The 288,358-nt window shown below is 38.8% G+C and overlaps 9 protein-coding genes across 16 annotated transcripts in view; 4 read left to right on the top strand and 5 right to left on the bottom strand.

The window, feature by feature from the left end:
* The window catches only part of btbd11a (BTB (POZ) domain containing 11a), a 214,246-nt gene extending 197,741 nt beyond the window's left edge, over positions 1-16,505 (top strand). For both annotated transcript variants that reach the window (XM_053650321.1, XM_053650320.1), the window contains 9 exons: positions 3,332-3,467; positions 5,760-5,986; positions 6,215-6,393; positions 11,582-11,687; positions 13,849-13,951; positions 14,038-14,119; positions 14,211-14,279; positions 14,699-14,812; positions 15,593-16,505. In XM_053650321.1, coding sequence (XP_053506296.1) covers positions 3,332-3,467; positions 5,760-5,986; positions 6,215-6,393; positions 11,582-11,687; positions 13,849-13,951; positions 14,038-14,119; positions 14,211-14,279; positions 14,699-14,812; positions 15,593-15,814 — 1,238 coding nt within the window. In that variant the 3' untranslated portion in view covers positions 15,815-16,505. The remainder of the gene's footprint in view (positions 1-3,331; positions 3,468-5,759; positions 5,987-6,214; positions 6,394-11,581; positions 11,688-13,848; positions 13,952-14,037; positions 14,120-14,210; positions 14,280-14,698; positions 14,813-15,592) is intronic.
* A 13,064-nt stretch (positions 16,506-29,569) lies between these two features.
* braf (B-Raf proto-oncogene, serine/threonine kinase) lies at positions 29,570-51,108 on the bottom strand. The gene is made up of 19 exons (XM_053650214.1): positions 49,883-51,108; positions 46,623-46,724; positions 46,050-46,313; positions 44,498-44,601; positions 44,136-44,238; positions 42,086-42,234; positions 41,806-41,925; positions 41,554-41,713; positions 41,413-41,452; positions 39,887-40,023; positions 39,543-39,660; positions 38,007-38,091; positions 36,686-36,862; positions 36,518-36,564; positions 35,386-35,504; positions 34,661-34,792; positions 34,393-34,527; positions 32,330-32,483; positions 29,570-32,201 (listed from the first exon to the last, which is right to left on the bottom strand). Exons 1-19 carry the CDS (start codon positions 50,060-50,062, stop codon positions 32,179-32,181), a joined length of 2,349 nt encoding a protein of 782 aa, XP_053506189.1. The 5' UTR covers positions 50,063-51,108; the 3' UTR covers positions 29,570-32,178.
* Positions 51,109-54,771: 3,663 nt separating this feature from the next.
* mrps33 (mitochondrial ribosomal protein S33) lies at positions 54,772-58,374 on the bottom strand. The gene is made up of 3 exons (XM_053650215.1): positions 57,761-58,374; positions 55,185-55,405; positions 54,772-55,096 (listed from the first exon to the last, which is right to left on the bottom strand). The coding sequence occupies exons 2-3, from the start codon at positions 55,397-55,399 to the stop codon at positions 54,991-54,993; spliced, it is 321 nt and encodes a 106-aa protein (XP_053506190.1). The 5' UTR covers positions 55,400-55,405; positions 57,761-58,374; the 3' UTR covers positions 54,772-54,990.
* Positions 58,375-66,021: 7,647 nt separating this feature from the next.
* Positions 66,022-184,201, top strand: tmem178bb (transmembrane protein 178Bb). Of its 2 annotated transcripts, XM_053649997.1 has the most exons (5): positions 66,022-66,114; positions 66,678-67,330; positions 126,638-126,751; positions 176,203-176,340; positions 180,258-184,201. In XM_053649997.1, the coding sequence occupies exons 2-5, from the start codon at positions 66,949-66,951 to the stop codon at positions 180,506-180,508; spliced, it is 885 nt and encodes a 294-aa protein (XP_053505972.1). In that variant the 5' UTR covers positions 66,022-66,114; positions 66,678-66,948; the 3' UTR covers positions 180,509-184,201. The 2 variants fall into 2 exon arrangements, with proteins under 2 accessions (XP_053505972.1, XP_053505973.1); XM_053649998.1 differs by lacking the exon at positions 66,022-66,114 and having other exon boundaries at positions 66,674-67,330.
* Positions 184,202-199,844: 15,643 nt separating this feature from the next.
* cnot4b (CCR4-NOT transcription complex, subunit 4b) lies at positions 199,845-232,884 on the bottom strand. Of its 3 annotated transcripts, none has more exons than XM_053650229.1 (13): positions 232,661-232,884; positions 219,127-219,363; positions 218,159-218,356; positions 214,430-214,516; positions 214,122-214,223; positions 213,899-214,024; positions 213,696-213,820; positions 213,259-213,462; positions 212,036-212,090; positions 211,584-211,845; positions 209,919-210,458; positions 204,111-204,341; positions 199,845-201,894 (listed from the first exon to the last, which is right to left on the bottom strand). In XM_053650229.1, exons 2-13 carry the CDS (start codon positions 219,298-219,300, stop codon positions 201,578-201,580), a joined length of 2,421 nt encoding a protein of 806 aa, XP_053506204.1. In that variant the 5' UTR covers positions 219,301-219,363; positions 232,661-232,884; the 3' UTR covers positions 199,845-201,577. The 3 variants fall into 3 exon arrangements, with proteins under 3 accessions (XP_053506204.1, XP_053506202.1, XP_053506203.1); XM_053650227.1 differs by lacking the exon at positions 232,661-232,884 and adding an exon at positions 224,160-226,066; XM_053650228.1 differs by lacking the exon at positions 232,661-232,884 and adding an exon at positions 220,762-221,260.
* A 2,241-nt stretch (positions 232,885-235,125) lies between these two features.
* LOC128623343 (toll-like receptor 1) lies at positions 235,126-249,140 on the bottom strand. 2 transcript variants are annotated; one of them, XM_053650343.1, is made up of 3 exons: positions 248,612-249,140; positions 240,829-241,015; positions 235,126-239,503 (listed from the first exon to the last, which is right to left on the bottom strand). In XM_053650343.1, exon 3 carries the CDS (start codon positions 239,500-239,502, stop codon positions 237,037-237,039), a length of 2,466 nt encoding a protein of 821 aa, XP_053506318.1. In that variant the 5' UTR covers position 239,503; positions 240,829-241,015; positions 248,612-249,140; the 3' UTR covers positions 235,126-237,036. The 2 variants fall into 2 exon arrangements, with proteins under 2 accessions (XP_053506318.1, XP_053506319.1); XM_053650344.1 differs by lacking the exon at positions 248,612-249,140 and having other exon boundaries at positions 240,829-241,276.
* mkrn1 (makorin, ring finger protein, 1) lies at positions 247,656-264,237 on the top strand. Of its 3 annotated transcripts, none has more exons than XM_053650346.1 (8): positions 247,656-247,849; positions 250,420-250,548; positions 258,297-258,514; positions 260,542-260,795; positions 261,552-261,766; positions 261,879-261,989; positions 262,113-262,269; positions 263,053-263,340. In XM_053650346.1, exons 1-8 carry the CDS (start codon positions 247,767-247,769, stop codon positions 263,119-263,121), a joined length of 1,236 nt encoding a protein of 411 aa, XP_053506321.1. In that variant the 5' UTR covers positions 247,656-247,766; the 3' UTR covers positions 263,122-263,340. The 3 variants fall into 3 exon arrangements, with proteins under 3 accessions (XP_053506321.1, XP_053506320.1, XP_053506322.1); XM_053650345.1 differs by lacking the exon at positions 263,053-263,340 and adding an exon at positions 263,349-264,237 and having other exon boundaries at positions 247,659-247,849; XM_053650347.1 differs by lacking the exons at positions 247,656-247,849; positions 250,420-250,548; positions 263,053-263,340 and adding exons at positions 253,049-254,039; positions 263,349-264,237.
* A 572-nt stretch (positions 264,238-264,809) lies between these two features.
* tmem121b (transmembrane protein 121B) lies at positions 264,810-267,555 on the top strand. The gene has a single exon (XM_053650348.1). The coding sequence runs from the start codon at positions 266,005-266,007 to the stop codon at positions 267,196-267,198; it is 1,194 nt and encodes a 397-aa protein (XP_053506323.1). The 5' UTR covers positions 264,810-266,004; the 3' UTR covers positions 267,199-267,555.
* Positions 267,556-273,184: 5,629 nt separating this feature from the next.
* il17ra1a (interleukin 17 receptor A1a) lies at positions 273,185-279,992 on the bottom strand. Its single transcript, XM_053650703.1, has 11 exons — positions 279,055-279,992; positions 278,541-278,562; positions 278,128-278,274; positions 277,191-277,315; positions 276,970-277,096; positions 276,347-276,394; positions 276,045-276,193; positions 275,783-275,857; positions 275,554-275,620; positions 275,328-275,450; positions 273,185-275,157 (listed from the first exon to the last, which is right to left on the bottom strand). The coding sequence occupies exons 1-11, from the start codon at positions 279,154-279,156 to the stop codon at positions 273,716-273,718; spliced, it is 2,427 nt and encodes an 808-aa protein (XP_053506678.1). The 5' UTR covers positions 279,157-279,992; the 3' UTR covers positions 273,185-273,715.
* Between the last annotated feature and the right edge of the window lie 8,366 nt (positions 279,993-288,358).

Raw genomic sequence — 288,358 nt, 5'->3', positions numbered from 1 at the left:
TGGATTGGGCCTCCCTTTGCTCTGAAAACAGCCTCAATTCTTCATGGCATGGATTCCACAAGATGTTGGAAACATTCCTTTGAGATTCTGGTCCATGTTGACATGATAGCGTCACACAATTCCTACAGATTTTTCAGGCACTTGCATGCTATAAATCTCCCGTTCTACTACATCCCAAAGGTGTTTTGTTGGATTCAGATCCGGTGACACTGAAGGCCACTGAATGTCATGTTCATGAAACCAGTTTGAGACAACTTTTGCTTTGTGACACGGTGCATTATCATGCTGGAACTAGCCGTTAAAAGATGGTAAGTGGCCATGAAGGGATGCACATGGTCAGCAACAATACTCAAATAGGCTGTGGCATTCAAGCGATGATGGATTGGTATTAACAGGATCAAAGTGTGCCAATTCCTCACACCATTACAACACCTCCAACAGTCTGGACTGCTGACACAATGCAGGTTGGTTCCATGGATTCATGCTGTTGGTGCCAAATTGTGACCTACCATCTGTGTACGTCAGCAGAAATCGAGATTCATCAGACCAGGCTACATTTTTTCAGTCTTTAACTGTCGGTTTTGGTGAGCCTGTGCCCACTGTAGCCTCAGCTTTCTGTTCTTGGCTGACAGAAGTGGAACCTAACATGGTCTTCTGCTGTTGTTGTCCATCTGCCATCAATGTTTACCATGAACATTCTGAGATGCTTTTCTGCTCACCACAGTTGTACAGAGTGGTTATCTGAGTAACTGTAGCCTTTCTGTCAGCTCTAACCAGTCTGACCATTACCTACTGCCACTCAATTGGCTGATTAGATAATTGCATGAATGAGTAGGTGTACAGGTGTTCCTAATAAAGTGCTTGTTGAGTGTATATATGTAGAACATCCACTGCTGTCAGAGCTGCTGTTATAGAAAAGAGAGACCACACAGCGATCACTGCCTAATGAGCACTTCTCTCTCTCTCTCTCTCTCTCTCTCTCTCTCTCTCTCTCTCTCTCTCTCGCTCTCCTATTTAAGATGATCTTAACATTAGGATGCTTTAGGGAAACTGGATCCATATTAGTTGTACTTATTTCACAGCTAAATCTACACAACTCATCTTTCAGAGGAAAACTCATTACTTTTAATGCGTCCAATGTAGATGCAGCACATTTTCATGTTACTCATTATTCTCATTTAATTGGCTTGATTTTTGTTCAGGTGTAGTTACCTGAAAATGCTTCGGGGCAAAAGAACAGCTTTTACCTCAAAGGTAATTCATCAAACACAGTCAGGCAGATTATAAATAACTCGTTTCCAGTGTAATCATTTAGCAGTGTCTTCCAATCTTGGTCCTCAAATAACCCTTTTCTGCATAGAGTAGATTCCATACTCTAACACGCAGTCAACACACTGGCTCATTAACAAGCACTTTGTAAATGGCTGTGTTGAATCAGGAAGGTTTTCTTTGTAGCATTACTGCAGGGTGATTGTGAAGCACAGGTGTAACCCATTTTATGTTAATTTGTTAATTAGAACGTGAGTTTAATCAGTTGTGTTGACAGCAGGGAAAATACTATGGGGGAATAATTTCAGCATGAAACATATGTTGTAAGTTTTAAACAACCCTGATTTATTTCAATGGAATTGTTAACATGTACAGTTGCATTCAAAATTATTGAACCCCCAATGAAAATCAGGTTTATTGTCAAAATGTACAGACTTTCAGCTATTTGCAATGAACAAATCAAACAAAAGCAATTGAAATAGTTCAACACAACAAATGCTTCAAGTCATTTCCCCAAATTCAACTGAAAATGCAACTTATTATGATTTCTCCAGTCTCAAAATTATTCAAGTCCCTGAATAGAATCCCTCACAACAGCACAAATATGCATAACAGGTGTTGTCTCAAGCACACCTGATGCAACTAATCAAGGGCTTCATTAGTTGCACCAGGTGTGCTTGAGCTGGAACACATGAAATACCTGTACTGGCTAGGGGCAGAAAAAGGAAGCTATCAATGGCTGTAAGCAGATTTCTGAGAAGGCAGGTTGTGAAAAATCCTCGAGTGACTGCTAGACCTGCAGCAAGACTTGGTGGCAACAGGCACTGAGGTTTCAGTGAGCACAGTAAGGCGTGTACTAAACGCAGAAGGTTTCCATGCCAGAACTCCAAGATGTACACCACTACTGACCCAAAAGCACAAGATAATTCAAAATCATATAAATCTTCCACAGAAGTTTTGGGATTCTGTTCTGTGGAGCGATGAAACAAAACTGGAACTTTTCGGCACGATGGATCTCAAGGAAGAAGAATGAAGAATGAACACTCTGTCCACAGTCAAGCATGGGGATGGATTGGTGATGCTCTGGGGCTGCTTTGCATCCTCTGTCACTGGAAACCTGCAGCGTGTGGAAGGCAAAATGGATTCATTGAAGGATCAGGAAATCCTAGGAGAAAACGTCATGTCTTTGAGGAAGCTGAAGCTTGGGCGTCATTGAACCTTCCAACAGGACAATGATCCCAAGCATACCTCAAATTCCACCAAGGCTTGGTTGCAGAAGTCCTGGAAGATTCTACAAGTTACCTGACTTGAACCCCATAGATAATCTCTGGTGGGATTTGAAGAAGGCGGTTGCAGCACACAAACCCAAGAATATTACTGAACTGGAGGCCATTGCTCATGAGGAATGGGATAAGATTCCTCAGGAACGCTGCCAGAAGCTATGCATCTCAATTGCAGCAGGTCATAACAGCAAAAGGGTGTGCTACTAAGTACTAAAGATGCTTGCCATGAAGGGGTTGAATAATTTTGAGACTGGAGAAGTCATTATAAGTTGCATTTTCAGTTGAATTTGGGGAAACCACAAGCATTCATTGTGTTGAACTATGTCAATTGATTTTGTATGATTTGTTCATCAACAGCTGAAAGTCTGTACATTTTGACAGTAAACCTGATTTGTAGTTGTGGTTGAATAATTTTGATTGCAACTGTATGTGTTTAATAGTAGAGTTGTAATAAAAAAAGATTTAAATGTTATTCATATGCCACTTTTTAAAATAGACATTATCACAAAGTAGATTTCCAGAAATCTAGATTTTGAAAAGATGACGTCAGGAAGAAATCCATGAGAGGAACCAGACACAAAATGGAAACTTCTTCTGGGTGACAGTGGGATTTTAAATCATTACAAATCATGGGATTATAAGTGATTATTCTTCTACAGTTGTATACTATCAAGACAAACAATACTGAGTGTGTTGGAAGGATGTTCGGCATGAGTAATAATTTTGTAGATGGAATAGTTGAATAAAATGTATGTACTTCTTCATTGCAATGTTTTTAGGCAATTTTGAGTTGGTCAGTCTACTTTTGGAGAGGGGAGCAGACCCCTTAATTGGAACCACATATCGCAATGGCATTACTTCGGCTCCTTTAGGGGATATGAACTCGTACAGCCTCGCTGCATCACATGGGCACAGGTAAGACACACATACACAACACATGTGTATTCCACCACTGCAACATAATGAATTAGGGGTGTATACTCAATGCCAATATATGTATCTATATTTATTTAGTGCTCAAAATATTTGGAATTGGGGCTGAAATGGAATGCCACATGCCATTCATTGCATCTGTATTTCCTAAGTGCTCAAAACAATCATATCCATTTTCGTATTCGGATTTAAACCAGAGTGATCTATACCAGACGGTGTTTTTGTGTGTGTGTGTGTGTGTGTGTGTGTGTGTGTGTGTGTGTGAGAGCCCTACCACTATGCCCTGGAAACACTGGAACACACTGAAAAGAAGTAATTCATTCACATTTTCTAACAACAAAAAGCAATTTGCAGAGCACAACCTTTTCAACTCAGTTAACTATGTATTGTACCACTATTTAACACCATTGTCTTTCCCAAATAAGGGAACTGTTCAGATTTACTTCAGTTTGGGGGTTTGTCCAAAGATCAGAAAAGTTCTCTGGACTTGCTGTCAAAATCCTGAACGAAGCTGGGACGCAGTGCTGCCGCGAGTCAAAATAGAGTCCTTTAATTATCATTTCATTAGAATACTCATATGATTTTGCAGGGAGATTTTCTTTTTAAAACAATGGAGAATGTTCATTTAAGAACAGCACAAAACACACACAATGAGCAAAGGTTAATGTTTTTGAATGCAATGAATGCTTGTGCAGCCCTGACATTTTTTCTCCCATTGGGTCTGTGCCATGTTAAATTGACCCAGGACATAACTGGGAGTTTAAAACACCACAAACATGAAAATATTACATCATTCCAGTGTATATATGGTCTCTAACTCTACACATAGCATCAATCATGTTCTTTTTGTAAAACATAAGTGCAACAAGATTTTCAGAAGACAAAATAACAATATACACAGATCATCCTGTTCAAAAGTTTACACCCCCCTGGCTCTTAATGTATCGTGTTACCTTCTTGAGCATCAGTGAATGTTCGCACATTTTGAAATAGTTGTGTACGAGTCCCTCAGTCGTCCTCAGTGTGAAAAGATAGATCTCAATATCATATAGTCGCTGTTGGAAAGGGGTGAAATATGCAAAAGATGCAAGAAAAATAAAGAATGTGCAGGACCTGGAAGATTTTCCTGAAGAACAGTGGGCTGTTTAACTGCTCTGGACAAACAAGGGACTCATGAACAACTATCACAAAACAAAAAAACAGTCATGGATCATCCAGGTAACGAATCAAGGGTATGTAAACTTTTGAACGGGGTCGTTTTGATAAATTCAGCTATTATCTTGACTTGTGGACTATATGTAAACATCTGTTATGTGAAATAGCTTATTCAGGACAGTACTAAATAAAAACACACATGGGATTTTTATGATCCCTCTTATTTTGTTAAAAGTATTAAGATTTTGCAGATTCTACTAGGGGTATATAAACTTTTGGGAACAACTGTATTAAAACAGCTGTTTGTTTTTTTTTCTACCAGAACTGGGTAAAATACATCTCCAGAAACATCGTTCCCAATGCGTAGGAACTGTAAAGTGCATGAATGTGGACACCCACTCTTTCACTCGCACCCAGGCTCAGCACTGCATAATGAAGGCTTATTGAAATTCACCGTAACAATTCTAACCGAGAATCAAATGCATTAGACGTCCGGCTTTTTCATTGCAATCTTAAGGCAATCAGTCAGACCTATTTGGATTGGAACTTTATTACAGCCTGAGCCAAGCTTAAGAAACCTGCTTCAAGCCCCTGAGACATTGGAGACAACGAGACTTATGTTGATTTGTTGCTTTGCGTGAATTGAACCAGGCATTTTCAGAGACAGAGTGTACATTTACTGAGTTATAATCATGCCCCAGAGCAGACGGCGGTAAAATGTGCAAAAGATTATTTTTGTTTCTTGATAAATGAGTCATAAATATTAATGGGCTCGACATCTTTTGAAAATGCACATTCTATTTTACAGTTTTAAACTCCCAGCTCATCTTTCTATTGGTAAGAACACTGTGTCAGCCCTGTGTTCATCATTTCGAGCTGGATGGCTAAGCGAAACGAGTGGGGATATGAAATATTATGAATGTGTACATGTAATGGTGCATTACTGTCACAGCACTCGCATTAACCAAATGTTCTTAGAAGTTAATGTTAGTACATTAATAATTTCCCCTATCGCAGTAATTGCATTTTGGCATAATGTGGCTTTCATTACTGTACATTTACTCCTGTATGAGTGATTAGGAGTATCAGAAGAGGCTAAGAAAGTATGTGTTTGTGCAGGAACGTTTTCCGGAAGCTTCTGTCCCAGTCGGAGAAGGACAAAGGAGACATGATGTCTCTAGAGGAGATCCTGGCTGAGGGCTCGGAGGCTGGCGGGGAGAAACGAACAAGCCACTCGGAGGGCACCCTGCGCACAGGCAAGGCGAAACTGAGGGCCCTCCGAGAGGCCATGTACCACAGCGCCGAACACGGCCATGTGGACATTACCATAGACATCCGCAGCTTGGGTTAGTAACCACACTGCACGACTGCCATCACATCTGCAGCCTGTTAGTTCTCATTTATTTTGGGTACTGCATGCCTCCACTGCCTCATTTCCCACCAAAGACAGTCACTGCATGGGTTAGTACTGATTTAGTACAGTAGTAGGCAGAGATAAATAACAAGGGGTGGCACTGATTTCTGAGCTGCATAGATGCCATGGAGTAACAGATGAGTGTTGGTCGTGTGTGTAGGTGTACCGTGGACTCTGCACACATGGCTGGAGTCTCTGAAGACATGCTTTCTGCAGCAGCGACGGCCGCTGATCCAGGGCTTGCTTAAAGACTTTAGCTGCATCCAGGAGGACGAGTACACTGAAGAACTCATCACACATGGCCTACCGCTTATGTTCCAGATCCTCCGGGCCAGCAAGGTTCACACTTACTCCTCTGAGTACATCATTTCGCATGAAATATTTCACTGAATGCCAATGCAGCATGTGCATGGATGTGCAGTGAATTATTCATTATTCATTTTAAGAACGCTCACAATGAGACAGTTGAGACAACAGCTTAAGTTAAAAAAAATATGTTATTAGCTACTCAGGGAAAGTAATACATATTTGTGACCAGAGTTGGGTATAACGCGTTACTGTTTTCAAATGATAATTCGATAAATTTTCTGATAACACAGTAATGTAACGCATTACATTTTAAATTTATATAATTTGATTACACTTACTGAGGTCAATAAAATTACGTTACTAGCATTACAAATATATTGTTAAGAAAATAATATAAAGTAAAATGCATTTGTAAAATAAATCATGTTTTGCGTGGCTGCCAAGGGTATAACCTGGCCTGGGCATTGAGGGCGGTAGCCGCAAAGATTTTTTCTTTAGCTCAGAATAAATATCCACTTGGAACTGTTTGACTCTACGTAACGGAACGTCAATAAAAGAAGACGGTGGTGTTGTAATTTTATATCTTCAGTGAACAGAGACCGATAATACAGCGTTTACAGGAAAATACGTGTAAACACTCGTGTCTTATCGGTTGACAGCTCTCAATTCTTTCTTTCTTTATTTTTTAAACCAGTAAAAAGGTTGAAACTGAAACAGTAACATCCTCTGATGCTGAGCAGGAAAACAAGGCGTGTAAATGTCTATATGAGTTCCAGTTTACATGAACATGATATGAGCAGAGCATAAAGAAAGATAATGTACTCTGCATGGACTGTAGCAGCTAAACCCATACACTGATAGCTTAGTTGTGTCTCCCCTTGGCTAGCAACATCAAACTAGACTAGTTACAAAGTTTTACATTTTATCTGCAAGTTTTGTGATAAATCCAACTTTTTTGTAGTGTATTTTTGTAGGTTTGATTGTAGATTTTGAAATTAACGTGAAAGTAAAGTAATTAGTAATCTGATTACTTTTTACATGCAGTAATCAGTAATGTAATCTAATTGTAATTTTAAAGTAGTAATTAGTAATCTGTAGTAGATTACTTTTTTAGAGCAACTTCTGGGTGAAAACACAAGGCCTCAGCTCATTTTTCTGAGGAGCCAATTCACATTATTGTAATGACCTGTAGGTGGTTTCCACCTCTGAGCAACAGAAACACAGCAGATGAGTACATTTGTATGATTCAAGCGTGCAAAGGCAGTTAAAACAACTAATCGCTTTAGCCTCCTCAGAAAGCCTTTTCCTGAACAAGAATGTCAACAAAGTCATTACAAGGAACATTTTTGTCTGTGTCAGCCAAGGCATGTGTGTGCAATGTGTATATAATGGATTTTGCAATTGAATGGAGTCCAATGGGAGTAGTGGTGGTTGGGGCATTTTTAAAAAAAAATTATTTTAATTACTTTTAACAAATTATTTAAGCAATTGACAAACTATATGAAGTGACTAGAAATCACTGAATAAATATTTAGAACTGCTCAAATGTGAAATAAGGTGAACTTCTCCTTTAAGTAGAGTTCTTAGGGCATTAGTTTTTCAAAAGCCCTGCCTTTAAGCACAAAAAATTGGCAGGCAGTCTGATATAGCAGAAATACATAAGGAATTTTTGAGTGAAATACGTATATACTATCTGTCTGGGACGGTCAGGAATGGGGATTCTGCAGCAGTGGATGCTAGTACACATTTATTAGTGAACCATGCAAACAAACATCAAAAACACTGAAAACAAGGATCAAAAACCTGAACTAGAGACACAGGGCAAAACATACAGACTATGATAGACACTAAGGTACACACAGCAGCACATGAACACAAAAACAATAAAAGCTTGACAGCCATACTCTGCAACACAGGGACTTATATAATGGTGCTGTTCGGGGTGAGACACAGGTGCGAGTGATTGAGAACATGACGTGTTGGGGCTGATGGGAAATGTAGTTCAGTGCCCTTTGGGTCGAACCATGACACAATCACTTGCAATATGGAATAGTATAAAGGCAAGAGACAATGTTAAAAATATTGAAACAGTTTGGGGTTTTTTTTTGCTAACAATTTTTTACTGACAGTCAATTTTTATTAAAAACCATGTCTTTGATATAGAACTATCAAGAGCTTTAGGTGCATGTATGAAAGAATGTGTGCGTGTTCATGAGACTCATCTGCCATTTACTTTTCATTTATTTTCAAGTAAATCCTATAAAATGCATTTACCATAAGGAAAGATATCAGGATCAACTTGTAAATACAACAGAATAATATTCCCCCCAAAAATTTGTGGAGCTTTATAATTGATTGCCAACTGTCCCATTCACTAACATGGGAATGGGAAAGGTTGAGATAGGCACTGAATAATAACCAAACATATTGGAAATATATTTAGGTTTATATTCATGAATAGTCGTAACCATGATAATTGCATTTGTTTGCCATTTATGCTAATTTGTCTCAGTTTAGGAATCTGGAATCCACCCACAGTAACTGGTTGCCAGATTTAAAAATAGCACTTTGATGACACAGTAGCGTACAGCAGATTCTAATAATAATTAAGGAAACGGGCTAGATGAAATAAAGCTAGCATTTTCTGCACAATATAGTCTCACCACTGTGATTTCTATTAAGCACATAGTATTTGTATGCTCACTCTTACTGTTTTGTTTGCTTAGGTTTTTTTTTGTTGTTGTTTTTGCTTTTTCTCCTCACATTGTCTGTTAAAGGTAAGAAAAACACAATGGCTGCTGGTGGGAGTTGCGGCATAAGTGTGGATGATCCATGCAGTTATTTATTTCACAGTGTCACATTTTTATATGTAATATTCTTCTTAAATGGCTATCCATCCTTTGCTCCAGAAGATCAATTTCAGGGTGAAACTCAGACACCAGCACTGAAATTAACACTGCTTTTTGCCAGAGTCGATATTGTGCAGGAAAAAAAACATTTGTTAAATTCAGAATTTTGAACAACAATGACTGACGTCTGTTTTTAGCCCATTCTTCATCACTCACGTGTCAAGTCCATTCAGTGGTTCAACATGCACAAATATAGTGTTAATATCGCACAATATGTCAGAATTACTGTAATTATGTCCTTTCAGCTTGCATTCACACTTTTGTTGAAATCATAATTACAAGTTGGGAACATGGACTATTACGCAAGCTCCCACGTGAAACTGTGAAGTCACGTTACAAACAAACATGAAAAAAAAAATCGGCTTCCACAGTTAAAGCAGGCAGGAGTATAATGAGAGGATATAACTCTATTAGTCTATGTATCAAAAGTCAACTACTGTTTTCTAGTAGTGACCACGTAGCAAGGGTGGAAAAAGTATTGAGAAATTATACCGTAGTGACAGAATACAGTAGATAATGTGTCAAAATTTTACTTAGTTAAAATAGAAGACCAGTTATGTCATTTGGCAAACACCCTTATCCAGAGCCACTTTCAATCTCAATCTCAGTAATTTCACTGGTCATGTGCATGGTTTATGCTGTGTAGTTTGCTGATAAATTAATGAGAAGTAAAATATCCTAAAAATAACCAATATCCATTCATTAGCTAGAATTTGCCTAGCTCAATCATGTTAGCTACCAGGAGCGTTAGCTTGACTGTTAATCATCCAGGGCTGAGCCCAGATTTCCATCAGAAAATGTTTAAAAATGGTAAATTCTCCAGCTCAGTGTTATTAGCTCAGCTAGTAGCCTAAAGTTTTGTTTTATGCAAGCTGTGGTAACTTAACTGTCAATGGATGACATGATCAGACAAAAAGATGGATTTACCATAAAACTTGCCTCAGGTGTTATACACGTTAGCAGGACTAACAGACTGATAAAATCTAAAACTTTTTGGTTATCTAACACGAGACTAGGCTAGTTTGGTGTTTCTAGCCAAGGGGAGGCACAACTAAGCTATCATTGTATGGGTTTAGCTGCTACAGTGCCATGCAAAATACGTTATCTGTCCTTATGCTCTGCTCATATCATGTTCACATAAGTTAGATCTCATGTAGACATTTACACACCTTGTTGTTGATGTTATTGTCAACCCCTTTACTGGAAATATCCATTTTTCCCCTCACAATTACTGACTGTGTGAGTTAGCATTTGGCAAAATTGAGACCTGTCAACCATGTATTTTCCTATAATCGTAATTTTTTTCTGATGTTCTGTTACATAGTGACAAACCGCTCCAAGTGGAGAATTATTCGGGGCTAAAGAAAAAAAACTTTGGGGCTACAGCCCAAATGCCCAGGCCAGGTTACATCCCTGTTATCTACTGGAGTTAGTGCTAGTCAAACTTGGCATTAGCAAAGATATCTGGCTATCTGTGTTAAATATAACCAGTTAACATTAGGAAAAATTACCTCAGCATGCTTTTTTTTTTAATTAGTTGGAGTCCATGCCTTCCATATTCAAATGCAGACAGATACATATAGTGCTAAATATAATGTGTCGAATGAGGTCACTGCAGATGACAAATTGGCATGATTTTTAATAGCTTTTTTTTCTATACTCAATGAACTTGAATGGATACTTAATTCAGCACATTCATTTGCAATTAATGCAGTTAAGCATATAATTATAATATCTATTAGTATAAGTATTGGATTTCAGTAGCACACAGGTAAAGTATAAATACCACAGAATAATATACTACTATTAAGGATGCAAGTGATATACTTCAATATTCTGTCTGAAAGAAGTTAAGGTTTTGTGTGCGTTTCTATAGAAACGACTCCTTTCTGTATCTGAGTGGAATCTCCAAGGCATTATCTTGTAATTTCCATAAATCTGACATGACCAGCATAAATGAACTGCAACTCCTCATATTGGCATTTTACTCATTTAGCTGATGCTTTATCCATCGTGACTTACAATTTTAGACAGGATACAACTAAGCAGTTGAGGGACTGCTCAAGAGCCCAAAGGTGGCAGTTTAGCAATCCTGGAATTTGATCTTGTGTAGGATTTGATCACCTTACATCAGTAGCCCAAATTCTTAATCACCCAGCCTCCACTGCCACTCACAACATGCATTGAATTGACTGCTGAATGTAGCCTAATATATTTTAAGTCTCTTGAAAGTATCTGTCAGTTTATTTGTAGGGGCTTGTAAATGTTTGATATTGTACCTTTTTGGTGACTGTCCCTGTAATATACAGAACGAAGTCATCAGCCAGCAGCTAGCTGTAATCTTCACCCAATGCTATGGACCATTTCCAATTCCCAAACTGACAGAGATCAAAAAGAAACAAACCTCACGACTGGGTAAGTAACGCACTGTTGACCTACTTAAAAACTCACTCGAATGTATTCTTGCTCCATCTGCCTTCAGTTGCAGTTACAAAATCTGCCTGTGCTTTCCATAAAGTTGTGGGTTTCACCTAGAAGCAGGTGTCAGTGTTTTTGTTTTATTGAATAGTGATCGTGAAAGCTCCAGAATTATTGGGACCATGGTAAAAATTTTCATAAAAATATTACAAAAATGATGTAAGTCGTGGTTCCCCAGCACTGCTTACATACGTGTCATGTGATTTGTTCCATGTTCAACATGTGCTCCTTTTACATTTTTCTGTATGTCTTTGTTTTGGTTTTGGTTTTGTTCCTGTCTCCACCCTCATCATGTCATCGGTCTGTTATTCCTTGTATCTTTTATGTATCACGTATCATGCGTTTCTGCACCTTATGTTCCCATATTTTCTTTTGATTTTGAACCCTGGGGGTTAATTGACTTGCATTTTTGGATTTGCCCTAATGAATGATATTATGCTGAATATCTGCACTTGCATTTTCCCCACCACTTCCACATCTTACAGAAAATGTCTTTGTTGTTAATTAGGCCAATCTCACATTGAAAATATGAGTGTATTGAAGTAAATGTTTCATAAGAAAGTAAAAAATATTTTAACAGCATCCCATTGCACAATTCTTGCCACCACTGCATGCGTTTAGTTCTTTGTTCGAAATGAGTCTGTGATGCCATTTATCCTAATTAGGTTCCCAGTGCCTTTGGAGAAAAAACAGCCCCACAAAACGGCAGGCGGGGATTAGGTTCTTTTTTTTGTATAACCATCCTCTTTTTACATCAAACCTTGAGTGTTGTTGCCAAAAAAAACTCTATTTTTGTCACATCTGAACATAAAACCCAGTTCCCGTAGCATCTCGCAAACTCCATGTGTTTAGGTTGGGAAAAGAACAGGCCTTTTGTTGTGGCATGCCTTCCAAGCAGTGTGTTGGCATGGAGGTGGCATCTAATTGTAGATTTGGTGACCCAAAGAAAGCACCAGAAATCTCCAGCTGTGATCCTTGGAGAAATTGTTGCCTCTCTTAACATTCTCCTTACTGAATTGGGGCAAAATACACTTGTGTCCTCTTCCAGGTAGATATTTTACACCTCTGGTTGTTTTAAACTTCTTAATTATTGCCCTAACAGTGGGGATTTTGGCATTTTCAGGAATGTACCTATTTTATAATAGCCATTGCCTGATTTATGAAGGTCACCACACTTTTGTCTCATTTCATTTCTTTGTTCTGTAATCTACCCCATGTTGATGAATGATTAAGGGAATTTGGCCTCTGTGTCTGTGGCTTATTGATTAGCACATTTGCCTCACACCTCTGGGGTTGGGGGTTTGAATCCTTCCTCTGCCCTGTTTGCGTGGAGTTTGCATGTTCTCCCCATACTTTGGAGGATTCCTCTGGGTACAACGGTTTCCTCTCCAAAGACCAAGGCATGCATTGTAGGCTGACTGCCATTTACAAATTGTCTGTAGTATGTGAATGTGTGTGCATTTGTGCCCAGAAATGGGTTTGCACCTCGTCCAGGGTGTCCCCCGCCTCGTTCCCCTGAGTTCCCTGGGATAGGCTCCAGGCTTCCGGTGACCCTGTTTAGGATAAGCGTTATGGAAAATGAATGAATGGTGGGATGGATGGGATGTGTAACGTAATTTTTTATACCCCAGTGAAACAGGAAGTGGATGAGTGCTTAATAGTTCCTAAACACTTAGATGAACCTTTAAAAAAAAAGGATCGTGCTTCAGTTAGATTATATTCATGAGGATTTCTAGGGTTCCTATATTTGTGACTCATGGTGTTTTTTTCTTAAAAATACATGCTTTTTGATAAGGTTTGATAAGCCATGCACGTTTTCTTGGTGCACAGAAATGGAGAATGTTGTAAAACAGTAGTTTTATCATCAGAAAGTGAGGGGGAGGAATCCTAAGGTGAACTGAAATAATTTTTTCAGAACGGAGGAACACTACTGCCATCTACGCAGCACATAAGGGATTACAAGATATGGGTATTGCCAATAGTCCTTGTTTGTTAACACCTACAATGTAACACTCCGTAATGGTCTTGATGTTCACTGAACCTGAAAAATTCCTTTGTTTAAATGAATTTAAACCTCATATCCACGGTTCTTCCTCAGATCCACACTTCCTGAATAACAAAGAGATGTCAGATGTGACATTCCTGGTGGAGGGAAAACCATTTTATGCCCACAAGGTTCTGCTCTTCACAGCATCAGCGAGGTAAGTGACTGAATAAAACTGTAGAGAATGCAACAATAAAGCTTGTTTTCATGTAAACCGCTGCTCCTGCTTTTTCCACCGTTTAGGTTTAAGTCTCTGCTCTCCAATCGACCCGCTGCAGAGAACACATGCATTGAAATCAGTCACGTCAAGTACAACATTTTTCAGGTCGGAATGCTTTTACGCTCGCATGCAGTAAAACGTTGGACTGTAGATTGCCCTGGCGTATCATGTGCACTAAATGTTCTGTGTGTTGCAGTTGGTGATGCAGTATCTGTACTGCGGTGGCACTGAGTCACTGCACATCAGAAACACTGAAGTCATGGAGGTATTATTAAAGCGTTCCTCTCTTTATCACTTTACATATTATTCATCTCCTCATCCATCCTCTGCCTCTCATATGTCCCCTTTATTCAATAGATCTTATAGTGTGTGCCATAAGAGGGGATAGCTCTCAAGCTATGATTTCCAGCTAATGCTAGCCAAGCCACTGAATCATCTTTGTTTATCATCAGGATGATTCATTTTTAGGCATCCTGAAAGTATAACTATAACCATAACAGAGGGCAAAATGTACTTTACCTAATTGTCTCCATCAGTCAGATTCAGCGCACGTTTCAGAGCCATTGCTGTAATTGTTCCCTCACTGTTAAATCTACAAACCTCCATATTAATCAGTTTTATTGTCCATGGCTTTACATGAGCCTATATCCTGGTCATTAAGTCTTCTCTCTGTCTCTTTTGCAGCTCCTGTCTGCAGCCAAGTTCTTCCAGCTTGAGGCCCTCCAGCGACACTGTGAGATCATCTGCTCCAAGAACATCACCATAGAAACCTGTGTGGACATTTACAAACATGCAAAGGTGAGAATGCATATTTCAGAATCTTTTGATCGCTGGAGCAAAAATGTCAAACACAGAGCCCAAACCCATCATGAGATGTTTCTTGTGTGACACCTTGGTAACGAAAAGCCTTTTTATAGACCATCAATTTACTAACTCAACTGATATTAATTAGCACAGATAGGGGGTATAATTACTTATGAATTTCAGCTGGTTCTTTGCCTTACCTTGCCTTGGAGAACTGCTTTTTCTTAGCGTGTTCAATACTTTTTTCCAGTGTCATTCCACTTTATTACACATACCTTTATTTATGGACTTTAATGTTGTGAATTCTTTATATTTCTGGATTTCTTGAGTCCAGTCCATGCCAGCTCGAGTACACACTGTCAAAGCAAAAGTGGGGACGTACAAAATACTAAGGATTTCTGAAATTCATGTACAATAAATATTTCTAAGATTCTACTTTTTGCTCAAGTTGTTGCTGATATCATTTGTGATGAAAACATTTATGTTGAATTGAAAAAGAATGCCAAAGTGAAGCATTTTCACTAGTGCTCTCCAGACTTTTGGACCCCACTGTATCTCAACCACAAGTGAAGTTCTTGCATTTTAAAGTCTTGTTACTGAAAAAGGTAAACATTTGTATTTAAAGGCTTTTGACAGCTGGTATCTGATTACACACTAACTTGATTAGCTAGCAAGGTTTTAGACATCTTTTCATACTTGTCAATAAATTATTTTTTAGAACTATGAACACTTCAGTGAATGCAGTAACTGTTCTCATGTAAAATGTGTTCTCAGTTCCTGGGAGCCACAGAGCTGTCAACCTTCATCGAAGGCTACTTTCTGAAGAACATGGTGCTCCTGATTGAGCTGGAGAACTTTAAGCAGCTCCTGTACGAGGTACCTGCTGAGAGCCCCGGCCCAGGCCCTTCCTACGATGTGCTCAATGATGTGGAACAAACCCTGGCCACTCGCATCCACTCCATTCATCTCTCCTCTTCCAAGGGCTCTGTTGTTTGATTCCTGTTGCGTCTGATGCAGTGCAAGATTTCACCCATTTTGGCCTGCTGTGCGACTTTGGATTCATTGCAGCCTCCTTTTGGTGTCTTTGGCTGATTTCTAGGATGAATGTTTGTGAGCTTATGACATCCACTGATCTGTACCAAGAGGTTGCAGGTCTGTTTTTTTTTAAACTTCAGAGGCGAATGTGCCATTTCACAGGATACATTACGTGTCATGCAAACACTTAACCAGCATTCTGACATGTAATCGCTGGGCAAAAACAGACATTTTACTACTAAAGATGTCATCTTCATTCTGCTTAAGCTCCTGTGGACACCATGAATTGGGGTTTAGTCACTGCATTTCCATCACATTATCTTTCCCTCACCACTTGTCCAGCAACAGATATGGAAAATATTAAGTAAAGTTTTTCCTTTCACCAGTCACATTCAAGATAAAGAACACGTCAATCAAAAATGCTCTAATTACAGACTCATGAGTGAAAACATTGAACCAATCTGCTATATCTAATTAGAGTACACCTTTGATATCAATGTGCCATTCTCAAATGATATAGAAGCTATTTATTTATGCTATGACTTTTCTTTGAGTTTACATTATTTGTAGCAGTAAATAAGGATTAGTATGGAACAGTGGATTAGTCTACAAATTAGTTTGCAAACAGCGTAAAAGTGTGTGTGTGTGTGTGTGTGTGTGTGTGTGTGTGGGTCGGGGGGGGGGGGGGGGGGGGTCATACGACAGAATTTTTGTACAGCAAGATTTTTTATTCAGCATCTGATCTTAATTAACGATAGACATGGTCTGTAGTTAGGAAGCAGTCTGTCTTACTGCCCTTGCTAATTGTGCTCTCCTAGGTAACACATCATCCTCGCTGTAGGAAGTCCTGTGCTCCGTGTCCTAGTTCCTTTCTGCCCAGTTTTAATGACCTATGAAACCACCACTGTGCTTAGTACACTGAAAACTGAGCAGCTCATCCTTGCCTTGAGGTTGTGTAAAATGAATATTCTATTTCAATAAACTGCATGGGCCATTTGCAGCCTTTACATTTTGTAATAAAAAAAGAAACCAATAAGGGAATAAAAACAATGCTATTGAACTCCATCAGTATGTCGTTAAAGGACGACTTTTCTTAAATTCCAAACTGTGGACGCAAAGTGTGTGGGACTCACTACTGTGCAAGAGACGACCGTTTCATGGACTGCGAATCGAAAACCATGTACAGGAAGATGCCAACACACTGGTCAGTACCACTAAGACTCTATGAAGTGTACATACTGCGAATCCACGTCTGCAACTCTGCTTTGGTTATATGTGATGCCAAGCTCAAGTGTTGCTGTTTTAATTGTGCAATTCTGTCATTGCAATTCTGTCAAAATGCATGTCTTGTGTTTTTGTTAGGTTTTTTTTTTTCTTCCCATTTTGTTTTATTTTTGTGTGTCCTTCGGTGTCAGTGTTAAACTGTCCTAGGACTGTAATACCAGCATGTATGTGTGTGCGTGTGTGCGTGTGCGTGTGTGAATGTGTGTTTCCACATACTGAAACCCAAAGTAATTAATGTATAGGAAAAATAATACGGCACTTCATCCAAAGAACATCTGAAGTTACTGGCATCAGAAGAAATCCAAGACGATGGTCTGTTTGTCCATTTTAATCTTTGTTATAATTTGCACCCGTAATGGCAACCCAGTAATCCCAGTATATCATGTATTTTATACACGGAGCACATAAAATATAGAGCGTTGGTATGCAACTTTTAAGAAAAGTAAATGGAGAGACATTTAATGATGGATTGAATGTTCTGTAATTAGCATTTTATGTATCAGGAGCTGTACATGACAAACTAGAATGTTTCATTGGATGAGAAGGTTGGTTAATCTTCCTGTTTCCAATGTGTAATAAGAGATTTAAGAGCGTTAAGAGTTTATTCATATGTAGCTAACAAAGGGATGATATCGTGATGCAAATAATTATAAACTGTGAAGATTATTTTATTTGAAATCATAGTAGCTTTATTTTCTTACAATATATGTCATATTGTTACACTCCTTTCAGCTGTTTTGTTGTAGCTAAGACAATCGTTTATATTTCTTTCCTCTCCAACATCCTCAATTTTCAGTTAAATGTTGTGTTTTTCTCATGTATGTGTGCCAGAATGTATTGCAACAGGTTCAACAAAAGCAAACCCATGGACATGCAGTGAATTACAAAGGGAGTTGAGTTCAAGGAGTCTATGTTTTTACTTTTTATATCTCTTGATGGCTTTTCGTTCGTTGCTCCTGCTAGAACTGAAGTTGTGAAAGCAATATCGCACATATAATCAACTCTTAAGAAAGGTATGATCTTTGTCATCATTGCATATGATGGACACTGGGAACGGTTGTCTTTCTAGGTCTTTATTAATTAGTGGAATAGTCTTGTAGTTCAGTGCTACACTTATCACTGAGGACCAGTCAAAACTAGAGGCCATTGTGGTTGTTAGTGGATTTTAAAACAAACTTCTTCAGACAAAATAACAACTTGCTCATTGTGTCTTGGCTTTGACTTTTATCTGCTTTGGCTGCTAATAAGACATGCTTACAGACAGCGCGGCTCTGCGCCGTGGTTTTCTTTGGTGTCTCTATTACACAAAACTTGCATGCTTTAACTGAATCTGAATCCGAGCGACTTAGTTTGCTATCCTTATTTCACTTGATTGCAAAATTGTACATTGTACAAAGGATACGTATATAGAAATATATCTATTAAACTTAGTGTAAATATAAGGGATGTGGTTGACTATCATTGGAAAAAAAGAATGTCACTTCTGCTACAGTGCAATTGTTCAATGACATGCGTTTGTGTACAGCCAATAAAATGATCATAATTTAACCATTCTCTACACTGTCAAGATTCTTTTAGCTGAAATAGAAAATCCCAAGGGCAGATAACCCAACATGATGGACTTTGTATTGTGGTTAATCTCTTTATTCACCAATTGTAAGCCTCTAAGTCTAAAGCAGTACCATAACAAACCAGTCCTGGGCACGTCTTAAAAACTGATTAGTATTTAAAAGACCAGTTCCATTTAGTTCAGTAGACAACAAATCCAACTACCCTCCTTCAAATATCACTATTTAACTGTAGAAAACATAGCTTACTGTACATTTATCCTACTGTATGGGTGCCCATGTATTTGTCATTAGAGGTTCCAATGATTAGTATTAGGGTACATATTGACCATATAGTAGGCTACTAGAGGAGCACCCTCTTCATAAAATGAAGACAATAACTGCCTCAACAATCAATGTCACCATTATACATTGGCAGGGCCATCTACTAATACCTGGCACAGGTTCACAGTAGCCTAACTTGACCCATAACCACTACACTGGTAAAGAGAAACTGAAAAATAAATCAACTTTAAACTCAATCTTGTCAGTTGTATAAAAAGAAAAAAAAAGTACCAAGGCTTGTCTCAAAACTGTCAAAAGCTTTTTTGAAAAGATTTTCTAGGAGCTCAAATTGCCACAATCCCCAGTCTGAAATCACTTCCACTCCCACTTCCACCATCTCTGCCAACGAATCACTCCAGCTCACTGGCTTTCTGATACTAATTCTTCCTTTCTAAGTGTTCTGTCACATCTGTTTATGATTTTGAATCTAATGCCTGGTGTTTTTGAGTTTGGCCTTCACTGTGTTTTGGTCTGTTTGCATTGTGTCATTTTTCTTAACAATCCTCAGAGTTATTTAAATTCACCATAGTAGCTCAAGGAAGATTGATTGCTCAACAACAATGGGTCTCTATACTTGGAGCTGCAGAAAAGAACCAGACACATCAGATCTTACCTCTTTAGCCCCCACAGTCATAGGACTCACATGGTAACTTTCCCGGTGGATGTGGATCCAATGTCTTTCAAGAGTCTAAATCTTCTGTAATCTCACCATTCCCCCTTTCACTAGCCCTCCCTGATAAATACGACAGTGATCTAGCCTAATGTCTTGCAACCCCCTAGCACAGATTCTTCCCAGATTGCTTTTGTAATTCTCCTTTTATCTATAAATGCATTTGAGTGGACTAATACAGTTGGATTAGAGTGATTAGGTGACAAAATATTTGACCTTTTGTTCCACTCTGTTTTTGATCACCACCATGAAGGGAGAACCTTTGGTGAACTATTACTTTCAATTTCAAGGCTCATGTCCAGCAGCTGAATATGATCTCGAATTTCATACCCTGGCTCAAATAGTGGATGGAATGAGACTTCCCTTTTAGTAGTTTATAGGAACAGACTTTTTGCAGCTCTAATAACCAGATTAGCTTGCTGTGATGATTTGAATAACTTACTGATCTTTCCATTCATCTCTACAACCTTCTTCTGGAACAATGCTGGAGAATCAGTTTGCACCGCTCAGCATCTTTGGAGGAGCCAACACTCATCTATTGATCATCTACATTGATTACCACATCATGGAACTGGAGATCACCATCACATGAGTATCTCCTACACTACAGATTCAAGATCTTGATGCAAGGTCTTAAGGACCTTGTACCATCACACATACTACCCTAGAACTGCGTCTCTAGCTCAAGTAGCTCTAGCTCTAGCTCTAGTTCTGGTATCTGCAGTATCAAGATCTGTTGTTCAGTAAGAATAAATTTCCCAACTTCCATTATTGTTCCTATAATTGTGCCCTTGAGCTAGGAGAGGGCTCCATACCCCTTAGAGCTAGGCCTTAACCCCTGCTATGTTTTATTGAACATAAAGCCATGTAAAATTAAATCACCAAACAACTAGATTAGACCTTCCCAGTCTTCCACAGCAACCAGTGTTTGTAGAGAAGAAGGAAGTGGGGTTGTGTCCATGTATGAAATATTACAGTAAGTTATCCTTGTCTTTCCTCCACATTTTCCCAGTTTCTCCCATCTCCCAAAAACAGGCCAGTAGGTGGACTAACTAAGAAAATTGCTTGCAAGTGTGAATGAATATTAATTCTAGCGTTTACAAATACTTAGTAATACCATATGGCCTGGACAATGCCCTATTTGTACTGTATTTCAGTCTTTCATTAATGACATTTCCTATATTGATGATATTTTGATTTATTCCTTATTCTCAGTCATCAATCATGTTTGATCGATACTCAATAGAATCTCTGATAACAATCTATTTGTAAAAGCTGAAAAGTGTGAATTTCCCAAAAAAAGAGCATATTTTTCGTATGTTGTAAGTTTAGTGTGGGGGGGGGGGGGGTCACCAAGAATAATAAAGTTCAAGCTGTAGAGAATTGCCCAACCTTAGTATTAAGGATCTTCAGTGCTTTCTTAACATAATAACATGTTCATGTCTATTCTAGTTGTTATTGCTGTGCTTTTGCTCCCTCTATATATTGACAGCATTCATCTATCTCTGTGAGCCAATTGCATTTATGGTGAATTTATAAAATATTAAATAATAAGAAGAGTATCTACTGTATTCAGAAGCATTTGCCTTGTTTAAATGGCTGAGTTAGCATTTATTCCATTGCCTTCACAACTTTGAAAAAACAGCATGCATGCACACACAAAATGAATACCATTACCATTCTGTCACATGCTTGTAAATGTCTAAAGAAGTGGTGAAATCTGGAGTCCAACATCATGTGAACATTGAAGAAAACAGACTTCTGGACTGTGGAATGACTGCAGTAAAGCTGAAAATAATGACTGCAGCAGGAACAATTAGGTTACTTCAAGGCCAGACACAAATTCTCTGAGAAGCATACCAAGGCCATGAAACTGCTTTGGGGTTATTTTTTATTTATTTATTTATTTTGTGCCTTTTCACACAGTTACACAATGGCACAAAATAAGAGACAGCACTGGATTATATTCAAGAACCAAAAAATTGCAAAGTGAAATACTGTACTGATTTAAGAATTTCTGAGAAGTCAACTACTGTATGATTTAACACTTGCAAGTCTTTTTATAACCTACAACAGCGGTTCTCAAAGTGGGGTCCAGGGACCAGCAGGGGTCCAAAGGCTTGCAATGGAAATATTATAATTCAAAGCTCAAAACATGTAGACATAAAAATGATGCTAACTTGGACCTAATGTGTTATGTCAGTAGAAAGTTCAAGAATAAAATGAATAATAGCCAATATAATATTGTACACATTTAATAATGAGCCTAATATTTGAATAATTGGATTATGTTCATAAAATAAATCTGTACTGAGGGGATCCATGAAATGTATTTTATAGTTAAAGGAATTACTGGCTCCAGAGTGTTCACAACTCATAATGAAATGTCTAGAATTAGTGAAGCTGTGATAACTAGTAAAACATTTTCAAGATCAGACATTTTGGTCATTTTTTAATGACAGCAGTTTATTCTAGAGGGTTCAGTAATTTTGCTCGCTAAAGAAACCGAAAAGAGACCATTACAAATGACCAATCACTGCTAATTATAAGGAACAGTTTCAAACCAAACTCTCCAATGACATTTAAAGAAGTAATGCTGTGAACCTGTTTCAATATAGTGACTATACTTTATCCTGTGTAGTTATTTTTAAAGTTATTCTCAGAACAGAAAATACTGGTTACATTAGGTGACTGGTCCATTTCAGATTTAAGAATATATGTGTTAATAACTAAAACTCCTATTTGCAAAGAATTACAACATTCAAAATTCTACAGCTTGTGGCCATTTAAGTGTAAAAAAAAAGCTATCAGACTATCTGTGCGTCGTCGGTGGAGCATCCGAGGCTAAGATTAAATACTAGACATTTCAAAATGACCCGAATGACTAAAAAGCTTGATAGTGAGATTTTGAAATGTAGCTTGGGTGTAACAGTTACCCCACTGAGGTGCATATTTCAGGACGCTTTTTAGTACACTATAAAAAGGGTAAATATCTGAGTGAGTTATTCATGGTTGAGAGGTTCCTTCGCTCCACAAAACTCGGCATGCAATAGACACTGTCTCCGGAGCTGGCATTGGATGGCGGGTGGCAATACATGGTCCAGAGTCCAGGGGTGAACCGGTGCAGGAGGACATCTGCCAGCCTGAGCCGCAGGTTACAGCTGGAGCATACGATGTGATTGGGGCAACATGACTGCATGGGAAGCTGTTTGTGTAGGTGGAAAGGCCTAAGACGGATGGAGGAAGTGTCAGACTGGGTCAGAGCATGTTGTATCAAAGGTCTGGGACTTCTAAGGCGGTCTAAGGTCCTTGTCAGCTCCAGCTGAGCCCATCGGACTCTAGCCAACTTTCTCTGCTGCTGCAAGCCAAGAATCCGCAGCCTCCGGTGCAACTGAACAGTCTCATGTCTTAGAGCGTTGGCCACCCACAGTTCTGTGGTGCAGAGAAAATCAAGTTTACTATGCTGATTAAGGCAAACTGGCAGAACACTAACCTAATTTATTGTACACGCTTAGAGAAAAGGTTCAATCGAAAACTAAGATGTTTTTCAGTTTCTCCATTGGGGGTTTCTTTTTCAGTAGGACCGCTTAAGGAAATGAAAAACGCTTATCTATTCAAAGAACTCTAATGGAATCCTTTTTCTAAGTGTATATAAGAAGGAATGAATTTTTTTGTTGGTAATACTTTCTTAAAAATGGCTCCTCCAATGTTCTTTGTTTTTCCTAGAGTTTCTACTGGGAACCATATCTTCTCTGTTAAATTTCTCTCTCATATGGTTTTTCATAGAAACTTTAACAGTAACCTCTAAGGACAAGGCAAAAAAGGTTGGGGTTTTTTTGGTTTGTTTGTTGTTGTTTTTTTTTTAAACAAAGAGTGTCCACTTTTAATAATAAAAGTAGCAGAAAAGTTTACATTATGTAAACAGTTAAGGTATGTAGTGACACTTCATTTTATTGTGAGACCAACAAAATGGCTCTTTGAGGAACCAGAAAATGGTGTTCTATGACATTACTGTAAAAAGTCTTTATTTTTTAAAAGTGTACATTGTACTTCTCATTGCTGTCTTTAGTGTTAGTGCTAAATTATTTTCTCTTGGCAGTTACCGATGCACAGAAAAACTACCACTACTGATTTGAAACAGCTTTCCAAATGAACAATTAAAAACTCATAATATTTTATGGCTAAGACAAATCTGTGCCATGAATCAGTTTTAAAGTCTGCACTGTAAAAGTACCTTTTTCATTATGTCTCCTGTTCCCTGTAGCCAGAACTGTAAAGCCAGACATGCTTGGTATAGATGATCCACGATAAATGTCTGCAAAAATCAAGCTTGTTTTTAATCTAAAAGATCTAAATACTAATGTAAATGCAATTAGCAACCAATATTAGTGTTATTTCACTTGCAAAAAAACACTAAGAAGCATCATGAAATAGCAGCCATGTATATGGGTCAATTCAGTTATTGTATTTTAAGCAGGCTCCAAAAAATATGCGACATTTAGCAAAATGACATTTGGCAACAATTGTTTTAATGTACTGTAAGGCTTCAATTATTACTGATTGAGTACTTTTCCATGTTGAACAAATGTTAACTTAAAAAAATTCAGTAAATGCTGTTTATGACTTACCTTAAAAAAAATAAATAAATAAAAATCCTATAATGCCATATATCAGCTACTTAAAAATATAATATTCCATGCCAGGAGTCTTGTTTTGTATTCACAAAGTTGCAGTTTTTGTCCTGTGGAGACTGAGCACTTTTACTTCTTTACTTCACAAAAGAACGCTGAGGTTTCATGAGTTCACAGGAGTGGGAGTCACCACCGCACCATGAATCTCTACTGGACTATAAACCGTAACCTCTGACAACCGTTGACCAGAGGAAAAGATGTGGATGTGAAATACACAATTGCACTTGACCTATAAAAAAAAAAGGTGGGGGAGAGAGAAAGAGAGAGAGAGAGAGAGAGAGAGAGAGAGAGAGAGAGAGCGAGAAAGAGGAAAATCATTTAATTTTTTGATTCTGCTAATAATAACCAGCTAAAGAAAGTAGAAATAATTAGATAATAATAAATTTTATATAATAATAATAATAATAATAATAATAATGTATTATTATTAGCAACAACTATAATAATAATAATACATTATTATTATTATTATTATTGTTAAAACAATAATGGTAAATGGTCTGCATTTATATAGTGCTTTTATCCAAAGCGCTTTACACTGTGTCTCGTTCACCCATTCACACACACTCACACACCAATGTTAGCAGAGCTGCCATGCAAGGTGCTAACTTGGCATTGGGAGCAACTTGGGGTTCAGTGTCTTGCCCAAGGACACTTCGGCACGTGGAGTCATGTGGGCTGGGAATCGAACCACCAACCCTACGATTAGTGGACAACCCGCTCTACCACCTGAATCACAGCCAGTAGTAGTAGTAGAAATAGTAGAAGAGAAAATATAAATAAGCTTTCTCTCTGAGAGCTTCTCATGAACTTTCTCTTCCTTGCTACTTGGTCAACATCTGAATACACTCTTTGGAAAAAGATTCCACCTAGCGCTCTTAAGGGTTCTTCAGTTTATAGCTTCTTGAATCCTACAAAAGAAGGTTTCCCTTTAAGAAAAGTTTGAAGTACAGGCCCTTTGGAAAGCTAGAATCAAAGAACCTATGGATGATCCATGTTTCTAAGAGTGTACTTTGGAGAAAGGCCCAACCGAATGAACCCTTTCTTGCAGTACACTAGTGTTAAATTTTGTTGGCAGAATGAAAATCGACTTATTTTCAATCAGTATAAACAATTGAATTATTTTATTGCCACAATTCGGATATAAGATTAGTCAGGACACTGTTGGGTTTCTGTGTGTAGAGTATCCTAACTCTGTGTTTAAGCTGCTATTGAGCAGGGTGATGGGGAAAAAAGGAGGGATGAGAGCCCCCTGCTGGGCAAACAATTCACACCTCTCCACAATAACGCTGGTACAGACATAAAACAGACAGCACAACTAAAACTTTTGTTATAGTAAAACACAGTACACAGTTGCCACAATAAAAGTATAAATATTAAAACTAGTAGGTTAATTTTAGTAGGGGCAGTGGTGGCTCAGTGGTTAAAGGCTCTGGGTTACTGATCAGAAGGTCAGGAGTTTAAGCCCCAGCACTGCCAAGCTACCACTATTGCGCCCTTGGCCAAGGCCCTTAACCTTCAATTCCTCAGTTGTATAAATGAGATAAATGTAAGTCGCTCTGGATAAGGGTGTCTGACAAGTGCCATAAATGTAAATATAATGTAGGTTAGAAAAAAAAAAAAAAGAAATTCTTGTGGAAAATTGCAAATTCTTAAAGCCCTGAGTTCCTACTTTCATATGAGCCATTAACCACTACTGTGGAGTGTGCCCCCAAAACAGGTGGGAATTCCATTTTTTTGGCCAGGGTAAAAAATTAATGTTAAGGGCAGTGAACATCATACTTCCAGATTGCAGCTGTGTGGAATAACATTGTATTAGAAAAAGAACATGATGTGTTGTGCCCTCTGACACAGGAATAAGTGGCAGTTATAAGATACAGTGTAAGTAAGAATAGTGTCTAGTGTTCCCCAACCAGGAAAACAGTATGGTCCAGAATTGATTTTGAGCCTCTCGTGCACCACAATTCCTGTACTGGTGCCTGTACTGGTGTCCTGTACTGGTACCTGTGTCTCACAGTGTCTGACCGTGTCGCCAGATTCATTTTGAGGTTTTGGTGCTTTTGGAGTCAAGCACTGCCAATAACACCGGATTGTTCCAAGGAAAAACTTTCCTTTATTTATCTTAACTGTGAGCATGAACACAAATCAGTGCTCATGTAACTGCAACAGAGATTTTTTTTTAATCATTATTATTTTTACCAGCTCTGCAGCAAAACACAATCCAAAACAATGAACTTTGCTTCTCCACTGTTTCTCTTACCTTACATTTATTCATTTAGCAGACGCTTTTATCCAAAGTGACTTACAAATGAGAAAATACAAGCAAAGCGATATATCAAGCAGAGAACAATACAAGTAGTGCTACCATACAAGATCCATTAATTGAGTTCCAGAAGAAGCAAAGTGCGCAGAGTAGAGGTGTAAGTGCCAGAGTAATTTTTTTTTCTTTTTTTTTTTTAATGGGTTGGTTAGGTGTTCACGGAATAGGTGGGCCTTTAGTTGTTTTTTGAAGATGGTGAAAGATTCTGCGGTCCGGATTGAGGTTGGAAGTTATAATGATAATATGAGTCTATATTGGTCACATATACAGTAGAGCACAGTGAAATTCTTTTCTTTGCATACCCCAGCCTGTCAGGAAGCCGGGGTCAGAGCGCAGGGTCAGCCATGATACAGTGCCCCTGGAGCAGAGAGGATTAAGGGCCTTGCTCAAGGGCCCAACAGTGGCAGCGTGGCAGTGCTGTGGCTTGAACCCCCGACCTTCCAAACATTAACCGCAAAGCCACCACTGCCCCACTGAAGTTCATTCCATCACTGAAGAACAGTTAGTTTGAATGTTCTTGAAAGGGACCTTGAGTCACGCTGAGTAGGTACTACTAAGCGTCGGTCGTTGATTGATCACAGATTGCGTGAGGGAACGTAAGCCTTCAGGAGAGAGTTGAGGTAGGAGGGTGCTGTTCCAGACAAGGTCTTGTAGGTGAGCATCAAGGCCTTGAATTTGATGCAGGCAGCTACAGGAACCCAGTGGAGGGAGATGAAGAGGGGTGTGACATGGGTTCTCTTGGTCTGCTTGAAGATGAGGAGCGCTGCTGCATTCTGAATCATTTGAAGGGGCTTGATGGAGCTGGCTGGGAGGCCCGAGAGTAGTGAGTTGCAGTAATCCAGTTTTGAGATAACAAGAGTCTGGACTAGTAGCTGTGTAGCCTGTTCGGTGAGGTAGGGTCTGATTTTCTTGATGATATTTTATCTTATATAGTGTTCTAAATAAACTCATCAATCTCAACCCAGGACTGCAAAGCCCTGCAGAGAATGGTGTGCTTAGCTGAGCGCATCTCCGGGCCTGCTCTCCCTGCTCTGCAAGACATCTATACCAGGCCATGCAGTACAAGAGATGCTAAAATCATCAAGGACTAAACCCACCATGGTAGCTGTCTGTTCAGCCTGCTGCAATCAAGCAAGAGCTTCCGTTGTCTGATGGCTAAAACTGAGAGGCTCAGGAGGACCTTCTTCCCTCAGGCCATCAGACTCCATAACACAGGTATGTCCACCATTCAGATCCCTTAGGACTCCTTAAAGACTGTCCAGTCACTCTGCACTACATTGACACTCTGCACGCTGCACTTTGCACATTGTATTTTTACAACATGTAACATACTGCATATTGCACATCCCCTTTTTCCCCTCCACATTCCTGTACATATATTTCTTACTTCTTATTCGTTTCTGATTTTTTTCATTTACTATTTAAATGCACAGTCTAAAGAAGAGTAGGCCAGGTTTTCAATTCACTGCAGGTTATATACTACATAAAATTGTATATGTGACAAAAATCTTGCCTCGTGAATCTTCTGGAAAATCCCACAGACACCCCCATTCTCACAGGCTCTGGAACGTTCTCAGTTCAACCGGTTGTATGAACAGAACCACAAACTAGCTTTATATTCTAGAAAATGCTTGAATATGTAGTGATTAATAGTGATTAATACCACAACTTCAGTCTTTATAAAAGTTAAAGCCAAACTTTCCAGTTTGCCAGGGTTGCTTTTTGGACCTGCACTCAAAGAACAGCGCAGGTTTCAGAAATGACAAACCAGCACAGTTGAATAGACTGACTAGGTGGCACCCTCTAAAAGCCACGACCTGGATTATCAGCTCTGCACCTTTTAGAAGAACATTCAGAGGGTTCTGGGTCATCAGCCTGCATCTACAGTAAATCCCAAATACCACAAAAAGAAACATCATCTCAGAACAATCTTTAGCTCACTGGAGACAGAAGGCTTTTCTCACAATGGTGTCTCATCCGAGAGAGACTCAGCACAGACACCTCTGTCACTTTGTGCCACAGCAAGTGTGTGTTGCCCCAGTGCAAGATCAGAACACACCAGTTGGAACTGAAAGTGGTCTTCTATCTGGCACTCAAGTCCCTCTTACTTGTTCTGTGACACCACGAAATGCTGGTCTGTTCGGACAGCGTCGTGACAGGCAGACTCTCGGGTAACACAAGGCTGGATGTCCCCCCACCACCTTGCACGAAAGCTCTACAATGACTGCACAATGGTGCAGAAGACCTTGGATAAACCCAGAAGTGGTGTCCCAAATCTGGGAAAAGTTTGGCAAGGCACATGTGTACCACAAATGGACCACTATGTGACGGTTTTCATCCCCAAGACCTGAACGCCTGGCCCCTACCATTACATAACACTGTACAAGGAATGTCTAATCCTCATGGCTCCAAGAAGTCTACAATGCATTTTTCTCAAGGCTCTTGCAGATGACATTGCTCCTCCAAATAGCATGTGTGTGGCGGAATCTCCAAACACCTTCCCAGTCAGTCCTCAAGTGCAATTCCTCATGACTTCTCCCTGCCCTGTTGATTAGGAATTGAAAAGTAATTATCATCTTAAACAATTTTTATTATTATTTCTATAAAAACAAACCTTTTTTTCAGTAATAAGTAATAAGTTCAGTAATAATTATATCAATGTAAGAAATTCATATTAATAAGGGTGACGTGGCTGGTCTTCATTCAAATTTCAGTATATTGGTAAATTAGCTCATTCTGTTTGGTGGAAACTTTATGTACATTTACTACTCTGCAATTTTCACCACCTGCATAATTAAAAAAAAAAAAAAAAAAAAAAAAAAAAAAGTGATCTACTGGAGAAAAATAAACCAAATCCCAGGTTTTCATGCACTTCTTTAATATATCGGTTTTTCATATTCACAACAAATACATTAAGCTCTTTCTCCTTTTATATTATACAGTCTTAAATATTTTTACACAGATGTTTTTTTTTTTCAGAATTTCATCTATCAAAATCTCTTCTCTTAACCTTTATTTCTTCATTGGAAACACTGTATAACTCGTTTCATTGTTTGTTTTAACTCCATGCCTCCTAGCAAACAGACAGTATTTTCTTTGTACAGCTATTTACAAGTGAAGTCTCCCAAAAGCGTCTAGGATGGTTCTCGTTTGAATTCATTTATACTAGGGCTTTAAGGTGCAGGCAAGGCAAAAGGAACAAAAGGAGATACGAGGGAGTCGAACTAAGAAACGAAGCAGGATGTAGAAGGAGGGTGTTAGAAGGAAATGAGTCTTAGCAGGTCCTAAACAGGAAGAAAAAAAAAAGATCCCCAAGTGTGCCACAATCAGAGCGACAGAAAAACCTGTTTAGTAGCATTCTCATATAAAATAAGGAACTCTTGAAAATAAATACAGCGCTCTTAAAATCTTGCCATTTTGTGTATGCCGACTAAAATGAGGATTGACATAGTCCATGGCATGTGAGCAAGAATGAGTCCATTTAAACATCTCAAAATGTATCAGGGCACCAAGCAGGTCATATTCAACAGAATCTGAACATCCTTGTGGATGCTTTATGCTTAATGACTTTCACAATAAAAAAAATAAACACAAAAGAAAAAAAAAATAAACAATCCTTCAAAATAGAAATAGACCATTAGGTACAAGTCCTTATATGTAATTCCTGTGTAACAGAGTGCAAGAATCAGGGTAACTGTAGCCTTCAATCAACCTGCGTGAGGATCAGTGAGTGGATCTGTAGCTTGAAGTGAGACACTGAGAAATGTGTAGTCTCACGAAACACAAGGGCAGAGAAGATCTACACCGTCCATTCGGTCTTGTATCAGAAATAGCCAACCAAACGCTTTCATCACCGTCACAAATGATGTTATTTAGCTTTATACTCTTGGCCATATCTCATAATATGTAGCTGTTGTGATTGAGACTTTTTTTTAGTCATGCTTTAAACGCTCTGACAAAATGTTCTGTCCATAGAAAGGCAAATTGCTTGTTTGCATCAATCTGCTTTAAAAAAGTGCAAAGGACACACAGCTTATCATCCATTTACGCAGTCACAGAAAACAAACACTTAAAAATAACCCTCTCCGAGAGGTGGAGAGAGGAAAAAAAAACAAAAAAACAAAAAAAACAACAAACACAAACACACACACAATAAAATTAAAACTACATAAATAAATCTACTTTTTGCAGGCCTGCCTGTCCATGGAAACAAAATGAAATGACATAAAAATAAACGTTTTAATAACAAACATTCTGGAATGAAGGAGTCTCAAACTTCAAACGTTTAGGCTCCAAGGATGGCCCGCCTCCATCGAAGTCTGAAGTCAAAAAGCCGGGAAGAAAAGATGAAGCGTAAATTTTGCTTGGGGATGTCTGCGAGTGCAACATTTTCACACGGCCACCTCACAGTGAGGGTAGCAGCAGCAAAGAACATACGCTTCGGACACGACACAAAAGATCTACAGTGTGCAACTAAACATGCTGATGCTGAATCAGCAACTGCTATCCATAAACTGATCCGAGATCAACAGTCTTTTTCATACACATCCCTTAATTCACCAAAAAGTGAAGCAGCTCGTTTACTTAATGAACATGGGACACCTGAAGGTTTGGTAAAACCTGCAACACGATGCTCCAGGGTCCATTGCTGTGTGACACTGAGACAGAGTTCCTTTCATTTAGCTCACACAAACCATGTATGAAGAGCTGGGGGGAAAAACATTATAAAGAAAAGAAAACCGGTTCCAGCTGAGAATAAACCTGTTGCTTCTCACATTAACCTTGTCCTATTAAATATAATGTTTGCTTGGGCAATATTGGATAACTCTGAAAAAAGTCACAAGTGTTGTCAGTCCTTTTGATAAATTAACGGGAAGGAATGTACTGGATGTCCCTAAACTAAAATGACATTCAAGTCGTCTGGCTTCGACCTGGACCTTTCGTCATACCACCCAACGAGCAACAAGCAGGGTGGGGCTGGGCGCTCTCTAAAACAGGATCACACCACTGGTCAAAGTGTGGCGCTAATTTCTTGGTCCTGCGCTCTGATTGGTCAGCGCTAACTTGTAACAATGTTAGGAGAGGAGGGAATGTCATTAAGGTCCTTCCTCTCGTGGCAAGTCTTTCATTTCCTTCATTCGTCCTCTTCTTTCGTCCAGTGGCCATCCTCATGTTTCCGCAAATCAGTGTTGTTTGTATTTTACGCACTTTTCCTGGTTTTGGGATGTCGTGATTTTTGTTTTTTTATTCAGCCGTAATGCCCAGCTGAGAAATCAAAAACCTTTTAATTAATTTTTTTTAAAAATAGTGATTCCGTCAATTCCATTGCTTTTAGGGTAAAGAGGAAGAAAAACAGCACATTCTTTGAAACTAGGCGTGTTTTTTTTTTCGGTTTTAAGGATGAACCCACTGTAGGAACACAAGACATCTGAAAAAGTGACCAGGGATGAGCGTTTGAGTCGGCAGCACTACTTAAAAGCTGAAAACTCCCCTAAAAGAAGAAAAGGAAAAAAAGCTCAGTATTTAGAAGAAACAAAATGATAAATGTTAAGATATTACTGAACAAATAGTACAGGTGTGTGTGTGTGTGTGTGTGTGTGTGTGTGTGTGTGTGTTTACCGTAGCCTCCAGCCTGAATAGGTGTTTTTGGCGAGGCGCAGGCGTATAGACTGAAGTCTTCTGTCTGGAAGCCAGCACGGTTGAGGGATGGTTCTGAGGCGCTGCGGTGGATTTTGGGTAGTGAGCGTGCCAACAGCTCAATAGAGGCTAGGATCTGGGACAAAATAAGATGGGGAAAAAATCATTATAATATATCTATTGTCCTCTTCCACAGTACGCTTTAGAGGTCGACTGATAGTTATCATATCGGGCAAAATCCACCAAGTCGGGCGGATCAATCAATCAATAGTTTTTCAAAATTGATTCTGAATGAAAACATAGCACTCAAAGAAAAGTACTGCTGAACTTTATAACAAAAATAAGCAGTACTGACTGCACCATGGACGTAGCGCTTGCTATACAAGGCCCTAATCGACACTTTCTGCCAAATCGGCTTTGAGAATTCAACAGCGCTATATTGTACGTCCATGTAGCTCATTCAAGTCATTCAAGGCCTAGATTCAGTAAAATAACACAAATCTATTATACACTTTAAAGTGCACATTAAATTTTTAAAAATCTCATTTTTAAATGGTAAAGTAACTTCTCTTGGATGGAAGATATTAGTTAGATATAATAATTTTGTCTATGTAAAACAAGACATTTTCATGTGCTTCAGTAACAAACTGATTTGTTGAGCATTACATAGTAATGTCACTAAATAGGTTCCATGGCTTTGGACCAAACAGAAACTTTCATCCGCACACCCTGTACTAGCTCGCTAGCTTAGCTAAAATCTTGGGTTGTTTCTCAATTGTAAGAACACAAAGAACAAACATGCGTTCTCGTGAAGACCGGTCTTGCCAGACTACCTTGAAAGAACGAAGTCAGAAGGACAGGAGCGCATCAACGCGAGAATTTTAATGGGCTGTGAGCTTCCTGTTGTGCAACGGACCTTCCCAGCACATTTCTAGTAGTGGGATAGGGTCCTCATCTCTTCAGTGCTCCCTAAGTAATATGTTTCAGCAGTTTAATAGATTTACTGTTAGCGGGCTGATTAAACAAAAGTTAATTAAGCATGTTTTCATGTCACAAGCTCACAACTTCTGTTTGCAACTACAACTATCCGTTATTTTGCTTTGCCAAATGACTTGTGGGACTTGAAGTGGGTTGGGTGTGCTCAGGTCTGCGTCCGTTGCGTCCTCGAGATCAAGAACACGTACGGGTAATTTCATGTGTCCCTGTATTTGAGTATTGGAATTGAACTTTGGTGGTGGATGATGTAGAACAAGCTCACAAGGACGCAAGATGGAATATTGAGAAATGGCCTTGACGTTATGGTTTATACGGCTAGGTATGTCTACTGCTACAAAAGTGAAATTGGTTAGCAAAGGCAAACTGTGACTTGGATACTGAAATCCCACTCGTGTCTACGCCTGTGACAATTATGAGTTTGTTTAGTACAACTGTCTAGCTGACTGGGTAATGTTCGTGACATTAGGCCATTTGGGATGGCAGGAGGACACAGGAGTATTTTTAAATCAATGTATAATCATAGAATCTGATTTTTGATAAGTGAAAAGGTGAATAGATGTTCAAATGCCATCTAGTAATTTACTGGACAATAATAAAAAATTAACAATAATATATTCACCACAGATTATTTTAATGGGTTAACATTAATCGTTTGGGAATTTTTAGGTACTTTAAACAGGTGAGAGCTTTGTGCATTAAATAGATGGGCAGAACATGGAAAAGCAATGTTTTGACAATGTAAAAGTGGTGGAGTGAGCTGGTGCACTCTCCTGCCATCTTGTGGTAGTCACTGAAATTGCAGTTAATAAACTGGTGTCATGAGCTCAGTGTCATTCACTCCAATTTATCTTATTCATCTAACAACAGACTGGATTGTTAACTCAAGTCTTGGTTCACAGGAACAGGAGCCGAGGAAAAATAAACCTGTGCAGTGCTGGGGTTGTCCTGAGCTAGCACTGACAAAGAGCCTGAACACAAGCTCTTTCACAGTCTCATCAAATTTGATAAACACAAATAAGAAAACTCGCTGCAAAGCTCTGCAAGGTTACCTGAGGGAACAGAGGCCGTTCCTCTCTTTTCTTCTTCAAGCAGTCAGCCATGAGTCTCTTCATAGCTTTGGGGCAGTTGCTGCGCACTTTGCTCAGGTCAGGGGAGAGGTAACCTCGGCCCACCATGAAGATGATCTACAGCAGGAGAAACAAATTAAAAAGTAGCACTCAGCAGTGGCTTCAGGTGTACATACTAGATGTGTAGTGCCCACTGCACATGCTGGTGCAACAAAGGAAACAAAGCTAGTTTTGTTGTCGACTCACTTACCTGGTCTCTGTTGTTGATGTTGGAGTAAGGCAACGCCCCAGACATGAGCTCGTACAGGACGATACCGAAAGCGTAGACATCTGACTGGAAGCTGTACGGGTTCTTATCCTGCAGTCGGATCACCTCAGGAGCCTGACATGGAATAACTTCATCAGTACACCCGCTACAACATTCTATGCTTCTTTATGCCTAGCTAAAGCACTAGGGGTGGGGAGGAAAAAAATAAAAAATAAAAAATAAATAAAAAAAATTCACCAATTCAAAATAAGACTCAATATTAACAATATACACACAGATTCAAAATGGTGTGCATCCCAAAAAAGTTGCGAGTAAACCATGACCAAATCACTGAACTTCTTTTTATTGCCAGTATTCCATCATTTATAAATGTCATTATATTCATTCCTGTCAGCCAGTAAAAGGTGTAGCCCCTGTGCCCGTCCTTCTCAATAAAGGAGGTGTGGCACCCAAGCCCCTTCTCAATAAAGGAGGCGTGGCACCCGAGCCCCTTCTCAATAAAGGAGGCGTGGCACCCGAGCCGGTCCTTCTTAATAAAAGAGGCGTGGCACCCGAGCCCGTCCTTCTTAATAAAAGAGGCGTGGCACCCGAGCCCGTCCTTCTTAAAAAAAAAAAAAGGAGGGATGGCATTCGAACCGGTCATTCTTAATAAAGGAGGTGTGGCATCTGAGCTTGTCAGTAAAGAAGAAAAAAAAATAATCACACACCATCCACAGGATTGAACCTGACAGCTGCTCAAACTGGTGTGATCCACTCCAGCGTGACTTCACTGTAGCCAGACCGAAATCACCAATCTTAACCGTCAGATCCTCATGCAAGAAGATATCTGTTAAGACGCAAAGTTAAGGTTTAACTTCATAGATTCCAAAACACAGATGTTTTTACCCGTTTCCTCCTGATCATTCAAATAATTATGACAATAGCTGCGTTTACATGGACAACAATAATCCACTCTTAATCCGATTAAGACCATACTCTAATTAAGAAACTAGCATGTAAACAGCAATTTTTTACTTCCCTTAATCTAATTAAGGTCATAATCGAAGTAAGCAATAATCTAATTAAGACAGGTGGAGTACTCCTGTTTTAGTCGCATTATGGACATGTAGTAGTGACATGTAAACACCTTAATCACATTATGAACGTCGTGTTGGAGTTTTCACCGCATTTTGCGACAGGACACGATCACACACGACAGTTTTACGGCGAACAAGAGAGTTCGGCTGTGTCCCAAATTGCATACTTTCCTACTATAGGCCTGTAGTGGAGAAAAATACATGTATCTCGGCTACTATATAGACGGTAACTACGCGATTTGGGACACACCCACCGCTTCAAGCAGTTGTCTATTAGCACGTATAGCATGACAAATAATTAACTGCACTTAAAGCGTTCGTAAAAAAAAATAAATAAAAACACCCAAAACTGTATACGGTACCATAACGAAGACGAACTGTATGTTGATACGAGAAATTCTGGAGGGACGTCGGATGGCGTGGCGGGGTGACGTAACGACGCGGGCTGTTAATCTAATCGTGTTCTAAAACATGTAAAACGGGAACATGACAGGAGTATTCTAAAAGTGACTCATGTAAACACCTTAATCACAATATTATCTTACTCAGATTAAGGTCAATAATTAGATTACTGCTGTCCATGTAAACGTAGTCAATGTTTTATGCTATAACAGTTGTTCCCTGACCAACTTCTTTTTTTTTCTTGTCACCATTATATTGTACATTATAGAAAATGTAATCAACATGTTCTGACCAATCAGAATCAAAATGTCAACAGTGCTGTGGTATAGGAAGTTTCAGGCCTGCTGTCCAGAAAGGATACTGTTGCTCTTCAGGTCTCTGTGAATGATGGACTTGGCATGTAGATAGCTGGGGGGAAAAAACAAAATTAGAATTGTAACTGTACAAAATTCACTAATATTATAAGTTATCTGTAATCGATCCCACTATACATTAACATTTAGCAAGTCAGCCCGTTTCAACAACTCACTCCATGCCCTGGGCCGTCTGGCGGGCGATGTCGATTAGTTTGATCATCTCAAACTTGGTCTCGATAATGTGCAAGTGGTGGTAGAGGCTTGAGCCTTCACACCACTGTGTCACGATGGCCAGCTGTGGCTTGGTGGTGTAACCCATGAAGAGCAGGATATTGACATGCCGAGTTTTCCTGAAAGCAAAATGGACAGATACAAAGATGTATGGTGAAGCATGGTGAGACAACCACAGTACAAAATACTGCTGTGTCTTTTAAAAGATTTTTTACAGATGCATGTATGTAACGGTGTCACTGATACATCAGGGTCATTGATGCTTGCTGACACGTTCGTATTTATGCTTAAAAAAATAATAATAAATGTGAATTTTGTAGAATGAAGTCTCTGCAGATTGCATTAATGTTATTTGTAGTGGCAAATGTCTTAACAGAGTGTGTAAACATAATGTCTTTACTTAACTATTTGCTTCCAGTAATTATATAATATATTATTTTAAATAAAATATATTAACATCAACACTCACAAGTGCATCTCAGTCAGTATAACTGCCCTGCCGTTACCCTTAAAAACGTATTCATCCATTAAAAAATGTTTTTAAAGGATTTTTACGGGTGAATGTCAAGTGCAAAATTCTATATCACGTTATCTTTCAATGCACAAAAAAAAAAACCCTCTCAAATATTCCTGTTTCTTGATTAAGCAAGTTTGCGGTGCAGATATCTATGAATCACTGAGGTTTTCTGTGCTTAGTCAGCATTTCTGATGAAAAAGTAGAGATGGTGGTACTGATGGGGGGGAAAGGACTGCAGTCAGTATTAGGTTTTAGCATAAGCTTATAATATTCTCCCACACACCCTATTTGATCCATTCCTCTGCCCTTTAAACAATATATTAAAATGGCATTATTGAATATATCTTCCAACATCAAATAATTTGCACATGGAACCTGAACATGTGGTTTATAAGACAGCCAGTGAAATAAGTATTACAAGTCATTTCTGAGATACTGAAACAGCCTTGAAACAGTGACACCATAACAACCCTAAGCCACAGTATATTAATCATTCAAACAGAAAAGAGAATATCTATGTGATTTCCTTACTGCTGTGATAATACACTAAGGACAGCAGAGACTCAGAGGTTAAGCTCCATAACTAGTTATTGGAAGATGTCTGGACTGCCAGAGAGTCACTGTTGGATCCGTGAGCAAGACCCACAACCCTCACCTGCTCTGCTGGGTGCATGAATTGTATCTTGGAAGAAAAAGTGTTATGAAAATCAATCACTAATTTGGCATGAGAACACAACAGGTCTTACCTGAGGACGCCTACTTCATTTTTAAAGGCCTGTAGTTGTTGAGGAGTGGGAGCAGTGACATTTAACATCTTGACTGCCACGTCACCTGTGGGCAAAAAAATAAATAAATATTTGAACAGCAAAATTATGGAAGTACATCCAAGCTACATTTGAATCCACGTGAACAGTGCAGACAAGCTTCAGAGGAAATTGTCTAGTTAATGTGGAAAGGGTGATACTGGTCACATTCATTCACACTTAGTCAATTTAGCTTAGTCTATCCATCTACTAACTCGTTTTTGGGAGTCGGACATGAGGGAACATCCGAGACTCCACACAGACAGTAACCCGACCTGACAATTGAACCGGGGACCCTGAAGCTGTGAGGTGGGAATGCTACCTACCCCACTGTACTATCACTTCCCTCATCACGTACAGCGCTGTGAAAAAGTATTTCTCAGTATCCTGTATCCAGTAATCAGTATCCTGATTTCTTGTGTTTTTTTGTACATCTAATAATAAATAGTTTAGATCTTCAAACGAAATACAACACAAAACAAAGCCAACCTGAAAACACACAATACAGTTTTTATTTATTTTATTTTTTAATTGACGCCAACTAAAGTTATCAGACACCGATCACCAGTGTGAAAAACTAATTGCCCCTTAAATTTAAAATCTGTTTGTACCACCTTCAGCAGCAACAACTGCAATCAAATGCTTCCGATAACTGGAGATCAGTTTTTCACAGCACTGTGGTAGAATTTTGGCCCACTCTTCTTTGCAGAATTGCAAAGATACTGGGTATAAAGATTGGATATAAAAAGATGCTCTTTTTATACCCAATCATGTTACTGACCTGTTACTTAAACTCCAGCTGTTTCTTTTTAGTACCACTTACTTTTCCAGCCTTTTGTTGCCCGGTCTTTTGAAACATGTTATGGCCATCAAATTAAAAATGACCCCCCGCCCCTTAAAATGGTACATTTCCACAGTTTAAACATTTGATATGTTTTCTATGTTCTATTGTGAATAACATGTGTTTAGGAGATTTGCAAATCACTGCATTCTGTTTTTATTTACATTTTACACAGCGTCCCAACTTTTTTGAAATTGGGGTTCTACCTTCTTCCTAATCATTTCTGGAATTTCTCTTATCTTTGACATAATGTGTTTTAACCAACTTCTCTGTGTTGAATAAGTTCTACTTAAGTGTTGATTTGATTGAACAGGTCTGGTTGTGTCTAGTTCAGCTGAACCCCATTATGAATGCAGTTTCATAGATTTTAGTCACTACATTTGAAAATATATTTTCACACAGGTGCAGTTTGTACTGGATAACTTTTCTGCTTCAATAAATAACACCATTTAAAAACTGTATTTTGTGTTTACTCAGATTGTCTTTATTTTATCTTAGATTTTGTTTTAATTTCTGAAAAAAATTAGTACGAGATACACACAAAAACAGAAGAAATCAGCAGGGGGCAAATACTTTTCAACAGTACTGTATTTGTTTGTGCAAATTTAGCTCAAATGTAGAAGTTTTTGAACACATACCATGCCACTTTCCCTTGTAGACAGTTCCAAAAGAGCCAGAACCTATCCGCTGGCCCAGAGTGATCTGACCTTCTGGAATCTCCCAGTCATCACTGGAGTCCCGTCGGCCCAATGTTTTCTACCACACAGAACCACAATACAAGAAATTAATTATAAAATACAGTTTAAAGAATGGTATTAAAATGTTTACTGCGCAGATATATTGTTTCAACAACTCCACTTTATGCGTAAAAGTTGTGTTTGAGCTAAAAACATTAGGGATCAACTCTATACTCCATATAATCAGCCAAGATCAAACTGATCCCGGTTTAGGTGGATGTATGATCACAGCGGCGTCTCCTCACCATTTTATTGCGGTCCTCAGACGAGGACGACGACTTGCGCTCCCGCTGTTGGCACGGTGACTTCTGTGGCACCTTAACGTTGGTCAGGGAACCAGGTAGGGAGGCGGGGGGCGTGGCCGAGAGTCCAGTGGTAGGGCCTGAAATGTGGTTATGTTAATGAGAAACAACAAAAAGTGAGAGGAAACCTGAGAGAGGATGGGGCAAGAGAGTAGCTACTATCCTATTCAGTAAACCTATTAAAAACCAGTTTACATAGAAACAATATGCTCCACAGCCAATCCATGTTCAACACTAGTCATTATGGTAGAACTGATGTCTGTCTAGGCTTAGAGGTATTATCCACAATAGACTGGTGTGGCTTTCATTCTAGCCAACTAGGAGCTACATCTGATCACATCTGATTAGGTGTGTCTAACTTGGTTCGGTTCGGATCCGCAACAAAGCATTTGTGCTGAGACCACCTCGTTCATTTTGAAAAATGAACTCTTGAGCGGTTCGCTCGTGGTGAGAACGCAATAAGACCCAACAGACCAATGAACCAACCTGTACAGCAATGCAGAATTGGTTTGCTAATGTCTTGCAACATTAATCACAGTTTAACTTGGACAAACACGAGGTAAAATGCATCAGTGAAATTTGGTCTGATGAACATATTTCTGAACAACTTTCAAAAACGCATAAAAACCCCAATGTTTACAAAGTGTTCAGAAAGTGTCCCAATGAGATGGGCTTTAATCGTTCTGTGGAACATATATAAATTAGATCAATTCTAATAACTACAGCTAAAAAGAAAGCCACAACAAGCTCGCGGAGCTGACGTCTATCCATCTGGATGGATGACCGATATGGGCGGAACCCTGGAACATAAACATGCGCACTCTGACCAATGAGAGGACAGTTTCCTCACATGTGACTAGCATAAACACATTTTGGTATTCTTTGAAATGTTGCCTTGTGAAAGCGAACCGAGCCAAGGAGAAAATGCAACATTGTAACAATTTAAGTCCCTGTTTTGGAACAAAGCATAGATCTGAAAACGCACCAAAACCCTTAGCCAAACCACCCTTTGAGAATAAAGTTAATAATCCCAGTTTAGACCTTGACTTCTTCTTTCAGAACTGTAGGATGTACTTTCCCATGAGTGGTAAATACTCCAATACCTCCAACATATACAGCAAGGCCTTGCTGCTTTAAAAAAAAAGAAAAGAAAAAAAAATCCATACAATTTGAATGGAACTACTGTATAAAAGGGGAAGAAGGGTCTGTGTTGAGACTCTCCTCAAGCAGTAGGCTGCATGGGGACGATACACACACAGGATCACTCGCCTCATACCCCAGATATTATGCTCTAACTAACAAAATACACCATGCTATGTTCATCCTGTGTTCTTAGTTGAACTATCTGAAGCAAATGGAGCAGAGATGGAACGAAGATGCAAGATGAGTTAAAACTGTTCAGTGTGTATGTGGGTGTGTGGATGTGTGTGTGTGTGTGTGTGTGTGTGTGGGTGTTGTGAAACTCATACCTCCATCAGACCTCTGTAAACCTTGATCACGAATCAAGTCCTAAAACAGGAAATGAAAATGAATATATCAGACTCATTAAATCACAAGTGTGAAAAATCCCCCCCCAAAAACTACAACAAAACACGAATGAATTTACTGACATCAATGTTGACTGGCTCGATTGTGTTGATATGGACGTTGGGGGCTGAGGAAGAGCGGTCTCTCTGGCCGAACTGATTACGGTGGTCTTCCTCCCCTGGCCGGAAACTTTGCGGGATGGGGATGGATTTGGACGGGGACACGGTCGGATGGCACAGCGACCTGGAGGAAACAGACATGATGTGTGTGATAACTGATCACGTAATGATGATAGAGGATTCTTGTCTCACCTCATGTAAAATGACTGGTCTTACCCTGTGGAGTCAGACGGTGGGATAGATGGACACACCTCTGACACAGGGGTGGTGCCCTCTGACGACACTTCCTCCTGGGTGATTGGGTGATGCACCAGAAATTTGGACGTCAATAATAAACTAGTGGGAGAGGGAACAAAACATGTCGTATAAACACTGCATCAACTCTAAACTCAGTACAGTAAGTTCCTGTCCAATAGTCCCTTTTGGAACTTTATCATCAGCCTGCACCGAGAGACGGACAAGCTTCAGTCCCAGTACGTTTCCCATGAGCACTCACTCCAGTTGGTCATAGTTGACGCACATGAGCGGCACCTCAGTGCTGCAGCGCTGGTGGAATTTGTAGCCACACGTCTGACAGCGGAAGCCCTGGAAAAGCAGCTTCCGGCAGAAATCACAGAAGGCCAACGTGAAGAAGGTCTTCCTCACCTACCAACAGTAGCAAAATGGTTAGGGTCCAGGGATGCAATCATTTAAAATACAAACAAACAAACAAACAAATAAATGAATAAATAAATAACACTCTTAAAGTAGAAGAAACTTGATGTGTTAATTCCATAACCACTCATTTTTGTCCAGGAGTAAACAAAAAGCATTTTAATGCTATAAACATCTTCTAAACCTAGGACCATGAGTCACCTCACCTGCTAGGAGAAACCACACTAACCAAGCACAAATGAAGCTTTAGAAACCGCTCTGCTACATCTGTCTTAGGAAACGAGCAGTTGTGCAGCAGATAAAGCAGGAACGATTAAAAGCATGTGTGTGTTGTGGGACATGCCTTCTCCAGATTGCACAAAATTACACAATTCATTTGGTTTCCTTTAGATGTTTGCCAACTTTATAAATTCATCCAAAATTTGTAGAAGACCAGTTACATAAAAATTCATTGCTTACAAAAGGTCCATATAAGCAAATAATATGGCTGAATGGAAGAAAATGTACCTTTCAATGCTGAACCATTAATGCCTAGGTTTTGGCTATGAATATGACATTACGTGAAGTGGTTATGTTTTGTTTTGCTGTGACGCTCCATGTTAGCACTTTTGACCAATGCCATGGAATTTTAACATTTGAGACATGTTCCTCCCTGCTTCAAGTTCTAATCGTAAAACATACTTCCTTCTCTATTCATCTTTAAGCATTCACAGTTTTCATCGTCACCTGTTTCGGAACAAAACCATACCGTCAGTTTACGTAATCAAAATGAGAAATCTATATCAGTCTCTGTAAAATTTTCCCTTTCTGACAATGTTTCTAGCCCTGTAGCTAATCTCTGGTCCGATGAGCCGCCTTCAGCTAAATAATTTGCATAAATGCGTCTGTTTGGAAAACCACAACAGAGGATCTGCGACACAAGCAGCGGTGGATCGTGTTTAGAAAACTAGAGTTGCTGAACTGTTGCTATGGGGTTTTTTTTAGTTTTTTTTCTTCATACGTTCATTTGCAGTGGTTTAGTCCACCGAAATACTTTGCTAGGTCTGTTTAAAAATACATCCACAGTTAAATGGAAATTAAACGAAATGCATCCTCAAACTAATTTACAAAGTTTCACACATGTATGAGGCTGTATACAGTATATTGTATATTTGGCAAGCATGCACAATATATTTAGATTTTTAAAAAATATTTTAAAGAAGAAAAGATATACATCCCAAGAAAATATATACATTCCAATGCTGCACAATTAAACAGATTTTCACCAGGATCAGATTTTTTTTTTTAATAATTAAACTAAAATAAATAAAATTAAATAATCACCTGTAATATTGGTGATCTTTGCAAACAAACAAACAAACAAACAAAAAAAATTTTGTTCACTGGGTAAAATCATATGTTTGTTTTAAGGTGGATTAAGTTACAGCTTTCCTGTTATGGAGCTTGGTTATCTGACCAGTCACAGCCCTCACAATCCGATTCACAATAGATTCGGTTACAGACCAAATAAGCCAGACTTATCACAACCAGGATTCCCACAAAGTGGTAACATTCATGCATTTATATACTGAGCCAAATATCAGTAACCTATAGCGTTTAAAACATTATATTCAACTGCTGTAACCAACAGGCCAGGTGTTTTAAAATATCTGCAAAAGGCTATGTGAAGGGGTTTATATTGTGTAAGTAAGTATTACTTCATGTCACAAAACACAAACACTGCCGTTGTCATGGTGAGCTGACCCATAGTTTATTAAGAAATACCGCTATACTAAATAAATAATACAAAAAAAATAGAAAAACAAATTGAATGATTCTCATTTTGCTCTCTATTACTGTGTAAATGTTGTAATTACTTCAATACAATATTGGAACAGTTTCATGATACTCACAAAATTATGGGTTGTCAGGGGAACGTTCTCCAAAACCTCAACGTGAAGCTCCTCCCCAGTTAACCAAGAAATGTCTGTATCCCAGCCAATGGGTTTCTTCTCTCTGATGAGAACAAAGAAAGGTTATGGGGAACTCCTTGTCACATTGGCAGGAGTGGTGAATATGAGTCATTTGCAAACCTTTTAAATACCATGTTAAATATTAGCACCCCACCCCTGATAACTCTGCGTGTAATGTCAAGTCAAACCACATTGGCAAGTTTGACAAAGTTGATAACTTGGGTCTGTACATTATACACATTCAGTCGGTATGTAATGTTTTTGCTGGTATGCGTTATGGACTAGCATTTTACGCTTTTTACCCATCCTGAATCCTGTAGACAGCACAGCATTCTGGGATCAGACCCCGCATCATCAGAGCCTTCTTTAATGAGTCCCTTACGGTCATCCCACAACGTGCTGGAACCTAAAGACACATGAGAATTCACAAGATCAGGAATTTTCTCAAATCCTTTTTAAGTCTCGGTTTCTCTGCTGTAACCCAAAAGAGTCACGCTGAGAAGCTCCTCCGAATAAAAGAGGTCACCTACATTTGCTCACAGACTGTGGACTCACACCGCTCTACAATCTGGTGGAAGAAAATTCATCCACAAAGCTCCTATTCCATGATTCTCGTTTCATGGGGCAGACAAATTATTATTGGCAGGTTTATTAATTTACCTTATAAAAACGTTCAAACCATCAACCAGATCACACCTCTGAAAATGTGTGTGGTGCCGCAGGTGGTGGGAGACAGAAGCATGAGCTATAGTTACAGCATCAATGTGTGTGCAATGTATTACGTTTAAACATGCATACTAAATGAAAACTTGTCAATAGGCAGGATATCATTTTCCAAATCTGGTTACTGAACCTAATTGTTTGCTGGGAAACTAAAAATAAAAACTAACAGCCGAAAAATCATGAAATCTGCTTGTCCCAGTTGCCCAGGCTATTGATTTGTCCACCTCATTACATCCCAAACTTCAGTTACTGCTCTGACATGAGCATAATACATGTTAGCAAATGCCCCCCCCCCCATTTTCTCACCAATTTAGTCTAGTCATTTCCCACCCACTAACTAACTCTGCCCTCACACACAACAACTATCAAGAGTGCGCATGCTGGACTATGAGGACTGTGCTATCTACCCTGTTCTGGATGTACGAGCTCACAGATGCCAAGGATGAGCGAGAGTATGGTTATGGCATTGTCGGCATTTGAACCCGCAACCCCCTTCTGATAGGGTTAGAGGTTGACTGATAGAGGATTTTACCAATATCGATAACTAAATTGGGCAGGATCTGCCGATAACCGATTAATCAGATAAGAGTTTTTAAAACTGATAGTGAATGAAAACATAACATTCAAAGTAAAAATATGGCTGAACTTTATTACAAAAATAAACAGTACTGACTATACCACGAACATGTACTGTACTTTTTTTTTAATGAAATATTAGCACTGTTAATAAATATTTATTTTATATATTTATTCAGATGTTTTTTTAAAGGGGAGACCAGGGGACTAAAATGGCATTAGTTAAATTTTTAGTTAATATTAAAGTAAATAAAAGACAAACTAAACTATAAACTGAATATCCAAACTAAACCAATGAATAATAATTTAAAAAACCAAAAAAAAAAAACAACACTTCAATTAACACAACAAAATTTGTCACAGATAGTTTTTATTTTGCCTCTAGAGGCCACTCTCGTACTGTATAATGATAGCGGACCCTTCTCATCCGCTCCTTTAATGGCCGCAACCAGGATCGGCCTCAAGATGGAAGGGTGAACACTTTTTCTGCCCCGCCCATAGAGAAATTTGTAATGACAGTTAGTAGAACCAATAACTGAGCAGCTATAAACTCACCACTGTCCTCTGTTTATTGGGCAGAAAGACTCTGACGATGGGTTTCTGGGGTGAACGTGGGTTAGCACGGGTGGCGTCAGTTGGGGTCTGCAACACTGCCAAGGTGTTGGGATTTGCAGTGGCGCTCTGGCTCGCCCCCAACCTGAACTCCAGCGGTGCTCGAGTAGGGGAGGAGCAGAATTCTGTTCCATTCCCAATGGCCTCCAGCAGCTGCTGCTCCCTCTGCTGTAAAGCGTCGAGTTTACTGGTATACTCTTCATAAGCCTGGGAGAAAGAAGGAACACATCAGCACCTTGAATTCCCACTGGTTAAAGAGCACAAAATGCATCATGTTTCAGAATGAGTTACATAGAAATATATGATGCTGTTCCTCATTTAAAAAAAAAAAAAAATTAAGCTTAAAATTCTAAAAGATGTGCTGAATGTACAGCTATCTACTGTATGTTGATAGATTTTAAAGTACACAAGGTCTAACACCACAAATTGGTCCACTGGCAGTAATGAGTATCTCTAAGCCTTCCGTGCTATAACAAACTCTCTCTCAACACATTTTTTCATATCTGGTCTACTCACCTCCAGGTATATGGATGGAGGGTTGTGTTCACCACCAAACTTGTCCAGAAGTGCCTCTATGTGCTCTTGAGTCAGCTTAATCATCTGTTTGATATTCCATAACTGCAAGAATGAGAAACTAAGTTTTTAAGGGCTCGACGTATTGTGCTTTCTTTGTGTAAAGTCTTCCAAACTACAATCCACATGCTTCATCGGGGTGTAAACTGGCCCTGCACAGAGGAAACATGGCCCTGGCGATTAGCTCAATGCTGCAAGAACTTCCAGAATCCTCAGCCAAGTGGGAGCTGAGCTCTGAAACTTGGAATCTAACAAGACAGCAGCAGTTTTGCAGTGTAGACAGTGCAGTCAAAGGGAGAAGTTCAGGGACTACTCGAGATCACAAGAGACAGCTGGTATACTCTAACTGAACTGTTCCTATTAAACAATCATATATACTGTTTTTTGATCATGATTTAATAGAAAACACTTCAGCTTTGATGTTAAATACAATGCAATAACCTAATGTAACTGATAAAACAACTACATTATGAATATAAAAACAGTTTGGTACGACTACAAGGGTACCGAGTCTAGAGAACAAAAACTGGGGCAAAAAAGCCAACTTCTTATAATACAATAGTGAGTTTTAATATTCTGATTTAATAATTGAATTAATAATCTTTACCAGCACTAAATATTGCTTTAATACAATTGTGCATTCATGACATTCACACCCACTAAATGGATCTTTGCATTCTGAAGCAACAATCAAAGGACAAAATTTTTTAGCCACAAGTAAAAGCCAAATATCAGCTCAGAGAAAGCACTCTTAAAACATGACAGTGCTTCACAAGTCAAACAATTGAGCAAAGGTTGTGCCTAATGAACCAGCCTGTCTAAAGACTGGAAGCTAGACTCGGCCTAGATTTGTTTATTGAACAAGCAATATTTTTGATTAAAAGCCAGTTTCATCTCACATTCTAATCGTTCTTCTGTTTAAGTCAGTCCTTGATCACAATCTGTCTAGATGAACTGGCTTGGTCAAATCACGAACATAAAAAGCTGTCCTGGTTCTTCCAAGGGAATCGGAAACCTGCCTGTAATGCCCAACTTCATTTACATTGCATTCTATGACAATAAAAATAAGTTTTTCTTTTGACAGCAGGCCACACAAGCTGAGCAGCAAGAGCAATATTGCGAAAGCAGTTGTGACCAAATCCACTTGCAATATTTGCAAACACATGAGAAAGGCCCAGCATCAAGCAAAACCCAGGCAAGCTGAAGCCTAAAAAGTACGCACCAAAAGTGCAGACTAAATTAAGTCCTGGTGTACTTCCATAAGCACTTAATTAGATTATCAGGTCTATTTTGTGACAAGACAGTATGTGACAGGAGAGATCTCACAAACACATCCACAAAAAAAGAAATCCCTTCCTTTCAAACAGATGCTAAAATATTGCTGCAACTCAAGTAACGCATCATTGAGAAATGCAATATTGCACATAGTCCTTGTTTTAGCAAATCAGCCTGAGGCATGAGCTGTCCTAACCGAAAAATCCAAACTGAATCACTGGGAAAATTAATCTTTATATTTAACATTATCATCAGTGTAGTGGCATCCATGTTGTTGTTTTTTTGTAATGACACTTCTGAGATCACTTTTTTACTATTCCAACATTACCAACAATGATGTCTGACTACCTGCTGATAGTGGTGCTGTAGGATTTAGCCATTGATCCATCACAATAAAGACAGTGATGCAGCAGTGCTTTAGTCCTTCCGTCTCTCTCACCTCATCATATGTACATTCTGTTCAAATATATGAGGTTCCAAACTTTCAACTTTCATCCTAATACTAACCATTTGTCAACGTCACTGTCAGCATTTCGTCGATCACTAACTAACCGAGGTAGGTCTCAGTGCGACTGCATCACACAGCTGCTTTGAATTCTGGATCATAGTCCAACGTTCATGATCTCCACTACCTCTACAGTGCATTTCTCATTAATAAGACTTTGAAAGCCAGCAGAAAATGACGAGTCAAAAAAGAAGCTCTTGCGGCGCTGTTTTTAGGGGCTAAAACCGAAACCTGACAGTTATCGCTCATGCTGAATTTGTTTTTCCTATTAAACACCAATGTAACTGCACTAGCAGTGTCCCCCTGTGACATCAACACAACACAATGTCACTAGCTTCTCACAAGAATAACAAAAATTACAGCAGCAACCAATAAATTAACACCTGAACTGCTAAACACCACCAACATTCCAGTATAAACATATTTAATGTTTCAGAGGAGACATTTCCTTTGATGATGCTAATAATAACACTGTACTAGTAGCATGGTGTTGTACCAGCAGATACATGGCAAAACTGATACACAGGCACCTGTAATGATGTGTGTGTTCGCTACATCACACACACACACACACGTCATGGCAAATGAAGGCCAGCACGGGCTACAAATGATTATATAGCCTGCAAACAGCACTAGCTCAATAATGAGGGTCTGTAATAAATATGCTTAAAACAGTCCCTGAAACAGAAGGAACACTTTATGGAGGGTTTATGAAGCTACACAAATCATGAATTGAGAACTTGGCCCAAAAATATAGAGTACATGTTCAGGACAGGCTGCAGTTTTGAACAATACACGGCGAGAGCTGCCTCAGATGTCGGTTTAATTAATAGGATGTATTTCGGTGTAGCTCGAGCGCTAGCACGGATGCTAACAAGCATAGCTACAGCTGCAGTGGGCTCACGGAGGAAAATAAAGCGCAGAAAGAGGCGAGTGAAACACGGCCAGGCCCCTGGAACAAACACGGGCTCGGGGAACTGCAGCGAAAAAACATGAAAGAACCTATCTATAACTGAAGAACATCTCCGCGGCTGTAATCATGCACCTGGCCAGCTACATATAAATACACACATACATTATATATGTATGTATATCTATGTGTGTGTCTGTGTGTATATGTGCATATATATATATATATATATATATATATATATATATATATATATATATATATATATATATACACACACACACATATACCTATACACACAATGACCCGTGTGTGCGACAAGACATTTTAGTCAAACAGTTTGTGTGTTTGTGTGTGTGTGTGTGTGTGAAAGAGAGAGTGTGTGAATGTATATAAGTGCATCATCTAGCCCCCCTCCCGTGCAACGCATCCCCCGCGATCCATATTAGAGCCGGTGTTTCCTGAAGGTCTCCTCCATCCAGGCAGATCTCCCCCTCCTCAAAGCTGTCGTACCTCCTCGGGAATGTCGTGGCGATGCTCGGCCTCAGCGGACGCGGAACACGCCGTGCACACCGAGCTGAACCCCGCGCTCAGCGTCTCCAATCCCGGCCCCGGCTCCCGCTCCGCGTCGTGCGCCATCGGCTCTCCGTTAAAGACGGCCGGTGGGGACTCGGCGCTGCTCAACGCCGCCATTTTAAACTACGAGACACCGAGTGGGGAGAGGTATTAAAAAAAAAAAAAAAAAAAAAAAAAGAGGAGGCGAAGGAGAAAGCGAGACGGGAGGGGGAGACAGTGTGAAGAAAAGCCAAGTGACGCTGGAAAACGGACCGTTTTTACCCCTTAACATGAACTTATAACAACAGTTCTATTACATTAAAGATTGAGGAAGTGTTTTTAGATAGAAACAAACAACTGATAACACGAGTAACCCTGGCTACGGGACCGTTCCCGGAAGTTTCTACATACGAAAACAAAACAGTACATAAAAGCAACCTTTTATAACCATTCCTTGGCACTTGTCATAGAACCATAAGAGAACCTTGTGTTGTGAAGTTCCCACAAGGTTTTGCTGACTTTTGTTAACCAATATAGAACCTTCATACAATGCAGTCACATGTCTCTCCAAAAGAAAGAAGCAAAGAGTCGGATACTACTTGAGTTACCCACAATATAACATTCCCAGAACATTGTGAAATGGTTAAAAAATAACCAAAGGACCCAGGTGCTGTTTTTTTAAATACAGAATATAACATTCTCAGAACATTGTGAAATGGTACAAAAAAAAAATTATAATAATAATCAAAGGAGACCCATGTGCTTTTTTGTCTACAAAGAATGTTCCCAGAACATTGTGAAATGGTTCTCAATTAAAAAAAAAAGTGAAGCCAGATGCTATTTTAAAACCAAAAGAGAATGTTCCTACAATGTTGTGAAATGGTTCCTAAACAACCCTGTTAAAAAACACACAATAGAAAACCTCATAAATTCTAATGATTTCCACTACAAGTACCATTACAGACCATCAGTTAGCCATTAAAACCATTACCATTATTGGTCCCTAATGGTATCCATTAGACATAATATGCCACCAATAGAAGGCAACACATTACCAGTAGAGACTCACAGGGACCATTACAGTTTCCATTAAAACCAATACAATTCCCATTATAACCATTAGAATTTCTATGAGGGTTTCATAGAAACCCAGAACACTCCAGAACACTGTGAAATGGTTCCCAAAAATAACCAAAGGGGAAACAGATGCTATTTTTTCGTAACCATAACAGAATTTTCCCAGAACTTTGTGAAATATTTAAATAAATAAATAAATAAATACATAAATAAATAACCAAAGGGGAACCAGATGCTACTTTTTGGTAACCAAAATAGAACATCACCAGAACGTTGTGAAATGCCTTCAAAACAAACAAACAAACAAACACACCCAAAAGGGCTGACCAAGTGCCATTTTTGGTTAACCAGCACAGAATGCTACCAGAATGTTATAAAATGGTTCCCACTAAAAATAACCAAAGGAGGACCATATGCTAATGTTACAGAAATGTTTGGTGTTTGCTAGGAATGTATCTAACTTTTGTATATGTTTAGGAATGATGGTTCAGTCCTGCGTTGGGTTACTGTCTGTGTAAAAGTTCACATGTTCTCTCCGTGTCCACATGGGTTTCCTCCGGTTTCCTCCCACCTCCCATAAACATGCCAGTAGGTGGGTTAGCTAAGGTAAATTGCCCATATTTGTGAATGAGTGTGTGCATGCTGCTCTAAGATGGACTGGTGTCCCATCCAGGGTGTGTTCCCTCCTCACGCCCAGTGTTCCCAAGATAGGCTCCAGATCCCCTGTGACCCTGACCAGGATAAAGTGGTTACTGAAAGTAAGTGAGAGCTCACTTGGAAAATAGTTCCAGCTGTGTTTATATGAAGGTGCTCATTCTAATATGTTATCATTCCTATAGTAATTTACACAGGGACTTATATGGCAGGCGCACCTATTGAACAGTTTAAAATGTGGGTAATTGTTGATATGATGAATTTTTATGTGAGGAGATGTTTATTTGACATATTTGGAAAGACTCCAGTGTCGGTGATTGTAACAGTCAGGAGTACAGCTGTTTGACACAGGAAACTCTTCAGGACAGAGGGCTTGGTGGGTTCTAAGTAACATGGCAAGCTGCTTTTTTGGTAAAAAAAAAAAAAAAAAAGGGGGCCGGTGAGGGAACTGCTATTTATAGCTGTTATATAAAGTAACATGAGGTTTCTCTCAAAATAAAATGACATGTCCTTTAATGTATAAGAAAATCATGCTGTAGTGTAAGACGAATACAAAAAATTTCGCTTCATGCTGGGGCGCATCACATCACCCCGTCATTAATTATTTTCTTATTAGTACCTGGCCCAAATGTTTTATTCCTTATTTAACAAGAGTGAGAAACCAGGTTGGATCAGTGATGTGGTGTTATTATCTGCTTAATTACAGAGGACTGTAACAGATGGTGTTAAATGAATACATTTTGAATAAAATGTTATTTGTATAGTGCTTTTAACAATCGATATTTCCATAAAGCTGCATGATAATATTTAACATTTAATGCCATTTTATAGCTTGCTACATAATATTGTGACAATATTGCACCAGTGACAGAATGTATCCTTTTTACTGAATTGTATATTTTCCCACTCCATATTTTTGGTTCTCAAACCTCAGTGACAAATTTTACTTTGTTGTACTGTATTTCAGTGTGAGTGTTAATTCTTTCTGTTGTTGTTTCTGCAGGGGTGCTACCTGATATCCTTAAAGTAACACTAATTTTCTCAGCAGACATCACACCACTCATCACCCCATGGCAAACAGCGGAGAAGTCCCATTGGATGACTCAGGCATCACATCTTCCAACTTCACAAATATATGCCATGTCCATAATCAGGATGCTGCAATACATTCAGTGGAAAGGACCCACAATGGGTGATGTGTCAGATAACAGTGATGAAGAGGGACTTGGCATGGGTGCCTCTTGCCATTCAGGAGTATCGTTTACCAATAATTATTACTTTTTGGCCCTGTAGATTTGTCATACACCCTTTATTTAGAGGTGTCACTTGATGGTATTATGCTTGACCCAAATGTCAGAATTTTGTCAAGTGCACAAACCCCAAAAGATTTGTAGATCAACCTTAAAATTCAGGGCAGCACTGTGAAGCCGAAATCGCAGGTCCAAGATCAGTTGATTTTGTGGTTCTTGCAGAAGAGGACATTGTGATTCAGAGTTTATATAAAGACAGTGGTGTTGCAAATACTACTAGAAAGACAGCAGTCTATTTCTTATACATGCAAAGATTTAAAAATGCAAATGCATTGAGTAAATTCCTAGCATCAAGTCAGCGTATTAAGCACCAAAACCTAAATGTAAGGTGCTGTATATGCAAATGACAACTGTTGTCCTCTCAGAAAATACCTACAGAAGCCCATAACGGCTGTGAACGTAATGCTGCCAAGATGACTGAAATGCTGGTTGACTTCCACAAGCATCCCTCCACCAGCAAACCCTTGACAACCAATGGCTTAGCTGTGTCCAAGGTTAAGTCTTTCACGTTGCTGGTGACCAGCATCAACAACTCACTGAAATGGGTCAACAACATAAACACCATCCTGAAGAAAGCACAGCAAAGACTGTTCTTCCAACCCCAGTTCAGGAAACCCAGTATCTCAACCCATCTTGAAAATATTCTACTCAGCCCTCATAGAGAGTGTGCTCACCACTGTCATCACAGCCTGGTTCCCCAATCTGCTTAGAGCATTAATGAGGCCAGACACTGATGTCGGATGAGGAGGGCTGGGGTGCAGTCAGCATTCCAATTCAACCCAAAATTGTTCAGAGGGGTTGAGGTCGGGGCTCTCTGCAGGGCACTCAAGTTCTTCTACTCCAAACTTGGCAGACCATGTCTTCATGGAGCTTGTTTGTGCACAGGGGTATTGTCATACCGGAACAAGTTTGAACCTCTTAGTTCCAGTGAAGCGAAATTGTAATTCTAAAGCATACAAAGTCATCCTACACAATTGTGTGCTTCCAACTTTGTGGCAAAAATTTGAGGAAGAACCACTTATGGGTGTGATGGTCAGGTATCCATAAACACCATATAGTGAAAGTTTCCTCCCACCTCCCAAAAACATGTTGATAGCTGGATTGGCTGCTCTAAATTGCTCATAGTCTAACATCACTTGAAAATCACTCACTGCTTGTGAAGCTGGCCCCACATGCATAGCGCAAAGATCACCATGAGTTTACTGTGGATGGTACCACACAGACACCATAAAGATCACTGTAGATGTTCTTCCTTGGACAGCCTAAGGACTGCAATTGCTAAGAACAGTTTACACTCCATCACTGAACAGTTAATAACTTCAGTTTGATATCACAGACTTAAAGTTAAAACTCTAATGATGCTCATACTCAAGTTCCTGTTAACACAATTGGCACTTTTTGACTCTATAGTATAGAGTTATAGAAGAGAAATTATTTATAATTACACTATACACTATTACTGTCACCCAGAAGAGGGTGTCACCCAGAAGAGGATGGCATCCATTTTGAGTCTGGTGCCTCTCAAGGTTTCTTCCTCTTGCCATGTCAGGGAGTTTTTCCTTACCACAGTTGCCTCTGCCTGCTAAAAGTGCTATATAAATAAAATTTTATTGAAGATACACTGCAACCCTGATGAGGAAGTACTTGCTAAAGATGTATGAATATTTAGACCATACATTTTAATAACAATACCCAAAAATAACCAGAGGGTATCTACCCAACCTGTAACAGACACAACTTCAGGATTGCTGTAATAAATGGAAGTGAAACTGAGGAAACGGATGTAATGAACCATTCAAGACTGACTTCTATGAAAGTGAATATTTTAATCCACAACAAAATGAGTAACACTCAAGCTGACAACTTGAATTTTCTCCACTTCCTGCTGAGGATTCACATCTCTGCATTCTCTGTAGCAGCAGAATGGGACAGTCACTACACCCAAACTCTTGAATGTCCTCCAAGATATGCAGGAATTCTTCACGACTCCTGAAAAAGCCACCCTTAAATACAGCATCTTCTTGCCTACTTTTTCTTCATGGCTCTCTTTCCTTCTCCTTTTTTGGGCTTTCCTTTTCCGCGTAGCTTCCTGAGACGCCGCATCTCCTCCTTAAAGTCCTGGTGTTCATCTCTGTAGGTGACAAAAAAACAAAAATAACAAACATATGAATGCAACTGTCACATACACCAGTGAAGCGTGTTTAGAGAACACAACCTACCTGAAGAGGCCCATGTATCGGAGTTTCTGGGTCAGGGAATAGTAGATCTTGTGCTGAGGGTACCAGTCATACACCTCTTTCTTCTGCGCCATAGGAGGCTCTTTGAACAGCTGCACCACCTTCATGGATTTGGAGTCTGTAGGCCGCACCACGTCACCAAAGATGCGGGCGCTGAGGCGAGCCATGCGCACGGCATAACTGGACAAATTCGCCATGGCTACCTAAAGGGAAAACATGTTGTGTTCATTTCGTACACTTACAATTACGGTCATTTGAAGCTTAAGTGTTATAACAAAATGCATAAGAGCCCTCCTAAATGATCAATACTAAAGAGACAAACTGATGGACACTCCTGTGATTCTTTGTGCTGTTATTGCTCTTCAAGTGTCCATGTACATATACCTATTTCTTGAGAGTGACCTGAGGGTCATTACTGGGAGGCACCAGACATATCTGAATAGTATGTATAGTTGAGGACAAAAGTTTACATACACCTAGGTTAAAGACATTCACATTAAATTTTTCACAATTCCCCACATTTCATGTTATATACATTTCCTGTGTTAAGTCAATTACTGTTTCAATTCCATAAAAGGTCTTTTCAAAATAATAGCTAAGAGACAGATTTATTTCAGCTTGTATTTACTACATCAGATTCTCAGTGGGTCAAAACATTTTGTTGGTATTTGATCGCAAGTTTAATTGCTTGAACTTGGATCAGACACTTGGGGTCGCCTTCCACAAGCTTCACACAATACTCTGCTGGAATGTTTGCCTGGTCCTCCTGACAGAACTGGTGTAACTCAGTCAGGATTGTAAGCCGCCTTGCTCAACACAGGTGTTCAGTTCAGTCTACACATTTTCTATGGGATTCATGTCAGGGTTTTGTGATGGCCACTCCAGTACTTTCACTGTTATCTTTAAACCATTTTATTACAACTCTGGAGGTATGTTTAGGATCATCGCCCTGCTGGAAGACCCAGTTGTGACCAAGTCTAAGACTTTTTAGCTGATGTCTTGGGGTTATGCTTCAGTATTTCTAGAAAATCCTCCTTCCTCATTGTGCTAACCATTTCCTAAGTGCACCAGTTCCATCTCCAGCAAAACACCCACAGCATGATGCTGCCACCCCCATGCTTCACAGTTGGGAGGGTGTTCATCCTGCTTACTCCATACATAGCACCAAAGAGTTCAATTGTTGTTTCATCTGACAAGTGAACACTTCTCCAAAGGCTAGCGATCACATGCAAACTTCAGTGTGGTGTTTATATGTCCGTCTTGGACTAAGGGCTTCCTTGTGCAACAGCCTTTCAGTCCATGGTGATGTAGGACACTCTTAATGGTGGATTTGCATACTTTGGTACCGGATGCCTCCACCTCCTTGACCAGTACCTTTGTTGTTGTCTTGGGGTTCAGTTGACCCTTTCAGACCAAAGTTTGCTCATCCCTGGGAGTTAATTTGTGCCTCCTGCCTGAATGATGCAGTCTCTGTGTTACCCCCAATTTTTTTTATATTTGCATACAATTGTTCGTACAGATGCTCGTGGTGCCTTCAGGTGTTTGGAAATTGCTCACAAGGAGGAACTGGTCTTATGTCTCATTCAGCTTTTTTCAGAGGACTTGGCTAAGTTGCTTGGATTTTCTCATGGTATCAAAGGCAAAAAGTTCAAAGGATGGCTCTAAAGGTAGGGCCTTATACACTCCTAATTATGACCACTGTTCAAGCAGAAGCTTCTAAAGTCATTACGTCAATTGCAGGAATCTTCCACATTGTTTAAAGAGACAGTCAACTTGGCGTCTGTAAACCTACTGGAATTCTGATGTAGTTGTGAAAAACCGAGGGAATATCTTTAGCCTCGGTGCATGTAAGCGTTTGGGTTCAGCTGGAAAATTATACTACATACTTTTAGTTATGGAGAGGCCCTGATAGTGTATAAATACAGAATCATGTTCTCATTCAGTCTGAAGTAGCACATTACAACATTTAACAGACCCAAGTTGTTTGCGACATCCAAGCTGCTACTGTAGTGCAAGACACACCCTTGGGCGGTATATATAAATATTCGTATAGAGAGCATGTAATTGGACGAACACAAGACTGGTACAGAATGAGTCATCAAGTGATGAACTATAAAATTAAAACAAGGTTATCTCCCAAACATTTTGGTATATGGTAATATACTGTGGTATTAGTGCCCATAACACTAACGGAAGGGCACAAAATTTTTTATAAAGTGTTTCACTATTAAAATAATCTCATAGTAAGCACAGTATACATGAAATAAAACTGTGGTAAAGAAATATATAAAACCACGATAATAACCAACCACACGCTTAGCAAAGGGCAATTTAATCAACTGTTTCATTGGATCCTATCATGATAATAGGGTGAATTCCAAATGCCTCTTCACTCCCTATACAAGCGGCCTATATATGGTATAAATAAACTGCTTCTACGTTGTACCTCGTGCACTATGTAGCCAATCCGTAGCCGTTTAGGATTTTACCGTTAAGATTTGACAACACAAGGTCTGAGGGTCATTCACGCGACACTTGCGAAAGACAGAATGACTTACCTCTCAATGAAACCCCGAACAATTTACTCCGAGATTAAAAATCCAAATAAACGTTTATAAATTAGACATAATTTTATGTGACTACATTCGCTTAAACAAACTTGTTACGTGCTAAATAGCTAACCTTTAACGTAAGCTAGGCTATAAGCATCTCGCGTGTGAAAGGGAATTGTGTAAACTGCGCATGCGCTAGCTAGGGCATCTGATTGGTTAAAATGTGAACAAGTTCCTAGTCACTTCCGCATCCTTAGCGTTTTTGACCACGTCTTTAATAGTGTGTCATTTTAATGTTACATGACGTATACATAACTAATGTTGATAATTAACTCTTATTTAAAATGTCTGCGACTATATGTCTAATTATGCCAGCTTTGGCCTAACGATATCAAATCGTAAAATAAAAAGATGAGCTATTGTTAGCTTCGGCCAACATCTCATGTCAAAACATGTCGTGATCATTCTTGGTGAATATATACGACTTGGTGCCTGTTTCCTGAACACCAAATGGAAAATTAGCGTGGTTGTGTCGTATTAATGTCCTAGTTCTCACATTAGTGCTAAATATGCCTAGTGGTCAAATATGTTGCAACGATGGCAAGAGACAGATAATGCGCGTCTTTATATTGACTCCGTGTTGAAACAGGCTTTACAATGGTTCCGCTTTGAAAAACGTCTAGCACCTGTTAGCCGTGTTATTGCCAAAAACAGCATATGGCTATTACCACCATAAAAACAAAACATATCAAATATTAATATGCTCTGTGGAATCATCTTTCCTCACACAGGTGCCAGGGAGGAAAAATATAATTTGTTCTTTGCTAATTTGTTAAAATATCACAATATTCACGGTATATTTTTTTTAGCATTCCCAAATTCACAAGAGACAAATCCAGGCCTTAAGGTAACAAAGGCAACAAAGCTGTTTCCCCCCATTTTTCCTATCAACTATATCCATCAATTCATCTTTCCTTTCTTCCTTCCTCCACATAACGAGAATTGCAAGAAGATTGAAATGTAATATAAGTCTATACTGCAACATGACAGCATTCAGAAATACAAAGCAAAGTAACCAGAAAACAAAATATTTTAAGTGAGTGAACATACAAGTTATTGGAGAAAAACACCTACAAGTTACTGAACTGCAATTAATTACAATTACTTTTTACATTACTAATTACAATTATTTTCTTTTTTCACCCTCTATTAATATCTTATATTATTAAAATGCACTATTTTACACATTTTTGTTACTGGAACAACTGTGAAACCTAATATACTAAATGTACTGTTGTTTAGATAAGTCAAGTCTTTATCTTAATTATTTTGTCCCTCAGGTGGGGGGCACGGTGATTAGCACTGTTGCCTCTCACCTCAGGGGTTGGGGGTTTGAATCCTGCCTCTGCCCTGTGTGTGCGGAGCTTGTAAATTCTCCCAGTGCTTGGAGGGTTTCCTCCTGGTACTCTGGTTTCCTCCCCCAGTCCAAAGACATGGGCGGTAGGCTGATTGGTATTTCCAGATTGTCCATAGTATGTGAATATGTGTGTGTGTGTGTGTGTGTGTGTGCGCGTCCAGGGTGTCCCGCACCATATGCCCTGAGTTCCCTGGGATAGGCTCCAGGCTCTGCTGCTACCCTGTGTAGGATAAGCAGTACAGAAAATGGATGAATGGATTTCATGCCACAGGTATGCAAACTTTTGTACTTGACTCATATATTTGTATGCCTGATACTAAGAGCTGGCATGACACAGTCGCCATGTATTGATTTGTCCACTAGATGGGGATCTGTTCATGGGAACAAGATTGGCATTAAATAAATATTTTTGATAGATGGCTCTCCACATTGGTATGAGCATCACATTTTTCCTTCTCTCACAGTGAGTGTATCTATTAACACAATTCTGGGGAAAACAAAATGGAAAAAAAAGAGAGACTGTGTTCAAGATAAGGCGCTTTCATGCAGCGCAAGACAAATTGCTCTGGTTGTATCTACTGCATTTTCAGATTACATTGTCTGGCATCCTAAAATGCTGCATAGAGAAAAATAATTAAAATTCAGCTGTCAAGATGCCATTCATACCATCGTAGAGAAAATTACAGTTGCATAGTTAAAATTCAGTTTTAAAGTGTGGAAATATGAGCTGGGAAAGCTATTAGACCTACTTTTATGTGGACCCTCAGGGCAGAGATTATTATAATGCCACATTAAATCTATGACTGCTTTGCCAAGTGCTGAGGTGAAAAAAAAGAAAAGAAAAGAAACGTATTTTATTTTTCTATACACAGTAGATGCTGTGTCATTCTGATGCAGAAGTTTTTTCCCTTGAGGTGAAACAGCAAAGAGAGAATATAAGCACTGAATAAACACCACTTTAAAGTCTAGCTCAGTTGAGTCCTTGTTCTCTGAGAGGACAAAGGACAAATACATGACAAAACATTCATTTAGCCAAGAGTTTAATTACATCCAGCTAGTTGCTAATCAGTGCTGCAAGTGGGTCTTTATTCACTGATGGGATTTTTGTTAAAGGAAATGCCCACACTGAAACACATTACATATGTTTATACTGAAACGTTAGTGATGTGATTAGTTATTCTGGTGCTAATTTGTTGGTCGGTGTTGTATTTTCGTTATTCCTGTGAGAAGTTTGTGTGTGTGCCAAGCAGACGTCACAAGAGGACCTCACTAGCACAATACCAATGGTGTTTAAAAGGAGAAAAAAAATTCAATGGTTTTAAACATAACAGATAAAACCAAAAGAGCAAGATCGTCTTTTCTCACTCCCAATTTTCAACATCATACTAATGAGAAATCCAACATAGGGGAGATGATAAACATCCATCCATCCATCCATCTTCTATACCGCTTTATCCTTTTAAGGGTCACGGGGAAACCTGGAGCCTATTCCAGGGAGGAGATGATAAACATTGTACTCAAAATCCCAGAAAGCAAAGCACCTCTAGGATACAGCTGCGCTGAGTTACAGCAGAGAATGAGTTCATCTAGTTAGCGGTCTACACGAGAACATGGCATTGTGGATAATGTAGGAAACCATTAACTAACATGAAAATACAATTTGAAAGATGTTTAAACTAAAAACTATTCTCGGGCCTCCTGGCCAGCTCCATCAAACCCCTCAAATGATTCAGAATGCAGCAGCACGTCTCGTCTTCAACCAGCCCAAGAGAACCCATGTCACACCCCTCTTCATCTCCCTCCACTGGCTTCCTGTAGCTGCCCGCATCAAATTCAAGGCCTTGATGCTCAACTACAAGACCTTGTCTGGAACTGCACCCTCCTACCTCAACTCTCTCCTGAAGGCTTACGTTCCCTCACGAAATCTGCGATCAATCAACAACCGACGCTTAGTAGTACCTACTCAGCGTGGCTCAAGGTCCCTTTCAAGAACATTCAAACTAACTGTTCCTCAGTGGTGGAATGAACTTCCAACCTCAATCCGGACCGCAGAATCTCTCACCATCTTCAAAAAACAGCTAAAGACCCACCTCTTCTGTGAACACCTAACCAACCCATAAAAAAAAAAATTTTTTTAAAAAGGGCATGACTTTTGGTCTATTGACATATGGTGAGTGTGCTGTTATGTAAATAAGCTAAAATTAGATACCTAACACACTTATGAAATGCTGTTTTTAAGTTATCCAACTTCGTAAAACTCTTTTGGAACATAATTATATAATGACAGCATGCTTTTATCAAAATGTTCCACTTTTTCATGATCAATCATTCAGGTAATGTATATGCTAGTTACCTCACCAGCACTAGCTGCATAGATAACACAGCCTGCTAGGTAAATTATTTAATCTTAGCTAATTACAAATTGGTCTTTCATTGAGTTTAGTTACTAGATAAAGATAGCTGAGTCAGCTAACTAATATTAACTGCTTAGCTAAGTTCAGTAAAGTTAACTACCACCCTAGCTAGCATTAACCCAAACAAAACTTAAATGTTTAGTAACTGTATGTAATGCAAATAATTATGGAACTAAAGAATACATATCACAAAAGTTAAAAAAGCATCTCTAAGTTGTAATATTGTCTTCCAGATGATTTCTGGCTGAACCATGAAATGTACACTGGCCACTTTAATAGGAACATCTCTAACCCTGGTTATTCATGCAATTATCCAATCAGCCAATCAGGTGGCAGTGGCGCAATGCATAAAATCATGTAGATACAGGTCAAGAGCATCAGTTATGGATTGCAGGAGAATGGTCAGGCTGGTTCGAGCTGACAGGAAGGCTATGCTCACTTAAATTCATAGTAAGCAGAAAAGCATCTCAGAATGCACAACACTTTGAACCTTGGGCTACAACCAGGGTGTGAATTACGGGTGGGTTGGCGGGGCCTGACCTCCCCCACTAAATAAGGCTTGATTCCCCCTTAAGAAGTAGGGGGGTCTTGAAATTTTCACATTTTACTAAGTTTTAATAGTGAAAAATAGTTTGCATTACTCAGTCTGTCTGAAAAGAAAATGCCAGTATAAATTTGACCACCCCTAAAATGGGTCATACTATTGTTAACGCATGAACACATGCAGTAGGCTAAATGCGGGAAATACCATGCGATCGTGCACTCAATCGGCCGATTGCAATGGAGATCACATGGGAGATACCATGAGTGTTTGAAAGACACTTGAGATACAATTAAATATAGTTGTATCTCAAGCATACAATTCCAGCACTGTTGATCAGAATGACATGTTTTTGGTGAAATGATTAAGATTAAGGTTTACCTGTTGTCTTGAGGTCACTTTCAGTCTTGAGTGTGAATGAAGCAAGCTAATAAAATACTGTTCATCCATTCAGCAGTGAAATAGTTAGAAACCACTTCAATATCATTTTGACATACTGAGATGGTGTATTGTACAAAAATTGTGGCATTTTTAAACATATTCTTTTTGTTCTTCTTTTCAAAATTGTTCGATACTAGTACCATTCCACTGTGTAAGATGCAACCCTTTAGTCATGACTAAAAAATGTCTGTTTTATCCGTGTATAGTTTAGGTTGGTAATAAATACAAACTTAATGCAGTGACCTTTTCAGATATAAATAACAGAGGCCTTTTTTACACTTAGATTTCATTTAACACTGGTGATGTCATGATTAAGAGAAAGGGAACAGCCATAAGGCAGTTTTTTACTGGCAAGAAAAGACAATTAAGTTGAGAAGTAGTTCAGAAAGTACATAATACTTTTTAAGGTACTCATGGCGCTATTCGTCACATAAGGTTGAACAGAATTGTATGAATTATAGCATTTAAAGTGTTGTGTTCATGTGTTTTAACCCTAGGAACCCTGTAACCCTAGGATACAGCACAACAGCATGGTTCACTGAAGCATGCGTCTGCATTACACGAACTAGTTGCACACTGGCTACAACAGCATAAGACCCCACTGGGTTCGACTCATGTCAGCCAAGAGCAGGGATCTGAGGCTACACTGGGCACAGGATCATTGAAACTGGACAGTTGAAGATTGAAAAAAGGACCAGTACATCAGTAGTTTCTAAAATAAACAAAATGCCACAGTCATTGTTACTGAGCTAATTTTTTTCCCTCATTCTAATATTTGATGTGAAGATTAACTGAAGCTAATGACCTGCATGTGCATGATTTTATGTATTGTGGTGCTACCACATGATTGGCTAACTGGAAAATCGCACGAATGAGCAGAGGTACAGGTGTTCCTATTGTGGCCACTGAGTGTATTCCACAATTACAAAAGAGCACAATTTAATTGTTTTCAGTTATGACGATCTGAAGAGAACACGTTACAGGCTTGTAGGCTAAAGAAGGATGTTATCTAAAATCATCCACTCTCTATGGTTCACTGACTCACTATTTCAGTATCTGACAGATGGCTACTACTCTCATAAATTATTCAGCAATATACCCTGTGGACAGTACACTAGTTCTCTATAACAAACACATTAGGCCAATGGATCGGTTTAGTTGTATCATATCACATTTTCCAGAAAACATATGTTGCAGTAAACTGGCTGTACTTTGGACAAAGCCAGCCAAGCATGAAACAACTATGTTTATCACCTCATGGTGTTCTTGGTGGATATGTGAAATTCTGCATTGAAAAAAAATAATTCATAAATAAAAACAAGCTTTGGCTGGATGTTTCTGAAATTTTCTCAAGCATTCTGAATTGTGACTCGATTTATCTTTTGAGCTCTGAAATCTCTGGCCTTGAGCTTACTGATGGCATGTCAACAACCAAATGGCCATGATGTTAAAGAAAAAAAAATGTTGAGAAGATGTATTCATGTGTCCATGATCCAATATACCAACCAGTGTCTCATTCTGAGTGGTTTTAGATGTACCTTTATTTAACTGTGTTCGATACAGCAGGTGTGTTTGCCAGGTTTCAACAAAATTTCCGGCTCAACTACTTCTGAAAAAAACACACAAAAAAGCCCCAAAATTCTTTTTCTAATCCTTTGCGTGGGAAACAAGGTCACCATTGTGCACATGCATTTCTGATATACTGACATTATGTACGCCATAATTTCCCTTACCCTCTCCCAATCCTTGCAATATATCTTACAAGACAAATGGTTTAAACATCATAAATATACTGTCTGCACTTATATATTTGTATTTGTTTGGGGAAAGTAGATGTAATTCAAGTTATTTGATATAAACTAAGATCTTTGTGGACATGGAATATTTTTTAATTAAATTATTTGTTAACCCTGTCTATAACTGTCCTGTCTGCTGCTCCACCTCCACTGAAAACACACATAGACAGCAAGCATGGGGCAACATTATTCTCACCCCTTTGGGCCTTTATTAGTGCTTGTTGTAGTTCTGCTTTGTGACCACTACGTGCAATAACAACTTTATGTAGCAGCTATAAAAGTGAGTAAATAAATGAAACTTTTTTTTTTTAATGGCTAAACACAAAATATGTTTTTTTGTTACGGCTAATATATATGGAGAAGCCGCCACTGACTTTATTTGCTTGCATAGTGTCACCTATGGGCTGGAATAGTACATGGAAGGTTCTTGTGCAAGGTTTATAGTTGCATTATAATTTAATTTTTCCCTTCAAAGATACTGGATGTCCCCTCCCCCACCTCAGTGTTTACAGACAGTCTGAGTACAGCCGTCTTTTCCTCCATATGAGATAAACAAATAAGCGAATTCTGTCATTATGCAATATGTCATGAGGTGATGCATACAGCTGAGCACGGGGATTCGCATGCGCACTCCAATCCGGGAAGGTTTGAGATGCTTTTCTGCTCACCATGATTGTAAACAGTAGTCATTGCTGAATGGAGGAGCCACAATCGACTTTAGTTCTTATGTGACTAATGTTTTTAAAAAAATAAGCTTTGAGGTTTCTGAAAGGAAGTTGTTTTTACTCTTTTGCTGCTACAAAAAGCTTTCCCTTAGAACCTAGTGACAACTAGCAGTACAATAATGCTCCTATCAACTGGAGACTACAGCCTGGAGATTACTTAGGATGGTACCGCTTGAAGTACCAGGAAATAAATTTGGACCTCAATTCCACATGGACATTCTCAGTGTGGTTGCTGGGACTATGGTTGCTGCTATGGCCTTGGGACTGCAATTACGACCGTACAATTTTGCACTCGGCTCTCCTTTAGTGAACCGTGGACTGGTTCAACAAAGACTTCATGTAAAAACCATAATGAACTTTCCTTTACTTTCACACTATCCGGTGTTACCCAGATGAGGATGGGTTCCCTTCTGAGTCTGGTTCCTCTCAAGGTTTCTCCCTCATATCATCTTAGGGGGTTTTGCCTTGCCACCACCACCACTGGTTTGCTCAATAAGGATAAATTCACACACTTAAAATCTGTATCCTGTGTTTATATGTTCCTGTGAAGCTGCTTTGAGACAATGTCCATTGTAAAAAGCGATATACAAATACAATTGAATTTAATTGAATTAATGAGGTTGTTTATTACAATGCCATCTGGAGATTTCCGACACGCGTGACCACTTCCGAGTCCAGAAACGGGTAGTTCTCCCGCATGACGTCATATCGCTGACTCAAGCCTCTGCAGGTGGCGCTGCGCCTTTAAGAAGGTGCTTTAATAAACAATGAGCGTCTCCGGCTGGCAGCATGACATCACCGCTGGATTTGGAGACAGAGAAGCGCACAGGGAACGCTGAGGCACCATTAACCGAATCTGCACCATCCAAGTAAATATTGGCATCGCAGTTTCTCCAGGAGGTTTTAGATAACAGGTAAAGAATATATAGGCTATGTTCCGTGCAGAATTGGCCACAGACCGAGAAGGATTTAGCGCCATGGCCTGGATTTAGGACTGTAGAGCTTCAGCATCATTATTATCTGACGGTGAGTAGAAACTACTGAGTGATTAATAGGAAATGAAGGCCTGTGGATGCTTTGTGTGAACAGCAACACTGCTGTGTGCTCAGGAGTACTTTTACAGTCTATAGCCTTTCGCTTGGGTAAGATTTCATGCATGCAAATCTGCTCAGGTATGTTTACAGCATTGCAATGAATTTCTACTGTTTTCCTCACTGTACTAGTTTGGCCGTATAGACTGCACGCGCAAAACGTGAGAAATGATTTGCTCCCAGCTCGGACCGTGTTTACTCTTACTATTCAGTGGATGCGATGTCTGACAGAGAAGGGTTGTACTTTATAGACACATCAGCATTTCATTCATTCATTTCTCTGCTTTGGTATCCTGTCTGGCCATCACGATTACGTTCCTCTTCAGCTATTCAATGCAACATCATTTAGAATGAAATGAAAATACAGGTTACAAGTCAGACTATCATGTTATTTGTTTGCTTTGTTGTCGTCTATGGGTTGGAATAGTGCATGGAAGGTTCTCGTGCATGATTTAGAGTTGTATTATAATTGTTGATTTTCCCCCCCCTTTTTTAAAGGTACTGGATGTCCCTTCCCCCACCACCTCGTTTACGGATGGTCCGGTTATAGGCGTCTTTTCTTCCATTCAAGATAAACAAAACAAGCGAAATCCAGTGCACGGACGGATATTTATTGCGTCCCGACATTTCTCGAGGTCAGATTGCGTTGCCTTGTGTGTCGCGAGGTGATGCACACAGCTGAGCACGAGGACTCGCGCGCGCACGCCAACCGAAGCTGTTCGTGGTGCTGAAGGCGGCTGAGAAAGCGCGCGACAAAGCTGCGAGGAGTATGGCCGCCGGCAAGCTGCTGCTCTACGCTGGTCTCTCCCTGTCCCTGTGCGCGCTAGGCATGCTGGCCGTGGCCGTGTGCTCCGACCACTGGTACGAGACGGACGCCAGGCGCTATCGCGAGCGGTGCCGAAGCTTCTCGAGCCGCCGCAAGGATCCGGGTTTCATCTACATTCCCAACAACAGCCTGCCGCTGCGCGCCAGCCGCTCGCGCCTCGACCGCTGGGAAGGCAAGCTGCTCGTGACGCGCAACCGACGGCAGCTTTTCGCCATGAGCGCCGCTGACGAGTGCAGCCGCCAGTACAACTCCACCAACATGGGCCTGTGGAGCAAATGCCACCGCCTGGGGTTCGACCAGGATATCGAAGACCTCATTCGGAAAGGTAAGCGCTTTATGTGTTTGAGAGCTAGAAAACAAAACAAAATAATAATAATAATAATAATAAAAAAACAAGGGCTGGGATTATTATTGCTTTTTGGGGAAAATGTTGTCGCGCACCAGTGAACACTGAACTGTCGGTTGCGTAAGCATCACGTGCCAGTCAGTGTTTCAGTTTTACATGCAAAATCCCATGCAACTGTGTTTATCTTGCACACATCACCAAACGCGCAATATATCATTTGTTAATCAGTTGTCCTTTGTCAGAAGGCTGCATTGTGCACGAATTTACAGATCATCCACTATACGTTTTGCGCGCTCTGATCCAGTCTCGTGAACAACTCCAGATGTGGTCCCTCCAACTGTACGTGTTTCAATAGCAAAAAAAGGGTTCACAGTGTAATTGACTATATCACTTATCCCTCTAGAACACTGGTTATGCTGTTAACCAAAATTAATTCCCAGTTTGTGATGATTTTTTAAAAAAGTGTAAACGCCCGTAATTAAATGTGCAGGGTTTTGTGATGTAAAAAATGAAACCATGATAAAAGATTTTTTTTTCCACCTTTAATGTGATATAGCAAGCAAAAAATGTTTTAATTGAAAAGTTTTAGGAATGAAAGAGAATGCCTACAACAACTTGGTTGCACAAATGTACGCACGATTTTATAATGGAGAATGTGACCATCCAATCACATTCAAATTTATGTTCAATAGTAATTATCATAAATCTGCCATCAGGGAAGTGATTCTGATTAACCCCAAATAAAGACCAGCTGTTGCTGTAGGATTTTCTTGACATCTTCTTGTTTTTATCTGAGAGCTGAAGCCATGGTTGGCAAAGAGCTTACAAAGCATGTATGGGATCTCATTGTGGAAAGGTATCAATCAAGATAGTGGTACAAAAGAATTTACCTTGGAACACCATGAAGGTCGTCATCAACAGGCGGAGAAAATGGGACACTGTAGTGACATTACCAAAAAAGAACGTCCAGCCAATATAGACAAAAGGACAAGAACAAAACTTCTAAGGGAGGTTGCCATAAGAGCTACTGCAACATTAAAGGATCTGCAGGAATATTTGGCAAGTACTGGTCACTCTCAATGTACAACAATTTCTTGTATTCTTTACATGTATGGGATATGAGGTAGGGTGGCTAGAAAGAAGCACTTTCTCATGGAAAAACAAACAAACATCCAAGTCCACCTAAATCGCCCAAAAATGTGGAAGAATGTGCTATGGTCTGATGAGACCAAGGTAGAACCTTTGGGGCATAATTCTAAAAAGTGCAAAAACAAGACAGCTCATCACCCAAAGAACACCATACCCATGCTGAAGCATGCTGGTGGCAGCATCATTCTATTGGGCTGCTTCTCTTCAGCTGGGACTGAGGTTCTACTCATAATGGATAGCTCCAAATTCCTATCTATTTTGGCACAAAACTTGCAGGTCTCTGTTGGACAGCTGTAGAAGAATTAAAATGTCACCTTCCAGCCTAATAGCAACCCAAAGCACTTATCCAAGTCAACAAAAGGAATGGCTTCTGAAGAAGAATCAGTGTTTTCGGATGGCCCAGATCTAAATCCTATTGAGAAACTCTGGAATGACTTGAAGAGGGCTGCACACAGGAAATCGCAATTTTATAGATCTGGAGCATTTTTGCAAGGAAGAATGGAATAAAATTGCCAAATCAAGATCAAGTGCTAAGTTGGCAGTCTCTTACCGAAAACGACTGAGTGCTGTGTTACAAGCAAAAGGTGCTTTAATAAAGTTAAGGACTGTGCACACTTGTGCAACCAGGTTATTGTATGTTTTGTTTTTCTAAAATATTTCTGTTTGTTTTTCACTTGAATTTTGTTGGTTGCTATATAACATTCAAGGTAGAAAAATCTGACATGATTTACCTTGGTTTAATTTTTTATTATTTTTTTTACATCACAAAAACCTGCAATTTTAACAGGAGTGCATAGACTTTTATATCCACTGTATGAAGCTATTAAAGCTATTAAGTAATCTTGTGCCCATCAATTAGTGTCATTAGAATGCCGAAACCATGAAACCCTTAGGATGTTAGGTAATTTTATTATACTGTGTGGTCTTGGAAAACGTATAAAAAGCAGGATGTATAATGATGTAACGGCAGCCGTTTTCAACCCCTAATCAATGACATATTTTGCAGTTTTGTTAAATTGTTTAAGAAGAAACTGAATTACTTTGCCAGTGTCATGAAATTGAAATACTTTCCCAGTGTCTTTGTTTTACATGAAAAAACTACATTTGTAAAATGTAGTATTAAAAAAATCGTGTAAATCTGATTTTCTCTGAGACATTTTTTTCAGCCGTTGGTTTTCCCTCACCAAAGGAAAGGAAATAATTATGTTGCATAAAAGCTTTCCTTAGGAAAGGGAAACTTTTAAGTGCCATCAAAAACGAATCACTGCCATTGCATTTGGGTTTAGGTAAATGAATTACGTTCGATCATTGATGCTGAATATAATTGGTATCGTTCAGCATGTGGGCTGATATATTTTCCGTTAATATGTAGAGATAACTCGAACACAATATTATTTCCTATAAGGGCTTTTTTGTGAAGGGAAAGGCTTTAGTTTAGATGGTTTATGTAAACAGCTAAAGGCCAAACCCATATTTTTATGACTCTGGAATGGTAAACAGAGAAATTATAACAGATAAGATGAGACTACAATCTTTATATCCTCCAGATGAGAGATGACCATTGTGTTATTTGTCTAAACTGCCAATGTTAAAGGAAAAGTCCACCCTGAACTACTTGAAAATTAATCTTTATAATGAAGACGTAATCATTAATGGCATCCGAGATTTATTTTGAATAGAACTAATAGAATATATTTTTTAGTTTAAATTCTTTTTTCATTGACATGTTTGTCTATATTCACATTGGTTAAAGTGTCCTAAATGGCCCACAATGCCATTTGACTAGCCCTTGCTTCATCTCTACATAACGAGAGTAATGCAGCAGAGCTTTAATCCTTTAGTCTGTCCTGCTATCTCACCTCATCATCTGTACACTCTGCTCAAACAGATCAACATTCATGCTAATACTGCCATCAACGCCATTGCCATCTCGTAGATCAATAACTGGCCGAGTCTCTGTTGAAACTCAGGGCAGCTGTATTGTGTAGCTGCACTGCATTCTGGAACTTTGAGTCCAATGTTTGCACCAAAGTCTCAACTGTTTCTATGTTGGATTTCTCATTAACATGGTGCTGAATGTTGATGAAAAATGCTGAGTGAGAAAAGAAGCTCTTGCTCTTTTGTATTTAGGAGCTAACAAAGAAACATGATGGTTATCACTTATGTGTAGGATCTTTGACATTTTTTCAGATTGTCCTCCTGTGACGTCAGCACGCCACAACCGCTGTCTTGTTGATCAAAATAACAAACACAGCACCAAGCAACAAAATAGAACCAGACTCATGAAACACTAAATATTTCAGAGTAAACATTTCTAATGTGTTTCAGGGTGGAGTTGTAAGGAGCTTTAAGGCTTCCAGCTCTCTCTGCCAAGGTGAATCTGCATGTGACAGCACAAAATGGCCTCTGTGCAACATTCACATACAAGCTTTTACAAGCGTGTATGTACCCTGTTATGTAACAGTATTTGATGAAGAGGCGTCTTTGTGAGTTGCGAATGTTACAAACCTGTGTGCAGCACAAGCTGTCTGTGTTGTGTCTGATCAGCAAAGGCTTGTTTTCTTTCTCACAAGGCCAGTGTTTGGCAGCGTGATTCAGAAACCATCCTAGATATGATCATAGTACAGTGTGTGTCGATTGAAAAACACAATATGTAACGACCATTCACTGTCTTTCTATTTGTGTGTTAGAGAGATAACCTTCTATCAGCTTTTTCATTGCTTGCTTGAAAATGGATGATAATTTAAAATGTGTGTGTGTGTGTGTGCGTGCGTGTGTGTGGGTCCATGGCTCAATTCTATTATCCATTATTATCCCGACACACAGCATATCTTTGCATGAAATCTGCTGACTTTACTCTACTTATCACCCCTCCTCTACTTTATATATCCAGAGGAAATTCATTTTGTTCTTACAAACACATTAGATTCCCATGAGAGAGAACGAGAGAGAGAGGAGGGGGAGAGAGAGAGAGAGGGAGAGAGAGAGAGAGAGAGAGAGAGGGGAAGGGGGTGAAATAGAAATGGAGAGTGCTAAAGGAAAGGGCTTGAAAATGAGGTTTATTTTTTCCACTGTAAGAGGATAGGACTTTAAGCATTATTTTGTATTCATTCCTATAATTGGTGCAACCCCAATTCCAAAAAAGTTGGGGCGCTGTGTAAAATGTAAATAAAAACAGAATGATATGATTTGCAAATCTCATAAACCCATATGTTATTCACAATAGAACATAGACAACAAATCAAATGTTTAAACTGAGGAACTTTACTATTTTAAGGATAAAAATAAATTCATTTTGTATTTGATGGTCGCAACATGTCTCAAAAAAGTTGGGACGGGGCAACAAAAGGCTGGAAAAGTAAGTGTTACTTAGAAGAAACAGCTGGAGGAACATTTTAAGGTTAGATTAACAAGCAACTGCCAATGTTTGAAGAAGAAGACATGGGTTTCTAGGAAATAAAACAGAAACATGGTCTAACAGCCTTCAAAATCTCTTAATAAATCTCTTCTGTGGTTCTTGATCTTGTCCCTTGTGGAACGAAGGTTTTGCTATGAAATTTCAAGCAATTGTTAAGAAAGAATAAAAGATTTCAAGGGCTTGACCATTCATGCACACTGGGCATGCGCATACAAGTGTAAATAGGAAGTTGGTTGCTAGTACAAACTGGCGGTCCATGTAGGGCTCACGCCGCTTGAAATGAGATTTGTTGCCGATTGCTCTAATCGTAGCTCGCCTCTTGCTCATGTAGGCAGCTGCAGTATTATAAAATACAGAATTTAACTGCACAATGGCTGCTAAGAATGACGACAAAGCCAGCAAAGCTTGCGGTTCAGTCTCCGTGTTCTTGTGTATATGATCAAGGTAGCGTAATGGTCATATGGTAGGGGTTTGACGAATCAGGGAAGGATACACAATGATCCAGAAAACCCAATCAGGGGGCGAATGTAGGCAGCCACGCCTTTGTTTTCAGAAGTCTTCATTTTGGTCTGTTTACACTGAAACTCGAGCCCGGAGATTTCGAACTAAAACGGGGTCTTTGGCGTTTCCAAAAGTCTCGTAGAGCTGGAGTAGTGTAGATGACAGGCGTAACCATAGCAAAAGTTATGCATTTTAAAACGAAAACGCACTAGTGTAAACAGGGCCTTTATCCAAATTTAGACTTCGGTCCACAAATCAATGACCCCTGGACTAGACAGTTTCTCTAGGTGGACAACCTCAGGATTAGGAGACATTGGTGGAGAATTGTGGAAAAGAAGCAAAAGTAAAGTTAAAGGGAAACGATTCATAAGACAGAGGCATCAGGAGATTACAGGTAAGGCAAACAGTATAAAAAAGAGAAGAGAGAGCGATCATTCAAGGAAAGTGAATCCTTTTTCATCATCCACCATCTGTTCCTCAGCTCTCTACAGGAAACCCATCAGGAAATGATGAAGATGTTTAGGCCTTAGAGTGCAATCACTGAGTCGCAGAGCCAAAGTGAGAGACGCTTGGCCCCCTACCTAAACCACATCGTCTGTCCTCTAACCTAATGAGAGAGCGACAGAGAGAAGGAGGTGGGGGTAGTAATTAGATGAGATGGGGATAGGATTACCCTCCATCTCCATGGGGATATTCATATCCATTGGGTGTCTAAATTCAACACTGAGAGGAGGATGCTCTGGCCTCTTGGTTTGTCACTGTAGCCCTAATGACACATAGGTGATGACATTAATCAGGGAGAATTTTACTACTTGCCTCTCTAGGGTACAAGCAATTTCCTTTGGAAAATACCATTAGGAACTCCTCTAGTGGAAATAATATTGCTTGTGAGAATGGGTGGCTGCTATAAATGCGCTAGCAGGGCTAAGCCCTTTCTGCCTTTCAAATAGAAAAAGATATCAAATATAGGGTTTCATTCTCTAGGGTTTCATTTTGGCCAGATCAGATTATTTGCTGTTAACAAAGGGCTTAAAGCAGATTTTGGATTTATTTTGGATTTTTTGGGAACCAAATGCACCAGTACCACCAATGGCCATAAGAAAAATATACAGAATTGCATGAAGAAGCAAGGCTGGGACTGATTTCTTTTTAGCCTCTAGATTCATGCAGCCCATCAGTAACAGTTGTGTCATTACACAGACTTTGACACCTATCATCTGATTTTCCCCCAAAATGCCTTTGGAGGTGATACAACAAGTAGGTAAACTAAGCACCTATTGTCCAATCGAAGTACAAATAGCACAAAAGGACAGATGACAGAACTGTAAGTTTGGTGTTATTATGGTTTAAATGAAAGGGTTATAGCTTTTCTGTTTAACATGTATGGTCTTTGGAGGAAACATCGCATGTAAACCATAATGAAGCTGCCTACACTGTAAAACTGGATAAGTTCATTTAACTCAAAAAATTTGAGGAAACTAATAACCTCAAAATTTTTAAGTTGATAAATCAATTTCTTTAAGCCAAATACACTTAAATATAACTACAATTTATTTTAAATGACAAATTTCGAGTTAAATTTTTGTTATATTTAAGTGTATTTGCCTTAAAGAAATTGATTTATCAACTTAACAATTTTGAGGTTATTAGTTTCCTCAAATTTTTTGAGTTAAATGAATTATCGGGTTTTACAGTGTATCTATCTTTAAGTGTTCATGTCTAATAATTTGCCCCACATCATTCTTATTATGCCATTGATGATCCTCATGATATATTGCATTGCTCAGCTGTAATAGTTTCATTATCAAGCTATTGATAGAGATTATATTTTAGCCTTCTCCTCTAATATAATGACCAGCCATCACTGCATAAGAACATCTTTTGATTTCCTCAGGAATTAAATAAAGCCTTTTTGTAGGCTTTCTGTTTAAAAAAAGAAATAGAAAAAAGGATAAAACAGATTCTGTATTTCCCCTGGGTCTTTTTAAAATCATAACCCAAAAGACGGAATTTTGTGTTACTGCTTTTTCCCTGGTATTTAATTTATTTCTATTGCTGTGCCATGAACGAATTTCAAATCACACTCTTGAGTTATGTTTTTGAAACAGCTTAACATCGTGACACTGTCATAACCCAAGCCACAGCTTGCAGAATGTTTCACATCTTTCCATTATTATTACAGAGTACCTTGGTGAGGATGCTACTCTTCCTCACCAAGGCAAGTGCCGTGAGTTTGTTTATTCAAATGCTTTGCCATTGACACTTTACCTTGTTTTTTTGCTCCCTCATCCATGTTGTCTTCATCTACACGTGTCGTCGGGTGATGGTGAAATTGTTTCCATGCTGCTTCTGTTCATTAACGTGCACCTCAGTAAAACTCCTGTAAAAAGAATTGCATACCTGTGTGACTACAGAGGAATGTCACTCTGTCAGCATGAATGTTTCAGACTTTGTTCTGTGTTTGATAGGTAAGGAATTAAACACTTTAAGCATGATGTATTATGAAAATGATTACCAACAGTGTGGCATATCTCTCAACATGAAGCAGAGCTACTATTTCCACCCCAAATTTGATTATTTTCCAATAACAGCACTTTCCAAAGTGTTCCATTCCTTTTACAATTATTACATTTTTGACATTTTTTTTAAAGAATGACACGTAATACTTTCTATCCATATGTTTTTCTCTCTTGAGGTAACACAACAAAATGCAGCTTGCTACATTACTGAGAAACCGCAAAGCCCTCCATCCTGAAGACATTCCCCTGGTGGAAAAAAAGCCTTAACTCTGACTGTTACAAAGCTCTGACACTGGAGACTCCTTCCTAATTCCTCCTTCCTTCCTATTTAGCATCTATGCTAAATAGATGTTTATTCCTCACAGAAAATTTTGCCATATCAACAATTACACACATTTTAACAATCTATTTACTTGAAACATCCACCACACAAGTCCCTTAGCTGTTACCATAGAAACTATCATTATTAAGTATTAAAACAGTGCATTAATATAAACTTGTGAGTTGCCTTGCAGCTGAAACTACAGTCTGAGTGACCATTCTGTCCAAATAGAATCGAGACTTCAACAGCACTGTGGTAAAAGAAACAAATAATAGTTTGTCAAAGAGTTTGTCCAAAAAAGACAACTCAGAAATTTGCTCTTACACCACTCATAATTTAGCCGAATGGAAGTCCTGCTGGAGCCTATCCCATTGAACTCTAGGCACAAGGCGGGGGACACCCGTGACAGGGTCCCAACCCATTGCAGAGCATAACTGCACACACTCATTCACACACTACGGAAAATTTGTAAATGCCAGTCAGTCTACAACGCATGTCTCTGGACTGAGGGAGGAAACCGGAGTACTCAGAGGAAACCCCCAAAGCACGGGGTGAACATGCAAAGTCCACACACACCGGGCGGAGGCGGGGATTAAACCCCCAACACTGACGGTGCGAAACAAACATGCTAACCACCAAGCTACTCTGCCACTGGAAAGATACAGGAATTGGAATCATACATGACTGGGTGTGTGTGTATATTATTTACAAATGGTAGCAGAATGTCAAAGTGGTGTGTGTGTGTGTGTGTGTGTGTGTGTGTGAGCATGACTCTCAAAGATCCATTCGAGGCTCATGTTCCTTCAATACTATCCACCCACATTTGCCAGATACAAAGCTCCTGTTACAATTTGCGTACAAAGCAGGAAGCAGGGATGCTTTACTTACGTTACTTAATCTTTTAGGAGCATCTGAAAAAAACGAAACCTGTGCTACACTACTAACACCATCCAACGACAATTTGAAACACTCTTGTCTTCTCTTATTGGCAAACTATTCCAAGCACACATCAAGCTCGTATTGCATAACTAAGCAGTGCTATCAGTAAATCCAATTCCCAAAGAACAGCGTAGGCCGAGGGAGTAGTGATAAATATTGTTATCTCAAATGGCCAGAAGCCAGCGAATGGCCATCAATGTTTCATGACCCGGAGTTGTTCTAAACTTTCTTTCTTCCGTCCTTACTGTTGAACCGTGTTGAAGATTAAAGCTCAAAGCCAGCCTTGCATGGTTAATGTTGCATCTTGAGGTGTGGGAGTTGCTCAGACAGCAAATATTGGATGAGGATTGAGTGGGGACACTGAATTCAGTAAATACCAATGCACATGTGTACCTGTGGAAGTCTAGGACATGCATTTGTTAAACTAGACAGCTTGCTTTTGCAATTATAGCAAGAAGTGGAGAGAGAACAAATGCATCCACAGAGGTGAAATAAGACCAGAAAAGCTTTCTGAGCTCTTCAAAATATCATTGTAAATCTGGCTTCATATATCTCCTTCCTGTTGGCACGTTAGGACAGTAATAAACACTGAAAAAGCCATTGCTGGACCATCATAACTTTTTCTCAGTGGCAACAGTCTTCAGTGCCTCTCTTGTTTATGCATGGTGTTTCTATTGTGATGTGTTACCAAGCATTTAAGTTATCAGAATATAAAGCATTCAAGCCATAAGATCACCAAGCTATAATATAGAGAGATTAATAAAACATGGTGCAAGGCAAGAACAGATAGAAAGGAGAAACAGAAAGAGGTCAGAAAGATGAACCCAGCAAATGGAGCTCATCCCCTTTTGGTATTGGGGATGAACGGGAACAGGACTGGACGGGAATGGATGCGAAGAGAAGATTTCTGGAGTTGATCATTTACATTAAGTTTGGAATGAAAGAAATCATTTGAGTTTTGTTTGATTGATTGAATGTGTCGATTTGCTGTGGTCTGACGTGAATCCTTTCATCACACTGGATCATTCATCTTCTAGTAAAATTTTGTAAATGTTTTCGTAGCCTTTGCCAAATAAAAATTCCTACTTGACTTACATAGGTTTCTGTAGCATTGATTTTCTCAGTACTTATGTGCATATGTTAGTAAATGCCAATCACCTATAAAATACCAACCTAATTTATTTAGTGATGGCCACAAAACTCCATAAAATGCAAGGCTTGCAGAGGTTAAAATGACAAAATGGCAACTAAATGGTGAATAAATGTTTCCCAATAATACAGCTCGGCCACCGCACGTCAGCTAGCATTAACATGCACTAACTCTTCCTCCTGTTGTAGGGTGCCATTTCTTTTGCCCTAATTGAATACCTAATCTGATTTGTCCTAATATATGGATTTCCTTTTGGATTGCTTTGTTTCAATTCATGATTATGAAATGAGTTTCACGTAATTTTCCATTCAATTTATATATGTGAAATTGAAATAAATATAATGCATGTAAAAATGCACTAACTTGCAGCAATTATATGATTTGAAGTCAATCAATTGAGGTTCACATTAGCAAGTCTCCTTATACGTAAATGTACACAAACTCAGGAGCTTTCATAGCATGCAAATGTATTTTTTTCTGAACTAACTGGATTTTTATGCACTATACATGCATTTCTTGTGAAAATGCATCTGTGAACAATTTACCGAATAAATTAGTTTGTATCCAATTTGATAAATGTTGTGTGAGAGCAGAAATTACCAAAAAAGGAAGCAATTCTCAGCAATTTGGCAGAAAATGTGGGATGATATGGAGATAACATGACAGTCAAAATATCTATCTAATATAGGTCATAGCAAAGTAACATTGATTAACATAAATGGCTTCAAAGCTGCAGCAACAAAAGCCCTTCATCTAGTGCCATCATCTTATTGCTGTTATGCGACCTAATAACTTCATTGTGCTGAAAGCCTTTTAATGTAGATTCAGAATTTTGAAGGTGTACACACACAGAGAAACGTTCATGCTTACCCCTCACCCTGTCTGCACTTCCTGCAGCCTTGAACAGGGCTCAATAGACCTGATTGAGCTCCTAGCTGGGATCTGGACCAGCTCTGATCTCTGATGTATGACCTCTCCCTCTTCCAGGTGGGTTCCTCCCTCCCCATCCTCTTCCTCCACTCCTCTTTCTCTTCTCCTTTGATCAATGGTTCATCAGAAGGGCTGGACTTCACCAGGGCCAAGCCGACAGGAAGATGACACCAATCAGCTTCCTATTCAGAGCAGGAAAAAGACGAGGCACTTGTTAAGGGCTGTGTAGAGAGGAGAGCAGGCTGTTTAATGAGAATCACGTTCTCTGCAGCTGCTCGACTGAATGGGGAGCTTTCAGGCTGCCTACAAAGCAAGAATTATACCCAACACAGGAATAGTACAGCTGCTTAAACTTTTTGCCCCAAAGAATATATGATGGAGTGTAGAGTAGTTTAGCTTGTCGATTTCCAGTCAACAAGTTTGCCTTAATAAACAACATATTTGGTGAGGAGAAAGTGTGGTTCAAATAGAAGGATTGGTAAATTAAATAATAGCAGGGCTGAGATGGGGCAGACAATATCTTCAGTATTAGAAATAAGAACACTAGACTATACCTTACTTGTCAATTGCATCATGTGTCCCATTTAGTGTATATCTTCTGTACTTTGAGAAAGTAAATGTATTTTACATTTAAACATATTTAAGCTACTAGGATTCTGGGCGACGCAACATAAAAGTTGTGCAAACAGCAGATTTTCTTTCATTCCTGCACGAACAAGTCTGATATGAAGCTAACATGACAAAGACCACGTTCATTAACATGCAATTACAGCTTTCCTTCATTCATCCTAGGTAACTGCCTGGTTAGGGTCGCAGTGTTTTCAGTTAGGCTACTAATTTTTTATATTTTGTAAAATAGAGCCAACTAAATTCATTAGAAAATATCATGGGCAGGTACAAACAAAAATAATTGGATGGGATTTTGCTTAGGGCTCCTACAGGTTCAGAAACAGCCATGCCCTTCGTGGTACCTCCCATGTGACAAGAAATGGGGTTTACAGCTATTATTTCAGACCTCAATGCAGTGGGGAATCAATGAGACAGAGTTTGCAAATTGTTTGTTGGGTAGAGCTTAATCGACTGACCAGTGGATATAGATGTTTCTTGCTCTTCACTGGACTGATTCAAGTCAGACCCATGGAAGAAGTTGAATGACGCCATTCATCTAGAACTGAAAGAAAACTGGTAATCATTCCTCTGCCTCTGTTGTCATGGTAACATGAAGACATGGCTTGACAGATGTTATTTCTGCTCTCCAGAGCAGGCATTCATTGCTTTGGTATGTACAGAGCCAGACTGAGATACGTTGTGTAAGTTGCAAATACTAATCCATTCATATGTAGTTAGAAAGGACTGAAGTGTATCACTCACAGTCATGCAGGTGACTATGACTAATAATGCTTTTAATACCGTATTAACAGTAATATGCCATTAAAAATTGTGTGAAATGGGGAGAGAAAGAAGAAATAAAGTGAGCGCCAAAGACACACAGAGGTTGAGAGAAAGACAGACAGGCTGAAGCTTCACTTTGATGGGAACCTTAAAGGACAAAGTGTTAACTGGAATTAGAAAGACCTTTATAGGCATTAATTGGAACTACTTTGTTTCTTACAGGACACTGAGGGTGTTTACATATGCTTGCAATATCAGAGGTACATAAACCGCTTTTGGAAACATTGATGCAAGCTGTCAATCGGTCTTACCTCATACACGTTAATTAAGATACAAAAGCAACAATCACACACACACATGCACAATAAGTATTAGTCTTATTGAAGGTCCATGAATGTGCATTTAATTATGAAGCCCTGCTTGTGTGAACACCAGGAGAGTCTGAAATGGCTTTGACATTTAAATGACATCTATTTCCCGACATTTAATTGGAACGGTCCGTGAAATAGGCAGAGGACCAACACAATCTGCTAGTACTGTCACAGTATTGCTAAATATCATCAAGAAAAAAAAAATCCTCCATTAAGTATTAGTTCTGTTCGAAATTAGAGACAGGAAATGCTGTGCTAGCAGTTTCCAGGGATCATTGTTAAATTTTTCATGATGTTCCATTTGGTCTGGTTTCAAACACTGTGCAATTTGTCATTCGGTGTCATATTTGTTTTGTACTAGCATTTTTATTTTTTGCACACGAACTGGATATATATGCACGAACTGCATATATATGTTGTTGTTAGAAAGGTGCACTGAAATAGTAGTAAACTAAACCTGTAGTAAACCTGTAACCTAAAGAGACTTCTTTAGAGTCCCCTTTCTATGAAGAACATCAGTTTGAGGAAGAATGTTCTCACAGCTCTATCATTGTATGAGGCAGAAGATTGCTGCTTTGGAGGGCAGACTATCTGAGTTGCGCTTCAGGGATAAATTCATACATTTAAAATCTATATCCTGAATTTATATATCTCTGCCAAGCTGCTTTGGGACAATATCCATTGTTAAAAGTGCTATACAAATTAATTGAATTGAACATGGTCGACCAGCTAAACAAATTCTGTGAGCCCAGTTACCAAAAACTTTAATAAAGGAAACTTATTCAGCACTTTCCCATGGAGGCCAGTTAATGCCATTGATGCTCTCTCTCTCTCTCTCTCTCTCTCTCTCTATATATATATATATATATAGAGAGAGAGAGAGAGAGAGAGAGAGAGAGAGAGAGAGAGCCTTAAATGATTATTGGGCTTGTCTATCCAAGGGAATGGTTTTTACCAACCATTTTTAAATAATATAGTTCTATACACATCTACTTGTATTATAGAATGTTAAATGATTAGATTATTTGTTGCCAGGAGATCACAAGTTCAAAATGCAACAGATACTCTACCTATCTGAGAGATGTGTACTAAGGTGTTACATAAATTATTAGTAGTAGTAGTATTAGTATTATTAGTTGTAGTAGTATTATTAATGGATTTTGGCAATTTGATCCTGTGCTGTTCTTGCTTTCTGTATACTGGCGTACCAGCTGGTATGTGTGGGTAAGAAAACTGGCTTATCCAGAATGGGTGAGAACAGTTGGGAGTTGCACTGCAATGTACTGTAATGCTGTCATAAATTTCCTCTCAAATAATGTCAACCACAGAGCCATTTTTTAAATAGGAATGAATACTGGACATATAGGAATTAAAACTGGAACATTGTTCGACTAATTCAATTACAATGTATTAGATCTGTTTAATATATACTGGGTCTTTCTGCCAGTTTCTGTGACTGGACCTGAGGTGATACCCCTGAGTTGGATAAAACAATTCTATTGCTGGGTCTTCCATGTTGATATAAGGAAGAAATGCACATTAGTGTAACATACTTTACGAAGTATTTGGTTGGTTAGTTTCCGACTGAATTAGACAATAATGAGCCAAGGGTAACTCTTAAGGAGATCCACAGCTCAGATAGGATAAGCTGTTTACACTATAGCCGGACACTCTACAAAGCTGGGCTTAAGTAAGAGAGGCGAGTCATATGAAATTCCATTTGGAGTTTGCTAAAAGGCATGTTGGAGACCCAACAAACCTGGAAATGTCTTTCTGGTCTGATGAGACCCAAATTTAAATATTGGCATTGGCACAAGGAGTCATTTCATCACCCTGAGAACACAAATCCTCAGTGAAGCATGGTGGTGGTAGCATATTGAGCATTATGCTTGATCTTGTTGCTTCTCTGCCTAATGCTCAGCCAGTGAGTTTTGGTAGATGGCCTCCTCTAGGCATAGTCATGGTTGTGCCATATTCCTCCTTCAATATTAATCATGATTAAAATCCCTAATTGATGCTTTCTAGAACTTTGTCCCAGACTTGTTTTGATAATGCCTTGATCTCATGATATTTGTTTAGGTATGGGCTCTGGGGTCCTCCAGGAACAGATGTATTTATATTGAGGTCACTTTAATGGCACACAGATCAGTGCAATTCCACTACTTAGATGGCTTCTGATGACAACTGGTTGCACCAGAACTAATTTGGGGTGTCACAACTGTGTGAATCACAGCTTCTTTTTTTTCCCCTAAATGTGCCAGCTTCACCAAGTCAAAGCAAAGTAATCAGGAAGCTTGTTTTAATTTTTGATATGTTATTAATATTTTCATCAAATAATAATAATTAAAACTACTTTTTTTTTTCATTAAAGCAAAACAGAAGCTGTTGTTTGTAATACAAAAAAAACCCAAAGACATTCAGAATACCACAGTCAGACTTACACCTGTTTTGACATCAATGCACTGGTTGTCAGTTTCATTTCAGTTTTTTATAGGACTCTTACTGGTAAAGCTTTTAATGGTGTAGAGCCTTCTTCTCAGACAGGAAATACTCGATATCAGGCTTTAAGATAATTAAGTGCTGGCTTATTGAACATTTCAAGGATGAAGTACAAAGACAAATAGAACATAGCTTGTGCTATGTTCCAATATTCGGAAAATTACTTATTAAAATTTGACCGGTAATTAATATAACTAATTTTAGAAAGGTGTATTCAGTTAGCTTTGCAATTTAATCACACTTGTGTGTGTGTGTGTGTGTATAATATTGTATTTTATTGTTTACTTTTGTTTTCCATTTTGTGTCTCTGTAAATGTATGCTTTTTTTCTCTTTCATACAAAGTTTATTTATACTGTTTATCTATTACATTTACTGTACAGCAGTTTGGGCTACATTATTATTCTGCATAAAACCTTTATCGGTACCCCAGAGGAAGTAACCAAAGCCAGAACTTTTTTTTCTAAGACTGTAATGCTGTAGATGGCAAGTCAGTGCAAGGTTCTGTGTGGCTTTAGAAGTATTGCCTCATGCCTCATTCTTTCACGAGAAAGAGAGAGAGAGAGAGAGAGAGAGAGAGAGAGAGAACTCAAGCTAGACACAGAATGCCATATGTTATAGCACCGCCAAAATAGAGAACAAACTGATGATACGAAGCTAATACTCCACAACTGACATAATAAAAAAGATTAGCTAGCTGTTAGGAAATAAAGTTGCTATTTTTTTTTTTTTTTAATCTAAACTGCCATTATTTTGCATGCAAAGAAAGATTAATTGTATGCTTACTCAAATAAAATACCACTAATAGAAAAACAGGTTCCAGAGTCTATTGTAATCTACTTTAAGTATTTCCACCTCTGCCTCATTCCTACGTAAAATATATAATTCATAAACCTAGCCAGGATCCTACACCACCCACCGAGTCAAAATCTGATTTAATTCACAACCAGGTTTATGAGTCAGACCTGCTGCTTGAACACTTAAAGAAACGATTGCTGTTACTTCTATACAGAAGCGTGTCTCTAATATTACATGTAAAAATAATGTAGGTTTAACTGTAGCCTTAACCAATCACTGCAGATCAGAAAATGAAAAGCAGCCAAATATTCACATAACCAAATATAGTATGCATATATAACTGTATGCCTTTTTCTTTTTTTTTAAAGCAACAGCAGATTTGCATTGTAACAGCACAACATTTTAATTGTATAAATGCAGTCTACAAAGATTTTTCATAAGCAGTTTTGCAGACTCTAAAGTAGCTAAACTATGCTTAAAAAGTCAAAAGTCAGTAGATGACATCACAGACTAACTTGCATATTGAATAATCATGATTTGCATATCAAAATGTATTACATGAAGAAGGAATCTTTCTGAAGACATAGATTACAGATGGCATAAATGTCTTTCATTTCAACAATAGTGATGGGATTGGGAACATTGATAACTTGTGATAGTGATCACTTGTGACAGTGGTGATAGTGACATGTCATTCGGAACAATGGAACTATGATGGTCAATGATTGGTTGTTGGGAACAATAGTGAGCAATGATTGTTTGGAACAATGGTGATTAGTGATTGGATAGGGTAGCTCAGTGGTCAAGATGTTACTGATCGGAAGGTCGTGAGTTCAAACCTCAGCACTGCCAAGCTGCCACTGTTGGGCCCTTGAGCAAGGCCCTTAACCTTCAGCTGCTCAGATATATAAATGTAAGTTGCCCTGGATAAGGGCGTTTGCTAAATGCCACAAATGTAAATGTAATGTGGTTGTTGGAAATAGTGGTGATCAGTGATTGGTTGTTGGGAACAATAGTGATCAGTGATTGGTTATTTGGAACAATAGTGATCAGTGATTGGTTGTTGGGAACAATTGTGATCAGTCATTGGTTGTTGGGAACAATGATGATTAGTTATTAGTTGTCGGGAACAATAGTGTTCAGTAATTGGTTATTAGGAACAACAATAATCAGTGATTGATTGTTAGAAACAATAGTGATCAGTCATTGGTTGTTGGGAACAATAGTCATCAGTGATTGGCTGTTGGGAACAATAGTGATCAGTCATTGGTTGTTGTTGGGAACAATAGTGATCAGTCATTGATTGTTGGGAACAACAGTTATCAGTGATTGGTTGTTGGGAACATTGGCTAATACAAGTGCAATTCAGTCTGGCTTCATGCACTATTGGTGAGTGAAGCTGCTCTCTCTCAACTCGTATAACCAGCTGCTGGGATGTGTACTGGAGAGCCATGTCGAGTGCAGGACAGTCAGTAAAGTAGGGAAGCTCATTATGCATCCATAATTGTACTTCATATTTTCAGTGCATGGTTGATGGGTTGAAAGAACATAACTACACATCTGCAAACCAATGTAAAAGGAAAAACTAAAGTACTTGAGTACAAAGTGTGACGTGAGCAAAGTCATACTTTGGAGAGATTGAAAAATGTAACCTGGATGCATTATGTTTTATATTATGCATATGGATAGTCTAAAGCATTTCTTAACCAACCACAGTTCCAATTTCTTTTAGTAACTCAATCATCAGCAAAAAAAAAAAATATTTCGTAGAAATAGTCAATAGCTGACGTGATGGGCTCAAAGTTGGATATTCAGAACTGTACAATTGTATAATATTATTTCTTCTGCTCAAGCACTTTGTTTGATTTAATCCAGTGTTTTGTTTTCTTACGCAAATGTAATGTGATGTACACTTTTTTGTCATCAGTTCACAATGCAGATATAATTTGAAAACAGTGGTTTGATTTATGACCCTCTGCCTTTTACCAACATTACATTTTATGTTAATTATAAAAAAATTTAGATAACAATTAATATGTTCATTTATTTCTACCCACACTGGAGCTTGGCAGTGTGGGTAGCATTGCTGTCTCACAGCTCCAGGGTCCGTGGTTCAATCCTGAGCACGCACACTGAGGAGGTTTTCATGTTCTCTCTGTGTTCTCATGGGTTTCCCCTGGGTTCTCAGGTCTCCTCACACCTCTCAAAAACATGTCAGTAAGTGAATTGGCTATGCTAAATTACCCCAAGGTGTACATCCAGGGTGTATTCCCACGGCACATGTAGTGTTTCTGATACAGGCTCCAGATCCACCATGATCCTGACCAGGAAAAAACAGATTCTGGAGATGAATGAAAAAATGAATGAATAGTAGTCCCAATTATAGCTGTAATATCTACTGTCTTTTCCTAGAGATTGTGTCAGGCCAAAACAACAGCAAAACATCCGTCTTAGTGACGTATTACTGGACTGTGTTGCTATGTTTTGCTCCTTAGAAGCTCTGCCTTCTCTATTAATTCTCATAAATCAACAGCCATTTATCTGTCTCCATCTATCATTAATGTCTCATCCTAGAGTGAACCTATGAAAGCAGATTTGTGATAGCTCTCTGTTCTCATGCCATTCCACTCTGACCTTTGCTGTGGAAGCTTTAAATCAGGCTTAATCAGAAAAAGGAAATGAACACACAGGTATAAGGATATATGGAGTGAGAGAGAAAGAGACAGTCCATGAGAGATAACGCGAGACAGTTGAGTGGGAAAAAAGAAAAGAGAGGAGGAGATAGTGATGTACTGTGAGAGGGAAGTGGTCCTCAATCTCACACTCTCACTCTGCTAGTATGATAATGAAGGTAAGGCAGATAACAATCTGTCTGGATGTATCTTCAGTTCATCAGTAGGAAACACTCTGGATAATTGCTTTTTCCCTGGGCTATCTGTACGATAGCGACAGCTCTCTCTCCTCATATCACACCTGCTCACACACCTGCATACAGCCATGACATAATGCCTCATATTATCCACTTCAGCACCTATATTCATGATCACAAAGAAAGTGCAAAAATAACACGCAAGAGTTTCACATAGATGTGTAGCAGAGTTATCCATATGACAATCAGCTGGCTAAATGTGACGTAATTAATTAATTGGGATTAAACCACTCGAGTCACATTGATTACTTTTACGATGCCTTTATGAACCTTTTGGAGCTTGAAAGATTTGGTTACTGGACTGCCAATGGAGGAACAGAAATCTCCCAGGTTTCATTAAAACTTGTGTCTCCACTTGTATTCTGAAGATGAATGAAGGTTTTATGGGTCTGGAACAACATGAGGGTGAGTAATTGATGTTAGAATTTTCATTTTTGGGTGAACCATCCCTATAAGGGCCTTGGTCAGGGGCAAAGCAGTGGCAGCTTGGGGGTGCTGGGATTTGAATTCACAACCTTCCGATCAGAAGTCCAACACAATAACCACTGAGCTACCACTTCCCCATTATATTGATAACCTCCTGAGATGATATGAAGAAGAAACCTTGAAGGGACCTAGACTCAAAAGAGAACCTATCCTCTACTGGATGGCACTGGATAGTGGGATTATAAATCATTACAGTTTACAGGTGTAGAAGAGTAAAAACATGTGTAGAACAGTACTCAGTGTGTTGAAAGGATATTCATTATGAGCGTATTGTGAATAAGAGTCCTGGGATGAGCACAGGGTAGTCTTTATGATTACAGCAGCAGTTCTTAGGTACAAATCTACAGTATTGGATGAGATTATGTACTGAAGCAAAGGTGTGTCTTGGGTATAAACTTTTCTTTTTTTGATTGGGGTGTGGGTGTGTGCGGGGGGTGGGGCGGGGGGGGGGGGTTGTCTTTAGGTTATCCATCACAGCAGAAAGTGACTCACAAGTGCAGAAGCTCCAATCAGAAGTAGAGCATGCATTTTCACCCTCTCTGCAGTAGCTCAGAGATGTGAGCAACACTATGGGAGTTACAGCACTATAAAATGACCAGCCAGTACTCAGCTCATTAAGCCTGATTGCTTGTTTTGATTCCATCAAGTGCACTTCTGGAAACACTAAAAAAAAAAAAAAAACCTTGTTCACAGACTGTAGGCAGGCAGCAACTTTTCTGCTTTCCTTGTACAATAGATTTCCATATAAATGCTAATGCCAAGCTCCTCGTAATCAGCAATCAGAGATTATATTCCAACATCTAATCTAGCCGGAATTTACAACCACTTATTAAGAGTCCTGCAACGTTTGAACAAATGCAGGCAGAATTTTTGTACTATGACATTTGATCTGTCAGCACTTCAGCTTTTTCGCTCAACAAGAACCCCCATATTACATCTGCTAATGACATGTTATAAGAGCGATTACAGGTCAGAGAATCACTGCCTAAGAGGATCCGGAGGGAATACAATTATCTTCAGCTCGGTGGAGGTAGGACATGAAATATTGGAAAATTTCTGAAGCACCTCCCAATCGCAGCAGAACATTGATTTCTTCACGGCTCCTGTTCCCTAGGCTATAAGGCCATCTGTGTAATTGGCAATGCTGTTCAATGTTCACATTCATCAGTCTGCAGGTTACTAACCTGCCCTCTGAATTACTGCATACTCTCAGCAAAGATGCCAATGTAGACGTAGAAGCAAACTGTAGCAGATGTTAAAAAAATCAAGATTTATATTCAGTTTGTGTGCTATGTTTGGAATACATAATTTCTAACATATTAACCCTGTTGCAAAGTGTTGTTGGTGTATTCCCTTTTACCACTGCAGGAATCAGTATGAACAGTTTGAAAGTCTTGCAAATTCAGAATAAGACACAATGGAAAGGTTTGTCATACATGTGAGGGAAATTGAAATGAGCAGAAAACACATACTGTAGCATATTCACATAATTATTCCAGTTACAAGGAATTGAGCTATTGAAATTTGTACTAGATCCTTTTTTTAATTAAAAAAACAAACAAAAAACAATAAAACTCTTATTAGGGCAACGTGTGAACACATTTCATCCTCTGTATTAGATGCCCATTAAAATCCTACTGTATTGTCGATGTAATAGGTGAACATAATAATGTCTCTGTTTCTCTATTTTCTAATAAGGCCGATTACAAATAGGATTTCTATTGGATATGCAAATTCAGTGACAACTTGTACTACATCCACTTGGGTCAAAGCACCAAGATAAAACCACAGTTACATACACACCCAGCTAACATAGAATGTTATTAGAGCATTTGACTACATCTACGAAGGTTGACTTTTAGCATTCTTATTATAATGTTGCACATGTTTTCAGATCACACAAGAAAAATATTATGGAACTGTTAAACCCAGGATCCCGCCTCAAACCAAGTGATCCTGGGATAAGCCACTGCCAGACTACCCTGACCTGGATACAGAACTTACTGATGATGAATCAATGAATGAATATTAAAGCTAGCACAAAAAATTGTTGAAGCTACATTTTTAGAAAACTCAGAGAGCTTAATGGAGTAAACATTTTTGGGACTAAAAGTTTATTGAACTGCAACTTACCAACTTACTAACCTAAAATGTGCGGTGGCCTTGGAAAACCCTTCATATGGTGAAATTGACATTTTCTACTATGTATAGTTCTGAAAACCTGTATGTATCTCAAACAGAAGTAAACTTCAAGTATTTTAAATTACCCCAAAAAGTGAAAAAGGGAGAAAACTGCATTTAAAGATTTCATTCTGACTGCTGTGCATCATCACAGATTGTTTGACAGCTTGGAAGTGATTACAAACTGAATTGATGAGGCTTATGTCCATTTCACTATGGAACATAACTAGTCAACAACTTGATTAAAGACTGACATATAGTGTGGGAGGAAATCACACTGAGCTAGCAAGGTTTTAGATGTCTTTAGGCAGACTGACTGTTTCTACCACTGCAATTTCCCAGTGTGATCTCTACAGGAAGATAGCGTAGGCAGGATTGAAAAGTAAATTCATTTCCAACACATCCTTTTGGTGAAATATATTTATGGTTCCTTGAAGTTGAGTTGTCAAAGTATGCTACAGACAGACAGACAGTTTGGCCATTTTTTCTGACTGATTTCTAAAATTCAGCCACATTGACATTTGAAGGATGATGGCTAATTTGTTAGCTGGGGAGCTACCAGATATTCAGCTCAGCTATAATGTACGAGACAACAAAGATAGAAGTACAACCCATTTTACTGACATCCAGAACCAATCACCACTTGACCTAAAGACAGAAAACAACTTCCAGCAGCCTGCCCACCCACAGCTGATCTCCTGCCTTTGTATTTAAATGAATACGTGCATTATCTTAAGCCTCCTGCAATCATTTAGAAGTGCAGTGTCTCTAGGTCCAAGCCTCATTAAGCTCAGCCTGGTGTGGTGAGGTAGAGGGAGTCTCACTAGTTTTATATAACACCACAAAGGCTCTGAGATTAAATTCCTGCTCCTAGCAGAAGGTATATTAATGTAGCATACAGGGCTAGATGAAGCATAAGAGAGTGTTAAAAGTGCTAAAGAATACAAAAGGCCAAAAAACTACAACACAAACAAACATAGAGGAGAGAAAGGAATTATTTCCATTTAGCAAATTTATTCAACGGCCTACAATGGCATCTTCCTACAATTTATAATATTACTTCTGTGAAATACAGTATTAAAACAAAATTATACCACAGCGCTGTTGAATTCTCAAATCTGATTGGACAGAAGGTGATTAAATTTTTTATAACAGCTTTGACAGTAGTGGTGGCTGTAAATCAATTCGCAGGTTTATTTGAACCAATTCACTGGCTCTTGTATGATACCATGTAATCTATGGCTTTCTAAAAGTCAGAGTTCTTTCTTTTACATTACGAGAAAGGTTTCAGAACAGATGACTTTGGTTTCTTTAATAAATACATCTCTTTGTAATCATTGGCAAATTGCTGTAGGATGTGTTCTTATTGGAATGTCAATGGCGTTGATTATTTTCAGCACACAGCACACCCCAGGGCTTTTATTCCTTACCTATATGACTCTACATTCATAAAAATATAGGTGCCAGAAAAGGTTCTTTAGAGGAATGTTACATAAGAACCATTTTTATTTTCCTACAGAACACAAATCCTTAAGTGGAAAGTGATTATTCAGTTTATTGTGGCAACACCGTTTTCATGAGAACCAGGGATCAGTCAGAAGTCAGATATCGACATTTCATACAACTTAAATCTTGTGAAATGCGATGAATTCGCAAGTGTTCTTCTCTTCTTCTCAAATCAAAAGATGTCAGTAGCATTGGGAATATGTCTGTAAATATATGCAAATAGATTTCGCTAAATGCACTTTGCCCCACAAGGAGATCTTCATTAACAGACCCATGTGAAAGCCCAGTCTGATTTGAGTGTTACCATCTCAGTAACACTGAAATGTTCAAACTTACAGCTAAAACACACCTAAGAAGCTTCTGTATCTTTGTAGCATTAGCATAAGGAGTCGTACTGACCATTACAGCAGAGAAGGACATCTAGTGCGCCCACGGCTCTCTTTAATGAGATGCTAATTCTGGTTCTGGTTTACAAATGGGCTGACAGCTTCGTAGTAACCTCACCCATCTGTGAGGTGATGCAAAGTAAAGAAGCAGTCTCTCGCCAGACTGCAGTCAAAGATGGCACCCACCACGGTGCCCGCCTACCCAGTGTCTGTATTTACAATTGCCTCATTGCCTGTTTGCTATTCCGGCCCACGTTTTCTTCCCCGGAAGGGCCGAGATACAAAAGCAAGGAAATGTGGGGGCAAAGGGGCAAAACATGAATGTATCACAGCACATGTACGTAATCGCCAGGGAATTTCAGACGCTAAGAGAATACCAACACCTGAGCCAGGTGGGGAGTGAAAGGCCAGAACAGCACAAGGGAGGAAAAATAGCCTTAAATCTTCCAATCTTTCATATCACCTGGACCACTAAGAGAATTCATTTCATATAAATGTGACATCTAGAATGATAGCTTTGGATTTTCTTTATTCCTTCAAAGCAATTTAATTTTCCAGCATAAAAAAAATCCAGAGATTCATTTTTCTTACCTCCAGATCCTATTACTCTTATCGCAACCACTCTACTTGCAGTCGTGTGTCAGTGCATTTTTTTTTTATGGTGAGCGATTTCTTACATTATTAAGCAAAGTCCTGGAATGAGACAAGAGAAAATGTTTAAGAATTGGCACCACATTTGATGCAAAGTAGAGCGTTTAAAAATTCTTCAGCATGCTACATTACACTGATTTTCCCACAGATTTTTCTCTCATTTTGTGTAGACAAGCAAAAACACCTATGTTCTGTTCATTAGTATGGAAGAAAAAAAAGGGTCCCTTTAGTTGTTAGCATGATTGCCCCGCACCTCCGGGGTTAGGGGTTCGACTCCTGCCCCCGCCCTGTGTGCGCAGAGCCTGCACGTTCTCCCTGTGCTTCAGGGCTTTCTTAGGGGTACTCCAGCTTCCTCCACCAGTCCAAAGACATGCGTTGTAGGCTGATTGCCATTTCCAAATTATCTGTAGTGTGCGATTGTGCCCTGCGATGGGTGCCCAGGGTGTCCCCTGCTCTGTGCCCTCAGTTCCCTGGGATAGTCTCCAGGATCCTCCACAACCCTGTGTAGGATAAGTGGTACAGAAAATGGATGGATGGATGGATGGATGGAGATTCCCCTAAGTCCCCTAAAGGGTTCTTCAGGGGGTCCTGCCATAAGCTGGGTTTACGATGTACAATTTTTGGCCCAATTTTGCTGTTGTAAAAGATTTCAGAAACTTCTGAGACTCAGACTTAGAACGCATCATGTGGCATGGTCACCTGTGGCTAAACATAAGGGTTATGTTACAGCAATATAATATAATCACAGTATATAAGGGCTGTGTCCAAAATTGTATACTATGACAGTACCTATTGCTCGGCCGTTCATACAATATGTACTGATCAGTATAAGTGTGTAGTATGAATACAATCCGGAGAGACTACATCCTCCATGTTGGCATTGTCATGTGACTTACAACCTAAAAAGAGCTGACACACTGACTTCTACCATTTTTGGTTCTGACAGACCCGTTGCCTTCTGGGATAGCACAGGGTGCATTGCTTCCATACTGCAGAATCTCAGCTGTAGGTCATCCGGGTATTTCTTGCCTACTCTTTTACGAATACTCAGTATTCGGACATACTTCTACTTTGGCGTACTGCTTTTAACTTATTGTATAGTAGGATAGTAGGGATATTCAGACACAGCCAAGGACTCGCCCTCCACTCACTCACTGCGAAGTATACGCTCTGTGTTTTTGTACCAGTCTATGCTAAGCCATTGTTTATTGATTGTCTTCTGGATTTGATCTTGTTCTGGTTTTCTTGTCTTGCACTTACCTGCCCTAGCTCATGTTGTTTGACCCATGCCTGAACCTTGACATTTCCTGGGCTTTGTTTTGTCTGCCATTCTTAATAAAGCAATGAATACCTGCACTTATATCTGTACCTGCAACGTGACAGGTTAAGGTAAACTGTGTGTGCATGTTAAAGTGTTGGATTTGAACATTGGCATTGATTTCTCCTTCCAGGGAATCTTATGTGAGCCAGTAACTACTGTGTGAGAGGTAAAGAACATTTTCACGTTCCACCAGTGTCAGTTTGAGCTGGTCCTGAAATGAACTTTGCTACATCTGTAGAATGATAAAAGTATAATTCACTCAGGCAGACAAGAGGTATGCGCCAGTCTGAAAGAGTTTTATTAATGCATAGCTCTACTGCTTGCTTCAACCCCCTGGCCATGCAATATTCAAAGCCGGCAATTTTTCTATTCTGTTTTCCTTAAGTTGCAGAATGGACAGAGAAGCCCACTAGCTTTGTGGATATATCAGCTTCATTGACTGAGGTGTTAATAAATAACTTCTAGGCTTATCAAGCACAAGTGGTCCTGCCAGCGGTAATGAACTCCACTGATGTCACCCAGAGTAATACGCTTACAAATAAAGCCTACAAATAATTTGATGCCAGTATCAATGCTTGTATTAAATGCTGCTGAACAGTTGGGGTTTCAGTTGACGTGCAATTTATCGACTTTTATACCATAATGTTGCTGAATTCTTGATTGTGATTGGTCAGGAGGTGTTGAGTTTTTTCTAAATGCACAGTTCTGACAAAATCATTTGTTTTAATATGCTGTTTCTATTCACAGGGACTTGTATGGTCTACACTCCATGTAATCTAATCTAATAATAAATAGATTAAGAAACATGATATTTAACAAAGAAAAATGGATAATTGTTGATATGGCGAAGCTTTCTATGGAAGGAGTCTCCAGTGTAACAGTTGTTACCTTTAAGGTTTCCACCATGGAAGTCTTCAGTACAAAGGAGTTTCTCAGGAACAAGCTGTATTTCTCTCACCTAATTAACTTGCATTCTATTAACTTTATAAAGAAAAAGCAAAGAATTATTGTTTATAGCTGCAATAGTGTAAGTAATAACAGGAATTATCTTGTTTCACAGATGTTCCTACAACATCAATCCTAACCATAATTGAATAAAACATAAGATTTTTTATTACATAAAAAAATCATTGTTGGTAAATTATTTTGATATAAGAAGAATAAAACAATTCAGCATGTGTCATAAGAAAATTATCAACTTTAGTGTGGCAAAAGTAATTCACATCATCCTATTTTCCTATAATTCCTATAACAGCATGCTTCATTGTATTTTGTTCCTGTTTGTGTGTTTTATTAGGAGCTACAGTGGCAAGAAAAAGTATGTGAACCTTTTGGAATTTCATGGCTTTCTGAATAAATTTGTCATAAAATGTGATCTGATCTTCATCTAAGTCAAGGGTATTGACAAAAATAATGTGTCTAAAATGATAACACAAAAAAAATTCTGATCTTTCATGTCTTTATTGAACACACTCATTCAACATTAAAAATGGCAGTGGAAAAAGTAAGTGAACCCTTAGAATTAATAACTTTCTACAGTAGATGTAGTACTGTGTGGTTTTTCCAAATAGTTCAATCTTAGTTTCATCAGTCCACAAAACATTTTGCTAATACCGCTGTGGAGTGTCAGTGTGCTCTTTTGCAAACTTCAGGCATGCAGCAATGTTCTTTTTAGTAAGCAGTGGCTTCCTTCGTGGTGTCCTGCCGTAGATACCCTGCTTGTTAAATGTTTTACGCATTGTAGACTCATGAACAGAGATGTTAGCCAGTTCCAATGATGCCTTCAAATCTTTGGCTGTCATTCAGGGTTGTTTCTTTACCTCATTGATGAGCCTTCATTGTGCTCTTGGTGTCATTTTAACTGTGCGCCCACTTCTTGGTAGAGTAGCAACAGTCCCAACTGTCTCCATTTGTAGAATGTTTGCCTAACTGTAGACTGGTGAATTTCTAAAGTCTTTGAAATCACTTTGTAACCCTTTCCAGCTTTACGTAAATCAACAATTCTTGATGGTCGCACTTCTGAAAGTGCTTTTTGGCAAGGCATCGTTCACATAAGCATGTGCTTCCTGTGAAGAGCAAACTCCAAAAGTTTGAGGGGTTTTTATCAGTCAAAGTAGCTGTAGTCCACACCTCCAAACTCATTTTCTTAATGAGACTCCAGGTGTGCTAAAACCTGACTCCAATTAACTTTTTTGAGGTCATAAGGGTTCACATACTTTTTCCACAAGCACTGTGAGGATTTTTTGGTTGTTCTCAATAAAGACATGAAAGATCAGATTTTTTTTGTGTTATCATTTTAGACACATTATATTTGTCAATACCCTTGACTTAGATGAAGATCAGATCACATTTTATGACAAATTTATTCAGAAAACCATGAAATTCCAAAAGGTTCACATACTTTTTCTTGCCACTGTATTTTAAGGTTGCTACACATGCTTCAGTGTAATTATTCCTTTCCTTAAAGGCGAGATGGGATTCACTATAATTTTTAGAGGAACATCATTGCAGATGGTAACCTGACATCTCTTACATAATGATGAGGTGTGTTTCAGCAAAGCATGGCATGCCATTAAGATCCAGCAAGAAGAACATTAGAAAGAGACATCTGAGGAAGGCAAAATTCTTCTCATGCCATTTGAACATCCAGCTCAATTGCCTGAACAGTGATTGCAAGACACAGAGATATTAGAAGAGAATGTAGAGGAATTATTGCCTTGGGGATCCTGCAGGCACCAGGAAAGTTTCTTTTGAAAGTAAAACGAAAAGGATTCTCAAACATCTCCAGCTTTCATGTAACAAAATGGCCTATTTGTATAGAAACCAGATTTCACATCGATTCATTTGGCTGTCTTTTTTATCTGAAATGACTTAGAGTTAAGACAGGATACAACGGAGCAGCTGTGGGTGAAGTGTCTTGCTCAAGGAGCCAACTGTGACAAATTGACAACGCTTGGATTTGAACTCGCAGTCTTCAGAGCACTAGCTCAGAACTTTAACAACTGAGCCACCACTGATTTTAGGCTGAAAACTAGATTTTGGCCTGTTTTGGAGTCTTATTGATCAAATTAAGTTTAAGTTTTCATCTCAATATTACTGTGAAATTCAAACATCTAAAATGTAGAATAATGTGACTTTTGAGTTTGAGGGAAAAATTATCTTTATATGAAAACAAACCGAATAAACAACGTGTGCCGATTAATAATGGGATCGTCACATTACTCGTGTCAGATTTGCATGTGTACCATTATGGTTGGCTAAAAAAAAGGGTTGATGTTGCCTTATATCTTGAATACTATCCACACTGGTCATGCCATATTATAAAGGCAGTCATTAATTAACTTGTGTTGCCACCCCAAGCCCTTGACGTCAGTTCTTGACTCAAAACCATCAGTGTTTTGATTTTGAACCAATTTTGCCTTCCGAGATCCGTCTCTTTTGCTGTGGAAATGCGCGAAGAGGTTCAACATTAGCCACCACCCCTATAATCATCACCTGCACTTTTTGTGTTGAAAAAAAGCCATCAAAATGATGGATCAGCTTGCATATGTTTTAAGGTAGGGAATGATCTGTGCATACTTCTCACCAGAGCAAGAGTTGGAGGAATATCACAAGGAACTACAACAGTATCATGTGTGTAAATGAAAAGTATAATAGACAGATCCTCCCGAGAGACAAGCCCAAACTCAGGCACCCTCCTGCCTCTACGATCCAACATGGCGTTTGATTGAGTGTCTTGTCCTGGGTCTAGTGCTGCAAAACATTTGCAAGCTAATCAGTCAATTAGGACTCTCTCTGTGGGTTGATAGGTCTCAGTTGGAGTCGGTGGATGAGTGTGTGTGTGTGTGTGTTTGTGTGTGTGAAATCACTTGCCACAGTGGATGCAGGACTGTATTAAGTGCACTCGAGGATAAGATTTGGAATAGATAGTTGCCTCTGTGTGGCTGTAGAGTAACGGTGATCGTCTGAGGCGATTGTTGAATACAAGGTTCTTGCAATGGCCTCCTTGTGGTTTTGTAAACATGGAATATTTTGGGAATAGTATAAAGAACACTATTACTCCACGATAAAGTATTCATCCCTTGGACTTTTCCAAATAAGGTTCTGTCTGGGTTAAGAATGAATGTGACATAGAACCATATAATATTAATATCATGAGGTGGGAAGGTTCAAGGGGTGTGTAACATTTAGTTCACAAAATTTTCAAATGATATGACAGAAACTATAGGTATCCATGAATTTGACCTAAAATTGTATATTTAAAGCAATGATTTCAGTCAAATGTAACAACCGAAAGCAGTCAAACATGAACACGTTAGGATATGCATGTATTCTAGATTCTAGAGATTAACTCCTCTCCAAACATGAGTCACACCATACACCCTCAAATCTATGCATAAGTGTTAGCTCCAATCCCCCTGAAGTAGGTTAGTTAAGGTTACCATGGTAATGACCATCTCAGTGGTATGATTGGTATGATTATACCCTGCATCATTGTAGCCTTATACTGTATATCTGGTAAAGCTGTAATTTTGCATCTCCATTTTTATAACATGAATTTGAATACTAAATTACATACAAGACTGTCGTAAAGCAAAACGTTCTACTTGAGACTTGGACACCTAGGATATGATTGGATACCTTCTGCATCACTGCCTTCTTGTGAGACAAAAACTACAGGAAAGGAAAACAACATGCCTCTCACGTCCATCCATCCCCCATCCATCTTACAGCCCTGCTGCAGTGTCTGAGTGTCGATAGTATTTCTACATGAGAGAACATGGATGTTGTGTGTGTGTGTGTGGTAGGCTGTGAAAGATGGCCCATATTGTTTGGAATATATTAGTGTGCATGCAGGAGGACATGGCCCTGACTGCAGAGCCAAGAGGCAAACACGGTATGTCATGACAACACATTCTGACAGAACTTGACTTCATGCCACTGCCTCTCCAAATTTCTGCATCCACTCATGTGTGAGTCATGGCACCAATTTGACCCACTTCATAACAGACCATCAGAGAACGATGTCATCTGAAACACTGAAGGTTTGGACTTTGCAAACTGAGCACCTTTTACAAACTCGATGGATATTACTTCCTGTTCAGACAGGTTTAGTTCTACATGGTTAGATGGGGTTAAGTAATTATTACCGGAGTATGAATCCATCACGTTAGTAACATTTATCTGTACTGTTTTTTGTGAAATAGCCTCAGATTCCTGTTCTTGGTTGACCGGAGTGGAACCTGATGTAGTCTTCTGCTTGTTCTGTTGTAGCTCATCCGCTTGTTCTTAGATGCTTTTCTGCTCACTAGAACTGCAACAACTAATCAATAAAGTCGATAATAATCGATAATGAAAATCGTTGTCAACGAATCTCATTATCGATTAGTTGGTCTGTGCGCGGCACGGGGCATGTTTACTCACTGCTTTACTTCTGTTCTGAAAACACGCACCAGAGAATAAATACTAACGTTGTGTACCAAATGACGTACTATGCACTTACACTATGCACTGTGTACTCTACCGTCTAGTGTATGAATTTTAGAAGGGTAATGTCATCTCAAACGGGACACTAGTGGGTTTTTTTATTAACCGGAAGTATAAGCCATTTCCCAGTCGATGGCACATAACATCAAATGCACGTAATGCTACACCGCTAGCTTTAGCAGAATACCCAGAGTCAACGAAAATGAGTTTTTTCAGTTTACTGTTTATCTCAGCGTTACCTTTTATTCCCAACATGACCTCAGTCACCATCAGACGGAGGCGTAATCGTCAAGTGACGGCGGAAAAAAGTGTGCGACCTCCAAGTCCTCTAAAGCAGAGAAGCATTTTATATTGAATGCGACGAAGAAGACTACAACCTGTAAACTTTACAAAGCGGAGCTTGTGTACTATAGCATGGAAGCTCGGCAGTTATGCACGAGTACAAACATGTGTTTATATCCTAAATGCTCCACTGTGCGCGAGAGGTTGGGAAACTGGTGTAAGTTGCTTAAAAGGTTTAGTTTAATTCAAGTTTATTGTTATTAGATGATGCTTTTGCGAGCTTGACGTGTAAATTCTGTTGCTTATTATAGCGGGAGCGATCTGTTAGTAACAAGGCTGCGTTGCTCCTCACTCACAACGTAGACACGGAGATAAACTGTGATGTCTAATTAAATGCTATGATCAAAGTAAACATAAATAAAACAATATGCCTAAAGGCAGTGAGTAAGAGAAGCCATAAGGTGCAGTGAAAGTGAGATTTTATTATTAATTATTAATTTAGGGCCATCAGTGCACCCACGCACATATATACATTATATATATATATATATATATATTATATATATATATATATATATATATATATATATATATATATATATATATATATATATATATATAAGAGAGAGAGAGAGAGAGCATTATTATTATATAAAGTTTATATTTGTAACACTCAGTTTGTGGATTTTATTTTAAATAAACGAAAAAAAAAAATACTATACTCATTGGATGTTTTTGTTTTTTTGTTTTTCACACCATTCTATGCAAACTCTTTCGGATTTACCGAAGTATGGGCCTAGTTTAAAATACAGAACAATAAATAAACTTTTAAAAGGACTGGTCAGAGAAGTGATGATTCTGGGAGGTTTAGTTAAGATATTTAATCCCTAACACATGTAAAGCCTACTAACATGTTATGGTCATGTGACCTACTAATGACCAAGCACAACTTGCGCAGCCATGCACACTACAACATGCCCTTATAACAAAAGACAGAACAAACAGTTTGTATTAAAATGAGGGGTATGTAGTACGCATGCAATTTTTTGTGTGATGGGCTTCATGAAGACATTCCTTTTTCTGTGATTTATGCACAGATCACTTTTCAGTCATAATTACTACAGACGTCCGGCAACATTACTTAAAAGACATACAGTCAGGTCCATAAGTATCTGGACAGTGAGACAATTTTTGCTATTTGGCCTCTGTACACCACCACAGTGGATTTGAAATGAAGCAGCCAAGATGTGATCGAAGTGTAGACGTTCAGCTTTAATTCAAGAGGTTTGACAAAAAATATTGCATTCCGTTTAGGAGTTATAGCCATTTTCACAGGCTCAAAAGTAATTGGACAAGTTTCATGGCCACATGTGGCCTGTTTGCTCAGTATTTCATGACAAATTACGGAGATGAAAAGGTCTGTAGTTGATTCCAAATGTTGTATTAGGTTGTGGTTGCTATTCATGCGAACACTCAATACTGTATGCAGTACAAAGGGGTGTCGATGCAAGTGAAGTATTCGGCTGACAAAAACCCCCCAGACTTATCAGAAAGATAGCAGAAACTTCAGAAGTGGCCAAATCAACAATTTGGTACATTTTTAAAAAGAAGGAATGCACTGGTGAGCTCAGCAACACCAAAATACCTGTAAGACCACTGAAGACAACTAAAGTGGATGAATGCAGAATTCTTCCCTCGTTGAAGAAAAAACCCTTCACAACATCTAATCAAGAACAGGAGGTATAGAAGGAGGAAGTAAGCGTATGATTGTCAAAGTCTACAATCAAGAGACTTTTCTGAATGTAAACCAACCACCTAACCAAGTCATAATAATAAAAAATAATAATAATAATATTAAAAAAAATTTGCACTTATACCTCTACTCTGTGCACTTTGCTTCTTCTTGAACTCAATTAATGGATCTTGTATGGTAGCACTACTTGTATTGTTCTCTGCTTGATATATCACTTTGCTTGCATTTTTTTCTCATTTGTACGTCGCTTTGGATAAAAGTGTCTGCTAAGTGAATAAATGTAAATGTAATGTAATGTAATGTAACTGGGTCACTGGTGTTTATTGATGATGTGACTGCTAATAGAAGTAGCAGAATGAATTCTGAAGCCTATAGAATTATACTTTCTGCTCAGATTCAGATTCAAAACTGATAGGGCGGCACTTCACATAACAGATGGATAATGACCTGAAACATACAGCAAAAGCAACCCAAGGGCTTATTAAGGCAAATAATTTAAATGTTCTTAAATGTCCGATGACCTCAACCCAATTGAGCTTCTTTTCACTTACTGAAGACAAAACTGAATTCAGAAAGACCCACGAACAAGCAGCAACAGAAGGCAGCTGCAGTAAAGGCTTGGCAAAGCATCTCAAGGGAGGACAATCAGCATATGATGATGTACATGGGTTCAAAATTTCAGGCAGTCATTGACTGCAAAGGATTTGCATCCAAGTATTAAAAATAATGCTAATATTTATGATTATGTTAGTTTGTTTAATGGAGGGACTCTGCAAAAAAATTGCTATAATTCCTAAACATCCATCCATCCATCTTCTACCACTTACTCCTTTTCAAAGTAATTCCTAAACAGGTAATGCAATATTTTTGTTAAAATCCTTGAATTAAAACTGAAAGTCTACACTTCAATCACATCTTGATTGCTTCATTTCAAATCCATTGTGGTAGTGTACAGAGGCAAAATGTACGAAAATCGTGTCCCTGTCCAAATACTTATGGACCTGACTGATGTCTGGAGATCTTATCCCGTTTGAATAGTGATTGATTTTTGTTTTTTGGCATAGATGGTTGCCAAAGGTTCTGAAATAATGTTGCAGATTATTATGAAGTGTATTGAAAATCAGCAATCAGCATTGGGATCAGCAATGATTGGGACAGGATCAGCATCCAGTAGTGGATTCATTTCATGAAATGAATAGCATTCTGCATTGACCATAAGGCAGTCAACACAGAGCACTGAACCAGGATCATCTTCTCAGATCAATTCTTCTGCATGCTGGTTCTCCAGCACAAAAGCACACAGCACGATCTATCAAGTGGACCAGTGTCTGTAGACATATTTGTTTTGACACGATTCAATACCACCTGATTTCAATAATGAGCTTGTCTCCTTAAGGAGGAGGAAACCTAATTAATGAAACAGATGGAACAAGTACCTGTAGCTGTAGATCTCGATGAGCCTTCAGGGGAATTTAACAGTCAATGTTTTCCTCATTTCATACGTGAAGTATCATTTGAAATAGAAACCTGTTGGAGATGAAACATCAAAAGCATGTTTCATGGCATTAGCATTTTGCCTGTAGCTTCCTCTCCTCTCTCTCTTTAATGGTGAGTAATCAGTTGAATTTGTACATCTCTCTTACTTTCTTACTTTCAGTATCAGTCATGAATCTTTGCCAAGTGTAAGGCCTGGAGTGGAACAGAGACTGCTGAGAGATTCAGCACAGCAGCAATTTCTGCAGAATTACCAATGAAATGGAGGAGAGATTTTAAGTCACGCAAGGGAAGCCTCAGGCTTACAACCAAGCTTGATTTTATACATACATATACATATACATATATATATATATATATATATATATATATATATATATATATATATATATATATATATATATATATATATATATATATATATATATAGCTACAGGACACCTATAACTCGCCATGTTTTGATACATCAACATCACGTTACATTTTCTTTTCTTGAACTTTAGAATAAAGTAGTAGGATTTTCAGAAACACCATTTGTAGTATAGGATTGAAGTACATGCGTGGTTTCCAGGTTTCAGCATTCAGAATTTCTTCTCACATACACCATCTGTCTGTATCTTTAATTCCCTTGTGACTTCTATATCAGTGCAAAATGGAATAGGTCCATCTCATTCATCATCTCTTCTTCTCAGTGGGAGCTGGAAGACTTCCAGTATGCATAAATAACACTGGCTTTTACTCCTACAATGTTGGTAAAGGTAGAACAGCATAAGGCATCTTTGATGCGCAGCTACAGTAGCAAACTGATTCATGTGTCATTCGTGAAGCAGTTGATCATGTTGTGTTGAGGTTATAGCTGAGTGGCATCAAAAATAGACCTTAAATATATATGTATATGTTTATATATGTATATAGTACCGTGGAAAAAAAATCCAACGCATCATGCATTTTCTTCTAAACAATTCTTTGTCTTAGATGTAGAAAGAAAGCAAATTTTAGATTTACAAATCTTTAGTTAAAAAAAAGAAGAAGAATTGCTTACCAACATTAACCATGTTGAAACCCAATGTCATGATTTGCAGAAATGTAAATCCAAGAGCAGAAACAAGCAACAACATTAACAGTCAATAGCAGGGGTTCCCAAACTTTTCCAGGGCAAGGCCCTTCTGAATATATCCCCCCCTTTTCTTAAATTTTTTTAATAATAATTACATCTTACATCTTTACATTACATTAGGAATTGATTGTGTGTGTGTGGGGTTGTCTGAGAGTGAGAATTTATTTTTCACACCAAATTGTTGAGGCCCCCCGGGCGCCTCCTGGCAGCCCCCACTTTGAAAACCACTGGTCTATACCAGTAGAACAAGCAAAGATCTTTGCAGATCTTATTTAGTTCTGTGTCGTCTCATGTGGTTAGTGTGTTGTTTTATGTAGCACCGTGGTCCTAGGGGAACATTGTTGCCTTTCACTGTGTACTGTACCAACTGTATATGGTTGAAATGACAATAAAACCAAGGAAAGCAAAGAAGAAATTCATTCATTCATCCCAGGAACATCTGGGTTACTGATCAGAAGGTCAGGAGTTCAAGCCCCAACACTACCACTACTGGGCCCTTGGGCAACAATTGCTCAGATGTATAAATGAGATAAATGTAAGTTGCTCTGGATAGGGGTGTCTGCCAAATGCCATAAATGTAAATGGATGGGATGTCGGGGCACTGTGCACACACACTCATTCACAACTACCTAGTCCACCTACTGAAATATCAGAGAAAGCCCAGGCAAACACACACAGAACATGTGAAACCAGCTGCACCAACCTGCCACCTTAAAAGAGATGAAAAATACCCACAGGTTTGGAGAGGCACCATTTTGTGCTGCCTTGGGCAACGTGCAAATGAACATGAACTTCAAAACAGTAGTACAAACTGAAACAGGAATAACACACAAAGGAAAAGATCAGTAACTTGACATAGAGCAAGGCTTCACAAATACTGTATATAGTATGTATAGTATATTTTAAATGGAGAGTGGGTGTACAGTGAGGTCCAAAAGTCTGAGACCACATTGAAAATCTGAGTTGTTTTTTTTGTCACTTAAAATTGGAAATAAACAGAAGGTTTTAGAAGTTTGAAATAAATTTAAATAATAAAAAAAGTAAATGTTCAGTATCTTGCATATTTAATATTCAAGATTCTTCACTATTTCTAGGTCCCTATTTAAATGTATTATAACAAATGTGTTATATTGATCATGTTAACTGCTTTGTACAAAAGGTCAAATTTCTCTCATGCCTCTTCATCTCTTCCACTGAAGTACGTGTTCAGATGACACACTGATGGATTTGATCCAAAATAGATCATAAGGTTTTACACAAACTTATGGAGTCCATGCCAGCTCGAGTGCACACTGCCATTAAAGCAAAAAGGAGAGGTACCAATTACTAAGAAACTCTGAAATTCATGTAAACATTTCCAATATTCAACTTTACATTCAACTTGTTGTCAATAATATAATTTGTAATGAAATCTGCTGTATAAAATTAGGAAGGAATGCAATATAGAAGCATTTCCACTAATGCTCTCAGACCCTTTGACTCCATTGTGATATATATGATTAGTACTGTGATGAATGTGGATCGGTTGTCTGATAGTCCGGTGACTGTTCATGTCATGCAGTCCGAAGTTCATCACCTGACATGGAGGCTGACTGGTGATTATAGGAAACCTAGTTCACTTGGTCAACTTTTTTGAAGGACGACAATGTGGCAGCCAAACTCTGCTGAAGAACTCTCCAAGATACTTGAAATGAACAACCAGCTAACTTCCTTAAGAGAACTGATGCAATTTTAAAGGTAAAAAGTGTGGTTACCCCAAACATTGACTTGATTTAGTGTTTTACTGTTATTCAAAAACGTTTCATTGTATAATTTTTTTTAAAGCATACAGAGTCTGTCAGGTGACATAATATGTATTTTTAGTAGGTTATGGCGTGATTACAAATAAATATATTGAGGCCATGAGTTAACATTTCAAAACCACAAATTAAGCATATCATAGCCACAAATTAAAATGTTCTGGTCATGAGATACCAAAATTCTAGCCATGACCTGTGTAATTTAAGCCTAAGAGCCTAATACTTAATATGTTGCAGGAACATCATACATAGCACATGTCCTCCAGTTAATTATCTGGAAGGAACGAGAGTGAAAATGCTTATTAAGTTGAATAATTATCTTAAGGATATATGGGTTAAAGATATATCCATGTCACAACACCAGTGACTCCAGTATGTTTTTATCGTTCAACATTGATGTAATATTATCACCATGCTTAAGTTCCTGTGGCCACAGTGGTCTAATTCAGTGGAACTCTCTATCTCTCTCATTTGAAAATACAATAGGTACAACAGGTGAAGTATGTCATTCCCATGAAACAAATTTCAAGAAACTTAAATCATGTCCTTAATATAAGCCCCTCCCCCCCCCGCCTCCCTTCCTCCCTTATCCCGACAGAGGAAAGTCATACCTGACGAACCTATAGGCTGGTCATAGAAATGGTTGATTTTTGCATACAGGCAAAGCTTGGCATTTCCCTGCAAAAATCAGGAAAATCAGTCTCCTTGGGATTGCTCATTTTATTTCACTGCATGGGAAGTTGGTCCTGCAGTTTTTGAGGATATTACAACCTGCTGAGATGAAAGCGCATTTAGTTTTCACTTCCTGTGATCCTTCTTTATCTGCTTAGCTACAGATATGAGCCTGTTTCCAGTGAAATGATATACAGACAATCATCTCAGGGATTTTGAGCTGAAATGCTAAAGCACCATATCAGAAAAAGCTGACAGCCGTAGCATCAGTCTGTTCCACAGAAACCAGTCTATTAAATACCAAAGCTCTGAAGACTGAACCAAGTCTCTGAATCAACCGACATTTTGATTTTGCATCTGACACACCATCAGGATAGAAATTTCTGCATAGAGATGGAAACTGAAATAAATTGGTCCTTTTTTACAAAGTAAAAATCTGCTTGCAGGGATGAAAGTTTCTAATGGCATATACTTTTTAGAATCTTGTTGAATGTCAAAACCTTTAAATGTCCACTTAAGCACCAATGATATGGATAATGTGGCTGATAATATGATTGCTGAGCCATGTGGAACAGGGTCATTATCATCTGATCATAATGATAGCAAGCTCAGCATTTATACAGTAGACTGCATCCCTAGTGTAGAAAATAGTGAGGAGATTTCCTTCTGTTCCTTTCTTTAGATTTAACACCGATATCATTAATCATTAATCTTAAGCAACTATAGATAGAGGATAAAGGCAGATTGACCAGAACCTCAACATGAATTCATGCTTTTTAAATATTTTAAATATATAAATACAATGTGGTTGTATCTGAATTCATCTTCAGGAACGAAAATTATTTAGGTTTCAAAAGTTTAAACGGTAAACATTAAAATAGAAATGATTATATTTACAGTACAATGCTGTGAAATATCAGCTCATGAAAATTTAGGGAAAACATCCAGGCTACAAGGTTTATATGCATGTGCCTTGGGTATGAAACCTCAGCAACACTAATGTGCAATGATGACAATGTTGAAGCTTTACATTAAGGTTTTCTTAACTGACATTATTTAACATGAACATACCATGAACAGCATTAATGTACCATGCAATATTAACAAAGTAACTAACAATTGTATTAATTGATTTTTATTTTAATAATAATGCAAGCAAGCCAAATAATCAGCACCTGCATGAACCAATGTTCACACCATCTGTGAGTACAATTATGAATAATAATAACATGAATAACACTTTAATGAACATATTAAAAATATTCAGAAATTCTGATTTTAGGATTAAGCTAATTTTAATATTTGTACCTGAAGAGTGTCAGGAAGTTATCTGCATTTACCATAATTAAAAACATGTGGCAGTATCATTTTTGCTAATTTATGTGACTTATTTTTAGTCAGGTTTTGATTAAACATAAATAAGTCAAAATGCAGGTGGATTTTGTTAACATTTAAATAAATGTTGGTTAATACACTTCGTTAACATTACCTATGGTTTATTCATCTTGATGTTCTTGGTTTATATTAAGGGAACCTTAATGTAAAGTGTTACCACAATCATGTGGAAATGGTTCCCTGGTTTGGTTCCCTGCTTTATAAATATTTATAATTTTATAACAGAGCCTGCTATGATTTCTAATTTCACTTTGTGTACATGGGCTGTTAAATATTTAATATCATTTTTGTTGTTTGAATCTATTATTTTTCATTTACACCATAGTGCTGTTGAATTCTTGATTTTGATGGGTTTTGATTAGTTTTCTATAACAGCAGCTCTGACTGAAGTGCTGTCTGCTGTCTGCAAAGCAAATCACAAGTTTGAATTAATGCGCTCGTTCTAATACATTAGTGTTTCTATAGTAACACATTTTTTCACAGGTGAGTTTCACATGAATGGGTTATTGGCTTATACATTTTCCAACATAGGAAAGTCCAGAGGGCTCATTGTTTATTCAGTAACATGACAAGCTGCATTTTGACCCTATTTAACATCATGAGAGAGGAAAAAAGAGATTGGTCAGTGTATGAATGTTTAGAGCTGCTATACCATAAGTAATAACAGGAACTAACTTGTTTTGCTAATGTTCAGCAACATGAAACGAAACCATAAACTCCTTAATTAATAATGAATTGGTAGCATTGGCAAATTGCAGTGTTAAAAGAGGACTAAAACATTGTTATAGCAAAATAATCAACTTTGGGGTGGTAAAAGAAACTCTGATTCAAGTTGGGCCATATCACACCACCCTGTAATTAGGTGCTGTTTCAATGATGTTTCAAGCCTTAATTATGAAAGGTTGGTGCATCTATACTTTATACATACATTTATGCATTGCTGCACTCTAAAAAACACTGGGTTAAAAATAAACTCAAATTGGGTTAATTTTAGACTAGCAGCTGGGTAAATATAGGACAGAACGCATATTGGGCTAAATTAACTCATCAAGTTGGGTTGTTAATTTTAACCCAGCAAATGGGTTGTTTTTCAACCAAAAGGATGGTTTCATTTTTACAAAAAACATCTTTCAAATCTGGGAAGACAGGAGTCCCAGTCCCTTCCATTTGAAAAGCTGTAAAAGAGCAAAAAGAGTGTTGGTTAATTGTTAGCTACAAAATATGGACAAATGCCTTTGGGTTTCAACTGAGAAATTATGTTACCGAATCCCAAATTGTGTAATTTTGGAAAAGTGACCTCAATGAACAAAATGGTGCTGTAGACTCACCTGGAAATCTAGCTAACTTGCGAATATTTATTTTTCTGCCTTTAGCACCTCACTGCCAATTTTTTTTGCACAACCTAACCAACATTAACCAACACAAGTCAACCAACATTACAGAGATATTGGAAAGCATTACAACCTACTGTAACCCCCATCCTCTCTTTTTGTCACGTTAACCTTGTGAAGAACTTTTGGCGTCGACATTACTGAGCTAGCTAAGTTCCGTTAGCCACTGACTGTCTACACCTGTTAACCAGCATTAACATTCACAGAATACATGAAGAAACATGACTCTATCCCATCCTCCTAATGCTAATTACCACAGCTTACCTTGTCCAAAACACTTACTAAATGTAGTTAACATTAACCCACTCTCTGTATTACATCATGATGAATAGCTGTAATGCTACATTATCGTTAATTCTCAAAAAGGTAATGGGAATATCTAATATTACCACCAGCTGTAATATTATCAACTCAGGTGACCATCTAGGGTAGCATCACTCATCTCTACTGTGACTGGTGACAGCATCCAGCTAGCTAACCCTAACTCAGAGCCTCAGATAAGATGCAGACCCAGAGAATTATAGAATAACCTCAGTCCATATTTCACAGCCAACATAAACACATGACACTAGGAGTGTAACGCCAACACTGAGGAGGCAGTACATGATGTTTACTTTTGAAGCCGTTGCGATAGGTAAAGCTAATTATCACTTGCTGTGTTACTGTTTTACAATGAATACATTTTCGAGAGCTCCCTGCCTAAATATCACAAACTCGGCCAGGCATTTTCAGCAGCATTAACGCTAAATAGTGATGAACACTAACTTACCTGTGGTCATTTGGTTTCCTCACCTCAAGAACCACTACCTCCACCTGAGGCCAATTCAAACAGTCTGTGCTGAGTTGATTTGACCCAGGGATTTGGGTTAAGGCTTCGGGATGGGGGAGCGGTACATTGATTCAACTGTCAGTGAAAATGACCCAGCCATTAACCCAATGGTTGGGTTACACAAAACTACCCAAAAACTACCCAAGACTGAGAAAATAACCCAATTAAATGACCCAAAAGGCTTAACCCAGCGTCTGGGTAGAAAAAATAACCCAATATTTTTTAGAGTGTGTGAATGCACACTATTGACATTTCAGTTGACACTGTCTTGATCCTGATGTATCCTGATCGATACATGTTTTGCATTTCATCAATGTTACTTATTTGTAGTTTTTAATGATCATCGACTGTCATGTCTATCATTTTGGCACATTTGAGCTGTTCAGCTGACAAAAATTGACTTCTTCTCTAGAATGTACTTTTACAGACTGGTTAGGAACAAGTTTTTTTTTCTAGCCTGGCTGTCCAGTCCATCGCTGTTTGGCTATTAACTATGGTTAAAGTTGTTTTGGTACAACTAAGCTATCTTATTAGATGTGCCATGGTGCCTTAATTTGAGGAGGCTAAAAATATATGACAGAGGAAGTGATAATGAGGGAGTGCAGGATAGCCAGTGTTCTGTTAAGTGGATGTTGTAAAATTTATCACTGTCAGAAAGGAAATTGACTTAAATAATGCTTATAAATAAAAATCACCCCTAGGTGATAGGTGTCATTAAGTGTGGTGATGGTGACACTAGCTGGTCGAATTCTCCACGTGATATTGTAGGAAAACCACATTGTCATTAACAAGTGTTTTGCTAAATAGCTGTGCATAAATAGATTTTATGTTTGTCAAACAAACAAACCTTCATAATTCTTTTTTTAAATACACTAACTACTTCACATATAAAACTTTACACCTGTAAAATTTTACCACGACCTCAGAAAAATATTGTGATTGGCCAAAAGAAAAATATTTGATTAAGTCCAGGCTTTCCAGGTCCTTTGGATATTTTCCTCAAATTCGTAATTAATTATTATTATTATTATAATTATTATTAACAATAATACTAATAATTAATTATTATTATTAATAATAATAATAAGAAGAAGAAGAAGAGAATAAATAATAATAATAGTAATAATAATAACAATAATAATAATATTCTTTAACACATGGTCATATGAAGAATTTTAGATAAAACATCCACTTTTAATGTTGTGTACACATACAATAATTCTGATTGTTGTAAATTAATTGTGTAATGACACTGTGCTGGATATAAAGATTATGTTATGGTAAGTGACAAGCGATGCACAAGCAATGCTACAAGTCGTCAATAAGTGATTCGCCTTTAAAGTGAGGAAGGGCGTCTGATTCGGCAAATATGTTTGCCATTGATTCTGCTGTCCTCAGAAGAAGCAGTGGATGCGAGGAATGTGAAACAAGGACATTCAATAAAGAAAACCCTAATCGTTGGCCTTTAGGCTTTGACTCAACATGAGATTTTAAAATGTTATTAATTTTTCCCACCCCATATGTTTCTTTTTTTGGTTACTGATAAAATACTAACAAATTTATAGAAAAACAAAATTTTCTATAACAGCAGCTCTGAAAGTAGTTCTGGCCGCAAGGCAAATCACAGGTTTATATCAATGTGCTCATTCTAATCCGTTATCATTTCTGTAGTAACAACTTGCACAGGGATTTGTGTGGTGCATTATTGTTGAATTTTTCTGTAAGGAGATGCTTATTTGTCATTTGTAGAAGGAGTCTACAGTGTCAGCACTTTGTAACAAGTAGAGATAATGCTACAAGTTTAGGTTATCTGACATAGGAAAGTATTTAGGACAGAGGACTGCGTGCATTGTGGAGAACCAAAGAGATGCTGGTGAGGGAACGTCCATTTATAGCTGCTATAATAAGTCATAACAGGGACTAACTTGTTTCACAGATGCTCCACAGCATTACTTCTAACTATAAACAGAGAAAATGTAGGACTTGTCATTCTATAATAAGTAAAAAATTGTTAGCATTGGCAAAATTTGTGGTGGTAAGACACACTCTGCTTTACATGGAGGAGGCATCTCACCACCCCGTTGTTGATTATTTTCCTATAACTGCACATCCCCTTATGTTTTCTTCCTTACACAGTTCATTTAGGTTGACTTTAATCTATATTTGGCTCCCTAGAACTGCCACTAATAATGATGGCTTTTTGTAGCTCACTAGAGATAATGATAATGTGACTATTAGAACTTCCTCCTTTCTCAGTATGCAATAACCGAGTGACTTGGGCATGACTCCTTATAACTTTAATCTGAAATGTTGTATTTTAATTTGAATTGACCTTAATTGAAAAAATAAAGATAAATTGGAGTACAATTATGAAAGTAGATCACAGTGAGTCATTATCCTGAGCACTGAAGATGGCAGACGAAGCTTAATGCCCACCCACTGATTCTGAAGAGTGGAAAGTCTTCTTATTAATTGATGTCCTTTTAAAATTGCTCCCTTATAAAAACCCTCCCTAAAGCTGGCACACATCTGCAGGAGGATACAGACCACACGCTTACTGATGCAGTTATCATCATTGATTCAAGGCATCACTATTTATATATATTCATATATGAAGAGTCATTTGTCTTTCCTAGTAGTAATCTAAAGTGCGTTGGACTAGAATTAGGAAAGTACGTTATAAGCAGAAGGTTCAGGCTGCTTAATGGCATCATTTTTAAAATGTATTTTAATGGTACATTTTTGAGTTGTGTGGTTGGTGTGAAGGTTGATGAGAATACCACTTCATGATTAAGGCTTGGAGAAGCCTTAATTCCCAGACGTAAATATATCTTATTGGTCTGGTTGGTTTCACCAAAAATTCCACCCCTAAAGGAATAGGCTAATGCATTCTTTTTTTAGCTACAGTAGCGTCTGGTTCATTATAATTATGCACCAGCCTGGGAAAACCCATCAAAGGCTGCTATGGCTGATTTCTGCCAAACAGCCAAAAAAAAATCAGTTTATGGACGAAATTGTTTTAATTCCATTAGCATATTTTAACACCTCAACTTAAAGAAACCATAAATATATTTCACCCCCCACAAATTTGGAACATATATTGGATAAGGAGCCAGTTAAACAGTGTCTAAGGATGCCGAAAACCTTGCTAGCCGAGTGTGATTTCCTCACACGATGAATGTCACATTGTAGGATAGCTGTGCGCTGTACTGAAAAGCATATAAGTCTATATCAGATCAGTTTGTAATCAGATATGAGCTGTCCAAATATCTGCAGATTTATCTCCCTTTTCACATTTGGGAATAATTAAAACATTAAGACATTAAAATGCTATAACCTTACTTGTGGTTGAGATATATTAAGGGTCATAAAAGATTAAAGAAGGGCTATTTTTTAACATTATATTGCCAAATGCTTGTGGATACTGGACCAATCATACCCATATTTGCTTGTTAAACATCCCATTATTGATTTAGTCTCCCTTTACTATTAAGGCCTGGTGTGTAGTCTGCCTTCCAATTCAACCCAAAGGTGTTTAGTGGAGCTGAGGTCAGAGCTCAGGACATGTGCAGGACATGCGATTTCTTCCATTCCAGACTTACTAATTCTTAGAGGTCTATATTGTGCACTGGGGCATTATCGTACTTGGGAAAGGTTTGGGCCCCTTAGTTCCAGTAAAGGAGAATTCTGGATACTGCAGCATACAAAGACATCCTAGACAATTGTGTGTTTCAAACTTTGTGACAACAGTATGCAGAAGGCCGACCTATAGATGTAATGGTCAGGTGTCCATATACAGTACTGTGAAAAGGTCATTTATTCTTTTTTTGTGCATATCTCACACTAAAAAGTTTTAGATCTTCAAACAAAATACATCTTAAAACAAAGGCAATCTGAGTAAACACACAATACAGTTTTTTATTTATTTAATTGAAACAAAAGATATTATCCAACACCTATAGCCCATGTGAAAAGCTAATTGCCCCCTTAAACTTAAAATCTGGTTGTGCCACCTTTAGCAGTAATAACTGCAACCAAATGCTTCCGATAACTGGAGATCAGTCTTTCACTTAATTCTAGGACTAGGACTTATTCCTATGCTTTGGATGCATTATCTTGCTGCTTTGGCATAATCTTATGCTTTGGCATAATCTTATGCTTTGGATGCATAATCTTGCAGTCTTGCTGCATAATCCAGTCACGTTTGAGGTTCAATTTACGGACTGAAGACCGGACATTCTCCTTTAGGATTTTCTGGTAGAGAGCAGAATTCATGTTTCCCTCAATTATTTCAAGTTGCCCAGGCCTTGAAGCAGCAAAGCATCCCCACACCATCACACTTCCACCACCATGCTCGACCATAGGTATGATGTTCTTTTTGCAGTATTCAGTGCAAATGCTGTTCTTTTTGCAGTATTCATTTTGGTTTATGCCAGATGTAATGGGACCCCTGTCTGCCAAATAGTTCCACTTTCGACTCATCAATGCACAGAACATTCTCCCAAAAGGTTTGAGGATCATCAAAGTGAGTTTTGGAAAAATTCAGACGAGCCTAAATATTCTTCTGGGTTAGCAGTGGTTTTCACCTCACCACTCTTCCGTGGATACCATTTGTGCCCAGTGTCTTTCTGATAGTAGAGTCATGAAAAGTGACATTTATTGATGCAGAGAGGCCCATAGGTCCTTTGATGTTGTCTTTGGCTCTTTTGTGACTTCCTGGATGAGTCGTTTCTGTGCTGTTGGAGGAATTTTGGAAGGTCGGCCACTTCTGGCAAGGTTCACTGCTGTGTGTTTTGGAGATTTGGAGATAATGGCTCTTACTGTGGTTCTTTGGAATCCCAGAGCCTTTGAAATAGCTTTGTAACCCTTCCCAGACTGATGTATTCACACACCTCCTTCCTCATCATTTCTGGAATTTCTATCAATTTTGGCATAGTGTGTTACTGGATAAGACATTTTAACTAACTTCATGCTGTTGAAAAAGTTCAAGTGTTGATTTGACTGAACAGGGTTTGCAGTAATCAGGTTGCATCTAGTCCAACTGAACCCCATTGTGAATGCAGTTTCATAGATTTGGGGAATTAGTAACTCCGGGGGCAAATACATTTTCACACAGGCCCAGTTGGTATTGGATAACTTTTTTGCTTCAATGAATAACATTATCATTTAAAAACTGTATTTTGTGTTTACTCAGGTTGCCTTTGTTTTATCTTAGATTTTGTTGTAATTTCTGAAACAACTTAGTATGAGATCTACACAAAAACAAAAGAAATCAAGCAAATACTTTTTCACAGCACGGTACTTTTGACATACTTTGGACAAGAAGGCCAAGACGGTTCAACAACCGAAAAACAAACAAACAAACAAAAAAGAAAACCCTCCTCCTTGTTGACTTTCGCAAAACAAAAGTTGTCATTTGGTATGTATGTTTTAAAGGAAAGCACTTCATAGTGGTGTGACACACCTTGAAGTTGTAAATATAGCACATGCTTCCAAATCCCACCACCTGCTACACTGCACACATCAGCCAAAATGTGATCTGGCTGATGTAAGAATGGTTTCTACTATGCAGATTAATTTGTGTACAGATGACAGATGAGCTTTTCAAATCAGGAACACGTGGGACATTTGCTAATGATTTGGCTTAGAAATATTCACTTTGACCAAGCCAAACAAATTTTTTGTCTAGTTGCTTTACATACAATAACACGCATGAATATTTTTGATCTCACTGTTCCAAAAACAAATACTGCTTTGCTAGCAATGCTTTGCACAAAGCAATGATTAATACCATCCTGAAGAATGATTCCTCAAAGGTTTTTTGGATGGATAATGGTTCTAGATCCATACATGGGTTTTATTTGGACCATTTTTGTGAAAAGAAGGCACCCTTTATGGTGCTAGATGAAACCTATTTTTATAAGAGTGTAGGATAGCAAAGAATGTTCAAGCTACTTTTTTTATTCCCCAAATCTCACATTTCCCTCACTGACCTACTAAAGTATAGGTGGTGATTTCTCTGGCTTGTGTTACAGTATGTTGTAATAATCTAGATAGACAAGACACACCAGCTGGGACAGAGCGTCCGGGAGTGTTGTGGCATCCTTCCTCATGCAATGAACTAGTGCGTCTTACTACATTAATCCTGAGCTAGGGCTTGGGGGCGAACTAGGTCACCAAATAATGAGGGCACAGCATGCACTACATCGTAGCATCCATCTGCCAGTTACGTGATCTCGCCTCTGCCCAAGATGTGGAGGAATCAGGAATAAACAAGGCGAGAGGGAGCTTTTCAGTCTGCCCTCACTCAATGCTGGAGGAGTATTGCTAATGCTAGGCACCATTTCAGTGCAATGTGAGTAAAAATAGAAAAACTTTGTTCCAAAAAAATGAGGGAAGCACAACAAGATCTTTTAATATGAGGAATATGGGGTCCTGTTATATAACATGATGGTCTCATCACAGTATAAAATATTGATCTGAAAATGATAATAGAATGTTAATATTTTTGCTTTTTTGAATCATTAGCACATTACAGTTCTAAAGAAAACAGTAAAGGCCACAAATCAGAAGTATGCATTAGAAAGCCAGCATTCCAGCAATACCTGAAACAAAGCTGCCAATTCATCAACCACATCATCCTCAAGGCTTCAGCAGTAACATGTTGTGCTGTACTGTAGGCAGTGACGGTGATCTACAATGCCCATATGGACACTTGTGACACAATAAAGTGGCTCCAAGCACAAAATTGACTCATGCACTCGAGAAGTCTTCTTCTGTCTTTATCATCTTCATTAAACCTACTCCCACCACCACGAAGCACGTTCCCAATTAGGCCATGGGGCATGTGTTAAGTATAGTTGGTCAGTTATATTAGGCTGAGGCTCAGACGGTGGAGGCGTACGGTATAATAACCTTGATTAGTTATTGCAGTCTTATGACATTCTTATGGCAGTCATTATGGGACTCCGGTGTTACTCATTCACTTACCAGAAAGGCTGGAGGTTGAGGTGCAAGCATGTGGAATTACAATAATATATAGTAGCATAGTTCTCAGATGATTAGCCAGGAATTTTTATAGTTCAGTAGGCATATTAGAACCAAGTATGTGACTACAATTACAGCTGTAATTATTCTGAAATATGTCTTTATCAGCTTTTCATATTTGGATCTTGAAATGGTTGCTCATTTTTCTTGGCAAAAGTATTCAGGATATGTCATATTGGATGGAGAGCAGCAATTTTCGTTTTGCTGATACTAAGGTTTGGGCTTTTACTGAGCCACTCTCATGCATTTAGGTTCTTGGTTTTGAACCACTCCAGTGTAGCTTTGCAGCATGCTTAGGGTTGGTGTCCAATTGGAAGTTGAACCTCCACCCTAACTCACAGTTACTTTGGTTGTATGCTACTGTACTAAATATTATGTCAGTACACTATACAAAATAGCATAGTATATTACAGCATATTCTTCTGTACCTAGGCTGCAGGATTTTTTTTCTATGAATGAGGGTTTCTAACTTTCTTTATTCATCTCCTAATTCACTAGCAGCCTAGCCATCCAGAGCAGGAAATCTAGAGCAGAAACAGACTATAAGTAACGTTTTAAAGTGAACATTGCTGTGAATAAGCCAGTTATACAGTCAATGCTCCTGTAGCAAGCTGAGCAAGAGCTTTATGATTGATTGTGAGAGATGTGGAAAGCATCATACCAACTGCTGCCTCCAATTAGCTCTGCTTCCACTATTGTAGCTCTGCATGGAAAATACACTACATCACAGAAATTAATGCAGCCTTCAGTATTGTGTGTGCACAGAGCACTCAGTGGGAAACAACAGCAATAGTGCAGTGAAAAAAGATTGGAATAAAAATAAAACTACAGGATTGGCACATAAGTCAAAATATCTTAAGCTACAGGATTGAATATGAACCCCAATATGCTGGTCCAGTCTTGTATATTGTACCTCATCCTCAGAACTACTTTGTCGTAGTTTCACTGTATAATATGCTATAAAACGTATAACTTAATAATGAACACAGCTTCTGTTAGAAAATTGGTCAACAAAATGACAAGAAACAATGAGTAGTAAACAGTATTGTGTAGTTACATATAGCCAATAGCAGAAACAATGTCTAGTTATAAACACATTGTCATTTATAGTAGAACATGCATAAGTATATGTCCAAAATATGCATATGCAGAGAGAGAGAGAGAGAGAGAGAATTATCCAAAAAAATATACAGTGGGGTCCAAAAGTCTAAGACCACATTGAAAATCTGAGATTTGTTTTTATTTAAAATTGGAAATAAACAGAATTTTAGAAATTTTCAACATTTAAAACAAAGAAAGTAGAACAAAGAAATTCTGCACTATTTCTAGGTCCCTATTTAAATGTAAACAAATTCATCCTCTTCATCTCTTCTACAGAAGCACGTGTTCAGAAGAAACTCCGATGGATTTGATTTGAAATTTATTATAAGGTTTTGCACAAACTTATGGAGTCCATGCCAGCTCGAGTACACACTGTCATTAAAGCAAAAAGGGGACGTACTAAATACGAAGAAACTCTGAAATTCATGTAAACATTTCAAAGATTCTACTTTCACACAAGTTGTTGTCTATAATATAATTTGTAATGAAAATTTTTGTATTAAATTAGAAAAGAATACAAAATAGAAGCATTTTCACTAGTGCTCTCAGACTTTTGGACCCCACTGTATATACATTTTGTTTCATCATTTAGTTATTGTCAGTGGAATGGTCTGCCAGTTTCACACTATTCTTCAAAAAAATAGAATCTGAATGTAACATGTTATAACCCCAATTCCGAAAAAGTTGGGACAGTATGGAAAATGCAAAAAAAAAAGATGTGAAAATTCAATTCACCCTGTACTACCTTGAAAACACATTATTAACACATTATTTGATGTTTTACTTTGTGAATTTAATTTATTTTTTGTGGTTTGGTGTTGTCCTGCTCTGGGTGGCAGCATATGTTGCTCCAAAATGTGTACATATCTTTCTGCATTAATGGTGCCCTCACAAATGTGTAAGTTACCCATGCCATGGGCACTGACACACCACCATACCATGACAGACGCTGGCTTTTGGACTTGATGCTGATAACGGCCTGGATGGTCTTTTTCCTCTTTGGCCCGGAGAACACGACGGTTGTTTTGTACAAAAACTATTTGAAATGTCGACTTGTCGGACCACAAAACACGATTCCACTGTGCTACTGTCCATCTCAGATGAGACCGAGCCCAGAGAAGTCAGCAGTGCTTCTGGACAGTGTTGATGTTTGGCTTCTGCTTTGCATAGTAAAGACTTAACTTGCATCTTTGGATGCAGCGGCAAATGGTGTTGATTGACAAAGGTTTACCAAAGTATTCCTGAGCCCATGTCAGGATCTCCATTACAGATGACGGTTTTTAACACAGTGATGTCTGAGGGATTGCAGATCACGCTCATTCAGAAGTGGTTTTCGGCCTTGCCCTTTACACACCAAGGTTTGATCAGATTCGGAAATCTTTTAATTATATTGCGCACTGTAGATGGTGAAATGTTGAGCTCAAAGTGTTGGATTATTCACTGACGCATCTGTTGGGAGATTGGCGAGCCTCAACCCATCCTTGCTCTTGAAGGACTAGGCCTTTTTTGGAGGTTCATTATATACTATGATTAGACGATTGCCTCACCTGTTTCACATCACCTTCTTATTTCAACTTCTCACATCGCTATTAGTCCTAAATTGCCCCTGTCCCAACTTTTTTGGAACATGTTGCATGCATCAATTTCTAAATAAATGTTTACCTTCAAAAAACTATGCTGCTGATTAGGTAAAATTTCAAATACCTTGTTTTTATACATTTTTTGTTTAATTACAAGTCAAATTACATTTACTAATCACTCCTCTTTGTTTTTATTAGCATTTTCCATACAGTCCCAACTTTTTCGGAATTGGGGTTGTATATTTGATAACTGTTTGCTAAGGCAATGCATGAACAGTTGAGAAACACCAGTGCAGTGGAGAGTTAAGGGGTTAATGTGGCAATCAATAGTGCAAAAAATTCAAGCACCATTTGTATTTTTTAAGCAGTTTGTGCAGAGCTGTCAGATTTGTGATTATGTGACTGTAGTATTAAATGGTTCTGTCTGGGTGAAGATCTGGAACAGTTTTGCCTTTAAATTTACTATTTCAAATCCTGAGATATTTTGAAAGTGCATTTCTGAACACTGGCCAAACACAGAAACATATTATTCTGTATTTCTATTTTATTTAGTTATTTATTTAGTTATTTATTTATTTATTTAAAGATTCAATCTGTTTGTTTCTCATTAAGGAATGTCTCAGGGTCTTTAAATAACCAAAAAATGACAATCACTTTAAACTTATAAAGACCACATGGTGATATATGCTTTTTGTTTTGTTTTGTTTTGTTAAATTTATTAGAATGTTGTCAGTAAGATCTAAAATGCAAGATATTTCAGGATTTAAAATCTATTGTGGTTCCTAAACAATATATTTTACCTTAAATATGTAACAATATAGTCTTAATAAAACAATTTAGATTGCTGAAACTTGTGTCCGTCGTAAAATCAATCCTTGTTGCACTGGAAGGTTGGGTTTATTAAGCACATTCTAATAATGCAGAACATGTACTTATATAAGTATAGTTGACCAGCGAATAAATATTCACCCCCTTTATCTTTTCCACCTTGGCCTCTTTGTTGTTTCTCTGACTTTTTTTTTTTTAAATAATGGTTTAATAGTGCTCCACCACACCATGATTGAAACGTTTACAGAACTTTGTCCCATCTATATACATCTATAATAGTACTATATAGTACCTCAGAACTTCAATATTATGGAATATTTTGTGTAGATTTATAACATAACATCCCAATTAAGTCTATATCACTTCCAGGCTGTAACAAATGTGGAAAAATTTAAGGGGGTGAATACTTATGCAAGGCACTGTATGTAAAACAGCTACAGATAAAAGTTTCCTTTTCCTTTGGTTTGCCATCCTGAGGCTTCAAATCCACTTCTTCTATCAGTGCGTAAATAAAACATGGAAATTGATTGTCCACAGATGCTTATGTTGCGTTTTTATCCTGCATGACCTTATTAAACCATGCTTATCTGTGTGTTGGGGAGTTAAAAATTTCTCTCTTTCTTCCAAAATGTTGAAAATGAAGCAAAGAAGGGGCAATGTTAATATGAACTCATGTTCAACTAAAATGTCAGCTCATTATCATTCAAGACAAGTCCATAGTTCTCATTAATCCCCTTTAGTAAACAATATGAGGCATGTTAAATAAAACACACTTTTTTTTGCCATTCTAACCGCAGTGCCTTTGACAATGAGCCTTGGGCAATGAACGCGCAATTAGCTGTGCTTGTATAAATATTTGAGGAGGAGAAACTACCTGTCTTGGTAACTGTTTTTATTTTTCAGTGGGACAGATTCAGTATGCAGAGGTTATAAGGTTTATAATGTTTATAAGATTCTTTTATAAATATTTAAATGGAAAGACTTGTGCTGCTGGCCTAAGCTGATTTTAAATCTGGCCTAAGCTGATTTTAAAGAACAGTTTAGAAGAGTATCTCAGGGAATCAGTGTTATGACATGCATTTAGATATTTTCTGCAGGATATATTAGATATTCAGGCTTTCATTATGCTCACATAGACCAACATGTACTGTTTGTTTTTGTGTTTATATTCCAAAGATGATTTCTTTGAGGTTGGAGACGTATGGAATGCCTAAAAGACTGCAATTATAATACTTGTTGGAGATATAGATGCGAGTTTCATTTGTGGATTTACTGAAGCTTCCTAACCGGATATTTTGATGAAATCTGACTTGTTTTTGCTTTTTTTTTTAATTTAATTTGCTATAAGATTTTTTTTTTAGATCTTTATACAATTCCCTACCAGAAAAAAGTATCGAACATGCTAACTTAAATTTATTTATTCAATTCAGGTGTGATTTTGGCCCATTCTTCTAAACATGTTATCTTTAAATCTTGTTCAATTGGATTCAAGTCAGGTGATTGACTGGGCCATTCTAACACCTTGATTTTTTTTCTCTGAAACCATTTGAGAGATTCCTTTGCGGTATGCTTTGGATTGTTGTCCTGCTGGAAGGTCCACCCACGTCTCATCTTCATCATCCTGGTGGATGGCAGCAGATTCTTCTCAAGAATCTCCCCGTAAAGGGCTCCATTCATCGTTCCTTCAATTATATGAAGTCTGGCAGAACCATGCGATGAAAAACAGCCTCTCACCATGATGCTTCCACCTCCAAACTTCACTGTTGGTATAGTATTTTAAGAGTGATGTGCAGTGCCACTTCTCCAAACATGTTGTGTAGTCTGACAACCAAAAAAGTTCAATTTTGCTCTCATCTGACCAGACTACACTCTCCCAGTATTTCATAGGCTTGTCCAAATGAGTTGTAGCAAACTTTAAACAAGCTTCGTCATGCCTTTTCTTTAGTAATGGAGTCTTGTGGGGTGAGCGTGAGCAGTGGAGTGCATTTCCTATTGTTTTCCCTGTGACGATGGCACCTGCTGCCTCCAAGTGTTTCTGGAGCTCTTTCCAAGTGGTCCTTGGCTCTTGTGCTACTCTTCTGACTATTCTTCTGACTCCCTGGTCAGAAATCTTGCAAGGAGCTCCTGTGCGTGGCCGGTTGATGAGTGATGTTGCTTCCACTTGCGGATAATGGCCCCAATGGTGCTTCCTGGATGATTCAGAAGTTTTGAAATACGTCTGTATCCGATTCCATCAATATGTTTCGCAACAATAAGGTTGTGAAGATCTTGGGAGAGCTCAATGCTTTTACCCATCATGAGATGTTTCTTGTGTGACACCTTGGTAATGAAAAGTCTTTTTATAGACCATCAATTTACTAACCCAGCTGATATTAATTTGCACAGATAGGAGGTATAATTACTTACGGATTTCAGCTGGTTCCTTGCCTTACCTTGCCTTGGAGAACTGCTTTTTCTCAGCATGTTCAATACTTTTTTCCTGTGTCTTTCCACTTTGTTACACATAACTTTATTTATGGAGTTTAATGTTGGTAATTCTTTATATTTCCGGATTTCTTGAGTTAATACTGATGTCTGGTGAAAATTTCATATGAATAACCTCATTGGAAATATATTTACTGAAAAAAATGTTGACGCGTTCAATACTTGTTTCCTCCACTGTATATATATAATTAAATGATGCTGTACCGATGAAAGGGTTCAGATAATTCTATTATGGAGAACATGTACATAAAAACAGTTATGTTTGTATATAAAAAAAAAAAATCACATTACACTTATGAAGCTACATGTTATGTGACATTAAAGCATTAATATAGATTTAGTGTTAAAACAAAGACCCATGTTTCCCTTTAAGGGAGGAGCTTAGAGCTGGTAATATGACTATCACATATTGATCAGTCTTGTGATTAGTAATCAATCACAAGCAAACTAAAAAAAAAAAAAAATTCAGCCAATGGGTTTTGTAACTGTATACTCATTTATCATGCACTTGCTGAAGCACCGTGCAACATGATCCTGTCCATTTTGTGCCTCTAAACTGTTTCCATCCACAATGAGCCAGATGAACATAACATATGAGCTGTTATTAAAAATGGAGTAGCAAATTAAAAATCACCATACAGAGCATCCAAGGCAAGGTATACATCCAAAGTTCAAGGACAGTTAATTCACCAGTTGTGTCTTCGAGGCGTATTTCAGAATCTAATTCCTTAGTATCTAACAATACTAAGGAAGCGTTCCAGATTATTTGTTTATTTGGTTGAGCGATCCCATTAGCTGTGAAAAATGCTAAATCAGTGTGAAAAATTATAAATCCTGCAGAATGTACATGAAAATATTTTGTGATAAGAAATAAGCATGGATCACATCCAACCATGAAAATAAAGATAATTAAAAAAAAAATAAAAAAAAGCCTCATCCATTAAGGATTGTAGTATGAGCTCCTGCGAATTTGCCAGATCTTTTCTGTGGACTGATGTGAACAGGAACCAAAACAAGTACAAAACAATGTTGTTGGTCATGGCTATACAGAAATGCGACACCATTTTGTTAAAAAAAACTCTAAACACAAACACACTGCTGGAACAAAAGCTAGATGGAAACAAGAGATGCTCTTTGGTCCTGTCTCAGCTGCACACCCACATGGATTTGTGTAGTGACTTCTCATTCACGGACTTATCCACACAAAGTGCAAAGATTTTGTATGTATTATGATATTTTTTTTTAAAAATAGAGAACTGTGTCCACATTGGAAAGATTATAATTTGCTGCCAGAACAATGTTTATTTGAAAAATGTTCCCATTGATATCAATTATTTCATTGTCATTTCATCACATATGTGTGATGACACGACACATGGTGTTTCTATTACAACCCTAAAGTTGATCATTTTCCAATAACAGAAAGTGTTTTACTCTTATACCAAAGCAATTTGTTAACAATTACAATTTTTAAAAGACATTTATTAATGAACAACTTAGTATAACACAACGTTTGTGAAGATAAACCAAAATCCTAGGATTAATACACAAAGTAAGTTTAGCATACTATGCAAATTATCAAAAATTTGAGTGGGTGGAACCAAATGGTCCCAAAGGCAATTTTCATAGTTTGAGCAAACAAAATTATCCTAAAATAATGTTCACTGTACACCTTATTTTCCAAGAGATATGCTTGTGTTTGTGTGCACAAACATGAATACTAGCCCCAGTGGCCAATTTCAGTGAGATTTCATCAGATAGTAGTGGGGTCATACCAGAAACTACCATTCATATTTCATGACCATAGCTCAGTGTTAACATTGTCAAATGTCTGCTGAAATCTGATTGGCCGACTGCAGCCATGTTTTTTAAGTAATCAGGTCATCATGAAAAAAAAAACCCCAAAACACTTACAGATTAGCACATAGATGCTGCATACCAAATTTCAGCTCAATTGGACTTGAGAGAGACCTGAGACCTGAAAAACAGTTATCTGACCTTAGATCCACCCCTATGTTTGACCACACCCCCAAACTTTGCATATGACTCAATTTGCCCTGTACTGTATATGTTTTTTTTTATATGTACAAGTTAGGGGTTACTTAAGTGTTCATGGAAGAGGTGGGTCTTTAGCCGTTTTCTGAAGATAGTGATGGATTATGCTGTCAGATTGAGATTGAAAGTTCATTCTACCACTGAGGGACTGTCAGTTTGAACGTTCTGCAAAGGGACCTCATGCCTCGCTCAGTCAGCACCACCAGGCATCGGGTCGGTAACTGATCGCAGGTTACGTGAGGAAACATAAACCTCAGGGAGAGTGTTGAGGTAGGAGGGTGCTGTTCCAGACAAGGTTTTGTATATGAGCATCAAGGCCTTGAATTTGATGTGGGTGGCTACAGGAAGCCAATGGAGGGAGATGAAGAGGGGAGAGGTGTGTGACATGGGTCTTTTGGGCTGGTTTTCAAACTGTGGTATAAAGTCTTTTTTGTCTGTTTTTTTGTTTGTTTTTTTGCACATCCCATAGGTTCTCCCAGAACAACAGACTTTTATCTAATATATCTAATCTGCCCTAATTGGGCTTTAATAAGCCTCTAATGAAGGAACAAGGACATAAACACTTGTAAGTGTCCAAAACAAACTCAGTCAGCAGTCCTGACCTAACACTGCTATCCCTGATGATCTGCCTTCGAGGTGTTCAGCCTTTCCTGTCCTAACTGAGATTTCTCTGGCTTTTCTCCAGGTCAGCTCAGACTTCAGGAAATCCATATAGTGAGGAATAGGAATGGTTTACACTCTGTCTGGATCAGCTTTGCTCCTCAAGGACAAGTGGTGAACGGGGTGATATTTTAAAGAGAAGAGAGCTGTCTTACACACCACATGTAACATGAGATGTTGCAGAGCTCCCATTAGTGTATCTCCAGCAGCAGTCATGATGGAGTCATTAGCATAATTGCACATTGAATCGAAAAATGTCAAATTGCACAAAATATAAATTTGTAAGCATTTAAAATGTGTAAACATTTTATCGGTTTCAAAATGTGAAAAATGGCAATAGAGGTTTTTGTTGCTATGCGATATCCATTTTCAAAGAAACACACTAATTAGTAATTAATCATTTTGGCACTGTTCCACATACTCTTAAGCACTGTTTTCTGGAAGACAGGCCTGAAACACAGGCCAAATGAGTGGACTGAAATTCGCTATTCAGGGTGGATGGAAGTGCTTGTGTCCAATCGGCAGAGTGTTATAATTAACAGGCAATGATATCTTAGAAGCAAATGACTCCTGGCACATGCACTAGTGAGGTTTCCATAGACTATAATTATGTCTGTTAGTGTACTCTTTAGTGTGCATGTGTGTGTGCGCATGTGTTTGTGTGTATCTTGGTGGAAAACAAATTTCCCAACAAGGATAGGAAGAGAGTTGTGACCTTGTGGGGACATTTAGCTACTATAACATTTAGGAAAACTTTGTAGTGTTTAAAGCCAAAACATTTCCCATACGTCTCAGAGGTTAAGTTTTTGTTTAGACCTACAATAAATTTTCTTTATTGTTTAACCTTTTGATCTTTTCTTTTTAGAAAAAATCACAAAAATACTCTGCTCTCATTAACAAACAATTGCAAACAACACAGGTTTATCTTTGAAATGAAAATATATATATCTTTGTTAAATATATGTATGCCACAATTATTGGCACCCCTATGGATTCATATGGGAAAAATATATTTGAAGTATATTCCCATTGATATTTTAATTTTTTTTAGTACACCTGGGTGACTAGGAACAGGAAATTGATCAACCGTGGCTTCCTGTTTCACAGGGGTATAAATATGAGGTAACACATAGGCCAAATTCCCTTAATCATTAGTCTAGTACAGTATATTGCCAATACACCGTATTGCTGTATGAATAAAATAGTGTAAAAATAGTTTTGTTAATTTGGTGTGCTCTCTTGCAAAGAAAATGTGCTCACAGTTTGAAATATAAAGTGACCAAGCACTCATCTTCCATGCTTATAGCTCACTTTAATTTAATTAATAATCTGCCCCATACATAAAAAACGAGATAAGCAACGTCACTGATTAAGATATCAGCTAATCTAATGTCCTGTGAAAAAAGGTTTTGTGGACTGTAAAGTGACCAAACTCCAACCCACTATTCTCATGCAGGGGCCTGAGTAGTCCTCTGAGTTCTGAATAGCAATGTACACAATTTTGGTACAAAATTACTCCTCAATACGCATAACACGTCACTAAACTCTGAACACGGCCCAGTATGATGAAACCCAAAGCCATGGCAGAAGAAGCACTTGTCAAAACAGATGCTATAAATGGCTTACACTTACATTGTAATCATTTATTTTTTTTTATTTACAACCACTGGCTTCAGGAAAGGAAACATAGTAATAGTTTTTCCTATAGCGCCATAGCTCTACAGATGAATGTTATTGTTGTATTGTTGTAATATTTATTGTAGGAGTATACCTGATAGGGACTCTCTTATTTAAACTGAATATAAGCTGTCCAATGTGGTTGACTATCATGTGGTCTTAAAACTGTCTCTCTCTTTTTGGTTCTAGGTTCCATTGCACGATGCTCCTATATCAAATACCACTACTCCTCAGCCACGATACCCAAGAATCTGTCCTACAACATCACCAAGACCATCCGACAGGATGAGTGGCACTCCTTGCGTGAGTATTCATAAATTTTACAGTCGAGAGTAATATGTAATTCTAAAGACTGAAAATGTTCCAGAGAAACCTTGGAGGAAAAGCAATGAATGGTTTTTATGATTATGGCTAGCTAGAAAGCTATACCATTTATAGCTTTTCATGATTTGCTGAAACCCAAAACGATCACTCTGGCTGATTACACATCCTAAATATTTAAACCCTGTACAAAACCTTGTACAAATTGTTTTGTTCTTCAATGAAGGCTATTGTATTAGGTGAAACAGGGCTAAAAAAAACAAACAAAAAAAGAACTGAAACTAGTGTACAACCACTAATTCTCAGTTTATCCATTAAATGATGTCATCTCTGCCCTGCTCATGGAAGTACCTAATACTTAACATCCAAAAAAATAGGTAAGGAGCTGAGAGAACCACTATCTAGTTGAATATAGTCTGGTAGTGAGTTCCCAGTAGATCCAACCCAATCAAGAAACAGCCATTTGTTGTTCCTTCTAAATAGGACACAAGTCTCAAGTCCCAAATATGCCTTACTAACCCATTTTCTTTTCCCTCAGCAAAAGTCCAAACAGCTATTAAAAGTTTCAGTGGATTAAAACTGCAACAAAGCCTCTTTTAAGTCTCATAAATCATCTGCATAATTGCAAATGGACATCAGCAATTAAATGACAGCTATAGATAGGAAGGATTTATGCTATCTCTAAAGATACACACTATAAAGTGTGTATATATATATATAAATATAAATATATATATATAAATATATATATATATATATATATATATATATATATATATATACACACACACAGACACACACACACACACACACATACACACACACTGTATAGTGTGATAGATATAGCTGTTATCAGGTTAATTTGGTCCATTGACTGTGCATGTGAACTTGATTAGGATAGCTGAACCGAGTTGTCTTAGATCATTTTTTGACTTCTGTTTTAACTGGAAAGTGCAGATATATCAAAGCGGTTTCAGATATTATTTCTCAGAGACTTATGAATACTGCCTACTTAACCTGCTTGTTCCGCTTATGCATTAAATTGCTATTTTAATAATCCATTTTCTTTAGACAAGCTCATAAATGAATCAAAATGTACATGAAAAGGCACAAAAAGTCAACTGAGTGTCTGCATTACAATTTTGTGGCCTTGACTTAGTATCTAGTGTTTCCTGTATATTTTAGTAAATAAACATATATAAAATTTCAAAATGTGTCACCTAATCAGAGTTGAGCTTACAGACTTGTCCGACTACAGCATCGAAGAATGGAAAAATTCGTAATAATATCAATTCATCAACAATGCAATACAGCTAGCTTAATAATCAACATAGAAAGAACAGGACCCGGGTTCTCCTATGAATAAAATATTGCTATACTGCTTAGCAGTCATGAGTTGTAGCCCCACGTTGGGTCATAATTTAAAAGAGTAAAAGTAGATTTAAGTCTCCTTGGAGAAGCCAGTCCACTGGTATGTCAGAGATCCTCCTATAGAGTAAGCATGTGGTTGGGAGCAACCTGGTGGCAGGACTAACGGAGACAGTGGGCAGGACAGGATAACACATGGCCTCAAACTGTCAGACAATTACTACACTCCAGTGAGCCACGAAGATCAGCCTCCATCCGGCGACAGGACAGACAACACTCCTTTAACCTCAGAGCCTTTAGCAACTCTTTCTCTAACTATCTTAAAGCTGGTTTTTATGCTTTCTGTATTGTGTGTTGAGTGAATGAGGCATACTCTCCTCAATATCATAAAACATTTTATACTCACTTCACTATTTTTCAAGTGGTATGGCTGTAAATGTACTGAGAAATTATACTTAAGTGAAAGAATAGATGTGTGTTTAAAAAATTACTAATTAAGGAAGTGAAGGTATTCAGCCAAATGTATACTTAGGTAAAAGTAAAAAAAAAAAATTTTAATACTCAAATATTAAAAGCAAAATGTTTTTATCTGTTAGAAGATTATTTTTGTTTTAAAGGAGCGATGCTGTTTTGTCTCAAAACATCCTTTAATCTCTGTAAGTTTGCTGATCATATGTATGATTAACACCATGAAGTCTGCTAATGAATTAATAAGAAGTGAAATATCATGTACATAACCAATATTTGCCATTAGGCTAAAATTTGGACTTGCAAGTCTAACCGAATATTAGAAAAGGAAACAGGCTAGCTTAGTTAAATATAGCCAGTTAATGTCAGCAAATTAGCAAAACTTACCTTTATATGCTTTTTATATTAAATGGAGTTTCTGCCTTCTAGGGAGGCAATTTTTTATAAAGTCTTTGCTTACACCATCAGATTTTATCATTATTACCTAAGTAGAGCCAGGGGCGCTTACCCTCAAGTTCAACACTGCAGTCTGATAGCCATGGAGTTAACAAGACTGTGTAGCATGAGAAGGACATCACGGTTGGCGAGTTGGCATGGTTTTCTCATCTCATTCTCATTTTTTTGCTTGGCAGAGTCTGATTGAATAAGTGTATCATGTTCAGGGCCGTTCCATACGGTATAGATTTTGGTTCGCCTCAGCACTTAGTAGGGAATAGGGGCAAAAAGATCTCCCCTCAGATCAAAGCTGTACCAAGACAAAACAGCCAAGTGCAATTCTGTTACTATTTTCTTGGTAAGAAATGAACGCTCCAGTGCCAGAGTGAATAAAGCAGCAGAACAGGGGTTGTGAAATTCAAAATTGGTATTTTAAATCCACGTTGATCCAGAACTGTGGTAATGTCAAACCACTGGTCTGTCCCATTTCTTATAACCCAGTTTTGTGGATGTGCACTATTTATTTCACCCAACTTCAATATAAATAGGCCACCTCACCCAACTACTAATTAAATCCAACTGATTCAATTCATATCCATAATAAATAAAAACACTTAATGCGGTTGTGAATTCTAAACATGAATGAACAGAAGTTGATGTATTATTAGCAGGGTTGGGAGGGTTACTTTAAAAATTTATTTTGTGACAGTTACAAATTACTTCATGAAAAATTTAATCAGTAACGTAATCTAAGTATCACAATATGAAAGTAATGTAATCGGATTACTTTTGGATTACTTCAAGGCCACATATGTAAATAAAATCAAGAGAAAAGCAATATGATCTAAAATACTTTTATTAGAGCTTATTTTAGCGCTTAAAACATGTTCAATGTTTGTATTTGTTTTAAGAAAATAAAGAAAGAAAGAAAAGATCGTTGTCCCAGATGTGGGTAACATCAGAAAAGCTAGGGTGACCATATTCTGGTTTACCAATAACAGGACACTTTTATTTGTATTTCTATTTATTTATTTATTTATTTATTTGGGGGGGGGGGGGGGGGGTCTTAGCGTTAAAAATAGTGGTAGTATGAATGCAGACTTTAATACACTGAAAAACACACACTATTAGCATCACATAAATATATATCAATTAAATTGGTTTCACTCTACCGACATTTAACAATTTTTCCTACATTCTTTTGAATGTCCATGGAATAAAATAAAATATCAGATGCCACGAGTGTACCTTCAGCTATCATGGACACACTTGAATGACCATGTAATACGAAGAAATGCGATAACATGAAATTAAAAATTACCTTATATGGCCATGGGCATTGTTTCGACTCAGGACAGATTCATTTGCTGCTATTGTCACGTTTTAATTTATTTATTCATGTGATTCATTTACATGTGATTCATTTTCATGTGATTCATTTACCTTTTCTCTTCTCTCCTCCCTTCCCTTTCCCAAATATTTCATTGAGAAGAAGAAAAAAAAAGAATATATAAATATTATAAAAATAAAAATATATAAATATTATATAAATATTATAAAACCCAAGAACAGGCACAAAAATTTAAGAAGGAAGTGCTGCTATTGTCAAGCAGTTGTTTGATGCCGTACACAACAGCGCTTCACCTTCATGCATTCGCTGAAAGGAGGCTAATGGTTGAGATTGGCCAATAGTTGCTGCAAGCCTTTTTATAATCAACAAATTGGTGTGCGAGAATTACAGAGAGGGGTTAAAGCAATGCAAATATGCGCACACATGATGCAGTATTAGACCATAAGCACATCATAATGAAACTAAAGCCATATCCCGGACATTTTCTCAAATTTAGATGCTTTTTTTAAGGTCCGAAAAAGAGGACCTGTCCGGAAAAAAAAGGACGTATGGTCACCCTAACAAAAGCATTTCAGAGAACAATTTGTGTTAATCCTGCACCAGGAGGTTGCTCATGTGAGTCACGACTGACAAGAGAGAACCAGAACTATAATCAAGCAGTTGTCTATATTGTGTTATGTCAAAAGATTAAATGAAGAAAATTGTAATCCTCGTAATATTCCCATTTTTTACAAAATGTAATCTGATTACTTTGTTTTTTGACGTAATTGTAACTGTAACTGATATCAGTTTTTGTATCCTGATTACGTAATGCCGTTACATGTATTCCGTTACTCCTCAAGCCTGCTTATTAGTTTTCATACATATAAGTAACCAACCCCAAACATGCAAGTTGTTAGCCAGTTATTTCTACCACTAAAATTTTGATGTAAAATCTATCATTAAAATCTAATCATATGGCATTAAAATACATTTAAATAGCACACATTAGTTTGGGAATTAGAGAAGTTAATTAGAGATCACCAAACCTCTTAGATCTTAGATCTTAGATCTTTTTACGCTCTCTTTTGATCATTTCTTATGAATCAGAATATTCTGAACAGTGTTTTTATTTATTTATTTATTATTATTTTTTTTTTTACATAACTTGAATATGGCCATAATTAAGCCATATTAAGAACTGGTGACTTAAGTCCAAAAGTTACATGTGGACAAGTTACGGAAAGTTACAGGTATTCGAAGTCAGGGTACGGAAGTGGCTTAAGCCAATTTCGTTTATGCCCTATTCAGATTATGCATGTTACTTATGTGTAGTTCACGCCTTCCCAGGCTGCCAGATTTTTCTTGAATCTTGAATTTTTCCTGATTCATTTGGATGCATTTCTCTGTAAATTGTCAGACAAAATGTACCTGTAAACTTCTGAATCCATTCTGTTGCTACCATCATGAGTTCCATCATCAATAAAGATTAGTGAACCTGTTCCAGAAGCAGCCATGCAAGCCCAATCCATGACTCTACCTCCACCAAGTTTCACAGATGAGCTTGTATGTTTTGGATCATGAACAGCTCCTTTCTTTCTCCACACTTTGGCCGTTCCATGACTTTGGTAGAGGTTAATCTTGGTTCCAGAACTTTTGTGGCACATGTCTGTATTTCTTTGTGAATTCCAATCTGGCTTTCTGATTCTTATTGCTCATGAGTGGTTTGCATCTTGTGGTAAGTCCTCTATATTTCTGCTCTTCTTCAAACTGTGGATTGGTACACCTTCACTCCTGCCCTGTGGAGGTTGTTGGTGGTCACTGACTGCTGTTTTGGGTTTTTCACGCAATGTATCACACAATGATTCTGACATCAGCTGCTGTTGTTTTCCTTGGCCGACCCATTTTGTGTCTGTTGCTCAGTGCACAAGTGGTTTATTTCTATTTCAGGACATTCCAAATTGTTGTATTGGCAATGCCCAATCTTTATCCAATGCCTCTGTATGATTTTCCCTCTTTTCTCAGCTTCAAACTGGCTTGCTTTTCTCCCATAGACAGCTTTCTGATTTTCATGTTGGCTTATCTTTTTTAAAAAAGAAATGCAGTCCTTACAGGTGAAACTGAAAGCTAAAACAAGGAATAGATATTCAGAGCTATTTATTGTTTAAACAATCACAAACCTAGGTAACAAGAAACACTTGTGTCACATAGTTTTGCTTGCCTACCAGTCGGATACAAAATGTGCTATGTTCTATGTTGTTTAACACATCTACATATAAAGTACCAGGAACTAAAAGCTAAAATTCTAAACTCTTTTCTCATATTCATCTTTTGATCTCAAAATCAAATGTCCTCAGTCTACAGCAAAAACAATTGAATTGACCTTGCCATTCCAATAGTTTCAGAGCGGACTGTATGAATTTATGAACCAAAATACATACAGTCAAAAAATTGCAGTACAAAGAATTGGCCAGAGCAGGAGCATTATGCCGGGTGAAAATTGGTGGAGTCAATGCAGCAACCACGCCAGATGAAATTGGAAAGGCTGTGTTTCCAAAATTAGTATATTAAAAAACCACTTGTGCAAGAACTCATTGTGTCTGGACATAAGACATTGACTGTACTGTGAAATATAAAACAATAGAGATTTTCAGTTCCAACCAACATTTTAGTTTTGGAAACTTCTTACAATCTGCCTAAAATTAATTGGAAGGGAAGACCCACAGGGACCTCTTAGCCTGATCTCAGCTGAGTAAGTGAACTGAATTAATGTTAGATAATTTAGGTTTGTATGTATTAAAATACTATGTGTTTGATTTCTTTTTTTTCTGAATTTATTTCTCACTATACACAGCAAAATCACCAGTGTTGATTTAACACCCACAATGTTGAATTTACACCCTACAGTGTTTATATAAGTCCATTGGACTCAAATAAGCACTCTTGGTGTTAATTCAACACTAGGGATTTTAATGTGTACTGTAACTATATCATGACCATAGACTTTTTTTCGTCTCTGATGAGCACAGTTGGCTTCAACAGTCCAACCTGATCTCATGGGAAATCCTTGAATTTGATCAAACAGATGCAATGTTGGATTATGTTCAATTTCAAATGTAGTGGTGAGATAGGGTACAAAAGCTAATCCCATCCCTAACCCTATCCTTAAGCTTTTCATGCACTTTCAGTCATGCAAATGCATTCAAATGTCGGTGTCTTTTTAGGGACTTGAGTTATTTGAGTGCAATTGGTTCAGTTGCATTTTTTGCCCAAATGTGGAATCTCATCATTTAGCAGTCTAAGGCAGAAAATACAGCTTGATTTAATTTACAGTTTATAGTTATTTAATAATATGTGTGTATGTCTCTGTTCAGAAAAAGTGTATTTTCTCACCCAGCTTATCACAGACTACCACTGGAAATCTTGAACTCACTGATTCATCTGATCCTCTGTATGTGAGAGGAATGAGTCTTGGTCATGACAAATACACTGATTCACTGAATGCAAGAGGATTTGATCTCGATATGCTAATTTAAATTACAAGAATTCACTGATTCAGTGGGTTTGGATCAGGCTTGGCACATACTTGTAATAAATTTAACAAAAAAAAAATGCAGTTTTATATATATCAGACATGAGTAGTTACTGCTGGCACAGATAACAACTATTATGCTATTATTATTATACTGTTATTTCTTCACTGGTTCCTATCACAAAACTTAAGTCTGAGAGAGTGATAATATTGTCCAATCATCTAAAGTGTGCATACTTTGACCCTCAGAATGGAAGGTCAGTCTCAGAGTAAAGCTAGCATCAAGCTGAGATGTTTAATGTCCTTATTACCAGCAATGCTGACATGCCGTTCTTCATCCAAAAAGACGATACTGCCATGATGGATGAGCTGTCATGTGACGGCAGAACCTGAATGGAAAAAATAAAGACCAAATAAACAAAAGCAACCACTTTTTTTTGGAGAGTGACACACTGCTGAGTGCAAAATCAATGGCCCAGAGGGTTAGAGGTTCAAAAAGCCTTGGTAAAAAAGATAGAAGGGTGAGAATCACTCTAAGTTAGAAATCAAGGAGGAAGAGAAGAGAGAGAGAGAAAGTGACAGAGAGAGAGCTCATGACTGACAGAGCAGTATTAGAGCATATACAATAGTTTTACAAAAAGGCGCACAGAACCCTCGGCCAGAATACGTGGCATTGTCTTACACAGTGTCTGGTCACTTCTGAACTGTTCTTGTTCTTATTTGGATGACAGGCTTAAACTTTCATGAAGAGCATGAAATTGCTCGATGGCTTATTTGAACTATTCCCACAATACATTTCTACAGATTCTCAACTGGCATCAGCCAAACTTCAAAACCTGCAACATGTACACAGAACTCATTTGTAGCTGTCTGTCAAACTACTAGAAGCAGGTTTGGTGCTGATAAACTCGCAAATAAAGCCTTTTTTTTTTTATTACAGCCAAATATAAAAGTAAAAGGTTATTATACACTATCTTTATGCATGCACATGCTTACATCTTTTGTTTGCACAGAGCTAGTGTACAGTAAATTCATTAGAACCCAATTAACGCTGGGGATTTTTTTTTTCTGTTTCTCTTGGTCTCTGAGGGAAGAGGCCTAAATACCGCTGCTTAAGGAATTTACAAAATCAAAGAAAATGCACAAAATGAGCTGTCAATAATATGACACTGAATAACTAGGCATAATGTTAAAATTGCCAATCTACACTAATTATTTCTCTGGAAGTTAAAGTCCTCACATCTCAGCATCCTGATCATAAGAACAGTACAATGTCAGTTGTCAACTTGAATACTGGTCAATTAGGATTGATAGATTTGAGCATTTTGAATGGATTTACCATTCTAAAGCCTAAAATCCCATTTTGCAGTATATGCCAGAGACAACTGATGGAGGTCATTACTACATTAATGTAGGATTCTCACATCATACTCCAGAAACAAGAGTGAGAATATTTGCACAAGTGTAACACGGTCTCTTAAAATGTGTGCCGTTTTCCCACTTGAATCCATATTGGAGTCCAATTCTGGGCTTATTTGGGGGAGACCATATTTGCAGGTTTGCGTTCATATAGAATTCCTTCCCAAACATGAATTTATTACACGATTAGATAGTCATTAGTTTTGCTGCTTTTTTGTTATTTTCCTTTAGTGTTAACATTCAAGTATTGAAGAACAGCGCTTTTTGGATGTAGGAATTCATGCATACGAAGAGTCATTTTCATATACTGTAAAATGTTCTCAATGCAAGCAACTGCACCACAAAGGTGAGCTAATTAACTAATTACTGCCTTAGATTCTACAGAAAAAGATTTTATACTATTAGCAAGTTTCCTGCTACTGTGTGCCCCAGTGTGGGTTATACAAAATTTATCTGCAGCTCTTAAATTAGGTGCCAAGTTAAATGAATGCACCCACAGAGAAGCAAGAAGGACCAGTTTATTTTAGTTATTTAATGACTTTCACCTACTAATAAGATTTACAGATGTGAGCAGAACTAAAGTCACATAGCTATAGCTATAACTGATATGGGGGTTAGAGGAATGGGCCATGCAGGCCTAAACAAAACACACAGCACTACAGTAAAAATGAAAATATAAACTGTCTACAGATGGATCTTCAGAAGACAGAGCATTTTTTGTGGCTTGTTTAGTAGTGGTATGTGAAGGCAACTGGATTCACTAAGTGTGTAACAATTTCAGTAAGTGGTATCTGTGAAAACTAGACATCTGTGTACATCATACCCGAGCAATCTGAGTAGAGGAATTCGCTTTTTAATTCTAAAGGTTGAGGTTTGAGAGCTTATTATATTTAAGGGCTGATACAGCAAACATTTAAGATGTCTATGTAAGAGATTATATGAGCTAGAAATAAAATCCCAGGTATATGACTGAGCCAAACAGGATTATTTTCTGTTTCCTGCATTGTTTATCTACTGCCTCATACAAATGAGTAAATTCTTCATGACCAGTCAGTGAAAAAGAAAAGTTTTGCTTTCCCAGTGTCTACAGTGCTGTGAAAAAGTATTTCTTCTGTTTTATATATCATACTAAATATTTTAGACCTTTAAACAAACACAAATCAAAGCCAACATGAGTAAACACACAATAAAGTTTTTATATTTTTATTTTTTTATTGAAGCAAAATAAAAAAGTTATCCAACACCTATCACCCATGTGAAAAACTAACTGCCCCCTTAAACTTAAAATCAGGTTGTGCCACCTTCAGCAGCAACAACTGCAACCAAACACTTCTGATAACTGGAGATCAGTTTTTCACAGCACTGTGGTGGAATTTTGGCCCACTCTTTACCGAACTGCTTTAGTTTAGTCACACTGGAAGGTTTTCGAGCATGAACTGCCTGTTTAAGGTCCTTTCACAGCATCTCAGTTGATTCAAGTCAAGACTTTGACTAGGCCACTCCAAAACTTTTTTTAAATTAGCTTTTTTTGAGCCATTAAGAGGTGTACTTACTCCTATGCTTTGGATCATTGTCTTGCTGCATAATCCAGTTGTGCTTGAGTTTCAACTTACTGACTGAAGACCGGATATTTACCTTTAGGATTTTCTGGAATAGAGCAGAATTCATGTTTCCCTCAATTACTGCAAGTTGCCCAGGCCCTGAAGCATCCCCACACCATCACACTTCCACCACCATGCTTGACTGTAGGTATGATACTCTTTTTTGGAATCCTGTGTTTGGTTTATGCCAGATGTTACAGGGCCCCTGTCTTCCAAACAGTTCCTCTTTCAACTCATCAGTCCACAGAACATTCTCCCAACAGGTTTGAGGATCATCAAAGTGTTTTGGTGAAATTCAGATGAGCCTCAATGTTCTTCTGGGTTAGCAGTGGTTTTCACCTCACCACTCTTCCATGGATGCCATTTTTGCCCAGTGTCTTTCTGATAGTGGAGTCATGAACAGTGACCTTTATTGATGAAAGAGAGGCCTATAGTTCCTTCGATGTTGTGCTTGGGTTTTTTTGTGACTTGCTGGATGAGTTGTTTCTGTGCTCTTGGAGGAATTCTCGAAGGTTTGATACTGTGCCCAGTTTATCCAGTTGGAGATAAAGGCTCTCACTGTGGTTCTTTGGAGTCCCAGAGTCTTTGAGATAGCTTTGCAACCCTTCCCAGATGTATATCAATCACCTTCTTCCTCATCATTTCTGGAATTTCTTTCAACTTTGGCATAGTGTGTTACTGGGTAAGACCTTTTAACCAGCTTCATGCTGTTGAAAAAGTTCTATTTTCACTACTGCAGAGTGTGATATCACAAATAAATTATGTGTAAATTCAATGCTGAAAATTGTAAAAAGTTCAACCCCTATCCAATATTATTCGCATTGATTAATGATCTGGAAAGTTTATAGAATTCGATGACTGACAACTGTATAGACTTTTTATGTGTCATTGAGCAGTGATCTATAAACTTAGGATTATCACCAGCACAGAAGGTAGCATTGCTGCGTTATAGATCCAGGGTCCAAGAATCTATCATGTGCTCTAATCACTGTCTATGCAGAGTTTTGCATGTTTTCCCCATGCCCATTTGTGTTTCCTCCAAGTACCCCAGGGTGTGTACCTGCCTATGCTGGGAACACTGGGTGAGAGGTGGGAATATACTCTGGATGAGATGCCAGTTCATCTCAGGGTATCATACACATTTGTATGTACACACATATTTGTACTTATCCACACCAGGGGCAAGTTAGTTAAAGTTAGTTAAAGTCGCTGATCTACCTACCAGCATGATTTTGGGAATTGTGAAATAGCTGGAGAATCTGTGTATAGAAACTCTATACACAGTAACCTAGTCTCAGGATGGAACCAGGGACCCTGGATCTGTGAAGCAGTAATGTTACCCAGATGCCAAAAATTCTTAACTTGGCATGAAAATTATTTCATTTTCATTTTAGTGAACTATTCTTGGAATTGGTCAATCAGTGATATACCCATCATAGACAGATGGTCTGAGGACCATTGTCACAGAACCAGTAATTTCTGAAACTTTGTTTTATGACTATAAACAGTCATAGGAGTTAAAGCCAGGAAGGAGTTAAAGCCATCACCAGTAGCACACCAGGGATTACATTAAGGGACTATTAATCACACTTAGGGATGAACACACATAAGGTCAAACTGATGCTTAGTCATTAAAATGTAGGTGCAGTATGACCCCACCTGATCTCCAGCATAAGTAAGGAATAATGGTACATGCTGTTATAGGAACAATTTGACAATGAGTTGGTGTGATGCCAAGACCACCCCACAGATTCTTTTATTTATTTCCTTTAACAGCACATTCCAAAGTCTTTTATTCCACTTCTACCACAAAAATTGGCCAACAATTACAATTTTGTATTTAACAAAGAATAACATGTCATACTTTATCAGTTCATGGTTACAGTTTGAGACGAGTTAGTTCCTGTTATAATAGCTTATGTTAAAGCAGCTATAAACAATTGTTCCCTAATCAGCCTATCTCCTTTTTTCTCTCTTGAAGTTAATAAGACCAAAAAAAAACAACACACAGCTGCTTGTCATGTCTGCTTGTCAAGACAAACCAGAAAAAGTGTCAAATCCTCTGTCCTGAAGACCTTCTAGTGTCAGAAAACCTACTGACTTTTTGCAAAGCACTGACACTGGAGTCTCCTTCCCTAAATGTTAAATAAGCATCTCCATACCAAAAATTTCAGCAGATGAATGCTCGTACATTTTGTCTTTCCTATATAATAACACATTTTTCCATTTGTTTATTATTAAGCTTAGATTGCATCAAGCATCCACCAAGCTTCTAATATAAGCTTAAATTGTAAACCGATCTGCTGAATATAAGCTTATCACAGCACTTTTATTATTATACTGTTATACATCTGACACTTAACCACACTAGAACTGTGTGCTGGTCGGCACTGCACTCTCTCTTACTGTGCCCAATGTCCTGTTTTAGTAATTATTGTACGCTCTTGTGGGGTTTGCACACATGCACTTTATGTAGTCCTGTGTAGGTCTTATTTAGATCTGTGTAGTCTCATGAAGTTGTGTGTTGTTTTATGTAGCACCTGGAGGAATGTTGTTTCATTTCACTGTGTACCGTACCAGCAGTATATGCACAATGTATATGTCACAATATATATGACAATAAAGCCAGTTGACTTGACTTCAAGTCATTGTGAATCAACATTACTATAGAAGTAACACATTAATTCAAAACTGTGATTTTCTTTGCAGCCAGAAGCTTCTGACCAATCAGATTTGACAGACTACACTGTGGTATAAACTTGAGAGTGCACTTGTATCTTCCACAAAAAGCCACAGACACTTCCATTGCTGTTGTCTTCATGCCCTATTACTAGCTGATTACTCAGCACTGTAATTGAGTACGCCCATCTGTAATGACAACATTCCAGGCTGTAATTTAGTCTCTTTACCCCAGATTGTGATACTCAGAGGAAATAGCATGTTGAGAGTAATTAACTGTCACTGGTATAATCAGCTACTGTTAAGGTACGATAAAGCAATTTATTCAACACTGAAGCAGATCTTGATATTATAGTAGTAGTATCACGCTGTATCTAAAATATCAGTGCGGAAGTGCAAATTCATCCTCCCTAAAACTATTCATTTGTCCTGTGCCACATTTCAGCTGAAGCTCCCTGCATCGACTTGATTTCATTTCCCTTAGACAAGCCTTTTCCACAAGCGTTTTGCATTAGTAAGTAATGAAAATAGAAAGTGGTCTCAAAAGACATCTGTGCCTAACATCATTTCAGCTGCAGGAGAGAGGGTATGAGGCAATGGAGAGGTGATGAAAATGATTTGGTGTGATATTTCCAAGAAACAGCCACAAGATTGCCATGTTCTGTCTTCTGTGCGATATCCACAACCTTTCTGAAGGCTGAGTCATGACAATCAGTACGGGAATCTTGAGATATCCTGCCTCCAAGCTGTTCGACTATTGTTTCTCAGCCTCAAAAAAGATGAAGAAATAGTTGATTATATGCATTAGCACACAGTCTGAGATCGACAAATGCCAGGGTTTCTAACTGGGTTTAGGTGGAGGGCCTTAAGCCATTAGTGAAAATGCTGTATTGATTGCCAGTATATGGCATTTCCTTTTGTAACTGAAGACTTGAGGCTTCTGTTATTATGCTGGAAGTCTAGTTATAGCACATGTGACTGTAAGGTGCAAAGATCCAAACAAAGTAAATAGGTAAATGCTTTAATGCCTGTGGATTTTTTTCTCAGTGTAATAAATAAGGAATAAAGCCTGAGAGGGTGGGTTGTTATAGGAAAATATACACAACTTAATTTTTTTTTTTTTTGTATCACATCTCTTACACCACAAGCAATTTGCCAAGGATGATAATTTTTTATAGTAGTAAAAAATTACAATATTATTTTATCCATTTATAGTTTAACATTTTAAAAAATGTTGTCAGTTACATTATAACAGCTGTAAAGAGTTCCCTCACCACTATCTAATAAGACAGGAGAAAAAAAATGCAGTTTGTCATGTTACCAAGAAACCACAATGCACAAAGTCCTCTCTCCTGAAGACAATCCTACATCAGAAAACTAACTCTGACTGTTACAAAGCGCTGACACTGGAGACTCCTTCCAAAAAGTGCTAAGTAAATGTCTCTTCAACAAGAAAACCATATCAACAATTACACACATGCTTTGTAATCCATGAAAATAGAGTGCTTCATAACACAAGTGCCTGTTAAGCGGTCACTAAAATAGAAATTATATCGCATTAGAAATACCACATTGATGTAAACCTTGTATCTGGAAATAATGTCAGAGTTGCTGTTTAATTAACAGTTAATTAAAAATTAATCAACATCTTCTGACCAATCGGAATCAAAGTATTTAACAGAGCTGTGGTGTAACACTATCATTTATATTCCAGTTGCAATAGTTATCAGTTTGGTAGATCATCTTTTTGCTGAAAGAAAATAAATGGTAATATATAAAATGGGTTTTCATCATTATGCAGCACAGAGTGCACAGATACTAATCACTTCAATTCAATTCCTAAACATTAGTTACCGATTGTTCATCCATTTTCAGCTGCTGCTTTTCTTCAACTATGGGATAATCATACTCATCTACACTTAATATACACAATGGTAGTTGAGGATAAAACCTTCAAACTGTAAATAGTCGAATGATACACAAATCTGAGAGTAATGTAGTACAAGTGCTCCACTGCTGAATTATTATTTATGAGTATTTGTTCTTATCATATACACATTTGAAGATGTTTCTTAATCCACTTGAAGGAGAATTAGCATGCATTTCATTTGACGCTTCCGTGGTAAGATAATGCATGGCATATTATGTATAAAAGTGGAGAAATAAATCACTGATTTCCTTACTTAACTAAATATTGTGAATGTTTCTTTAAATACCAGTTCTAGCATACTGTATGTTACATGAAAATGTATGTTCAGTTTGAGTTAGTTTAAGTTGATTTACTTTTTACATACTTATAAAACGTTTGTTCATTTTGCTTTAATTTAATTCAAGTAATACTTTCTCAGGTTTTTTCCCCCCAACTTTCAAGTGAAGTCAAGACATCACAAATCATGCCTAATTATCACGAGGAAGGGAGAGGGGGGTCCAAGTTAACATCCAGACAAAGCTAATAGTCCTGAATCAATAAGTCTCATTACACACATACATGTGGGGTATTTCAGTTTAGTATAAGAACAGACTTTTCATGTCAAATTGTGTGTTCACATCTGAATTTCGTTTTCTTTTTGGTGCTGACCTCATGCTGACCTCATGAATAACCTTGAAAGAGATATTTGCTTAAATCATAATGCTTTTGATTATTTGCTCTGTTCTGGGATTACTGGTTACGGCTAAATTAATTTTTGTTTATGTTTATCTCTGGCTTTCTAACTCTCTAACACATTTATTACATTACAAATTATTTATTCTATCAAACACATTTATGGTATAGGTTGATTTAAGAGCTCCAAGATGAACTTCTGATATATTTTGATATATTATGATATATTTTGTTCAGATCATGCATGGTTATGCCAAGGCTGTTTCTGAAGATGCTGTGTTTTTCATTTCTTGTGTTCTGATACAGCGTGTCACTGCGAGTGAACACACCAAGTTCAGAGGTGATAGCACTTCCAGACAGTGGAGGCTTTACGCCTCATTCCTTGTATTATCTCTTCTCTCCTGCCTCCTTTTCACAAACTTATACTAAGTATTTTCAATCTGTAGAGTTGAGCTGGTGAAACTTATCTGATGCTATGATTCTCCTGGTAAAAACCTTATCTGAAGATTCTTTAAGCACACAATAAAAATCAGTGTCTGAAGATCAATACCAGACTCATGGTTCCTGAGACATTGTTGCTGAATTTCAAACAACTTGGGGAGAAAAGTTGGAAATAAAGTCACCTGATTATTTTTTTCAACCTGAAGTTCCTAGTGGTTCTCATCCCTTTTGTGCCCGGCTCATATATTTAAATATTGTGACGATATGGAGGTGGAGATGGATGCTAGTGCAGATTAAGATTTAATAATGATCAAAACGAAACACCAAAAGACACTATGGTAACATAATAGGAGTAGAAAACAAAGATGAAACAATAGATAAATGACAGGAAAGCATGTCATGACATCATTAAAAAAAAAATTAAATAAATGAATCAAAGCAAGACCCTGAATGCTGTGCAAACAATGACTTAAATATTGTGCTCATTAACCTCAAACATGAATCAGGTGCAGATGGTCATGTGAGAGTGATGCAGTGGAGTGCACTGGCTGCTGGGAATTGTAGTCCCTAGTTCCTTCTAGCATATCCATGACATATACAGTATATAAAGTACTGCGCAAAAGTTTTAGGCATCCTATTTTTTTGTACAAACTTTGCTATAGATTTTTTATTTTATGACTTCTATATTATCAAATCAGTACAAAAACATTTTAGATTCCCAAACATTAGTTTTCTAGCATAAAATTACATGTTGCAGAAAAATGTTGTATGTCATTAAAGAAAGCAACATATTACGTAAGAGACGACACTTTTCAGTCAAAAAACCCCCACAATGTACACAATGAACAATGCTCTACAGCATTTCTTTGCATGTGCCTAAATATATACACAGTACAGACATTGCAGTTTATTGTTCTGGCCACATCTGCAGTCCTCATGCCTCCCTGCAGCAGGCCTATGGCATGTTCACGCAGGTGATCGGGAACCCTAGGCGTCTTTCTTCTGGTGTTTTTCTGTGTCAGTAGAAAGGTCTCTTTAGTGTCCTAAGTAATTGTAACTGTGACCTTAATTGCCTACCGCCTGTAAGCTGTTAGTGTCTTAAGGACTGCATAGGCTTTAGATCCTCCACAACCTTGACCAGGATAAAGCAGTTACTTACTGTATGTGCTTTTAAATGGACAATTAATACCAAGATCGTGATATTTTTAGTTTTCAGACAATGACAATTTCAAACTATATCACCACTAGTTTATAACTTATGTTTTTGGAGTCCTTCAGCATTTCTGAGTTGTATCATAAGGGCATGTTTTTGCAGCATGCCTCAGGGCTTAAGCACTGGCCCGTTTTTATTCAGTCACCTCTCGAATATGTGCTGACTCACCAACTCTGAACTCTGTTGCGCTCTAGTGTATGTTCAGATTGATTTAAGCCAGGAAGTCACCATGAAGACCAGTGGTAGGAAGCATGACAGAAAAAAGCAAGGACACACTGCAAGCCAAGCTTTTTACATTGCTAGCTTAGATTGCCAAGGCAGGAGATTCTGGTCTACTGCTACATTACTTAAGAGTAATGAGCACCTCTTGTGAGTGAAAATTAATGTAGCTTAATGTAATGTTCTTTAAAAATGAACATACCCTCAAGTCCCTCATAAGAACGAATGTGAAGTGGTGTTAAGACATATCTGTGCACCTTGCGAAGTCAGTAGTAACATTGAGAGCTCATGTAAGTGGTGATTTGTAAATAAGGGATTTCACAGGAGCAAATATATTTCTTATGGACGTTAAGGAGAAGTGCATAGCAGCAAGGGAGAGTGTTAATTGTGTGCCAGATTTTATCACCTTCATTCCCACAGCAGTGAGGACAGAGGCTTTGTCGCCATTGGCTGTCACATCCACAGAGACTCTTGTGGATTAGCTGAATTGCTCGACTGTGGCCCGTGGCTTTCTGAGTTCATTAAGCTCTTGAGTGGGGGCAGCTTAATGACGAACGTCCTAATGACTCATCCACTAATTTTTTCAGTGAAGAGTAAGTGCACTCCTCGAGCGCACATCCCTGCCCTACCTTAAAAATAAGCAACTCTAAGATCAGCAACCAATTACTAAAAATCAATGGATTGGACTTAAGATGCACTCGTAGAGCCAGGATAATTATTTATCTAATGGTAGGCTTTCCTCCAAATATACCTTTTACGAAGAATCTTTAATTGGGCTTTTAGAGACAATAGGTCACAATGAATAATATAGTAAGTCTATAAAATTCAGGCTCTGGGAATTTTTTCTTTGCAGATTGGAGCAAAAATCAGTCAATTTCTTTTAACCCATTAAACTTGTGGGATCTAACAGTGGGTCCATACTTGTATTCATTACTCTTTTAACTGCACATCTTTCCAATTAGTTTCACTGCACTTACTGAATGATCTAGTAAAACATGGCGGGACGTTGCTGTCAACAACATGGTGGTACGATGTGTTACCACCACAATGTTGATTATTTTGCGATATTAGCACATCCCAAAGTGCTTCATTCCTCTTATACTACAATTTGTTATCGATTAAAATTACAGTACAATATGTCATACCTCTACATTTAATTGTGTGAAATGTTTGCAAAACAAGTTTGTTAGTGATATCATTTACATTATAGCACCTATAAATTGTTGTTCCCTCACTAGCCTCTCTTTTCATTTTTTGTGTAGTTAATAAGACAAAAATATAGCTTGTCATGTTACCAAGTATCCGAAAAGCAAAAGCGCACTGTCGTAAAGACTTTACTGTGTCTGAAAATGTAAAGAAACAGATTTACCTCTGACTTTTACAAAGCATTGCTGCTGAAGACATCTTCCATAAAATGCCAAATAAACATTTCTTCACATAAAACTTCACCACTGTAACAACCGCAGTGTTTTAATCAGTTTATCTGGGGCTTTACTTGATGCAATTAATGCATTACTTAATGCAACTGGAGCATCAGAATCATGGTGTAATATGTCTTAAGATTGAAAAATATAATTCAAATAATAATCTGGGACTTTGTGCTGATGTGTTGTGGTGTAGACATGACCCATTCTTTATGGACACCATCAACAAACAATCAGCGAGACATTTCAGATTCATGTTTTCAGGGACATGGTTCTGTAGACATAATCAATGCCTGGCCCAGCCCAGAGACAGCTTTGCAGTCTTCATTATGTTGTTGGAACCGTATCAGAGCTATGCATAATCACTCACCATGTCCTACTTTGCCCTTGCAAGTGTTCCATACAGATTTTATGCTGAAGCTTTAGAAAATACATTGACAAGACATCATCTCAGCAAGATTATCCTTGTTTAATGGAAGCATTAATTGTACAAATAAAATAAATAATATTGAGGGATTGAAAATGTTCTGGCAAAACATAACAGAAAGTGTTCATTTGCAAGAAGGTTGGATGCCTCACTGAATAAGAACGGTAGCACTATGAGACATTTTGGAAATAATGGTTTTTGTTAATCCGCCGTATGCAGTGTGCTATATTTGTCCATATGGATAATCTCTTTTCAACAGCACTTAGGCTTTTTCCTTTACAAAAACATATTCTCTGTGTATTCCCTCATTCACTTAGACTGTCTTGGGTGGACAATGATGAACCCAGCTACAGCTCCACCTCAGGCTACATAATATGACAGTGACTTGCTTGTTCTATCATCCAGTCAATACAAAGCCCTTTAGAGATCAGGGCCTTGGAAACTCCAGGTCATCTTCTTCTGTAAATGTGTCCTCTTTTATCCAGCTTAATTGCAAATCTCTACCCTAGAGCAACATTCCCTATACATAGCTAAATGCATATATTGGATATTAGTAAATACTATTAATAACTCATCTAGCTTGGCAGGGACTGAAAGCATACATGTAATCACATAGACGTAACGAGGATAACTCTATTATAATTGATCTCTCGCCAGATGATCTGGAAACAGGCCATATGATCAGACAGATCCCACTTATCCCTGTCTGAAGCCATTGCAGTGATGATTTAATTTAGGCTGTAACGTGAATCTGATGATGTGTCTTCCTAGGTGTTTCCTAGGATTTAAAAGCACGGAAGGTCTCTATAGCCCTATTTGGACTGGAATGATTTTACATGGGGAAGTGGGGTAGAGAAGTGTCTGCTCAGATGTTCTCTCCTAGGGACAGACAGGGATGGACATTTTTGTTGTGTATTTGTGTGAGCATGTATGCTGCTGCTAAAAACTGCCTGAATTGGAGATGAAGGTTGGATGTGTGCCATGTGTTAGCTCAGCATCCAAACACTGGTGCTGCTCTGAAGATATACAAACAGCACTGCAGTACTGTACACAGGACCATGAGATGCTCTTAGTCTAACGACCAGATGTACATGAGTGGGCACACTGCAAAATATGACTTCTGTACAGAATGAGTTATGTTGTATTAAAAAATGTAGTCAAACTATTCCATTTTCATGTGGGTGACTGAGTCTTATGTAACCTTCAGAAAATTGTAAACATGTTTCAAGTCAATTCATTGTTAGGTGTAGGGAAATTGATACATATGTTCCCGATGAATGTGCTGTGACCAGGGTTGCCAGATCTTTGTGGCAATAATAGATAACAAGTAGTATTAAACCACATGCCCCACTTCCCAATTGGCATACTAGCCATACTAAATAATATTAGAGATTAAATTTGTTTGTCCCAAATTGTAATATGTTTAAATAAGTATTGCAAAGGTACCCGGATGGACAATTTTTCAGCTAATATTGTCTATAGCTCCTTGCACAAGAGAGGAGGAGTTTTGTAATGGTTTTGTGATAGTATAAATTATATAAGGAATAATGAATGAGGAAAAGCTGAAATGCAATGAGAAACATTTTTTTTTACATAGAATAGATATACCAATTGGGATGCAGGGAGAGTTTCCCCATGTGTCCTAAAATCATCTTGTATTATTACATATGTTTTCATAAATCCAGGAATATAATTGATGCAAATTCATGCAGTGTATACGTTAACATATAGCACTAATGTTAAGAATGAGATCAGGATGGTTGCTAAGAAATGACTAGCATATTTATAAATCATTGCATCAGCCAGATCATGCCCGCATGTGTGTGGTGCAGCAGGGAGGGATATGGAAACTTCTGCTATACAGTAGTTACAGCATTGAGGTTTGCCAAAGTACTTTGATACGCATAACATTTAATCATAGATACTAAAATAATTTTTTTTTTGCAAGTAGGGTGTAGCAGGTTGTATTTTTCTTTTTGGGTCGTTGAACCTACTTGCCCAATGAGATCCTACAAATAAAAAAAACTAATAGCCCAGACACAAAATCTGCTTGCCCTGAGTGCATGGGCTACTGATTTGCCACTCCTTTTATATTATAAATAAATAAATAAGTTAAAAAAAAACATATAGAGCACTCAGAGTGGATTCCCTTGTGGTGCTATTATCATCTAAAGCTCAGTGAACCAAACACTTTCTTCTGCTGCACTGCCACCATTTTCAGAGCTGCTTCCTTCCTCTTCCCAAAAGTGCAGCAGTAGTCTAGTTAGTTACATAGCAGAGCCTGTCCACTGTTGGCCAAATCCCAAACTAATTTGGACTTTAAAGAGGAGAAAGTAGTTTTACGGCACGTTGCCCGGCTGCCACATAGAATTTCACACTGCAAAATCATACTGTTCTGTAATATTCTTCTGTTTACTGACATTGGTTTAACTTGTACACTGAGAAGCCACCTCAAGACTACACATAATCTGACATTAATGCTGATTAAAATTCAGAAACCTACACAGTGAGAGGCACTCTGTGTAATCAAGCCATACACACGCTTCATGAATATTAATAAAGAGGGCTTACTCATTGTTCAAAATCTGTGTACTTTCCACATGAACAACTATAGTCACTATAGCTTGGTGATACATGATGTCCACTTAAAGAGAGGTCCAGGAGGTTATTTCCAATCAATTGTACAGAGGGTGTTCTCTCAGAACATAGCAACGTTATAAGGCCCTGCCAACATGGATTCAAAAAATCCTTTGCATATAAAATACTTAAAACATGCTACAAGTTTTCATCAAGGCCCCTCAGGCACTAAGCGGCTTAGTGAACAGGAAAGACTTACTTAGACTTAGATCCTCCCGTGCTATTGGGAACATCGAGTGATGAGGTCTCTCCACCACTGCCGGTCCTCTGCCAGCACTTCAGCTTCGTCCCAGGATACGCCAGCAAACTTGAGATTGTTGATGAAGGTTCAGTGCCAGGTGGTGCGGGGTCGGCCCCGGCCAAGCCTGGCCTCTGGCGGGCACCAGTGCATTGCCACCAAGGGAATGCGATGTCGGTGCATTCGTAGAATATGCCTGGCTAGCCTGAGTCATTGCTGTGTGATTATGACACGAAGTCTGCTAGAATTTCCCCACCGAAGGACGACTTCCTTGAGAATCTGCCAGAGACATTGCTGGTAGAACATGTTTATCCTCAGGACGGTGTTCACCGTTAACTTCCACGTTTTGCACACGTATATGGAGACAACAATGGAGGCGTATAATCATAATTTGAGCTTGGGGGAGATTGAAGCTGATGTCCAGATGTGCTGAAGGCAACGGAACATGTCTGAAGCTTTCCTAATTTGGCATTGGACATCGGACTGGTCTCGGTGTCCCCATCGTGACAAACGATGCTCCCTAAATAGGTGAATCTTTCAGTTGCATCTTGGAGCTGGGTTTCATCTTCGGCGAGCAGGGCCACATCGTCGGCGAAATCCAGGTCTGTCAGATGGTCCTGGTCCATGTAAGGGATGCCCGCTCTGACGTACGCTGTTGCCTTCTTCATAACGAACTCGAGGGCAATGAGAAAGAGGATCGTTGAAAAGGACACAGCCCTGGTGGACACTGGTAGTGATCTCGAAAAAAGCTGTGTGCCCTGTGTCAGTCCTTACGCAGCGTGAGGAGTTGAGATACAGGTTCTTAAAGACAGTGACGAAGACTTCTAAAATGACATAGAGCTCTAGGATCGCCCACAATGAGTCTCAATGGATACTGTCGAACGCCTTTTTGAAGTCAATAAAGTTGATGGAGATTGCATGGTGATATTTGACTCATTGTTCTATGACATTTGTAGGGCAGGGAAGATCTGCTCGTAGCAGGAGCGGCCACTACAGAAACCTGCCTATTCTTCTTGCAGCCATCGGTCGATGGCACGGCGCAAATGATGTAAGAGAACGGCGCAGAAATCCTTCCCTGGAACCGAGAGGAGCGTGATGCCTCGCCAGTTTGTGCAGTCGATAACGTTGCCTTTCTTGGGGAGCTGGACGATGATGCCTTTTCTCCAATACTTGTGTATTTCCCCCAGCGCCAGCAGATGTTGAATAGGCGGGTCAGCTGTATGGCCAAGGACTGACCACCTACTTTCAGGAGCTCTGGATTGATCTCATCAATCCAGCCGCCTTATTGTTCCAGAGCCCTTTGATGGTCATCTTTGTCTCTTTGACCGAAATGTCACCCATGTTGACATTTAGGTCGATATGCTCCTCTTCTTTAGTGAAATCTTATGTGGCAGCCAGGTCAGGTTGGTTGTGGACATCTCAAAAATGTTCCATCCACCTTGAAAATGTTCCATCCGTCCTGTTCGTCTGTGGTCAGCAGAAGCTTTCCATTTTTTCTTTAATTGGGATGTTTGAATAGCTCCGTGATCCTGTGAGCTTGTTGATGATTCAGTAGAGCATTCTGGAGTCCCCGCGGTCTGCCGCGTCCTGGGCCTCTGTCCCCTTATATAGGAGCCAGTCTTTCTTGTCTCAACGACATGATCATTTGACTCGGCAGTCAAGGTCGGCGTATAGTGTGGTTGTGAAGACTCGGTTCATTCCCAGTGTCAGCCTGGTCCCTCCGCTGTTTCGCTTTTCGTCTTTCATCGATCAGTTGCCACGTTGCTGTCTTGGATCCATCGTACTTTAATCTTTCCCCATCGGTCTTCATCGCCATCCAACTATCTTCGACGTCGGGTATATCAGCAAGGATCTCGACCTGATTTTTAGGTGCAAACCCGTCGGTGGTATCATGGGCTTTATGTTTCTCTATGGCATACAGACACTTGGCCACGAGTTTCTTTGGCATTTGAGTTTGAATTTGAGATTCGCCCGGACTAGATTGTGATCAAAGCCAATGTCTGCCAACCTGTATACCCGCATCATGGAGAGATTTTCCACCATCGTCGACTGATGCAGATCTGATCGATCTCATTAAAGCTGACACCGTCTGGCACACACCATGTCTTTTTGTGAATACAATGATGTTGAAAGAAGGTGTTACCAATACAAAGGACATTATGGTCTCAGAACGAGATCAGTCATTCTTCATTATTACTCAGATGTTCAGATAATGTAAAAGGACCAATGGTAGGCTCAAGTCCATTTCGATCACTGCCCAGCTGTGCGTTGAAATCACCAAGGATCTTCTTCAGGTCACAACGATGTATTTTGTCAAAGGTGTCTTGTAGTTGGCCGTAAAACTCATCCTTCTCAGTGTCATAAGTGCTGTCAGTCATTGCGTATACTTCTATGATCTTAATCTGGACATTGTTGCTCCGGAGGTGCATGGTGATTACCCTCTCGCTCATAGGTTTCCATCCGATGAGGGATTCCACCATTAGATTGCTCAGGACGATTCCGACACCCTGTTCATGGCACTCTGTAGGACCAGAAAACAGGATGATCTTGCCGTCGCTAACCAAGCGTCCACTGTCAATCTACCATCCTTCATTAATTCCCAGTGCATTGAGATGATAATTGTCAAATTCCCAGAGGAGTTGGACAAGGTGGCCTGTTTGGTAAAGTGTGCGAATGTTCCAGGTGCCAAGTCAAGTAATCATTTTTGACGAGAAAATTGCATCCTTCTTCAGGCATTGGACCCCATCTCTGGTTTGCTCTGACACTGTCATCTGACAAGAACCCGATTTGCTGACAGGGTTAATAGTAGCTGAGGAGATATTTGTCGTTTCTTTAGCAGTATAAGTTTTTACGGGGATGGGTCACTAGCCCGATGCCCAACCTTTCTCCTTTCTCATCCAGGCTTGGAACTGGCAACGGGGGAGTTGCCAAACAGGAAAGAGAGGTGAACAGGAAAGAAGTCACCTCAATTTGTGATCGGGGTAAGAGAGGGAACTGAGAAAAGCATATATCTAATTCTGATTCATAAAGAAGCTGTATCCTATTCAGGCAGTATTTGGTGTCAGGCTTAGAGAGAATTTTGGATGCAGGTGCAGGGTTTTATTAGCAGACAAATCCAAAGGGTCCAAATGGTTTGAGTGGTCAACAGACAGACTAAACTAGGCTTAACTCAAACTAAAGAAGCAAGAGTCTAAACCAGTTTTTTTCAAAGTGGGGGACGCCAGGGGGCGCCCGGGGGGCCTCAACAATTTGGTGTGAAAAATAAATAAATACATGATTTTCTCTTTCTCACTTTCAGACAACCACACACACACACACACACACACACACACACACACAATCAATTCCTAATGTAATGTAATGTAAGATGTAATTATAATCAAAAAGGGGGATATATTCAGAAGTCTGTATTATTAATGTGTTTTAAAGACATCTTGCAAAAGGGGGGCCTCGGTCAAATGTTAATGCCATTTGGGGGGCCTTGCCCTGGAAAAGTTTGGGAACCCCTGGTGTAAACCATAATAGCATGGACAAAACATGTCACTAGTACTGTAGTAAGTTAGGAGCAAGACTTGGCATTAAACTGAAGTTTGTGGTTTGTATTTAAAGCTTGCTGGTGATTGAGAACAGGATTGTTGACTAATTGAAGGAGGGGCTGGTGTGATGTGATGATCATGTGACAGATTTGTATTTTTTATTGCTGACATGAGGATTCTGGGAAATGGAGTTTGTGCTTATAAAGCAGAGCAAAAAAAGCAGACATGACTTTCAGAGGCCAGTTCATTGAGTCATGTTTTTCTATCATGCTGCCTGAGATTTAAGTTTACATTTTGAAGCACTTCCTGTTTGTAATACAAAATGCTCATGAATTAAATGTTGTCATTTTGTGATGTAGAGCCATCAAATCAGCAGCTTTTTCTAAACACGCACACAGAAGGCGGCACACACTGTAGGTCCCCACATATCTCACTCACTACTTCTTATTGCTTATCTTCTCCTCTTTTTCTCATTTCCTTTCTCACTTTATTATTTCCTTTATTTCATCCTGTATTGGGTGGGTTCCTTCCTTCCTTCCCTCCCTCTATATCTCCCTTCCTGCCTTCTGTCCATCTGTCCCGCCCTCCCTCCCACTCTTCCCTTCCTTCCTCTACATCTCTTTAAATTGTTTGCAAGCCCTGGCCACTTTATTTATTGAATATTAAGTTCAATACAGTAGTTATAAATAATAGTAAGAATATAATCAGGACTTTAAAGAGTAGGTTCTGTTATAATTCTGCTAATCAAGTGGCCCTATTTGCCCTCATAATGATATAGCTTTTACATAGGAAATACCAAGGCTCTGTAGCTTAACATGTACAATTTCATGTTTGTTTTCTTTGATGTGGGCAGTTAAGTTCATACAGAGCACTGCACCTTTGTGGAATTTATATTTTTACCACTTAATAGGAGCTGCAAGTAAAGGACTGGCAACATACACTGATATGGAGGCATAAAGTAAATATAAGAAAATTAAAGTTCAGCCCAAGAAATAGCATCTCTCAGATTACTGTATGTAATTCAGGAGAAAAGTGGACCAACATTACTAGAGCTTAATCAAAAATCCACTTTCTCTCAAAGCTCATGAAGTGCTCATAATTTACAATGAAGGGTCACCAAACTCTCCTCAGATCATTGTGTAGATAGTGGAGCTAAGCATGTGCAGGCAGGATTCAGTATCGGCAGATTGATATATAACACCTTGTGTGAAGGCATAAGGATTACATTACCAAAAGGAAAATTCCTGTTCAGCATAAGACCAGAATGTAACATCTCAAGTGCCTTACACAAATAATTGAAGATGAGAGAAGACCCAAATATACCATATTGACTTCCATTCAGTTGTTTGTCTACCTTTTGTTCTCAACCACAAGTGAAAAATGTCTTTTCAACAAAGACCAATTAAAAGAGAGCTACAGCTTGTTATACCTTGGTGGAGAAAACAGCTTGATTTGCTGTATGTACGCTCACATTGGAGTGGATAAAACACAAAGATCCACACAAGCCATGGTGTTTTCATCTGTTCTGAATCCCGCTGTGAGAAGATTGTGAACCATGGTGGATGGCAGTAGATGTGTAAAGGTCAGGTGTCTGTGTAAGCATGTTTCCATCCACATGGCTTACGTGCCCTTTGAGCATATCATTAGGATCAACACTCCAGAACTGACCACTTGTGTCAAAACAGATACCACTGGCCCTTTGCTCTGGATATTATACCACTATCATTGCTTTGCTATTATAGGGCATAGGACGCCGTTTCTGGATTAGAGTTAATGGCTGTTGATTTAGATCTCTAAATATAAACCTTCATATTACACTTGAGATTGAGGTAAATGGTTGTTTGCCCTTGATTTTTTTGCTGATAAAGCTGTGTAGGATTTTCATCTGATCATTTCAGACACACAATGGAACAAAATAATGAGATGACCTGGACCCAAAACCAGGATGTATGCTCACCTCATTGAGTATAGAGCAGATACAGCACCTCTGGGGACCTGGCTATCAACATGTCATCTAAATGTCAGAATTAAAGGACCAGCCTATGATAAATATGACAGCAGAAATGACATGCCTTAAAAATGGTTTAGCTCTGGCCAGACTTTTGGTTTTGTTCTGCTTATAAATCTATCAGTTATACAAGAATATTATCTAAGCAAAATATTGACTATACAGAATTGTCATTACAGTGGATACTGGATTTAAAATGTGAATCACATTAAACTCTACAGCTAAACCAAACTAACTTTAACTACTTTTAAACAACATAAAATAGCTGGAATATAAAACAGACCAATTTGACTTCTGTTTAATCTGGAGTTAATCACTAGAACAGATTAGAAGAGCACTAGATAGAATTACCTTAAAAGGCTTCTCTTAAAGGGAAGTTTGCTGGTTGGAACAAACCAAAGAAACAGAAACAAGTAAATTTTTTTTTTTTTTTTTTTTTTAAAAAAAGGTTGTATAATTGTTGAAGTTTTTTGGTAGGAGTTTTTTGGAAGGAGTCTCCAGTGTCAGCACTTTGTAACAGTTAAAAGCTGTAACTTTATGTTTCCTGACACAGAGGGCTTTGCGGTTTGTGCTTTCATTCATTGGCTTCCAGAGTATCTTCACACAGATAAATTCTAGAAGAATCACTCATTTGCAGAGTGCAAAAAACTCGCACACAAAAAGATAACCAAAAATGACAAGGAACATAAACATTAGGGCATGTTCTGATAGAAACTGTCAAAAGCACAGAACCACAGCAGGGAGTCTGAGATAAGAACCGGCTTCCTGGCGAGAGACTGAACAAAGTCATTCAGCGAGAACCTTCAGGGTCTGTACGCACAACTGCTCTGTGAAAATCCTTGCAGATTCATCATCCTCCTCCCTCTCCATGATGTAAATGGCCTGTGCATCTGTGGCTCACACTTTCAGTGCTCGTGGCCATTGTTTGAAGAAGAGGTGAGCATCAGCAGTACATCCTTATCTGCTCTGTACATGTGGCCGAAGGATGGTCTCTTTTACCTAAGGTCATCTCAAATTCTCTCCTTCACTTCAGAGAACGTAGACACACTGTAGTTTGTTTTCTTTTACGCTGATGCACTATTAACTGTTGTGCTGAACCTGTTTTAGGGGTAAAACTTTCCCCAACTTTTTCCATCAGGCTCTTTTTATGTCTTCACTTCCTTACCTGATTGTGCTGAGCATCATATACACTGCGAGGCTCCAGTGAAAGTGACCTCATATGCTGAATTAGGATCAGTATTCCTGTCCCAGTTAGTAACCTTAACTACAGCAGAATTGTCTCAGTAAATATGCTCTGTCTGTTGCTGCAAGGATAAAACAGCAGGGTTGATGAGTTACAGAAGAGAACTGCAGAATGGCTGCGAGCAGTACAGCGTTCACACCAGCTCAGCTGGTGATAAATTGCTGGTGCTAATGTCTGTTCTTGCTGTTGTGACATGTGACAAGTGGAGATTTCTTCTGCCCTCTGAGTGTACCCCAGAGTGTCTCTCTGCTTTAGCAGTGAATAGCACTGACATTTTGTGAAAGGCCCTGATACTCATCTGGACATATTTAAAATACAGGTGTAAATACCTACAGTGTGGGCACATTTCAGATAAATAACATTAATAAAACATTAATAAAAACCTTTACAGCACTTAGTCTACTATAGCTAACTCAACATTGAAATATGATCATTAAAATACTTTCAAAATCATATTCTTTTGCATTACTGTGTGAATCTCTTTAACATGTTGTGCTTGAAACATAAATTTCTATCAGTCATCTATTATTGATTATGAAAAATGTACATTTTAGTTCACAATCATTTAACCCTTTAACCTGAGCACGTTCACCCCATGAAAGATTTGGAATATTCCACAAGTCACATGTTCAACAGGAAATTCAACATCATCAGATGTTTCGTGAAATAAAATTATTTTCTCTCGTTCTTTTTGTTTTCTTTATTTTTCAGTGATATTGTGATATTGACTGACACGGTCACTTTGAAAGTGCAACCCATTTACACAAATTATAGACTGAAAGTAAATGAATAAATTTTAAAAAAGCAATTAGCATGGATGCTAGTTAACCTTAGCTTGTGTATTTGCTAATAACTAGTCCTAAAAAAACCCTCAAAAAACAACCCTGATATTTTTAGCCTTGCTACTCATTTAAGAGCAAAATTGTCAGGAAATAAACTTAAAAATAAATAAATAAATAACCAACACCACACCAACCTTGGCATCACCCAGATGTTTTTTTGAGTGTTTTTGTGCTAGTGATGTTAGAATTTGCTTACTAACTGTAGCGCTGTCATAGCAGTTACGTACAAGTGTAATACAATGCACTCAATTCAGTATTAATCTGCCTTTAGCTGATAGTAGTAAATATATCTAGCACGAGAAACAAGAGAACATGACATGAGGAAGAGAACAAATGTGCGAGTTTGTTCCGTTACTGTGGCTGGAGCAGAAACAGTCCTCAGCTGCTAGCACTCAGAATAACCACCTATAAAACCAAGGCCATTAAATAAAACATTATAGGTGACCAGAGTTTGAAAAATACAGTCATTCCATATTTTTATATGCTCTATATTGCAGTTATTTTTTTTTTATAATGATAATGTTTATTAGCACTCATGATTTGTTTATTGCTAATGAAAGAGTAATAGAGGCAGTTTCAGTTACAGTTGTGTGGTGTTGAGGACAATAATTTCTAAAATAACTTAGCTCTTTTTTTTTCTTTTTGCTGTAATGAACTTTAATAGACACTTAAACCGTGCTCAATTACGTTAACATATTCATCCATCACACTTTTTAAAAGATGGTCAGTCTTTTGGGAGGAAAAAACCCAGAGACTGTTTTTGCTGTATTGAAGGTTGTGTAAGTGTAAGCGTTTTCGGTGTTTCTTTGGCTGTGCTTTGTTGCTAGGAGCAATTTCTTTATCTTCTTAGAGCGACTGCTTGGCTTCAGGTGGATTAGAGAGAGAGAGAGAGAGAGAGAGAGAATGTATGAGGCATGGAGTCAGCAAATAGCAAGTCCCTCTTCATTCCCCTCACTCCCATACTGTACCTCATGAGTAAACTACCATTAAATAGCCGATGCCTTTAGGCACAAGCAGGCCAGGTTTTCATTTCATTGCAAATTATATATTGAGTATAATTGTGTATGTGAAAAATAAAATCTTGAATCATGAATCTTGAACAGGTTCCCAACCCTGATCCTGGGGTACCCCTTGTCCTACTCGTAGTATTGTAATTGAAGTGGATGTGCTAGAGCAAAAAAAAAAAACATTAACATGTCCAGGACTGGGGTTGGGAACCTGGGAAATGTTCAGGCCAGCAAGTGAAGCATTGCTTTGGCTCAGTTAACCAGTGGCTCTCATGTGTGCAATGTTATGCAAGAAAACCTTAAAGCTTTAAGAAAAGAAGACACCCGAAATTATGGCCATAGGAAACCTGTTCAAAGTGGTTGATTTTTTCAGAAAGAGCTGGCCATTTTCTCTCAGTTTCTGCTGGATTCAAACTTGGTAACATACATGAGACACAAAGAAGCCAGTCCCTTGCACAGTCTACAGCATGTGATTATGGCTATTGAGCAACAACACCACACTGCCAACTGCAAAGAGCCTTCTACACAAAATAAGGAAGAGCAGACTACACTAAGGTTCAGTATACGATCCAGGGGACTTTACACCAGTGTGTTAGAGTTTATTTAGGACTTTACCATGCCAGTATAGAAGCAATTACAGTAAGTATTGGTTTATAAAAGTAAACCAGGATCTCAGAACCTTCAGAAAGGGTCAAAGTGGGGCAATGTTGCAGATATTGGTACATGTCCTGATATGAAGTTCCAAAGAAAGTGTGTTATTAAAAATGATACCAAGAATGCAAACATTTACAGAGGGTTTAACAGCGATGTCACATGATATTTCCGAACTTTTTTCCACAAGCAAACTTTCGATTTTTTCTGTGAGATGTACTAATCAGATAGAGCTCAGGGTCGTCTGCATAACAGATGAAGCTTAGACTATGTTGTCAAATGATCTGGCCTGTTACACCACGGCCAGCAGAGGGCACTGCGGTACGGCTCCGGACTGGTCACATGACTGTTTTGTTTTCGTTTGCTTCCTGCTTGGACATTGATTTAAGTCTGATCATGTCTCTGATTTGCCCCAGGTGTCCATGTTTTGGTTTGATTATGTTGACTATTTAAAACCCTCCGTGACTGCGCACTTTGCACAGTATTATTTGGTTTACATTTGTCATGTCGAGGAAGTATGACGGTATGTGCTAACGTGTAGCATGCTAGCGGTCGTAGCTAGATGTCCTGAGTTTAAGTATAGTCAGTAGAGACCGTGCTCCCTGTGTTTTGTTTGTCTGCTAATTAATAAAGACTTTGACCTGCACCTGCATCCGCCTCCAGTCCCGATACGTTTCGTAACAGAATACTGTGCCCAAAAATGCGGAAGCAGCAGGTATCCATGAGCGCCGCCGAAGAGGCCAGGATTTGGGCGCTTTACCATTCGTCCCTGGAGATGAGCAAACAGCTTGAAGAGGAAATTGCTCAGTGCAAAGCCGAGCTGCGCACTACATCATCCCTCGCACCATTTACCCCGTCCCCGCAGCCGAAGAGCGAGGCCGTGCAACACAGCCAGCAAAGTGACCTGAGCATCTGGGGCTTCCCACTGCAGGGGAATTGTACAGCGCCACGCAGCCAGCAAAGTGACCTGAGCATCTGGGGCTTCCCACTGCAGGGGAGTTGCACCACGCTGCGCAGTCCAGAGGTGAAGGCTGGCCCAGAAATTTTTTTTTTGGGGGGGGGCAGTGAGGATAGCAGAGCTCCAGCCTGAGGCCTACGGGGAGGTCTCAGCTGTGGAGTTCCCACCTGAGGTCAACATGGCGACCTCAGAGGGACAGCTTGAGGCGGCTGAGGAGGCCGTCCCGCTGCCCTGCCCGGCCGAGGAGGCAGTCCCGCTGTCCAGCCCAGCCGAGGAGGCTGTCCCGCTGCCCTGCACAGCCGAGGAAGCTGTCCTGCTGTCCAGCCCAGCCGAGGAGGTCATCCCGCTGCTCTGCACGGCCGAGGAAGCTGTCCTGCTGCCCTGCCCGGCCGAGGAGGCTGCCCAGCCCTCCAGTCCTGCTGGGGATGCCGCCCAGCCCCCCAGTCCTGCTGGGGACGCCGCCCAGCGCCGGGGGTGGCGCCCAGTGTTCCAGAGCCGCCGGGGATGGCGCCCAGCGTTCCAGAGCCGCCGGGGGCGGCGCCCTGAGTTCCCGAGCCGGCGCCCAGCGTTCCAGTGCCGCCGGGGGTGGCGCCCAACGTTCCAGTGCCGCCGAGGGCGGCAACCTGCATTCCAGAGCCGGCGCCCAGCGTTCCAGTGCCGCCAGGGGCGGCACCCTGCGTTCCAGAGCCGGCGCCCAGCGTTCCAGTGCCGCCGGGGGTGGTGCCGAGCTTTCCAGTGCCATCGGGGGCGGCGCCCTGCATTCCACTTCCAGCGCCGCCGAGGGCGGTGCTCTGACTTTCAACCCCGGTGGGGGAGCTGCTCCGCCCCTCGCAGAGGGGCCCGGGACCCCCGTTGGAGGGGGGTTCGTGGTGCTCCGGGAGGAGCACCCTTTGGAGGGGGGTTCTGTTACGCCACGGCCAGCAGATGGCACTGCGGCACGGCTTCTGACTGGTCACGTGACTCTTTTGTTTTCGTTTGCTTCCTGCTTGGACAGTGATTTAAGTCTGATCATGTCTCTGATTTGCCCCAGGTGTCCATGTTTTGGTTTGATTATGTTGACTATTTAAAACCCTCCGTGACTGCGCACTTTGCACAATATTATTTGGTTTGCATTTGTCATGTCGAGGAAGAATGACGGTATGTGCTAACGTGTAGCATGCTAGCGGTCGTAGCTAGATGTCCTGAGTTTAAGTATAGTCAGTAGAGACCGCGCTCCCTGTGTTTTGTTTGTCTGCTAATTAATAAAGACTTTGACCTGCACCTGCCTCCAGTCCCGATACGTTTCGTAACATGGCCAAAGGGACGTGCATATATATATATATATATATATATATATATATATATATATATATATATATATATGGGAAAAAGAAGGGGACCGGAAGGACACCTTGTAAGACAAGGACAGAAGAAGATTTATGCTTACCAATGTGAGAGCTACGAGAAAGATAAGATGTACACTAAAAATGAGCCATGCTGGAGATAGTGATAGAGGCAAGGTGCAAGTGCAGCATGTGATGATTCATTTTCTCAAAAGCCGCGATGGGATCTTCGCTGTGCATTTATCAGCACACCACAAGACACTTTGTGTTCAAATGGTTAGCATTGTTTATCTGTCTGTATCTGAACTTAAGACATATCAAAACTTAAGTTAGGAAACGAGGACAAGGACAGGACATAATTACTTTCCCCCGAGTTGGCAGCAGGCATGGCTGGTCATTTGAAGCCTGATCATCTGCAGAAAGGAGAGTGGAAGAGCTCTTCAAAGGCAGGGTGAGCTGGATTAATGGAAGAGGAAGGAAATAGTAATTGAATATGGTGAGGGAAGCCTCCTGAAAGTGGGAGCACCCTTTAATCGAATATATTGACTGTGGCAGGGCTCTGGCAAAAACCTGGAGGCTACAATTCAATTCAAATCCATTTTATTTGTATTGTGCTTTTAACAGTAGATATTGTCATAAAGCAGATTTAGATTGCTAAATGAGCAAGCCAGAGGTAAGGAAAACATCAGGAACAAACCTTGAAATGACCCAGACTCAAATGGGGACCCATTCTCTTCTATGGGATAGTGACACAGAGATAAATCATTACTCTTCTACAACTATACACTATAATGTCAAACAGTATGTTTGTGTGGTGAAATAATGAGAATACTGTGAATTAGCTTCCTGGGTTGAGCACAAGACAGTTTTATGATTGTAGCAGCAGTTTTTATGTACAAGTCTACAGTATCCAGGTGACATTAGTTGCTGAAGCAAGGGTTAGTCTTGGGCGTAAACTGTTTTTTGGGAAGTGCAGATCTCATGGGTATCCATGTAAAACCATCCATAGCAGCAGAAAATGAGTCACAAGTGTAGAAGTATAGCATCAGGAAGAATCAAAGGCGAGAAGAGACACAGCAGCAGAAGTGTCACGTCAGGCACCGGCATCACATCAGGCAGCAGGAGTTCATATACAGTCCTTTGAGTGTGAAACAAAAGCTCAGTAAGAAGCTGTGGCGTTTTTAAAAATATCCTTATATACTGTGTGTCACATTGAGATCGTTGACAATTTAAAGCAGGAATTTATCCATGTCATGCATTATCAATAAACCTCATTCGCATGTCATGTTGTAGTTGTGTATATTAAGCTGTTCTGAAAGGAGCCTAGTAAAGAGATGAGCCACCTGACAGATGGACAGCAAAACCCCAACACTCACTGCTTTCAACTAGGCGGCCAGTGTGCAGAAACAAAGGCCAAGGCCCACGCTAAACTGTGAAGGATGTGGGATGGGCTGTAAAAGAGCCACTGTCTCACTCTTCCAAAGTGTCTCTCTTTCATCAGCTTGCCCTGAAGCAGCCACAGGGCCTGTCTGTTGAGTCAGTCTTCAATACCACAACCAAATACACTGTAGGACTGAGACTCCCCTGCTCTGTTACTTCAGTTACACAGCGTGGGTGTGTTTACGCACTGCCATAAGCCTTAATGACAGAAATCTGCTGCTCTGGGAATGGCACTAACATTACTGCTACATGGTAGTGATGCATCTTGGCAGTGTTCAAGCTTCATTTAGAAACTTGTTCATACTGTCAGGCTGAACTGATGTGGTGAAGTTTAAAAGTCTCAGCCTTTTTTGGAACTATTTTTGTCTGCAGTGGGATATTAAAGGAACTTTTCTTTATCCTGATACCTCATCGTCAGTTTACATCGTAACTCCTTGCACAAGACAAGACTCACCGAGCCTAGTTTTTGCCGGCAGCCCAAAAAGTCATTCGCATATCTGTAGCAGCTAGTAATGCACTAATATGTAAATTGCTGACCAGAATATTTCACTTGGAAAAATAAACAGATTGATGGCTTTGATGGTGGGACTGATTCAGTCATTTTCAGTTATATATAAGGTTACACCAAAATAGTGAAATTTAAAACTGAGTACTCCGTTTAGCCGATTACTGTGCTGTACTGTATATTTAATGCTACAGTGTATTTAAATATAAATAAGCCTATAATTTTATAGTCAGAAAAAATGCAAACATCAGCATTATCGTCTTAGGCAACTTAAAAAACAAAAAGGAAATATCACAATTTTATCATACAGGGATGTTTTCTTGTGACTCGTATTTAGTTACTTTTTTCCTGTCTTATTTACATAAGCTTACATGAAGTTGCTGATTAGTTGTCCACAACAAGTCCACAATCTGGAATGGTAGAGTCTTGTATTTTTGTGTTATCTGTGTAGAAAATCTATAGTGAAGGTATTCCTTTAAAAATTTGTTTCTAACCTGATCAATTTAGAGAGACAACTTACTTGATTTATCATTGTATCCAAAGGCCATGTTGATGGAGCAAAGTCAATATTCATTTAGGATGGGCGGATAGTGTCATCTGGCGAGGATGTTTGTACACATCTTTGATTCAGATTAAGGAAATGAGATTTTTATAGAGATACACAATTTCTGGAATAGATAGGGCTTGACAATATGTCATATTTGTTTCTGCATGCAACACACTTTGTATCTCCAGTGACTTCTGGAACCTGCTTGGGGTTTTTTCACATTTGAATTCATATTCTGATAGCACTAGCATAAGGTAAATTAAATAGTATAAGGTAAATTAACTTACCACTGATCAGATTACACTAAAATAGGTCCATACAGCAGGTAAAGTGCAGATTTATTGATGCAAATGGCAAAGCAGACAAGTCCAAAGGGTAAAGACAGAGTCAAAGTCATAAACACGTAATGGACAGGGTGATGAACAATACAGGCTAGTCTAGGCAATGGAAACAAATAGTTTTAAAATCAGAATAGAGTACATTCAATAGTACAAGCTCGGTAATGTTCAGGGAACAAATGTGAAGTAACAGGTCATGTGACAAATCAGTTTTTGGTAGGTCGATATTTGGTGGAGGATTCTGGGAAAAGGAGTTCATCTTTAAAGAGCAAGCCAATATGCCAAATAGCATATAAGGTGCTTCTCATTTCTTTAATTGCTCCTCTTTCCTTTGTTTATTAGCTCTGGAGAAAGGGTACAAATCAAACAAGGGCAGTAGGACTCAAGAGCACACTAAATTATTATTAATTATTATAAAACATTGCTGTATGTGTACAACATGCACTTATCACCTGACTTTGAAGCAAGGCATACGTATACAAGGCTTCCACATTGGAAAAACCTGTGCATCCTCACTCTAACAGCCTCTGAGCTCCTTTCTTCTTGATTTCTCTGACTACATTTTAAGGATTGGTGCATCCTTAACTATGGTGGAACTCAGTTGATTTTCAGTATCGTGGGCTGAAAAAAAAAAGGATGTAGGAATCAAAGAGATATAACATGGGGTGAAATATTTATCAGAGTAAGTTTGGGGAAAAAGATCCTCCTTGGAGTTTATTGATGAATTGCTCATCCATGTTTTAGCTCCACCAAGTGATTCCTGTCTATAAGCTTTTCAATAATGAGTCAGTATGCTTTAAACACACAATTTCCCAAGGAAAGTCCCCTCAACCTTCAGGTGTTATATAAATGTAATACAGGAGTATTTTAATGAAATAAGCAATGTTACTAATAAGCATAAACAAGACGGAGTCTTGCTTCCTTCACACAGAGAGCCCATATGGAGAAAAAAGAAAGCATGGTGCAGATTTGAGACTGTCCATTGTTTCTCTGTGGCTACCATGACCCTTGATGCATTGCCATGTGTTTAGGTATATTCCTTCTTAAGCCTCCACTTGCTTATTGGCAGATTCCACACAGTTATTAGCATGCTCTTTTCTCCTCTTCTGATTTTTCTCAGCCTTTTCTTCTTTGCTTTCCATCACGCTCCCTCTAAATCTCTCTCAGCTTAGACTGCCTCTCACTATGCAAATCCACTGCTGTGCGTGAGCACTCAAGCACCAAGCTAGCTGACAGCAGCGCATAAACTCTCAGCTCCCGTAATCCCACACGTGTCAGGATGCCACGGCAGCAACCTCAACTGCCCAGTGCTATTGGAGAATGACAGAATGATTGGCGTTGATCACGATGGCCTTGCCTTAAAGCACAGCGACAGAAAATCGTTCTCACATCGCAAGAGTTTTACTCCGGGTGGCCTCCTACATCACTCTGAGACCCAGTATAAGAGATCAGAATAAACAAAGTCACGCAGCTGTCATGGCCGATAGTGACCACCTCGGCTGATCTGTCCCCTGCCGTGGTGCTTATCGTGATGGCAGATGAATGGCAGATGACGTGATTACCTTCTGGCAGCCATTGCCATGTTTCAGTCAGTGACTTGACACTGCTGAGTGCCGGTCCACTACCAAGAAATTTATCAGGGAGGCTCATCTAGATAAGATGGAAACAGAGCAATGGGACTACATTTATTAATTAACATCCATAAAAAACTGGCTAGGTGTTTGCAAAGTTTTATTACTAATTTGCAGAATATAAGCTAAAAAGCACTTCCTGAAATAATACATCCACTGTCTTGACCGAGTAAAAAAGGTGGATTGCTTTTTCTAACAGTTTGGCTGCCAGGTCATTCAAATTGACAAGCTGATGATGTAATGTGTAGAGGCTGCAGCCCGGTTTGAGTGATTGACTCTCAGCACTAACACCTTTCTCCACTCATACCATTCCTATCAGCACTTACCCAGCCATGCACGACTCCATTAAACTGCTCAACCATGACACTTGATTAAAAATGGTTATTAATCCGCCCCATCCAATTTCTCCTCTATTATGTAGAGAATGAAGGTGATGGAATAGTGCATAGAGGGCAGGAGTATCGAAAAAATCTAGAAACATCCATCGCAGACATTTTTTAGTCATTTAATGGTGTGGTTCATATGTTTATTTGAACACCTTTATATGCTCCAAAATATTCAAGTCATTCCAGTGTTATTTGTGTAGCACTTCTTGCAGTAGACATTGTCCCAGAGCAGCTTTACAGATATACGGATGTAGATTTAAGTCCCTAATGAGCAAGCTAGAGGTTATAGTGCCGAGGAAAAACTCTCCGAGAGAGAATAAAGAAAAAAACCTTGAATGTTTCCAAACTCAAAAGGGAACCTATCCTCTTCTGGGGAATACTGGACAGTGGAATTTTGATCATTTCATTAAGCAGTCTTATCAAGACCTTGGACATTATATGGTTCTACTTGACACGTTTGTGAATTTAATATATTGAGCCAAACTAAGCTCAATGAAGCTACAACTTTTCAACTGTATACTTTTTATTATTTTAAGCAATATTTTATTGTATATTACAAAGATATACCTTTATAATTCCAAGGTTTTGTTGCAGTGGAAAAATAAAACTTATATGAAATATGAATAGGAGTCTTGCAATGAACTTGAACTTTGATGATGAATATGATGAGGTACTGCAAGTGAAAAACAGATATGGATTAGAATGATCACAGGTCTTCTGTGGCAGATCAGTATGCCCTTTGGGTTTGTAAAATTCATCAAAGCCTGATACACAAAGCAGTTCAAATGTCTGTGCTTCCAGTCCATTGGGTCTCTCATAAAGAATGTTGCTGTTTTGTTTTCTGAAATTGGTATGTGATACACAGGAAGGGTATAAAATCATCAATCTTCAGTGTGGTTATACTGGTACCTCTTCCCTAGCAAAAGTATTGTCACTTTAGAAAAAGCTGTATCCTGATCCACAAGAGTGAACAATAACTCATGGCACTTAGAAGCAAATGCAATCACTGCACTTCACAGCTGCAATCATCACAATTTAGACTAATTAAATGGGTGGCGGAAATATTTGTGTTGCCGGCTAATTGCCTTCCCTGCAATCTAACTGTGAGACAAAAGCATGAAAGACACCACTCAGCTGTATTGTTAACCTCAGTATCTGACAAAGCACACACCAGTCACCAGCCTCATGAGTAAGCCTGTCACTTCTGCTCACCATCCTGATGCTGGTGATGGACAGAATGTCACCATAGCAACTGTCAAAAACAACAGCTAGAACTCCAATCAGTGGGTTTGTCATCAAGCTTTTCATTCATGAGATGATGTTTTGTAATGCTTGCCATCTTCTCATTCATATATCATTGTATTCCTTTTTTTTATTTTTGGAAAAAGTCTTTCAGGCTCCCTCCGACCCTGTGTAGGATAAGTGGTACAGAAAATGGATGGATGGAAATGTCTCTTGCTTTTATAGTGCTTTATAATATATTTGACAGCAAAGATAACAATACTTCCTTCTTCAGTCTTCATATTTTATCCCCTGATTTTTCATGTTTAAAGGGAACAAATGCTGCTTCAGATGCTATTGTAAAACCCCATCTTGGATACTTCTACCTTTTTTACTTTAAAATTCTGGCAATCTTAGGTTTATGAACTACATGCAGGTGGTGTGCAGATTCTTAATGAGGAGTCAAATCAGCCTGAGCACGTACGTAACCTGACTCTGAATACAAGTAACCTTTCCTGTGTAAATATTGACATAACTTATTAGTGATGTAAATTACAAACTCTCAATACAGCTCTACAGCTTTACAGAAATCCAGATCTACATCAAGAGAACTAATGAGCAGAGTCAGAGGTGACAGTGGTAAGGTAAAACTCGAGGAAGAAACCTTAAGAGAAACCAGACTCAAGCTTTTGACTGACAGCCACATTTCTCATCCAACTGTCAGACCTAATGTTAACTCTGTCTCCTCCCTAATGAATACTACTGCACTGTACTGTCTGAGTGATATGTCCCTCAAGACTGAAAGTCCCAACTGCTGTCTTGCCTTAAAGAAGGTTTCTGGGTTTTGCAATACCTGTTCTACCCTGCTTTTTCAATTTGTAAGAAGACCTGACTCAGGGCGACGTCATGGCCTTCCACTTTTAAACTGTCACCCAGTTCCAACGCTCCATCAGCAAATGCAGCATGCTGCTCCCTTCACTACCTTCTCCCCTGTTGGGTGTAATTTGATTCGGGGCTGTGACTGTTCTCTCACTAGCGGCGCTTGACATGTGGTAATGAAATTAATCTCTATTATCCTCCCAGCCAGTGGAGGCGGAGCTGACAACCGGAGCAAAGAGAAACACAAACAACCGTAAAGACGGTCAGCAGTTCTCAATGCAAGGAGAGCAAGGAGCAAGGCTATGCTATGTGCAACCTTTGAACTTGTCAAATCATTACAAATCAACTCACTACAAAAGGTTTAATGCATGTCTTACATACAGTACAGTCAACGCTAGAATCATGGCACCTGTTACAAAAATGGGCAAACATGAAAATGTTAAATAAATAACATAAAAATAAAAAAGTGATTCTTTTATAGTATTTTCCAACATAAAATATTTCCTTAGGTTTCTTAATAATTGTCTGTAAAACACTGATTTCAAAATTATTGGCACCCGTACAATTTACTAATTGGTGAAGCCTCCCCTGGAGAGAATGATAGTTGTTTACACCGATCAGCCATAACATTAAAACCACCTGCCTAATATTGTGTAAGTTCCCCTTGTGCTGCCAAAACAGCTCTGAGCCGTCGAGGCATGGACTCCACAAGACCTCTGAAGGTGTGCTGTGGTATCTGGTACCAATACGTTACCAGCAAATCCTTTAAGTCCTGCAAGTTGCGTTGTGGGGCCTCTATGGATCTGAGTCGATTGTCCGGCACATCCCACAGATGCTCGATCAGATTGAGATCTGGGCAATTTGGAGGCCAAGTACACATCTTGAGCACTTTATCATGTTCCTCAAACCATTCCTGAACAATTTTTGCAGTGAGACAGGGCGCATTATCCTGCTGAAAGAGGCCACTGCCATTAGGGAATACCGTTGCCATGAAGGGGTGTACTTGGTCTGCAACAGTGTTTAGGTATGTGTTATACATCAAAGTAACATCCACATGAATGCCAGGACCCAAGGTTTCCCAGCAGAACATTGCCAAGAGCATCACACTGCTTCTGCTGGTTTGCCTTCTTTCCGAAGTGCATCCAGGTGCCATCTCTTCCCCAGGTAAGTGACGCACACGCCATCCATATGATGTGAAAGAAAACATGATCCGGCTGACCAAGACTGCCATTTTGGTGATGCTCTGACCCAGTCGTCTACAATGTTGGGTAAGTTACTCAAAAAAAAGTAATCCACTACAGATTACTAATTTAAAATTGTAATCTGATTACATTACTGATTACTGCATGTAAAAAGTAATCAGATTACTAACTACTTTACTTTCACATTACTTTCAAAACCTATCAAACCTACAAAAATACACTACCACTATAAAACCTATCTCGGGTGTTGTCACTGTTTGTAGGACTACCAGACTGATAAAACATAAAACTTTTCTAACTAGTCTAGTTTGGTGTCGCTAGCCAAGGGGAAGCACAGCTAAGTTATCAGTGTATGGGTTTAGCTGGTACAGTAAATTGCAGAGTACATTATCTTTCCTTATTCTCTGCTCATATCATGTTCATGTAAACTGGAACTCTTTTAGACATTTACACGCCTTGTTTTCCTGCTCAGCATCAGAGGATTTTACTGTTTCAGTTTCAATCCCTTTACTGGTTTAAAAAAAACAAACCTCTGTGTATATCCATTTTTCCTCACACTGACTCAGCTAGCGTTTGGCAGAATTGAGAGACTGTCAGGCAATAAGACACGAGTGTTTCCACGTATTTTCCTGTAAACCCTGTCTGATTGGTCTTGCCTCTGTTCACTGAAGATATAAAATTACAACACCACTGTCTTCTTTTACTGATGTTTAGTTACATAGTGACAAACCGCTCCAAATGGAGAATTATTCAGGGCTAAAGAAAAAATCTTTTGGGGCAAAACGTGATTTATTTTAAAAATACATTTGACTTAATATTGTTTTCTTAACAATAAATTTGTAATGCAAGTAACGTAATTTTATTGACCTCAGTAACTGTAATCAAATTATATAAATTTTAAATGTAATGCGTTACAATACTGCATTATCAGAAAAAGTCATTAGAATACAGTTATGTGTTACTTTGTAACATGTTACACCCAACTCTGGTCGTCTAGCCTTCTCAATTTGACCCTTTTCAAAGTCACTCAGAACTTTACGCTTGCCCATTTTTCCTGCTTCCAACAAATCAACTTCGAGAACTGACTGTTCACTTGCTGCCTAATATATTCCACACTTTGACAGGTGACAGTGGCTTTAATGTTATGGCTGATCGGTGTATATCCATTAAATGTGTTCTGTATGTCACCCTACGGATAAGCGGTTGAGGATGGATGGATGGATGGATGGATGTCAGCTGTCACTTTTGTGATAAAAGTTCTTTTCCCCGTGGTGTCGGATGATGGAGTGACAAAGAGAAGCTAGACAGAGTTGTGCAAAGGAAATTGTTTCAAGGATGACTTTTTGTTTTTGAAAGAAAATAGTATTATTTAAGGGAAAAAGTTCAAGAAAACAATTTTATTAGGGGAAAGACAAGTAGTTTCTATTATTGCTTATGTTGGAAATTTGAATCCTTTTGATTTTTACTCATGTGAATATTGTGATGGAGGCTCTCGGACAGGTTATAGGGATCCTTATGCAAAGTTTTATTCAGACAAAGAGCAAGGTTAAAATAAATAAATAAATAAATAAATAAAGGTTCCAGGGCTGGATGTTACAAATACTGTATGTTCTTCCATTTTGTTGAAGGGGTGCCAATAATTCTGGGGTAGAGTATAAGTATGGAGTACTATAGAAAGGTCTCCAATCAGCTATTGTAGGAAATGTGAACAGATATGCATGCCATTATGCCTCTATTGTGTGTCATAACAAAAGAAAAATATAGGCTAAGCAATTTTATTCAAACATCTGAAATGTTCATTCTCCAAGAGCCTGTCATTTACAGAGGCAACTTAGAGAACATATAATTAAAAGAAAACAGTGGCACAAGCTTGAACAATGCAGGCTAACGAGGCAGATAGGACCAAGCTTCAGCTTTCAGCCTGTCAAGAGTTGATTCGTAAATAAAGGATTTAGGTTTTGGTTGTTATCCTCATAACATCCACATTGTTATCCACATGTTTTTGATTGTTATCCACACGGAGCTAAAAGTTACTGGTCTAATGCAGGAAAACTAGGCAGAACTGTCAAGCTGCGTCAGAAAAAAACTAAATAATATTATTGAAGTAGTCTGAATGGTGTTCTCAAAATATCATTGTGCAGCCCAATTTTCTCCAAATAGTATATTGCATTGCTATAAAAAGATCCCCAATGACAGCAGTCTATGCTGTACATGTTGGAAATGTGGGGAAAAAATGAAAAGAGGATGGTAATTTTTTTTTCCACTTTTCCCCTATTGTGTGTAAACACACCTACTGCTGTCTGAATTGGCTTTTGGCAACAGAAACGTAGGTCTCTGTGGATGCGTATAACCTGTTAGTGATCTTCCTGCCATGAGAAAAGGGAAAGAAACAAAAGATTTAGTCAAACAGATTTTCACATCACATGTTATCTGTGCTGTCATTTTTTTAGATTTGATTTCTTATTTTAGCCCCTGTTATAGCTGCTGGTTGATCTGGAGATCTAGCTATAGTTGCAAGCGCTTGCTTTTCCACAATCCCCCCCACCTCTTTCAGAAAAGTGGAATGCAGATTTAACCTCAGGAGTGAAGCTCTACTTATTCATACACCCTCTGCGTTCCCAATATACAGGAGAATTACTACTTTCACCTCTGTGTGAGATGAATCCACTGATATTACCAACGTACTGTAGAGGCTGCATTAGCCACTGTCACTGTCAACTTTCCAGCTAGATTAAAGAAGGTCGAGACTCGCTCATAACACCATCAGCTGTAACTTACTGTTTGTTAATTGTTCAATCCTAAACTAAATTGCCGCTAGGTGTGAATGACTGTGTGAATGTGTATGTATGGGCTGGCATCTCATCCAGTGTGTACTGTATTAACACTTCACATCCAGTGTTCTTGGGACAGGCTTCGGATCCACCGCAACCCTGTCCAGGATAAAGTGGTTACTGAAGATGAATGCATGACCGATTTTCACACAATGGGATTTTTTACAGTTGTCATAACTTTTTGCATCTAGCAGGTGAAATATACCTGCACTGTGATAGTCTAACTGCTGGAAACTGCAGTGGGGCTGAATGTACATTTGGGCAAAAATGAATAAAAAAACAATTGGCATGTTCCTAATTGTTCATTTATAATTATCATAGTTATTTTTTTAAATTAAACTACAGGATGTCCCAAAAGTCTAAATACACAGGGGACTATGTTTGCCAGCACCACGTCGGTTGTGCCTTCATCAGTGGATGTTTGTGGATGTCCACTTCTCGGTTGGTCTGTAACACTTCCAGTCTTTTTGAATTTGTTTATAGGTTTGGCGACAGTGTAATGTGTGATGTGTTTGCTGTTTCCTGCTAAAGTCCATCGCTACCTTGCGACAGCTTTCTGATCCAGCCATTTGCTTCGCACCACCTGGGTCGGGGGTTTGAATCTCGCCTCCGCCATGTGTGTGGAGTTTGCATGTTCTCCAGGGGGTTTCCTCTGGGTACTCCAGTTTCCTCCCCCAGTCTGAAGACATGTGTTGTAATGGGTGTGTAAATGGGTGTGTGAATATGTATGCAATTGTGCCCTGTGATGGTTTGGCACCCCATCCAGGGTGTCTGCCACCTTGTGCCCCGAGTTCCCTGGCAAAGGCTCCAGGCTCCCCTGCGACCCTGTGTAGGATAACATTTACATTTTTATTACGTACTTATCCAGAGCGACTTACAGAAGTGCTTTGGAAGATAAGCGGTATGAAAAATGGATGGATGAAAAATTTTGGAAGATATTTTGCTAATTTCCCCTGTGTATGAAGACTTTTGGGACACCCAGTACATTTGCATAAACTACAGAAGTACAACCACCTCTATGAGTAACAGTGTCCAATGAAGCACTGTCTGCCAAATTCCTGTCCAATCAAAGAACTCCCATGTGTGCAGTTATTTGTGCTGGTAAACTAATAATGTTAAACCAATGAAAAGAAACAACTAGTAGAAACAGCCTAAGAGAAAGAGTTAATGCGTGTCAAAATATTAGATATCTGTGAATACAAAGCACCAACATTCACAGTAACTTGAGCATGGTGTGTCACTGTAGTCTTGCCGGAGCTGAACTAATCAGTCTATTTAGGGTCTGTTTTTAGCATAGATTACAGGAAAAATCCACCCTTTAAAGTAATGCATTACTTTACAATTAGCATGCAGTCTTCAGTGGTGACGAAGATTTGTTTTGTAATAAAAGCTGCCTTTTTTTTGTTCTTTAAATGTCTTTCCTCTACATGTTGGACTATTTTCCACAAAGCTTCAACTTTCATGCTAAATACCGCCATCAAGGACATCACAAGTGTGATAAAACAAGCTCCTGCATCACGTAATGACACCTCATCCTCGCTGTCACTCATTCTATATTCAGACGAGACCTAATTGCCGGATCTATCCGCATACATAATTACACACCTCTGCTTTCATGCACAAGAGAGCAGCACAGCACATTCATGCGCCGGAGAGCACCTATTGTCAACGTTCAAATTCACCCTATCATGAAAGGCAAGAAAAAAAAGACACACGGACAGACAGGTGCCTGCTGATTTTAGCAACACAGAGATGTATATCAAGTGGAGGAGAAGATTGGCTAAAAGCTGTTTGACTCACATCTAAAATTGTTACCGACTGTGGCACGTCCTTTTACATGATGATGTTGCTTTGCTTTGGTTCAGAACCTTCCAATGCACCATGCATTAAAATGAGTCTGTAACGTCCCTCTAACCTCGACACAGACTTGCCTTTCTCTGTTTGTACTGGGATGATATGTAGTTTCTCAGCGTGTACTCGCTGTAGCTGTGCCAACTCAGAGAACACCATTAAATCTCCCCGAACAGGACATAATGCAAAACTTCATCTAAACAAACCAATCACACAAGGCTCTTTTTACTTTCACATGAGAAATATTTCTTCACTAAGGTTAGGTGCCCTAAGCAGCAGGGGCTGTCAATGAAACACCATGTACAACAGAACCACTAAAGCGCACTTGTTTGTTTTTTCTTTTTGGGATTTTTCCAAATTTTCCTCTCCAATTTGGTCACCTGCCAGTGGCCACCCACTAGCTAACTCTCCCCTATCATAGGACAGCTACTAACTGTGGAAGTTGAAGGCTAACACATGCTTCCTCTGAGACACGTGAAGCCCATCAACTTTTCATACTGCTGCTCATCCTTCATCGCAGGACAGCATAACACACGCCAAGTAATACACAATATCTGCCCTCTTTCACATACATGAGCTCACAGACACCCACAATTGTCTAGTGTTGATCTGATTGAGAGGGCAGGAAGACAAAGCCATCCCTCCCTAATTTATGCCTCCCGACCATGGCTCTCTGGCATATGTGAAGAAAAGAATTTTGCTGTAATGTTTATGTGACAAAAAAAGGCTTCTTCTTCAGTCCCAAGTTTTGAATCAAACACGTCGAGCAGTGGTGGCTTTTTAAAAAAAAAAAAAAAATTGTACTTGTAAGTGTAATATTAATCCATTTTAACCTTTCTCAAGTACATATGTAAAGACAGATGTACTTTTTACTATGTTACAGCATTCCTTTTTCCGTGACATTTTCCTATGAATGAGTACACAGTATAAACTGCATATGCCTATGTAGCGTGTACAATGAAAGTGAGCACCTACAGCACCTACCAGTTGCCTTGACTGAAGTAATACATTTCACAACGGTTTAATGTAAGAATTTATTTATAAAGCATTGTGAAACTGTATTACATCATAATTATTCTCTTCACCATGGTATTATGAACATTTCTAACAAATTATAGTACCTTATTCATCCAAAGCAAAGGTGGAGCAGCTCAGCTGGCTTGAGCACAATGAATGAACGAATGAATGAAAAATATGCTAAGATACTACAGACAAAGCCTGTGAGCCCAGTCATTCCAAGATAGATGACTTTGAATAGCGACAATCTTCTTCCTGTAGTCGTGGAAATTGACATGAAATTTTAACAATACCACCTGCAGTCCAGGAGCACTTGTACTCGATGGCCATTACAAAACCGCAGAGAGTATGCAAGCATGGAAGTTCACGAAGGTAGTTTGGCTTTCACGCAACCATCACAGACGTTGTCTACACAATAAATATGTTTTTCTTTTCTAGAAGCACAATGCTCATTACAAATAGTATTTTGTATGCAATGATTTAAGCAATGAGCAGCTCTGCATGTGTGTGTGCGCAAGTATGACATAAACTAAAATAAGAGTAGTCTGTTTTGATCAGTGTGTCATAATTAAATAAGAATCACATGTCTGCCGTGACACTTGTGTAAAACTGTAATCTAAAAACACAGGTTTCTTGCTAAGGAAGTTCAAATATGGTTTTCTGTCTACAGCGTGGTTTCATCCACTATCTCCAGGCCTTCTCTCTTAGGAGAACCTTGTAACCTTTTCACATTCGGCTGCTGTCTCTGGCCTTTTGGGCCAGTCATACTGAGAGAAGCACACTGAGAGAACTCAACTGTGAGATTAAAAACAGAACACAGACGCTAAAGCTGTGTGACCTGGCCTCGAGCTTACAGAGTTGACCCTAATAAATACACAGCATGTGCTTTTATTCTTCTCCCACACACATACATGCACAAACACACACTTATAGAGTGGTGCTTGAAAGTTTGTGAACCCTTTAGAATGTTTCTGCATGAGTAGGACCTAAAATGTCATCAGATTTTCACACAAGTACGAAAAGTAAACAAAGAGAAGCCAACTAAACAATTGAGACAAGAATATTATATTTGGTCATTTATTTATTGAGGAAAATGATCAGATATTACATATCTGTGAGCAGCAAAAGTATGTGAATCTTTGCTTTCATTATCTGGTGTGAGCCCCTTGTGCAACAATAACTGCATCTAAACGTTTCCGGTAACTGCTGATCAGTCCTGCACATCGACTTGGAGGAATTTTAACCTGTTCCTCAGTACAAAACATCTTCAACTCTGGGATGTTGATGGGTTTCCTCACATGAACTGCCCGCTTCAGGTCTTCCACAGCATTTCTACTGGATTAAGGTCAGGACTTTGACTTGGCCATTCCAAAACATTAACTTTATTCTACTTTAACCATTCTTTGGTAGAATGATTTGTGTTCTTAGGTTCATTGTCTTGCTGCATGGCCAACTTTCTCTTGAGATTCAGTTGACAGACAGATGTCATGACATCTTCCTTTAGAAATCACTGGTATAATTCAGAATTCATTGTTCCTTCATTGATGGTAAGTTGTCCTGACCCAGATGATGTAAAACCATGATACTACCATCACCATGTTTCATAGAAGGTTTGCAGCAATATTCTTTTTGGAGAGCAGTGGTTTTCTCCTTACAATCCTGCCATGCACACCCTTGTTGTTCAGTGTTCTCATAATGCTGGACTCATGAACATTAGCCAATGTGAAAGAGGCATTTAGCTGCTTAGAAGTTATCCTGGGTTCCTTTGTGACTTCACAGATTGTTACACATCTTGCTCTTGGAGTGATCTTTGTTGGTGTTGGTGTGTGTATATACATATAGCATACATGATTGTGTTCAAACTATACCAGCAGTAATGCAGCACATGCAATTTTTTTTCAGGCTCGTATCCTTACTTCAGTATTCTGAGCTATTAATTGCAGTGGACCTGACCTGGTGTTGTGTGTTTGTGTGTGTTCATACAGACCTGCGCAGGATGACGGCGGGTTTTATGGGCATGGCGGTGGCCATCATCCTTTTCGGCTGGATCATTGGCATGCTCGGCTGCTGCTGGGACCGAGGCCTAATGCAGTATGTGGCGGGTCTGCTCTTCCTTATGGGTGGTGAGTCAAATAACACACACACACACATACACAAGCACTAACACAAAGTGCATCAGAAGTTGACAGAGGGTACCTGTGATGAGTTACTGTATATACTGTATGAGACAATGGTGTTATGTATAAAATGTACAGAAACATTTTTTCAAGGAAAATCATTTATGGTGCCAGAAATCTCAACATATTAAAATACAACCTTTGTGCACAAAACACTGTAAAAAGTCTCACCTAAGTAAAGTTGTTAAAAGCACTTACACTTCCTCTGACCTTTTTTTTTCACTTGTTGCCCATTAAAGAGGTTTAATTACAGATTAGAGACTTGTGACAGGTGTAGGCGTATGGCACTTTCTTTTAAGTTCACAGCATTGAAGCATGTCTAACACTTTTGTACAGCAGTAGTGCACTGCAGTGCGTTACAGTGTTAGTAATTTAGACACTGAAACACTGCGGTTCAGGTGTCCTTGAGTTGTTAAAGAAACTTTCAACACTTATTTTCTTATGTTTTGATCGAAGAACACAGTGTTGATAGTAGGCACCATTTTGTTGCAAAGACTGAAGATAAGACAGTTGTTTTGCCTGTCATATAATTAAAATCAGCAGCTTATACAAGTGTGTATTTTGAACTTAGATGGTTTGAATTTTGTTTCATTTTTTTTTTTTTGTCCCTCATGACATTATAACGTGCACAGCTGCACAGGAAAATTACTTACTGTAAATGTAATTTTCTTCACCCATGCTTAAGGACTTTTTAAAGGCCTTGTTCCATGTGGACCTCATTAGGTAAAAGTGCACACAGTGACCTTTCAGTGATTGGCAAGTCGCGATACTGGTCACAGGGCGTAAAATAAATTACACTGCATGTACAAAATATAGTTGGAGTTAAAAATTTTTTTTTTTTTTATACATATTTACATCAACACAAAATATGTAAAGAATACCTCCTAGCTTTCCATCATTAAACAAAGATGTTTAATCTTCCCACTTAATTTTCAATGATCAATTGCTGTCTACATTGCTCCGGGTGAAGTTGATTTTGTGCAGTTCAGTTCAATCTAACGTACCTGGCAAATCAAAGTCTTCTGGGAGGTATTTTCAACATGTTACATCATAGTGTTTGGCACAGCCAGCCAGACCTCTCCCTGGCAGGAATTATGCTGAGGGCTTTAATGTTGATGTTGGTTGTAGATTTTGGTAAACACGGCGGCCTCCTCTCACATCACACTGCCTCTTCTGTATGCAACGTGCAGCCCCAGAGCTGTGGGGAGCAAAGTGAAGATGCAATTAAAATGGGTGGCATTAATGTATTGGCCTGCTCTTGAATAATAAGGAGGCAATTAAAAAGCCAATTAAGATGCTAAGTCATAAAAACAGAAGGTTGCACTGAGGGTCAGATTACAGTGGGCTGAGTGGTCGCTTGGTCACAGCATATACGAAATGTGTTCCCAGTAAGGAGTTAGAGTGATTTATACATATAAAGATCAAGTATCATATAATTAACGAGACTATTTTGATGAATTCATTTCGAGTCATTTCCAGTCACGCTGTGTCACATTTTGGTGTCCTTTGGTGTCAGTTAAATGAAAGAAATTAAAATGTATGTGATTTTAGTGCACTCTCCAAAGAGCTTTGCATTGTGAATGGTATGCATTTTAATTTACAGTCCCCACTAAAACTACTGGAATGGCAAGGCCAATTAATTAGTTTTTGCTGTAGACTGAAGACATTTGGGTTTGAGCTCAAAAGATGAATATGAGAAGAGAGTTTAGAATTTAAGCTTTTATGTACTGGTATTTATACGTAGGTGTGTTAAATGACATAGAAGGTCAAGTTCCACTGGCTTTATTGTCATTTCAACCATACACAGCTGGTACAGTACACAGTGAAACGAAACAACGTTCCTCCAGGACCATGGTGCTACATAAAGCAAGACACAAACCACATGAGACGATGCAGAACTAAATAAAATCTACACTTTTTTACATAAAGTGCACATGCAGACATGTGTTAACAACACAGGACTGTCCTGTACTACTAAAACAGGACATTAGGCACAGTAAGTGACAGTGTAGCGCTGACCAGTACACAGTTTGAGTGTGGAAGTGTCCGATATAACAGGTAGTGCAAAGGACAGGGGCTAAAGAGTAACAATATAATTTAAAAGAGGTATAAATGTAAACATAACAGACTATGACTTATATGACTTAGTATTCAGCAGATTAGGTTATAGCAAATATGGACATAGCAGTTATTGCAGCAGCAGCCAGGTAAAGTGTATAATACTATATTTTTATAAGTACAATAGCAGTGAAATGCCATAGAGTCAATGCAGGAATGTGCAAATATTACATGGGAGTGGGATGGTGTTCAGTTCAGTGTGTGTGTGTGTGTGTGTGTGTGTGTGTGTATGTGTGTGTGTGTCAGTCTAGTCTCTCAGTATTGAGGAGTCTGATGGCTTGGGGGAAGAACATAGCACATTTTGTATCACACCACCCAATTTGTGACTAACAGGTATTTTTTGTTACCCAGGTGTGTCCTGTTAGAATCATTGTTTAAAGGATTAATAGCTCTTAATGTCTCCTCTTGGCTTTAACATTCAGTTATCCCTTTGAAGACTTTTTTGTTGTTGTTGTTAAAAAGGATAAACCAACATGAAGATCAGAGAGCTGTCTATGGGAGAAAAGCAAGCCATTTTAAAGCTGAAAAAGAGGGAAAGTCCATCAGAGGCACTGCTCAAACATTGGGCATAGCCAATACAACAATTTGGAATATCCTGAAAAAGAAAAAAAAAAAAAAACCACTGGTGTATTGAGCAACAGTGTATGGCCCAGTCAAGGAAAACACCAGATGAAAAGAAACATTGTCAGAAACATTGTAAAAGCTGTGAAGAAAATCCCAAAAACAACAGTTAGTGACATCACCAACAACCTTCACAGGGCAGGGGTGAATGTATCACAATCCAATGTCCAAAGAAGACTTTGAGAGCAGAAATATAGGGCCCATACCACAAGATGCAAACCACTCATAAGCAGTAAGAATCGGAAAGCGAGATTGGAATTCATAAAGAAACACAGAGATGAGAACAAACGTTCTGGAACCAAGATTGACTTCTACTAAAGTAATGGAAAGACCAAAGTGTGGAGAAAGAAAGGGTCTGTTCGTGATCCAAAACATACACGCTCATCTGTGAAACATGGTGGAGGTAGTGTCAAGGCTTGGGCTTGCATGGCTGCTTCTGGAAGAGGCTCACTAACATGGTGGTAGCAATAGAATAATTTCAGAAGTTTACAGGAACATGAACATTTTGTCTGCCAATTTACAGAGAAATGCATCCAAATTAATTGGGAGGAATTTCATCATGCAGCAACACAATGATCCAAAACACACTGCCAACGTACAAAGGACTTTATCAGGGGGGAAAAGTGACAGGTTTTAGACTGACCAAGTCAATCATCAGACCTTAACCCAACTGAGCAGCATTTCACCTCCTGAAGAGACTAAAGGGAGAAACCCCTCAAAAAATCAACAATGGAAAGAGGCTGCAGTAAAAGCCTGGGAAAGCATCACAAAAGAAGAAACCAACAATTTGCTGATGTCAGTGATTCGCAGATATTGTGAGCAAGGGGTATGCAACCAAATATTAAGTGTTATTTACTTTAATTTACTTCAAGACTTGTTTGTTCCTATACTTTTGCTGGCCTAAAAATTGGGTGGTCTGATACAAAAGGTTCTATGTTATATGTTGTTTAACACATCTAGCTGGAAATAGCAGGAAATAAAAGCTGAAACCCTGAACTCTCGTCTCATATCCATCTTTTGACCTCAAGCCGAAATGTCTTTGGGGTATAGTACAAACAAATGAATTGGCCTTGCCTTTCCAGTAGTTTTGAAAGTATGTTAACTTGCTCTTTTTGCTTTTTCAGGTACCTTCTGCATCATCTCGCTGTGCACCTGCGTAGCGGGAATTAATTTTGAGCTTTCCCGCTATCCGCGCTACCTGTACGGCCTCCCAGACGACATCAGCCATGGTTACGGCTGGTCCATGTTCTGTGCCTGGGGTGGCCTGGGCCTGTCTCTTATCGCTGGCTTCTTCTGCACGCTGGCTCCCTCCGTTCAGCCAATCCCACGCTCCACCTGCCCCAAATCCCGGCAAGAAAACGGCACAGTGTGTTAAGCGGAGGCTGCTGACAAAGTCACCATGCAGCAGCGTGCAGAGTGGAAAACATATAAACAATAAGACGACTGATTATCAAAACCATATGTTTGTTCCAGAGTCATTTCTGATCTCACCAGTCAGATGCCATTTTCGTGTGACTTTGCAAGTAAGTATCCTGATTGTTCCATGACAAAAAAATAATAATAAATGAAAGCCAGTATGTTACTGAGATTCCGAAATGGAGATACCACAGAGGAACACTTCACTTTCAGGATTTTATTTCTTTCCCATTGAGAACATTGGGAAAGGAAGCATGAAACGGCGACTAATGGAGACTTGTACATCAGTATGTGAAAATACAGCAGCATGAAACCTTGAAAGGTGTGTAAGAGTTTCTAGCTGTTAGTTGTCTCTTTATTGATAAATTGGTGCTTTGGGGTTGAAAAAAAATCCCAATATAGTATATGTGTTTTGTGTTTGAAGAGTTACTGAACTGGAGACAGTGCCAATCTATATCTAAGGAGGGTAACAATGCAAATGACAATAGAAACGTTTTGAAGCAATGGATTCTATGATACCAATATAGTTATAGTGAAATGGAGCAGCACTGGATACTGGATACAACCACAAGCCCTTTAGTCTGCAGACAAGAAATCAGTACTGTAAGAAAATGAGGAAGAGACTGTAAGAAGAGGAACGGGACACATCTGCTGGTGCCAGTATCTCTCTACTGCTGTATTGCAAATTGTAAAGAATATTCCAGAACAAATCATTACCATGATGAGAGATTTGAGAGAGTTTCATTTCTTCCATTCTCCAACAGGATCATGTAAATGTTTTTAACATGGTACTCCACCTTTTTTTTTTTTTTCTTTAATTGACATGTACCTTGAACGGGTGTGAGTGTATACGTGTGTATCTGTCCTCCATTTCGCTCTTCTCGATAAATGTTGTGTTAATTTGGGTGGGTGTTTATTTTCTGTAGAGGGACAGAGGAGGGGAAACAACAGTGTCAGATAAAAAAAATAAAAAAAGAAAATGCCAGAAATGTTCAACTCGATAGGTTAGTTCTTTGATAAACATTTAAAAAATAATAATAATTTAAAAGGAAAGATGCCATATCTTGTTTGAAAAGAAGAAAGCACAGTTTTCCTAGAGACAAAGATGACTCAGCATCACAGTAGCTGTCTGTGAGATCGCACTTATTCCATTTGATAGGAAGATGCCCTCGTTTAAAGCTAGCTTCCAGTGAAAGGACACAGTGTTTGCATGCTTCTTAAAGACAAGAGTTATTAGTGACAGAGAAATCATGGCACCTTTGCCAAAAGAGCTTCAGAATATAGGAAGAGCGCAGCCATTAAATAAAGCACAAGCTTAATGCGATCTATAAACACTGTTGGGCCCATTCAATCCCAGATCGAGCCGTGATGCTCACACTCATCTGCTTGCTTTGCATTCAATTTCATTTTCCTCGATATTAATTATTAATGTCCTGAGAGTACCGTGAAGTGTATCTAAAAAGCTCACTGCCATCTCAGAGAAGGTGTCCTCAGTCTCAGCCTGGCTTAATTATATTGTGGAAGGCTGGGTCACTGTTTGTGTAGTCTCTCATGTCTACAATCAATCTGAAATGCTGGACCATGTTCTCTAGAAGTGTAGGTATATAAGTATAGGAGTCATGCAGACCTGCCAACCCTGAAGAAGAATAATGTGTAGTCTCACTGATTACTCAAAGATTACTGAAAGATTAGGATTACTATTAGAAATATTTGCAAAGTGGTAGATTTGACATTTTGTTGTTGTTGTTGTCGTCGTTGTTTTGGTCAAAGATTTGCACCATTTAAGGCCTTTGAACTATGGCCATTGTCACTGAAATCTGGATATTCAGTAGATTAAGCTTTAGAATTCAAAATGAGCAAGCCAGAGGCAAGGATGCTGATATGCAGAAGAGACCTTGAAAGGAACTAAGGAGTTCATCCTCTTCTGAGTGACACCGGATTGTGTGATTATGAGTCATTACTCTTCCAATATTGACTATAAAAATCAAGTATGTTGACAGGATCTTCGGTTCGAGGCTCATTATTGATTTCAGTTTTTGTTGTCTGAAATGTTCACACATCCCAAATAAATATACGTAATTAACTGTTGTAATCTATACGTTAGCTAAGCCAAACATATGTTGATAGATTTTATTTCACATTAACGAACTCAAAAGATTCTCTGTTTAGCTTGACAGAAAGTGAGGGCACAGCGTCAGTACATCTTTCAAGAAGGAAAATAAAAAAATTACTAACGTGACATGGGGGAAAGGGGGAGAGGCTTCCAGGAGGTGTCAGTTAATATCAGAGAGTCCAAAACCCCTACACAACTGTCAATCATTCCAGATTCATATGAGGGGGAAAAGACTGGTCTTTTGGCATATTTTTGAGTGATTTCTTGTTCTATTGTACTTCGATGTGAAAATACCTATACAAAATGCATAAAGGTTGGCTGGTCTGCTAATGTAGTTCAACAAAATATGATAGAACAGCTTGGGTCTTCATTCATCTGAGCTCTGTGATCTGGACTGTATGGAAGTTTGGATGCAAGATGATAATGCAGCTAGCTAGAAAATGACATTATACCAACCTATAGAACCCAGATGGAAAACCATGTGCCTGATTACTATATTCTCACAACTGCAAAGATGAGTATGGAAATCTGGTCTCAAAGGAAAATTGTATAAGCCCATCTGGTCTTATATAAGATAGTGTTCCTGGACACACTTAAAAGGAAAAATATTTAGGCTATTTCAGTCTGCGAGGATTACGCAACCAGACATTGATATAAACCGAGTCGCATCCATTCCTCACTGGTGAAAAGCAGATGAGCTCTTTCCCATCATTTCTTATCCAGAGGCTGCAGGCCAGCACCACTATATCTGCTTTTCCATAGCTAGGAAACAAACATTACAACATCATACATCAGACAAATCTCTCTCTCTTTTTTTTTTTTTTTTTTTTTTTACACACACACATCATTGCTTTATATTTTTTAAATGCTTGAGGTCAGAATAGCCACACATGACATAGGGTTCAGATAAATAAATTAATTAATTAAAAGTAGACATTTCACAAGTTTAGCACCGATCAGGCCAAGATGGTAGGCAATTTTCTACTCATTATCTCAACAACCCAAAGTTAATCATATTCAGTACATACATCCTAGATTGTAATGTTCCTGATTCTGCTATACTGACGCAACAATTTTATTAAAAAAGAGAAATATGGTACATTCAGCATTTATGCGACATTCCGATCCAAGCTGTTTTCATCAATCCAACATTGGAAAAGAATTTTTAAACATATCATGTCATCACTCATGTCATCCAACTAATGTCTGTGTTTACATGAAAGCAGCCAAACATGCGTATTGTGTCTTTTTGTTTAAAGAACAAGCATTTGGATGTTTGGGTATAATGTTTTGAGTGAGTGGGAATATATTTTTCCTCCATATGTTGTAAAATAATAGCAGGATAACAGAAACTGAAACTTTCATTTTTATGAGACAATTAAAAATCTAAGGACTTATCGAATCGTTTTCATCAGTAATGTGTCTGTTGCATAAATCCAAAAAATGTACAAAAAATTAAGTAAAAAAAAAAAAATCCTGGAAATGTTAAAACTGTGGAATGTAAAACCATAAAATAAAATGTCATTGGTGTGTTTATTTGTATGGACTGTTCCCTTTACACACTGGAATGTGCACAACGGAAACCCTTGGAAACTGATTTCTCATACACTGTGCAAGAAATCAAAGTCAAAATACTGAGAGAAGTTATAAATTAACTTAACATTTACTTGATGTTTATTCATTTATATTTCTCTATTTGGATAAGCAGTGCAAGTGAAAGGACAGATGAGTGAGACAGGAGCCTTAATTAGTTCCACATATTGGCACATATTGGGGGAGGCTAAAAATACATGAAGTTAATATCAAACCGGAAATCATACCCAGTATATATCCAGTATCATACTCCTTGCTGTTGTTGTTATTATATGAATATGACAATATATCAAAATATATTTAGATTTAGATGAGAGAGGAGAAAGGAGAATGGACAGACTAGTGAGCTGCCAGGAAGGCTATGGAAACTCAAATAATCACTCTTTACAATTGTGGTGAGCAGAACAGCATCTCAGAATGCACAGTCCTGAAATGGATGGGCTACAGTAGCAGAAGACCACATCAGGATAGATAGATAGATAGAAACATGGCACTACACTGCACTAAGCTGTATATAATTTATTTGCACACTACAACCCCCAATTCCAAAAAAGTTGGAACGTTGTGTAAAATGTAAATTTCATAAACCCATGTGTTATTCACAGTAAAACATAGAAAACATATCAAATGTTTAAACTGAGTAAATGTATCATTTTAAGAAAAGAAAAAAAAGGTATGGGGTGCATTAGTGCCTATGGAATGGGCAGCTTGCACATCTGGAAAGGCACCATCAATGCTGAAAGGTATATACAGGTTTTAGAGCAACATATGTTTCCATCCAGATTCCATTCCATCTTTACTCCTGAGAAAGTCTGCCTAAGATACTCAGGTTACTGACCTGTTGCCAATTAACCTAATTAATTGCAAAAGATTCCTCCAGCTTCTTTTTAGTAACACTTACATAAAAACAATACTTTTTTGAGACCTGTTGTGGCCATCAAATTCAAAATTGCCATTTTTTTTCTTAAAATGGGACATTTCCTCAGTTTAAACATTTGATATGTTTTCTAGTTTCTATTGTGAATAATACATGGGTTTATGAGATTTGCAAATCATTTCATTCTGTTTTTATTTACATTTTGCACAGTGTCCCAACTTTTTTTGGAATTGGGGTTGTAAATAATGTGTCAAATGAAAACACCACCACAATGAAAATAATCTGCCTTAAAGCTTGCATAGGATTTTGTTTTGTTAAGTCATATAATGTGACCTTTCTGAGCTGCTGTGAGTCGCCCTGACAATCCTGTAATAGCAATTCACAGTTAGCACTGTGTCAGAGTGTGACATCTGTGTGTATATATATATATAATTATATTATTATATTATATATTATATAATATATCTCATATATTATATGCCAGTTCAAATACGTCACACATCATGTTGGCCCAACTATAGGCATTAAAAGAAGTCCAACTTCATGGTGTCAGGCAACCAATCAGAAGAGAGAAACAGAGCGAGACAGAGAGAGAGTCAATATAGTCAATTCAGGCATGATGGAGTTCTAGTTTTATTCTTTCAGAACAAGTAAGGTAATGATTTGTTCTCTGATTTGCTGGGAAGATAATGAATGATGGTTATCCTCATTGTGGAATTCATATCATTATCCAGGCGCAATGTTGCTTTAGCTGAAGAGATAATGATACCTGGAACGTATCAATAGTCAGTAACCAGGCTTACGGAGTAACAGGATACATGTAACGGTGTTACGTAATCAAGATACCAAAAAAACCTGCCAACTGTAATCCGTTACAGTTACATCAAACAACAAAGTAATCAGATTACAGGTACATTTTGTAAAAAAAAAAATTTTAAATTAAAAAGGGAACAATATCAGGGTTACTTTGTCATCATTTAATACCAAAGAAACTAATCTTTTGACATAAATCAATATAGACAGCTGCTTGATTATAGTTCTGATTCTCTCATGCCAGTCGTGACACTCAGGAGTAACCTCCTGATGCATGCACAGATTAATTTTGTGCAAAGTTAATTTGTTAGAAATTAACACAGTTCTCTGAAATGCTTTTGTTAGGGTGACCAGTGACCATATGTCCTCTTTTTCGGACCTTAAAAAGCGTCTAAATTTGAGAAAATGTCCGGGATATGGCTTTAGTTTCATTATGATGTGCTTATGGTCTAATACTGCATCATGTGTTCGCATATTTGCGTTGCTTTAACTCCTCTCTGTAATTCCCACCTTCTCGCCCACCAATTGGTCGATTATAAAAGGCTTGCAGCAACTATTGGCCAAATTCCTGCCTCTCAGTCATTAGCCTCCTCTCAGCGAACGCGCAAAGGTGAAGTGCTGTTGTGTACAGCATTGAACTGTTCCTTGACAATAGCAGCAAATGACAGCTGTCCTTAATCTAAACAATGCCTGTGACCATATAAGGTCATTCTGAATTTCATGTTATCACATTGCTTCGTATTACATGGCCATTCAGATGTGTAAATGATGGCAGAAGGTGCACTCCTGGCATCTGATATTTTATTTTATTCCATGGACATTCAAAAGAAGGTAGGAAAAATGTCAAACGTGGGCAGAGTGAAATCAATTTTATTTATTTATACAAATATATATATATATATATATATATATATATATATATATATACACACACACACACACACACACACACATATATATATATATGTAAGAAAATACTTTTATTTAGAGAAAAAAGATATATATATATACATATATATATATATATATATATATATATATATATATATACACACACACACACACACACACACACACACACACACACACACACATATATATATATCTTTTTTCTCTAAATAAAAGTATTTTCTCTTTACCTTACTTACATATGTGAAGTAATCCAAAAGTAATCAGAATACGTTACTTTCATATTGTGATACTTGAGTATTGTGATATTTGTGATGAAGTAATTTGTAACTGTACTCATAATGCATAATGCACAACAGCAGAAGATTATTTATATTCCCAGAATTGTGTTCTGACTATTTAGGCAGACTATGTAGTGAGAAGTATGTGTTTTTAAACACAGCCCTGAATTGTCATTGCACTTGCAGCCTTAAAATGAATCCACACAGTGACATGTTGTTAATTGTCCTTCTGCATGTCACATGCAAAAGCATTTTTCTTCCAGAGATTTCTTCCAAAAGCTTACATTCAGCAACTTTAAATTTCAAAGTAGTGTGTAGAGTACATCATTAAAATACTGTTTTGACATTACTATAGCAGTAGTGATTACTATAGCATTTAACATCACGTGGTGCCTTAATGAGAGAACAGGGATGGAGAATAAGATATCTTGAAAACTGGTTCAATGGCAAAGTAGAATAAATTAACTAAAACATTCATTTAAAGAGATTAAAAAAAAACCTTAGGCTAATGAATTCTTCATGAAAGCTTTTAGAAGAAGGGCATGACTGTGAATAGCCGCTGTTGATTATGAAGAGAGAGCTCTTGATTTGTGGTCCAGAGCGCCAAGGTGATGGAGGACCATCTTCCAACTCTGGGCAATTACCTTGCATTTCATTACCTATTTCTTTCACTCAGACATGATTCCTTGGCTTTGAAACATGCTATTAAGTTAATACTATTGACAGCCCACAAGTGCGAGTATGAATAACTGAAAAATCCTTATACTTCAGCTACTCGTTGGTGTACTTTGAACTATGAAGCCTTAAATTAGTAAGAATTAATTGCATAGTGCACTTACCATCCATCCATCTTCCATGCTGCTTATCCTACACAGGGTCGCAGGAAAGCCTGGAGCCTATCCCAGGAACTCAGGGCACAATCATCATTCACAATCACACACTACAGACAAATTGTCTTTGGACAGGGGGAGGAAACCCTCAAAGAACGGGCAGAACATGCTGAACATCCGCTCACACAGGGCCTCCAACCTTGGACGTACAAGGCAAACATGCTAACCACTAACCACTATTCTACACCGGAAATTTCCCTCCCATTCATTCAAAATGGAGAGTAGTGAATAAATGTGAAAGGGACTGTGGGATAGCAGCAGTGAGACCATCAGTCGAGGCACTGGGTGAAAAGTTGAATTGGGTTTCAACTTTACGCAAATAAAGACAGTTTCATTCACATTTTGTGTTATAGACAGATGCCCCTCAAGTGGTGAGGTATTAATGAAGATAGAGGAGAGGGATCATCAGCATGAAGTGCTAAGTGTTGTGGATTTTAGCCATGCACACCACCAGCACACTGGGTGAAAAAAGTGGGATCACTTTTGGACTCAAAATCCCACAAACCCACTGTAATGTTTGGTGGTAATATAATGATAATGGTTGCTGGTTCATGGCTTTTGTGAAGATTGATTGCATCACAAAATAGGCCCAAACCTGGTTGCCTCTGCCAGGAGGTTAGGATTTAAACATAGATAAACTTTCAACAAGATCCAAACATCCAAATCAACACAAAAATGGCTGCAGGGACATAGAATTAATGTTTTGCAATGACCATTTACATCCCTGAACTCTACTGAAAACCTGAGGTCTTAACTGAATAAGATAGGCCACGTGCATAAATCAAAATCTAAAGGCGCTTCAAATGTTCTAAATTTATTAAAAGATCCCTGTAAAAGTGTCTCATATGTTATTAGACATCACAGGAAGAGACACTGGGGAAGCTATTAATTGTGGGGTACACATAATTTTGATTTGTGTTTTGCAGAGAAAAAAAAAGAATGTGTTAAAATAAACCTATAAAGCATCCCTATATGTTTATTCTCAAAATATTAATATTTGTTATTAATTTTTGCTCATTTTCATAAAGGATGCCAATAATTCTGGAGTTGCCTATAGGTTTTATTTTATATACATTCATTTCCACATATCTGTATGTGTATTTATTGTTTATTAGCATTAGTTACTATGTTACTATTTTTCATTAAATAATTTTAAAAAAGAAAATCATAGGAAAATATTTCAATGATAGTTTTAACTTGAAACCTAATCATTTTTTTCTTTTATCAACTTTTTTTTTTTTTTTTTTTTTTTTTTAGATATACAGCCATGAGTTATAATCAACAAGGAGCTAAAATACACTGGGAATGTTAAAAATTCTAAATTTTACAAATCTAACCTAGGTATAACGTGAGTCGAGAAATATTTATGATTCAGTGGTTTTTGTCCGTATACAATTTTTTTTTTTTTTTTATTGTAGGTGAAATATCCACCAAATGGATTACAGATTTATTGAGAGTAATGGACTTATGGAGTTAATGGCCTCTAAGATTCAGTGGGCACTACAAATGTCTCTCACAGAGACAGGAATTGTGCTTCATCATCCTGTAATCGTGTAAAAGTGAAGGAGTGCATGTCTTCTTGGCCTGGTGTCTGTGCTCCATTATGAACCAGTCCACCACACCACCAAGTTCTACAGAGGACTGGACTGTTAGTACAAAAAAGCTGACAACTAACAAAAGAAATCAGATTTTGTCAATGATCTGATTAACATGCACTGATAATGGAAAAACTCTATATGAATCTATGTGAGTCTAAATGAGTGTCAGTAATTGGTTTTCTCCCTAAACATATTATGTGATCTCTACAGTTGCTTTGCAACCTGCTAATAAATCCAGCAAAGAAGAAGGACGCGTCATAAAATTCAAATTTCCTGCCACATTTCTCTTTTACACTGAATCACTTTACAGCCAAATGGAATTGAGAACTCTATAGTTGCAAATTTGACAGGATGTTGATTTTCTTTGGGCTGGTAAAGAAAAATATTTGTGGTGTGCTTAGTGATTCTGGTACTAACTAACTGGTTGGATTTTCATTATTCCTGTAAGACATTAGAGGTTCTATGCCACGCTAATGTCATAATGGGACATTGCCAGTGTAGTTACAATGGCATTTAATAATAGGAGAAAAAAAATGTTAACGATCCCAAACATTAGCGATAACCTTTAGGTTTTGCTGTTAGTTCTTTAAAAAAATGGTGAAGAGAAACAAAAGATACTATATTTACAGTGTGCGTATCAGATATATTTAAAATGTAAGTGTGCTTTCCATGCAATTTATCATACTGTATATAGTATACACTGATCACCCATGACATTAAAACCACTGACAGGTGAAGTGAATAATATCGATTATCTCATTACAGTGGAACATGTCAAGGTGTGGGATATATTAGGCAGTGAGTGAACAGTCAGTTCTCAGAGTGTTGCAAGCAGGAAAAATGAGCAAGCATAAGGATCTGAGCAACTATGACAAAGGCCAAATTGTGATGGGAAGACGACTGGGTCAGAGCATCTCCAAAATGGCAGGTTTTGTGGGGTGTTCACAGTATGCAGTAGTTAGTGTCTACCAAAAATGATCCAAGGAATTACAATTGGTGAACTGGCAACAAGGTCATGGGCGCCCAAGGGTCACTGATGCATATGGGGAGTGAAGGCTAGCTTGTCTGGTCCGATCTCACAGAAGAGCTCCTGTAGCACAAGCTGCTGAAAAACTTGATGATGGCTATGATAGAAAGGTGTCGCAGCTTGCTACGTAGCCACAGACCGGCTAGACTACGCATGAGGAACTGTGATGGGTAATGTTCTGCTGGGAATCCTTGGGTCCTGGCATTCGTGTGGATGTTACTTTAACACATACCACCTACCTAAGCACCGTTGCAGACAAAGTACACCCCTTCATGGTAAGAGTATTCTGTAATGGCAGGGGACATGTTCAGAAATGGTTTGAGGAACATGACAAAGAGTACATGGTGTGTACTTGGCCTCCAAATTCCCCAAACCTCAATCCAATTGAGCATCTGTGGGATGTGCTGGACAAACATGTTCGATCCATGAAAGACCCACCTCACATCTTACAGGACTTAATGGATCTGCTTAATGGATCTGCACAGCACACCTTCAGAGGTCTTGTGGAGTCCATGCCTCTGCATTTTTAACCCTTTCTTGCAGTAGACCGGAGTTCCATTTTGCTGGCGGAATGGAAATCTACTTATTGGACAATTTCCATCAGTATATACAAATGAATTATTTTGTTGCTGCAAGTCTGTTATAAGATTAGTCAGGACACTGTTGGGTTTCTGTGTGTAGAGTATGGTGACTCTGTGCTTACCTGAGAAATAGGAGGGGTGTGAGCCCCCTGCTGGGCAAACAATTCACACCTTTCCACAATAACATTGGGACAGAGATAAAAGTGGACAGCTTTATTCAACTAAAGCTTTTTTGCTAGTTAAACGCTGTATACAACTGCTACAATAATATATCACATTTAAACCTAGTAGGCTAGATAAAAAAATAAAAAAAATACTTATGACAAACTGGTCAATTCTTAAACCCCTGAGTGCCTACTAACCACTACAGTACTGTGGAGTGTGAAATCACAAATAAATTCAATTGAACATAGGCACCCATAAAACAGGCAGATATTCATTTTTTTTGGCCTCTGGTAAAAAGAGTGAATAAAGGGACAAAACAATAAAAGGTTAGTTTTCCTTGTATTACTAGGGAAAATAGCCCTGCATTTCACATTTCTTCAGGATATTAATTATAATGAATTGTGGCACAGCTTCCTCTTCATAGAACCCGAGCCGAGCACTCCAGTAACTTCTGCTAGATGAGAGCCAGGCTGGGACTCAGAAACCTCAGCATGAGCAACTAATGCACTCTTGACATACAGGAAGTGCTGCCTCCTCACTCAAATTATGCTAGTTCTCTGGCAGTGGCAGTGAGAGTATTTAAAGTGCTCTGGTGCAGAGGTTTGAACTCATGCCTGATTCTCTTCTCTGCTCCATTTTTATCGCCCATGCTAGTCTTTGGTCTTGATGCAGTTCCGAATGCACACTTTCAAATAAGCACAGACTGTAGCAGTTTTAAACAGAAGGCACAAAGCACCGGGTCAGACATGACACAGCCATGATTTCACTGATTTAAAAGTGTTAAAAAGAAATGGTCAACCTGCTCTGCCTCAAATCAACTGCGTTGGACTTGTTTATGTTTGAGTTGTTAATTTGTAGTGTGTGTAGACTCCATCTTTACTTAAGGAGAATATCAGGGTGTTCTCTGGAACGCAACTGTTTAGAGTGACTCACTGCAAGCGCTGCAGGAAAGTGGCCAAACCCTTAACAAAGGCATGAAAAATGTGCACACATACGAATAACCTGAGTGAAACGTTCCTTTTTGTCCCACTTGAACTCGGGAAGGAGCAGTTTAGTTATGGACAAAAGCATTTTGGTCTAACTCCTCAAAGTACGTTTTTAATTGTATACACTGTGTATAACTAACATTGTAACATGTAGCATTATCTCTTTACATGTGATCCTATATTCGCTCTCTGTCTTAGCTCATATTAGCTCTCTATATGTAAGCTAGTAGAAGCTTTTTATATATTAACTAGTACTAGCTCATTAGCTAGTATTAGCTCTTTATGTTAACCAGTATTAGCTTTCGATTGATTTCGGTAGATTTCGGTTGTTAGAAACTTTTTTAACAAGTTCAAAAGTTGTCTTGTGCCAGAACACTGTATATAGGGCTAACTACATAGTTTTACTTCCATGATCTGGTGCTAGCTTAGCTTAGAAATTAGCTGACAGGGGCGTGTATGATGGCTGCGTTATGTTGGATTGCTGTCACTTTACCATGTCCCATCAGTTTTCAAACAACTGCTACAACATTTTATATTCGACATATTCATATTCATATTCACCTTCTGGAATGCTTCTCCAACTCTACTGATAATCCAAAGTATTGGTCATAATGGGGGGGGGGGGGGGGGGCAACAGATTTTGGAACTAATCCTGTGGGAAATTAAAAAGACAAAAAGACATACTGTAAAATGCATATTGGCTCCTATTCATATTTTATCTTGATGGCTTATTTGATCAGTCTGGAATCAGAGGTAGCCTTTTCCCCCCTCCTTCTCCTGTTAGACAGAGATTATAAATAAAGATTCCAAAAAAAAAAAAAAAAGAACACAAAACATTAACATGACTGTATGTTAGCAAAAAAAAAAAAAAAAATGTTTTCATACCCCCTGTCACTCATACCCCCTCATATCCAGTATATGTATACCTACATTTATATGCTTTTATTTTGCACTACACTGCCATGATATCCTGCAGTATCCTATAAGACGATACTATTTTCTCAAATGTTGCTATTCTGTAGAATCCAGTAGTGTCTCATTTTGGTTTAAAAATAATTTTGCATGACAAAACACATAAGTGGGCATTTCAGTAGATTTTGTGCATGGTCAGTGCTTTAAATTGTGTTTGTATTGCTTATAAAAAGAAACTGAATACTGGATTCAAATATTTTTTTCATCCAAAACTGTGATTCATAAATAATGCATTGAAAGATTCACCATCAATTCTAACATTTTTATATCTATGAGCTTCTTTCTTAATCGCTCTGCTGAAGATTACATGAACAGAGATCAGTGGAGTGAAGAGACGTCGATGAAACTTGTGTTTAAATGCCAGCCCTGACTTTTACCTCAGGCGATGAGACAGAGCCTTATGTGGATGATGCTGGTAATCAAAGTGATAACTCATTTCCCATTGTAAAGGTGTAATTCTTTATATTATAGTTATGTTGTTTGTCCATAATTAGATTAGGTTATAAATGACTTAATTCAAGTAAAGTTCTAACATTTTAAATTCCCCCCAAAAGGGAGAAAATTGCATGTTAAAGATTCTAGTCACTGAAAGACACCCTGCCTACCTCTACAATGTTAAAATTGGAGAATACTGTATGACAGCAGTTATCCCGGGCTGCCATATATATGTTACATTTCTCCTCCTGTGTATTCATATATGATCATATATATTTATACAGTACATGGACAACAGATATGTCCCAAAATTGAAAACTTCGAACTATTTTCCCATTAATGACAAATACGTCCATATCAGTATATTATATAAGTGCAATACATATTCAGCTTTATCCTGGTTATGGGTCACCATGGTTTACATTACTTATTAGTTTATATTTTGGAAAATATAACCAAATAAGTTTATTAGAAAATATCATGGGGAGGTACAAACCATCTGCGAGAGCAGGTGGAAGAGAGATTAAAAAACAGTGAAGCACAAATCGTTACATCATCCATATTAAAATGAAATGCATGTCCACATATTTAATTGGTGTTAGGCCACCATGAGAGCTTCAGTGCACTGGGTTGAATGCTGTTCTTCCAAAAGATACTCGTGCAATTGGTGTTTGATGATGGTGATCAAAACCAAAATATCCCACAGGTGTTCAATTAGACTGAGATCTGTTGATTGTGAAAGATCAGAGCATCATTTTCATCCTAATTAAACCAGTCAGTGAGCCCTTATGCCCTGTGGATGGGGCAGAGACCTGGAGAACAACACTCCCATCAGGATAGAAATGGGAGCATTAGCTAGTATTACTTTATCTGCTAAGAAATGATCAGATACCTGTTAGCTAAAGTTATAGCTTTCTATCTGATCTGGCCATGTAATTAATGGTAGTTATGTACAACCTCTGGCAAAAATCATGGAATCACCACACTGAGAGGATGTTCACCTGGTTTTTTACTTAATAGAAAAGAAACAAATCACAGATATGACACAAAACAATTTTTGTTTAATAGCTGAACATTCTGGCTTCGTGAAACATACCTTAAACAAGTTAAATGAAATAATTTTAATTAATGGCGTTTTTTTTTCCCCAGATCAAGTTATGGAAATCACTCAATGTTGAGGAAAAACTTACAGAATCGCCTTATAATTTGCATTTCTAAAACAAATACCAGCACAAATCTAAAAATGCAAATTAGACTGCTGTTAAAAGAGAGTGTTTACAGACTTTAAAAGAGTGTTTACAGACCTTAACCTTGGACATTTTGAAAGGAAACATGGCCCCAACAAGACAGTTGTCCATTGAAACTCCTTTCAATGAAACATATAAAGATGACTGCCTGAAGAAAATCAAATTTCCCCACTCATTAATGATATGGGGTTGCATGTCAGGTAAAGGACCAGGGGAGACCTCCACAGTCAATGCACAGGTGTACACTGAAATTCTGGGCACTTTTCTAATTCCATTGATAGAAAATGGGTTTGGTGATGAAGTCATTTTTCAGGATGATAATGCATCTCGCCACAGAGCAAAGAGTGTTAAAGCTTTTCTTCTGGAAAGGCAGACCAGCTCAATGACATGGCCAGCAAACAGTCTGGATCTCTATCTGATTGAAAATTTATATTGGAAATTTAAAAATTGGTCCATGATAAGGCTCCATCCTGCAAAACTGATCTGTCAACCGCTATTTGAGAAAGTTTAAACCAGCTTGATGTAGAATATTGTTTTTCATTAGTGAAGTCCACGCCTCAAAGAATTCAGACCGTCATAAAAGCCCAAGGAAGAGCAACAAAGCACTAATTGTGATTTTTTCCTCTACTTGATCTGGAAAAAAATAGGACATTAATTAAAACAATTTAATTTGTTTGAGGTATGTTTAACAAAGCCAGAATGTTCAGCTATTAAACAAAAATTGTTTTGTGGCATATCTGTGATTTGTTTATTTGCTATGAAGTAAAAAAGATGGGTGAGCATCCTCTAAGTGTGGTGATTCCAGAATTTTTGCCAGGGGTTGTAGCCCTCACATTTCAGATGTTATCAGGGTTTGAAATGAATTTTATAGCTCTGTGGTTAGTTGTTTTTCAAGTTTAGTTGGCAGTAAGGATTTTCAGTAAGCAAAAAGTGGCACAAAGTGAAATATTTCAAGACTTTTTTTGTTTTAATCTTGATGATTATGGTTTACAACTCACTCAAATCAAAAATCCAGTATCTCAAAATATTAGAATAAAGAATTTATAATACAGAAATGTTGAAAAGTATGTTAATTTATGCACTCGATACTCGGTCGCATCTTTAATCCTTTTGCATGAATTACTGCATCAGTGTTTCGTAGTATGGAGGCAATCAGCCTGTGGCACTGCTGAGGTGTTCTGGAAGCCCAGGTTGCTTTGATAGTGACCTTCAGCTCGTCTGTATTGTTGGGTCTGGTGTCTCTCATAGATTCTCTATGGGGCTGGCCAATCAAGCACAGTAATACCATGGTCAGAAAACCAGTTACTAGAAGTTTTGGCACTGTGGACAGGTGCCGAGTTCTGTTGGAAAAGGAAATCAGTCTCTCCGTAAAGCTTGTCAGCAGATGGAAGCATGAAGTTCTCTAAAATCTCCTGGTAGACGCTGCATTGACTCTCGACTTGAGAAAACACACTGGACCAACACCAGCAGATGACATGGCATGTCAAATCATCACTGACTGTGGAAACTTCACACTGGACTTCAAGCAACTTAGAGTCTGTGCCTCTCCACTCTTCCTCTAGACTCTGGGACCATGATTTCCAAATGAAATGCAACTTTTACTTTCACCTTCCCTGTGTTTGTGGTTATGTGTACTGAACCAGACTGAGAGATTAAAGGCCCAGGAAACCTTTGCAGGTGTTTTGAGTTAATTAGCTGATTAAAGCTCTTCTCAGGTCGACATTTCTGTATTATAAATTCTTTATTCAAATATTTTGAAATACTGGATTTTTGATTTCCATGAGCTGTAAGCTGTAATCATCAAGATTAAAACAAAAAAAAAAGGCTTGAAATATTTCATATATTAATCTAGAATATATGCAAGTTCCACTTTTTGAATTAAATTACGATATTCAATTTTTTTGAGATGCACCTGTATACTGTAACGATTTATAATCCCACTAACCTGTGTCACTCAGAAAAGGATAGGTTCCTTTTTGGTTCCAGTTCCTCTCAGGGAGTTTTCCTTGCTGCCAGCTTGCTCATTAGAGATCTAAACCTATTATTTTCAATGGAAAAAGATAAAATTGAATAGTAGTGGATTGAATATTGAGATGGACCTGTACAAAAGACCAATTTGCTGAGAGTATTTTAATTCATTTGAAAACTTTTGAATTTTATCAAAGGTTTTTAGTTCATATGAAAAGAGAATGGTTATTTGAGTGTAGGTACAGTACCAGTTAAGTGCACAAACAGATTTCAACACAAGTATAATAGAGGAAACATTAAAGCTACGCACTCACAAAGAACCGACTCAAAATGTCTTAGAAGGCAGCTAAAAACATTCAGTAAACTGTGGTGAAACTTTTGACTGATAACTGTTTATTAACTCAGTTAACACAAAGTCATGTAAAAGACATTTTTACTAGAACTTAATGGACCCTCTAGATTTCGGGCAGACTGAATGCTGAACGTTTTTAATGTGTATTCCAGCTTTTAAAAAATTGTTGCATGAAAAAAAGTATATAGATTACAGGGTTGGTTATGGCAAAGCAGCACCAATGTCTTTATATGGCACAACAATGAACATTGGCACACATCTCCAAGGCACGTAATTTGATCCCGAATTCAGAGGTTTGCATGTTTTCCCAAACTCCATGTGGGGTTCCTCTGGGTTCTCTGGTTTCCTCCCACTGCCGGTATGATTAATTGCTGCTAGGTGTGAGCGTGCGTGGGGTGTACGTGGGACCCTGTAATGAACTGCTGGCCCATCGATGTGAGGTGTGAACACAGGATAGGCTCTGGATCCACCAGGACTCTGACCAGGATCAAGAGGTTACTGAACTCATTTTTAACAATGAATTTACTAACAATTCATTGTTAAAAACGGTATATGAAAATTCATAATTCATCTTCGGCACTGGGTTGTCTACTGTTATACTGTGACACTCTCTGGGTACAACCATACTTACTTATTCGTATTTGTTAAATTAAATGTAGAGTTCACTACATTTTGATCAGTGACAAAGCCAATTTAGCGACCTTGATGTATTCAAAGCCTAGCATTTGGTAGGAGCATCTTTTCAGAATCTCCTAATGCGACATTTACATATTAAAACATACATGACTAAATATCTGATTGCTTGTAAGCTAATATTATTTCTTAGTTAACTGATCAATTAAATTCTGACTCTCACTGTTCAGTGTTAACTCCTTTCATCAACATTATCACTTTGGATTTCTACATTAACTGCAATGCTGTTTGTCTACCTGCTGATGGGGGTTGTAATGGCTAGTAGTTAATTATACAGGTAGACATTGACCTGATATGGCATTACTGCCCGTCGCACCTCCTCCGGTGTCCCTAGCATTACTGCTCTTCCTTCAACCTTGCCAAAATGCCGAAAGCAGGCCTCGCCAGTGACTAAGGCTGTAGCAAGACCCACTGGTGCCGTTAATACATGCTCAGTGCCACTAGTTCTATATGGCATAGGTCAGCTACAGGGTTGTCAGCTGGGTACCACCACTCAGTGTTTCGCTCCTTTAACCCTGGAACGTCTCCTGGTGGCGAAGCAGTGGCAGGATCTTCTCCTTGCCGCCCCTGCAACTAGACCTCGGGTTAGATGTTACTACCCAAACACGTCTCCTTTCTCCTCAACCAGAGCCAAAAGCTGCTTTTCTCTGCCTCTTCAGCCAGGTCTTTCAGGGCCATCCATTGGTTTGCTCCAGTTACTCACATATCACTCAGGAGGCAAACAGTTGATGTTCCAACAAAAGCATGGAAGCCTCATTCTACCAAGTGGATGATTCTCCAGCCAGCCTCATTGAACTCACTGAAGAGATCCAAGTACTTCAGCCTCTTCCTCTCAAAATCAGCTTCTATTCCTTCATCCCGAGGGACAGTTAGCTCGATGTGAAAGACCTCTTAGCATGGTGCTTGTGTTGCCCCCACCTTCTCTAACAAACTAGACATGCTGACTCACTGGTGGAGGATGACCTCTACTTATGACACGTCTACGCCCTTCCAGCAGCTCGGCCTATCTGGTCAGGACTTGATCATATCATCATCAGTAGCACCCTCGGGAGAACGTAATGTTGCAGCTTGACAAGATGTGCTGAAGGCTTGCAAGTGGTACTGCTACAGATTGAGATCACAGAATATTTTTCTCCTATTAAACTCCATTGTAACGGTGCTGTCGATGTCCTCCTGTGACATCAGCATAGCACACAACCCGTAACGCAGCGTTCAATTTAACTCAGAAGTGGGAAGTCTCAACTTGGAACGACATCAATTTCAACCTCCTGCCTTAGAGTTACAAATTTGGGCCCATGATTGTAATTTGTTAGCAACAGCCGAGCCAACTAACAGTGATGAGTGATGTATATTTTTCCTCCTCAAAACAGTGAACTGTAGAATGTTACATATTTAACAAGCTAATATTTCTGTATGTTAACTCATGCAAAGCAAACACTAGTACATACAGCTTTATCTATTTAAAAGTAAATAAATGTTAATTTGTTTACTGTTGATGCAGTGAGCAGCCATGTTGATTCGCCATCACATGCTGAACTCCAGACTATCTGAGTAAGGAGTCCTAGTTTTCTTTGGTTCTAGTTAGATGGAGGTTGAACGTGTGGAGTTTTAGTCTAACGCAGAATGTTTTCCATAGCAACAGCGAAAATACAGTACCGACCAACAAACCAGCATCAGAATCACTAAACACATCACAAATATTTACAAAGATATTTATGTTTCCTTAAAACCTGGTGATGAGAAAAATGTGATGTACGCTTTATTCTGTGGCTGCAGGGGAAAAAGTTTCAACATCCGCTTCATATTTAGTCTTTTATTAAAGATTGTTGTCTTTTTTTCAGACCTGCAGAGAAACAATTCCTTTGACTCTTCATCTTAATCTTTAGCATTGCGTAAAACCCATAGTTAAATTGTACTGGTTTTATCTTAAGATTTTTCATTTAATCACTGCTCTTGAATACTGCTGAATACTGAACAGTTGGCAAGAACCTACAAGTGGTACAGAACTAAGACCCAAAAAAGAAAATGAATGGAGGCAGAAGTAGAAGAGTGCATTTTTATGACCTGTGGTGAAGCCCTGTGTTTGGGGGGGGGGGGGGGTGCGGGGTGTATTTGGACAATAAACTGTTGCCTACCAGTGCTGCTATCCCAGCTTTCATCAGCAACGTGGCTAGATTATCTGTCTTCTTTGAGAAACACAAACACAATCACTTTCCTGTTATCTTTCCTGACAATCTTAAAATGGTCTTGAGTGAGTCAAATTAACAACTGAATTTTCTTTTGCACTACCAAAACACAGCTTGTACCCCTAATAAGTTTTCTTCTGTCTGACACCCATCAGTGCAAGGAACACACTTAAGTGCTTTTCTCAGTGATGAATGGAGACGCATCATAATTTTGTTTGTGTCATTTGTCTCAAAATGACCTCCCCGTCAGAGTTTGAATAAAAGCGACGTCTCTCCAAACCTTTCAACGTGTTACTTCAAGGGAGAGTAATATATATATATATTCTAAAAACGCACACAAAAATCGTGATTCAATTAATGGCAGCTGTGAAAATCACCACACGGTGGTGCTCCATGTGCTACACCTGCCCTTTGTTCAAATGTGTCTTACAGCTTGCTTGTTCTATAAAATGGGGTTTCCGCCTTTTCTCTTTGCAAAGCACTGCCCTCTGATACAGAGGTTACGTCCAGTGCGGCAGCTGGAAAGCCTCTTGCACATCCTGGTACCAGTCAGCTGGTAAGAGGGTCATGAACAAGTACATGAAAGACCACATGTAGGAAAAAGGGAGTGTGATTGAGGACACATCCCGGCTGAATTTTTTTTAAGGCGTGATGCGTAAGCTGTAACCACGCTCAGAGTTAACTTCTAAAAGGCCTCTTTACTACAACCTGAAGAAAAGAACAGAGGCTCAACATTCAATTGAGAGGGAGAATATAAAAAAAAAGCATGGAGATTTCTCCGTTACTCGCCTCTGATCTTTCAGGGAAGTTGAAAGTAAAGAATGCAAAGCAGAAAACAAAGCTAAACACAGATTCGTTGGATCTTTGCTTCATTTCTTTGAATGTCACAGCTTTAATAGGTCATAGGGAAGGGCCTCCTGGTTGTGCACAGAGACAGAGAATGGGTACATATTTGGTAGAGATTTACAGGCTGCTTTGCTCAACACACTCGAATGTTTGAATGGAATATTCTCTAGTACTCGAATCCATTCACTTTCATAATTTCCACACAAACATGATTCGTATCATTGCCAAATTCCTTACTCTCATTAACAATGCTTTGTTCAAAAACTTCCTTGCTTATGCTGGGATAAGAGCACTTGGGCAATATGAACCAAATACTAAACCAAGGAAAATGTGAGTTAACACAAGCTCAAAAGGTCAGGAAGTGAAAGGGCGGGGAAAAAAAGAATACATAATCTCATAATTACTTTGGATTTACTTGTATTTTCATGTTTATTCATCTTGCTGTATGTGTTGGGTTTTCTCGGAGTAAAGGAAGGGGGTGTTAGCGTCCCAGTCCCTAGTGGCGGTCCAGTCCGGCACTCTGCAGCAGGTCTGTGGGGGGCTGAGCCGAGGCTCTGAACGCTGTCTGGAAACCTGGTGGGGGAGAGTGGAACTGGCTGGCAGCACCGGCAGTGCCTGGGGGCAGGTAGGGTGCCCAACTGGCTCTATGGAGAGACATCTGGGCACTAAAGGGTGTACTGTGTGAGGGCTGAGGGGGTACTGTGGAGCCGGAGGGTACGTCCAGCTCTGTCAGGGCTTGCAGGGATTTTAGCCAATGTGGAGGACTGTCGTCCTGAAGAGAGTCCAGACAGTTGGCTGAGGATGCTGGGACACCTATAGAACAGAAACGAACAGCAAACGAAATCAGACCAAACTTTGATGTCTATACATTTTCAAATCTACTCAGAATGCAGGCCACCATTAAAGAACTTGAACATAAGGAGTAGCCATTAAAAGGATTAATTACCATGGAAACAGGAAGATACATTCTACTATTTTGATCAGTGTAAAGTAGTTGAAACATTGCACACTCAGAGGTTTGGCTGTGAATCGTTCATTTTAAACCTCTCCTGGATGATAGATGATGCCCAGCAGCACCCACCAACACTCAGACAACAGACGTGACCTTCCACACTGATCATCCTCCTTATAAAAGCAAGCAGTACAAACGTGCTTAAATCACTGCCTCTTCACACATTATAATTCTCTCTTAAGGAAGGCAGCTTAGATAAAATCGAATAAACAACTGCAGAAGATGGCCGAGATTTGAATGATGTTTGGGATGTGGAGAGACACAAGGTCGCTCCGGTACTTAATTTGTGCTGCAACAGAATCCTTTACCTAAGTGCCTACAAGCCAGAACTTATTTACATGGATCAGGCAGCTCTGCAGATTTTCTTCTAAATAAATAAATAAAAAGAATTTTAATGAACATTCATATTTTATGTGCTACCCCCCTTTCAAATATACAATCAGCTCATTTCCACCATGACCAATTGTTAACTAGTAATGCACTCTAGTAGCGTACTCGTATTATCAGTCACGTGCTCACACATCACGGATATGCTGAATCAAGGCAAATGAAAAAATACGTTTTACGCTCAAGGGAGTGGTGCAATATTGGCATTTTGGTGGTTCTTCGCCTTTCGATAAATATCAACGGGTCAGTCTGGCATGACCTACACAGCACCTTGTGTACACCATTTGATCCTGTCTAGTTTTAAAAGGTTAAGTGCATATAGTTCCTACTACAGGGATTATTTAAAATAATTTGTTATTTTGACATTTTCCCCATTCCGCTTGTCAAATATATACTGGTTGATCAAGGGATTAAGATCGGAAGGTGGGATTTTGCATTCTCTGATTGTTTCCATGAGGGCTTTAAAAGCAAAGGTGGTGTAATTTCGGTTTCTGTAACACAAAATTCACCCCTGTGCCGTATTAGCATTTTAAGAGTTCTAAAGGATACTGAACTAGTACAGACAAGCAGAGCAACACTGCTCGAAAAACTTAGAGAGATTAAAGAGTGTCATCACGTCGTACATTCGAATTGCTTAATCGCACGCAGTGTGAAAGTTCGTTAATACATGTCCTGTTGAGTCCTCCAGCCTAAAATGAAATTGTTCATTTTACAACGTGGCAAATCCCTCATTGTGCCTCGGTTATCATAATTACGCTACTGGCCTTTATGAGGGCATTCAACACTACTGTATTATGTGCAGACTTTGGAGCACTGCTGCGTCTGCATGTTCTGGGATCTTTTCCCTCTCTGTCCACTTTCTGGAACATGTTTCGATTACCTCACCTTACCTCACGATTTACACATTAAGCACTGGTCACCCCTGAGCCTCAGTATTGCAATTACTTCTTATTGCGACTAACTTCAATAAGAATCTGTCTATAAGACCTACAAGACACATTTACACTACAAAACTATTAAAGAAAACGGTTAAAGGTTTCCATGCATTATTTTTTCCCTACAAGAGAAAAAAATTATGTAGCTATTTCATGGTTAAAAAGATCAGCCAAGACCTTCTGGTATATAGAACGAGCTAATAAATTTAAGACTAATATAAGATCATAAATGCAGTGGCACTGGTTGAGAGACATAATATAGCTCTGTCTATAAAAATATAAAATAAATCAGCTCCTTTTTTTGGTTGAATCCTCACTCATATAGATACAGCCACAATGATGTTATCAGCTTTTTGTCTGAAATGGCTTTGATGAAAAATAGTTAACTGTGATTTCTTCAAAGCCCTGTCATGACTCAGCACTTGCCACTATTAAAAAATAACCGAATGTGTCCGTACCCCCTTTATCCCATTTCAATTATGCTAATGCAGAAGATAATGCAAAAAGAGAGTTCAATTAATCATTCGAAAGCCCTCAAGGATGTGTCGGTTTAAACTGTGAATTAAATGTCACTTCTAAATTGGTGGGACTGAAGCTACACTGGTCCACCACATAATGACAGTGAAGCATTTTTGTGCATTCACTGTTGTGAGACTCACGAGAGAAATAAATAAACTGAGGACTTGGTAGTGTACCTGTGATGATTGCTGGGTCCATCCAGCTGGCTGTGCCATCCCAGCTCAGGCTGTGCGTCATGCCCCCTGTGTGGTTCACACCGGACGAGGACGATGAGGAGGACGAGGATGAAGACGAAGACGACGAGGAGTTCGGCAAGCCACCAAAATTGATATTGATGTTGGGTAAAAGAGCTCGAAGGCCATCTTGCCACTCTTTGACATTTATACTCTCTACTGAATTGCTGTTTTCTGCATGGACAGCGAGAAAAAGAAGAAAGGGGGAAAACAAAAGGACAGTGATAAGGGGATGAGTGGTATATTCTTAAAAAATGAATACATATTCATGTACATTAAAAAAAAAAAAAAAAGTCAGTCACTATTACAATAAAATGACCAAAACAACCCCAGAGTATTTTCTGGGTTTATGTGAATATAAATACAAGGAAAGAAATGGAATTAGTGAGAGGAGAGCCCTAAAGATTTTACCTTCCCATACACAGTTTGTGCCCAAGGCTCATCCTTGTATCAGTGGATATTTCATTCATACAACATAAGAAGTACATAAGAACTGCTGCTGTAATCATAAAGACTAACCTGTGCTTATTCTATTCTTTCAAAACATTCAGTACTGTTTCACATGATAGTAAGAGTATAGTGGTAGAAGAGTAATGATTTAAAATCCCACGCTGAAGTTTCGACGTAGGCCGATGGGGTCCCTTTTGAATATGGTTCCTCTCAAGCTTTCCTCCTCTGGTTTGCTCATTGGTAATCTAAATCTACATCCTGATTTCTGTAAAGCTGCTTTGTGACCCTAACTTCTGTTAAAAGCTCTAATCAACTTTAACTGAATTAAACCGAATTAAATCAGACTCTTGGAACCATCACTTCCAAGCAAAAATATAACTGGGAGTCAAGCTGTGGCAGAAAGTGTTAGTTTCTGAATAGAAAGAGAGGAAAAATATAATAGATTCAGTATTACCACTTAGAAGCTGATGCAAATTCAAAAGCTAGGTGCTAAAAGGAGCAATAACACAGCCACATGTTTCTATTAGGTATGTGGGGATACATAAAACTGAGAGCTGACTATGTTCTAATATCAAATCCAGCAAAGTGCATCTGTAGAAATTGAGCAGCGTGTCCTGCAGGTTTCTTCCAATACCACCACTTTCCTGAATATTCCACTCGCCAACATAAGCGTCCACTTCGCTGTAAAACACTGCATATCCCCGATTCCTACAATTTAGCTTGTGCTGACATCAATGAGCTGAATCACTGCTAGCTTCACTGGATGTGTAATTTGATTTCCCGTGCCTCGAGCAGCGCTGTCGATATGCACATCTGTTTCGCTGTCAGGACCTTCAACTCACACTATTACTGTTACCAACAATGCGACCTTTACATGCGCCTAAGCAAAGTGAAATGCTTTTAGAACCATTACAGGACACAATGCAATTTGTTTTTTCAAACAGTAGAAGCACCAGCTGTAATACAATCAGAAAAAAAAAAGTTGCTGTGCTTAGGCTATACTGCAATTCTTCTTGAGCACAACTAAAATGTGTCGTTATTGTTGGCTCAAGAAAGGAATGCCATTATTAATAATACAGTAGCACTGAGAAGGTATATAATAAGTTTGTACCAGTATTATATTTAAAGCAAAGAATCCACTTTCCCCTCCTCCTCCTCAAATAACTATAGCACACCATTCGTCAATGTAATGATGGTGATGGCATGCAGTCACCATTATACGTACTACGATTTTAATTTTTTAGTACCTGTTAAATTCCTCAAACAGATAAAATCAGGGTTTTTGCCCCCCCGCCTTTTTTTTAAGTCACTAAATCCATTCTATTTTTTAGTCATTTTAAAAGGTTTTCTGAATGGGCAAAAGAAGTACCAGGTTTAACATGCTTCTTTTTAGAGCTCTGAACATCAGAAGCCTATTTCATCTTGAATCTACTGTGAGCAGTCTTGGCATGTTTAATGCAGGATAGCTTGGAGCGACAGTGAAGGGAAAGGCAAGTACTGCTTAAGAGAACAAAGTCAATAAAAAGTGCATATGGAATTGCTTTCCAAGTGGTCTGAGGATACAGAGGATCTGGAGAGAAGAAAATTCTCACAAAAAGGTACGACACATGCAGGTTCTGGCTTCCGAAAAATACCGTGAATCTATCGGCTTGAAATTTCAAGGCATTTTCAGGTCACGTGTAGCATCGCTTTATTATTGAATGAATATATAAAGAAATATTTGAGCCACAGTTAATTATTTATGCTCCAATTTCAATTCATTATTATTTATTAACTGGCACATATGATCAATTTAATTACTTCGATTTTTTTTTCAATTTAATTAATACAGTCCAAAATATAACTCCTGGCTCTGTTGCCATCTCTAATTGGCGTGCCGCTGAGATTGCTATGGTCACGGATGAAAAGAAGCTCATCCATGAGAGGGAGAAAAGAAGGGCGATACATGACCCTTCATCTAAATGGTAGGAGGACATTACAGAACATAAATGCTGCCATACAGAAAAGCTCCATAATAATACAATAGGAATCATGCAGTCTGGAATATGCAATAAATATGCTTGATACTAAAATTATTAACACTCCTTAATCATGTATGTTGGTTGGCTATTATATGTGATCCTTCAGATCAAAACATTTGAATGGAAATTTTTGAAGATCAAAACATTCGAATAAGATATACACTGAACCAACCATTTTAATAGGAATACTTGTACTCTTACACATTCATGCGGTTATTAAACCAGCTCATCATGCAGCTGCTCTGCAAAGCATAAACATCATGCAGATACAGGCCAAGACTTTCAGTTAATTATACACAAGGAACATCAGAATGAGGGAAAATGTGATCAGTGTTTTTGTCTGTGGCATGGTTATTGGTGCCAGACAGGTTGGGTTGAGTATTTGAGAAACTGCTGCTCTCCTGGGATTTTCACACACAACAGTCACACACAAGAGTTTACTCAGAATGGTGTGAGGGGGGAGGAAAAACAAACAAATAAACAAACAAAAAAAAACCCACCACACCCAGTGATCGGCAGTTCTGCAAGCAAAAACATGTGACATGTTGATGAGAGTGGTCAAAGTAGAATGGCCAGACTGCTTCAAGCTGACAGGAAGGCTACGGTAACTCAAACATCCACTGCTTATAGCTGTGGTGAGCAGAAAATCTCAGAATGCACAAAATACCAAACCTTGCGGTGAATGGGCTACAATAGCAGAAGACCACATAGAGTTTCTCTCTTATCAGTCAAGAACAGGAATCTGAAGCTACAGTGGGAAGAGGCTCACTAAAACTGGACTGTTGATGACTTGAAAAACCATCACTTGGCCTTTTTTCTGTTAAAGTTGACCATGAGTGTTCATAAGTATTATTGCATGTATGAAAAATATCTCACTGTATATGAAAATGGCCATGTGACCCAATAAAAACAAAAAACAAACAAAAAAACCCATATATAACCAACATACATAGCTAACTGGGCTACGGTTATCTGGCTAACTTGCAGACGCATGGCAGCCCTATTGTCCGATAGGACGACTTGATATCTTTATAATTGTTATATTTTACTAATTAATCATTCTTTTTGACAGGAATGAGCAATGCTCAGATGTCAACTTGATGTAAATATAATCAAGGCAGACTTAGCGGGGTCACTTTCAACCCCACAATGAATCAATCTCTCAAGCATTTGCCAATGACCTTGTCTGAAATGAAACAAAGGTCTGACATGTATAGAAGTACAAGCTGCCTATGAGAATGCAGTACAAACATTGCTTTTGTAGTAAATATGCCTACTCTCTTTAATTACATATTTTATAGTAAATGTGCCTAATCTCTTTAATTACATATACATATATACACACACACACACACACACGGGCCATATATATACACAAGGGCCATGACGACAGCAGTGGTGGAGTGCCACATCACACGCCACATTAATGTTTATGCTCGAGTGGGCACTGTGACAAGCACAAAGTACAATGTTTTGTATATAAGTGTAATAATAACAAAAACAACAACAACTAGCTGCTATATTAATTTGTAATTATAGCCTACCACATAGCAGGAGATTTTTATCTTAATACACAAATTACTTAATCATAATCAAACGCCTTATATGGTGTGTTAGTTTGGTGCAGGTTTGTTTGAGTGCAGCAAAATCCAGTCAAGCAAATTCTGCTATTTCACTTCTGGTTCTGCCGCTGCGACGGATCCTGTTGGGAAACCAGATGTTACATTGGCGATCTGGGAACATTTTGGATTCGTGCCTAACGAGAGAGGTGAACCAATAAATTTGGATGAAGCCATATGCTGGCTTTGTTGGGGAAAAAATAAGTGTTAAACAGGCAAACAATAGCCTACAGTACAAATCTCCAGGCATGTCACCATTCAGCCACGTATTTTAAACTTTATTTAATATTTAGATATTTAGAATATATTATTATCTAGTCCTTCTCCTCTCCCCTTGCGTGCAATCACAATACTGTATCCCACAGTGCCTTCAGGCTGTTTCTCATTGCAACACCACAAGGCTGAATTGAGTTGTTTCACTGACGGAACTGCTAAAAATTTTTTATATTTTTATATATACATATATATATATATATATATATATATATATATATATATATATATATATATATATATATATATAGAGAGAGAGAGAGAGAGAGAGAGAGAGAGAGAGAGAGAAATTTCACACTACTATTATTAATATTCAATATTATCAGTAAATCCATTAGTAATACTTTCATACCAGTGCACATCTAATTCAGCATTGGGTGTAAAGCCCAAAGTATGCTTCACTTTTTACACATACGCAAGGAATAGCATACAGCACGTGTGACGCAAATTTAGTCATCAGCAGAGTACACGTGTACTGTACGTGCGCCGCCAGAATTTTCGAAAGTCACACATGTGCATTTAATTCTTTTGCACTATTTAGTTGTTCCACAAGGTGGCGACACTGACCCAGGGCTGCTGATTCTCAAGGTAGTCGAAGAAAAAACAATATACGGAAGAGACGGAAACGAGTGCAGGTTAGAATAACAATGGATGGCTATGTGGATGAGAGACTGCAAGAAAGTTAGAAAGTACCAGCAGAAGACCTGGTTTACTGCTCTGTACTGACTTGTAGGATAGGAGGGGTAGTACAAGTTGTCGTAACACGCATGCATCGATGCCTACGCGTTCATGTCAAATGAAGTATACTTTGAAAGGCTATGCGTACGCGCACACAAAGTATACTTTGGGCTTAAGTGAAAGCACCACGATACAATTACATACTGTCTAGAAAATAATTATTCAAAAGCATAATGCAGAAATGAGCATAATGATGTTTATAAATGTCCCTTGGGAGAGTTGCTAAACCAGAACATCTGTCTTTTGACGAGTAGATGAGGAAAAAAAAAACCCCAGAACCTTCTTATATAAAGACATAAATGTCTAATCAGTGCATACCTTATTATGTGAAAGGCCACACTTCCGGATAAAATCCTTAAATTTTTGACGAACGGTCCCACGGATGTCACTTACATGTATCTGTATATTCTTGATGGGTATATGTAGTTTGTATCTAAAAGGCTTATTTGATGAAACTGTTATCACAGCATTACAGTGCCTCCTTGTGGATTAGTGCTTACTTTGAAAACTATTGGCTATTCATTCTTAGCCTACCTTACTTTAAGCAGAGACAGGCCTATATTAATCTTTATTAGCACATTAAGTGGCTTAATTTGAGCACGCTGGAAACTGGACACCCCATAAAACCTGTGTCGGCCCTCTAAACTCACCTGTAATGGGGATTCCTCCTAGACCTGTACTATGCTGCTGCTGCTGTTGAGGTGTCAAACTCAAGTCCAAGAAGCTGCTGTTGTGTTGTGTGGTGTGGTTCAGGTGTGGCAGGTTGGCACGTGCCGTCATAGCCAGCCAGCTGTGGCGAGATGCCAGCGTCTGTGCGTGTCCAGGCAAGCTGAAGGAGTTGTAGCCAGGGCGCTGGGAGAGCTGGGGGTGTTGAAGATGGTTGGAGAAGGCTCGGGGGGCCAGCCCACAGTTCAGGGGGAGGTGTGTGGACGAGGCAGGAGGCAGCATGGGGCCCTTGGCACTGTGTAGCGAGCTGGGGATATGAGGAGGGAAACCCGGCGCTGGGGTCACATGGCTCATGGGTGACAAAGTTTTGTCCTGAACTGAAAGCTCCTTCTCGATGAGATCAGCCAGCGCCTTGCTCGTGATGTCAAACGGGTCAAAGCCAAGGTCGTCGTCCTGCTGCTTGGCGGAAGAGCCGAAGCCGAAGGCTGCTTGCCAGTCTGTGGAGGATGAGACTGGTATGGTATCTGGCAAAGAAAGAAAAAAAAAAACCATACATATACTTATTAAAGTACACTTTTGCAATCTTTCAGCCCACCCAAATATCGATTTATAGACTAGGCACTATGGTATTTTAGGCTCTATTTACATTTACGGTATTTGACAGACGCTCTTATCCAGAGCAACTTACATTTATCTCATTCATACATCTGAGCAATTGAGGGTTAAGGGCCTTGCTCAAGGGCCTCACAATGGCAGCTTGGCGGTGCTGGGGCTTGAACTCACGACCTTCTGAGCAGTAGACCAACACCTTAATCTTTGAGCTACCACAGGCTTTTTTTTTTTTTTACTAATCTCTGTTGATAAAAGCACCTTCTTTGAAATATCCTTATAAATTTCCCAGCAATCTACATTACCAACTTGGGAGTGTACCCGCATTAAATTCAATGCCAAGTAAACCTATTAATACAGCAAGTTTTGCAGCTCCCAGAAAAAAAAATTGGTTCATTTTTTTATTGAACATGAAGTTTTCCCCTCATTATGGCAACATGATCAACCGCATAACTTTGTTAATCGACTAGTTTCCTTGTAGAGTCACTGCTCCTGTACACACTAGCCAGCTAAATCGAACAGGCAGTCAGACACAGCCACAGTGCATCCACACAGATTTAGTGCACTCTCTCTGGCATAGTTTCACATTCTGTGCACTGAGTGCTGTGTGTGTTAAATGATTGACAGGGATGCATGTGTACATCGTTGCGTCATTTATTAACATATTCGGGCTAAATGCTTGATTACAAAACATGAGACAGTCAGAAGCCAGATTTTTTTTTCTTACAGCATTATTTTGAAGTGCTGATTACTTAAGAAGCATGCACATGTTAAGTAAGCAAGCACACATGATCGCCTCAGATGACTGACCGAACATGAAATATTCTGTTACGGGCACTACCATAATTCTTAGCAATACTTTATGAGCTAAAGTACTTCAGTAGAAAAATGTGATTCAAAGTTGTGTGTTCTACTAATCTACTAGCAAATTATCAACATCTATTTGTGCTACAAGTGGCCATAGGCATAAAGTATGTGATACACAGTCTGGATTTGTAAGGAGAAAACACATGAGATTTGAATGTGAGCGTCATGCTGACCTGATGTAAACAGGCTCTGTGGTTCGGGAGCGGTGGGCCAGTCTGTATTGCTCTGTGTGGAGCTAGGGAAACCAGAAACACTGCTGCTACTGGGGATGGGGTTTGGATGTCTGAAGTTGCTGTTGTCAGAGAACAGTGACTGCGACTCGGTGCCTGCCCCGTCAAAGGGTGACCGCACTGTTAAACCCGCTACGTTGGCAGGCGCCACTATACACGGCTGGGCCAGACCTGGAGGGGGCGATGGCGAGTCACTGCAGGGAATCTGGGTGGAGATTCAAACAAGAGTGCGTGTCAAATCTGACGGAAATCACACAGGAAGGAAATGAGGAACCAAAAGTAGCGTTAAAAAAAAAAAAAAAAATACACTGGAAATTCTAGATACATGAATTCAAGAATACTATTAAACATTACCAAAAAAAATTGGGTACTTTTGATCTAAAAAAAAAAATTACCTGTGGTGTCTCTCCATTTCCTATACTGATGACTTCTGTTGGATTTTCACTGGGACTAAAGACAGATAGGATTACTCTCGGACAGTTCGAGTAGTGACCGAAATATTATGTAACTGTCATAAATAAAGACCACATGTGAAAATATCATTATGTGTAATATCTAAAAAGTACCTTATCTAATCTCACTGCCTAAAGCAACAGAATACAAGTATCATTCTTACATCTAGACAACATCCCAGTTTTATCTATTGTGCTGCCTGTGAGATTGAATTTTGTTTTAATATGTGGACAGACTACCCTATTAACTGACCATTTTGACCAAAGCCACTTTAAGCTTGACAAGCGGTCAGGGATGTAACGATTCACTCATCTCACGACGCGATATGATTCACGATACTGGTTTCACGATGTGATTTTTTTATTTATTTTTTTTAACAAAATGAGATTTAACACAAATTATAAATGAAACAGTGTTATTTCTCAAACGAAATGCTGCACATTCTTTGTGAAATTTAAATATCTTATGTCAAATAAAACTAAATTGAAATTTTAAAACAAATCTCAAATCAAATAAATAAATAATACAAATAAAAGAAATCTCTTCATTTAAACAAACTAAGGCTTTGCATGTGCTCTTTCCTAGCTTGGATTTTTTTTATTTTTTATTTTTTTATTTTTTTTAATGTACACGATTTTTATAAAGAAAGATCAACATATCCGCGTTTTCTACAAAAGAAAACGGCCTTGCATGTTTTGCCATGAAAACACAGATGCACCTTGTGATCTCCGCGGCTCTCGCACTCGTCGCTACAGATCCGCCGCACCCCTGCTGTTTAAAACGTGCATCACGATTCGTTTAACATCTCAACCGACTTGAAACGCCACGTATTATCATCGATTTTCAACCGGCTCGGAGTGCATCATTACATCTCTGCAAGTGGCAGAAAATGACCTAAGATTTTCTAAGATATGCATGCAGTGACCTTTCACTGACCAGATGATGTTTGAGTAAAAATAAACATAGCCCACTGAAGAACTCGAAGATGAATTGTTCGTGTTTTTTTTGCAAAAAATAATGTTATTTCGACTCAAATTTCAGGCTCTACAGAAAACAAACGCTTGAGACGGCACACATTTGTGCAGTTATTGCAAAATTTGAAAAAAAATGTTTTTTTGTGATCATATTGATTGCATTTGTGTTAGGAGATTTGCCATTTTTATACCTGGCAGGTTCACAGTTTGAAGAGAAAGGCGAGAGGGCTGGGAGAGGTCCGAGGCCGAGCTCAGAGTCCGGCCCGTCAGGAGTCAAGTGCTCACAGTCTGAGCCTCCATCCAGAGGCGGGCTCTTACGGAGTTCTGGAAGCCCATTGGACATCTTTCCCATGGGCTGTAACGATGGCCATGCATCTTTATTGATATTATTGGAACTATGAACCAAAACCCAGAGAGAAAAGGGATGTTAGGAAGGGGATGAAAGTAGAAAAAACAAAACTCTTCAAACAAATAATGGGACAAAACCACACTTGCACCAAAAAGCAGTACAGTTTCAATGAAAAATATTAGTGAATGATACACACAGTCTCTGTATATTCTCGGGTAACACCGAGTATTTTGCTGTACAGTTACACGACCTAGATAAAAAAAAATATCTAGCCCAAACCTCTGCACAGAGCCTGATTTGCTTTTTGTCTTCTCCCCAGTCCCAGTGGATGTCTGCAGGAAACTCGGGTTCATTTTGTACAGCTCTTGTAAAAGTTTCTGTTCGTACTCTTGATGCTTTCCTGCCTGCAATTAACAAACACTGCGCTTTAGATTCAGGTTTCTTTTTAGCAATCCAGAGGTTCAAAAAGGTGCAAACTTTACCTGCATCTCCTCTTTTGTGAAACTGGCTGCCTCATCACCTAGCTCGTGTAGATACATGCAGTCTGGTTTGGGACACTGCATGCTTTTTAGAAAGTAACTGCAGTACTTTGTTGTACCTAAAGATGCCTGCATTGTAAATGACAGGTGAGTCGCTTTGAACAACATAATAAAACTAGACCTTTAATGAGACAGATTGCCATTTAGTGTAATTTTAGTGCGTTACCTTAAGAGTTCTGCCATCTACTACTACGTTGTTGACGCACTGTATAGCTCTAAGGGCATCTTCTGACCGAATATAAGTGACGTAGGCACTAGCGCTAGGACCCTGAGGAGATATGGAAAAATGAAATTGTCAATCAGTCTTGGGGGGGAGGGATGCTTTTATAGCATAAAATTATAGATTAATCTAGCCAAAAAGCTCACTGGCACTCATGTAAAAGGCACATTTGAGGAATTTTTCTCCATGTATGTTGTAAATTAAAGAGTAAACCCAAGTTTTATAACTGTAGTGTAAGCAATAGTAAAGATCACCTGTGAGCCAGCATATGAGGTGCTGCTGTTGATGACCACTTTATGGATCTTCCCAAACTTCCCAAAATATTCTGGCTTCTTTAAGACCTGAAAGGCAATGTGGAAGAAATAAAGCTAGGGTACTAAATTTGGCAGAAACAAACCAAGTATAAAATGGGAGGCTACAATGAGCAGACGAGCTCAACAAAAATTTTTTTTAAAAGTTTGCCCTGTTGTCTGGCAATCACGAGTACAAATCCTGACAAAATGGATGCCATGGACATTCGTGCCGGGAGATCAAGAGTGAAAACCTGGCCGTGCTCTCTGGGTTTGAGGGATGGTGCTGCTCTGTCCCACCAATCAATAATGCAAACCAATTGTAGGAGTCTGTGAACTCGTTTATATGGAAGCTATTAGCACTTTTCTAAGTGCTCAGCTGTGACATAACAGTTGGAAATGATGCGGTTGCTGGCTTCACGAGTCTCATAGGAAGCACATCCTAGTCACTGTGCGATAAGGAAGAGCGATTGAATCCTTGTGTGTGTGTGTGAATTAAAATGAATCAAAAATTAATAAACTAAACCACTGGGTGATCTCAGGACATAGAATCAATCAGTGTTTGAGTGTCATTTCATGGATAGGGGGATTTAGTCTGACAGAAGGTGCTTCTGAGATTGAAGTCAATCTTAAATCAGGACCAGAGACTGGATGTTTCTTTGAGGCTTTTGTTCACTCAAGGCTGCTCCCTTCTTAATCAAGTCCTCTACCAAACATCAGGGAATATGAAGCAAAACTAAACAGTAAAACTAAAGGGAAAAAAAGATCAGTAATTAGGTAAAATTCATCAAATTTGAAAAAGCAAAAAATCAAAAATGTTAAACAAAATTAAAACAGCATATGTGCCTAACTCTGAGCTAGGAGCTGAACACACACATTTTACCTTAAAGCCTTTACACAATCATGAGTTGTACTCAAGGGCTGAATGTGTCAACCAATACCATCTGTCATTTTGCACATACAGAACTAGGCTAACTGTTATAGAGCTGGAGAGCGTATAGAAATAGCTGTGAATTTAAAAAAAAAAACATCCAGTTTTATCAATGAAAAAGAGAATGACAGAACAGGAAAAGTAGTTTAAAATGAGATGGGTTGTTAAACACGTGAAAACTAGAATAATATTGGTATGGCTTTAGAGAGCTAAGAATGTTTCATAATCCATGAGCTGGCAGCTGTACAGGGATATATTTTGTTCTACAAAACGTTCTTTCAGGAGGGATTCATCATCACTCAAGGCACATTAGCATATCAACCCATCACTTATATCTCTGTGTTTTCTTAGCAGTAAGGGTTGTTTTTGGGGGGGTTTTCTTGCTGTATTAGCAGGGATGGGCTTTGCACAGAGGTCTGAAGGAAGGGAATGGAGTCTACGCTTTTACTAGCAGAAATGCATAGTGCACTTTTAAGGCTAAGTTATAAACACCATGAACACATTGCTCAAGACTGAATGCTGAATACGCTCCTAATCTTATTCAGACAGTCTATGTACATCAGACATGCTAGCACTCTGCCTCTCCACTTCTCACTCGGCATAATTTGCTCTGTGTTGGGAGCTATTCAGGGTGCATGATGTCAGCGGTGATGGCAATCGGGAGATGGAATGAAAGAACATGCAGGAGCACAAGAGAGAGCGAGAGAGATGGAGAGAAAGAGAGGGTGAGAGAGATTGAGAGAAAACAAGTGTGTGAGAGAGAGATGCGATCCGTGGGCATGGAGCAGACTGACAGCGGAGGCTGAGTGGAGCTGCAAAATGTTCTCGATATGAAATATAGCACAAATCTATCTCCAAGAAGGTTCTTGCAAAAATTTTTCCTTGGAATATTAAAATATATTTCACAAACATAACCTTGCTCATAGATTGGAACTTTAATACATCTTCACAAGCCAAGAGGCGAAAGTAGCTCCAGTTAAACTCACTATATTATTTCCGGAGACTAAATATGATTAAAACATTAACACGGTGGTTATTTATTAAAATAACTTCATTTTTTATTGCGAACAATTCAGATACAGTGCCCTCCAGTAATATTGGCACCCTTGGTAAATATGAGCAAAGAAGGTGGTGAAAAATTGACTGTCGATTAACATTTTGATTTTTTTGTTCAAACAATTTACAAAAATACTCTGCTCTCATGAAAGTCAAACAATTGCAAAGAAAACAGGTTTATCAAAAGAATATATCTTTGTTAAATACATGTGTGGCACAATTACTGGCACCCCTATGAATTCATATGATCAATACATTTGAAGTATATTCCCATTGATATTTAAAAAAATAAATAAATTTAGTACACCTGGGTGACTAGGAACAGGAAATTATTCAACCATGACTTCCTGTTTCACAGGGGTATAAATATGAGGTAACACATAGGCTAAATTACCTTAGTCATTCATGACAATGGGTAAGACCAAGGAATATAGCTGTGATGTGCGGCAAAACGTTGTTGAGCTTCACAAAATGGGAAGTGGCTATAAGAAAATAGCACAAGCATTGAAAATGCCCATTTCCACCATCAGGGCAATAATTAAGAAGTTTCAGTAAACTGGAAATGTTATGAATCAACCTGGAATTGGACGTGTGTCTATATCGTCTCAACACACTGAAGAGGATAGTTCGAGTGGCCAAAAAATCTCCAAGGATCTCAGCTGGAGAATTGCAGAAGTTAGTTGTGTCTTGGGGTCAGAAAGTCTCCAAATCTACAATCCGAAGTCAGCTACATCACCACAAATCTCTACTCTCATCCAAAAACAAACTCAAGCATCTTCAGTTTGCCAGACACTACTGGAACTTCAAATGAGATTGGGTTCTATGGTCAGATGAAACCAAAACAGAGCTTTTTGGCAACAAACACCAGAGGTGGTTTTGGCGCATACAGAAGTAGTTATATGGAAAAGTACCTCATGCCCACGGTTAAATATGGTGGTGGCTCTTTAATGTTTTGGGGCTGTTTTTCTGCCAGAGGACCTGGACATTTTTTTATGATACATGGCATCATTGACTCTTGATCAACTGATATTAAATGAAAACCTGACTGCCTCTGCCAGAAAGCTTAAAATGGGCCGTGATTGGATTTTCCAGCAGGACAATGATCCAAAACATACTTCAAAATCAACACAAAAATGGTTTACTGTCCTCAAAATCAAGATCCTGCCATGGATCTGGAGAGATTCTGTATGGAGGAATGGTCTCAGATCCTTCACCATGTATTCTCCAACCTCATCAGGCATTATAGGAGAGGACTCTTATCTTGGCAAAGGGAAGTAGCACAAAGTATTCACTAAAAGGGTGCCAAAAATTGTTGCACACCTGTATTTAACAAACATCATATTTATAAACCTATGTTTTGTTTGCAATTGTTTGATATCCATGACAGCAGAGTATTTTGTGATTTTTTTTTTATTTTAACAAAGGACCAAAAGGTTACACAATAAAGACAATTTTTCACAGCCTTCTTATTTACCAAGGGTGCCAATATTAGTGGAGGGCACAGTAGCATTTATGAGCATTCCGGTGTGAAAGCCTTGTCGAAGAGAATCTGATTACTGAGGTTACTGTTATAAGCCTTTTATTTATATATATTTGTATTATGCATTGTGTGCCTCTGAACAACACAGTTACATTAAAATGTATTGCTTTGCTTATCTTGTTTGATTACATGTAGTGTGTGGGTTTGGGTGTGTGTGAGAAATCACCTCTGGGTCAGCAAGCCTCTGAGATAGCCCCACCACAAACACCAGATTCCTCTGGACGACGCGCACACTGGCCAGGTGTTTGCGGTTCTCTGTGATTTTCTGCTTGCGCTCGTTCTGCTTCTGCTTCTTCTCGTTCTTTATCCTCTGCAGCTCTTCCTGAGACAGGGGTTTGTATACAGCTGGGTCTTCTGGATAGGGCTAGAGCACACGTAACACACAGTTACACTCACTTAACCCACAGCATTCAATCTGAGTGCAGTTTGTCAGGTTAGAATAATTACCCCTGACCAACTTGCAAAAAGCTCAAAGCTTGGTGTTCATACTATTCTCTATAAGAGTTTTATGTACTGTAGTGAGATTTTAGGGTTTTGACACTCTGGGAATGTCTTAATGTGGAAATTAGTGGAAATTTATTAATGACTGGATAAATCACTGGATGGTGGTAAAGCGAATGTTGGAACTCTGGTTTTCCCGTCAACTTTTCCTACAGAGCTATAGAGCACTGAAATAATGAAATCACTGGAAGCCTGAGGCAACAGAGCACAAATGATTCGATCAAAGCTTGCTGGGATGTTGAACATCAGCTATCAAAAAACGCTTTTCTCCACCAACCCCTGTGGAGCGCTTCCCTAAAAACTGTGCTATACAGAAAACCTCTTATGGAGATCCTGAAGCTAAGAAAAATTAAGGCTTTTCAAAGTGACTCAATAAAAATCTGTGCTTTTTTGTGCCACAGCTTGTAAAAAAAATTTTTTTTGTTGTTTTTTTAAAAGACGGCTGCGATAAGCAATTTAGAACCATGTTCCAAGTGACATAGCATGCCTCTAATTTGGAAAGCGTAATTAGCCATTTCTCCCCAGTAATAAAGACATTTTTCAGCAAATCTTCTCAGTGATGCAAACAAGCATTCTAATATTAACTCCTCTGGGAGACGGCCCTCAAACTTGCAACTTCACATGCAGCAGTACCTTCCTGCAAGCGGGACAGAGGCCGTTTTCATCGGTGCGGATGCGGTGCCAGCAGAAACGACAGATTTGGTAGCCGCAGGTGCAGGGAAAGAAGTTAACGTCATCGATCTCCAGGGGCTCCATGCAGAGAGGGCACTCCATTGGATCTTCTTTCAGGTCAGGGCTACGGGACATCCTATGGCACGATGTGGCAAGTGGAGGCGTTGTTTCAGTGCAGAGGAAGGACTGGGCGTGACCCTGGAGAGGCAAGATGAGCATTACATTAACTTCAACAGGAAGCATTAGTGAGATGGCCCAATGAACGTAATGTTCTTAGGATATAATGACATGAGGCTTTGATCTAAAATTGCTTTTTAATTGGGCTTTACTGAAAGCAAAGAGCCTAAAGAAGCATGTAACAAAAACAGTTACAATGTGTATGCAAGACATTACTCATGAAGTCTATAACTGATTTTCTCAGGTATAAAATTTGTTTTGGTATAGTAGGCCTTTTGCTGGGTTCACATTCACACAAAAAGCCACACTATCACCAACAATCAAACCACAACAAAAACCACCAACTAACAGATCACCATTAAGTGTCTTATTTAGCAACCTCCAAGTCTGTGTGTGTGAGTGAAAGAGAGAGAACAAGTAATACACGAGTAAGAACACAACAAAAAAAATGCACAAAAACAAACAAACATTTAACTGTTTGAGAGATGGTGAATTAACCTTATAAAAACACCAAATAAGAATTGTCCATCTATGTCTATATTTGCTTTGGTTGAATAGAAAATCCATTATGATCAGCAGGGGTGGATTTGATCGAGTTGTAAAGTTGTCCTCTCTCCTCCCAACTGAAATCCATGACCATTTTTTTTTTGCTAGTGTCTTTCTTGTAGACGACACATTAACTTGAGAAGAACCGCCCCTAGCCCTAGCAACTCCCACATACAGTGAATAAGCCTCATTTATGAATTGTTTCAGTCTGTGCCTTTTGGGTACAGATTTTCGGTAGCCAGCCCTCGTGCTGATTGAGTGAAAAGGTTTCCTTCTGGTTTTTATTTTAGCTAACCGCACTTCCGTGGCCAAGCTCCACCATTACCTTCTGATGACTGCAGTCATTTCACATACTGAAAACTGCATTCCTAAGAGACAACAAAACCACCAATTAGTACAGAGCATGGCGAGCACAATTAGCCAGTGTAGCGGTTTCCCTTAGTCAGACTGTACCCTGCATTAGCGAGAACACTCTGAGACAGCCTTGCCAAAGTGCTGATAAATGGGCTGTCTGACACAAGCCAGGTCACTGTCATATCAACATGACATTTGGAGCGCCTCATCATTGCCTCCTTCCAATATCCCCATTTAATACATTTTGCCATAATCAATGTAAGGTGCATGTAGTGTGACAGCAGGAGAAAGAAAATGAGTGGCGGTAAGACAGAGAAAAGGCAGCTAAAAATATCACACTCAACGCGCACCAGCTGTTGAAGCCAGTGGCGGCGCCTCTGCTCTCTTTAAAAGGTCAGCAAAGATTGAGAGCTGGCTAGGACACTCACAGCTCCTCCCCTCCCCTGCCACTCTACATGTACGGTCATCAGCACTTCCTCTAGCCAACAAGGTCCCGAGCAGTCAGTGGCTCAAACACACCATGTCCAGAACATGCCTGGATGGAATTAGCAACACTGTCCAGGGTTGGGGGGTTTGACCCCATCAAATGTCCATGATTCCACATCCCAAGGTCCACTGCATCCAAGACAATCTCTTACAAGTGCTGGAGAAAAAACTTACATCAGATACACTCATGTATTTGTACAGACAAATTCTCATTATTAGGTTTAAGGCGAAGCAGAACTGGGTCAAACCAAAAGTATTCATCAATCACATGATTTAATTGTAATGTCAACAATAAAACAACAAGCAGAGAGGAATAACGTTTACTGGCCTTGGTAAATACGTCAACAGCAGCATGGGTGCACGAGTCCATGCTTTTCAAACTAAACTAGTAAGATAATAAAGGGGGATGAGAACAGTGATGATGGATATATCTGCCTTCACGTGCCCAAGAAAATTTTAAATAACTGACTGCCAGAATTTGCACAAAGCAGCAAAAGGAAAAACTGTGATATATACACATAAGGAAGTGCAAAGATTTTGTGATAAATGTTCCCAATCGCTGTGATTTCTTTAACACGGGTTAAATCAGCAAGGAAAGACTGCCTAAGGCTCACTATCTCTCTCTCTGTGTTTTTATCTAGTTCTACTGTCTAACTCAGTGCAGATGCATGGATATATTTGTCGTATTAGCGCTGGTGTAGATTTAGGTCCACCACTCACTGGCAGTCACAATCATAACTTAAGGAAAAGTGCTCCCTTACACCAGACCTTAAGGATTTTGGAAATCTTCCAGTTCCTGCTTGCCTGCTGACCGCAGCCAGTGCTGCCTTTCCCAAGGTAATACGCTAGCATACTACCATGCTAGTATCAACTCTTAAAACGTTTCACTGAATACTTTATTGAAGGTTTCAATACAAATTTCTATCCTGATTGGAGTGGTCCCTTTTAAAATGCCTCTGTCCCCATCCACAGGGTACATGGGGACTTGCTGGATGGGGTTACTCCTTCTAAATAAGTAAGTATTACTCAGGTCTCTATTACACGGAATGTACATTTTACCTCAGCATTATTTACACAAATGATTATAGTGAATTGAAAGGTACACATCATAACACATTTTGGCAATATTTATCATTTGCAGTGTATCCCATGTCCAATTATTCCATTAAAGCATGTACTTATTTTCATTCGCACACTCCTCATTCAGGATCAGTATGAAGTGACCTTTTATCCAAAGTGGGCAGAGCAAAAAGAGTTTCCCCACAGATACTGAAAAGCCTATGCATTGTGCAACCAAATGGAAGCACATTCTTCTGTTATCTGGAATGCATGCACGAGAGATGTTCCATTAGAGAAAAACTGCTCCTAGAACAAACAGCTGTGCAAACATGAGATATTTACACTATCAAATGAGAAGCGTGGTAAGCGAGCCGGCATCCATGCTAGGCTAAAGGCTTACCCTAGCCCGGCTCTACCATTCATTCTCCTCTCCAATGTTTGCTCTCCCAACTGGACTTACTCAGACTACAGCTAACTAGTACAGCATGAGGTAAAGGACTGTTGTGTTTTCATTTTTACAGAAACATGGCTCAAAAGACAGCACTCCGGAAGCAGCCATTCAGCTACCAGGGCTAACCGTACATCGCACCTACAAAATTCCACCAGCATGTTGATTTCGCAACCCATAGTATGAACACTTTAGACCTTGATTACACAAACACTCACAGTGCTTACAAAGGCTGCACCCTGCCCCCAGCTCGGCTGCTCAGACCACATCTATTATGCTAATCCCACTATACAGACCACTTCTGAAACGTGCCAAACTGGTTCTGGAACAGGTGAGAACCTGGTCTGAGGGAGCCATTTCAGCACTTCAGGAAAGCACTGAACACACATACTGGAACAAGTTCAGAGAGGCTGCTACATACCCCAAAACCACAGACTTGGAGGAATACACAGCATCAGTGACTGGCTACATCAGCAAGTGCATAGATCGTGTGACTCCCTACAAGACCATCATCACACATGGAAGACTGCTGAAGTGCGCTCGCAGTTCAAAACCGGAGATGCTGCCTTCAGGTCTGATGACAAGGCAGTCCTCCACATAGCAGGGGCCAATCGGTCCTGGGATGAAGAGCAACTACGCACTCCCAGACGCACTGAAAGATTTCTATGTTTCGAAAGGACAAAACTACATGCCAGTGGGAAAAACCACCCCAACTCGCACCATACTGTCTGTCTGCAGTAGATGTCAGGAAAGATCTACTCAGTGTTAACGCACGGAAAGCTGCAGGTTCTGACAACAGGGAATGTGCTGATCAACTTGCAGATGTCCTCACAGACATCAACATTTCCCTGAGAAAAGCAGTTGTCCTTGTTTGTTTTCAAATTTTCATCATATTTACATTTATGGCATTTGGCAGACGCCCTTAACCAGAGCGACTTACCCTGCAGAGGGTTATGGGCCTTGCTCAAGGGCCTGGTAGTGTCAGCTTGGCAGTGGTGGGATTTGATCTAACGACCTTCCATTCAGTAGTCCAACGACTTAAACACGAAGCTACCACTACCTCATAGGGGTGTAACTATACACTCAGCTCACGATTCGATACGCATCACGGTATTCTGAACAAATTTAACAGAAATTCAAATAACAGATTTATTTCCAAAACATTTTCAATATCTTTCTTTGTTATACATACAAAGAATTTATAACATTTCAAGATTTAATTTAACCTTCTGTATGTAAATGAACAATTAACTAGGTGTGTCACTGAACAATAAAACTAAGAGATTAACTAAGAGAGAACCTCTTAAAGCAGTAAAAGTGCAACAATAAAAAAAAATACATGTTAAAATAAATAGTTACAAATAAGTTCAACTCAATACAAATTGCTTTTGGTTAGTTTAGGTTACTTACAGGTTTTTTTGCAAAATGCAGATGAAGGGCAGGAAGTGATTTTCTACAAGCTCAAAATGCCTATGTTTTGGGTCGTTTATGGTTGCTGAAATCGATCAAACCGAGAAACCACAAGGAGCTTTTATCGTGTACCAAAGTTGTTGTTCATAACAGGGGAATAATGCCAGAAATTGACTGAAAAACGAAGGCTTGGAAACCTGCGTTTGCGGTCGGGGGGAGCAGAGTCGGATTATGCTCGTGTGTGCAGTGACCACTTTTGTCAAAGGCAAGTCAATACAACTTAAACATGCTGTGTTTATGTAACGTTAGCTGTTTCCGTACTCTGTAAAGTTAAAGTAATTGTTTCGCAATGATCCATGCCTTAAGTGGCGTTTCTGCAGACCTTTGAGAGTGGTTAACCTGATAACGTAAACAACCGTAATGTTAACATCAAGAGGCACAGCAGCGGGTTAGGGTTAGTTGCTAGGTTAATCCACAGGACACAAAAAAAAAAAAGAAAAGAAATGCCACTTACCCAGGCGAAAACCAAATCATTGTGGAGCATCTTGGTACCGAGGTCGTTGACCCAACCGCTAACAAAAAAGTTGTAGTCCTCCATACTTTTGTAAGCTTTCATTTGTTTTCTGGAGTAGAAGGATGTCTGGAGGACAAGGTAGTTGCTTATATCTAACGCCTCGATGGCAGGCAAGCATTTCAATTCAGTAGAAAAATCACTCCTCTTCATAACATAAGGATCACATCCAACATATTTTGTGATTTTCTGTTTATAACTTTCTCTTGTAATACTGTGTAAACCAGTACAGTACAGACTTTCCGCCATCTCGTCCATTCTGCTCTTCACTTCCTGCCCTCCATCTGAATTTTGCACTTCAACAGAATCAGCCTGTGGTATGGGAACTGAACAGACTCCAACTGCAAGACTCTGCAGTGAATTGTAAGGACGGCTGAAAAGATTGGCACCACCAGACACCTCATACGACAACCTCCGCATCCACAAAGCCACCAGTACTGTGGACGACCCCATTCACCCCTCTCAAGGACTCTTCATCCTCCTGCCAGCTACCAGAAGATACAGGAGCATCCGTGCCACCACCAGCAGACTCTGCAACAGTTTCTTCCCTGAGGCAGTCAGATTACTCAACACCCTGCTGCTTCCCAACGCTTACCTGGCCTAGTCATACACTGTGACTGTGGCATGCAGTGAAAAACAAACATACAGTGAGCAGCAGTTCTGCTGGTGGAAATGCCTTAATGATGAGAGAGATCAGAGGAGAATGGCCAGATTTGTGCGAACTGACAGGAAGGCTAGGTTAACTCAAATAATTACTCTTTACAATCATGTTTTGCAAAAAAGCATCTCGGAACACACATCACCGCTAACCTTGAAGTGAACCGGCTACAGCATAAGCAGAAGATCACAACAGATTATACTCCTGTCAGCAGCTACAGTAGACTCACTCAAACTAGACAGCTGAAGGTCGAAAAAATGTCACCTGGTCTGATTAATCTTAATTTCTTCTGCAGCATGCAGATGGTAGGGACATTTGGCATCAACAGCATGAATCCATAGACCCAACTTGTCTTGTGCCAACAGGTTTTCTTGTGCCACACAATGGGCCCCTTAATACCAATCAAGCATGGTTTGAATGCCACAGCCTATTGGAGTATTGTTGCAGACCATGTGTATCCATTTATGGCCACAATTGATCAATTTTATCATCCAGAAAGTCGTCGAACATGATCATGAGTGCAGTGTCAGAAGCCAATAGAGTGCCTTTGGGATGGGATAGAACAGGAGCATCTGCAGCATGAACGTTGCAGCTGACAAATCTGCAGCAATTATGTGATCAACAACATGAACGAAAATCTCGATGCAGTGTTTTCCAACACCTTGTGGAAGCAAGGTCACAAAGAATTGAGGGCAACCCTGCAGCATGGTGTAAGTATGGTGTTCCTAAGAAGGCATCCTAATTTAGTTGTTGTAATAAAATTGAGTAGGTCTTTCTACTTGCCTCTGCCTCTTGGTTGCATGCTAATGCTAAGGAAGAAGTCTCATTTCATTTCAATTCTAGCAGTGCATGATCAGGCATGAACCAGTCTTCCTCAATAATAAAGTGTCATACTGGGTATCTCACATGGCGAAGAAAGAGTGGAGTAAGCAGACTGGAAATAAGATTTGGCGTTAGCCGAGCATGTTACTGGAAGGCAGATGTATCTAATATGCTCAATAAAAAATCGCCGCAGACTGTCAAGACCATAAAACCCAAACCAAACACAAACATGCAATAATAATAATAATAAATAAAAACAACCCGAACTTAGTATAAATATAGAAAGGAAACAAAATGAATATGTACAAAAAAAACAAACCACAGTCTCTGCAACTTCTCATTTTTTCTTAATGTGTAAACAAAGAGGAACTGCCACATGCCACCTACATAACAAAAGAGTCATGTTATAACATGTTGGAAGTTAGCAGTCTGGTTTGATTGACATTACACAGTGTGGACTTTTAGGAAGACTAAGACAGAGAAATATTCAAAGCAGAGGATTCTGTACTTTACCATAAAATGTCCATCAAGTCTTATCAAGTCCTACAGTTACAGCATACACTGGTTAGATAATTGAAATCCTGCAACTTTGCGCATTGATGTTCTTCGGTCTTGTTTTCAGAACAAGACTGGAAATACAATACATCAGTGGACTAAATCGTATCCTGGACAAGCAGATTTTGTGTACAGGCTATATGTTTTTTTTTTATATTCATAGTTACCCAGTGGACAAGCAGGTTCAAGAACAAGGGGGGGGGGTTCCTCAGGGTACTCCGGTTTCCTCCCCTATGAAAGGGGACTGATTGGCATGTCCAAAAATGTCCATAGTGTATGAATGTGTGTGTGTGTGAGATTGCGCCCTGTGATGGATTGACACCCGGTCCAGGGTGTCCCCCACCTTGTGCCCCATGCCTCCTGGGATAGGCTCCAGGTTCTCCACGACCCAGTGGGGATAAGCAGTACAGAAAATGGATGGTTTTTAGATAGAGGACGCAGTCTCTTAGCTGAGAAAGAAATTGCGAAAATTTGACAACTCTGGTGGGCCATAAAGGGATGCACCCTACTCAATGGAGGCCTCACGCTGAAAAAGTTTGAAGAACCACTGTCTAATCATTATATTACACCACTTTTTAGCCAAGTGACTAAAATATGGGACTGGACAACAAATGGGAGCTTTCATTCACCTGGTGAATTTATAAATTTGTCTACCTTCCACTAAATACAGTCCCCTCTGAAAGTAGTAAAATGGCCAATATTTTGTTTTTGCTTTACACTAAAGACATTTGGGTTTGAGATTAAAGGATATATGAGATGATAGACCAGAATTTCAGCTTTCAGCTCCTGATATTTATATCTAGATGTGTTAAACATGGAACATGGCCCCTTTGGTTTGCACCCACCCATTTTTCAAATGATCAAAAAAAATGTGAAAACGTGACTGACAGGTGTTTCTTGTTGCCCAGGTATTTCCTGTTAAGACTGTTAGATAGCTCTGAATGTCTACTCTAGGACTGATCCCTGAGTTTTGCCTGTGTGTCTGTGGTTAAAAAGGATAAACCAACATAAAGACCAGAGAGCTGAAAAAGAAAGAAACCATTAGAGTACTAACAGCCAAGCAAGAAACAGGTCAGCCAAGTAAAATAACAGCAGTCGATGACGGAAACATTGTGAGCTGTGAAGAAAACACCCAAAACAGTCAGTCAGTGACATCAACAGTCTCCACAGGGCAGGGGTGAAGGTGTCACAATCCACCGTTCTAATAAGACTTTGAGAGCAGAAATATAGAGACCATACCAAAAGATGAAATCCACTCATCAGCAGTAAGAATCAGAAAGCCAGATTGGAATTTGAAAAGAAATACAGAGGTGATCCACAAAAGTTCTGGAACCAAGATTAACCTCTACCAAAGTGATGGAAAGACCAAAGTGTGGACAAAGAAAGGATGTGCTCATGGTCTAAAACATACAAGCTCATTGCTCAAGCATGATGGAGGAAGCATCATGGCTTAGGTTTGCATGGCTGCTTCTGGAACAGGTTCACTAATCTTTATTGATGATGTAACTCATGATGTTAGCAGCAGAATGAATTCAGACATTAACAGGAACATCCTGTCTGACAATTTACAGAGAAATGCATCCGAGTGAATTGGAAGAAATTTCATCATGCTAAAACACAATGCCAACACAAAGTTTTGTTTACTTTGTCAGGTGAAAGTAAAAGTAAAGGTTTTAAACTGGTCAAGTCAAACACTAGACCTTAACCCAATCAAGCATGCATTCCACCTACTGAAGAGGAGACTAAAGGGAGAAAACCCCTACAACTAACCACAAACCAAAAGATGCTGAAGTACAAGTCTGGAACATCACAAAAGAAGAATGCAACAATTTGCTGAGGTCAGTGGTCACTGGCTTGACTAAGCTATTGCAACTAAGGGGTATGCAACCAAATAAGGGTTCTCTACTTTTCAACTATGTTACAATACTTTTGCTCACATAAAAATGGCTGGTCTGTCACCAAATTTGGCATGTTCTAAGTTGGTTAACACATTTAGACATAAATATCGGGAAATGAAAGCTGTAAATGTGCTCTATCGTCTCATTCATCTTTTGATCTCAAACACTGATGTCTTCAGTGTATTGTGCCAAAAATATATTATTATTATTATTATTATTATTATTATTATTATAATAGACCTTGCCGTTCCAATACTTTCAGGTGGGACTGTACCTTGTCTGAGCACCATGAGGAAAAAGAGAACAAATAAAATGAGATTTCAGGACACTCATCCATCACTCTGACTCTTTAACAAGGGGCTATACAATACCACAAAGATTTAAGCTTATAATTCCACCTAACCTTATTATCATTTGCTAAGGCATACTCCCTGAGTTGTAGAAAATCGTGGTTCCAAAAAGGACATTTTTCCATCTTCCCATTAAAAAAGGACAAATGGCTAATTTCCAATGTAGTTATGAAAGCCTCCACGGCATTATCAGAAACTCTACACACACCAAGTGTGAGATAACAGACCCCAAGTAGGCCTACTCACACAAGCATAACAAGACTTAGTCAGTTTAACCGTTGTCAAAGGCCTCCTTTCAACAACTAGAAAATACAGTCTGCACTCTATGAGAACAGTTACACATTAAAATCGATTCTTGCTTGTGAATTATAACGTTGTTTCTGCCACGAGTCAGTGCTGCCAGAGCATGTGCCCATATTGGGCCAAGGACATTTCTGTACCTTTCTAATGCCTTGCATCTGTCCTCTTAAACATTCCCCACCAAGAAATAACCTCTCCCAGAGGACAGACTATGCACATGGACAAAAAGCACTACTTATGTAAAGAATATTCAACAACAGGATTATTAGCAATACATCAACTAGGCCAAAATGTAAGCCCATGCATCTACAATATATCATACATTAGCTGGCTACAGAATTCACAGAAAACCAAACAGGCTGAATCATATAACTGCACTATACCTCAAAGATTACTAGAAAGATTACTGCTTATGTCAGGAGATGAAAAGTCCTGGTTTGAGGCTCCAGAGTGGCGCAACGGAAAAGTTAGCCTCGTTGTCCGGAAACTGTGAATTCAAATCCCAACAATGCCACAGCTATCAGTGGCCAGGAGTCCAAAAGAGCAAAATCTGTCAATCACAGTGACCCTAGCTAATCATGGGCATCTATGAGCTCATGCAAGTGAATAGCGAGTGTATTACACCGCCCCATGATGCAGCAGCAGTTCGAAAACACGCTGTTGACTGGCTTCACATGGACGAAGCACACGATAGCCTTCACCCTTCAGGATTGGCAGCAGTAGTATGACGGAGAAACCTAACTGGTGGGTAGGACTAAATTAGAGAGAAAAAAAAAATAAATAAAATCTATGATTTGAAATAAATAATTAAAACAATGACAATAAAATAACTGCAAGCTATGTGAAGGCTTTTGCACAGTCTACTCAGTCATACTGTGCTCTCCCCTATCTAACCAGATCTCTCTACTCAGGCTGTAACAACTAATCAACAAAACTGATCAAACGTAATAATAAGAAAAATAAGCAAATAGTGTCAATGTTTTAAGCTTTTCCTAGAATAAATTTCCATTAAGAGTTCGAACCCACTCATACTCATAGGAAGATTACGCTAAGCAGCCACAAAGATATCTTGATAACGTCTTACCCATCTTTTCCAAGAGTGCCAATAATTTTGGAGCTGGCTGTATTATGAATATGTACATTTCCACCATGACGGTGTACTTTACCAAGGACAAACTATTAAATCTGCAAGGTGCAAAGCTATAAAAAGAAATCTAAATGGGACTACTGTTATAAGAATACTTCTCCACCAGCGTACTTCTCTCTCAGAGAGCTGCTCGCTGATCATATCTGCTTTAATAACAGCACAAGGTTCTTTCACATATGTATGTTTATAACGTTTAATAAATGGATTCGTTCTGGAGCACAAACATATAGGAAATGCTGCTGTCGATCAGTATGTGATCAGACAAGCCCACACAAATGTTTTCGGTATCGCTTGCATGAGAAAAGCCATGTTAGATTATTGTTTGCAGTTGAAATCATGTTTGCGCGTACAGAGAAAACAGAGCCAAAGGGCTGTCTTAGTGGCACTAAAGACTAAACGGTTTTACACACGATTATTACTTGTATGAGATGATCACAATAAGAATTCTATAACAGACTGTGCGAGAAGTTGTATGTGCCGGATTAAACCAAGTTCACACTACATGATTTTCAACGCCGGCAGATCACCGTGCTTTTCACACTACGTGACTTATAATCGGGAGTCATAAACTCGTTGTGGTGTTCACACTATGTGATTGCTCTGAGACAGGGGGTCACTCACACACACACACACAAACAACACGATCTGAACAAGACTCTGTCTGGTGTCCAAACTACGTTTTGTCACGAAAAACACATGCGAGAAGTGAGACGGCTATATGACGCGAAAACCACGTGCGAAACAGGAGTTGTTTATTTGAAGATGGGCGTAGGACAGAAACGAGCGGTGCAAGCTGTTTGCGTGATGAACAAACCCACAAAAACGAAAAGACAAAGAAAGTGGGTGAAAGAACGTCTTCGTTGAAAGTTAAAAAGTTGTACGCGAGTTTCCCCTCCTCACGGTGACCTCACCCCATGCCTTGCTCTCTCATTGGCTGTAGCTCGTCGCCGCAATCGCTGCCAGAGACGACACTTTTCACACCACAGGATGTGGAGTCGCCCGACAGCTCCAGATATTTAGCATGCCAAATATCTGTATGGCGTCGGTGATGCCTCGGCAAGCCTCTCTGACACGTTGTTGAGTAACTCACACATAACGATCGACTGGAGAGTGACGAGCGCCGATTCGCCTCCGATCAAAGGGTTTTGTCGGCAAGCTCGGCGACGTGCAAATCGGACTTAAAATCGTGTAGTGTAAACTAGGCTTAACACGATGAAGACCGTCACGACAGCACAGATCTGAAAGCAAAAAAGTTTCATCTCGTCATAATAGCAAATCAACTCAATAAGAGAGCCTTTTTGTGTGCCAATTAGCCCGCTGCGCACCTGGAAGGTGTAATTCACCCTTTATTTATTTCCATGCCGTGTCTCCGTTTGTCCCGCTGAGATACAACGGAGACGAGACATTACACAGAGATTCTCTCTGCTGCTGAAATTCAACAAACCGCTCTTCGTTTAAATCTCCACCGTATTCGTAGCTGTCGAGTGAGTGTGTGTGTGTGTATGTAAACCTACAAACATCTTCCTATCGGTGGTTTTTAAATGAGTGGTGTAATAGCAGTCATTGAACTTTAGCGTCAGCTGTCTTCGCTTGCAGTGGCACTACATCCTGCGCTCTCTATAGACAATTTGGACGTGTAAAAGCTTTAGATGACTTGGGTGCAGGATTAATTATGACGAAATCAAATTGTTCAAGATGACAGACTGCCTCAACCAAACCCTGGCGGACAGACAGACAGACTAGGCCTGCAAGAAATGACACTTGGTGTCCTTGAGGGCGCTTTCAAAATGTCTGATTTCAACTAAAAGTGACTTTTTCTGTCTGGACTCTCAGCTACAAGATATAACGTTACATTATAGCCACACTGACAGCTGGCTAAAAACAGCAGCTCAAAGGCAATTCACTATTAATCCACAAACAATAAAACACACAATATGAAATATTAATGTCCTTTCTAATTTTACTAAATCAAAGAGCGAGGTATAGCAGCTACCGTTACACTTAAGGCTGGGGGGGGGGATAGCTACCTCGCTAGCCTAGCAAGATAGCTATTACAAGAACTGAAAGTCACCATTCACTAAATATTCTTTAATTATATGAACATATTAATCAGTGACAGTGAGTTAAGACGTATAACTACAATAAAGACTGATATTTTGTGTTACCCGAACAACACAGTCACGTCTACTAACGGAGTTAGCTAACGCTAACTGACATGGGTGTAGCAGTTGACAGTTAGCCTGTTAGCTAGTTTGTTGACAGTACAGCAAGTACACGTCTACATAGCAAATAATAATGTAAAAACAATATCAATGTGTATAGGAAAGAAGATAAACATAAAAACATGAATAAGCTAGAAGTCAGAGTATAATGGAGGCGGCAAACAGTTTAGAAAGTGGCGAAATCTACGCGCTAAACTACCAGTCTGGTGGATATTTGAGCAGTTTTAGCAGCGAGGCCTGTACTGTTCCGGTAAAGCCCGAGACTCTCCCAACCGAGTACATAACATCTGAAAAGCACACCAGATTTATTGGCAATAAAATAAAATAAAAATTAAATACCACAAGGACGAGTGGGGTGTTTGTTTAGTTTGGTTTGGTTTGCAGCAAACTCTTACAGAAAAGTGTACACCAAAACTTTGGTCGTTCCTCTGTCTACGGTTGATGGCAGAGCACAGAGTGCTAGCTAACGCAGCTAGCTTTAGGGATACTCACCCTGTCTAATTTTGTTCTTCTCAAGATTTATTCACAGCAGTTGGGAAGGTGATCTAAGAAACCTTTCTGAACTCCGGAATAAAAATGTAAAAAAACAACAACAAAAACTGGGAGCACGGATTCAGTTGGGGATTACTTCTGCGCTCTTATTTAAATGAAAACACCAAGGCGTACTGATAGCCTCTATAACCATGTACAGCGGCTGCACCTTCAAACCTCCATCTTACGTGAAAGGGGAGGAGTGAGAGAGAGAGGGAGGGGGAGGGGGAATTACAACTTACTGCGCATGCGTCAGTCCAAACGGTTTATGGGTAACGTAGTAACATAATATTGATAGTCAAAGGAATAAAGTAGTATCATCGGCTAGTTGAGATATTTTTAAATTCTTCACCACATGTGGAAACACCTTTTAAAATGGGATTTTGATAAAAAAATATATTAATTGATAACAATACAACAGCTGCAAGAAAAAGAAACGGGGGAAAACTCCGTTATTAGCAATTACATTTACTGCATTTAGCAGACGCCCTTATCCAGAGCGACTTACATTTATATCATTTATACACCTGAGTAATTGAAGGTTAAGGGCCTTGCCCGAAGGCCTAATAGTGGTAGCTTGGCAGTGCTGGGGCTTGAACCCAGAGCCTTTAACCACTGAGACACCTAAAATGGTTTTAGTAGTAGCTATGCAAGCCAATCAAAATTGAAGAATTAATATCATTATAAAACATACTCACAATGTTGATAAAGGTACTTCGGAAACCAAAAACGATGAGAGATTTAAGCAAAAATTGCCATGGCGTTCGAATGAATCAAATGCTTTATAACAATCCGAAAACGTCTGAATCAATATTCTCTGCGTAGACAACGGGATCGAGTACTAAACTTATACTGGAACTAATGTGTCTATTTTTCATAAATCCATTTTGTGTTTCGGCAATTATACTGTTAAGACCAGATTTTAAACGAGTTGCAAATATTAAAGCTAGTCATTTGTAATCAACATTTAGCAGAGCTATTGGTCTCCAGTTTTTCAATTAAAAGTGGGTCTTTATCCATTTTGGGGATCAGAGAAATAAGCCCCTGTTTCACTGTGGGAGTCATCTCTCCTTTTATTTAATACATTCTTTAAACAAACTATGCAACGGTTGCTTTAAGAGGTCCCAGAAATGTAAATAAAATGCACCAGACAGGCCATCAGGTGCCTGGAGATTTTCCTTTCCCCACAGATTTCAGAACATCTTTCATTTCAGTAATAGAGATATCAGAATCACATAGTTGCTTAATATCCTAATTAATACATGAAAACTTATCACGAATACTCAAAAGAAAAACATTACATTTTCCTTGAGAAATGAGAAGTATACAATTCTTTGTAAAAGGTGTATACAAAGGTTGAGATCATTCCTGGATCTGTACATAAATCTCCATTAATGTTTAGGGCAGAGAAAGATGTCTTTTTACGATTTCTTTTCTCTAGAGCAAAAAAATAATTAGTGTTTCTTTCACCCTTCTCGATCCATTTTGCTCTAGAGCGTATAAAAGCACTTTTAACAATCCCCTTATACATATTTTCAATTTGAAATTGACAGACGCTCAATTCTACCTCATCTTCTGCATTAACAAACAGATAACGTAGTAACCTCTATGTACTACTGATCGAAATTTCGGCTGTTTAAACACACACACACACACACACACACACACACACACAAGAAAAAATAAGTTCCAGCTGTGTTTGGTCTAAACACGATCCAATAGTCCATTAATTGGATTCAAACATTTATTACCATTCTGCTTTTTAAAAAAAAGAAAGAAAGAAATTTCGTCTGTTTATAGGGATATCAATCCATTTTCCATAACGCTTATCCTACACAGGGTCTCTAGGAGCCTGGAGCCTGGAGCCTATCCCAGGGAACTCGGGGTACAAGGCGGGGGACACCCTGGACGGGGTGCACTGGAAGGGGTGCACACACATTCACACACTACGGACAATTTGGAAATGCCAGTCTGCCAACAACACATGCCTTTGGACTGGAGGAGGAAACCAGTGTACTCCAAGTAAACCCCCAAGCACGGGGAAAACATGCAAAGTACACAGAGTCAGGGCGGAGGCAGAATTCAAACCCCCAACCCTAGAGGTGCGAGGCAAGTGTATATATGTAGGGATGTGCAGATAATCAGTTATTTTTTGTATATTAAAATATTCTACACAGACAATATTTCAAAATACAATTACTATTCCATTTGGCAGGGAGCTATCTACACAGGCAGCATTTTTGGACAAATATAAAATCGGTCCCATTTGGAAGGCAATAAGAACAGCCGTCTTCCAAGTGTCCCAATTTTAGACAAATTTGAAGTATCCATTCATAGAGGCAATCCATTAATTCTGGCTACTAGATAAGAATTTAAAAACTTTTTTATTTTATTTAATTTTTCGGGGGGTGGGGGGTGGGGGGGAGAGGGACATGACAAAGAGAACTGTTGCTCCAATACCAGTTTACGATAATATCATCAACCCTGTTAAAATCAATTATCCTCATATGGCTAGTTATAGGATACCAGAAAACATTTGTGATTTTTATGTCAGCTGCCTTTCAGTATGGTTTGATAAGCAAAGAATTTATTGTTTTATTAAAAACAAAAACAATTTTAAAAAATAGTGTCAACATCATGTGTGGTACTGTGACTGGACCATCCATACTGTTCTACTGTCCATATCCTACTACAAAATGGAAACCCATATGGGACAAACAAATGAATAAAGGGATTGCAGATTTTTGGCCCATAACAAAAAAAAATTTTAAACCCATGTCAAGTACAAGTTTCCATCTGTCAGGAAGTGTAAAAAATAACCTTGGGGTGACTTTCGATGACCAGTTGACCTTTACAGACCACATTTCAACAACTGCATGGTCCTGTAGGTTCATTCTGTACAACATCAAGAAAATCAGACCCTATCTCATTGATCATGCCACACAGCTACTAGTCCAGGCTCTTGTTATCTCAAAACTGGACTATTGCAACGTACGTCTCCCAGGCCTCCCAGCCAGCTCCATCACACCACCTCAGATGATTCAGAATGCAGCAGCATGCCTTGTTTTCAACCAGCCCAAAAGGACCCACATCATACCCCACTTCATCTCCCTCCACTGCCCGCATCAAATTCAAGGCCTTGATGCTCACATACAAGACCTTGTCTGGAAGAGCACCTCCCTACCTCAACATTTTCCTTTAGGTTTATGTTCCCTCACGCTACCTGCAATTGGTTAAGGACCGACGCCTGGTAGTGCCAACTCACTGAGGCATGAGGTACCTATGCAGAACCATTAAACTGACTGTCCCTTAGTGGTGGAAATCTCAATCCAGCAGCAGAATCTGTCACTATCTTCCCTGAACACTTATCCAACCCCTAACTTGCCCCCTTGCCCCCTTTAAAAATTAATAAACAAATAAAGTCTGCACTTACACTAGCTCTTACATCTCTACTCTGCAACCTTGTTCCTCTAAAACTCGATTATAAATCTTGCATGGTAGCACTATTAGTATTGTTCTTCACTTTGCTTGTATTTCCTCATTTGTAAGTCACTTTGGACAAAAGCGTCTGCTGAATGAATAAATGTAATGTAAATATAAATGTCCAGTATATTACTATAAAATCAAATAAAATGCAATAAAATAAAAATAACAACAATGCATAATGTACACTGAAATTTGAAGCAAATACTACTTTAACAGTAGATGGAGACAGAGTCAAACTACACACTCACTTGTATGTCAATTTTACACAGTAAATAAGCATATTTGTATACTCAAGGCAATTTATGACTTGTATGACAGATGCTCTGCATGAACAGATTAATGTGTGTAAATGTTCATATGGTGAAGTTTTCTGTCAGGTGATGATTAATTAGAATTTTGGAAGAAGTCTCCAGAGTCAGGGCTTTATAAAAGTCAGAGGTAAAACTGTAAATTTAAGTTTTCTGACACGTTAAGTCTGTACTTTCTCTGTAACCTAAGAAGCTGCTAGACATCTTATACTGTTTTGTCTTATTAAATTCAACAGAGAGAAAAAAAGGTTGATGAGGCTGGTGAGGGAACTACTGTTTATAGCTGCTATAATGTGAGTGATAATAGTTAATAGCTTGTTTGTCAACATTCACATTCACTTGTGTGTCCACATTCCATTATTCAATGTAACTGTAAACCAATAAAAAGTATGTGTTGTTTAATTAATTAAAGCATGTAATTATTGCCAAATTACTGTGGTATAAGAAGAATAAAACACCTAGGGAAATGCTGTTTTAATTGTTTTGATGTTTTTGATTGTCCTGCAGCTACCATTGGTACAGAAGTACAGTTTGTAGGAAACTTTACTGTTGAGCATTCAATAAAAGAGCATTTTCAGCTATGTCAAAAGCAATCTCTTTCAGCACCATACGCTTGTCTGCAGTCTGCAAGATGGACCTGAGACTAGACCAAAAGACTTTTTTCTTGGTTTCATCTTTTGGCCACTCCAGGTAGGTTTTCTGTCTTAGCATGGTGCTTAGCCTCAGGAACTTTTTAGGCAGAGAGTCAGATGGAATGGGCTCCAACAGAATGAAGACCAGTGAGTCATCCCTCACACTAATTGCTCTGTGCTGAGCGAAAAAGAGCTCATAGTTGCACCATTCACTCTGAACAAAGTGCTTTGACAGGATAAAGATTGTTTTGTAACTGCTTTCCACACAACTAATGATATTGTCCACAATCCATTGGCCAGGTACAAAGTCTCGCTCGTGAATGCAGATGGACAAACCTGCGCTCTCCAAAGCTGGGACTAGTTCAGAATCCACCCAGGTGCAATCATGATGGCTGTAGGAGATGAATGCATGGTAAAGAAAGGCGCTGTTCTTTGATTTATTTGCCTGTCTGGTGCTCCGACGCTTCACTCTTATCCATACCCAGAGCATTTTGGTGTACCAGATGCCATCACATGCATAGAAAATGATGCCCAAAGCAGCTGTAATAACAATAATTACTGGTAGAGCCACTGCTGCTTGGAGTCCTGGTAGACAGGAAAGTTTTCCCGGTTTGTATGTGTCTAAGTACTTTCCTGCTAGTAATGGTGGAGAACTGCATGTGTAGTCTAATGGCCAATCAGGAAGAAGAGCCTTGTTCAACATGGTTACAAACCAAAAAGAGTCACAATCACAGACAAATGGATTGTTACCTGCTTTTAAAGTCTGCAGGCTGGGGAGGCCCTCGAGCGCAGCCTGGTCAATGGACGTGATGGAATTCTGATCAACGTAAAGGGTTTGCAGCACAGGTGCATGAAGATCCGAGGGGATGAGATGTATGCTGTTAAAGCTCAGGATGAGGTGTGTGAGTCTGGGGAACTGTGAGAGGACATCTTGGGAGATGACGCTTATGCCTGTTTTGGAGAGGTCGATCTTTTGGAAATGATGGGACAGGTATTGAAAAACAGAGTCGCCCAAGTTGTTATGGCTGAGATTCAGTTCAGTGAGGTGTGAGGGCCAGGAGCATGGACCCCCAATCTGAATGGAGTTAAAACTTAAGTCAAGGGACATTAAAACCTTCATTTCATGAGTCCGCTTAGAAATATACGCCAGGTCAGAAAAACGATTGTTGCTTAACGAAAGCTGTCTCAAAGCTGGAAACACACTCTCAAATGAGCACAAATACCACCAGAATCCTGTATCATCCAAAAGGTTGTTTGACAGGTCCAAAATTTGCAGTGATGGTATAGCTGAAATGAGATTGCATGGAAGAATATTCATTCCCGTACCAGAGAACTTCAAGTAAGTCAGCTGAGAAATCAAGTCCATGCTCATGTTGACTGTAGGATACCGATATTGATAGTGGTTCACACCGTTAAAAACAACTGCTCGTAAACTGAGTGTATGGTTCTGACTGGGGAATTGAAACCCATATGGAGTATCTTCATTATAAGTTATGTTCAGAAATTCAAGTTCCTCAAAAAATGATTTCCAGATATTTTGGAGGAGTTTCACCATGACAGAGCTGTTAATCAAGGTGTCCACAATGGTGAAGTTGGAGAGTACATGGAGTTTCTCGAGGCCCTCGAAAGGATCACTTGAAATTGTACACTGATCTGGAAAGAGCTTGATTAGCCTGATTCTCTTCGTATGTGTTTGGTCAAGGTCCATCAACATGGTTTTGAAAATATCAAAGTTGTGACAAAAAGTCACTCTCAGAGACACTTCCTCCAATGATTTAAGTTGGGCAAATGAACCATTTTCATATTTTTGTATCTCAGTGCCACCTCCGAATGTGAATTGTTTTAAATGTGTATTTTGAAGTGGTGCCAAATCATCAATTTTAACTGACGTTACTTTTGGACTTCCTATTGCCAAGGTAGAAAGATATGTCAAGTTACTGAAAAAAGCTGGAAGAGTATAGCTGTCGTAATCATTGCCGGAAAGGTCTAAGATCCTAAGTTGTGGAAGAGGCAAGTAGGGAATAACGGTCAGTAGGTTGTAGGAGATGTTGAGAACCTTGAGCTCTGCGTTATTATAAAAGGCATCAGGGGAGATGAATTGAAGGCCACAGTTGGTGATCTTGAGGAAACACAGGCGAGTGAGTCTGTACAGGTCAGCATGGATGATACTAGAAATGTTGTTTTCAGAGACATCTAAGTTTTCAGTGTCATCTGGCAAGTCTGATGGTATCCTGTTCAGGTTGCTGTTGGTAAGGTCCTTTGATTTGTCCCTTCTAAAGGAACAGAGCTGGACATTTTTGTCTACATTTATCAGAACTGCGGCTCTGACCATTAAAAGCAATGACGAGACTGCAATTGTCCAGAAGATGGGTGGCATGCTGTAAAACAAGGAAATCATAATTAAATTGTATTCATTTTTTTGGAAGGTTTATGTAGCAAATCAAATCTTGGACTGTTGGATATTGTGTATTAAACTATTGAAAATGCACCAATTAATTTAAGACAAGAGTGCGTTAAATAATTTTTTGATACATTTATTATACATACATTTTTAAAGGTTTGTCAATATAGTGGATGTCATTGTCAAAACATCTGGGGTGGAAAACAGTGAGTAATTAACTAGTATAGTAACTTTAATACTATATTTTATTTGGGGGTATTTATATTTTATTTGAGTGTTATTGAAATTGAATACTCATACTCTTTAATTGCATTTCTAAAAAAAAAATACCTTTTTTCACCTTTATTTTTTATTTATAGCTTCAGAGTACTTCTTCTTCTCTCATCTAGCATATGACTGTACACTATACATCAATAGAATGTGTGCGTTTTATTTACATTTCACTTTAAAGCATCCAATCAGTAATGTTGAAAAAAAAAAAAACAATCACGAATCATGCCTATTCATCATCTGCTATGATCTTCTCATGCTACAAAAAGTAGTTAAAGCTATATCTACTGTATCCATGTGCATTTTAATATGTATATGCCACTACACTGTAATGTGGAACTTGAGGATGAGCATCCCGGCCCTACCTCAGTAAAATGTTTCAGCCTGCTAAAGTAAGCAAAGACTTGATAAAATAGGGTGCTTCCTTTGCCAACCTTGAAGGCATGAACTCCATCTAATTTGAAAAAGCATTTTGAGGTAATTTTTCACTAATTGGCTAACATTAATGTTATATTTAACTAAGTTTGCCAGGTTACACCAGGCATCGATTCCCGTAGCTAACATAGTTTTTCTAGGCACATCAAAGCAAGCAATTCAAATTCTAGTTATACAATATTAGTGAGCAATATTATTTTTTACATGATGTTTTATTTCTGATTAATTCATTATCAAACTATGCAGGGTTAGTCATGTACATGACCATCAAATGTACAGAAATTGAATGAAGTTTTCAGGCAAAATGGTGCAGCTGCACCGTAAAATAAAAATAATCTTCTGACAGTTTTAGATAATTTTTAGATTAATAATATTTACTTTTCACGCAAAAAAAAAAAATATATATATATATATTTTTTATCACTTAAAAGCAATTACTTTTTACTTAATACATTTAAATATAGTTACATTTTACTTTCACTTGAGTATAATTCTAATTGAGCAATTGGGTGAAATACTGAAACAGTATCTTCTAGCACTTAAGCACTTTTTCCACCCCTATATATAAATAAAAAAAAGTCTAAAATGCTCATTTACCTTAATGTCTTTGGTCGAAATCAAACACGACAGGAGGTAATAGATAGTAGGTTTTTGCTTCTTTTCTTAGGCTTCTGTGTCTGAAAATCCTTCACCTCAGATGTCCTTCTAAATGATAAATGTCCAGTATTGCAACTTCCTTTTTGGAAAATGAAGTGTGCGTGGTATTATGGATGTTGCAATTCTTCTGTAGAGATCAGAATTAAAAAATCAGGAAGTTAACTGACTGATATTCACACATTTAAGCATGCAACCATCTTCATGTCATCCACACGTCAATTATAGATTAGAATATGTTATCAAATATCACATGATTAAAATCAATGACAGATTGTAAGTATGCGGGTGTGAGAATAGGACTGCCATTTTAAATAACTATAAAACAAATGACATTTTCCTGATGCCACATCTCAAAAAAGGAAGTTCTAGGTATTCATTGTGAGTGGCTATGGGCAGAAAAAAAAGGAACTAATTAAAATCTCAAATTACCTAAGAATACAATATACTGTTAATGTGTTCGCAGTTATATACAGGAGGATTTCTAGGTCACTATTTAAATTTAAGCAAATTTTTGATATTGACCATGTTAAAAATAGTTCAATAATACATTTTTAACTCTGATATCCTGGTGTTATTGCTATAACTATTTTCATACTGGTTATAAAACTTCACACGCCTATTTGAGACACACATTTAGTATTTGTTTACACTGTACATATGTGTTTCTTGCTATTTCTTTCACTGAATTCTAGCGATCTAGTGGTTCAACATTTAGCATTTAATAAGCCATGTGTGTTTATTAAAACTATATAGTCCAGCTTATAATTAGGTTAATTACTATAAAGCACATTATTCAGTAACTCCTATAAATCATCCAGTAGTGGCAGTAAAACTAACGGAGGTGTAAAACGCTGTAAAATATATTTTCATTTTGCTTTTAAGTTATATGGGATGAAAATGAAAATGCTTCTGTTTGGCATTCTTTTTCATTTTAACACAAAATGATTCATTTAATTACAAATGATATTATCAGCGATAACTTGAGTGAAAGGAGAATCTTAGATATATTTACATGAATGTCAGAGTTTTGGTATATCCCCTTTTTTTGCTTTAATGACAGTGTGCACTCAAGCTGGCATGGACTCCACAAGTTTGCGTAAAACCTGATGATCCATTTCAGATCAAAACTACCAGTGTGTCATGTGAACAAATGCTTCAGTGGAAGGGATAAGACTTGTGAAAAATCTGACCATTTACACATAATGTGAATTGGTGTTTGTACTTCTGGTTAGATGCTAACTGCATTTCACTGGCTTTGTACTTGTACTCTGATCAATTACAATAATGTTCAATCTAATCTAAATTAATCTTTTGTACGAAGGAGTTAAATATATAAATATATAATTTTTCCATACTAAATAATGAAACACTTGCACTGTCACTGCTATGTTGAATGTCATTTAATCTAATCCACTTCAGAATGCAGCAGCACGCCTCGTCTTCAACCAGCCCAAAAGAACCCATGTCACACCCCTCTTCATCTCCCTCCACTGGCTTCCTGTAGCCGCCCGCATCAAATTCAAGGCCTTGATGCTCAACTACAAGACCTTGTCTGGAACAGCACCCTCCTGCCTCAACTCTCTCCTGAAGGCTTACGTTCTCTCACGCAATCTGTGATCGATTAGCGACCGACTTTTAGCAGTTCCAACTCAGCGTGGCGCAAGGTCCCTTTCAAGAACATTCAAACTAACTGTTCCTCAGTGGTGGAATGAACTTCCAACCTCAATCCGGACCGCAGAATCTCTCACCATCTTCAAAAAACAGACCCACCTCTTCTGTCAACACCTAACCAACCCATAAAAAATAAATAAATAAATAAATTTAATAAATCTACTCTGGCACTTACACGTCTACTCTGTGCACTTTGCTTCTTCTGGAACTCAATCAATGGATCTTGTATGGTAGCACTACTTGTATTGTTCTCTGCTGTAGATATTGCTTTGCTTGTATTTTCTCATTTGTAAGTCGCTTTGGATAAAAGCATCCGCTAAATGAATAAATGTAATGTAATGTAAATGTACTCTTATCATACAGCAAATAATACATATTCAATTCAATTCAGTTATATCTGTATAGCACTTTTAACAATGGACGTTGTCACAAAGCAGTTTTACAGAAATATATAAATTACAGATAAAAATTTTACATTTATAAATGTATCCCTGACAAGCAAGTCAAAGGTGATGGTGGTAAGGAAAAACCCCTTAAATGAGAACATGAGGAGGATAACTTGAAAGGAACCAGACTCAAAAGGGAACCCATCCTCATCTGGGTGAAACCAGATAATGCAATTGTAAATAATTTCCCTTTCATAACTGTGTACTATATAGTAAAAAAAAAATAATAATTCAATTGTGTAACCAGGAACTTATGAGCTTACGAGCAATGTATGATTATAAGCACGGGAGATACTTCTGAAATCATTATAGTTTTAACATGAAGTCTATTTAGTTGAACAACATCCAGTGGGCCTAAAACAGAACCTTGCAGAACACTAAACTTTACCTTAGTATGCATAGAGAAGTCAAAGTTAGATAAGTTCCATATTATTTTGTTCTAATCTGATTTTTGTCTTTTCTAAAACCTAACAGTTAATTCACGAATATCCTAAAAACAATTCTCAAGAGCACACCGACAGTTATCAGCTGTAACTAAACTGGCAACATTTGCATAAAAATGCTGTCTTTATAATACATCAGAATATAGACACACCCAGCAAAATCCCCAGTTTTGACTTAACACCTAGAGTGTAGAATTTATTCTTTCAATATACAATTGTGTCCAATTGGACATGAATAAACACTGTACTGTAGGTGTTAATTCAACACTGTGGATTTTACTATGCATATTAACAGTATCATACGTAATACATATTTGGTACCCAGGCATAAGGGCTTGGTCTAAACTCTCTCCAATTCACAGACAAAATTGTTGATGTAGGGGACTAAGTGATTTACATGAATGATCTGTGATAAGGATGTTCCCACTTACTCGGCCCTTGACACATCTTATTAATAGAGGTTTTATTATTTGACAAGAACCAACTTTCAGCATTTTTGAAATTGTCCTTTGTGTATTCAGATGAAAAAAAAATGGTATGAGCTACTTGATTTTGAGTGGTCTGCAATTATTTGGAACACTGTTCCGAGAGTAAAAACTACAACGGTCTGTTTCAGGAAGCTGTTATTTTTATGCTGACTTGCAGAATAAGTGTTTAAACACCTGATCTGAAAGCCATCTTAAATGGAACAGTTCCCAGTTGTATTGTTTTGGGGGGTTTTTTTGCCTAGTATATAATGTTTCTTTTTAATCCAACTCAATCAACCTTTTTTAATAAAGTCAGGCAGAATTCTATAAAAAGCTGGGTTGTATCTGACATTAAACTTTAGCACACTGACATTAGCTTTTATATAACCTTTTGAAACAACATGCAGCATAAAACTTCAGACTGTCTGACCTCAATTTCTTTGGTGCAACTTTAGGATTTACTCATTAAGCAGTGTTGCTACAGCTGTGTGCCAAAGTTTGCTTTCTTGGAAATGATTACCAAAAGTAACAAAAAAGTTCAAAAAGTGTATGTTAAGAAGACATAGATTTAGTCTGTAATGACTTTTGTCAGGTTTCCAGCTGTCCGTTTTGGATCTTTTTCTGAATTTCTCAGACATTTGTTTTCAGTATTACTTCCACTTTTTGGTTGTGTCTTGTGTCTATGTAAAGATTCCCACCAGACAGCCTTTAAGAATGACTTGTTGAAAAGTTGAACGGCTTGAAATCATTCTCAGGGCTGGATCGGAAGCTGTTGTAAGGTTGCGATTGACTTTAATAGGAAACGTGGCAAGCACATCACACAGGACACTGTTGCAAAACATATTACCAAATTAAAAAAGACTGGAAGTGTTGCAGACCAGCCGTGAAGTGGACTGTACACAGTACTGTGCAAAAGTCTTAGGCACCCTGTTTTTTTTAGTACAAACTAAAACAAGTTCCCAAACATTAGTTTTCCAGCACAAAATGAAATGTTACAGAAAAATGTTTGTATTTCAATAAAGAAAGCAGCAGATTAAGTGGTGAGAGACAATTTTCAGACAAAAAACATAATGAAGGCTGCTGGGTTTTTCTGCAAAAATAAGAAGCAAGTGCAACAGTCAAAGTCTCCAAAAGAACCGTGACTGCTTCTGCAAGATGCTCAGTAAAACTGACAGATCATTTCCTCATAAAACTGGAAATGTTATTAATCAACCTGGAATTGGCTGTGTGTCTATATTGTCTCAACGCACTGTGATAAGGATGGTTCGAGCGGCCAAAAAATTTTCAACTACAATCCGAAGTCAGCTACATCACCACAAGTTGTTTGGAAGGGTTTCAAGAAAAAACCCTCCACTCTCATCCAAAAACAAACTATATATAGGCTTGCTGGAATTTCGGACCACTATTCCATGCAATATTCTTTCAGTTGCAAGATGTTTTTTTTTTTTTTTGCATGTTTCAAATCCCTCCACAACATTTCAATGGGATTCAAATTGAGGCCTTGACTATGACATTCCATAACCCTCCATGTCATATTTTGAGCCATTCCTTGGTGGATTTGCTAGTGTGCTAAGGATCATTATTTTTTTGAAAGGTCTACTTTAGGTTCAACTTCAACTTTTGGACAGATGGCCTCACATTATCTTCAAGCACTCTTTGATATGATGCAAAATTCATAGTTGAATCAATGAATGCAAGCTGTCCTGTCCCTGAGGCAGCGAAGCAACCCCAAACCATAACATTTCCACCACCATGCTTCACAGTTGGTATGAGGTGCTTATCCTGAAAAGCTGTCTTTGGTCTGTGCCAAACATGTCTCCTGTTACTGTGGCCAAACAACTCTATCTTTGATTCATGTGTCTCAAGCACATTATTCCAAAAGGCCTGGTCTTTGCCTATATGCTGTATATGACGCATTTCAAATAATTTGGAGATGTATTTAAATCCCCTGCCAGACTAATATGCATCCACAACCTTTTTTCTGAAGGCATTATAAAACTCTTTAACTCTTGGCATGATGACACCACACACCTCAGTAACAAAGGGAACACTAGATTCTAGATATGAGAGGGGTATAAATAAAAGAGGTTCCACCTGTCTAATCACTGGCACCAAATCCTGAACACCTGATTGTAATTTTATGGGTTTGAAAGTGTGATGAATTTGAAAGTATGATCTGTGGCTGATCTGTTTTTTTTTGTTTTGTTTTTTTTTTTATTGTGAAAATTACTACAAAATGTCAATTTTATGTGACATTTGATAGCGTGTATCACCTTTATTAATCGGCACTGTTTCAGAAGATCAAATGTTAGCTTGTCCAAATATGTCAAAAAAGCCAGAAATTCCCATGGGGTGTACTTATCTAGAGAAACAGAGCTTGTGAGTGTGTTGAAGTCACTAAATATTACAGTTTGACTTGGAAACCAGATGGAGAGGGATGTTTTGGTTCTGTTTGCCTCTAGTGGACTCTGCTTCTCATTCTCTATAGATATGCATGAGATACGTAAGTGAATAATTGAACAATGTCGCTCATGTAACTGCTGCATGCACGTCCATAGCGTGGTGAACATTAAGTATATTTGCACCTTTACTAGGCTAGTCAACTGCAGCACAAACACCAGTGTGACTGTGCTAGCGAGTTCTCCCTGTCGCGTCAGTGTAGCACACAACTGCTAACTGCTCACAGGAATAATGAAAATATGGTACCATCTGACAAATTTACAACACAAACACTAAACACATCACAAACATTTCTATATAAAAATATTTAATGAGTTTCAGAGTGGAGTTGTCCTTTAATGTATGTATCAGACGTAAGACACGCTTCCATCGAAATTACCCGGAACAATTAGTCCCAGGAACTTTTTTAAAGGGCCCATTTAGTTCCTCCAGACCTTTGGTGTCTGTGTTTCCATTGCGGTCTAAAGCACCATGAAGATTACACAAAGTCTGGTGACATATGACTGCGTGCAACAAGCCCTTGGCAAGGATATAAATACTCGGCATCAATACTTATTAAGTCCTGAACTTCACCGTCATTCCATCTGTCGTATTTTTTAAGAAACTCTACTGTGTTGATTCAAATTGCAATAAACAACTGTTAATGTATGCATCGCACCAGACTTTTAAAAATGTCGGTTGAAAAAAATGCTGCGTGCACTCAACCAATCAGCATGTTCAGAGCCCTAAAGGTCCTGAACTTTGAAAAAGTACCACCTCCTGAGTAGGGACTTTCTGAAGGGGAAATATTTTACCCGGAACTTAATTGAGACCCTGGTCCCTGCGGTAGAAACACACAGAGTACCTCCAAAAGTCCCTAGTTCCTGGGGAACGTTCCTGCGTGGGAAAAGCTGCATCTGAGGGGGAAATATTTTACCTGGAACTTAATTTAGACCCTGATCCCTGTAGTGGAAACACACCCAATACCTCCAAAGGTCCCTAGTTCCTTGAGGAAGTTCCTGCATTGGAAAAGCGGCATCTGAGGGGGAAATATTTTACCAGGAACTTAATTTAGACCCTGGTCCCTGCAGTAGAAACACACAGAGTACCTCCAAAAGTCCCTAGTTCCTGGGGGAAGTCCCTGCGGTGGAAACGCGGCTTTAGTGTCAGATCTTAAACGGTGTAAAGATCTGACACTAAAGCCGCGTTCTAATTCTAGAATATTCACTTCTTCCGAAATCCAATAGAGGGCGTGCGAGCACTATTATACAGTATGAACTTTATGAACTCGCACGCCCTCTATTGGATTTTGGAAGAAGTGAATATTCAGCTTCGGTTTTCCGAAAATTGCCGAAGCGGATCTCAGGCTCGCCGGAATATCCGGGTGCTGCTGACTTTGAACATAAACAGCAATGGCGGAGGCAGCGGCGGCGGCACCGTCTATCGCGGCTCCGGCAATAACAACGGGAGGCTGGACGAAAAACGTTACTTGCAGGTTAGTAAAAATTCACGAGGAAGCGAGGTAGTACGTGATTTAAAATGGCTCTGTGTTTCGTGTGTGTCGGTAGGTCGTGTTTTGAGTGCTAGAGGACGGTATTGAGTGCTAGAGGACGGTATTGAGTGCGAGTTTGCTCGGTGGAGAACTAACTGTTAATGTTAGCAAGACATGTTTGTTGTGATACTCGATAGCGAGCAACGAGGGTAAACAACACTTACACAGTCTGACTCGACAAATAAAACGACTTCCCTCGAGCAAATACACGGAAATACACTCGACCAGATTCAGTTTCACTATCAGTTTAAGCGACAGACTTGTATAAAGGGTGATATTCTGTTATAAACAGGTTTGGTGGTCGTCGTCAGTTGCTTTTCTGATTCAATAACCTTCTTTAAGTTTATTACAGCCTTTAGCAAGGCGCCATTGTTTAGAGCCGGACAACCGGCTAACACACAACAATGGACAACAATGAGGTTTACAAAGAAACGCTCGATTATTTGAAGTTCATTGTTACCAGGAAACATCTTGATTGAGCTGTATAATTGTTGATCTTACACAAGTGTACTCGTAATTTAACATCATTGTTGTTGCAGTACCATAGTGTAATAACTGTATGGTTCACTTGTGAAGTGGTTTCTTCAAAATGTGAAATCAGTTTGAAAATTCGTTTAAAAACTGTTAAATGTAAACGTTAAAACATCGTTTAGTGCTGTATCTTTGCCTCATTTACACCTGTTATTGAAGCTGGGTTCACATTACCATGGTGAAGTTACTCTGCCTTAATGCGACATCTGTGTCAGGACCCGAAAGAAAGATCTCTTCGCATCAGACCCGAACTATTTTCGTATATGGTCATAGATCAGACTCGTGTCTGATAAGTGTTTTTTCAGAAGAAATGAGAGTGGTCTATGTAATAAAATTCAGCTCAAATTAGAGTTTTTGTCTTTCCACATGTGTAAGAGATTAAAGCATGACAACACCAGGACTCTATTATTAAAAAGACACGTTTACACGATGTGATTTGATTTTATTTTTTGGCCTGATTTTGCCATCACAGACAGAAATCACATACAAAATCGTTCTTTAGTTGTGAGTTAAGATTGGTGGTTTTCGAATGCAGAAATGGGACATGCTTACTGATTTTAACCCGTGTAACTGGTTTTGATTTGTCCGGTCTGATTTAGTGTCATTGATGGCGAATAAAAAAAATTCTGGCAGTTTCAGCAATTTTTAATTAAAGGCTCACACAGTGTGTGTATGTGTGTGCTGTACGACACGCATCTGAACGCCAGCAGTCAGTGAGTTTTACATGAACAACAATAATCCACTATTAACACCATTAAGACAATAATCTGATTAAGAAACTACCATGTAAACAACAATTTTTAATGACCTTAATCCGATTAAAGTCATACTTGAAGTAAACACAAATCGAGTTAAGACATGTGGAGTACTCCTGTTTTAGTCGCATTATCGACGTGTATTACAGACATGTACACACCTTAATCACATTATTAACGTTGTGTGGGAGTTTTCACCGCATTTTGCAACAGGACACGATCACACACGGCAGTGCTCAACCGTTTGACAGCAAACAAGAGAGCACGGCTGTATCCCAAACCGCATACTTGCCTACTATAGGCCTGTAGTAGGAGAAATACATGCATCTCGGCTACTATATAGAGGGTAAGTACGCGGTTTGGGACGCAGCCCACAGGTTCAAGCAGTTGTCTATTTGCACGTACAGCATGACTGAACGAGCCAGGATCGTGCTGATTGACAACATAAGCAGAACATGGTGGTTTTCTTCCTTGTATCTCACATTCAGTACGTTTACATGGACAGTAATAATCTGATGTTAACCCGATTAAGACGATACTCTGATTAAGAAACTAGCATGTAAACAGCGATTATTGTTGACCTTAATCCGACTAAAGTCATAGTTGAAGTAAACACAAATCGATTGTACTGTATATTCGAATGAACACCTAACTAACCCATTAAAAAAATAAATAAATAAAAAATTACTCTGGCACTTACACCTCTATTCTGTGCCCTTTGCTTCTTCTGGAACTCAGTTAATGGATCTTGTATGGTAGCACTACTTGTATTGTTCTCTGCTTGATATATCACTTTGCTTGTATTTTCTTATTTGTAAGTCACTTTGGATAAAAGCGTCTGCTAAATGAATAAATGTATATGGTACCATAATGAAGACGAACTGTATGTCGATACGTGAAATTCTGGAGGGAACGTTGGACGGCGTGGCGTGGGGATGTAATGACGTGTGATGTTAATCGATCTATGTTCTATAACATGTAAAACCTGGACATGAAAGGAGTATTCTAAAAGCATCTCATGTAAACACCTTAATCACAATATTGTCTTATTCAGAATAAGGTCCATAATTAGATTACTGCTGTCTGTGTAAACGTAGTCATCGTTGGGGTTGTCTCGTACAGTGAGACCATAATAAACTTAAGACCACTGTAATCGCACAGTATAAAACTAATTTGAGGCAAAGTGATTAAAGTATCTCAAACACGGTATCTCTGTTTCATTTTAAGGTATTTCATGCACGGTCTTTGCAAAGAGGGAGACAACTGTCGATACTCGCATGACCAAAGCAGCAGCAAGCCAGCCATGATCTGCAAGTTCTTCCAGAAAGGATGCTGCGCGTTTGGAGACCGTTGCAGGTGAGCTCTTAATTAGGTCGTATGTGTCAGGTGCGCTAGTGCTAGATCAAGATCTGTTATGTTTTGAATGTATTTTTAGCATATACTTTTTTTTTTTTTTTTTTTTTTTTTTTTTTAAATAAGGATTTGTTTATCTTGTGGAAATGACAAACACAAGTCATAGAAACAAGTGTGAGCAAATGTGTTGTAGTCTCCTGTTGCTTCCTTGGTAAGGTTAGATGTATACTTTTTTTCACCTGGGGGACAGTTTTTACTCTCAGCATGTATTTTGAGGATGTCACATCTGTGATCCTGGTAAACCATTTTAGGAGTGGCTTTCAAAGTGGGGTTTATGAAGCATTGCTTGGGGGTTGGTGATTTTAAAAATTATTTTAATAGTGGAAATCACAACCTATTATTATCAAAGTTGTTATACCTACACTTGGATTTTTATAGTTATTAGCCAGTTTGTCTGGTCACTTCGATGGGTTTTGAATTATTAATGTCAGCTCGGACCTGGTGTTTTTTTTTTTTTTTCTCGATGGTTTAAAATGCTCTATGGTTCAAATGAATATTACTGTAAACATTTACAATCTAAGCATAATATTGGAATTAGCCTCACTCATTATTACTGAGTTGGTTTGTGGAATTTATTTTACAGATAAACAGGTCTGTAGATACAAAAAATCTGAGATTCCTTGCTCTGTTGCCCATTCCAAATGAAGCTGCTGCTTCAGGTAGTAACTCTCTGCTTCTTCTGAGTGGGGTTTTGTGTGTGTGTCTGTGTGTGTCTGTGTGTGTCTGTGTGTGTCTGTGTGTGTCTGTGTGTGTCTGTGTGTGTCTGTGTGTGTCTGTGTGTGTCTGTGTGTGTCTGTGTGTGTCTGTGTGTGTGTGTGTGTGTGTGTGAGATGATTTGTATGTCTGTTTGGTCCAGATGGTGGCTTATATTGTTGGATGTTTAGTGATTCTGGACTTGGTTGACCGAGTGTGGCGCTTAGATACATCATACACAGACTGTTTATCATTAAAAAGCAACTCAATCCTAGTGAAGTGGATGGATGTTTAACTAATACTCAATGACACAGGGTTTGGCTAGAGATGTGTCCACTGTATAGATCATACGTGATGACTGTACATGTACTGGAAATTTATTTTGTGAAGAAAAGGATCTTGTCACATGACTGCATTGAATCCGAACTGATCGCTGGAGTGTGAGAATAAAGCTGCTAGCCAGACAGTGTCAGTTGTGTTTGCATCGTATCTGTCTGCGGTCAAGTGCATCCCCATAGTAACTGCCGCAGCAAGGGAATGCCTTTGTGTGCGGCGGCGGCCTGCTCGGTGACAGCATCACGAGACGTCAGCCCATTCTCTTTCTCGCTTAAGTGCTCGCTCCTCCTCCTCCTCGAGGTCTTGGAGTTTGTGTTTGGGCTCTGTGCAGATAGCAGCGTCTGGATGCATGTGAGGGGGCTTTGTTGTTATGGTAGGTAGGCAGGCATTTCTCCACCAGGCTGTGTGTGATGCACATGCCGTGCGAGGGAGTCCTCTAGCTTTCATTAAAGGCCCCTAGTAACCTTGCATGCATTACTTGATTATGGATGAAGTCTGCTTCTATATTGTTTCTTGTCTCGTTTCCCCCCCCTCCTCTTCTACTTTAAACCCCGGGGGCCAGACAGAGCAGAGCATACTGCAGTCTGCATCACGATTACATAACCCCGATATGTTAACGTATCTATTCTGTCTCTGTGTTCATGTCCCCCCCCCCCTCTCTTCAGCACTGCTGCTGCTGGGTTCACACAGTTCAACACCCACCCCGATGCAGTAGCTTTTAATACCACCGTGTCCCTTATATTTACACTCCTCTCTCACCATCGGCTAGGGTTTCATAAAAAATTCAAGGGAAAATGTTTTTTGTTCTAAGAGGAAGCATCATGTGCTTGTATGTTGTTGGTTAGGCCAATAGCGGTGTTTGTCAGTTTGCACGTTTTATAATGTCCGTCCCTCTTAGCCGACGTTCACTTTATTGTTGTAGGAGAAAGCATTTTATCTTTCTCTACATGGATGTGTGACCACACTGTTTCTCTGGATTTTTTTCCCCTGTTCTTTCTTCTCCAGACTGAGTATGAGTATATGTAAATGTTACTCGTCAGTACCAATGGGCTACTAGGTTTTTATGTCTTATTGTCTCAGAATCTCTTTGTTAATGATCAGTTGTGGCTATTTGACAAGAACAATATACTGCTGTTATTTTCCCTCACCCTGCATTGTCGGGAGACATTTTTTTTTCATGCCTCACCAGTGTTTGCTGCAGCAATGTTTGAACTCCTCATGGTTAGTTTTGAGATGATGATGATGATGATGATGATGATGATTTTATGGCATTTGGCAGATGCCCTTATCCAGAGCGACTTACAGAAGTGCTTTGAAGTGTCGATCAATAAATACGTCCCGATACTGGTTCACTTGATCACTGATTTAAGAATACCATCAGTCTTAAAACTCTATTGGGAGGCAAGATAGTAAGAAAAAAACACAGACAACACACTTTTTTAAAAAAAAAAATTATTTAACAATTCATTTTTTAAGTGGGAAAGTGCTAATTTAAGTACGTTTAGGAAGAGGTAGCTCTTTAGACGTCGTTTGAAAACCGCCAGTGAGTCAGCTGTTCAGACATCTAGGGGAAGTTCGTTCCACCACCTAGGTGCCTGAACCTGAGAAGAGTGTTGATGCATGCCTTCCTTGTACCCTGAGAGATGGTGGGACCAGTCGAGCGGTGATAGAGGTTCAGAGGGAGCATGGCGCAGTGTGGGGTGTGATAAGTGATTTGAGGAAAGTGGGTGCTAGTCCATTTTTGGCTTTGTAGGCAAGTATCAGGTGGTGTGGGGGAGCTTAGGAAGGTTGAAAACAAATCGAGCAGCTGCATTCTGTATCAGTTGCAGAGGTCGAATGGCGCTCAGAGGCAGACCTTCCAGGAATGAGTTGCAGTAATCCAGTCTCGAAATGACAAGAGACTGAACCAACACCTGAGTGGATTGAAATGGATGAATCCTTCTGATGTTGTAAAGGAGAAATGGACATGAGTGTATCAGATTAGCGGTGTGGGAGGAAAAGGACAGTTGATTGTCCATGGTTACCCCAAGGTTGCATGCAGTAACTGAAGGTGGGATCAGAGAGTTGTCCAGGAGGATCGCATAATCCTGACATGTTGATGAATCACCTGGGATGAGCAGCAGTTCAGTTTTTCTGTGATTAAGTTTCACCTGATGAGCTACCGTCCATGCTGAGATCTGAGTAGACACTAGAGGCTCTGAGGAAGGGAAGGAGAGGATGAGTCGAGTTTCAGCCGCATAGCAGTGGTATGAGAATCCATGTGAGGATATGACCTCCCCAAGAGATCGAGTATAGAGGGAGCAGAGAAGAGGGCCAAGTACTAAGCCTTGTGGGATACCAGTGAAGAGTCTGCGGGGAGCGGATGTGGATCCCCTCCACGTCACCTGGTATGAGCGACCTTTCAGGTAGGAAGCAAACTACAGCTGCAACAACTAATCTATAAAATCTATTATGAAAATTGTCGACAGCTCTCGTTATCGATTAATCGGTCTGCGTGCGGCACATTTACTCACAACGTTCCTTCACCTCCGAAAACACTCTTCAGAGACTAAGTACTAAAGTTGTGTCCCAAATGACGTACTTTTACATTATGCACTGTGTACTCTACCATCTAGTGTATGAATTTCAGAAGGGTAATATCATCTCAAATGGAACACATTTTTTTTGTTTGTTTGTTTTTTTTTTTTTGTTTTTTTTTAACTAACCGGAAGAATAAGCCGTTTCCCAGTCAATGGCACTTGACTTCAAGCGCACGTAATGCTACACCACTAGCTTTAGCAGAATACCCAGAGTCAATGAAAATTAGTTTCTTCGGTTTACTGTTTGTCAGCGTCACCTTTTATTTCCAACATGACCTCGTAATCGTCAAGTGACTACAGGGAAAAAAGTGTGCGACCTCCAAGTCCTCTAAAGCAGGGAAGCATTTTATATTAAATGCCGTGAAGAAAACCTGCAAACATGTGTAGCACAGAAGCACAACAGTGACGCACGAACACAAACTTTTTAGTGTTTATATCCAAAATGCTCCACTGTGTGCAACAGGATGGGCAAACTATTGCGAGTTGCTTAAAAGGTTTAGTTTAATTCATGTTTATTGTCATTCAGAAGCTGTTTTTTACGTGTTTGCAGTGCAAAATCTGTTGTTTATTATAACACGAGCGATCTATTAGTAACGAGGCCATGTTGCTCCTCACTCACAACGTAGACACGGTGATAAAACAGTGGGAGCGCGAGTAAGATCTGTAATGTCTAATTAAAACAGTCCGATCAAAGTAATTATAAGTAAAACAGTGAGGAAGAGAAACCGTGAAAGTGAGATTTTTATTAATAATTTAAGACTGTAGTTTTAATAATCAGTGTTTCTCTGTGCATTCATTAAAAAAAAAACGCATAAATACTTGTGTATAATGTAAACTTTATAACGTAACATTATAATATAAGCTTTATAACATAAACATGGTGTTGACCGGTTACTGCAGTTGCATCATATCTTCCATGTCACTCTGAGCTTGTGAGAACACTTCTTCCTCCAGCTGTTGTGCTGCTAAATTCGAACTTCTCTAATAGTACTTCTGCACCGAACAGCGCAGCTCAACACAGCTCCACAACAAATCCAAACTCAAGGTTATCCGTATCATATAACACTACTCGTGCAAGCAGGAAGAGTTTCTCTGGAGGTTAATGTGTGATGACATGATAAACACAAGCAGTGAAATACCGCTTTATCATGAAACCTGGCGTCTCTCATCTGATATTAACTAGTAAGCTTGGGAAACAGCAGATGTGTGGTGTGTGTGTGGTTTTTTTTTTTTTTTTTTTGTTTATGTTAATGGAAGTGTGTACAACCAAGCATAAGTATGACAATGCTTTAATCTTTAGTGCATACATGAGCAAACTGTCACTTCGAGGCTGTCCACACACCCAACACAGCCAGGAGTGCTATAATTTTAATCTTTAGTGAAAAATATGAAGCTGTTTGAGTACAAATCTTCTCAGACGACAACACAAAAAGATTTGGCTGAACACCAAAAATCTTCACATTATGCCCGGGGTCTTTTGGTCAGGTGTTTGGCTCCATACTGTTGTATCCTATATAGGGCACAAAGAAAGTGTATAGGAAGCCGTGTGAGGTTTACCAAATGAGAAGGGTTTTGCTTGGTTCACGTGCAAGTAATGTAAGATTAAGCTAAATGGTGATGAGGAAATTTTCCTGTGGTTGAATAAATAAATGCAAAGCTGAAGCATAAAATTGATGTTTAAAACCCTAATGTTTGACTATGAATATTCATCACTGAAGGTTTTTGTGCCATTTGAGACATGACTTTAGCCAGAGACATTAAATCAGGACTAGTCAGTTGTCTTCAGTAAGCTTGACCTGTATGTCTTGGTTTGACTCACAAGTACCTGGGGGAAAATGGTAAAGTTCAGTACTTATGCCTGGCATGTTAACGTGGAGAATTCTGGGCAATTTGCTGAGACGTGATGGACCGTCTGGTGAAAACGCGCCGAGATGCATCAGGGTCTTGTGTGTATAAAATCATGCCGTAATTGTTGTTCACCTGATTTGGTTATTAAAACATTAGGCACAGTTCAGAAGATTATTCATGCATGACTTTCGCAGTTCGCAGACAGTATAAAGGCATGCAGTTTGGAATGAGGCTGAATCTAATTGAATATCATCTAATAGTCATTGTTTCAGTGAAGATGAAATGTTTTCTACAGAATCTTACATCTGAGGTAGTGAAAAATCACCTGACTTCTTTTTGCTCCTGAGTTTTAGTCTGCCCTGACATGTCATTTACTGATTGACATTATGACCTCTCTGGGAACTAAAAGAAGAAGTGTCACAAGACCAGCTTGACATGAACATGGACTCAACCAAGCCACCCTGACCGTATGATTAGCTAACTGTGTTTAAATAAACTCATTTCCTGTAGTGTAAAACAGCACTGTTTGCACAATAATAACACTGAAGCATAAGTATTATAAGACCCTGGACTTGAGATTGTTTCAGGTATATCAAAGAGTGACTCTCTTATCTTTAAAATCAACAATATGAATCCAAATATTGGTTATAGTGCACCAGCATTTCACATTTAGAGTTTGTTTTCGGATAAAAGTTTGCTGTTTCTGTAGCTTCCTGTTCCTCATGTCTTGTGAAGTTTTTGGTGTTGGCTGTGTTTTTTCATTCTTTTTAGCTTAGAAATGAATATAAAGGAATTAATAGTTACCTGATTTAAAGTGCAGACACTCTGATGATTCAATATGGATATTTGTGACTTGACCAACTTTTCAATTCATTCATTTGGTGCTTTCTCTGGCAATGTAAAATCAGTGTGTATCCTCCATGTGCACAGAGTTGTTGCTAGAGCTGCATTAATTGTTAAACTTTTTAAAAAAGACTGAGTTACATTATTCAGTCAGCTCGTGGGGAAAACAAACTGAAGGTTTATTTGTGCTTCTGTGTTGAAGCATTTGTATATCTGATGTAGCATATGGGTTTGTGGGTAACTGAGGTACACATCCAGAATATCACATCCAGTACTTTAATTTTCTTTCAATATTCTACCCTTCTACATAAGACTTGGTTTTTTTTGTTTGTTTTTTTTTTTTGTTTTTTAAATGTAGTTTTTCATTTTCCACCCATATTGGACGTAAATAATTATTATAATTTTTTTTTTTAACTGTTTAAGTGTACACTTCAATTGACCATCTTCCTGTACATATCTACTATATGTAATCCACATTTGTGTGACTGTGCAGCAAGGGATCTGCTGTAACTACTATGTGCTTGGCTGTGATTTTTAAACAGACATGTTATTATGGTCTTAACCATTGCTTTGTAGAAAATGGCTGTTCTTTTTCCTTCAGTGGCATGTCTAACATTACTACACTCCTGTGCAGGTGATTGCAGATCTGATTCACTTACAGCATACATGGTGTTTTCTATTTACATTGATCAGCAGTGTAAACCGTGCTTGCTGAGGCAGCACAGTATGGTGTGTTGCCTGGCAAACAAGTATGGCGTGCAATTAAAACAGTGTTTTGTGTGGCCCACAGCAGATAGCATTGCCTCCTCAAAGCTCCAGTGTCCCAAGTTTGATCCTTTTACTGTCTCTGGAGTTCTGCATGTTCTCCCTGTGTGTCCTCCCACCTCTCAGAAACATGCCAGTAGGTGGATTGGATACTCCAAATTGCTACTAGATGTGAATGTGATGTGCACGGTGTTCCTGGCATAGTCTCTGAATCCACCGCAGCCTTGACCAGGTTAAAGTGCTTACTGAAGACGAACGAACGTCATTTTCTTTATAAATAGGTGTACAGTGGCAATACCTTTATTTGTTGCACATTATCTTTCCCTTTTTCCAACAATTTGCTTTTTAGTAATGCACAAAGCTCATTTATGAGATGGTGTGACCTGGTGGTGGAAATGTGCAGTGAACACACTTAAAATGGTTTCCTATTCTTCTTCAGCTCAATTATATGACCAGCACATACATATAGTACCATGAGTCATGTTCACCTGATTTGTTTAATGTAAACGTTAAATGCAAACACTTGTTCCTGTCACATGATTGACCTTGTCTTCTGTGTCGTGTTTCATACTTGTTAGTTTAGGATATCCAAACTATAGCCTGATGTTTCCTTAATATTTGTTGTAGGTATGAACACACCAAACCAGCCAAGCAAGAGGAGCTCCCTGGCCCCATGCCTTCAGTGCTGCTTCCTGCTGCCACCATAACCCTTGCTGGTGACTCTGGGCCCATGCCCAGTGAGCCAGCTGGCACATCCAAAGCCCAGGAAAGGCCTCACAGCTCCGGGGGAGTGGACTGGGTCAATGCCGCAGAGTTTGTACCAGGCCAGCCCTACTGTGGAAGGGGTGAGTGGATACTTTTTGGTGGCGTTTGATTTGAACAACAGCTAGGAATACCAAAGTTTGTGTAGTAGAAGTTCTCCTAAAGGTCTTTACTAGCTTTTTACTACATCTGCTTCTTTTCACTAATTTGCTCCCCAGTGTGTATATAAGCTAATAACCCTAATGCATCACACACTCGGCTCTGTTGATTGCTGTAAGCTTTCTTACTGCCCTGAGCAACTGCACCATGAAAGCTGATGGTCTGGAGCGACATCTGAAATTTGCCTTAACATTTCAGTTTCTGAAGCATTCATACTTTTCTTGTCCCATATGTGACTCACTAGTTTCTTTTCACACACCACACGATTTGCCTATTTGTTGCTCAGCATGCGCTGCTTATTTAAAGAAGACCTATTATAAAAATTTTTACAGGATGTAATATAAGTCTCAGGTGCCCCCAGAATGCTCGAACTACCCCACGGATCATTTATTTATACCATGTTGTAAATTCCCCTTTTTGGGTGGAAGCAAAAAAAGCTGTTTTCGTGTGTGTCTCTTTAAATGCAAATGAGCTGCTGCTCCATGCCCCCTTTCTGGAAGAGAACGCTCATGCTTCGGATACTATGGCAACAGCATTCGCCGTGGAATCTGCTAGCAAGCTCATTCGGAAAGGCGATTTGCAAACATTCACAAAATATAAAGCGTGATGTATACGTCTTCTCTATATGAAGCTGGATCAGAAATAGTTGGTACTGATCCATGCTTGAAAATAAACAAATTTTCAGCTAATCTTCTTTGTATTGGTCCTCATTCACAAAACAGTCTGGTGTAAAATGATTCGCACAAATGTAGCTATTTTTTGGGGCATGTTTCCTACAAAATAAAACCACTCCACTGCATCTTCAGTGGCTCTGATGCCGGGAGAACATGAAGACTCATGTTCATTCTTACAGAACACTTACAACGCTTATGAAGCTGAGACATTCTTCTTATCGCTGTAGCTGCTCCATCGCGGAGAACATGGCGGACTGTGTGCGGCTCACTCAGGGGAGGAGCTATGCTAATACAGCAGAGTCTGTCACCAGTCGTGGACGGGGCCTGTTCCAACACATCGCGTTGGAGAGAAGACGACTCATTTTGAGACCCTGTTTATGATTTGTGGGGAATATTTAATAATATATATATATATATATATATATATATATATATATATATATATATATATATATATATATATATATATAAATAAAATATAAAAAATTATATAAAGAGTGGGTGGATTTTTACCATTGTAGGGTGGCTGTGGACACACTGCACGTTTATGTTCAAACACCATGTGAAATTATTTTGCATAATAGGTCCCCTTATGATTGCAATAAGAGGCCAGTGAATACAAAATGAAATAGTTTTGAACTCTTTGTTCCTTAAGTTCAATCACACATGAAAGTTTTCTCTGTGATTAGTCTTTTGTAAGCAGATTAGATTGAATAGATTAAGATCTTTTGGTATCCAGTTAAAGTGCTGGCTTTTAGATGCAGATTTTGTGATTGAATAATCCTGTTTACTGATTGACAGAATTACATTAGGTGATGTTATTTGACACGTGTACCACAGCACTGTTGAATTCTTGACTCCTCTATAACAGCAGCCCTGTCTGCAAGACAAATCGCAGGTTTATATTAATGTGCGGTAATGCGTCATCGTGTCTGTAGTATCACCTTACGCAGAAATGGATTATAAAGTTTTCAGGATGGAAAGCTTTGAACATTGCAGCTTCTTGGTACCATATATATCTGCCATTTTTGGTGGGGGACTGGTGAGTTGTTAAAACATAAGTGATAAAAGGAACTAACTTGTTTTGTGGCTGGTCCACAACATTAATATAACTATAAGGTGTTTTTAAAAGTATGATGTGTCGGCAATTTGCTGTGGTATAAGAAGATTAAATCTTGTATAGCATCACACTTACATTTCAGATAATTGCAAATGAAAATGTCTATCATTAAAAAAATGAGTTAAAAAGTTAAATTTTTTTTTTTTTTTCTTTTCAGCTGAACTATCTCCTCCTTCCCCTGCACTCTCAGCAGATCCTGTGATTGTGGATGGTCCAGGGCCTCTCATCGAGGACGAGTATGAAAAGGAACAAACCAACAAAGAGCTGAAGAAGCAGCTGTGCCCATACGCAGCTGTCGGTGAGTGCCGCTATGGCCTCAACTGCGCCTATCTGCACGGGGACGTGTGCGACATGTGCGGCCTGCAGGCGCTCCATCCGTCCGACACTGCTCAGCGCTCTCAGCACATCAGAGTGAGTGTGGCTTTAAAATGCCTGGGACTTTTTAATCAATATTATCTACAACCCTGCTTATACCCTTTTTGTGATGAGCAACACCGGACTTTTTTTTTTTTTCCTTTCTGTTGTGAATGTTGCATGTGCAGAAGACAATGTAGGGATGGACAAATTAGTAGCATGTCTGAGACAAGCAGATCTTTTAAATTCCTTCTTTCCCTACAGCAACAACCAGAAAAAGCAACAAAATGTTTGACTTGACATGTGCTAAACACAATTTGTGGCTCACGCTGATGCAAGCTACATGTTCTATGTAATAATAATATATATACTTGTGGAAAGCAAGAAAGTCATTTAGCACCCATCCTAGCACAACATGCAGTCACTTTGCTGTTAGACATTATTCAAGTTAACAAGTTTTTTTTTTTTTTTTTCACATGTAACGTTAGGGCAAAACATCAGTGGCATTTTTTTTGGGTCAAGGGTGCAAACACAATGTACCACATGATTGCATACTTGTTTGTTACTCTTGTCTGTATTAATGTACTTAATAAGCAAGCTCACAGTATGGTATTATATTACATTACTTTACATTACATTAGTTACCACTTTTACTAGTCAGTTAGGTTTTCAGGCAACCTAAACATAGGACTGGTTAGCACACTGGAGCTTTCACTTGCCTGGAGGGATAGCTAATAAATATGATTTGTCAGCACTGTGACTAACACCATTCAGTTCAGTTTGAAGAGCGTGTTGTGCTGTTGTGCATGACAGGCATGCATTGAGGCCCACGAGAAGGACATGGAGATTTCGTTCGCCATCCAGCGCAGTAAGGACATGATGTGCGGCGTGTGCATGGAGGTGGTGTTCGAGAAGGCCAATCCCAGCGAGCGTCGCTTCGGCATCCTCTCCAACTGCAACCACTGTTACTGCCTCAAGTGCATCCGCAAGTGGAGGAGTGCCAAGCAGTTTGAGAGCAAGATCATAAAGTATGTTTGCAAATGAAGCATACACTTTATCCTGATGCCTCTTATTGCTGTGTAATTGATATCCCATTGCTCTGTACTTGCTTATTTGTTCTCGACTCGCTTCCTGTTTCAGGTCCTGCCCCGAGTGTCGAATCACGTCCAACTTTGTCATCCCAAGCGAGTACTGGGTGGAGGACAAGGAGGAAAAGCAGAATCTCATTCAGAAGTACAAGGATGGCATGGGGTAAAAGATTTTTGATAAGCTCACGAGAGCCGAAATGTTTGCATTAGTGGTGATATTTATTTTGCAAAAGGGTTAGTTATTATTATTATTGTGATGTAAAGCTGGATTTCTGTCCATCCTCAGGAGTAAGCCCTGTCGATATTTTGACGAGGGTCGTGGAACTTGTCCATTTGGAGCTAATTGCTTCTACAAGCATGCCTTCCCTGATGGACGCCTCGAGGAACCTCAGCCTCCATCCCAAAACCAGCGAAGGCAGAATGGCTCCAATGCGAGGAACAGGGTAAGAAATGTGGAGCAATGTAGAGGAAATGACATTCTTACAAATGCTTTTCTTCAAGGGTTCTTTGCATAATTAAGGCTTGTTGGCTTCTAATGGGGTTCCCAGAAAACCCTGCAGATGGTAAAATTACTGCCATTTTTGCTCTGAAATCTAGATATTTTCCTGAACTGAAATTAGTGACCTATTTGCACGTCTCGATCACAGTGATCTCAACAAGAAATACGGTTATAGCATTTTCAAATCGGGTTAACTCCACAAGCAAAAACAAAAAAAGGGGAAAAAATCCAGTCCTAAAAAGACACAAACGCACAGTTTGTCTAAAACAACTTCTGTGTTTAATTTGCTGCATTTAAATTTAGTGCAAAGATGGCATACACATTTTGAAATATGGCTTTGTACTGTTCATCCAGCACCAAAGGACAAAATACTGTAAGCATCCTGAATAATCCTGTTCATCTCTGGATTCTCTTAGTTGGAATTATCCTAACTGATTTAACGTTCTCCTGAACTGACATGCTATAGCATGCGAGTGCCCTGTCTTTGTCTTTGTTTCTAAGCTAATCTGTTTATGGATAATATTTCTGTCAATTTTAAAGAATTATAACCTTACAATGGCAAATGAATTATAATTTTTTCCGTCCATATCGGCACCTGCCTCCTTTCTGGAGGCATCTGAACACAAGCCCCATCATTGCTCTTTACTTGTCTTGTCTGCTTTTACATCAGTGAAGATGTAAAATGGTGGATGGTGGGTTCATTGAGTCTCTACTGTTTTCTCTACAGAGTGTGAAAGCGCTCATCTGTTTTATTGATGTGACGGTGCAGGTGCGTCGGGGATATTTTAATAGCTGATGTCTGTCTATATAATAAACTATGTATGGATTCACTTTCATAAAATTTCATGAAGCACTCTACTGTAGCACTGTTATTTTCTGCTCTTCTCTGTTCCCACAAGATTTGTTGATAAGAATAGAATAGCTGTCATGAAATGGTGGACAGACTTATAAAGGGGAAAAAATAGTCCATCTAGCTGTCTCAAAACATGTTGTCATCTAATGTTCCGGCACACATTTTCACAGAGCTCGAGGCGCACGCCGCTCTGGGATCTGTTCGACGAGCGGGAAAGCAGCGATTTCTTGGACAACGATGACGAGGAGATGGTTACGTTCGAGCTGAGCGAGATGCTCCTTATGCTTCTGGCGGCAGGAACCGACGACGACGTCACCGATTCTGAAGATGAGTGGGACTTATTTCACGAAGAGCTGGACGATTACTATGAGCTCTACCTATAGCACCCCATCCCTTCTTTCCCACTCTCCCTGACTAATATCTCCTGCCACCATCGATTACTCCACCCTCTCCCCTTACTAGAAGCTAGACTGTGTGAGTGATGGACAGTAGCTTATATTTCTCCGTGTTGTGGCAGTGCCTTTGAGCAGGCCGTTAAACTTATGAATTCAGTTCAAAGTAAAATGAATTATTCTATATATATATATTTAAAAAAAAAAGGAAGAACAGGTCTGTGTGCCCATGTTAAAGCCTTTCTAGAAAACCTCTCCAGTTCTGTGAGTGTTTGTGTGTACATTATGTACTAAAGGAAAAAAACATAAAAACAGGAAAAAAAAAAAAGACAAACTTTAAAAATGACAAAAAGACACTAAGTTATAAATGTAAAAAATTTGGAATGATATTGCTAATAAATCTTAATGGTTTTATTCTGAAGTCTAGGTTTGACTTATCTACCCAGGTATAGTCCTGATTAAACGGGACTCTGAGCATACGACAGCTTTATAAGACGTTACTGTAACTGGTGGTGGCTGTGATGCTTTTCTGGAATATCCTCTCCTTTCATGCACTGATTCTGGGGTGGTGGTGGTGAGCTTCCTTGATGTCAAATGCACACATGCACTCTTAATGTTTATAAAAACAACTCGTCACTGAACATTGTTCTCTCTTTTTCTCCCTCTCTCTTTCTCCTATTACTTCTCCTCCTCCAATTCTCTCTAATTGGCCTAGTCAGGTCAGTTTTTATCCTACCTGAAGTGTACAGGTTATAACCACCTGTGGTATCAAATACAGTCTCTCCTATGAACTGAGTGTAGCGATACTTTTTGTGAAATTGGACTCTCGAAAGCAGACTTAAATGCATTCAAATACGAAGCCGAGTGTTTCATCACTTTAACTGTCTAGTAATTGTAGCTTTATGTTTTGCTTCAGTATTGCATATTAAGCTCGGCTGTCAGTAGCCAATCCACAAACACACAGTTGTTATTCAGTTCTTGTTGAACTTAATTAAAATTGCATATGTTTATACTGATATGTGCTTGTTTTCTATGGTCCAGAACCATCCAACATAACTTGAAAATTAAAGTTTATTATCACAGTAGTGATGTGTGTCTTGTTTTGTTTTTATTTATTTTTTGGTCTTGGTGTTGTCGTCTTTGGATGTGTAGAATAATGTACATTAACTGATTTAAGGCTGCAGTGTCAATTACACACACACACAACAAATTAACATTAATGCTTTAGTTGTTGTCTTGTTTTCGGTAAGAGTTTCTGGAATAATGAAACCTGCTGCAGAGTTACTGTTACTGTTGATTAATTTCCCAGAATAGCACCTCCTTAAAGTGTTTTATTCGTCTTGTACTACAGTAAATCACCCACATGAACCATTTACTAATGAATGGCACATCATAGTTTTTAATCCATTTATAGTTACTTATAATGGTACTTATTGTAATTTGTAGTTGTTTTGGAATATCTACAGAACAAATTCCTTTTGTCATCTGCATTAGTGCTGCTATAAATGACTGTTCCTTTAGCAGCTTGAAGTTAATAACAGAGTTTGTGATGCTGCCCAGAAGCGGAAAGTGCAAAGTCCCTGTGAATGTTATTCAAATGATGTATTAAACAGAGTACACAGATATAAACCTGAGAGTTGAATTACAGTCAGAATTACTGTTATTGCTGCTGTTGCAGAAACCTAATCTACACGGTCTGACTAACAAGACGCTGTGTTTTAAAGTTGTTCATTCATGATCACAAGTATCAAAAATAAGCAAATCGTGTATTTTTGAATAATTATAGTGATGATGAAAAATAAATATTGCTTTCAAAATGGTTACATTATGTATCTATGGTAATATAAATATTCTGTAGTACCTTACATGCCATCCCCTTTTATTTATAACTGCTTCCAAATTCCTTCATATCTTCTGAACAGCTTTTTGGATCTTCTCGATTCACTGATCTTCACCCTCTTCAAAATTAAGGCTCCAATTAGAACCAACAAGTGATTTTATAGCATTCAACAAATGTTTAAATCCATGTTAAACAGCTGGGGTCAGTAGGTGTGTACCAGGATTGCGTGAGGGATAGCTTTAGTTTGGGGTAATGCTTTTCTTCAAGTGTAATGAAGTTTCTTCTTATGTAGCATTGTACACCAGTGTGCCCCAAACCCTGCGGTCGGGACTATGCATTTGACGGAATTTTTTTTTTCTCCTAAAATTAAAGGAGTTGGTAATTAGTTGAAAAGCAGAAAGTCTGTTGTGAGCACGGAAAACTCTCTAATGTAGAGCACAGGACTAGAAAACCCTGATATGTCTATCGACGCGCGCACAGTCCGTTCCGACGCGCTCCATAACGGGATTTCTGCGCCATTCTGAGCTGAGCGCGTGTCACTGCGCAGGGCCGGAGAGGAAAAACAGGCGAGGAAGCAGAACGGGCAGGAATACGATGATCGCGGACATTCGCAAAGCGAACTCCGTGGCCAGCTGTGTTCGAGCCGAAGCGGCGATCTACCCAGACTCCCCCGTGTCCTCGGCACCGGAGAACGGTCAGCTTCTCCTCCGCAGCGGCGCGTGCACGAGGGGCACGAGCACGAGCGCATCCAGCGCCAACGCGGACCGAGGCAGCACGGACAGCGCCTCCGCGGCGGCTCGCGCCATGACCTCTGGGTGCGAATTCCCGCCGTCTGCGCCGCCCTTCGTCCCGCGTTCCTCCAAGAACCTCTTCTACAAGGTGCTGTGTTTCGCCTTGCTCGTTCTGCAGGGCGGTATCCTGGACTTCTACCTCATAGCGTTCACCGACCTGTACTGGTGCTCGTGGATAGCCACGGACCTTGTGGTGGTCTCCGGCTGGGCCATCTTCTTCGTCCGCAACGCCAGGAGCAAGCGCGAGCGAGCGTGCGGCTTCCGCCAAAAGAGCTCGCTCTTCGGATGTCACCTGGGCGAGTTCGCGTTCGCGCACCTCGCGTGGCTCGTCTACGTGATCGCGTGCGCGCCGAAGGTGGCGCTCGTGCTGCAGACGTCCATCCTGGAGCTGGTGTCGCGCGAGGTGCCGTTGGGCGCAGCCGGCTTTGAGGCCACCGCGCTGCTCGCCGCGCCGCTGCTCTTCTGCCTCATTAACTCATTGGTGGAGGATCCGCACGGCGCGCCGCGCTACCACTCGCAGAGCTGCTTCGTGAGCACGTGCGTGGACGTGCTGGACAGCTTCACGCTCGTAGATTTGCTTCTTGTGCAAAACGAGATCCCCAACAACGCGTACCTCAAGTACGGCGTGATGGCGGCGTACTTCGTGGCGCTGGCCGTGCCGGTGCTCTGGCTCTACGAGCTTTCCGCCGCCTCGCGGATGCGCTGCCGCTGGATGTGCGCGCGGTTCCTGAGCGGCGTGCTGCTCGACGCGCCTCTGCTCGCCGTCAGATGCTTGCTCGTGTTCCTCTACGACATGCCCGTGTCACTTTTTATGTTCAAGAACGTCTTTTTCTTGGCGTGCAAGTGCCTGGAGTTAGTGGAGCAGTGCGCCAGCCTGAGGAGTGTGCGCAGAATGGCGCGCGGAGGAGACCCGGCCCAGTTCTCCCACTGCGTCTCGGAGAACGACATGTGCCCACGCGGCTACGTTAACACACTGGCTGTTAACACTCAGCCCTAGATGCTGCTGCTGCTGCTGCTGCTGCCGAAATTAAACTGGGACGCGCATTTACAGTATATTCCCAAGAACTCACCATATAACCAGCCTTATGAAACGCCGTCGCAAGACCAACATCCTCAACAGGTGCTACAACCAAACAAATCGACGTGCCAGAATCTCAGATGGCCGCTACTCCTGATGTGGTATACGTGTTTCACGTGGGGCGTGAAATAAAGGCTTTTCCACATCCTATACAACATATTATACACAATGCGTCATATAGGCTAGATACACACCAGGGTTTGTCTGCAGGTCACAGAAGGCGTGTATCTGAGTCCATTTTTGAAATGTGAGTAGTTGTGAGTGGGCGTGGCTTTAAGTCTTTAGCTGGGAATCTTAGCATTGACGTTGTTAGCCAGTAACCTAACCCAGTGGTTTTCAAAGTGGGGCCGCCAGGGGGCACCCGGGGGGCCTCAACAATTTGGTGTGAAAAATAAATAAATACATGATTTTTTATATATATATATATATATATATATATATATATATATATATATATATATATATGCATTACTATAACATGTTATTGTAACAATACATATTAAAATCACATTTGCTATACCTAAATTTCTAATTGCTAAACAGACAAAACATCAACGTAATTATTAATAAAAAAAAGGGGGGGATATATTCAGAAGTCTGTATTTTTAATGTGTTTTAAAGACATCTTGCAAAAGGGGGGCCTCGGTCAAATGTTAATGCCATTTGGGGGGCCTTGCTCTAGAAAAGTTTGGGAACCCTTGACCTAACCTGACAGGATTTCTAAATCAGGACTTTAGGTCCAGTTCGAGGAAAACTCCATCCTGAAACACTTTACACATGTTTATATTGAAATGTTTATGTGCTCACTGCTCCGAATTTGTTGTTTCTTGGTGTATTTTCCTTATTCTTGTGAGAACTTGCCACTCTGAAGTCACAAGGTGATGGTGTTAGGGCAGTTAAAATGAAGTTTAATAGAACAAACATTTTCAACAATCTCAAACATAAGTGATGACTGTCAGATTTTGCTGTTAAAAACAAAAGAGCAAAAGCTTCTTTTCTCACTCAGCATGTCCCTGGGATGTTCAGTGTTATATGTTATTAAGATACTAAACTTGGCTAGATGATGAGTGTGGTGGCATTGACAGCAGGATTAGCATGAAAGTTGAAGATGTGGAACAGTATCTGTTTGACAAGTCAATGAAAAAAGTCCAAATTTAATCATAAAATAAATCTTTTGCCTCACTGAAAACCACATATGGTCATTCAGGGTGGATTTTTCCTTTAATTGCTGATGCTTTCCAAATAGCTAACATAAGCTGACCTGACAGGATTTCTTAAGGGGACCTTCTATTCATAGATCTTCATAATCTGCACTGTAAACTCTTAACTAGCTAGCTAACACGCACTACCCTGACAGGATTTTTGCGGGGATTTACTAATATTCACAAGTGTAGTATTCATAGTGTTCACTGCCAATGCTAGCTAACTGGCTAACAAGCTTACTTTACAGGATATCTGATTGATGAAATCATAAAATACTCCTAATTCTTGCAATGCATGTCTGTGAGTTCATATATAACCTCAAAGACATATCTACTCTTCTGAGATTTGCAGACAGATCCTACTCTCTACCCATGTCACGTAAATATGATATTGGATGTTTGATATTCAGCACATGAGTCAGAGTAATACATATTTTATGTTTTTCTTCTTATTATTTTACTTATTTGAATTCCAATATCTTTTGAACCCCATGGTATACAATTCTAAAACCAACTGTAAAGGGTGTATAGGATATTTTGGACATGCTAGAATAATTGGAACACCTGTACACCTGCTCATTTATGCAGGTATCCAATCAGCCAATCATGAGGCAGAAGCATAATGCATGAAATCATGCAGGTACAGGCCAAAAGTTATTGTACAGTTATTGTTCACATCATACATCAGAACGAAGGAAAAAGTGTGAATTCTGTGACTTTAACCATGGCATGATTGTAAGTACCAGATGGGCTGGTTTGAGTGTTTCAGAAACTGCTGATCTCTTGGCATTTTCACACACAACAGTCTGTAGAGTTTACACAGAATGGTGCGACAAACAATCAAGCAAACAAACAAACAAAAATAGTGAGTGACAGTTCTGTTGGTGGAAACTCCTTGTTGGTCAGAAGAAAATGGCCGGATTGGTTTGATCTGCCAGGAAGGATACAGTAACTAATATATTCACTCTTTCCAACCGTGATGAGCAGAAAAACATCTCAGCATGCACAAAACATCGAACCTTGAGGTAGATCTGCTACAATAGCAGAAGACCACATTGTGCACACGTGTTGTGCATTCTGAGATGCTTTTCTGCTCACCACATTTGTAAAGAGTGATTATCTGAGTTACAATATACTCCCTGTCAGCTCAAACCAGTCTGGTTATTCTCCTCTGATCTCTTTCATCAACAAGGATCTGTTTCAGCCTTCAGACCCTACGATGGTTTTTTGTTTGTTTTATGCACAAGATGTTTTTTTGTTTGTTTTATGCACCATTCTGTGTAAATTCTAGAGACTGTTGCGTGTGAAAATCCCAGGAGATCAGCAGTTTCTGAAATACTCAAACCAGCAACCAAGCCGTGGTTAAAAAAATAATAAAATTTAAAAAAATATATATAAGAGAGGTTGTGTATATAACAGGATAAGATGGATACCAAGTGGGGCTTTTACAGCTGGATGGAGGGAATAACCATGGTAAACAAGCTTCGCTTCCATTTTTGTACATCAAACTATAAATAGGAACTAATGTTGTAAATGTTGGACCACACACACCATAGGATTGGTCTGAGTAATCGTTTGAGCCAATCATATGGATTTGTGGCTTTACCGCATACCTAATCTGCATAGAACTGAGAAAATTGCAATTTAAATGTTGCTTGCTTAAGAAAAGCTAATACAAAATAAGTATTGAATTATGTCCAAAAGTTGTGCCTCATTATTGTCACCTAGTTGCACTCTTTACAGTTGGTTTTAACATTGTTTGTCAAACAGTTCAAACATGTTGCAATTCCAAAGGTAAAAATTTATTTTTTTATTCTACATTCAAAGTCCAGAAGTTGTGCATCATTACTGCCATCTAACTGCAACTTTTATATAGTACTCAAGTAAAGACTTATTGATTTCTTCATTTTCATCTTATGGCACTTTGAAGTCAGTCCCTAACTAGCATCACTGACCTTTTGGCGTGGATATGAAATATCTAATATCAAGCTAACTTCATATCATTAGCCAAGTCCAATAGGATGCTATATTGGAACTGAGCCAAATCCAACCTTTCTTCCCTCGACTTCACCGGGTGTAAACCCTCTCTGGTGTGTGTTCATGATCCCGATGGTCATTAGTGATGCGTGACTCGTGGTGTTTTTGATTTGCACTTGTATTGTGAGGCACTTTAATGAAACTATTGAGAATTTATTCATAGTAATTATGGAATGTCACACATGTGCTGTTAAAAGCATGAAATGCATCTATTACCGACACAACACTACTGACAGGGTAGTATGTAGCTGATCACTAGCTGCAGGCTAACGCTCCCTAACAAGAGCAGCTCAATCTTTCTTTATGTGAAAACCTCCTGTGTTAAGGCAAAACACTACAGGTGAATAGGATAGTTTTCTTTAAAAAGAAATAAATAAAAATCTTTGTGAGGTATGCTTACAGGTATTTTTGCATTGGCACATTTTCAGTAATGTACATTTACATATATAAATGTTGCATACTAATTAAAGCCTTATGTTTAGAACAAAAATATTTATTTCACAGTGGAGACATGTTCTTTTTACTGAAAGTTTGTTTAATCAAGAAAATACCATATTTATTATTTTTGAAAAATGTATTATTTTTTGTTGCCATTTTCAGTATAAATTCTAATATAAATTCAACAATAATCAGCGTTTTGGGAAATTCCTCTGCAATATCCTTCTAATTAGAGATAGCAGTGAACTTAAAATTATAAATGCCGGTCATGTAGAAACTGAGATCTTTGCTTCTGAATGTAGAATTTTTAACATTTTTATAAAAACAGTTTTAAAAATGTGATTTCATGTGTTTCCATTGTAGTCATTATGGTCTATAAGATTTATAAGGCCTTCTTCAAAGTTTCAGATAATGTGACCATGAGTGGATGAAAAACAGTGAATTAAACAAATAATCAATACATTTTAAGTGAATGTTGTATATACAATTTATCCAAAAAATATTTTTGAAAAATGACTGTTGTGGCCAAAATTGTCATTTCTACCTGTAGTGTCTTGCCTTAAGAATTCGAGTCAGTTAAGAAAAAGTCCTTAATTGACAGCAAGTATTTAACCAGTGCAAAATTGCAAAAGTTTAGTCAGAAGAGTGAAATGAAAACATTCAGAAAACCAATATGATGCTCAAAACACAGACCACGTTGGTCAAAATGGTAGACTATCTTTGCCTGCTAGTAAGTGCTTAACTGAAAGAACAAAATCATGCGTATTCCTTAAAAAAGTAGGTTGAGCACCTCTCTCTGATTAAGCATGGCAGGACAGTCTGTAATAGGATCACATGGTTTGTAAATGGATCCAAGCAATGAATTTAGACATGAAGTCTGTTCTCAGTGTCAGTGCATACCTCACATTTAGACTCACAGGTGCGAACTTGTGAAAATGTGTCGGTAATGGGTGCTATGCGATTAGTAGTTTATTTTCTATACTAAAAACCTATATAACATTTAATAGATATCATTGAACTAATGTGAAGTAGACATTGTCTCGCAGTTGTTGAGCAGTCAGACACATTGTCTGTTGATGTATTTAAATGCACTTGTGAAAAAGGTGTCAAATGTTAAGGACTTGGTGTATATTTCAAGTGAAAATTCTATGTTCTTTTTATTTAAAATGTCAGTGGAGGATATGTTATGGCCGGTAGTTGTGAAAGAAATACTGCATTAATTGTGTACAGTATGGGCTTGGGATGATTGCTAATACCATTGGTCATAACCACATACTTGTTAACACTTTGTGAATACCACAAAGTGAGGAAATATGTAGCCCATAGATCTCATACTCACATAAGATTGGCCTCGGCACAGTAGCTGTATCTCATTAGTCTCCATTCAGAGCTAGGCTACCTCTCTGCATGACCTCAACATGCTGACAACATACAACTTGAACTGAACATTTAGTTCAGTTCAAGTATTATAATAGGTCAGAGGCAGGAAATATAAGTAGGCCTGATCAAAGAAATGGAAAACCCCATGTTTTCTAGCTCTTTCCACAGAACTGGAATACACTGCTTTAAAAACCTGTTTGGTTAGTCTACAGGTTCAATTACATTTAGATAACAAGCATTTCAATGACAAGGAAGTGTATTAGCTGGTATCCACAAACAGTGGTGGAACCTTACTTAGAAAGAGCGGAAAGAATCTTAAAGAAAAGTTAAATATGCAGGCCGAAAGTGCATTATCAAAAATGGGATTTTTGTGCCTCACCGTGCAGTGTGAATATGTTTATAATACAAATGTATTCCATGTTTGAATATGTGTATATGAGAAAAATAACACGCATGTAAAATGCCGAATTATACTTGTGCGTACACCTTCAAATGTTATACAGAAGTCCCTCTCACAAGAGTCTTTATGGGTCTTTTTTTTTTTTGCACTATAAAATCCTGACATCACCTTGTTGTTAAATAAAATGGCGGAATTTTATTAGCTAATCTTAAACCTGGAATAAGGGGACAGGTCAACCATTTTATTTGACAGATATGTTTACAATAAATTTCACAAAAAAAAAAGCACACAACAAATACAACCAAAGAAGCAGTTTTTTTTAATTTGCAGTTATTAATAAAGTACTATTATAGTATTACATTCAAAACCCCATGTGATGGAGATCCATTAATCTGATTATACAAATCTACCTACGAGAAAACTGAGAAACAAATAATCTTCAGACATGTTTGTTTTTACACGAAAAGTTGTTTATAGTGCAATGCATGCAATGGTAAAGTAATCAGTATATCGTAAATTACAGCTTGTAGATTCCCTGTGATGAAAACCCATTTTAACCAAAAAGGTTATGTGCAATATTAAATGTAATACCTGTTTAAATGGAAATCAGTGGACAGATGTCCATATGTCTGTTAAAATGTCATTTAAAATGTTACAAGACTTTTTTCTTTTGCATTATCAAGCTCATGTAAGCACTACAAACAGCAGTTCACAGGTTTCAAATAATTGTCACTTGTTGTACCTAAGAAAACAATAAAACACATCTACACAATATGTGGGTTTCCACTGGTTTCCTGTTGACAACCTGAGAACAATGTTGTTGTTTTTCAAGCTGTGAATATGTGCGTACATGGCACTCATGTGTGTACTTGGCACTCTGCAATGGACTGGCAGCCCATTAAGCTGCATTCCTGCTTCACGCCAAGTGTTCATGGGATAGGCTACAGATGCTCCTCCACCCTGACTCCTCATGTTAATATCAGCTCTCCATTGTCTCTGTACAGAATCCAGACGAGATGGGACTGTTTAGGTATAGGGCTTCCTGCAATTTAGCCAGTGCAGCAAGAGAGGATGGAGGAGGCTCCTCCCTTACCACAGAGTCTCTTGAACTGTATCCTTGATCCGAAAATCTAGATTGTCTCTTTCCTGAGGCCTCTTCCACCTGATTCTCATCAATCTCCATTGGCTGGGATGAGTGCATATCCCAAGATGTCTGGAACTGATCATCCACTGAAGGTGGAGGAGCTGTAATATCAACGGATACCAGGGAGACCTGGAGGTTCAGTAGTTTCCTCAGGGCCTCCTCTTTATCAATGGCAGGGGAGTCTTCTGTAGGTGGCCAGCTGTTCACATGTACCTCGTTCCTACTTGATGGTAAAGGTTCCCGTAGTACAGGTTCAACTAAAAGGCAGGGATGGTTCTCCGAATCTGCATGGCACACCCCAGCTTTGTGGATACCAAGTGGGGCTTCCATAACTTCCACTGGACAGAGGGAATATTCCTGGCATGCTGGTTGGATATCTAGAACAGAAGGTTCCTCATATTCCCGGTTAAGATGTGGTATTTCAGTGGACCATACACTATGGGTCTGGTCCATAGGGTGTATCTCCACCTCACACTTGCATACAGATGGTCCGATGTTGAGCACAGGCTCACACTTATGAACCGGTGTGGGACTCCCGTTAAGAAAAGGTCTGCTCTCATCTACCAGAACCTCATCTTCACTGGCTAAGCACTCCTTTTCAAACCAGTCCGGATTCTCTAACTGGTAAGCCTGGAAGGTTTCAATGGCGTCCCTCAAAGCTTTGCCTGATGGGCAGTTGATATAGTCATCGATGCCAATGCCCTTAATTGTGTGCACCTTCCCCTTCTGATACTTCTCCAGATCCAGGATCCGGAAGAAGAGCTCTTCAAAGTGCTTCATTAGCTTGTATTTGACCGCCACGTCAAACATGGAGGGCACATCATATTCGTTACTGATATCCTCAAAATATGCTACCAAGTACTTGCCATAAGAGGCGGGCCGCTGCATGTCGGGTGTAATGAGCTGCAGGGCGAGTGTCAGCATGTCCCCCATTGGTGAGCAAACATCCTCACGTAAGAGGATTCGAGGTTCGCCACACATAGCCCCCCACTTGGCCTGCACTCCTCGTGAGCAAAGGACCAGCACTTTGTCAGAGGATTGCTCTATACGACGCTTCTGTAATTCTGTCCATTGCAAGCGGCCCATGGCTCCAATAGAGGCCGTGTCCAGGAGGTCCAAGTAAACCTCCGTACCGCATTTGGCCCTCAGGAAGGCACAGAGCTTCAGCACTATATCAGTGTATTTTGGGTGGTCTCTTGAGTAGATGATCAGCACGGAACACTCAGCATTTGGAAGATTATCTAAAGTGGGGAGCTCATTCAGGGGTTTTTCTGTACCTGTAATCCAAAGTATAATATTGACTGAATAATCATGTCTGTCAGTGATTTTTTTTTTAATTTTATGAATAGGTAGCATATTTTGCTCACAGTAAGCACATTTCTGAAAGCTACCAAGAGTCATTTGAACCGCTATATTTGAAATAAAAATATTATTTCATATTTCTTACCCTTCTTCTGCTTCCTGCAGCGCAAACAAATGGCACAGATGGCACAAAGGACGCAGAGTAGGACAAACAACCCAGTAAAAACCTTCCACAAATGATCTGCACCTGCGAGTGGCTTAGGTGGATCTGTTTAGAAAAATTAACATAACCAATAACATTCAATTGCTCATTCTAGCAGTCACACAAAAATAAGAATACAGAAAACTGGATGACTGTATAAGTTTCATACCTGGACATATATTAAAATTCTTTTGCTTCCGTAAGCAGTCATTTCCACACTTAAAGAAGGGCTGGATCTACACATGGAATACATAAAAAAAAAAAAAAAAATTTGTTTAACAAATAACAATTATTATATGTATATTAATGCTTATATGAAATATGAAATTGTATATAATAATTGGAGGTATACAGTTTATATACAGGTATACAGTACTGCAAATCTATTGCAAAAATACCTCCACAGTGAAACTGCAGCATGTGTGTGGCCAAGCTTCAAGGTCAAACGTGAGATTTAGGGATGACCTGTTTTCCTGCGCATAAGAAAAGATGCACTGAAAATGCTATAAAAATTATTTTGTATCCATGCGTGGAAGATGTGCATCACTTTACTGCTTTCTGCATTATAACTCATTCTTAGCTCATCCAAAGTACAAGAATGCCAAAATATGTAGTGATAATATCATAGCAGTTTGTGAAATGTCTAAATTAGTTCCTTACCTTACTGAGATTTTGGGTTTCTTTGTGTTCTTTGCACTTCAAATGGACTTTATAACTTTCAGAATGCTCATCAGTGTCAAAGGTAACAAAAAGTGTCCTGTTCTGAGGTCCTGACTTCACCATGGAAATACTGGGATTCCAGTTTTCTCCTGTGTCACAAGGAGATCAGTGAATATTACATTCGTAGGCAGTGATGCGTGGAAATGATGTGTAACAAAGCAGTGTGCTAAAAAAATAACGACGGTACACATGCATGTTAGTCTTTGTTTTCCTAAGGCAAATAAAGTCAGATGTTCACTCACCTCTTTCAATACAGATTCGAGTCGACTGCATAGCAGGACCTTTACAACCTGTTGTAACAGATACAAATTTATAACAGCATTCTGAACTATATAAGAGACTTTGGGTGAGACTTTCAGCAAGTGCACGTTCAGGAGGACGTGACAAAATGCACGAAACCTTGCACGTGAAAAATCTTTTGGCAGTAGTGGTAAAGTCTGGTAGTAGTTCAAATATGGACAGACTGGTATGGTACATTTTCCAGCCAGGTCTAAGACATCAGTCAAAACTGATTTCTTCAGATTTATGGCCAGCTGACAGAGTTTGTGGCACACAGCAGTATTGGTGACACTACCAGTGTCAAAAGTCACATCCTCTTAAACGTACACCGCACATCAAAAAGTCCCACTAAAAGTGAAAATGCACTTGCAAACACAGCTTTTTCAGTGGTAGACTGAATCATAGTTGTGTCATGATTTGTCCAGTGTTGTTTATTGATAATCACAAATACACAAATTTAATTACTTTCAAAATTGTTAATTTTTAATTATCATGTGACTTGGAATAAAAGTCTGTACTATGCAGTGAAGTGATGACCAGTCTTAATCTTGGTTAAACCTTTAAACATTTACTTGCATTAACTTACCCGAGACTTGGATAGTTTTGTTGATGTAGTAACTGGTGTAGGCTAAGTTGGGCTTGGGGAGGTTGGAGACTGACACCAAATATGTCTCACCTGGATCAACAACCACTTTGTCCAGAGAAAAAGACCACTGCAATTCAAAATACGACATCAGAGATTTAATAATAATAATAATAATAATGATAGAAAGATGTTGAGGTATAAATAGTGGTTTTATGTCTCACCTGTTCACCAGAAGGATTTCTCATTGTAGTAATCTTATTGTGAAATATGTAATGGACACAGAAGTGTTCACCGCTGCCCTGCTTTGTCACTTGAAACTCGGTTCCAGTCAAATGTATAATGCTCCCTGCAAGAAACATATACTTTATACATGGATAGTTCTCCTTCAAAATCCAGCAAAAAATGATAAAAGTATGCAAATTAGACAAAGTTGTTGTCTTTCATGGCCTACTTTTTTTTCCCTTTCTTTTTTACACAATACCTCAATCTTTGCATGAAAGATCTAGTTTGTGAGCTGAACACTTCTACATGTTTCCTGAATTTTGTTTTTAATATATCCATCCATCCATCCATCCATCCATCTTCTACCACTTACTCCTTCTTCAGGGTCATGGGGAAACCAGGAAGCATCGGGCACAAGGCGGGGTACACCCTGGACAGAGTGCCAGTCCATCGCAGGGCACAATCACACACTCACATACCCATTCATACACTACGGACACTTTAGACTCGCCAATCAGCCTACCATGCATGTCTTTGGACTGGGGGAGGAAACCCCCGCAGCACGGGGAGAACATGCAAACTACGCACACACATGGCCCCGGCAGGACTCGAACCCCGGACCCTGGAGGTGTGAGGTGAACGTGCTAACCACTAAGCCACCGTGCGCCCCGTTTTTAATATATTAACATCTTTAATGTTGACATCATCACTAATCATAATCAATAATCAGAAATAATCATATACATCTATTCGCTTCCTATAATGATATTGTCTATAATTAACAGGTTATGCAGATATTCATTTTGACATAACTCGTGTTTCTTCAACTTTGGCTTAGTGTTAAAGAAATACAGGAGTGCATATAGGTCAGCAGGAAACACATTATAGAATACCCATGTCTCAATGTCTCATAGCGTGGTGACTTCACATACTAACCATCATCCCTTGCTTTCCATTCGGCCACGATTACAGGCACCAAGTCTCTGTTCTCATCCGTTCTGACGTCTACATGAACCTTCAGATCCACTGGACTGGTCGGAGTGAAAAGCTGCGGTTTCATCCATTCTTTATACATACAGTTATCTGGGGAAACAGTAATAAACTCAGATTTTGAACTCAAAAGATAAAGTGCTATAGGATTATTAATACTTGAATTTCATATGACAGTTTTGAATGTGTGGGAACATTTATACATTATTAAATTAATAACTCAATACTACTACTACATATAATAATAATAATAATAATAATAATAATTATTATTATAATAAGAGCCAAAAGGTTCTTTTGGAAGGTCCACACAAGGATAGTAAGACAATTGTGTGTGTGTGTACACAGAAAACACTCACTTATTTGAATATCACATGGCACCTTTAAAGAAAAGAACAAAAGGAAACAATCATTTTAAGGAAAGTGAGCAATATTATATGGGCTAAATGTGTACTTTCTGTACTGTAAGTCATCTGATGTGTAATAAACAGTATTAATATGAGTAACATGCTTCATACAACTATGTTCTCCAACAGTACTTGCCAACATTGTGTCATTTAAGGTGTTTTGCTATTACTCATGATTATATAGAAGAAGAAGAAAAAAAACCCTTTAGAACGTCAGAGATGTTAAGATCACGTCTAAAAACACAGGAAATTAATTGAGGCCATATGAATACAGAATTTTGTTTTTGTATTTAGTAAAACAAAGAAAAAAGCAAACAAACAAACAAACAAATAGAATTTTGATATTGTTTTACACAAAGGGTCATCAGAAACTAAAAAAAAACCTCAACCTGAAATCTTGAAGCTTAGTTTTGAAAGGAATTATGAAATTGTAAAGATTTTTTACTAAACTATATGATCTACTCACCATTTGGTTGCAGGTCAGAGAGGAGCTGTTTGCGATGTTTAGACATGACACCTCAGACAGAGAGAGGACAAACACAGCAGCTGTTAAACACCTGAAAGCCATACTGCTCTCATGGTACAACAATAATCCCTGAATTATTATCTCAAGACTGTTTTCAGCTTCTGTTCTCAAACTGTTTTTCGTGCAGCGGAACAAGGTGCGGTGTCAAAGTAGGCGAGACAAATGAGCTGAACTTCCTGGAGTGTATATAAATGGGACTCGATGAAAAAAACAACACCTGCCTTTACTGGAAAGACCTGCCTCCGTTTTCTTAGAAGAGGTGAAAACGGAAGTAGGAAATGTTTTTACCTGCCCAACTATTTTCTTTATAATTTTCACTACTTTAAGGAGCTATTTTGTAAGTTTATTATTATTAATATAAACACTTGTTATTTGAAGTCTGAGTGTTAGTGTGTCTTTCAAAGCGAAACAGGATCACCTGTGAGTCGGAATGCAGGATGTACGAGTCACTGGATGATTTCCAAACCACTCCCTGCTCCATATATAGGTGCCCTACAAAGGCTACGCAACAACAGACCGCGTACCCTACAGAGTGCACTACACGTTCAATACGGAGCCGTTTAGAATCCGGCCGCTAATCGCTACTATTTTTAGAATCTTTGATTTTTTTTTAAACCGTCCACAAGATGGCAGCATTTCCCTTACAGACGTTTCTCTATTTTTATGGTGTGTTTTAAGCACTTATCCCACATGAAATATGATAGTATAGATCCTAATTTTATTCAATAATTCGCTTAAAAAAGGAGCGCCTATATGATATTATAAATATATTTTTAAAGAAATCATTAAAATGCCATAATGCCCTTATGCAATTAGCATGGATGCTAGTTAACCACATTTAGTGTATTTGCTAATTCTATGCTAAAAACTCAACACGGTTACTTTCAGCCCTGTCAGTCATTTAAGAGTAAAATGCAACCTGTCAGCAAAAAATCCATGTAAAATGATGGACTGTTGCCTGAGATAGGGGTTAAATAAAGATTTAAATGCACGTTTCTTAGCTTTAGTTTGATGAAAGCATGTGTTGTTAGCAACAAGCTAGCCAGCTAACATTAATGACAGGTTTATGGTGTATTTGCTTTCTCAAAACAAAATGGTTCGTGTTATAGATTTAACCAAATATGTGTATGTGTTGATTGATATAAAGTAAATACTACTAAAAACTCATTTAAAGTAGAGAAGTTTACTGTTGATGGTCTGAGCAGCCATGTAGCTTTGACGTCATGTGCTGAACCTGGGGTTCAGGAGACCATGGTTGAGTTTTCTTCTATTTTGATTCTTTGATTACTTTCATTTATGTTTCTAGTCGGAGAATGGATATTCCGCAAGCTAGGCTGTATGTATAAACACCCAGTCATATGTAGATTGTAAATTTATAAATGGGTACATCAAGGAATCATTCACCCACATATTGTTGTCACATCCATTACAGTTCATATTTGTTTATATCAAATGCTTGATGCTGTCTTTCAAAAATCATGATTTCGAAAAATATTCCAGATGTTATACAGTGACTTGTTTGAGTGTGAGTAATGTGGTGAGTAAAAATAAAATGTCTTAAAGGTAAAATGGTTGCATATTAATCGTTATAAAATAATATATGGTATCTAATTGCATAGAAGATTTGTTTTGTAATCAAAATCTGAACTACTTTCATTACCCATTTCCTACATTACCCACAATGCCCTGCTGAAAAAAACAATAGAAACCCTCATAGAATTTTTAATGATTTTAATGGTTATAATGGGAATTGTATTGGTTTTAATAACATCTGTAATAGCCCCTGTGGGTCTCTACTGGTAATTTGTTGCCTTCTACTGGTGGCATGTTATACCTAGTGGATACCATTAAGGACCAATAATGATAATGGTAATGTTTGTAATTGTTAGCTGATGGTTTGTAATGGTATTTGTAGTAGAAACCATTAGAATTTCTGTGATGGTTTATATTGTTTTTTCAGCAGGGTGCTGTTTAACTACCTGCCAATAGTGGTTCTGTGGGATTTAGCTCTTGCTTCATCTCTGCCTGCAATGCAATAGAGCTTTAGTTTTGCTCTTTTGTTTTTAGGAGCTAACAGCACAAAAAAAAAAAAGAGACAGTTATTACTTGTGTTTGAGAGTGTTGAATTTTTTTTCTTCTATTAAATGATGTTGTAACTGCACTAGTAATGGCCCCTGTGACAGCAGCATGTGAGACAAGTGCTAACTTTCATGGTTATAATCAAAATACAACACCAACCAACAGATTAGCACATGATTCACGAAACACATCACGAATATTTCAATATAATATGTATAAATGAATGAAACCCTCAAGTAAAGTATAAAGTAAATGTGTTTTGTTACTTCCCAGAAACGACTACACTGTAATTCTAACCCATTTTGCCCAAGCAGGGGCTCCTCATTGTCGGTCTACAGGGCTGCAGCTGTAACGGCAATGTAAAACCATTAAATCACATTTCATTCAACAGTCCCACACAGGATTAATGGCATATATCATATACAGTGTGCTCAGAACTGTCTCACTCTCTGTACATCTCCACATGGATTCTGAAAGAACTGAAAGAACTAATGAACTGAAACAGCACAGAGCACTCAAGCATGTGTGAGAACAGTAATAGTCGTGGGTCACTTATGTGCAGCTCGCTGAGATCAAACCCAAGTCTATGAGGGTAAAACCACCTCACAGGCCTGATATCAAAACGCAGAGATTAGCCGTGTGATCAGGATCAGGGCTACCCACACCCAGCACAGGTGTTCACTCTCATGTTCACTCTCATGTTTTTATACACTAGACAATAGAGGGATTGAGGGGTCTGAAATATTGCATCCTCTGTTTAAAGTGAATTGTTTGGACGCGATTCGGACAGGGTGTGGAAAGATAGAGGAAGATAGTGTTAATGATAAAATCAAAGAACTACTCAGAGATCAGATCTGTCAAATCCAGCTGCAACAGCTCCATGTTTTAGTGTTCTTCATGCCACTTGGTGTGACACATTTACAGTGCTAAAACAACAGCAATAACTAAATCAAGCTAGATTGCCAGTTAAATATTATCACTAACAAGCTGACTACAGTATTTATCATTAACAACAGATTAGTTGGATGGTGTGTTGTCACAGCAGTTGCATCCTCACAGCTCCAGGACTCAATCCTTAGCTCGAGTTATTGTCTGTTAGGAGTTTCTCTGCATGTTCTCCCTATGTATGTGTGGATTACCTCTGGGTTCTCTGGTTTCCTCGCACCTCCCAAAACATGCTAGTCATGTCTAAATTGCCCCTAGGTATAAATGAGTGTGGAATGTAAGTGTGCTTGGTGTGTGTCCTGTGATTGACTGGTGTCCCATCCTTGGGGAATGAATGAACAGGTTAGTTAACATCACTTTATTTGTCACACACATCACTTTCATTATCTGTCTATATACTGTATAATGTCTAAAGCATGTGGTCAAATTTTGTATAAGCATTCCATATTATATTCAACCCCTTTCTTTTTATTCATGTTATCGTTTAGCAGGTTGTGCAATGGTCTTGTAAGTGATCATTTTATTTCACCTACAACTGAAATCTGATAGCTAAAAAATGTTGTTTTGGGCTTTGGAAAATAAGTAGCAAGGAAGAACTACTATTGGCTATGATGAGCAAATGTGCCTTGATAAAAGACCAAACAGACTAGGAAATCTCTCTGGATCAATTTTTCAGCTATTTGCACATATGTAGCACATTTTGTAACAAAGTCTGGAACTGTGTGGATATATTAAGCCCTACTGTGTGGTTTCTTTTCCTCTCAGTAAGACACTCAAAAGCATGAAGTGCCTTTGAATGGGATTTCTCATATATAAAATATATTCAGTTTGACAGAGTAACACAGAGGAAGGTTTTCTGTACCCAATTTATAGGGTTTATATAGTAAGACTTTCAGATTAGGACTGGTGTGCTGGGATCTTATCAGCGTTTATGACTCAAACAGTATGTGACAGTGACTTATGTTTTTTTTTTGTGTCTTGTTCCTGGAATAAAGATAGGCATCAGTGAAGAATGTTTGTGTGAATTGATCCTGAAGTCAAGGTGATAGAATCTCTAGGGAGTGAACTGATCCATATGCCATAGTAAAGAAGTGTAGATTATAGAATTTATAGATTATAAACAACTGTCTTAAAGGAATAATGTGTTTCAGTAGTCTTTTTATGAACAGAGTGAGTAATTATGAATGGTGTGTGCGTGTAGGCGAGGTGGCATGTGCTGGTGGGTGGAGAGTGCCATTATCCCCAATTAGAGCTTGCTTCACAAAATGTCTGTTTTTACAGAGATCTGGTTTAAAGTCTGTATTTAACAGAGCACATCAGAGCATATCATGCAAAAACAATAACTTTAAATGCGAAATCCTACAGTATCTTTGCACTTTATACATGGAGGCTTGTTAACAAAAACATCATACACAAAAATTATGACATGGTGGACAAATCATATTTATGGGATAACCTAGCTGATGGGGGAAGTGAAATTTCCAATGCTTGCCCAGTCCCATGTTTTGGTTGCCCTGAAACTGATTAGGATAAAAGGTGGCAGCTAACATAGTGTCTTTTGGCAAACTAGCTAGTTCGCATTAATACAGACTTTATTCTGCTGTGTTTCATGAGAGGTTTCCATGTGCAAGCTTGTACGTTATTCTGAAAATATTCTGAAAAGTCTGTTATCATCATGCATGTTAATCCATCCATCCATTTTCTTTATCACACATCCTACTCAGGGTCGCGGGGGGGATGGAGCCTATCCCAGGGAACTCGGGGTACAAGATGGGAGACACCCTGTATAGGGTGACAACCCATCACAGGGCATAATCGCACCCACACTCACACACACATTCACACACTACAGACAATTTAGAAATGCCAATCAGCCTACAACGCATGTCTGTGGACTGGAGGAGGAAACCGGTGTACCTGGAGGAATCCCTCGAAGCACAGGGCCATGCATGTTAATCCACCTAGTAAAATCATTCTATCGTTATCCAGATTGCACCTTGGCTGATGTGTGTAGTGCAGCAGGTGGTTGGATTTGGAAGCATGCACTATACTTAAAGCATTGAAGTACATTAAGTTTAAACACAGCCATAATAACAAATGCAAATTTTTGAGTTACTTTTTTTGGGGGTTTTTTTAACGTTTTTTTTTTTCTCTTTACATTTACATTTACAGCATCATATCCTTATCCAGAGCAATTTACAGAAGTGCTTTGTAATTTTCATCAAAAACATACTAGTATAAATAGGTCAGGAAATAACAATACCATGAAGCTAAACCTCTGATCGTGAGGTGTTAGTATAGCACATTTTCAGGTTGTGGAACCAACTTGTCTACCTGGCAACTATGAATTAAAAGATTCATAGATTCAAATTAAAATTTTATTAGTCACATACACAACCATACACAATATGACGTGCAGTGAATTTTTTTTTGAGTGTCCGTGACATAGAAATAGAATTTACATAAACCAGAATTTACTTCTATACAGGAAGGAAAATATAAAATATGAAAATATGATATAACAAAACTCTAACAAAGATACCTGGGCTGCTGATTTGTGGACCCCTGTTACTTACATCTGAACTTTATGAGACACTTGGTTTTACTTCTCATTTTGAGAACAATAGTCAATCAATAGTGTCTGTTCAAATATGGCCTCTTCAATGACTAATGCTATCTGTATTCATCTCACAGCTTTCCCAAAGCACTTCTGCTGACACTCCACCCTGTAAAATAAACATTCTGCCAGTCTAGTACTCTCCTGACTTTGCATTAATGAATACACACATTTAAAACACATTAATTAACTTGTCATTAATGAATTAAATGACTGACTTATTATTAAAAAAGTGCCAGTAATTGTGTATCACTGTGATCATATTGGAGACACTAGAAGGACATTTCTCTACACCAATGCTTCTCAAAGTTGGGTGTGTGAAGCATAGCCAGGAGGTCTACTCTTTGTACTTGTGGAAATCACAACTCACCATTATCAATGTTATTTTATTAATTATTGAGCCTTCAGTTTGACTGGTTCCTTGAACTGAATGGGTCTAAACCTCAAGAAACAATAGGCTTACATACAGTATAATGCCAATGGGCACCTAATGTGTTTTGTTGGTGGAAAGTTCAGGAACAAGAAGCTCTATGGCCCTAAATTATTAGACAAAATATTAATTTATACATTTAAACAATTTCTAGGAAATAAATCATTACTGAGGGTGTCTGTGGAATTTATTTTACAGTTAAAGGGGTCCATGGCTACAGTATCTTTTACGCCAAGCACGTTGAAGATATAGTGATAGAGGAGAGGTTTAACACTTAAACCCAAGCAGGTGGGAGAGTTCTGTGGAATAATCCAGTTCTCCTCAGTAGTACCAGATGTGCACTTAGGCTCTTTGCTCTGAGGGAAAAGGAGTAAGTCACTGGTATTCTTTTGAGAAACACAAAGCCCTGAACGTAGTCCGGTAAGACAGCTTAACGAATTTACAAGATATATGGACAATGTTGGTTTGATTCCTTTTTTCAGCGCAAAGGTGTTGGATAAAATAATGTAAACACAAAAATATATTAACATCAAGGATAATGAGGTGTAGGACCACCCTTTATCTCCAGAATAGCTTTAATCCTTTTTATAATTCAGTTTGCAATTCCTGAATGTTTTGTGGAGGAACATTGGACTGTTATTCAAGATGAAAATCTTTGAGGGATGAAGGAGGTGGATATCTTCACAGTTTGTACTTCAGACTTCCCATAAAGCTTTAGAGATGTTTACATCTGGTGAGCCCATAAAAGGCGTTTGACTCATTCTTTGTGCTCATTACATGACTCTTGAATAATAATTATCAGTATGTAGCCCATAGAGACATGGGTTCTAGGAATATGGGACCATCATCAGGGAAGTGTGTTTGCACCATAGGGCTATGTGAAAATGCCTGATATTTGTTGGATGTTATAGGACCACTCTAAGCAATCATTGCACCTAATGGTTTCCACAAGATGACTGCCCAAACCATTATGGATCCCCCCAAGTGGATTTATCAGTTTCCAGCAGGCACTGTGGGTTGAAGGCATCCTTCAAACACATGTCCAGATGTAGGAAATAAGGTCAAAGTTGATCGATCAGACCATATTACATTTCTCATTGTCCCCCTCGCATGTCTGTGTAGATTGGCATTTGATAGAAAGGATTTCGGAATGAAAGCCTTGTTGTGATTCCTAAAGGCAGCCTTGCCATGATTACAGCTTTGTAAAGCTAAAAACATATAGTTTTTGTTGAGTCTGGTTCATAGAGGTGCCCATTCAATTCTGTGGTTATTTTTGTGGCTGCGTTTTTGTGGCATTTAGCAACTATCCATCAATGTGTCCATCTATCTCCATCAGTATGCTTATTGATACTGTTTGTCCATGTTTGACCTATGTTTCTATGACTTTTTTAAAAGGTTCTCGTTGAAACATTAATAATAATTTTCCAGTTTTTCTGACTGATGCACCTGCAATTTGATCTACTGTTCTGTCTCTTTGGAACGCTGATAGTTGTATCATATGGCTTTGAAATCTCACAGTATCAGAAGATTTATAGCTGATACATGCAGTTAGTTACCAATTAACCTAACATAACATAACATAACATAACATAACATATCTGTGCAGCTGTGTTTGTAATCCTGATTTAGTCACATCATAGTCACTTTTAGTCACGTTCTTGTTTCCATTAATTGGTCCACCCTATGTATATGCCATTTTCATTTACGTACAAACATACAGTACTATGAAAACTTGTAGAAGAATTCTAACTCCAACTTCATGCACAAAATATTACACAGACTGACTTAAGATTCAGGATCTAACATTCATTCGTTCATTTATTCTTTCATTCAGTAACCATTTTATCCTGGTCAGAGATGCATTAAATCCAGAGACTATCCTGGGAACACTGGCTATGAAGTAGAAATACACCCTGGATCGGATGCCAGTCCATCTGGCATTTTCATTTTTAATTAATTAATTACATCAATTTTTATCCAAAAAATTTTAACCATGCAAATAATACACTCTTAGAAAAGTGTTCTTTGGCTTGTCCATCTGAGGAAACCCTTGAGGTTCTGTGTAGAACACTACACAAGAGGATTTCCCTATCAGAACCCCTTAAGGAACCAAAGAGAACTTTTAAAAGAACCATTGAGAAACCCTCCAAGTGTCTACATTTATATAGTAATCATACACCATTATTGCAACTATTCATAGTAATCATAACAATGTGTGTTCCAAAACACAGAACCTTGTATTCTGCCTCCTATAGTTCTACTTTTTCATGTTCATGTCCCTTTGATCTTTTATCAATTTGGAAATCAAAAATAAGCAGATGGTAATGTATTCCATGAACCAAAGCCAAGCCTCACATAAAACATTATATATTGTAGAATTCCATACCACATGCTCTGTACAGTGCCTTTTGAGAAGTACAGCAGCTCTAGAAGCAACCTCTGGGTGTGCTTTCAGATTTTAATCAGTATTCTACAATAGACATCAGGATCTTGTTTATGTAACTGACTCACTGTGCAGTCACACTACCAGACAAAAAGCTTTTTGGCAAGGGCAGGTGTCCAAATTCCCAAACATTCCTTATGTGTGTGTGTGTGTGTGTGTGTGTGTGTGTGTGTATATATATATATATATATATATATATATATATATATATATAAGAAGAAAGTTCAAGCACTTAATTCGTTGCTTCAGTCACCCGTATTCTGGCATGACTGACATTCAAGCATTGTGTCATCTTTCATTATTTGAATCAATTGCCTGTTTGAAGCTACTCATCACAAACTCCACCCTTCATCCAGTGTCCTCTTTGGGCAGGCAAAACTCTCCCGTCTGCCCGCCGTTGTTGTTTGCTTTCTCATTTTATCCAGGAATGGTGGTCAAATATTTTCTTGATGGCTGTAATCTGTGTTATTTGCCCCCCTCCTTCCCTTCCCTCCGTGAAGAATAGATCCCCACAACGTCTCCTGAAAGTAAACTTTGTGTCCTGGAGGAGAGTTGGCAGGACAGGCAGAATCGGATAGCACAGCACTTTAGTCCAATGAGCACCTTGCCTGCTCCAACACACACACACGCACACACACACACACACACACACACACACACACACACACACCTGTATTTGCACACTTATATAACCTGCCCTGGTATGATTATTGCTCCCATTTCCTTTGAT

This window comes from Ictalurus furcatus, chromosome 19, assembly GCF_023375685.1.
Source record: "Ictalurus furcatus strain D&B chromosome 19, Billie_1.0, whole genome shotgun sequence".
NCBI lineage: Eukaryota > Metazoa > Chordata > Actinopteri > Siluriformes > Ictaluridae > Ictalurus > Ictalurus furcatus.
The sequence above is the reverse complement of the archived record's forward strand: the minus strand, read 5'-3'. Positions and strand labels throughout refer to the sequence as shown.

What these genes read in the sequence shown, in the direction of transcription:
- braf (XM_053650214.1), bottom strand. Translation starts at nt 50,062, where the DNA reads ATGGCGGCGTTGAGCAGCGCCGAGTCCCCACCGGCCGTCTTTAACGGA. An exon ending in CCACCGTCTGACTCCACAGG is followed by an intron (nt 41,714 to 41,805) that starts GTAAGACCAGTC and finishes TGTTTCCTCCAG; the next exon opens with GTCGCTGTGCCATCCGACCG. An exon ending in ACATCAACAACAGAGACCAG is followed by an intron (nt 34,528 to 34,660) that starts GTAAGTGAGTCG and finishes CTCCTGCTGTAG; the next exon opens with ATCATCTTCATGGTGGGCCG.
- mrps33 (XM_053650215.1), bottom strand. Translation starts at nt 55,399, where the DNA reads ATGGCGAATTTGTCCAGTTATGCCGTGCGCATGGCTCGCCTCAGCGCC. An exon ending in CGATACATGGGCCTCTTCAG is followed by an intron (nt 55,097 to 55,184) that starts GTAGGTTGTGTT and finishes TGTCACCTACAG; the next exon opens with AGATGAACACCAGGACTTTA.
- tmem178bb (XM_053649997.1), top strand. Translation starts at nt 66,949, where the DNA reads ATGGCCGCCGGCAAGCTGCTGCTCTACGCTGGTCTCTCCCTGTCCCTG. An exon ending in CGAAGACCTCATTCGGAAAG is followed by an intron (nt 67,331 to 126,637) that starts GTAAGCGCTTTA and finishes TTTTGGTTCTAG; the next exon opens with GTTCCATTGCACGATGCTCC. An exon ending in GGATGAGTGGCACTCCTTGC is followed by an intron (nt 126,752 to 176,202) that starts GTGAGTATTCAT and finishes GTGTTCATACAG; the next exon opens with ACCTGCGCAGGATGACGGCG.
- cnot4b (XM_053650227.1), bottom strand. Translation starts at nt 224,669, where the DNA reads ATGGGGTCGTCCACAGTACTGGTGGCTTTGTGGATGCGGAGGTTGTCG. An exon ending in AGAGGCTTGCTGACCCAGAG is followed by an intron (nt 214,517 to 218,158) that starts GTGATTTCTCAC and finishes ATTGCCTTTCAG; the next exon opens with GTCTTAAAGAAGCCAGAATA. An exon ending in AGGAGGAATCCCCATTACAG is followed by an intron (nt 204,342 to 209,918) that starts GTGAGTTTAGAG and finishes CTGTCCATGCAG; the next exon opens with AAAACAGCAATTCAGTAGAG.
- LOC128623343 (XM_053650343.1), bottom strand. Translation starts at nt 239,502, where the DNA reads ATGCCACCCATCTTCTGGACAATTGCAGTCTCGTCATTGCTTTTAATG.
- mkrn1 (XM_053650345.1), top strand. Translation starts at nt 247,767, where the DNA reads ATGGCGGAGGCAGCGGCGGCGGCACCGTCTATCGCGGCTCCGGCAATA. An exon ending in CCAGCCCTACTGTGGAAGGG is followed by an intron (nt 258,515 to 260,541) that starts GTGAGTGGATAC and finishes TTTTCTTTTCAG; the next exon opens with CTGAACTATCTCCTCCTTCC. An exon ending in AAGTACAAGGATGGCATGGG is followed by an intron (nt 261,990 to 262,112) that starts GTAAAAGATTTT and finishes GTCCATCCTCAG; the next exon opens with GAGTAAGCCCTGTCGATATT.
- tmem121b (XM_053650348.1), top strand. Translation starts at nt 266,005, where the DNA reads ATGATCGCGGACATTCGCAAAGCGAACTCCGTGGCCAGCTGTGTTCGA.
- il17ra1a (XM_053650703.1), bottom strand. Translation starts at nt 279,156, where the DNA reads ATGGCTTTCAGGTGTTTAACAGCTGCTGTGTTTGTCCTCTCTCTGTCT. An exon ending in ATGGAAAGCAAGGGATGATG is followed by an intron (nt 277,316 to 278,127) that starts GTTAGTATGTGA and finishes TGTTTCTTGCAG; the next exon opens with GGAGCATTATACATTTGACT. An exon ending in TCGAATCTGTATTGAAAGAG is followed by an intron (nt 276,194 to 276,346) that starts GTGAGTGAACAT and finishes CTTGTGACACAG; the next exon opens with GAGAAAACTGGAATCCCAGT.